Source organism: Conger conger, chromosome 5 (genome assembly GCF_963514075.1).
Source record: "Conger conger chromosome 5, fConCon1.1, whole genome shotgun sequence".
In the NCBI taxonomy this organism is placed as follows: domain Eukaryota; kingdom Metazoa; phylum Chordata; class Actinopteri; order Anguilliformes; family Congridae; genus Conger; species Conger conger.
Window position 1 is genome coordinate 47,125,892 of NC_083764.1, and position 223,121 is coordinate 47,349,012.

The following is a 223,121-nucleotide window of genomic DNA, read 5'->3' on the forward strand; positions in this document are numbered from 1 at the left end:
TTATGAAAAATAGCACTGTCACACACAGCTTGACGCAGGTATGCAAGGTATGCACAAGGAGGCACTGTGAAAATGAACAAAAGCATTCACCAGCTAAAAATGATTACATTAAATAAACTAAAAAACAGAAAAAGCTGATTTGTCCCTCTATTGCTCTCTCTCTGGACTGAGATTGAGTTCCCTGTCCCAGAGTGAGCTATGCCATGAGTACAAATCAATTCACTCTTATAATATCCTCACAGTTTATTGTGTGTAATTGATTTTTCTTTTTCAACAATAATTACAGGGATCCCATTGGTACTTAAAAGTCTCTGTTTGAGTAATAATTCAATAATTCAGTAATGAAAGGGCTTGGACACTGCAAGTGCTTGGAGTGCTTAACAGTGCTTGCATTTATTTCGATTGCTCTATAGTCCATTTTCTGTTGCAATACAAATTATTTACCATACAATGAACATCCAAACTTAGTTCAATGGCATCAGCATCCTGTTTTCCTAATTATGCAATTTTGCTGCTGTGTGTGGTGCATTAGAAAGGATTACTTGAAGGAGACAGTGTTAGGCAATTACAGTTTTTTACAATCACTTTGACACTAATTGAATTGATTGTGACACTGTCCACTGACAACCCCCCCCCCCCCCCCCACCTCTAAGACGAGAAACAAGGCCTCCTCTCTGAAGGAGTACTTGTCGTCTGCCATTCCACTGACCACCTTGACCTCCTCTTCCTCCTCCTCTGACTGCTTGACCTCTATTCTAACATGCTCCATGTTGTTCCTATGTTGTTGCAGACAGATACACATCCTTACTCCTACCACTGTGTAAAATCAATCAGCTCAAACTTACAAACTGTGGAGGGGGGGGGGGGGGGGGGTGTGTGTGTGCGTGAAAACCCTTGTGACAAAGGGCAAAGGATTACATTTAATCATAATTTGAATTCAAAGTTTTAATTCAAAGTTTTAATTCAAAGTTTTAATTCAAAGTTTTAATTCAAATTTTTATCAATTTTAATTCAAAAAGTGAAACTCATATACTCTAGATTCACTACACATGACGTTATATATTTGAAGCCTTTTTTGGTTTGTATTACACCTTATAGCTCATGAAAATAAAAAATCCAGTATCTCAAAATATTAGAATATAACATAAGACCAATCAAAAAAGGACTTATAACACAGAAATGTCGACCTTCTGAAGAGTATGTTTATGCACTCAATACTTGGTCGGGCAATCATGGGGAAGACTGCTGACTTGACAGTTGTCCAGAAGACACTCGCATCAGTGCATCAACAGCCACCACGCACAGACGTGTCCAGGAAATGGGCTACAAGTGTTGCATTCCTAGTGTCAAGCCACTCCTGAACCAGAGACAATGTCAGAAGCCTTGGGCAAAGGAGAAAAAGAACTGGACTGTTGCGCAGTGGTCCAAAGTCCTCTTTTCAGATGTGAAGCCAATTGAATTTTGCATTTTATTTGGAAAACAAGTTTCCAGAGTCTGGAGGAAGAGTGAAGAGGCACAGAATCCAAGTTGCTTGAAGTCCTGTGTGAAGTTTCCACAGTCAGTGATGATTTTGGGTGCCATATCATCTGCTGGTGTTGGTTCACTGTGTTTTATCAAGTCCAGAGTCAATGCAGCTGTCTACCTGGAGATTTTAGAGCGCATCATCCTTCCATCTGCTGACAAGCTCTATGGAGAGGCTGATTTCCTTTTCCAGCAGAACTTGGCACCTTCCCACAGTGCCAAAACTACCAGTAACTGGTTTGCTGACCATGTTATTACTGTGCTTGATTGGCCAACCAATGCCTGACCTGAACCCCGTAGAGAATCTATAGGGTATTGTCAAGAGGAAGATGAGAGGTACCAGATCCAACAATACAGACAAGCTGAAGGCTGCTATCAAAGCAACCTGAACATACTTTTCAGAAGGTCAACATTTCTGTATTATAAAGGCTTTTTTTGATTGGTCTTATGCAATATTCTTACTATATAATATTATATAATTATCACATACTGTGGTTTGTTTAACAGCATTTTTTGATACTTTTTTAGAACTTTTCACAGTTAGCATTATCATATCCGAACAGAACACGGGGGTTTACAAAAGAAACTGGCGAGTCGATAAGATCATTTAGACCTACTTATTTTATGAGAGCAAAAATATCATAGAGTTTCATGCACGCCACCTTTTATGGCTTAGAGTAGCTCCACTTTAGGAAAGTCCACAACTGGTGGTCGATACATGTCCCCTGTGCTGGCACTAGGACTATTACATTCAATGATAATGTGGTAAAATTGATCCTGTTCCAAAGTAATTGGTGTCAATCGATTTATTTATCCTAAAACATTCATGATCTAAACATTCAAAACTCTAAAAAAGTGTTTAGAGTCTACAGTTTTGAAAAATTACCTCAAGGTACTGAAATTAGTGTCAAAGTGATTGTAAAAACCTGTAAAACAAAAAAATCCTTGAAATATTTTACTTTAAATGTAATGAATCTAGAATATATGAAAGTTTAACTTTTTGAATGAAATTATGGAAAATAAATTAACTTTTTTTGAGATGCACCTGTATACATGGAATGTTGTAAGTAATCTGTTTCCATAAAACTGCTTTAGGAGTAATGTTGCAGTTACTTATCATTTTGAGTAGTCAGATGCGTTATAATGAACGAGAACACAGTATTTTCAAATGTAATGTGTGTATTTCGTTTTGAAATGCTAATACTTTTAAGTTGGGTCATTGTGAAAAAGTGATTTGGTTCAGCGAACAAATTATTTTTGGTTTATGTATATTGTATCCAAGCAATGGAAAAGCTGTCAACAGTTCTGAAAAATGACGTCAATTTTCTGAAATTAGTGTCGAAGTGATTGTAAAAAACTTTAATTATATTGGAAATTAGAATAATTATACAGATTTTGCTATTTTCAAATACATATACTGTGTAATTATTTTATAAGAATAATTGCAGACATATGCATGGGATATTGGCTTTGAATTGTTGTGGAATTATTTCTGAAATATTGTGATTCACCAGTGCCCCCAAAATCCATTGCGTTTTGTCTACGAAGGAGTTCATATTTAATATTTGTGACGCATTAAATATTGTTACTAACATCTCAGCTGTCTGTGATTTTGTTTCAATATTCAGATTTTCTAACATATACTGACACAGCTGTGGGTCAGGTTTTCAATGCCACTGAGTAAGGTTTTCTGAAACTCTTGCCTTTCTCTGGGCCTTATTGAACTTACGGCTTAGTCTAATCAACTGTAAGTCGCTTTGGATAAAAGCGTCAGCGAAGTAACTGTAATGTAATGAAAGGCCGTCACAGATCGGCCCACGGAAGCCTAGGGGGTTGAGGTGATTGCCTCTGGCCGGACAAAAATGTGTAGTTCAATGTAGATTCATACATTTATTCACCATCCGTAGGCATGGGTACACACATGGGTACAGCATGGAATTCATGCAGGAGATTGGACATCCAGTACAGCAGCTGAAAGAATATGCAAGATGACGTTGGGCACAGAACTAAACCAACATGATACATTTGTTGAATAAGGGAATGGTCTTCCGAACATAGGGCAGTTGTGTCTATAATTATTGGGGCAGTTCACATCAATCAGTGTGTTTTAGTGTCTGAGATAGTCAATAAGCAACCATAATCATGAACCACATTCTTCAGGAGAAAAACTACCATTCTGCGGATGTCAACCCTTGTGTTGTCTTAAGGGTAAAAAATGACCTGTTACTATGTAAACCCGTTAAACCCGTTTCTAAACTTGAAATTTTATGACAAAGATGAGTGACAGGTCGCTTCTTCTTGCAAAATGGATTTGAGGTTTGGGTTAAGCTGCTTTATTTTAGGGGTTTAGTGACGGCAGGTCATTTTCTTTTTTTTTTTTTAAGATATTTTTTAGGCCTTTTTCAGCTTTATTGGACAGTATATAGTATATAGAGACAGGAAGAATGGGAGCGAGAGAGAGGGGAAGACATGCAACAAATGTCGGACGGTCGGATTGGAACCGCCGACGTCGCGGCTCGCAATGAGCATGCGGTCAGTGCTCTATAGGCTGCGCCACCGAGACACCCAGGCAGGTCATTTTTCACCCTTAGGACAAGGGGAGTATACAGAATGTTAAGACTACACCAGGGTTAATTGTTGGACTACTGTATGTATTGCCTGACCAACCTTAGTTGACTTTAAAACCAAGGCACAAACAAGAATGTTACTGTTTTACTCCAAAGACATACTGGTAGGTTTTAGAGATTCTGGCTGTTTCAGGAGCGAATGTGCTATATTCCACATAGGTTTATTTAGATCATTGTTTATGTTATAATCTGTGCAAACAGTTCCCTGTGTAATATATTTGTATTATTATTAACTTAAATTACATACAATTACTGTATATGTTCTTGGGGTTTTAGATTTTTTGAAAAGTATTCTGAATAATGTTTTTTGACAGAATTTGGTTTACTGAATATGAATCTGTGAAGTGCATTTTAGAAATAAAAATCGGAGAGGTTTTATAGCAAAATTAAAAAATTATAAATGACAAAATATGAGGTCTGCGCACTGAGAAAAAATAAACTAAACAGATTCAGGTTTTCCTGAAATTTTAGCTTGGCACCCATTTCCTAAGGGAAACCCTCTATTGGGAAGCAAAATGTGTTATGTTAATCCTAGCTTTGAAATTAAAGAAAATAAATCTGTTGAAAGAAGCAGCTAGTCTCCGATGTTCTGCCCTTCAACTCTACATGTGTGCAGCTGTGTGCATTATGTACTCTCTGCACATCTGTTTCAATGAATGCCCCTGAGGCACAGTGTTTCAAGGAGGAGCTGGCCTCTTGGTAAATGGTTGGCATTTATATAGCGGCTTTATCCAAAGCACTGTACAATTGATGCTTCTCATTCACCCATTCAAACACACACAGCGATTGGCTGCAAAGCAAGGCGCTGACCAGCTCGTTAGGAGCATTTGGGAGTTAGGTGTCTTGCTCAGGAACACTTCGAGCCACTTTCATGGCTGAAAAAGTATAATTAACGGTGGAAAACCACAAAAACAAAATATCAATCTTTTGTTTTAGCGAGCAATGTTTTTTTCATTTTTTTATTGGAAACAAATGATTTATTAAAAGAATTATTTAAAAATATATTACAGTGATATTTTCTTCAGAAAATGTATTCTCATGTATGCATGAAAATGGTTCAATTGAAATACTGCACAAAACCTAATCAGAAAGAGAATTAATCGGGAGGATATTTTTTCATCGGCAGGTGTTTTCAGTTGAGTTTGATTCATGAAGATCGTTATTTAGAAAAAGGTTCATATTAAATAAACTTACCTAAAATGTGAAAAAAAAGCGGTGTCTGAACATTAAAGCCCCTTATCCATGTCCGATAAGCGTCACCCAGCGTGACAGCAACGGGATTAAGATTCTGCTTCAGTTACACACCTTCAAAGAAGCCACATTACAGTAATTCCCCCTCGCCACACCTGCACTTCACGCTCACGACTGCTGTCTGTCCTGGTCCCACGGTGGTGGAATGACCACCCGGTGGATGTCAGAATGGCAGAGTCTCTGACCTCCTTCAAGCACAGTCTGAAGACCCAACTCTTCAGGTTATACCTTTCCCTCCCCAACTCACCACCATGATTAGCCTTAGACTATAGATATATATGGCACTTATGTATAGATATTGTTACTTGTATAGGTATTGTTGTTTTTATTGGCTGTTGTATTGTTGTATTCTAGCTGCCAACTGTGGTATGCTAGTTTGAAAGTTGATTGTACTCTTCAAGGGTTCTGATTTTCTGTATGTTTACACTAGAACTGTACTGTCATCTCAGGTCCTCTTTGCACTTGTTCTTGTGTTTGATTTGCACTTTGTTGTACATCGCTCTGGATAAGAGCGTCTGCTAAATGCCATGTAATGTAATGTAAAATTCAAATTAAAGTTACAATGAATAAAGTTCTGGTTTTAGATCCTTTAGTCCCAGCAGTATATTGCCAATGGACTTGGGGACAAGACCCACAGTAACATCACGATGTTAGCTAAGGGATGCTAACCTGTGAGGTCTCAACCTATTAATCCAGTTCAGCAAAGTTTTTAATTCTTCTGCATTGTGTGACTCCATCTGGGGACAAACATTTACTGTGATTTTACCTCTCTTTGTTTCTTTCTATCTTTCATTCTTCTTTCTTGTGTTCCTCTTTGGCATGGTCACTTGGGGATGTGCCACTTTTACCTTTTCGCCATAAAAGAAATTCTATGTTTACTGTAACATCATCGGCTGTTTCACCAGAACTGTTGCCAGGACAAGCACTTCTGATACTGACAATAGACAAAATAATTAGAATAGACAACATCTGGATCCATTTTAAGTTCCAATGTCATTTAAAAACCTCCAGATGCTTATGTTTCCTGCTGGATCTCAAAAGAGGCTTTTTTCCTCTGACAACTTGCCCAAAATGTTTTTACAGACATTTTACAGACATGTGATTTGGAATGAAATTTTGTGAAGGCCAGCTGTGGTCCTTGTATGTTGTCTGTTGACTCAGAAAACGCTATCTCTGTGCGCGGGAGCTGTATGCACCTGTGGCCTCTATCATTGCCACAGTGGCTTAAACTTCTGACATAACATAATGGGATCGTTATTTATTTATTACATTTATTTAGTAAAAAATATTATGACATTTGACATTTTGTTTCTCTGGAGAGTTCTTTGCCTTTCCCCTGTGTAGATAGATGACATGTGTGTGTTCTCATTTTTATACCCCAGTGAAACAGAAAAATTGTCATATCCACAGGGTAACTCATGCCTCAAAACTCATTTATAATAAATGCTTATGGAAATCCAATCAATAATGTGATGATAATGGCAGTGTTGAAATTGAAATGGAGCCAAGTACCTTTTTGGAAATTATTGTGTGGAACGTGGCAAATGACAGCCATCACACCTGGGCATCAGACTCTGCTTTCAGGCATTCTTAGCATAGATTTATGGTTGGCATCGCTGACATGTAAATTCATGATTCAAAAATTGTCAGGGTACACTCTTATAAGCTTATAAATCTAGATCATTCTTTCTGTAGTGGTCACTGTTGCCAGGTAGGTCACAGCATGAAGAGAAACATCCATAAACCCAGGCTGTGTCAGATCATTTTTTCCACCTTTAAATCCAGGAGAGCAGAATTGAAAAGCCAGGAAAGCATATAGCAAGAGTACAAAATTGGCCGCCTCGCCCACAGGAGCACTTCCTCTCCTCTTTATCTCAGCTCACACAGCAGTAGAAGAAGTAGAAGAAGAAGTAGAAGAAGAAAAGGAAGACGAAGAAGAAGAAGAAGAAGAAGAACGACAACAAAACAACAATAATAATAATAATAATAATAATAATAATAATAATAATAACTATGCTCATAATAATACATTTAATTGGCTACACAGCACTTTTTTGACAGCTAAATGAAGAAATGCGGAGATGTTCAGGGAGGATATGCCAACACTGACACTGAGGGTCAATCGCAGTGTGCTCAGCTGGAGTTTAGATTTGCTGCTTTTCCAGCCTCCCTTTACCTGGGATCTGCCCCCTATCGTGGATAGCATAAGTGTCTGAGGACCTAAGGGTTCAGGTGGAAGTACAATGAAGGAGTAATTCAGAGACTTTGGGGAGAGACCATAAAGAGCTTTGAAAGCTTTGAATACACTCAGTGAGCATATTATTAGGTATTTATTTGACTTTTTACTGCTGTAGCCTATCCACTTCGAGTTATGTGTTGCGTGTTCAGAGATGCTATTCTGCATACCACTGTTATAATGTATGGTTATTTGCGTTACTGTCACCTTCCTGTCAGCTTTGACCAGTCTGGCCATTCTCCTCTGATGTCACTCATTAACAAAGCGTTTCTGTCTGCAGAACTGCTACTTTTTTTTTTTTTGCACTATTCTTTGCAAACTAGAGACTAGCGTGATTATCCCAGGAGATCAGCAGTTTCTGAGATACTCAAACCCTGCCTGCCACCAACATGGTCAAAGTCACTTAGATCACATTTTTTCCCCATTCTGATGGTTGATGTTAACATTAACTGAAGTAAAGGTAAATATGTTCCTAATAAAGTGCTCAGTGAGTGTACGTGTGTTGTGATGCGGAGCAAATGTAGCTGACAGATTGGGAGTTATGGGAGAGGACCGGAGCATTTCCGTATTCTGGAAACTGGGTTCTGAACACCCTGGAGCTGATGGAGATGGGAGGCCAGTGAAAAGGTAATAGGTGGATACACTGCATGTGGCCCATTGCATATATTTGAGTTTCACTATTATAGGTGCTGAGGCATCAATGGAGCCGCGCAATATTGGCAAATGGGAAAAAATGCAGCTTTTGTGATCAAGGCAACGCAGGCTTCAAAGGTAAGTGCGAGATCAAGCCAGCATGATGACAAAAGAGTGGAATATTCTTCTCCAAAGCAACCCTCTTTCAGCTGAAGAGGCAGTATAAATATACACAAAGTCAGAAGCCACACAATTATTTTCATTTTGATAATGGACAACCTGGATCCACAGTTGCTGTTAGTGTTAGTCTTTTATATCCCCGTCTATAAACCGCAGTGTCAATGCCAACTTGCCTTCTTTTGGGGTTTTTTGTTGTGAAATTTAGAAGTACTCATTCATATTAGTAACATTATTCAACTCACTTCAGAATGAAATCTATCTGAGCATTTTTATAGATATATGCATTGGGCATGATAAATAAGGGAATTATTATTCAACAGAGTTTAATTAAAAATGATGAAATAAAAATTGTTATTTGCTTAAAATTCCTAACAAGTTGCACATCATGTCACCATCACTCAAGATTCATACTAGTCCACCTGTTGACTACACAGATGGTGTAATTCACTAAAAGTACTCTACTCTGATTGAACCATGCTGAAACTGAGATCTGAGGAGGTTCCTGCATAACTGTGGGGGTGTTTTTATAAGATATGTTACTGTTGAATTTTGCTGCTTTGAACCCGCAGGACAAGGTCTAGTTTATCCTGGCATTCCATAATTTCATGTTTGAGTGAATTGCCCCTTTAATATTAAGAAATATGTCTTGTGAAATATAAAACAAGAATAGATCCTAAATCATTTCAACGGCCTATTTAATTACTATAATTGCACTTTCATACTTGACATACTTACAATGAAGAAGCATAATTATACCCATGATGCATGTAAAGTCTGATTTGTTTCCAGAAGCTAAGTCAGATATTTGTTTTATGTTATGATTATTTAATGTTTATTTGTCATTTTCATCCTTGCAGTGGGAGGGGGGTAACATTGTTACATGTGTATGGTGTAAACAGAACAAGAAATGCGTTAAACAGACTATTGAACGTTGAAATTGACAATACTTTTAAAAGCAGAAAGAAGTGCGCATTTATAGAAATAACAATAATTACAGGGGAGTACTGTCCTTTTATCTGTGCAATTCAAACATATGACATATGGCTCAGAATTTCCCTCAGTAAGACCCTGGTGCTTCCTGAACCTCCTCCATTCCCTGAATAACTATTCAAGGCCTGGCTTCAAAAAGCACACTCCTGCGGCAAGGTCATAGCTCTTCTTCCTCAACAGGGAAAACAAGGAAAACAGTGTGAGTAGCACATCTGCTTGTGGGTTGAATATACATTTAATGTATGGAATCACAGAGCCTGAGGTGCTCAGAACAGCATAATCAACCCAATCAATTCCACGCTTGTATAGGGGTCACTTTCAATAGAACACATTCACACATAAGCATGTTCAGAATGACTTGAGTGTTTCACAATAGATATAGGTTATATTTACATCTCGTAAATGAATAATATCCTAAACCTGTGTCCCACTTATTTGTTCCACTTACCAATACCAATTTTCATTTTTGTGTTTCACTCAATATGTTGGTTACATAGATTTGCATATGCATAGTCGGCCTCAATATAGAATAGCCTATATAAAATTGGTCATTACATTCATGACATGTTCCATAATAAGGTCCAAGATTTTAGTTACGCAAGAGCAGCAGAATAACAAAAGACCTGGGCAATTGAGAGCCACCGACAGAATAACAAAGAGAAGAAGAAACACATAAAGGAAAGAGAGAAATTACCTGCTAGAAATATTCTCACCCCCTTCTTAAAGATGATGTTAGTGCATCTCAAATTATTTTTCAGAAGATTGAAAAGGATGACATTTAAGATATTTATGACATAGACATTTAAGAAGCTTTGAAGAAAAGTCAGGTAGCTTCTTTATTCAACTGCACAACCCCAATACCTCAGAAAAACTACATTTTTGCCGAGTTCATATTATATGAATCCTACTACCTAAAATGCCACAAACTCAGCAGAATAGCTACCACTGAATTGCGCTGAATTCAAATCATGGAACATGAACATGAGAAGGTGAGATTGTTCCTTACAAAATAAAGAATGGAACTCAAATGGGTTACTGTGCAGGTAATCAAAACAAAATAATGCCTCTTAAGGCCAGAAAAAAAATCTTAGGTATCCTTTTTAATTTCAAAAAAAGAAAATATTCTCTGAATTTGTTTTAGCAAGTATCCCCAACATTGTATGTGGCTTTCGTTTGTAGTGAACAAACAAAAGTAGGACTAAAGTAGGTGGATGTTAGGGCTGTAACCATTATGCTCAATGTCATCTTTTTTGAGAGAATCACATCTGTTGGAAGAACATTTCTCAGGCAATTTCATAGTTGGTGTGCTATTCTCAAGGTCTGCTTTCTCCCAAAGGCAAGGCATTCAGCATACATTGGCCTTGGTAGTAAACTCTGGGTCATAGTTATGGTGACTCAACTGCACAGCAAAGAAAGAAGAATTACGATGTTCCTTCTCGGGGAACAGAACTCAGAAAAGAAAAGCATTTCCTCCTTCCTATAAGGATGAACTATTTACCTGAAATGAAATATTAGCTGAGTGCAGTAACAATGTTCTTGTTTTCAATCTTCTTATTTTCAGTTCTAATTAGTTGTGATAACATATTTAGCAATCGCAAATCACTGAATTTAGACAAGCTTTGGAAACTGTACATACTTTGAAGAATGTATTAAACACTTGTTTGTTATATGAAGAAATGCACACATGCATAAACTTAAATCACTTTCATACATTAGGTACTGCTACAAAAACAAGCATGATCCAGATATAAATGAAGTCAAATCAGTAATATTTTCAATTACTTACTCAAACATTTTTTGTTGGGAAATAACGCATTTGGTCATTTATGATGTTTAGGAAAACATTGTTGTTAAAACAATGGTTCCTGATTTCACTTTGTAAGGTATTTTACAAAGGAGACACTAACAGGAATGCTTATCTGTGATTTTCTTGATTTCTCTACTTGTTTCAGCCAGTGGAAAATAGGTCAGTGTCTGAAAATGATAGAAACAGCACTGTACCCCAGAAGGACCTGCAGCACAGTCTGTGGTAGGCTAGTAATGGAAATCACTTTTTTCTATTACCAATAGGCTACATGTATAATTGAACTTCTAGTAATATATCTAGTAGTTTTACTATTGATAACATACAATGTATTCTTCATGAATATGTAGTACATATATGTTCTATGTAGTATCTTTTTTTTTATATCTTTTTCCTTTTTTCATATGCCATTATGCATGCTTTATGAGGAGGAAAGGCATTTTACAAGGTTTTTGAGGGTTCAAACAAATAATGTTTTTCAAAATGATGCATATTACCACAAGCCCTTTAGCCTTCATTTCAGTGGTGTGTAATGTGACATAGCCCCCAATGTCTGACTCACTGAGGACAGTTTTTATAGGGAATGGAAAAGTTATTTTCTGTGTACAGTTCCAGACAGAAATATTATCTGTTGGCCAATCTAAAAGCCTGGACATGTACCATGATTGTTGGTGAGAGGGGAGTCCTAATCACCACATTCAGGACAAATTGGGGTGTTAACTTGGCCCCAGATTATAGAGTATAAATATTTTTCATTTCTCATAAATGTTTTGTTTCTGAGAAAATCTTATCTGTGGTGAGTCTACGGTTGCCATTTCCTTTGTGTTTGGTGGTCACTGCTGTATTTAAGTATATTTGTATTTTAATATTTTTGATTGATTGATTGATTGACTGATTGAATGAATGATTTCTCCAAATCTATATAGGGTATATGAAGCCTGAGCAATATATTCCATTGAGCATTTGATTCCTGTCTGTCAGTTTCATGATGGAACTCTGCCACCCTAAATCGGTGTCAGAAGAGGGGATGAAACTGATTGGGGAAATCAAAGAATTCTGTTATGTTCCTGTTATCTGTCTGTTAGTTTATCGTTATTCTTGTAATTTATTATTTTTCATATTCATGTCTGGTGTTCTGTTTACATTCATTAGTCTTTGCACTCGTCTGTCCCTGTGATATCTGAGTCTGAATGTTTACGAGCCGAGTCACTCCCCTGTCTGTGTGCTCCACTATTCGGGTGTTTACAGTAGTTCCAGGGTTCAGCCTAATCCCAACTAACATAGAATTTGTACAGTACTAATTATACTAACACACTAATATGTTCGTCAAACTAACATTCACTAGTTTTGGGTATTTGTAATTTAAATCACGTAACTAGCTTAGTACCACATCTCCAGTTTCAATTCTGTTCTGTAACTCCACCTCCCAATTCTATCACTGATTACTTGCTTAGTTTCAGCGAAGTATTCACACCTGTCTCTCCGTATCTCTACATGTCCTGATTCCGTGCAATTGTCTACTCCCTAGTCCGGAGCCGTTTGTATTACTTGTGTGTCTTCGTGAATCCAGTCCACGTTTTCGTTTCCCCCTCGTTATTGTCCTATTACCCTTTCATGTGTCTCACCTGATGTTTATTTGTTAGACTGCCCTCACTCCCATGCCCCGCCTAGTTTGTCTCATTCCCCTGTGTATTTATACCTGTCCTTTTCAGTTGCACCTTGATAGATTGTCTTGTCCTGTAAAAGTCCCGAGCCCTTTAATTCCTTCCCCCAGTGCTGGCCCCTTGTTCCCGAGCCCTTGCCCTTGTGGCATTCCGTCTTTAGTTGATTTTTGTATCTGGATTTCCTGTTTATGACCCCTGCCTGCTTCCCTGGACTCTTCTTTGGTTTTTGTGGATATCTGTACCTCTGCCTTGTTTGGACTGACCTCCCGGTCTTTTAACTTTGCCTGTTAAGGATTATGCTCTGTCTGCCCCTTCATCTGCCTTCATTAAACCTGCTATTTTTTCCACACCCCTGTGTCTGCTTCTGGTTCCTCTGCCCCCCCGCCCCCCCCCCCTGACAAATTCATCATCAATACACAATACAGGACCAAGGTGGAGGTTACCCCAGAAGCAAGGCCCAAGACAGCATTTTGCGTAGACATCTTGCATTTAAAAGCTTAAAATCCATATTTTTACTAGGCATAAAGACATGCAGCTTATGAAAGCCAAGATATTGTTCTACAAAATGAATTTGAAAGTCTAACAGCCAAAACAGTTTACATAAACATAGATTTAGGTGAAATTACGACTGATTATGATGGAACGGGTCACATGTTCTTTCAGGCACTCCTTATGTGAACACCTACTGGTGAAATAGTGGCGACAACTAAGCAGAAGTCAAGACATTTTTTATAAATGTTATTCATGTGTGACCTCTAGTGTTCAGTAAGTAAAATTACAGGTGCAGCGCAAGAAAAACATGTCTTGCCATCAATGTCATCGTTGTATGATTTTATTTAGTCACTTTAGCTACTTGAAAACATTTTAGAGTAAAATAAAAGTAATCTTTCAAAATGTAAAAATAGGAAAGTAATCCAGTTTTATTGTACTGTAAAGCATGTTATGTCTCTAAACATGAGTTGTGGACTGACATACCATGTCTGTCCTGTAATGAATATTCACTTCAAGTTCACTTATAATTGGCAGTCAACTAAGCAGATCTGGCTGCTTAGAATGGAAATTGTAATATAGCAAGCAACATAGTTTCCAATATCAAATCCTCTTGCAATGGGAAGTGTAACAATGAGGTTGCTTCCAATATGAGAAAATCACAACTAATAAAATAGGCTTACTGTCATAGTTATTATTCCTAGGTATCACTATTTTGATTGTACAGATTGCATTTGTCTTTTATAATAAAATAAATGCCATGCTTTGATGATGGATTATATATATATATATAATTTTATTTTTTGTAGTTTTTTTTCCCATAGATTGCGTCCATTGTAAATTTGACGCGCTAATTTCTCTCAACAAAATTTGCCAAGCATTTCTAACATTTGTTACCTTGGTCCAATTCTGAATCCCTTGCAGTTGTTGGATAGATAAACAAAGCTAGGTTACTTTGTTGGCTGTACATAGGTAAGCAATTTCTACATGTTTTATTTGTATGTGTTGTCAAGCTATCAAAATATTGGTACAAGAACAATTTTGCTCCTACGGAATTTTGAAAAATTACTTCATCATTCGAATGGGTATGATTAATTGTTTTGACTATCAGCATGTAAAATGTGCACTAGTATGCCAATGGGGGTTGCTTACGACACAAACTGTGTTAGAAACAGTTCGTTACCCAGGTTCTAGAAAACCACTCTTTTTTATTTAACTTCACGCATATGTGCTATAACATCAGCATGTTAATCCAGTCGCAAAGTTGTGCATAGCTGAAAGGTCTGATAAAATCAGGTGGCCGAACAGTACTGCCGCTTTTGTTTTGTTCCTCACACATTGCCCACAATGCTGTGCGGTGTGCAGCCTAACATGGCGAATGTTGCTGCTGTTTTTATCAGGGCCTTGGATATATGATACCAAAACACAACACGAAGATGGAAACTGTTTAATGTCTGTTGGATTAAGAGGAATCTGCAAAAAGGGTAAAGCGCATTCTCGTTTCGGGGCTTCAAATGCGTTTCTGTCTGTTGGTAATTCCAGATAATTTCACAAACGAATCAAGAGTGGTTGTGTGCGTGGGCTATGCAGATAGTTAGCGACGTTAGCTAAGGTTAGCTAGCTGTTTAAGTAACTTCGTACGCTAGCTCTAGTTGAATCAGGCTGGCTAAGTAGTTGTGATCAGTTTCGTGATTATAGATGCATGATCGGTAGCTTTTTAGAATGGCCACCTAGGCAATATATAGAAACATTTGGCTATTGGTGTAAGTTAACTACAGCTACAAAACAATAACTAGGAATTAGTTTGGCTATGTTGCAGTTGTCGGGCTAAATTGTATATAATGGCGAGCTAACTAATGTTAGTTAACGCTAGAACACCCCTTTCATCAAATGTATCTAAATTAAAGGGCTTGGTACCTAGTTAGGCAGTCTGAGCCATCTAGCTAACGTTTACTAGCTAGCTAACTAGGTAGCTAGCTTGCTATTTACATTTGGGACAGACCTAGAACGTCGCCTGTCTGTCCGCTATTTGTTAGTAATAGCTACGTAGCTAATGCTAACCATCTGTGGTTACTGACTTAGCTATTAAAAAGCATATTAAAAGCAGGCGTACAAGCTGAAGTGGCGTATTGGTTTCATTTTCGATAGCTGTAGCAACTTAGTTAACATTAGCCAGCTAGTCTAGCAAACGTCAGCTACTATTAGCTAACTAAGCTCTTATACACGCTCACAAACTATTTGGCTTTAGAGCAAGAGTAGCTAAAGATGCATTTGTCAATCTACTGTTTCAGGAAATACGACTTAACATATGCTGATAAATTACTTCACTGACGATTAAAAACATATATTGCCTGCTAACGTTAAGCAGCTATCCAGTTTCCATTGCAGTGTGATTGTCCACTCAAATGTAAACTCGTCCCTTTACGCTTTCAATCAGTCTTGTGAACTTTGACCTTTGTGGACAGAGAGCTGGTAAATTTCTAGCTCGAGTAGTGTTCATTCATCTGTTTTTGCAGAGTTGACAGGCGAATTGGTCTCGTAATTCATGTAGCGTTCAAAAGCGTTTGAAGATTGTTCGCCCACAAACAAAAATGAAAAGAAAGCTCTAAGCATGTTCTACTGTTCAATCACCAAATATTGGGCGGATTGTTCGTCACATTAACTTTAAGCACACATATTTTTTATGTGGTCATACATTTTTGTTCTAAGAAGAAATTCACGCAAAATAAGTATTATATTATAGCCAATTTACTTGCCTTAATTTCCCCATGTTTGTGTCCGTTGCAATGCAGTGAGATGCGCCATGGTAAAACTAACTAAACGTTTAACATTTACCACAATAACAATGTTGTTTAGCAAACTATCCAAACCGCACTTGTATTCAAATAACTTTGTCAAATTGAATTTAAAACCACCTTTATTCACTGTTCCTTTAGTTACAGTTCCTTAAAATACACAAGGAGCAATATAAGTAATATAAAAGATCAGACACCCCTGCAAGGAGAAACAAATCACTTTGTCTAATTAAGGTAGGTGAGTGGCAGCTGTTCTTGCTAGAACACAACGCATACATGCACAATACCAATGCTATAGCTAGCCAATTTCCTGGTTGTAGTAAGGAATACTGGAGTGTGTAAGGAGTGCTTGTTTCTCTAGGTACTCAGTGGGCTGTGTTGCTCATTCCTGGTGACACAGAAACATAGAGGAATAGATAATCACTGAGCAGAGGGAGCTATGGATGACAGCTTGAGCCCCAAGAGAGCAGTCAGACCCTCTCGTGGGGAAGCCAGAGGGGGGAAAACTCCATCCTCCAAACCCATAAAAGAGGCCTCCCTCCAGAAGGGCCAGGACTGCGCCAAGACCGTCAACAGGAGCGGCGGCCAGGGCAAAGCCCCAGCACACGACGAGCCGCGAGACGCCAGCAAGCAGGGCGGGCATGGGGCGGGCAGGGCGCCAGGGGCCCACGACCCACCACGTGCTAAGCCTCGCAGGCTGACCGGGAGGACCAGCCCCGGGGAGCGCCCCAAGCCCAGGCCCCCCAGGCCCCACCAGCCACAGGCGGAGGCCCCTGAACCCCTCGAAAGGTCCGACACTGTGGGGGCCAAAGCGGCTCCCCCCCTCAGGATTGGGATGGAGAAAACCCGCACGGACCGGCCTCACAACAGCACGGTCGACAGCCAGAGTGCAAAGGCCCCCTCAGACCCAAAGGAGTCCTCTGGTAGGTTAAGCACATAAGCACAGGCAAGGGATACCAGTCTGGCACTTTCAGTCCTGGAAAGTCTTTCCTCATTCACTGAAATGCTTGCTGTTTTTCTTACTCCTACATGTTGGTTGGTATGGTTGTGCATTGGTTTGATGATATACCCATGGATTGAAAAGAATAGCAAAAAAGTTGTTTTCTTTCCTTAAATTGATTAAACATCATCCTGAGACGAACCAGATGCCCAGCTCTTTAAACATTTAAAGTTCTCTCTCTGCCCTTAAAGCTAAGACATTGCATTTTGATGCCTCATCAATATTCATGAAGGGGTGAGGTAAACCACAATATGTAGGGAAACGGATATTCTGTCCTTGGGGATGCCTCTATGAATAATCATAAGCCATGATACAGCAGTACTTCCTCCTGTTATGGGCAGGAAGTAGTGCGGATGGAGGGAATATAAGAATGGACATTCTGGTTGCTGTATGTATGTATATTAGTATTAGTATTAGTATGTATATACACAGATCAGAGCTTTAAAGTATGTCCCGCCAGTGTCAAATTATTAGAAGTGCTGTCTATTCCAGCCAGAAGTCTTCAGACTTCTTCTGTTCAAATCTTTTTATCCTGTTAACGAAGGAAGACTTCCCCTGTACTGGCACTTGTCTTGGTCAAGTGGTAAATATATTTATGTTAGTTTATTCTTTATTTTGGTCTATACATTTGATGTTTTATTTTTTGTTTTCTGCATGTCGGCTATGTCAGTAGAAAATAGCAAATTTGTGATTTCCAAGCATTCATTTTGTTAGAAAAAGGTTTGTATTTTGTGAAATAAAGGAACATATTAGGTTAAGAGAGTCCTGGAGGGCCGGTGTGCAGGATTTTGCTGCCACCAGTTACCCTGGCTCAATCGGCTTATTAGCCATATGCACCGTGACCGATTCACTCGTAAATTAGACCACAATAAAATCCTACGAGACAAGAACATTTATCAGCTGCCGTTTAGATCACGGAATGTGGCTGTAAATGGCAGTTCGTGTAAATGATTTGGCTAATTAAATAAGAGCAGAAGTTGGTTTGAAATCCAGAAACAGCCCACTTTGCCCATCCCTATTAAGTAATAGACCACTTTTCAGATAATTTGATCAACGCTGTCTGAGATTACCTGGAAAGCCAGAAGCAAGCAAGACAGCTAAAGTCTGCAGAAGAACTATGTTTAAGAACTAAGTTATGTTACAATATGTTTAGAAGAACATAACAGCCGATTTTCTTATAAAACTGGTAACTTCGGTCTGAGTTGGTTGCTGTTATTAGGGTGAAAACAAAAACCACCACTCCCTGCGGCTCTCCAGGACCAGGAGTGAGGACCACCAGTCTGGTAGTGAGAGAGTAAAGGCTTGGGATTGGGATTTATGTTCTCCAAAATAAAGGCACAGTCAGGTGCACTTGAGGCATAGGTGCAGGTAGTTTTCAGTTTGGCCATCTGTCAAACCCAAGTGTGGCACCTGAAGAAATGGTAAAACTGAGCTTGAACCACGGAAGGAACAGCGCTACTCAACTCCACATCCTACGGGCCTACCATGCGCTACACCACCAGATTTCATTCATTATTTTACCTGCTTGGTTCAGATAATAAGCAAATTAGGATGAGTAGCAGTGCTCTCACATTAATTTGGGCTAATGTTAAAAAAGGGCTAAGGGCACTTGTGTGCATTTAAACAGGTGAGGGCGTAGGAGGGCCCGTGCTGGAGTCCATGGCTGGGGTGGGGCTAGAGGAGGCTCTGGACGAGCAGGCTCTCACCTCCGAACAGCAGCTGGGCCTGAAGCAGGCGGAAGAGCGGCTCGTCAGGGACTACATCCACCGGCTCCTTAAGGTACCGCGCAGGACAGGGTGCATTAAATCTCGGCCCCTGAGGACCAACAACTGCTGGGATCTAGAAGTATAAGTTAAGAAGTTTCCTTTGTTGTGAGGAAACGCAAGCCCTTCTTTTGCAGAAGTATTTTTCCCGATAACTAATAATAACTATAATATTTTTCCCTGTGACGTATAAATGATCAATCTGTGCTTCCACCTCTCCCCATCTGCCACGCATCTGCCACGTCTGTAACTGACATGGCTTCGAACATTTGAAGGAGCCAAAGGCATTCCATTTGCCTAATTTGCGTTCTCGATTCGCGTCTTTACTTCTTTTTCTTTCATCTTTTCCTAGCCTCTCCCGATGGCAGGAGCTAGGGACTAGAAAAGGAGGAGAAAAAAATAGGAGAAAAAAAGGAATTGGAATGAGTCCATTGTTCAGTAAATTATTTGGGAGAAAAGAAAACCAGGATTTAGTTTTGAGGGCCAGATTCGATGATCCCTGCCGTAGACTCATACCCACGTATCACCATAAACTATTTTTTGTCAGTGTGGGGTTTTAATCATACATTTGTTTTTTCTGTCTCACCCATTTTGTAAGCCCTTATGAGCTGCGGATGAAGAGCAAAATGGCAGTATACATTTTGTATGATCTATTTAACAGCGCTCTCCAGAGTACCCCAATTTCCAGTACCTATGCACTCTGTGCTCGGTGCACATGGAGAACATCCAGGGCGCTCACAAACACATCAAAGAGAAGAGGCACAAGAAGAACATCATGGTGAGACTCCGTCCCCAGCCTGCCATCTGTGATATGGTTGTTTAGAGCTAAGTTTATGGGTGGACTAGCAGAGGCAGTATATCTAAAAGTATATCTCCATTACTGTCGGTCGTAGGGAAATGGTCTTTCTGTATAGGTCTTCACCAGCTCCAAAACCAGCGTTGAACTTTGGTGAAAATGTAAAACTGTAACATTTTCCAATGTTTTATTTCATTTACTTCCTGATATCCATTTGTGTAGTGTTAATCCAGTTCTAAATGTCCTTCTCCAGCACCTCATGGCTTTTTTTAACCAAGAACAAGCAGTTATAGTGACTGTTTTTAATTGCTGTGATTGGCTGGTTAGCTCTGACTAACCGAACACCGTCTGTGCCGAGCGTTTGGATTTGTTCTGGCTACAAGATGGGCCATGCTGAAGCGAATGTAGTGACATCACAAGCGCATCATTGTGATGTCACTGCTTCATGGAATTCCAAACAGCTTGTTTACATACACATTTTCTTTTTATGGATTGTGTGGCTTTATTGGGATTGCATGTTTTGAGACTTTTAGTGTTTTTATAGCACCTTCAACTCTTTTATAATCTACTTTGCAAGGGAAATGTCATTTTCCACAATATGGGACCTTTAATCCTACAGGTTTGTTTTGCTAAATCAAATTGTAAGATTGTAATCACTCAACTCTGTTGACTTTCTTTTCAGGGTGAATTATGTTGATAGAGCTGATGAAGACCTATAGACTGATATAGGAACTGTTTCTCAACCACTTACCGTAATGGAGATAGGGCAAGTCAAAGTCATTGAGTCACGCAAATGAGGGAAAATGCTTTCTGGAATAGAGAAGATCATTGTTCACCATCACTGATGCTATCCACCGGATACTAGTGAAAATAGCTGACATTTTTGACCAACAGTTGGCGAAGGGATAGCAGTGAAGAAAACTTCACATGTTTCCATAATTATTTCTGGAGGCATAAAAAGCTAAAGCTTGGAATGAAATAATGAAAATGTGATAATTACCTCATGTCCATCTCCATAGCGCATTAGAATTAGAAACATTACAGCCTTTTACTTTGTTAGTCATCAATTATCCATAATAAAATCCCAGGTGAAGAAAGCTGGCTCAAAGGGTGAAATGATTATTCCGCAGGACCAGTGTAGATCATACAAGCTCTCAATGCCCCTTGTGGAAAATATAGCATGTAGTGTTACAGTTTTATTAATATATTTACACATACGCACACACACACACATGCACACACTCGCATGCACTTTCTTCCCTTTCCTTCCCTGTACATGACACTTTAGTCACTTTTTTTTGATGCGTTTGATATTTGCCAATGTTTGTTCCTCCCGGAGTATTCGGGTGTGTGCGCGCGTGTCTCTGTCGGTGAAACGCGAGCTTCCTGTCGTGCCGCAGGAGAAGCAGGAGGAGAACGACCTGCGCGCACTGCCCTCTCCCTCGCCAGCCCAGCTGCAGGCCGTGGACACGGCGGTAATGGCGGCCGTCCACCAGCAGGGCATCTCCGAGGACGACTACCTCCTGCGACAGGACATCGTCAGCAGGATGGAGAAGATCATCCAGCAGCAGCTCTCTGGTATTGCAGGGGCCTGTAGCTGGTACCTCCAGTAGAGAGCAGTTGTTAGCCAGGTGCCACTGTTGAAGTTAGATAAGGGCCATACAGGTGACTTTAGAAAATTCAGCTTTGAAAAGAGATGGATAATTTCTGCGGGTACTGGCTGTTGCCTTCCATAGAGAATGGTTGATGGAGGTGCCTCTGTTGAATTTAGAGAAGAGTCTTTTCTACAGGTGCTAGCTGTTGGCTTCCATAGAAAATGGTTGTTATACATATGCCACTGTTGAATTTAATTAATTGAATTGCCATTAAGCAGTGGCAGTTTTTCAGATGGCTTAATCTAAGCTGTTCTGAAATCCAGCTGTATATAGGTAGCCTATAGGGGTTTCTTGATGTCCACTGTGCCTCGTTTGACTGTGGGCCTTCTGCCTTTCAGCCTGTTCTCTGCGGCTGTACGGTTCCTGCTTCACCAAGTTCGCCTTCAAAACCAGCGACGTCAACATCGACGTGGCTTACCCTTGCAACGTAAGTGAGGCGGGATTCTAACACCGCTGCATCCCTTCCTACAGTCTTCAGGTGCATCGTGATTACTGCATCAACCCACCATTCATGTCACGTTCAGGCTGAGATTAAAGGTTTGAAGATGTGAATTTTCAACCACCTTGGCCCAAATCCTTAAATGCTACTGCCGCGCCGCATCCTCAGCTCGTAAAAAGAGCGTTCTTAAGAACAAATGTGCACGTCAACGATTTGTAAAAACAAAAACATCTAGATTGGGAGGATATTGCATGCTATTGGAGAGATTTTGATGCTCATTATATGAGTTCTGTGGTCTAAGGACAGACTTTTGGGGGTACCTGTTGCAACGTAATTCATAATTCTGCAATTACTTAAAAATAATGAAAATGTGGATGTTTTGTTTGCTTTGTTTGATAATGCATTTTCTGTTACAGATGACTCAACCTGATGTTTTGATACAAGTACTGGAAATCTTGAAACGTAGCTGTGAGTTGACTTTCTGTTCCTGTGAGAAAATCATGTGTATACCTTGATTTGCACTTTGTTGTACGTCGCTCTGGATAAGAGCGTCTGCTAAATGCCATGTAATGTAATGTATCATTTTAAAACTAAAAACTGGAAACGTAGAGCAATCTCTTTTAGGGTTGGGCAGTATTCAAATTTTCACACTGCCTTGAGAACCACTGGATATACGGCATACGTATTGGTATACACAAGTGCCAGCAATTTGGCCTTTTGGCAGCAATTCTAATTCTACAAGATTATTAAACTAGTATCCAGGACAAAAACATGATGCAAGCACATTGTGGCAGTACTGTACTGCAGTTACTGCAGTAACTTTGCTGATTACAATATCACAGTTCAGCAAATGGTTGGTGTGCCTGTGACAAAATCCCCGTTTTTGGATTTGCATATACAGTTACGGAAAAATGGAATCCATGAGCTGTTTGGTTCATATGTCACTGAACGTATTGGGCTCATATATTACTGAAGCGCTATAATTGGATCCAAGCTGGAAGCTCACACTGTTTCCAGTGCCCATTATAGCCACAAGCTTGTCTCTGATGGTATATGCTTACGATTTTTTTTTCCAGCTCAATTCACAGAAGTGGAGTCTGATTTCCACGCCAAAGTTCCAGTTGTGTTCTGTAGGGATGCCAACAGGTCAGTGCTTACAGGAGAAAATATAGTGCAAAGCCAGTAACTCAACTAGCAATTTCTGTTTTGTGATTGTATGATCTTTGTTAAGACTCACTGATTAACATTTATTCAAGAAGGCTAGCCTGTGTGAATACCGCTCGATCGTTCTCGATTTTTCTCCCTGCAGTGGTCTGGTGTGTAAAGTGAGTGCAGGCAATGATGTCGCCTGTCTGACGACGGATCTCCTGGCAGCACTGGGCAAGATGGAGCCCAGGCTTATTCCCCTGGTCTTGGCCTTCCGCTACTGGGCAAAGGTATGCCAGTCCTCCTCATTTTTCTACCTCTTCCCCTGTCCTCATATTGTTTCTGTCTATTGAATTGAGAGGTCTGAATGTCTCCTGAATGGACCCACATACTGTATTTGTGTGTTCAGCTCTGTCACTGACTGATCTTTCTTTGTCATCCCAGCTGTCACGACTGACCCCCACATCTTTCTTTGTCATTCTAACTATGTCCCACTGACTGATCCGCATGTTTTTTCTTTCTCATTCCAGCTGTGTCACATTGACTGCCAGGCGGAGGGTGGAATCCCCTCCTACTCCTTCGCCCTGATGGTGGTGTTCTTCCTGCAGCAGCGGAAAGAGCCCATTCTCCCAGTCTACCTGGGATACTGGGTAGGTGTCAAAGAGAGAGAAATGGGATTCTCACAGTGTATCTGGTTTCTAGGAGAGGGGGAGAGAGAGGGAGATTCTCACAATCTACCTGGTTGACCTGACCCAGAAAGAGGATTCTCCCAGTGGGACAGGAATAGACTGTTTTGCTCATTGTATTTTCAGTAAAGGCCATTCATATGTTTTCACTGATACACAGTTTTATCTTCTCTGTGTATCGTGGGTGGGAAATGTGAAAGCCTATACTGGAGAGATTGAAGTCATACTATACAGGATTTGCAATATTGTAAAATAACCAAGCTACGGGATATCTATGACACACTGGCAATATCTGTCTGTGTGCCTTTGCCAAATTTGTACTTATTTCCTGGGTGTGATACTCTATTGTGTACGTGCACAGGTTGGTGTTGGGAGGGATTCGATTTCAGCAGGGCAGCGTTTGTAGTCAGTAATGGCGGGAGTGAAGAAGCAAAAGTACAGAGATGGTGAAATTACAAGCTGACGAGGCTCGCGCAAAAAAACAGTCTTTGCTTTTTCTAGGTGGCGACGGCTATCAAAAGACGGTGATAAAAAGATAAAAACTGTAAAACGGAGTTGAAATCTAGAAATGGCGGTGAATGGGGTTGAGGATGGAGGAGGAGACATCTTTGATTGTAAACACAGGCTAAAAAATTTGTAGTATGCCTTGAAAATACCCTCTTCGCCCTCCTCCCTGCATTACTCGTGTGTGTTCCGTGGGTGATTTACCAGGTGTGTGGCTTTTCCCTCTCAGATGGAGGGCTTCGAGGTGAAGCGGGTGGATGAGTACCACCTGACAGGGGTGGGGCTGGACGGCGCGTTCGTGGGCTGGGAGCACAAGCCGCCTCCGAGCGGGGAGGGCAGGACCGACGGCAAGGCCAAGGCTGAGCCGAAGAAGCCTGTGGGCCGGAAGAACGAGCCTGGGGAGGGGGAGGCCAGGACCGGGAAGGCTACAGAGGGAATGGTGAGCACTCGCCTGGGGTGGGGAGGCCAGGACCGGGAAGGCTACAGAGGGAATGGTGAGCACTCGCCTGGGGTGGGGAGGCCAGGACCGGGAAGGCTACAGAGGGAATGGTGAGCACTCGCCTGGGGAGGGGAGGCCAGGACCGGGAAGGCTACAGAGGGAATGGTGAGCACTCGCCTGGGGAGGGGAGGCCAGGACCGGGAAGGCTACAGAGGGAATGGTGAGCACTCGCCTGGGGAGGGGAGGCCAGGACCGGGAAGGCTACAGAGGGAATGGTGAGCACTCGCCTGGGGTGGGCTGGGCAGGACAAGGACAGGGCTTGGCCTGGCTCGGGGTGGGGTGAGGCTGGTCTGGGGTGAGGCTGGTCTGGGTTGAGGCTGGTCTGGCACGCCCTGGTGGCTTGGCTGGCTTGGCTTGGGCTGGGCAAGGCTGGGTGGGGTTGGGCAGGGCCAGGGCAAGGTTGGGCAGGGCAGGGTAGGGCAAGGAAGGGTTCGGCAGGGCTGGGCTGGGCTGGTCGGGCAGGGGAGTGAGTGCCGGGTGCAGCTGCCTCCCCAGAGAGTCTCCACCAAGCCTGACCTGTGGTAAGCCACCATGAGAACATGGATGTACACTGTGTTTTTGCACACGTTTACTCCACACGGGAATGTGGATGTCGGCATCTTCCGCCATCTTCCCCAGGCTACATGTTTTCTTAATCTCTTGTTCTTGGATAAGTCATGGTAGGTTGAACATTACCAGGTTGCATGAATTTGTCACCATTGGATTAATTCCTAGCATTTATATAGCACTTTTCTCACCAGCCGGCGCCTCAAAGCACTTTACAGTGATGAGGGGGAAATTTCCTCAACCACCACTAATGTGTTGCACCCATCTGGGTGATGCAACGGCGGCCATCTAGGATGTCCTAGTTAGGAGAGCTGTTGAGATGGAGGTTGAGATGCAGGCTAATTTAGCAGATTAAAAGCATTTCCGTTAAAGAGAGAGGGAAGCGAGGGTTTTGTCAGTGAGAGGGAGGTGCTGCGTCTCTGCTGTCTCTCACACCCCCCCTGTGGGACAGACGCGGCTGACGATGCCCGGGGCGGGGCAGGGAGTGTCCCTGGGGCAGCTGTGGCTGGAGCTGCTGCGCTTCTACACGCTGGAGTTCTGCCTGGAGGAGCACATCATCAGCATCCGCCTGCGCCAGCTGCTCTCCCGCGAGGCCAAGAGCTGGCCCCGCCGCAGGCTGGCCATCGAGGGTGAGTCCCGCCAATCAGCAGCTTCCGCTGCACCCGCCTGACCATTCGGGTGGGAGAGGATTCCTTCCACTCCACCTGCCTGACCAATCTACCTGGTTAATAATTAGTCAGAGGCTGCATTTCTCTGAGCCTACCTGTCAGGAGTAGCCAAATAACCAGACAACCTTTCAAAGGGCTGTTTTATGTATCATTGCATGAACTTGAGAGGTGCAGTAGAAAGGTATAATACATATTTAATGTGCACGTCATTCTATTCTTTTCTATAATCTGATGTTGGCCGAAAGGTGTCCAAACTTCGGCACAACACTACTTCAGTCTGCATGACCGAGGTGAAATGACTCTCCCTCTCTTTTGTTTGTCCTCCTTCTTTCCTTCACTTTCTGTCCTCTCTCTCCCTCGTTCGCAGACCCATTTGCCCTGAAGAGGAACGTGGCGCGCAGTTTGAACAGCCAGATGGTGTTCGAGTACATCCAGGAGCGTTTCCGCACTGCCTACAAGTACTTTGCCTGCCCGCAGAGCAAGGACGGGCCTGCTAGGGGGCGACAGAGAGGCAAGAAGGCCACAAGGGCCGCAGCTAAGGCGGAGGGAAAGGCTGAAGGAGGGGCACAGGATCAGGAGGACACCGACCCGGGCGTTCAGGAGACTGAGGAAGAGGAGGGGAGCGAGGAAGAGGACGATGGCGATGACGATGGGGACTTGAACGAGGATGAAGAGAGCCCCACCCAGGGGAGTCCCAGGTCACCAGCGACGGACCGCCCCTCCCGCGGCTCCTCCCCTTCCATTTTGCCTGCCCCTCAGGGCACGGCTGTGGAGAACGGGCTGCTGGGAAGTGAGGAAGAGGAGGAGGAAGAGCGGGCAGTCAGGCGGGAAGTGGTGGATGTACCGCCTGAGGCTCTGCACTACATCTTCGACAGAATGATCTTCACCGGTGGAAAGGTGACTCACTCACACGTCGCTTCATTCAGTATTCATATACACCATTTACCATATCTTGTCAGACTAGGTTAGAAATGTAAATTTGAAAATTGCACACACACCCATACCGTTGCTCTGGCATCTAAGGATAAAAGCGAGCTCTCAGTGGTCATATTAACGCAGGATTCTGTTTTTAACAAAGGAAAAAGAAACAAAATGTGTTCTATAAACACAAGATTATGGTGGGTGATGACCCAGACTTGAACCACAACAAAGTAATTGGTCTTGTTTCTTTGAGCCAATAGTCTTCCTGTGTCTGACATTGATTGTTTATTGATCATTTTATTTACGCAGCTGTTGGTAACATTGCGAGATTCAAAGAGAAACTGCTTCATTTAAATGAAAAGTCGAAAGAGTTGTATTCGCCATAATGTTAAAACAGATGTTCATATTTCATAAATGCTTTCACTTATACTGATTTAAAGTTCCAATTCATGTTCAATCTGTCAAAATGAAATTATGAAAGGCAAAGTCTAGGCAAAATTATTGTTATTGTGAGGCATGTAAGCATCTGTGGAAAATGTGTTCTGAACTACATGCATTTATGGAGTTATAGTGAGCTTACATATTCAAAGATTATTACTTTTATCAGGACACGAGTGAATTGGCATGTAATTCAGATCTTGAAATGTCCTGGGGGTTAGCACAAGCACTGTCTCTCTCTCTGTGTCTATTGGATTTATTGGAGAATGTAAAATGTTATTATATCATGTACCTACAAAGGCTGCTGGTCCCATAGAGTAGTATACAGTGAGTGAGGGTTTTGGGCTAGTGTCATACGGTGTGACCCTGTCCCCAGCCCCCCACGGTGGTGTGCAGTATCTGCAAACGGGACGGTCACCTGAAGGACGAGTGTCCCGAAGACTTCAAAAAGATCGAGCTGAAGCCACTGCCACCCATGTCCGAACACTTCCGCCAGATCCTGGACGGACTCTGCCGCCTGTGCTACAGTGAGTGGGGCCATTTTCTGACACTGCTTCAGGACGGCTGGACTTCACACCTTTAAGTCGTGCCAAGGGCCGTGTAGTGAATCTCTCTGTGTTTGTTGGTTGTTTTGAATACCCTGTGCCCTAATGCCACGTACCCGCTTTGTGTTTTCTCTAGATGAGTTGTGCCCTCTACCAGTGGAGCAGCAGAAGAGAGAGCAGATTTTAGCCAGTTTGGAAAGGTTCATCAGAAAAGAGTACAATGGTACATGTTTTTGGATTCATGGAATTTGGAAATTTGCCAAAGTCCCAGTTTGGGTTAGGCATCCTCCATTCTCTCTGCAAGTTATGCTTTTTAGTTTTTAGTTTTTCCCCCTGTATTCAAACTGAGGTATATTGTGCCACTCGACCCTCCGTCAGAACAATGACCAAAACCACAAAGTTTCATCTCTGTTCCACAGAGAAGGCGAGGCTCTGTCTCTTTGGCTCCTCGAAGAATGGCTTCGGTTTCCGTGACAGCGATCTGGACATCTGCATGACCCTGGAAGGTCATGACACGGCAGAGGTGCAGTAGGCAAAGCTTGCCCTTTCACCCCATTCCGCTGGCACCGAGAACGCTACACTCACAGCATATCATAGCAGCTTGTTTTATTACTACGTTAGTCCCACAGCAGAGAGTTGGCACCATTCAGAGGAAGGCTGTATTTCCCATTCTTGAGTGCAAGCTGTTGAGAGGAGTTACTGCAGTGGTAACCCAAGGGTACCACCGCCCTGTGCTTTCTAACCTGGCTGCCAAGCCCAATTGCGTCCCACCACTGCACCCTTGGTCGTAGCCGGCTAATGTGGTGCCTGGAGCTGAACTCTAGGGTACTTTACATGGTTCGTACGCAAGACACTTTACAGCCACCAAAGCCTCAGTTCTTATTTCAAAATGGCTGCTATCAGAACAACCATCACCTGCACTGACTAGAATGGCTATGAAGACACCACTGCCACCCATGCTTTGGACCTTTCCTCCTCTTGAAACTCCTGAAACTGATCAGACTAACCAGCTCCTGTCATGGAAATAATTTAAATCTACAATTTCATGCATCTTATGAATATTCATCTGGAGGCATGACCTAGGACAGTACTGTGGTGTTGATGTTTTCTCTCTTTGGGTATGCATAAGCATGAATATTCATTATCTGTAATCTGAACCTGGGAACTCTAGTTACCATCCGGAACCTAGGTAGGAAATGGACCGCACAGAAGGTGTACAGGAACTGACCAGCTGATTGGTCTAGAAAATCTGTGATGCAATTATTTTGCTTTATTTCAGAAACTGAATTGTAAGGAGATTATCGAAGGCCTGGCTAAGGTTCTGAAGAAGCATACTGGTATGACATCACAACATCATTTGTTTGATTTGTTTCTTGTCAGTGTGATTTAGTATGATTTTGATTTTGAAATGTCCCTGCCCTTTGTACAGGTTTAAGGAATATCTTGCCTATCACAACAGCTAAAGTGCCTATCGTCAAATTTGAACACAAACAAAGTGGACTGGAAGGAGATATAAGCTTGTACAACACTCTGGTAGGTTCTATATTTCTTGGTGTATGTATATACACACACACACACACACACACATTACAACAGGGACCATGTTGGAAACCAAGTTTACTCTTGATCATGTTATCTTGGATTGTTTTATTTTTTTTATCCATAAATAAAAATCAATTTAGTCATATACTGTATATTGTGTGTGTGTGTGTGTGTGTGTGTAAACACAATTAATAAAGCATTACCTTTTGGTGACTTATGCAGAATACTCCCAGTGTTTTGAGGTGGATTTCTTTGGGCCAAATGCATGAGCTGATATTTTCTCCTCCCCAAACAGGCACAGCACAACACCAGAATGCTGGCTACATATGCAGCTATTGATCCTCGTGTGCAATACCTGGGCTACACAATGAAAGTCTTTGCTAAGGTAGAGTCTGAACTCCTCTCTTCCGTGTAATTAAATACCATAGTGTGCTTTGCACCACCTGCACAGGAGCTTGGTTTCTGCCTCATTTCCATCTGCCACATAATATGATCTGCTGTCGAATGTGCTTGTTTCAAATGTATGGGATTAGGCTCTAGAGACGGCAGTGATATAATGGGGTTTTAGATGCCAGTAACATAATGAGCTTACAGAAATGCAATGATGTCATGATGCCGGTGATATAATGAGGCCGTAGAGATGGCAGTGATGTCATAGCGACGGTGATATAATGAGGCCGTAGAGATGGCAGTGATGTCATAACGACATTGATATAATGAGGCCGTAGAGATGGCAGTGATGTCATAGCGACGGTGATATAATGAGGCCGTAGAGATGGCAGTGATGTCATAACGACATTGATATAATGAGGCCGTAGATATGGCAGTGATGTCATAGCAACAGTGATATAATGAGGCCGTAGAGATGGCAGTGATGTCATAACAACAGTGATATAATGAGGCAGCGTTGTTTCCCATGTGAACAGCGCTGTGATATCGGGGACGCATCGCGGGGAAGCCTGTCCTCCTACGCCTACATCCTGATGGTGCTATACTTCCTGCAGCAGAGACGCCCCCCGGTCATCCCCGTACTGCAGGAGGTACGGCCCCACCGACGGATCACCGACCACTGGTCAAACATTTTATGCTCTCCAACACAGTCTCCCATAAAATAGCGGCATCTGGTGGCCAATCTGATTATGAACACTTCCCCCCCTATTTTGAGCCATTGAATTTGTTTGAACGTACATATGCTGTTGCACAATCTAGGCTGTGAAAAAGATGTGGGTTCAGGGAATACATAGTGCACAAAAGATACAATACTGATTTGCCAGTCATTTTTAAGTTGTTATGAAGCACCCTTCGTCGGCTCCAACCTGTCATCCTATGGTATGGACAATTGTACAAATACCTCATACCCACTGTCAAAAATGGCAGTGGGTCATTGATGTTTTGGGCATGTTTTTCTGCCAGTGGTCCAGGGGCACTATTTAGGATCAATGGCACAATGAATTCAACAAATCTTAGCAAAAAATCAATGACCGCAAGCATACACAGAAATGATTGAGTAAAAACAACTACCATGTTCCGCAATGGCCATCTCAGTCTCCAGACTTAAATCCCATAAAAAACCTGTGGTCTGAACTGAAGAGAGGGGTATCCCTAGGATATCAATGATTCTGAAAAGTTCTGCATGGAGGAATGGTCCAAGTCCTTCAAAATGTGTTCTGTAACCATATCACAAATTATAGGAAAAGACTCATGGCTGTCATTTTCCCAGGGTTTGTTTAGTTTACAGCACTTTTTTGCAGCTTTTTTTGTGTATTTATCAAGGGTGGCAATAATTCTGGAGACCACTCATCATGTATGTGTGTGTTTTCTGTGATGAAATTGGAAGGCTGCCTCTTAATTTATCATGCCTTTTATTCATCCATTTATTAACTTCAGATATTTGATGGGAAGACTGTTCCTCAGAAGATGGTTGACGGCTGGAACGCCTTCTTCTTTGATGATATTGAGGAACTGGTAAGTATTTAACAGGGTTAATTGCCCTGGCTGCTCTCTGAATATGATGTTTTTTTCTGGCCTTATTCAGAGCTCGACACAGATAGTCTGTCAAATCAGAGCAAAATGTACAGAAGGCATGATGTTAAATTGGTCACTCCCTACCAAATATACAGCTGGCATGATGTTAAATTGGTCACTCCCTACCAAATATACAGCTGGCATGATGTTAAATTGATCACTTCCTACCAAATATACAGCTGGTATGATGTTAAATTGGACACTCTCTGTACCATAAAGCACAGCTTGCTTAATGTTCTAATGGGGGGGTTGTTTACATTTAGTTGAGGACGGGTTCAAAACTATCAGTAGCTCCTGTCTCAGTCAGTTTCACGTACTTCCCTTTTTATTAACATTAAGTAACCTCTATTTATTTAAATGTCAGCTAAAAGTAGTTTATCTGAACTGTAAATATTTTGACTGTCAAAAAGGTTCAGCGTAAGTTCACTGTTCAGTTTACTATTGATGTTTTGTCTGGTTGGAGATGATATGGGTTGATATGGGTTCAAAAGATTTTTCTTGCAAATCAAACATAGCCTGACTGGTACAAATGGGAGAGGAACTGGCAGGTATTTGCCGGCAAATTCCTAATAAGACTTTGAAATTATTTAGGCTGCTTGCTTTCTGATAATGAAACCTTAAATTATGAAAAATGATATCATTTTCTGTACTGGGAAGATTAAAATATTGTAATTAAATGTTTCAGTGTGATGGCATTATCGAGAAAAGTAAATCAAAGTTGTCTTATGAATAAAATCAGAAATTTGTCGGCTCGTTCATCAACAAGAACCTCACAAAATGTGAACTCATTTTCCGCTGTGTGATTCCACCGTAGGGATTATATAAACTACGTACATCTTATCCTCCTAACTTAACCTTAAACCTGGTGCTGTGCAAGTTTGTACTTAAGTCACTGTTGTCCCAGTAACAAGCCTGTCTAAATTGTGAATCCCTTCATGAAACCGAACGTCCTTTATCCCAAAACGTCGACAATCTAATCCGGCTAACCAAGTTAGCGACGTGTATGAAACAGGGCCCTGGTTACCGTGCTTGTTCAGTGCGTGCTCTGTTGTGCACCCCCACTAGAAGAGGCGTCTTCCCGAGCTCGGGAGGAACTGCGAGTCGGTGGGCGAGCTGTGGCTGGGCCTGCTGCGCTTCTACACCGAGGAGTTTGACTTCAAGGAGCACGTCATTAGCATCCGCCAGCGGAAGCGCCTCACCACCTTCGAGAAGCAGTGGACCTCCAAGTGCATTGCCATCGAGGGTAGGGCTCAGGCTGCCTCACACACTGAGTTTACTGCCTGTCTCTAACCTGCGCAAATGATCGTCTCCCGGTTTGTAACGACTTATCTGCGCTACTGAGAGTTTTCTCTCTAAGAGCATATGCTGACTTATCTGTAATACTGACATTGTTTACTACACATGTATTGTCTGCGCTATGACAGCATTTACTGAGAGTTCACATTGAATATGTACTCTTATCATAATGAACTTAATTAGGATGACTATTGTAATCACTTGCAGTACTGACAGTGTTTACTAAGGGTTTACAACATCTGCTGCATTACTGACTATTTTTTACTAGTAGTGTTACTTATCACATGATATCCTGATACTGGTTACTAAAACTTTATAGGACTTATCACCTGCACTACTTGTAGTGCCTATTAGGAGTTTATTGTGACTTGCACCATCACCTGCACAATGTATAGTATTTATAAAGAGGTTATAATGATTCCTAATTTGCTTGCAGCTGATGGTGTTCACAGCAGAACACTGTTAGTCAGGCAAAGAGCTATTTACTGAGAATCCTTGTGTTTTTTTTTCTTTTTCCCTCAGATCCCTTTGACTTGAACCACAATCTGGGAGCTGGAGTTTCCCGAAAAAGTAAGTCGAAGTGGAATTGTAATGCCTGCAGTTGATTGTCTTAAAAATAATTTTATTTTTCAGTTTTCAGCAGCAGTCAAGAAGTTTCTTTTGAGTTCAATCACTCACCTACAATCCCAGCAAATTGTCTCATGCTGTCAAACAGTTTTCCAGGACTCTACCCTCTCCCTCTACGTGTGATCCAGCACACAGTGGCTGTTATTGTGCCCACCAGCACAAGTAACCTCTGTGCTTTTCACACCAGTGAACTTCACCATTTGACTACGACAGCTATGTTTTTGTACTTCGTCCTTTCCTGATGTCTGAATCCTCTGAGGTTCAGTTTAGCACATCTGAGAAGGTGTTTGCCACAACTCTCCCTGTTCTTGGCGAACATTGTGTCCCATTATTTTCCCGCAGTGACGAATTTCATCATGAAGGCATTCATCAACGGGAGAAAGCTGTTTGGAACACCTTTCTACCCTCAGCCTGGACTGGAGGCGGTATGTCTTCAGCCTGCTTCGAAAGAGTTTAGATGCGTCACCCCGAGAGCTGGAATCAAGAACACTGACATGAACCCTTCAGCCCTTTGGGTCAAATGAGTAAAATGCTACTGCTTACTACTGTAATACCATAGGACCCTTGTACCACATTAGTGAAGTGTTACTGCTTACTACTGTAATGCCATAGGGTAAAAGGATCCATGCACAAAATCCGTAAAATATTGGTGCTCTCTACGGTATTACCATAGGACCGTTGGACCAAATCAGTAAAATGCTACTGTTCACTACTGTATGACTGTAATATCATAGTATTGGACCTGTTCTATAAAGACCCTCTGAGCTGTGCCTGGGTAATTATCATAATGGGTTTATTTCACAAGCTCATGATTCACAGTCCCAGGTTCCTGCTCTGTGGTTGTGTAATGAATAAGGATTTTTTTTTTTTTTTACTAGTGTCAATAAACCAGAAGTGACTGCGGGGTTGTTTTTGTTTGTGTGTTTCGGTGGGGATAGGACTACTTCTTCGACTCCAAGGTTCTTACGGATGGTGAGCTGGCTCCCAATGACAGGTGCTGCCGGATCTGCGGGAAGATCGGGCACTACATGAAGGACTGCCCCAAGAGACGCAGGTGAGCCCCAGCGCCTCCAGCACGGCCATTTTTAATCCAGTCATTCATCCTCACAGATTTCAACCTCCTGAACACTGAGACGGATAAGAACTGGAGGCGGCTTCAGCTTACCAATCCCATGGGTTCCTTTGGGAGCTGCTCAATGGCGCATTAAGCCAGTTCGCGGATGCTTCCATGTTTGACTGCGGGGATTTTGTGGCGCACTGTGCACCTAAACGGGAAGGGATGATTAATCATCTTCTGTGCGACTCAGACGAGAAATGGAGAGTAATTGTGAATTTTACAATGTGAACTCTGTAAATACAGTCATAGAGTCAATAGTAAAACAATCTCAGTATTACAGATAAGTCCGCATATGCTCTTAGAGAATACTCTTGAGTAGCGCAGATAAGTTGTTACAAATGTAAGTACTGTCCAAAATAGTATAACTTTGCCAGGCTAAATTCCTAGTTTTGAATGGACTTCAATGGGGGAATGGAGCTTTTTGGCACCAGAGGCTTAATAAATTGCAGTACCTACGGTAACCACTGGAGTTTACAAGCTTCTGGGGGGAGTGTTGATCCTGAGTCCCCCCTGCTTGTGAAGTGTGTATCACATCAAACAGTCAGTGTGATGTGACATCTGTGTATGCAGTACCAGTCGAAAGTTAGTACCTTGCCCTTTTCTGCTTTTTTATTTGAATTTTTTCTTCTGATTGATGACAAACAGAGGAAATGAAACCTTAATCGGAAAAGGCTGTGGTGTGTCCAAATTTGAGACTGGAACTGTATGTACTCCAGGATTAAGAAGAAGGAGAACGAGAAAGAGGAGGATGTAAAGGAGGAGGAGAGGGAACCGCGGGAGCGCCGCTGTTTCCAGTGCGGGGACCCGGGCCACGTCCGCCGCGACTGCCCAGAGTACCGCCAACTCCGCCAGAAGAGCACTGCAGGCCCAGGTACACACCCCACCACACCACATAATAATCTGTTGTTTAGCTGAAGCTTTTATCCAACGAGGCTTACAGTTGATTAGACAAAACAGCGGACAGTCCCTCCTGGAGCAATGCAGGGTTTTGCTCAAGGTCCCAACAGCTGTGAGGATCATATTGTGGCTACAACGGGGCTTGAACTGCCAACCTTTCCGGGTCCCAGTCATCTACCTTAGCCTTTGGGTGTTACAGGCTGCACCCACTACTTGGCTCTGATTGGAGATTCACGTAAATTGGTGCTTTGTAATTGGCAGTTATGTGATCAGTGCTTTCTGTGATTGGTGCTCTGTGTGATTGTAGTCCCTCAGATGGTGCGCACTATGGTGAGCTCTCAGTCCATTCCAGTCCCCCAGACAGGTGTGGGGGTACAGGACCGTCCTGGAAGGATCAGGCAGTCCTCCGAGTGTGTGAGTGGCAACTCTGCTCTGTCAAGATTTTACTTTCTTTTTTTTTTAGCTGAGTGTGGCAGCCTAACCCTGTTTCTGGATATCACCCATCCTGTAGGTTTTCATTTCAACCCTAATCTGGCACACAACTAATTAACAGCTCTACGAGATCTCTAGTGATATACTCTAAATAGACTTTGCTAGAGTAAAAAAAAAAAGGCCTATCGGACAGTCGGAAAAGGGTTGGACAGCCCGGGTCTGAGAGATGAAATGAACACATCTTGTCCTCTTCATTTGCAGTCAGAGATACGGCAGACTCCGCCCTACTCCCCACAAGCCACGCCCTTCAGCCAGGGCGTGGCCCAGCCCTCCAGCTCTCCCCAGACGACCCAGGTCAAGGCCCCGGGGCCCCACAAGGCCCCGCCCCAGGCTCAGGCTCAGGCCCCAGCACCTGCCCAGGCCCCGCACCCGCACCCCCAGGTCCAACTGCCGCTCTTCAACTTCCCCCACTCGCACCCGGGCCAGTTCCACCCAGGGCTGCCAGCCCTGAGCATGCACCACCCTGCCCCCCTCACCTCCACCTCCTGGCCGATCCACGGCCCCGTCATCCAGACCAGCGGGGCCTCGGGCCCCCACCCCTCCCCACCGGGCCTGGGCTTCCCCATGGGCTCCGGCCCGGTCAACGGCAACGGCGCCGGCTCCCCCGGCAACCCCAACCCCATGAGCCTCAATGATCCCAGCATCATTTTCGCCCAGCCGGCCGGGAGAGACGGGCACTGGCACAACCACCTCGCACCGGGGGCACTGGTGGGGAACGGCACTCCGGGGAAGACAGGTACACACTGGGGAGCACTGTCTGTGTCTGTCTGTGCCTGTATCCGTCCATCTGTCTGTCTGTGCCTGTGTTTGTATCCGTCTGTGCCTATGCCTGTGCCTGTGTCTATATCCGTCCATCTGTCTGTGTCTGTCTATATCCATGTGTCTGTGTCTGTGTTCGCTCATCAACTTACTCCAGGCGTCTCTGTTCAACTTTCTTGGTTGAAATATTTGCAGTTCACTTTCTTTTTCATCCCAGTTCTCGACTGGCAATTGTTTCTCTCGACTGCATACACTTTATATTGGCCACCCTCTAGGAACAGCAGAGCTGAAGCTTGTATACCACACTGCACTCGCCTCTAAGCCAGTGACTATTTCACACACCCCAGCAGTGGTTGCCGGGGGATCTCTGTGTTTTTGTTGCTATCCCAGTATTTTAAGAATAGCAATGCATGCCGTTAAGGAACGTTCCATGTTCACATTGTGCTTATTGTGCTATATTGCAAACACTTACATGACAGAATTATTTTACTCATCAAGTTAAAGACTTTGGTGAATCGGTAGACGAATACTGGGAAACGCCAGTCTAAACCCCCCTTATCTCTGGCGGACTGTTATTAATGTGTCCTGTCTGTTTTGCTCTGTTGTGATCTTGTAGAAATCTAAAGCGATGTCATGTCTCAGTGGTTGTGTGTAGTCTTCTGTCCCTGCGTTTGGGTCTGTAGTCCGTGTTCAGGTAAGTGCCACTTTAAAGCAGGGGCTACAAGGTGACCGCTGTTCTCAATCACCATGCACTGGGTAACATCACAGTCACAGCCTTACACCGGTGGAGAAAAGAAAATGGTGGATTACAGGGTTCGCAGTGGTGCGGTTGTACTTTGCCAAGTCAACGTCTGTGAAAGCCCCTTGCACCGGTAAAAAAACTGAAAGTGATTTCTCCTCTTCCTCCCAGACCAGGGCTACCAAGGACAGTTTGCAAAATTGACCCAAGGCCCCATGTCCTGGGAGCAGGGCAACCCCGCTCCATTCTCCTTGTCCCCCTCCTGGTCCTACAGAATGCCCCAAGGCCTCCTGCAGCCGGGCAATGGGCCCTTCCAGCAGAACAAGGCTTTCATCTCGCCAGGTCAGGGCCTTACTGCAGGGCTTCTCTGCGATTCAGCTCTGCTGAGTCTGTAGCGCACACCATTTGCACTGTTACTGCCCCTGTGTGTTTGTTTATATGGGAGCTGTATAGTACATGTAGTAGCTATATAATATATAGTGTACTTTGACTCCTCTATGAAAACATTTCTGTACAGGGACATTTTGGTATTATCTGTTCTGTGGTTTGTTGTGTTTTTTGGATATAATAACATAGTAACAGCTATTGGTTTGGACTTGACTGTTTTATGCTTTGCTATCCTATGTATCCTGTACGATTTGAAACTAATGGGTAGCTGGTTTGCGAGCAAGCTGAAATGGTTACCTAGCAACTGCTAATAAAATTAGCAGTCTTACAGTAACCAGCGATGGCTAACATTGGTGCTGTTTGGTGCTGAGAATGGTTAATGGCTTCAGGTAATTAATATGGCTCTTATTCTCTCATCTAGGGTCCATGGTGCACAATAATCAGCATTTCCCCCTCCTCCCCCACGGACGGCACGTCAATCTCAACTACATCCAACAGAAGAAGTGAAACCCCCATACTTTTTATTTTATTTTCCACGTGTTCAAGGTCTCATCCAAACAAAAAGGAAATATATTTTAACTTCACATCATTTGGTCATACAGACACAAGTTTTTAAAACAAATGTATAATTTTTGTACAGTTTTTACTTTTTGTGTCATCACATTGATTTGTGATACAAATGTCAAATATTTTAATGCCCCCATTTTTGAAGGGGTCCAAAAAGTGTTTTTTTATTTGTAAAGGAAGGATAAAATATGTATTCCTTTATTTTGATTAGCTGTACTTATACTTTGCTTGCTGAAGGACAAAGGCTTTGAGTAGAGGTATGTTTAAAAAAACATACAACCCTAATCACATAATTATGTAGTGTTGGAAAAGTCCCTAAAAGAAGAAAAAAAAGAAAAAAATGTAAAAAGAAAAAAAATAAAGAAAAAAGCAAACGAACAATGATTTGTCATATGTTTTATGATGGGAGTATGTCATTCATGCCAAACTTCTGAACACATTCAGCCAGCGATTCAAATAATTTTGGGTGCCAGATTTCATGCAGTTTGTGTGTTTTTGCACATGGAAGAAATTCTATTTTGATAAAGAACTGAACATTTCATAATACAGAAACTTAACTTGAGCTATAGCACTTTACTCCAATATTGGAATGACTGTGTTGCTCCTAGTATTTTGTAAGATGAGCTGTACATGGATGGTCTGAATTGGATGCAGAAGATTGTGGGGCTGGCAATGGAAATGTGTCTTCATACTGTCTCCAATTCTTACTTCGATATGTCATGCTGTCAGTGCAATCCACAATACTGCTTCAACGCAGTTCAGATTGAGCCAAGCTAATGTAGACAGGGGAGAAAACAAGTTCTTTATAGGAGGAACTTGGGGGTTCTAGGACCAGTGTTGATTAAATTCAGGGCCTGAACTCTCCTGGGAAAGGTTTGGTGTGCCATCAAAAGACACTTCTGGAAAGTAACTTCAGGGACGGTCAGAGGAGAAGGAAACTGGGGAGGAGGAAGTTCAAAGCACCAATTTGAATAACAAACATTGGCGTTGCCTGCGTGTATCACTATTTGCCTGCTGTAACCCTGCTATGTTCAATCATTCAAATATTTGTAGTCATTCATTCCGATTATTACCGTGCATATACAGGGAATGGGAACGTCGATGTTTGTCCCTGTCAAATAAGCAGTCAAACGTGTAGACACTACGGTTTGTTTTCTTTTTCATTATTGTCTTTCATTGTTTAGTCAAGCCATTTATTATTACACGATTAAAACTAGGAACGCGCGGACTTTGGGAATGCTTAATTCACTTAAGGAGTTACTAATTAACCTGTCCTCGAGGTAGTGTTATATTGCTGTTACCCTTTGTACAGCATACCTCCATTTTATTCAAAAGGCCGGAAATAGACCATCGTAGGTATCTGACTGCACAAGGCTTTTGAATCAGGTGCTATCTACCACAAGCAGGTATGTAAAATCTTTGCTGTTTGCAGCAAAGGGTAGGACTTCCGTCCTCTTTACAAGGGTTTCGGTGCTACTGAGGTCATATGACCGTTGGATAGCTTGAATTCAGGTTGTTATCTGCTGTATCTAGGCACTCAGCACAAGCAAGTCTTGACTCTCCTGTTGACTTGTCAATATTGTCATTTTATTTAGGAGTCGTTGAGTTACAGTGCCATCTTTCTGCCTTCAAACTGCGACGGTGACAATAACATCATTGTGGTGAGCAATTTCTCTGTCAGTAACTGAAACGAGGAAATTCAAATTTTATAGCATTATGAGCATGTGATATTTACCAGTGGTCAGGGGTCTCATTTTTGAGAAGCAGGCTATTTGCGTTCGATATATTGTTCTTTTGATGTTGTTGTCGAAACTATAATCATACTCCCATTTAACTTAAAAAAAATATATATATATATATATATATATATATATTTTGTCTTTTAAAAAGTTAAATACTATGTTATTTATGAGCTTGAATATAAAACGATCCTAACCGGAGGGAGTGAATTTCTGATTCCAGATCAGTTGCAGTGGGATTAAATAATGGAAAAGAGACTAGTTAAGGCTTATTTGAGGTCAATTACAGTGGCTGTGTGTTCCGTTTACTCTGCTTACATGCTATACGGAAATATCTATTGGTCTTATTTTTTGATGTTGTGTTCAGCACCTCAGTACCCCTGTCAAGCCAGGCAACAAATGTGTGTAGCTGTTGTCCTTTAGTTTGCAAAGTGATCTATAGTTGGCAAACAGGGTAGCTGTGGCAATCCACAGGTATCGTCTTGATAATATGAAAATACCAGGGAGGTATCCAGACATCCTGACCTACTTTCTTATTTACCAGAATTGGGAGGTGGCGTTGGAATGCCTGTGTATGTATGGTTTGTAAAGATTGCAGGTGTGCATGTGCTTGGGGGAAAGAGAGTGTTGTTTTGAACCAGGGGTCCCAAACCCCTGTAGTGCTGGCGGGTGACAGGGTATGTAATTTTTTGTCTTCTGCAATCCTGGTAAGTCCAGTTAACCGGAAGCTCAAGTAGCAATGAAAATGGCTCTCCAGAAGTATGGAGATTCCTGCTTTAAAAGGATTAAATTCATTCTTTCTAAGAAGCTCACCTGGGTTAATAAGGATCAACCATTCGCAACGGATTGCTGTTCATGGATTTCAGGAAATAAAGGAACAATCAAGGTCCATAGTGTCTCAGCTAGTTAAGGTGCTAGCCACAGGCTTGGACCTACCACCTGACATGAAGGGATTTTCTGTAAATGTAGTATACTTAAAATTACCAGATCATATACATACAGTGCAATCCATAAGTATTTGGACAGTGCTACAATTTCTGTTCTTTGGGCTCTGCATATTTGATTTGAAATGAAACATTGAATATGAGGTTAAAGCGTAGACTGTCTCATTTATTTGGAGGGTATTTCCATCCATATTTGGTGATTCTCATAGGAATTGTATCCCTTTTTATAGAGATACACATAGTTCCCCCATTCTAGGGGACTGATTCAAACGATTTATTTTCAGAACAGTACATTTAGGGAAGTTTTTGCCAAACCTTCTTTTCTAGTGTACTTGGTTTATATACTCAACAGCAGACAACTAAGCTGTTTTGGAGTCCAGTCGGACAGGGATCCATTACTTTCTACAATAGGGCAGCCACATACAGGTTACCACTTTCTGTCATCAAGTGAGAGATGGGCATGTCTCAGCATTGGAGCTGGCTCTTCTGGGTGTGGAAGAAAGCATATGCTTCGGCTCCAGTGCTCACTCTATGGGTGTGGGTGGCGTTGCGGTATTGAGAGACCATGGTTCAGTTTCACATTGCAAATGTAAATAAGAAAAAAAGACAACACTGGTACATATAAAATACAGTTATTAAAATAAAAATATAATGTTCAACCTTCCATGTTCTTTTAGTCAGATTTCTTTTTGATAATTAGCACGTCAGCCTGTGTAAACTGTGAAGTAATTAGAAGCTTTGCCAGAGGAATGCAGGTGTAAACCTGGAGTGCATGGTGCATTAAACTGCAAGAATGATTGTTTTATCGCACATTATGGGCCTTTTATGATGAATTCATAAAAATGGCTGAGTACATCTCCCCGTGACAGTAGTTTGTTCCTTCTTGTTCTCTCCAGGTGGGAGGCTGGTATGATGGCATTGGGATGGAGCCACTTTATGGCCTTGTTTCTCTGGGGCTTGGCCGCAGGTGTTGCACCTTGGACAGCAGGTCCCTGTGACCTCACTGCTACAAAGGTAGGAGTGGCTACACAGAGTAGAGGTGTCAGACTCCAGTCCTGGAAGGACACAATATCTTCTCTTTTTGGGTGCATTTCAGCTCTTAAAGGAGTACTGCCACGCTTATTTAAATTGAGATTATGTGGATTAAATGCTTAAATTATGTGTGTAGGCCTTTTTACAATCACCGTCAGTGTAACTGTTTTCAAAATATGGGGCAAACACGTCCAGTGAAGTCACTCTAACTCGGCAAAGTCAGAGCTGTCCGTCATATCGCTCAGGCTAGCCAAGTTAAGTTATGTGATATTTGTATCTAACACCGTATTTTTCTGAGAGTGTCATGTGATCGCTTGGATGGGTGGCCGTCCATAAACCAGTCCCTGCGTTCAAGGATGGAGTTTGAGCGCCTGTTACGTTCTGGAGATTCAAGGAGATTCATGTCATCATACATGTTTGCCCAATATTTAGGAAATGGCTACACTGACGGTGATTTTAAAAAGGCCTACAGACATAATTTAAGCATTTAATCAAAATAATCTCAACTGAAACAAACGTGACAGTGCTCCTTTAAGTAATCAGTTAATGTCATTGATTGGCTAAAGAAGTAAGATAAATGAACATCAGAAATCAGCCGATACAGTGGATATGATTGGGACTATCGATTATTTTGGAGGAGAGCACACTTCTTGGTATTCAATTTAGCATTCCTTTATGCAAGTTAATGGTGACACAGTTCAATTCCATGCCTTTTATTTATTTATTTATTTTCCAATAGGCATACTTCAACTGTAGTGGGAGGAAGCTGACAGAGGTTCCTGGGGAGGTCTGGGCAAATGCGACCATGCTCGACCTGTCCCAGAATTCCCTGAACCTCACTCGTTCCTCGACCCTGAGGGCCCTGAGGAGACTCGAGGGTCTGGTCCTACTGAACCTGTCCGGCAGCTACCTCCCCCTGCTGGACACTGGCACACTGGCGGGCCTGAGCCAACTCCATGTCCTGGACCTCAGCTCCACCCACCTGGCGGAGATCAAGCCTGGTGCGTTCCAGGCCGTCCCCAAGCTGTACACGCTCTTTCTTGGGAACAACAGACTGCGAGACCCCCTACCGGCTGCCCTGGGAGACCTGAGATTCCTATCCTTCCTTGATCTCCATGGTAATGACCACCTGAGGGCTGCTCCCCCAGCTTGGCTTAAGGGTGTGCCCCAATTAATCAGGCCCAGAGCTTGGCATGGCTTGGTTCTTGGCGACATGTCTGGAGGTATGTCCTGAATTCTTCACTGACCTTTAGCTAGTCTGCTAACAGTCATGGGTATTTTTGATGTGTACTTGTGGCTCATTCCAATTGTTTATTTTTCACCTCCTTTCTCCTTTTTCCTTGCCTGACCTGACCAATTACTTGTCCGCCATCTTTAAGGAAATTCCAATCCCTTAAATGCTCCTTCAAGGAGCTTGAGGCTAGGAGCTGTGAAGCTCCTGAAGATTACTTGAGCAAGGAGCACATTCTTTGCAAAAGTATTTTTCCGGAACGCGTGATGTATAAATGATTGACCTGTGAATCCACCTCTCCCCATCTGCCAGGCATCTTTACATCACATTACATTACATTAATGGCATTTGGCAGACGCTCTTATCCAGAGCGACGTACAGTTGATTAGACAAAGCAGGAGACAGTCCTCCCCTGGAGCAATGCAGGGTTAAGGGCCCAGCCCAACGGCTGTGCAGATCTTATGGTGGCTACACCGGGGATCAAACCGCTGGCCTTGCAGGTCCCAGTCATGTACCCTAACCACTACGCTACAAGCCGCATCTGCTATGTCTGTAATTGCTTAATTTGCCTAATTCACGTTTTCTCGATTCCACTGACTTCGCCTCATTTTCTTGCTTCTTTTCCTTGCCTCCCCCGATGGGTGGAGCTAGGAGCAAGGAAAGGAGGAAGGAGGTGAAAAATAAGCTATTGGAATGAGCCCAGTGACTTAATTAGTGAATTTGTGTTCTACCTAACCTGTCATAGTGTTCCTGAGTTAGGGTATACAAGGTTGCTCTCAGCATATAATAACTGATGAAGGTACATTCCTGAAATTAGAGGTTCTGAAGTATAAATATAGATGCTAAATGTTTGAGCTGTGCACCTGTCTTTGTGTGTAACTCATTTCTATTTAATGTTATATGGAACAACTGCCTGCTGGGGGGCAAATGCAGCTACAACAGCACCGCAACAGTAACTCATTTTTCAGTTGGGTCCCTGCCATCCACCTGCACCTGCTGCATTAACTGTGAAGCCATCTAGCCAAAAGGCTCTATAGCAGAGCTGGCATATGAAAATGAAAAGCAGAGGGAAAAAATGAAAATGATACATGTATGTACATACTTATTTGTGTCAGGTGCATCGAGTTTTCACCGGAAACTGCTGGTAGATGACGAAGTCAGAAACAGAAGCTTGAAAGGTAAGATCTCTGTTCAGCTTGCTGGCTTATAGATTTCTTCACCAGTGAGTGTCCTCATTCAGTTTGGGCTTGGTATGGTCTAGTCCAAGTGATAGATTTGGTTCAATATATTGCATATCCCATTTGGCCTAAATTACTTAATTGATTAATGTTGTAACCAAGTCGAATTTTACCAGCATTCTCTTGTCCTGTAAAGGCATCACTGTACTGTAAATGTTCCTTCTGTAAATGTGCATATTCATTGAAGTCACAAACTGTAATAGAGCACATGAAGGGCCTGTTTCCCTCCTGTAGATAGGAAGTGGAGAGGACAGAAAGAATGTAGAAGTTGACCATCTAGTTTTCTGTCTGAATCCTTGGGACCGCTTAATCACCAAAGTGTTGAGGAGGGCAAAACTTCAGTCAATGACTCCTGTTACGTAAATGTGCTGTTCAAACTCCCAACGCTGCCCCCTCTGGATGTCCCCTCTCTCACAGTAGAGGTGTCCGGCGAGGACGTCCCCGGTCCGAGGCACACCTTCTCGTACCTCATGGCCGCTCTGCTGACGACCCTCTGCATCGCCGGCGTGATCGTGTTTGCGGTCAAGTTCAAGGTGTTTCGCCGCTACTTAGCCAGCTACCGCCACGCCTTACTGCCTGAGGGCGACACCACCAGCCAGTGCAGCCGGGCGGGGCTGGGGCTCGGGGGCCCTGGATACAACTCTCACAGCGACGGCCGGCCCCCTGAGGTGGAGGACGACGACGACGGCTTCATCGAGGACAACTACATCCAGGCCAGCGAGAGAGAGAGGGCACAGAGGGAGGCTGAAGAGAAGGAGGAAGAGGGGGGAGAGGAGAGCAGCGACGACGATATCCAGTTTAGCATCGGTTAGCGCTACGGGTGTGAGGCAGTGGGCGATCAATATACGTAGCTGACCAATTATTTGTTTATAGTGATTTTTTTTACAATAGCATGCACTGTTTAACACTGATTGACTTGTTGCTGTAAATAATTGAATACACAGTGACACACTGTTGTTTCTGGCGAAAAAGCTGACATGAGGCAAACGGGGTCAAACTGGTGTGAAGTATGCCTGTTTCGCAGATTTGAATTATCTTTTGAAAGAAGACACTCCCTATCGAAACGTTCTTGATCAATAGCCAAAAAAAAATTATCTACAGTATTTGTAAATGATCCATTTTCTATGTATTTATCACACTTTATATATTTGTCACTAAATGGATGGAAGTATATGCTCTTTTGTACAATGAATATGCTAATTTGTTCACAGAAAATATATTAAGGGAATTTATATTTTGAATTGTTGCCATGGTAAATAAAGACTCCAATTATATCAAGCGTTGCTTCATGCTCTCTCTATTGTTATTCTGCTATTTTATGTGAGTTCTTTTATTTGCTTATTTAAGGGGAAACTAGATTCACAATCGGATAGGCATTAACGCAACGATAAACAATTTCCCCCAGTTAAACAAAGAATAAAAGCTAGGCATTTCCTTCAGAGAGACTGATGTGGCTGCTCAGCTCAACACAGGAGTACAAAATAATCCACTTGATTTCTGATAGACTTATCCCACTGCTCTGCAAAGATTATTTGTACCACCAAAAAACATCACAATGCAATTTATAGATATCAAATGTCAACCAAAGATGTCCACTGCAAGTTTCAGTAAATAGTGGTGACTGTTATTGATATAAATAATTAAAGTATGCAGCGAATAACTGAAAACAATAAAATAAGGGAGGTTACAGTAATGTGTTTGGTTCCCTCTTCTGCCGTCGCGTGTCGGTTGTTTGACATGACGAAACTGGCTGTTGTCAGCGGGTGATGGAGAGCTATGAACAGATGGCTGGCAGAATACAGGTCGCAGCCAGTGGCGTCACCAAGCGCAGCCGACTAACCCCTGCCCCCGGGCACAAGCGCTGACATCATCGGACCATCCTCCAGTCACATACACTGGGCTACACACCCAGGACAATCGGCACCAGTTAGCCGGAGCCCAGGCCTGTCGAGGGTGAGTCATAGTGTTGTTTACACTGGTCAGGCGATGGCATCTGGTTTGCCTGCAGACTCTCAGGGGTCTGTGATGCACGGTTACATTGAAGCAGTCTTTCGTAGCAACCTTATTATTATTATTAGACTTATTATTTCAAATATCATTAAATCGTTTATTAATGTGAAATTATTTATGTGTGGCCTCTGTGATGTTTCTGTGTCTTGTCTATGAACAAATACATTAAATAAATATACAAATACACAAAACACTCAATTCCCTTTCCCAGTTTTCTTGTATGGGTCTCCAACATTGCAAATCACAAAATTCTTGGCACTTATTTATCAAAATTAGATCAGAGCATATCTCTGCACACACTTTTGTGCTGAGGTAATTCAGTTATACATCACACCATCTTGGAATATTAAATTCACTTGTCCGTCTGTTTTAGATTAACGTTCATACTTTCAAATCAAATCATTCAATATAAATATACAGTATGTCAACCTCCTATCAAACCAAGGAACCCTGGCTGACTTAAATGCAGTAGTTCATCTCAGGAACCAAAGTTCAGTCCGCTGAAAAAGCACACATTCTGAAAGTATATTCCCTGTGAGATGCAGAAACCAACATGAAGATCTTCATAAGATGGAAATAACCACAGCCCTATCCACTGGTGACGAAGCTGCAGCTTGAACCTGCAACTTCAGATCCCAGCCTGTGTTCATGGTATGTGCCATAACTGATGTACCAGTGTCTCTTTCCATGTTTGTATGAAAGCATTGCATTATAGTCTTTTTGCTATAATTATATTTACTCTTGTATTCCCATCTCTCAGAGTCAGTTGACCATGCTGGAGGTAGCCATCCTCCTAGTCTCGCCCATTCAGCCGGAGATGGTAAAAATGGTCGCCGCACGGTCCAGCCCGGCCAGCAGAACCACTCCTGTGACCGTCATGTTGCTGGGTCTTCAGCCACATTTAACATCTCTAAATAACAACCAAATCCCCTGTCACAAGCATAACAAGGTAGTGTAGCTTCCTCATACTGTAAACCATATCTGACACACTTGTTTCTGCGTGGGCCTGTTTCATACACAAGGCTAAAGTATGCAGTTGTGTAGTGTTTAGAATCTTTTTGTATAAATATATTTTCTGTTGTATTTCCGTCTCTCAGAGCAGGTTGACCATGCTGGAGGTGGCCTCCCTCCCAGTCTCGCCCATTCGGCCGGAGATAGTAAAGATGGCCGCCGGTCTGTCCGTCAGCCTGCTCCCGCCGCCCGTCCGCTCCAGGAGGTACGTCGCGGCGGAGTACCCGGCCGCGCCCAGCACCGTGGCCCCGCCTCCGGCCAGCAGCACCACCCCGGTGAGCGCCATGTCGCTGAGCGGGGAGCCCGGGCCGGGGTGGGGCGGGGCCAGGCCCAGCAGGGCCGCCCCGCAGACCAGCAGGGCCCCGCCCGTCAGCAGGACCAGGGCGTGGTCGGAGGGGCCTCCGCTCTTGAGGGCGCGGATGCGTCCCCAGCTGCGCACGCAGCCCATGTCCTGCACGGCCGAGCTGAGCAGCTGCTTCAGCAGCACGGCCAGCGCCAGCAGGCACAGCCCCACGCCCACCACCAGCCGCCAGGCCCCCGAGGAGCTGGTGGTGCTGGAGAGGACCCCCACCCCGCCTGCCCCGCAGGCCACCACCAGAGCCACGCACACGCAGTAGCACGCCATGGACTTCCGCGGCTCGCGGAACCACCACAGCTCCACCTGCTCCTCCAGGAGGTTCCGACGGGCACGCACCCGGCCGACCCGCATGACCCGCACGTGGGGACGGGCGGAGAGGACCTGCATCTCCGCCATTGCTCTCCCGCTCTGTCTCTCTCTCTTCCTCGTGTGCTGACTCTCACCAGATCACCGGAGCCAGGTGAGGAGCTGGAGGGGGAAGTGGCACCCAGGTGAGAGAATGTTCTCAGACGCAGTTTCTATTCATATTATTTATATAAAGCTGGCCAGCGCAATCCACCAAAGATAGAGACAGACACATAAAGTGGGTCTTCAGACATCTGTAACATCTCTAAATAACAGCCAAATCCCCTGTCACAAGCATAACATGGTAGTGTAACTTCCTTGTACTGTAAACTTGCCATACCTGACACATTTGTTCCTGCATGGGCCTGCTTCATACATGGGGCTAATGTGAGCAGTTGAGTTGTGTTTCTCAAATCAAATCATTCAATTGACATATAATATGATTTGAGTAGTAGTGTTGAACACATGCAAGCACACACACACACACACACACACACACACATCAAATATTAAACAGTAAACAGTAAACTACTGAATTCTCACTTTGTGCCAATAGTTACTTCTTATGCATTAAGGCCTGAATGACTAAAATGCTCTTCAATTTCATTCCAATTATTTTCAATGAAATGTGCCTTCCAGCCACAGAGCCAGTTCTATTTTCGTGGATAGAGTCTTTGGTTTGTTTTCCTCCTTTAATCCCATTTGCTCTCCCTCCAGGGTGAATGTATTACTCTCAGATAAGACTGGCTGCACTGCAATCTCTCCTGCATTTCTTATGCCGATTTCTCTTGATTTTCAGACCCATTGACACCTTCAATCTCATATTTCCTCTATCTTGCTCACCTGGGTCTCTTTTAACTCTGGCAGGGCACAAGCCCAAGGTCACCTTACCTAATCAGATTTCCTACAACCCGCTCACATTCTCTCTTGGCACAGTTATACTGCCCCCAAATGTGGCCAGCAGACAGCTTAGATGTACACTCAGTGAGAACTTTATTAGGTATTCATTAGACTTGTTTTTTAGTTGTATTGGTCTTCTGCTGCTGTAGCCTATCCACTTATAGGTTTGACACGTTGTGTGTTCAGAGATGCTCTTCTGCATACCACTGTTGTACTGTGTGGTTATTTTACTGTCACCATCTTCTCAGCTTTGACCAGTCTGGCCCTTCTCCTCTGACCTCTCTCATGAACAGTTTTTTGCAGCATTCTCTGCAAACTCTAGAGACTGTTGTGTGTGAAAATCCCAGGAGATCAGCAGTTTCTGAGATATTCCCCAACAATCATTCCACAGTCAAAGTCACTTTGATCACATTTCTCCCCCATTCTGACATTTGATCTGAAAAACAGCTGAACCTCTTGATCTTATCTGTATGTTGAACTGTACACCAAGCTGGTGTACAGGTCTACCTAATAAAGTTCTCATTGAGTGTAGAGTGACTTGGCTTCACCTGACCACTCTGTGGGACTGCACAGATCTGCAATAATCATTAATAATCATTAGTATACTGTAATCTGAATGTATGGATTTATTATTGTGCTTTTACATTACATTACATTATTGGCATTTTGGCAAACTAATAAACCATTCTAACCACATATTGCAAATAATGTCACCTCAAACAGCAAGGATGGGAACTCACCTCTCAGAGTCACCTGTTTGTTGCTCTGACGAAATCCAGTATGACCCTTAACCCCACACCATCTCCCTCCAATCCCCAGGAAGAACAAAGAAAAGAAAACTATACAGAAGTAATAAAGCGCATCCGGTCAGTGATGCACTGCTGCTTTGTAAGGACAAAAAGATGTGATCTCGACGTGAGGCTGATTTTCAGGTTCCTTGGCATACTGAGGGGGGCAGAGCTGGTAGTTGAAGTCGGGTTTTGGCGGGGGCCCACCCTCTCGCCTTTATGACTCACAGGCCCTGAGAGGAGACCCTGGGGGGGAAGGGGGGTGGTCAGTATCTTGACCACACTGCTTATCTCATCACAGTTGGCATAGTCTCCCGGTCCTCTGTGCCCCTACCAGAGACAGTTGGAGAGGTCGTCGCCTCCCCTCTCCACACCCCCAGCCAGGGCTCTTCTATCCTACCTCTTACAAGGCACAGAGTGCCAGGAGCTGGGGGTCTCTCCATCAGTGATACGCTGTTGTGCTTCATACAGGGCAGTGAAATCACAAAGCTACATGGCGGGCTGGCAGATGTTAGACGGCGTGTGCTGCTGGTGAGGACTACAGCCCACTGTCCTGCTTGAATGGCCCTGATGTCACTCTTACCACCATAATGCTCTCTTGTGACCTGGCAAACTGTGTCATTCTCATTAGCTAATCTGGCCTTGTTACTCCACAATGGGCTCTCTTCACAAACCCCATCTGTTTTGCTGGCTCAGTATCTCACGCACAATCACAGTGCTTATCTGCTTGTTTTTGTGAAGGATGCAAATCCTTCTCCTTGCCATGATGTGTGTGTATTTTGTGTGTGGAGTGCTGTGGCTGTCTTTCGCGTGTGTCTTTCTGCTGGCATACGGCAGCAGTCTGAATGAAGCAGGGGTTGGTTATTGACATAGAATAGAAGTCCCTTTGGAAAAAGCAGCTGAAACCGGCAGTCCTCCCTCTGATCCAAGTGGAAATGTCCCAATATCCCATTGTAGCGATTTTGACACTGTGCTGGAGGCCAGGATTTTCGCAACTGGGATTTAGATATCTATAAAAGAGCCGCATTGCAGCTTTTAGCACATTGTTTTTTTGGCTGGAAATATAGGGGGAGGGGTGAAATGGAACACAGGAGAAACACCGGCAAACTGAACACTGGCTTCAACTTGATTGATAGAACCAGTCATTTTACAAGATTTATTTTTTCCAAAACCAATCTGACCAACTATAAGTTTCTTTTACAGGAGATCCAGAGATCTTGGCTCATAGCCTTTCAGAGATTTTTCATACTGCCTATATCAAAGAAGCTCTGCTTACAATGTAAACAGTTGCATGCTTTTGTTGTGATAATCCAAAAGTACAGTTATGAAATCTATGTATTTATTACATTACCTCATGAAAATATGTTTGATATTAAATATATTCCGTATTCCAGAGAATGTACTTTCTGTTACGTACATAATACAAGGTCTCAATGGATACCCTTTGTTGCAAAAAATATCATGACTATAAAATATATAATATAAAAATATGACATTCTGGAAATATCTCAGTGTAACATATTGATATCTAATACATAATCAACACATTCAATTGATTTTTTAGATGGTTTTGAATCACTTATTACATTTATGATGTTTAAAATATATTCAACATATATTTAAAATATATTATAATTATTATATTGTAATTATGACATCTATGTAAAAATTCCTCACCCATCGATAATTTCAGTGCATTGTTAATCAGTTTTCAAGGCCTCTATTTTGGCAGGAGTATACCCTACACCATTACATGTAAAAGGGGAAAAAAGACAGTCCCATCAAAGAAAAACTGAAATGTTATACTTTTCCAACACTAGATGGCAGCATATACATTGCAGCATGAAAGAGAGTGACGCACAGTGAGGCACAGGTAGCCAGGGATAAAGAACTGTGGAGAAGCAAACCAATATCTTGGATAGCTAATCATTGTCAAAATAATATTTAGGCGCTTCCGAGTGGCTAATCCTGTTAAGACGTTGTTCCGTTGGGTGGCTAGGTCATACATACCGATATTCAATGCAGACTGCTCTAGAGTCAATTATCTCTAGAGCCTATTACATGATGCCCTGCCATCAACCAGCCAGGGACAGGTTTCACAGGAAGAAAGTTAACTTAATGCAAGTCCATGGCCATTTCTGAAACTGCTTACTTGCCTACTTGTATGCAACTTGTATACTCAATAGTAAGCTGATTTGGACCTGGCCCATGTCTTACCAATGATCTCTATGGACAGCCACAGTCTGGCAGCAGCACAAGCTGCACTTGGTGTGTCCTGTTTTATGTTTGTCTTGTTCTTATAGATTGTTGCACTTAAGTTATTAACATCGCAGATGCTGTCATTCCTTGTTGTCGGTGGGCCGTTGATAATTCACATATCATTTCAGTCATTACATTCCTATAAGATTGTTAAATCAACTGTTTCCATGAAGTCATAATCACTTTATAATGAGATTGACTACACTGGACAGATGCCTGGATGGTGATGTTAATGGATAATGAAATTGGTGCAGAGGACTAAGGAGTAAGAGAAGGCCTCTTCATCACTTCCCCCAGTGCTGGGAAGAAATATAAAATAAAACCAGAGAAAAGGGAAAGGTTACGCAAACAAAGAAGAGGCTTTCTGTGCAGAAAATAGGAATGCAGTTTTTGAGTTACATTACATAGGGCAGAGTGATGGCTTGTATGACGCCGGTGCAAATGTGATTATGGCTTAAGCCTGCTAACTGCCATTCAGACTGTGTTGCGCCCACGAGCGCAGAGAGAGAGAAAGCCGTGAAATCCGCCTGGAAAGTGCTTTCTTCACGACATCTAGACCTGCTGTGCAAACATTATTGCTGAAACCCTCATGAGAGGGAGAGTAATAACTGTTCTCATGAACAGGCCCCGGTTTATTAATAGTCTGCTCGAGTTTCTCAAGATTTTAAAATGAAACATATGGCAAGATAAATTGGTGTTTATTGGTGCTTATCCCACTCCTAATCATCACTTGCTTTCACATTAGTGTCTTAGATTCATTTTAGAGCATTGAGAAGGCCCTGGCATTAATATGATCTCATAATATAAGTCTGTGATGATCGAGTACAAATATCTGATTATACAAAATGGGGGAAAACAAGCAGAAACTACAACCTCATAGGAAGCTCCAGAAAATCTGTAGAAAAAAAGACAAATGGCCTGGTTGGAAATCCAATGGAGTAATTTATAACAGGCCATGGGTTCAGACAGGGTAGGAGGGTGGGGAACCAGCAATCCATTACAGAGGACATGCATGTTCGTCTGCATTCTCCAGAAATGACAAGGCATATTGCAGTGATGGACGAGGCTACAATTAGTTACACTGGTTTCAGGACTATTGCCTTTTTAGCGTCTTAAATGTACCAGCAACAACAGACAAATTGCAGTTTTTCATCAGCAAGTTGGGGCTTTGACTCAGTAAGTACTTCCAACTGGTTGATGTGCAGCGGCCATTTTGCAACATGTACTAGGAGGGATTTTACATTCACTGCACAGCCCCTGTGTTGTTTCACTTTGTTCTCTAACTTCTGTCCTGGGGGACTTGCTGTCATGTGTTGCCAGCAATATGCTGTACTTTGCAAACTCATATCCTTCAGCCCAAAACTAAAGTAGATTTCTATCTGCACTGTGTCACAAAGTGAAGCAAAGGGAACTTTGAAGGTATCCTAAATATCGATCGTTGTGCTTTGCTGATTCTATTTTTTTGAATCCGTCATTCGATTCCAGCTTGTGTTGAAATGACCAACCAGCCCGAATCACACAAGGTGTGAGCTACTTGTGTACCAGCCATATGCTGTCTGGACTCAGATTTGGTACACTTACACTTCCTATGAAATAAGAGCTCTGAATTCCTGAAACCAGCATATTTAAACACACAATCGACACAAGGCTGTTGATATGAAACTGAACTACATTACTTTTTATAGAATGTATGGTCTTTTTATTCATTCATTAGTTAGTTATACTATCAGTTGTTAAATTATGTGTTTTTTAATGTCTTTTGGCATTGTGTCTGTTTTTATGGTTCTCACCGTATGCTCGAAAAGTGCTATACAAATAGGTATTATTATTACATTGTAACTAACCTTACTATATATTTGCTAATATTCATGCATAAATTACAACCTGATCTATAAAACTTAGTGTTGCGATAAAGTTTGTATTAGTCTGCACAACGGTGACCAATAAGACTTAACTTCGACTCTGACTGCCAACTGTAGGCTGCAAGCAACAATTACATTCAAATTAACTACTCACTTTAGTTCCTTTAAAGATACACAATATCCAACAAAGAGTAAAGTGAATACGAAACTACACAAATTTTGCTTCTTTTCATAAAATTGATTGATTTTATTTATTGATTTATCTCGTGAACAAAGGCAGAAAAACACAGAAACATCCAGAAGCTGGATTGTCTTACTACAGGTTAAACAGTCCTGTATTGAATTTAAGAGTCTGAACCATGCAAGTCACTCTGATGCTACACTGTACAAGAACATGACACATCTGAACATGAACAATTAACTAGAGGATTGCATTTGCGACACATCCAAAGGTTGACACTGCTTCCAACAACAGACCCATCATAGGGTATATATCATGGACAATATAAAACTTGTGGCTGAAGTACACGTGATACGATCTGATATACTGTAGTCTTTAAGAGGCTATTATACCAAGTCAAAGTGAAGCTGTTGGTTGTTTGAAGGGTATTACTGTGAACAACCCGACAGCCACTATGTAAATCATATAAAGGCTAACAAGAGTACTTTTTAAAAAATATCACTTTCAATTAAATAGTGAATTAAAAAAAATATTCCAATATCCTATTGGTAATTTATTTTTATTTTCTTTACATTTTACGCCAATTTGTTTTTTCTCTCTAAACATTTGGGTAAACATTGATTTCATTTCAAATGATGAGTGAGAATTTTTTTTTCAGCCCAGCTTGACATTCACATTTTATACGCTTGCCGTTTTTTGATGAAAATTTCTGGTGAAGTTGAAATGTAGACAGTCGTTTCCTTAGTTTGCAATTCAAGTTCAAAGGCTTCATAGGGAAGCTTGAAAAAAGCAAAAACAGGTTTCCACCGTCATTTTAGACATAAACTTACATTTCCGATTTGTAACACTAATTTTGATTTGTTTGTGCATTACAGTGCTGCACTGCAAACATACGGATACTACAGGTCATCAGTTTCCAGAGAAGTTGACTGGTCTTCTGTGCAGATCACATTCAGTTCCCATGCTCGTGGTCACCTGCAGAGCACAAGAACAGCAGCAGGTACGTCTCCATTAGCATGTTCAAACAAATTTACCTTGGCGGTAAGTGACTGCTTTAAAAGGTCAACAAAAGTACTGTGTACTTTTGCCTATACTGTGAAAGTATTCAATGTCATTGAAAATATCAGAGTGAGTGTGGGGCTTTGGGGTAGGTTTCATACAGTTGCTCGCTACTGCTAATGGTAAGCCTGTATCACAGATTCTGTAGATTCCGATGGTCAGTTCCATACTTTCAATACTCACATTTCTGTCTACACAGGTAAATGTACACTTTCAGATTTTATATCTTGTAACTTATGATGCTTCATAATTTTATTCATGAAAGGGTGTGGCCTATGACAACCCCAGTGCCAATTAATGATTTGGCCTTGGGGAAAACATTAATTTCAAAAAACAGAAAGGAATGTAGTAGCCCATCTTGTTAGTTTATAGAATCTGCTTTGTTTTTTGGGGGCCTTACCTCCTCCCAGTCCTCTGTGCTTGTGGAGGGTGGGAAGGTAAGAGGGGTGACTGAGGGCGAGCTCTTCCTGTGGGCCCAGAGAACGAGCTGACACTGGCAAAGGATTGAGGAAGGGGACTTGGTACTCCTGAAAGGGGAAATGCACACAAGACCTGATCTCTCAGACCATAAATCTACACTTTTACACACACATAAGAGCAATGCCAATTTCTATTAGCTGGAGCCTTACATAGCACATGCAGTGGTGGGTAATGGGGTAAGGCTCAGTTTATGCTCAGTGTAGCTAAACTGTCCAACATACTGTGCTTAATTGAACCCACAGCATTTGGGGTCACATATATGTGCAGTAATGGCTTGAGAATGATATCCATTCTCATCATCACCCTAAGAATGGTGGAACAGACTTCTTACCTGTGAAGGTCCGGAGTCTGGGGAATAGGGTACAGTGCTGGGGTGAAAGCTGGGAAAACTCATTTGGGGATCATTATAGGCCCCAGAAGCAGGGGGCGGCGGCACGTTCAGGAGAATGGCCGGGCACCCATAGCTGTTGGGGTAGGGGGAGTAGAACTTAATCGGAAATGGCAAGGTCATGAATTCGCTGGAGTACACGTCCCGCTGCGCAACCGCTGCTATAATGTAGTCACCATTGAAGTGTGCCGTACCTGGAACGAAAAGTAATAATAATAATAATAATAATAATAATAATAATAATAAAGTTAGACAAACTAGGCTACAATATGGAAAGCGGCGTGTTGACTCTGTCTTGTAGCTAAATGCTAACTAGCGCCTTGCAAACTTGATTAGCAATACAATGTTTCACGTTGCCAGATATTAGCGAATATCTTGTAGCAGACTAGCTCATTACCTACTGTTGAGTGTTTTTTTTTAATGGCCCAGTGTACTTGGATGGTGGTTAGTTAGCTGTAGGCCGTTACACCTGTTTATCACTCTAACTTAGTCGGGAAACGTGCACCTACTTCTGTCGTCTTGCATTGCGTTCCACAGAGGAGGGACGCCATACTGCACGCCTTCCCGGTTAAATTCTACTCCAGCATGGCCGCCACGTTGGAGAGCCGATTGTTGGGCCTTTTGCTCTCGCAATTCGCTGCTTTTGGTTGTTCCTTCGTTTAGGGACTTCACTGGAACCAGCTCGGCGTACGTCTTACCGTCTGCCTCGATTCGTCGAGCCGGTGGCGTCCTTTGGATCGTACTCGCCCGGTGTCCAGTCGTGGAATCGTGGTGGGGTCCGCTGTCATTGACAGACACGTTTGCTGGATCATTAATTAACGTTACATCGATGATCTCTGCACCAGAACTGGCTTGTGGCTGCGTCTCTTTTAGGCTACTTCTGACGTTTGACAAGGACTCATCATTTTGATTTTTCCCCATGCGTCTCTGTATCGCCATTATTTTCGTTCTCTCTGTGATAAGCGAACATTTCCAACAGTCGCAGGGAGAAAACGGGCACTTCCCCGCGTGTCCCTTCAGTTGCACGACGAATCCGTGGTTCCTACATCTAGCACATTTTGGGTTCCGTACAACTTTGCGAGTTGTGGCCTTACCCACATGATTGTCTGGTTTTGAAATCCTTGACATATTATAGTTGGATATTGCGAAAGATTCAGATAAATTTCGAACAGAATGTTGAGCGCTAAAGTTCGTTGTTGCACTATGAAGTGTAAGCTAACTGCGTTGACAGCAATATCACATTTTGATACAGACAAGTCAGTCCCTTGAAAATTGCATCAGACACGTGATTCAAAACATTGTATCATTTTAGCAGTGGGAAAAGTTAACAAACATCGTTCCCACGGGGTAATGCAACTACTTCTTTTAGCTCTCCCAGGCCAATTAAAGGTAGTGTAGCTAAGAAACATCACACATGGCAAGGGAAAATTTAATGATATCAAATGTCAACAGTTAATTAGTTATTCAAAGAATGTTAGCCCCAATCAAATAAGTGAGAGTAATACGTGGTTAACAACTACAACAGTTGTTTGTACACAAGTAAGCAAGTTGTTACATAACAAAAGTTGAGACGGTCTCTAAGAATAATAGCTGTTCTTAAGATAAAGTTGTGCTGCCACAATGGCTGCCACCTACTGCAGATTTATGTCTGTTTACCAAAGGGACAGACATCTTAAGCTTACTTCCATGGTTGCTTCTCTTTTTAAAAAAGCGAAATATAAAGAATTTCTATAAATTGGTACCTTTCAGCGACTTTCTTTTATTTTAAATGTCTATCTTCAGAAATGAAATATCTGTGTCAGTCTGCAATAGTGTCAGCAAGTAGGAATTTGTCCTAAAACACAACACAACCTCATCATATGGAAATAACTTACAGAGGACATTACATTCCATTACATTAAATTAATACCATTTGGCAGATGCTCTTACGTCCAGAGCGACATACAACAAAGTGCATACCCATAACCAGGGATAAGTGCGCTGAAAGACCCTAGAGGGAAGTACAATTTCAACTGCTCCCTGTACAACAAAGATAAGGACCAGGGCCTATTTTAATTTTTTAAACTTTATTTTTTTAAAACAAATAAACAAACAAACAAACAACAAAGCAAAAGTGACCAAACTTAACTAGCTTACCTAGCCAAACTAAAAATACCAATACACAAAAAAGTAAATCACAGAAAGGACATACAGAGATGTCCTTAGACATGCCTGCAAAATACGGAAGGGAATTTCAATTGTATTTCACTCCTTGAACAGCAATGTATGGTGTGCAGCACACTTGTCTAAAGGATGTTAGAAATGCATTTACAAAACTGAAAGGCACATGTAAAATGTAAGATTTCCAGAGACTTTGGGTACATCAAATTCAAAACATTGGTGCTAGCCTTCCAAGCAGTTAAAGGGTCTTCCCCAGCTTATCTACAAAAAATCATCAGACCCTACACCCCTGCCAGACCTCTTCATTCAGCCTCCACAGGCCGCTTGGCACCTCCCCCTCTCCGAACCTCCGCAGCACGCTCAAAACTACTGTCTGTTCTGGCTCCACGGTGGTGGAACGAACTCCCCGTTGAGGTCAGAACTGTAGAATCTCTCCCCACCTTCAAGCGCAAGCTGAAGACACACCTCTTCAAGCAGCACCTCTCCCCATCCCTCCCTACCTCCCTGTGAACCTTAATTGTTGTCTCTGTGACTTGCTTTGTGTATCGGTATTCTTAGTTGGCTAGGTAAGCAGTGTTTGGATAGTTAACTTTGGTCACTTTTGCTCTGTTTGTTTGTTTGTTTGTTCTCAAAAAAAAAAAAAAAAAAAAAGGCCCTCGTCCTTATCTTTGTTGTACAGGTAGCAATTGAAATTGTACTTCCCTCTAGGGTCTTTCAGCGAACTTATCCCTGGTTATGGGTATGCACTTTGTTGTACATCGCTCTGGATAAGAGCGTCTGCCAAATGCCAATAATGTAATGTAATGTAATGTACATAGCAGCTTCTCATGTTTGTAAATGTGTTCCTCTCCTATGTAGATGTGTGTATCGGTGAGTACTGCTCTCCTAAACTCACAGTATGAGGAAACTAATTTAACCTTATGTGGGAGGGCTTTGCAATCTCCAGATAGGCCACAGAACTAGGACTAAAGGCAATAAAAATCTTAAGAGAAATTTTTATTCAATAGTCTCCCTTTCTGGTTCAGTGCTGTCCCACTAGTTCACAGGGTGAGTGACTCCGTCTTGTCTCCAGTCTGTGAGACAGTGTGCAGGGGGTGGGGAGGTTAATGGTCTCTCTTCTTTTGCATGTTTGTCTGAGCCCTTATTTCAGAGCATTGTTGTTTGGTTATAGCCTTCTTCTTTTTTTTTCATCAAAACGGTTGCCTGTCCTTTTTGTCCAGGGCAGGCTTGTGTAGACCTTGTCCACAGGGCTAGGAACTGTTGAACTCCTTACTGCTTCTCTGCTGAAGTGAAGAGTTGGGTGGACAGTCATATTGATCGCTTTAAACAGGGAGCTGACCTGGCGACTACAGCCAGCAAAGAAGAACTGGTAAGATATTGAATGAGTGTGAATTAGTGTTGCACGTCCAGAATCTATTCTTTCTAGGATTTACAAAAAAATGACCTCGTACACAGCAGTAATGGAAGAAAACCTAACCTTAATATACAAGGAAACACTGAAAAAACTACATTGAATTGAAATAAAGAGTGAGGTACTAACACAGGCAAACAAGCAAACAAAAAACGGCTACCCACTCTGCATTTTTATGCCGAGATTTCAGGCAAATAGGATAGGAGTCAATAGCAAGGTAATTTGTGATAATCTGTTGATTGGACTTGGGTATACAGTGTGTGTTGATTTGTGGTATTGATTATCTGCTGGTAGTAGTGAGAAATGTAGTGTCTTGTTTTTCCCAGGCTTTATAAATGCATGAGGTAATTTCTGACGTATTATTTTATTATTTTCATGCTTAGCCATTTCACACTTCACTGCAGGCCGTCAATGAGAACACCCATGTGTTTCTCGATTCTATTCAAATCCCTATACGCAATGGTTGTGTTGTGTTATACTTAGTCTTTTTACCGACTGCTGGCTTTTTCAAATTGGGCATTGCTAAACCTATTGAGCAAATTATGCTCCCTTTATGTGCTGTAATTTGCACATATTACACATTGGTTCATTTGTTTGTAACGATTTTTTTAATTTTACAGTGGGCCAACATGTCCGCAGCATTTTCAAAATCTAGAAAGGCATTGGTCCACGGAATCAGCAGAAAGTGGAAAGATGAAGATTACATTACATTACCTTACATGTCATTTGGCTGACGCTTTTATCCAAAGCAACTTACAGTTGATTAAAAAAATAATTGCATTTGTATGTGTGTGTTGAATAGGCCTTGATTTGCGATGTACATCAAGCTTTTATTAAGTTCTCTTTCTGCTCTGTGCGAGGGAGCCACTGCTCTTTGGGAGAGCGGCCAGGAACAGGCTTTTCCTGAAGAGAGTTTCCTCTCCAGAGCAGAGGACGGTTCTTTGAGGGATGCCCAGTCTCCTGCCCTGCTGAAGTGCGTCGCTGGGGAGTGAGAGAAAAGTCATTTATGAGCCTGCCACTCAGGCCCCATCACTGTCAGCTCAATGCCTTACTGCAGCAACTCTGCTCCATAGCTTTCACTTTACACCTGTCAATCATTCTCTTTTACTTTTTGCTGTTCAGCAATGCTGCTGCAGTTCTTTGTACAAATCAAAGAAAGGAAAATGGGTTAAACATGAGGTTAATAAACTCTAAGAGAATAACTATATAATCCAAACATAAAATGTTGAAGACATTGAAAATTTTGACAATCAGAATAGATAGGTAATTTTCCTAATATTTTGTGAAATTCTCTTCCCATTCCGACAGCTAGCAATAAACCAACTGCTCTGGGAAAAACAGATATCTGACTGTCCCAAGACAGATTCTGGGACTTCTGTTTTTCAAAGCTCCTGTAGCTAACATCCAAGGAGGGCATCTCTCAGCCAGGAGACGGGCTTACCTGCCTATCAGAATTGTGGTGTGCGTCCCCGAGAGGCTGACTGGAGAGGAGGGGGTGGGTTTTTCACCGCTGTATACATTCAAAATCTTTCTTCTGCCCAGATTCTGCTCATGCCCAAAGATCGCCTACCCCAGCTTTAAGTGAATGGTAATAATAGAATTACAGCAGTTGCAGTAATAACTATGGTTTAAAATGGGCAACATTCAGAAAACTTATTTCAAATGAATTGCTGTAGTTGAATCAAACCAAGGGAACTAGAAAAGTGACAGAAAAGTTTTATTTATTTATTTATTTATTTATATTATTTTTTTACCACTGGTAAGCTATTTTCTCTGGTGCTCCAGTTAGAATATACACAAAGTGGAATTCACATTATCCTCCACATCTTTACCTTGCCACCAGATCACATAATGTTTCACCTGTGAAGGGAGGCCAAAAAGATATTCATCAAACATTTCCCTCCGTCATCTCCTTGTGTCAAATCTAATTTCCCTAACTGCAGTCCTGTAAAGGGAGGTTGAAGACTGTAGTGCTGACCCTTCCATTTTAATCTGTCAGAGAAAATGGATTTTGACAGTTTTGTGTCTTGCGCTCATTTGCCCTTTGTGTTCAGATTCAGACTTGCCTTTAAATGAATGCCACTCTACATTTGCTGAGGAGAACCTCGGAGGGAAAGCGAAAAAGAGCATAGGAGCTCAGAAGTCACACAAGGGTAAAGCTGAGCTCTACCTTTTCACCTCTGCAACTTAAAAGCTTAAAGAATGATCGTTTTGTGCATTTAAATGGACTGCTACATTCACTCTATATTATTACACTTGTACATTTTGGAAGTGAGCGTCACATAATTACTGTATAAGTAAAGTGCCTATATTGCCCCCTGAACAATACGTATGTCAATATACAGTATAAGTACCTGTGCCCCCTCAATTAACTCACAACAATATGTTACATAATATTAAGGTGAATTACAGTATCATATACATATTCATCACTTAAAATGTTATGTTGCAAGGTAGAAAGTTTATTTGGAACAATATGCTGTTAATAGCTGTTCTCCATGTACCAATCACTTGTTTAAAAATTTTTAAATGATGAATGTGTAAAGGAGAACTATTTCCTATGAATGAAATGTATCTCCAAACCCCTTATGTCTCATGAAGTTGTATTAGTTATTGTAGAAAGGCAGAAAGCCAGAAGGGATTATGAGTGATTCATATAATGTGGCTGTAAAGTGGGCGTGCGTATGCTAACTGTTATTTTGGCAGTGACACTATATCTTTTTTTAAAAGTTAAAGACTTCCACGGCCTCCATACATCAACTGTGGGCGAGTGCGATCACAAGCTTTGGGGGAGGCATTGGAACGGAGCTGACAGCTGGGCAGAGAAGTCGCCGGAGGTGCAATGTATACGTTTGTTACGCTTCACTGCTTCTTCCATTAAATCTACTCATGAATTAAATTATGCCTCAGAACGCAAACGCGCACCACCCAAATAAATCTAAGTCGAATAGAATACGATGAATAAATGAATTGATTATGCAGTCTATACATAAATACATTAATAAATCAAGGTGGTGGTTGTGCCAATTGTATGGTGACAGGAAGTGTACTTGCATAGAATGTGCAGTTCCACTTAATGGAACTTCTTCTTCTTACTAGGCAGACTATTATTAATACCATGTTGCAGTCATAGGGTGCAGAGAATGAGTTGACTATTATTCACCTGTGTTCATATTAGAGCATCTCAGAATCTGCTCTACGTTCAGTTTAACCTTTTAGCCCATAATGGATAAGGTTATGATTTGGACACTGGATTCCTAGATTTGTACTTCAACTTCCTACTTCCTATGAATATAAATCTCCTTTGTTATCATTGCATTAATGGCATTTGGCAAACTACCGACCTTGCGGGTCCCGGTCATGTACCTTAACCACTACGCTTCAGGCTGCCCTAATATCACCTGGATGTTCTTCATCACAGATCAATTACTTTAGCATTTCCTCAGTACTGAGAACTACCTACATGTATGTCAAGACAGTTTCCCAAAAAAGACAGAATAATTCATGCCAGTTTATAGTATACACTCGGTGAGCACTTTTTTAGGTATTTATTACACTTATTTTTTTACTTATTGGTCTTCCGCTGCTGTAGCCTATCCACTTTGAGGTTTTGACATTTTGTGTGTTCAGAAATGCTCTCCTGCATACCACTGCATCCCAGGAGATAATCAGTTTCTGAAATATTTAAACCACCCCGTCTGGCACCAACAATCATTGCAAGGTCAAAATCACTTCGATCAAATTTCTTCCCCATTCTGTCATTTGGTCTGAAAAACATCTGAACTTCTTGCCCATGTCTGCATGCTTGTATGCATTGAGTTACTGCCACATGATTGGATGATTAAATATTTGCATTAACAAGCTGGTGTGCCCAACACCATCATGGAACCGCCTCCTCCTCCCTACTGGAACACTGCCTGTATTCACTGCATACAATTTCTGCTCATGACCGGTTTTAGAAAGTGAGCCGCTGACACTACTTACAAGGACCGAAGTGCTGATTAAGCAGCAGGGTCAGGGAGCCATCCATTGAAAATTCTCATGGCTATCTGGACGTTTAAAACATACTGTGAATACCTCATTGTCGTATTCATGAATAATGAATGGGTAGTTCTGAGCTTTTCCAGGAGATATGGAACACCTTTAAAGCAGAGATCTGACAGGCTGTACTCATGGAGTCACGGGGAGTTTTGACAATCAAAATGTCAAACCTTCAACGTTTTCATTAGGTCGGACAGTGCCGGGCGGCCCCAAGTGACCGCGTTTCTGGCCGCTATTATCTTTCCTCCCAAGCTCTTTCTACTTTTTGTGGCGCAGTAAAGGATTCACTGAGAAAACCTTGAGCGCTTTTATCTCGTGTTTAGCTGTCGGTTTAAGTCTGACTTCCGTCTTGCTGAGGACACCTTTCAAAAGTCAGGTCTGAATGAGAGGTGGCAGCTCTGGAATGGTGATCGACCCTAACGCACTCTCTGTGGGCAGAGAAGTTTATCATTAAAAAGGATATACCACGGGGCAGTAATAGAATAGGCTAAGGAACATTCGCATTTGCCTTCAGGGAATTAGACTTTTTTTCTTCTTCATGGCCTGGCATTACCTGGGAACTTAATAGCAGATGTTTAACGGTGTCTTATCTCTGATTTTTATGCAGATCAGATACTTCTGGGAAAAACTGTCCTCGGTTGCTCCTGCTCTCGTTCAACCACGGAGAGGAAATGGAGTTTTGTTTTGAAATGGAGTTATTTGCATCTCCCTCTGCTAATTTTTTATAAACCAAGAGAACCTGGCCACTTAGTTCTCTCACAGGGAGCTGGTTTTGACCAGGGCATATTTCAAAGCATAGTTTTATCACATTGTAGTCAGTGCAACCGACAACAATATAATATTGTAAAGATGTAATGGGACTCATACAGCCAAGGGAGGTGGCAGGGAATCAAATTTTATGGTGGCAGGTGCGTATTTGCAGTGCAGTGGGAGTACAGGGGGGAAAAATATAATGTGTTCTGCCCACCAAAAAAGAAAGCATAATTAGCCCTTCTTGAAGGACCATAAAGGAAATAACCTGGCAAGCATTCTTGTGTTAACCTTGATAGTTTTTAATATTGGTACTGGATGGTGTTCCTGCTTAAGCACCTTCTTGTATTAACCAATCAATCAATACGGACGCAGTTAAAAAATACCGTGATGCAACAAAAGATATTTCCACAACCTGCATGTCTTCATTATGTACTGTATGTACTGTCCTCATGGTGGGTTTCACTAATAATTAATACAGTATATCTCTTTGGAGGGGATGAAAATGTCTTGCAGCATGGTTAAATGAAAGGTTCACCCCCGGCCCCACAAGATAAACCACTGTCCCCCTCCATTCCCAGGCATGGTTGGAGGGAATCCCACAGTTGCCACCAAAGGCTTATTGTTTCACACATTGTAGTTTGGCTAGCCAGGCTACATTGTTTTATGTCATGTTCTCTTAATGGTAGTAGTTACTCAAAGTGATTTCTTGTTTCAAAGACTTTTTATTGCATTAAATGGCTGGCTTGAAATTGCTGAAAGATTGTCACAGGGGTTCTGCTGCAACAGTGAGGCGAAGGCTGCCAGGAACAACACGCAAATTGGATTTCTTGGACTGCATTAGCAATTGGGGTTCCTTTAACTTTCACCCATGTGTGCAGAATTCATTGGCACCGCTCGATTGCCCCAGGTCAACCTAATTGAAAGTAATCCAAGAAAATCATATTTGCGGCTTTCCGTGACTGATGAAATCCCACCTGAGATAATGACAAGATTCCAAGATTTGCTTATGCAGAACACTTCAGAAATTAGTTGTATGTTCACCGGCAGAAATAGATTGAGTTGAGCCGTATCATTGTGTTTAGAAAGCTGTAACTTCTTAAAGGCGTTTGTCGATGATGAAGATAAATGCTCGATTCTGCCACCCGTGTCTCTTCTGTCTTTTTCTCATGCCTCAGAGAGGAAGTGGCACTGAATTAGATTAAACAAAGATTGGATGGCTGAAATGGAAATTAAAAATGGGATCCTTTCTGGAGGAAGCATAACAAATTACTGTCTCTCTCTCTCTTTATAGTCTATCAGATTATGTGTCTGTGTCTGTTGGGTAGGGATGGAATAGAGTAATCCTCATATACTATACATAACTGTTATAAACACACTATGTATGTACGTATGTATTTGTTGTGTGTTAATTTTGACTTCACTGTACTACCAAACACAAGTGCAAGCTGTCCATTTTCCAGAAACGCTTAGTGTCCCTACATTGTGTGGGTGACTTGTAAGGGTGACAGCTTTTCTTGTGAGAAACAGAAGGCTCTACAATTTGTCACACTGGAGATGACAGTATTAGACTTTTGGAATAAAACAATGATGGCTACAATAGTATTATCATAAGCAACTCTAAAACACCAGATTTTAAGATTACTGGTGAAAATCAGGCTTGCCTCTCTCTCAACAGTGTATGAAATATGTCTTATTAAAAGGATTGTAAATTTATCACCACGGGATTTCAATGGACCTACATTTAGCTTTTGCTTGCAGCTCGTTCCATTTGAGGGTATGTTGAACATGTGAAATAAAAGTACTGTAGCACATACATAATGTATAAGGTTAATAGCTTTCTGGACAATGCTTTCAGAGCACAGCAGCCGGACAGTTGTAAATACACTTTTGACAATGTGGGATTGCAGTAGACGATATGCAATTGATTTTCATAAATTATATATTTATAGATTAGGTTTGACATGTGGGTGAGACTGTTTGCTTATAGAATTAAATCACAACTTTATTCAACCTTCTTAGCAGCCTGTCAGATACTTGCCGCAGGGATTCTGCCAGAAGTAGATCCACACACAGTTCAGTACCAGTAAAATCACACGCACTGACATAGCTGGTAAAATTGAGTCTAGTAAAACAATTTTGTAGATGTCATCTTTTCCTGTCTTTGTCAGCTCCTTTACCTTTGCATAAAGCATAATTATTTTGAGATAAGCAGAGAGCAGTTTGGATTAAAAGGTGCCAGGAGAGTCCTGGGATGCAGTGCCCAGGGAACTGCTCTGATAAACGGAACACGTATTATTCTTTCTCTGTATAAGAATCCTGCACTTTCAGCACATCGATCAAAGGTGACCAAAATCCTGTTATCTAACTTAAAAAATGGTCCTCTTTAATAAAATCCACTGTTCTTGGAACTTCTATGTAGATTAAGCTGCCTCGTTAAAAAAACATTAAGCCAAAGTTCTGGTTTGGTTATGAGATGGTTGGGGCGAAGATGATGGTTGGGCGAAAATGAGTGTTTTTATCTGCTCAGGTTTTTCAGTTGGCCCAGTTTTGCTCTCTCACATTCGTGAAGGGAAACATTTATCACATCTTTCCGAAAGTACCCGTGTGTTCTGTTCTCTTGGGTGCACGTGTGGGCTTTCCCTTCTCCCTCTCCAATCATTGCCCGTGAGCGCCAGTAATGGAGCCTGCTGATTGGGGGAAATGCGCTCCCCCTGCCAGTGTGATGCATGGAGGCATCTACCAGTCCCCTGCCCCATTCATTATTAAGCACACCAAAGCTGTAGTATTGTTTACAGATGGAGCCATTACAGAGATATGGGAGGCAGAGCAGCTGACCCAAAATGGCTGGCTGATGTGGCTGAGGTCCTGTGTGGTTTGACCCCGTTCGTGTAGGCCAGACAGGAAGATGAAAGAAGCTACTGAGACTGACAGTGAAGGTCAACACGCAGTGGTCGACTGTCAAAGTGGATGCAGTCTCCGTCAAAGCCTTTACAGCCCATGTCTTTGCAGACGACCGTGTATATACAGCATTTTCCTTGATTCGAGCCTTTGAGAAGCAGGGTATAGAGTAGCATAAAAAATAAGTCATGTATCATCGTTATTGTTGCTATTAGTATGACTGTTTTGTTTTATTGATTAAGATTAAAGTATTCCCCATTATCTTTTATTCCTGTTATTCATTGCGCTGCTGTCAGTTCTTTCGACATGTCACACCAGTAAAGTGGATTTAGAGTTTCGAGAGGGAGGGCAGAATGGAAAGGAAGTCTGCGGTTCATCTGTTTGTTTACAGCATAACACCCCACCGATACTGCCCCGACTTGTTGGTATTGCTTTTCTCAAGATTGAATTAAGTGGTTTCTTTGTTTAGTTTTTCTCATTGATTGTAGTTTTTTCTTTGGCAATATTTACCTGCGGTGTGTCAGGTCTAATAAAACATTTTAATCGGAAGGAGGGAGGGAGGGAGGGAGGGAGGAGGGAAAGAGAAAGAGAGCGAGATGGGGGAAGAGGGAGAGTGAGTGCAAGGGAGTGAGATGGGGAGAGCGAGAAGGAGGGAGTGAGAGAGAGGGAGTGGTGGCGGCGTCTGATTTGCGGCTTCTGGAGGTGGCTTTGGAGGTTAAAAGGACATTCCCTATATGCAGGACTTTCACACGTTGTCAGGAAGCCCCGCTTGCTGGCAGCAACTGACCCAGATGCATCTAGAGTTGTCACCGTCACCAGCAGGCCCGCATTAAGTGGCCCTGGCTGACGCATAGGTGCGGCCCCAAGCGAGCGACATACTACCGATTCTGAGCATTCGCATTCAAGTCACATTGAGATTCATAATCATTAGCCTCCTTCAAAGCCAAAATATAACTATTGGATGCTGCCTCATACTGTACCACATATCACAGAATTAGCCTAGTGCACAATTATTATTCATTCACTTTACTGTATTAGAAAATGTAGCGATATATTAAGATTAACATCATGTAGAAGCACTTCCCACATTACCACATTAGATATTTTTTCTTGTTTTCATCCTGGCAAATTCCTCAGTAATGTCTGTAAAGTCCAACAGGGCACATAAATAAGCTTAAGGTTTTGCATAAGGCTTTGTTTATTTTATTAAATGTAGTTTTATATGTATTATATACCACATGAACACGTATTTGTTGTGCCGTAATTAGCATTAGATTCAAGCCTGTGAAAATACGACTGAAGACATCCTGGGGAGGCCCCTTCGGCAGGGGAGGCCCTGGACTGCAGCCCATGTTGCCCATTGGTTTAACACGGCTGTGGTCACCAGATCAGAGAGCAAGAAACAAAAGAGGCAATCCCTCTCTTGACCGTTAGAAGTCCAAAATTACCTAGTATACCTTTAAGACTGCACAAGAGTTAAAATATATAAACTGCACACCGTCTTCAGACAATTGAAATCTTGTGGACATCAGCATTAGAGAAAGCCAATATGTCGCTCTTTCTAGTTTATCGAGCGTAAATTGTTTGATAAGGTTTCCTCTGACGAGAGTACTTTGTGCATCAGCTGAATTTGAAACTGATATTACTGAGATTTAATCGGCATGAAGTGCTACCAGGTGATTCAGCAGGGAGAGGCCAAAGCCTGGCTGTTATTGTTTGTCAGAAACTGAAAGGACAGCATTAATGCTGGGCTCTCTCGGCTCAGCTTGGTCGATGTCACACAGACCCACACTGCCGCCTGAGGACCTTCTGTGTCTCTTCCTTTGTGGGTCATCCAGAATATTGGTAGGGCCTGCTGATATTGGGACCCCTGAAGCCTTTGAGACAAACATGTTCTCTTTTTAAGCCCCAGGCAAGGGTTATAGCCTTCACCGTGCCATATCTGATACTACCACCAGTCCCAGCCCTGCAGAAACCACAGAGCCTGGTCATGGCTCACCCCTTTTCCTGGAAGGATTGTTCTTACTGCCTGAGCCAACGTCACTCCTACCAAATGCAACAACATAGATGACGTTATCTATCCTTGGCTGGCCAGTCTCATGGGACGTACCAAGACATTCACGCCTGTGGGTTTTTTCTCTATAGTTCAGTTGACATCGGTTGCAAGTTGATAGGCTACTGATTACGAATAGGATACATTTGTGTAGTAAAGTTTATAAGTTAAAGTCATGCTGGTTAAATCTGATTTTTAAATCATACGGGTCAGGACGATAAATGACATTGGGATGGTACAATTGACAAAATGTTGTCTCTATGAAAGGGAAAGCATTATGGGAAACTGAGTTTTAGATCTCTGGGATCAAAAAACACAAAACAGGACTTTTTACTAATTGAAATCCCATCATATTCAGAATATAGCTATCTATTCAAACCATGAAACACATACTTTGAACCTGGACTTCAACGCTACGTTGTTTGCTTACATGTACTGTATACCGGAAGTATCATTCCCAATTGCCTGTCCTTCCCAGTTATATTTGCAGTCTAATTGCTATAGCGTCCTCCGTGAAGTCAGAGCATGCATTTTCCACCGTTTTCTCTCTGCAGTCCACTATAGCAAAGCTGCACAACAGTCACAGCTGGCGAAGGCGAAGTGCAGGCGCCCAATCGACCGGAGAAACCGCTTGCTTGATGAGGCGGGCAGAGCCTCACCAGTTAAAACCTTCTTTCCCTGGAAGAGATGACGGCCATTTTCTTCATGCTGGTCAGAGCTGTTCCAAACTGATGGACCACCTGACAGCCCCTTGCCTGGACTCTCCTCTGTAGCTACCCAAAACACAATGCTATGCAGTACTCCCAGCCAAATATAGGCATGGTCTAATATCTTTCCATGAGCTTTTATTGAGAGACACCTATCCACTTACATGTATTAAACATGGTTGTGTGCAGATTTAGCACTTGGTTCATGACAACCACCCTATTGATACACCAGTCCCCCCTCCCCATAGATCATAGAAGAGCAGGGCACTGCAGAAGTATATCGCAATGGCCAGAAGCCAGACTTCACCAGGTATTGACCACACTAAAGCAGAATGCGATTTGACAAAATTCACTGTGAGAAAACAATGAAATGAGAAAGAAATGGCCTCGGCAGAAGGTTAACTCTAAACATTTTCTAAATCGTTTCTTTAAAGCAGCGCTCCTTGCTTATGCAGCCTGCTCCTTTTGTACAGTGAGGCTTGACATTTTCCTTGACGGGTGATGGATTGAGTTCTAAACTCTGAGCAAAGACCCAGTCGCACTAAGGCATTTGTTATATTGTAAAATGCCACCTGTGTCATGGAGGGCTGCCCACACTTCTAAGTGGAGTGCAGAGAGTCCAACATAATCGCTTTTAAACAATCCCTCTAATTAAATTACCCATTTTGTTTTCTCTTAGAAAGATGTAGTTTCAGTGGTCAATAACCTTTTTTCAATAGAAAACCGTGTGAGCTTCATAACGCTTGCTGAATTGATGTTCTTCCAAGTCCTGTGGCAGCCACTAAATGCATAAAAGCATGCAGACCTGGTCAAGAGGTTCAGATATTTTTCAGACCAAATGTCAGAATGGGGAAGAAATGTGATCTAAGTAACTTTGACCGTGGAATGATTGTTGGTGTCAGACAGGGTGGTTTGAGTATCTCAAACTGCTCAGAAACTCACACACAACAGTCTCTAGAGTTTGCAGGGAATGGTGCAAAAAACATCCAGTGAGCAGCAGGTCTGTGGACAGAAATGCATTCTTAATGAGAAATCAGAGGCCAGACTGGTCAAAGCTGAGAGGACGGTGACAGTAATGCAAATGAAAATGCAAAAAAAAGCAATACCACACATTACAACAGTGGTATGCAGAAGAGCATCCCCGAACACGCAATTCATCAAACTGGCTACAGCAGCAGAATACTTAATAAATCTAATAAATACCTAATAAATTGCTCACTGAGCGTGTAATTCGTACTCACCATACTCATTTGTACCAAAGGTACTTTCAGGGTAAGTTTGGGAAATTAGATCCTCAAAGGACAAAAATGTACCTCCAGTCCTCCACTGTCATTTCTGAGAGTGTATCTGTGACATTCACAATAGGAAGAGAGACCGTGAATCTATCAATTTACAAGTTATTTGTTACCAAAAGGCTAGACCAGTTGCAAATATTACTTGACACACAAACTGCACTGTAAGCAGCTTCATGGATACATATATGCAGGTAAGACAGATATCTCCAAGAGAGATTGTACAGTATTTAGGGGAAAAGTGGAGGGGTTGTTAGATTAGTCATAGAAACAGTAGACCTGCAGTAATTTGCTGATAACTTCTAAAGATGAGATTGTACAGAGCCTCAGATCCCCTGTGTCAGCACCATGGGCCTCTGGCTTCAATCAGCTTCAGGCTGTCGTCCTTTGGGACTCAATGGAATACATTGCTATCTCATGCAGCCTGTACATGTAAACTAGCTTCATAATGTTAGCAGTTTAAGGGCTATTTTGCGCATTTCATATGGAACTTGTCATTATCATAACCAGGGGATATCATAAAACCTACATGAGTTCCAAATTAGAGAGGGGACCACATAACTGTGTATTTAAATGTTTGAAAAATATTGAACCCATTACTTGGATAAGTATTAATGCACATGTTAATTAACAAAATAAATGAAGAGAAATCCCATGCCGGATTCCTTCTCATCAATATTCATGGACAGCCTAAGTGCATAAAGCGAAGTACAGTCATTGATTGAGATCATTAATTCACATTGCCTGCAAGTATGAATGAATGCTGGTCCCAATGCAATGAGTCATTATTGCTCTGAAAGTTGTGGAGTTTCAGAAAGCGCATGGGGGAATATGCGGCTGCCACTTTTCAATTGTTCCACTTCAGGAGCCGTGCAATCCTCAAATGCGATATTGCTAGAAATGTTATGAATTGCACATTACTACCGGGTTGCTATTGGAAGCCTACAATTCACTTTAATCCCTAAATGCCCAAAAACAAAAAAGTCAGGTTATGTACAGGTATACTCCTGCAGTTGCCCTTGGCCTCAGAACTGTCGTGCCTGGTGTTGCATCCTAAGTAACTAGGATGGGTTAAATGCAAAGACAAATGTCTTTAACTGCTTTGAATGGTTTTTGTTGTTGTTGTTGTTCTTCTTCTTCTTCTTCTTCTTCAAAATGAAAGCCAATAGATGCTCCATAAGCATTCAGACGAATCCACTGGAAGCCATTTTAAACTCACTGTAGGCATGTGAGGAAGACTGATGGCTGAGGCTGGGGGCTGGTGATGAAGACTAAATGGCTCACTGAAGAGGTGTTTGAGATGATGATGTGCTCCCGTAGGCTGGATGAGCAGAGCAGCTATGGCCCTGCGGTGTTTTCACCACCACAGAGCCAGTTATACATTCACAGCCTTTGTGAGAGGACCACTATGTGATAAGTACAATAGCAGGAAATGATGGACACAGCACATTTGTACTAATAATCAGTCTACTGGAAGCATCTTGAATAATACCATATGCTCGGGTTTTCCCCTTGGCATCATTGCAGGGGACATTCACACACTCAGAAATGAGGGTAAGAAAGGGTACCAATATAGCCAGCAATATTTATATAATGTGTACCCTTTTTGCTTGGAAATATTAATTTGTACCCAAAGAGAACATTACAGGACTGTACTTTCAGGGTACATTTGGGAAATTTGATTCTTGATGAACAAAAATGTACCTTCACTGTTACTGTGCACATAACAATTGCAGTGACACTCAAAATTTGTGCAAATTTTTCTTATGCAGAAAATCTTACCTTTTTTATGAATTTCAGTATATTTATTTCCTCTGTCATGTTTATCATTTAAGAGTTGTCCAGAATACTTTAGAGATTTTATGACAGATTGTATGCCACCTTATGGTGACACTCATTTATATGTAATATACCTTCATCAGCCTGTCATAACATCATTATAAATCATTCATAAGCAAATGCAATATTTGGAAAAATGTTATTCTTTTAACAGCACTAGAATGTTCCAGGCACTGCCACTGTACCCTTGAGAATGGCTCTTAATAAGGTCCTCATAAAATCTACTTACCTGAAAGGTATTGTAAAAATACATTTTAAGCATGCCAAGAAGTAATTTATATAATAAAATGTGCCACTGCTTCATCCTCACTTGGCTTCGTTTAAAGTTTAACCTAGCTGTGTAGCAGAATGTCCATTGTGGTGCATTATGACCTCAATTGAGATGAAGTGGGTGAACTGTCTCCAGAACTGTATAAGGAAGCAGTCAGACAGTCCACACAGATATAGAATGGGTGAGGACGATATGCCATGCCACGCCATGCCAGAAATCAAACAGAAGGCACCACAGTATCCTAAAAGGAAGCACAAGCCATGGAAGCTTCTAGAACGTCCAGGAAGATATCTTCAAGTGTTAATTTACAGTAGGTGCATGGTGCTTGTGTTTCAGCCTGTGTTTGAGCTGTTATGGTGGAGATTGATTCCAGTGCATTGACTTGTTTTTCCATCAATGTTCAAGTGGATTCCAAAAGTAATGTACAGTGAGGTCCATAAGTATTTGGACAGTGACACAATTGTAAAAGGCTGTAATTCATACACGGTTCACTCTGTATGGATGTGAATACAATTACACATGAATACAATACAGCTTTAACTCAAGCAGATTCCGATCCATACAAATTAAACCATGTAGAATTGCAGCCCTTTAAATTGTGTCACTGTTTAAATTCTCAAATATGGACCTCACTATATGTAATGGCAAGCTTCGATGCATAAGATCAGAAGCTACATGGCATATGCCGCGACACACCAAAGGGAGACAAAGGGAGATACGGAAAATGTTGGCTTTCACCACCTTCTATTCATGCCACAGAAGCTGGAGTGAGGAAAATGAACAAAAGTCTTCACCCTCGCTAGACAATATCAGAAATAAAAAATGTAAAGAAAATAATCGAACTCGCGTTGCTTTTCTGCTGCCTTGAGAGCTGCTTCTTACCAAATCAATCAAACAAAAAGATGAACTTGGTGTTTTATAATTGTTATGATTCATTACATTACATTACTGGCATTTGGCAGATGCTCTTATCCAGAGCGATGTACAGTTGATTAGACTAAGCAGGAGACAATCCTCCCCTGGAGCAATGCAGGGTTAAGGGCCTTGCTGAAGGGCCCAACAGCTGTGTGGATCATATTGTGGCTACACCTGGATTCAAACCACCAACCTTGCATGTCCCAGTCATTTACTTTAACCGCTACGCTACAGGCCGCCTTTATAGCGACCAGTCGAAACTATTGTAGTTTGTAGAATAATGATAATGTTGATTGTGTTTTGTTCCTATAATACTGCTGTGACAGCAGTCTTCAAACCCCTGCATAACACATCCTTCATGCCCACAGCAGGAAGCTTGATGTTGCATAACCCATCTGGGATAGTGTCCCCTAGTAGCACACACTCTTAACCTTGTTGATTTTTTAAACAGGCCCAATGTTTATGTATGAGGACGAAGAAGCTGGGTACAGAAAAATGTTTCAAGTCCAGCTTATGAAGGGTATTTCAGTCAGAGCAGGTCCAGCTTATGAAGAGTATTTCAGTCAGAGCAGGTCCAGCTTTGAACAGTATTTCAGTCAGAGTCTGTCCAGCTTTGAACAGTATTTCAGTCAGAGCAGGTCCAGCTTGTGAACAGTATTTCAGTCAGAGTCTGTCCAGCTTTGAACAGTATTTCAGTCAGAGCAGGTCCAGCTTGTGAACAGTATTTCAGTCAGAGTCTGTCCAGCTTGTGAACAGTATTTCAGTCAGAGCAGGTCCAGTTTGTGAATAATATTTCAATCAGCGCAGGTCCAGTCCGCACAATGCAAGCATAGCAACAGGGTCATTCACCCTAACTTTACAGTAAGTGCTGCAGACAAAAGAGCTGGCTCATTCTCATTCTCATATTAGGGCCAAACAGCAGTCTGCTACTTGAAATGTAATGAGTTTAATGTAATGACTTTTAAATAGGCGGCTAGCCCAGGGGGTAAAGTCATTTACACTCTGGTGTAGTCTGCAATGTGATGTAAATTATGAATAGATTTAGTATTGCAAGTGAAAATAGATGTACTTACAGTAGCTGCTATAGAAAACCTTCCATATTGCTCCGTGCAGTCAGCAATTGGATTTTCTTATATATATATATATATATATATATATATATATTTTTTTTTTTTTTTTTTTTTTTTTTTGAGCTGGAAGAATTTGAAATGCAGCACTGCATAGAGTATCCTGAGGATATTCCTATGTGGGGAAATTAGGATGTCACTCGGATATATTAGAGGCACACCACAGTAGATAGCCATGAATGTAGCTATATTATGTCATTAATTATTAAAAAGGAGAAACTGCATGAATGCTTATTTTATTTTATTTTTTTGGGAGGGTGGGGAGAGGGTGCATGGGGGGGGGGGGGGGGGCGGGACACACAGGATGCCATCTCTGGTGCAATATAAGGGGCTGGGAGTAGAAAATAGCCATACATTGCATATTTTTCTTGTGTGCTGTATTGGCTAATGTAAAAGCTGGAACTTCATGAATCAAATCAAAATGGTGCCATGGGCAAAATGTATCGTCAGTGTCCACGCCATGGCATCCCATCATCCACTGCTGCAGCATGTGTCAAACAGAACCGGTCTCTGGGAATATAAACAGACTTGAGTAGTTGTGTAGCAGTTAGACTAGCTCTTCCCTAGGGCAACAGTCAGTGGCCAAACTGTTATTGCCGAGAGGTGAGCCTAAAAATAAGACCTGCACCAATCACCCTCCACTCATTATGCAACCTGAAGCCAACTTGTTTTTTTCTAGAAGGCAAAAACCCAGAGAAAGCAGGCAGCTTTCTGGGTTTTTGCCTTCTACAATGCTGTATTATCTATTAAGACAGAAGATGTGGTCCAGCTGTATTGTTTGTGAGAAATCTTTTATTCTTCATGTTAGTCCGCAGTCTGTAATTTCCAGTCATAACTGAATGCCCATTACTACCACAATAACACCCCTCAAAGTCAATTCGGGAGATGCGCTTCCTTCAAAATGAGTGCAGCTGCATCTGGCTTATTTCCTGCAGTTCCCCTGTGTAGCTGCTTCATCTTCAGAACTGGCGCAGGCAAACTTACGGTCAATCAGCGAAGAGACGGGGACAATCTTCCTGGCTGAATCCCCCCCTCCCCGGCTGACACTGTAGCCAATTATCCTGCAAGACTCACTTTGTGGAGAATCGAGCTGTCTCTTCTGATTGTAACTACGCTACCTTATCCTGACCCTAGCAATGGATTTTCAAACACTTAATGCTCGATTTTTGTCCGTTTACACGATAAGTGACCATGCTAACATTGAATTAGTTCTAGCACTTCCTGGTAAACATATTTCCTCTAACATGGTTTGTTTTCCATTGCTGTAGTTCCTGGTTCTCTTATTAACCTTTTCGAATACACTTACAGCACACACTTTGTTTCGTCGGCGGCTCTGGATATTTTCTATAGGTTATGTAATGTAATTGATTTAAAATCCACGGAACATCCACTGCATTATACAAATGTGCAGATTCAGTGAATGTGTTCAGAATCATAAATGTGATTCGTGCAAATGCTAAAAAAAAAAAAAAAAACATCCCATCTGCAGCTCCCAATTACTGTAGCATATGAGGAGCTCAGTGAAATGCTAGCGGCACTCGGACGATGCGATTTCTTGGGTAAATTGTTCCTCTGTACCCACTGGAGCCTTCTGCTCTGCTGTATGGGGCTCACAGCCCTGCAAGATAGATGGTCTGTTTTAAAGCATCCATCCATTTGAGAAAAAGATTTATCAACGTTTTAAGGCCTTTGCCCTACTTGTCACTATGTCACTGTTTGTTTTTCATTATTTTAAAAAAAAATTCTTCCGCGGTGCATGCAGGGACAATCTTTGAATGAAATCAGTTCAGTTCTCAGCTAAACCGCTACAGCACCAAACTGATTTTGGGTCACTCCTGAGAACTCTAGAATCCACTCGTCCTGGGGAAAGAGCTCAAGGAATGTGTGGATTCCCCTACCAATCTCTCTTAATCTGTCTCATATTCTGTTTTGCATATATCGAGCAATCGTTTTCGAACATAACCATTCCCCAAACTTGGCCATCTCAGTTTTACGGTCATGTTCCGAAGGGAAGCGCTGATTTGGTGTTTCTTTAACCGAGGTCGTAAAAGTGACTAATTATACAAACATTGCATTTAGGTTGCAGCATTTAGCAGATGCTCTTATCCAGAGCGATTTACACACAATCTATTCATGCAGTTGTATATTTTACCGAAGCGATTCAGGTTAAGCACCGTTCTCAGGGGTACAATAGCAGAGCCCCAGATGAGAATTAAACCCACAGCCGTGGAGTTACAAGTCCAGTTCCCTCACTATAATGCTACACTACCGTCCCATGACCATAACCATAAAACCACACAGATTCATTCCCTGTAAAATCTCTATATGTAAACCCTTCCTTGTAGCCTGGGAAGTACACTACCGTGAAACTGTGAGAAAGTCTTCGGCACATTCCGTAAAGCAAAGATGCTTTCAGAAACAATTAAATTAAAAGTGCCTAAATATCAAAAAGTGTACGACAAAGTGCAGTATACAGTTAAAAAGTAAAACAAATCAATGTGTTGCGGACGCCCTTCGCATGAATTATCTTTGGTTTTATAAAAAAAATAGGATGGTTTGTTCCAAATGTTGGAGCTGGTCACAGTTCTTCTGCAGACGGTGTTTTATCTCACTTGCTTGGCAAGTTTTTTATCTGTCTATTACATAATACGTTACTTTGTTTGATAATAATGAAAAAATCTCTAATATTTCATTTTTTGGATAATTCATGTTTGGAAATGTCAAATTTGCTCTATTCTACTGAAACATTGAAACATAATTTTACAGAAATAGTATTTTTCTTCTCCTTATTCTCTCTAGTAACAGTCTGGCAGGGTAATGATTGTCCTCAAAGATGCAGCTGTCCTCATTCACTTCTGGAAGACATCGGTTTATTTGAGGAGCATTACACTGCTGGCTTCTTTTTCAATACTCCTGTACCCAGTGTCCTTTCATTTCTAACTGAGAGCGTTAATTATCCTTCTCTATACACCCTGCTGCTCTTATTAACTTGTTTGAAAGCACTTTGGTGCCTTATTTTGTAAGTAGCTCTGGCTAAGAATGTCTGATGAAGTAAGGTAATGTCATTTACTTCTTACTTTTTACTTTGGAGAGGCCTATTATTAATGGTGTATTTTCTTTTATTTATGTTTCTACCATGTTTTGACAACTGTACAAATGCAGAAAGTCACTGATGCCTCATTTCTCTGAGGGGCTGATCTATCTGGTTCATTGCTACTTGTACTTATGTAGGAACTGATAGTCTCTCTCTCTCTGCACCTCGGTTGATGTGTGGTGATCGTTCCGGTGCAAATGACTGCTACACATTGGTGGTTGTTGAGATTACCTCTTTTGCCTCTTCACTAGCATGTGTGCACATGCTTCACAGATTCGTCTCATCTGAGCAAATTAGTCAATGTCAAATAGTAGCACTACCCTCTGGCGTGAGCCTTAACTCAGAGGACTGAGGACACTTAATTAACTACCATATTTTCTGGGCCAGAATGTACAAGCCATATGTTCTGAAAGTATCTATATTTACTTTTTAATGAGATATTTTCAAAAACGGCAGCTATCAGATTTGCTACCACTACTGGTTTGAGTATCTTATATATTAACTTTTTGAAGGTGCATCATGAAATGTGAAGTTGGCTGATTTGGTTGTTTCAGCTGAAGTGGAACCACCCACCCTTCTTTTAGCCATAATGAAGATTTAGTTTGGATGTCCTGAAGCTCAGGTGTTCACCTGCTTAAGATCTAATGTGGCTTTTTATGTGGTTCTCAGAGAATATTTATAACCCAGTTTAAGAATGATTATGTATAAGCAATGTTGCTGGAGAACTACCAAAACCCAGGGGGAAAATGAACAACCTTAAAGCTTACATGAATAAAAACAAAAATGCGGTTAAGACCATGCAGCCCAAAAATCATTTGTGAATGATGTCATTTCCTGAGAGTGATTCGTATATGAAATAGAAATTCAGAGATAAAATGTTGTTTTGCTCTCAGCAATGGGTGGTGAGATGAGGTGTGGGAGATAAAGATGATGTGTTGTATTTATTAACAGATAAGCAGTTTGATGTTAACGGATGCAATTATGGGCAGGGGTGGAATCTGTGTTCACAGACCTGTTCACTATGTGATAGACTAAGTTCCCCCAACACCAAAATGACGCTCTTCTGTGACTTCCACACATGAAACTAAATTCAGCCAGATTCATCACATTTTCAATATAACCAGAAAAACAGAGAATGTCTTAAAATAAACAACAGAAATATTCATAGGGGTGGAAACATTGGATTGCTACTTTGCTTCAGGGATAACTCAAGTTCAAGGCACTCCTTTTCTGAATGATTAAAAAGCCATTTCCTTTTTGACAAAATATGTATTTGGAAGTAAATGAAACAAACTTTTCTGATGCCATTTTCTGTTAAGCAACACTGCAAACATAACTACAAAACACAGTGAAATGGATTTCATATATTTATAGTTGTTCATGTGCAAACTGAACTTTGAATACATCACAAGTACACATCATTTTGATTAATTAGGCCTGTAGACAGTAAAAGGACAATAAACATTAAATATGTGTGTTTATCATATAATTCTATTTTTAATTTGAATTGCTTGTAAATACCAATGTGTTCACCATATATAAGCCAGACTTTTAGATGGCTAAAGGTATGGTCAGTGGCAGGATACTTTGGGGAGGGGATTTGACCTCTGAAACTATGAGACACATTAATAGAGAGGTCATTTTAAATGTACCTTCCGCTGTTTTCCCAGATGGAACTGCCAATTGTACAATGATGTCTTGTGTCACTGCCATGCTGCCGACATCCGCTGAAACATTTGCGCCCTGCCTTTGATGCCCTTGCCTGGGAGTCAGTAGCTGCTCCCGGCAGTACAACACACACAGACTGCTCCAGCTCTGGGCAAACAGTCTGTTGAAGCAGGAGCCAAGAGCCGCTGTGGTTAAAATATCATAATGATGCCAGGGTTTGTAGATGGAGCTCGGCAAGTAACATATGCCCCCTGTTCCCAGGGAATGGGAGATTAATAACCAACACGCTCAACTGCATGTGAAGATTTTGTCACCTTGAGAAATTCTTAAAAAAATACTGTATATAATCTGTATGTTATTGTAGTTTGTAAAATTATTATTATTATTTGGAGAAATATTGAAAAGTGTCATTCTTCAAAATGTATTTAACCTTTTTTAACAGACATGAGTAATCCATGTTAAGCAAGTATGATGTTGTTTATTATAGGACAGTGCTATATATGACAAAACAACTATATGAGACACAATCTATATAGGCAGACATCAAAAAACAAACAAAAAAATGGTTATAGCTTCTTGTACTCTTCTTGTACATGTAGTTTATAGCAATATGTCTCCTTGATATAGTCTTCTTCACAAAATGTTGGTTCAGCCAGACTGAAACACTTTGCTGCAAATTAGTGCAAGTAGCTATAGACAATTATTATGCAGTTTTAATCACATTAGTGCTCTGATAGGTTTCTGCCTTTCTGTCAGTTTGCAAAGCATCCCATGACTCCACCGTTTGTATTGTATTTAGCTTTATAACAGACACCTGTGTATTGGACAATGACACTGCATCCCCAATGCGGTCAGGTCACACAGCTGATCTTTATATGGCCTACTTTATTTTGCGCATGTTCCTGTGTCCCTGTGACCGGCTGTTATGAACAGTCAAGATCAGGATGTGCCCTTGTGGCAGGTTGCACAAGCCATCTGTTCGTCGGCAAGTGATATCCCTGAGCCAGTACTGACCCCAAGTCCCCCCTCCCACACCTCCCCGTCATGCTGTTAGCAGTCAAGTCATTCAAATACAAGTGCAAAGGAAGTACAGCCTTGTTAGCTTCTCAGATTTGTTTCAGTGGCACAAATGTTCTCAATAATGTTTTCAATCCCATTTAATTACTCATTAGGCATTAGCACAGGTCATTTCTTTCATATATCCTTAAAAAAAAACGAACTACTTCACCAAGAAGAATAGAGGCTGTGTGCGTATGTGTGTATTGTTTACTTTTGGCTAGCTCATTATATGCTTTATTTCAATTTCATGTGATTGACAAACAGCAAAGTGGACAAACAGAAAATCTTATTTTGAGCAAAATTCGGTAAAAACTGAGTTGGATGATTATGTCTAGGCTTCCATTCACACTTTGTGTCTCTGTCCTTGAGAGCCACTGGCAAACCTGTAATCATCCATGTCTCATCGGAAGGTTCTTTTGTGAATATGTTTTCCTCAATGCAGCTTTGATTCAAGGTAGTTCTGAAATTCAAAAATATATAATGTATTGATGTCATAGCTGCCATAGATTCCAACAGAACTGCAAGGGTCTCCTTTTATTTCAATTTTTTCCACCAAATCCTGCCTCCATGACAACATGCTCTATGTGCAAGAACATGACATTTTTTCATCAGTCCTGTGTTCTGATTGGCTGCTTGGTTGAGGAGATTACAGTTCAACAGAGATTATGCTCCACCCAAGCTTAAAGCCATTAAACTGTCAGATTATATTTTTAGAATGGCTATGTCCCGGATTTGACCAATAGCATAATAATAATTCATAACAGCACTGAAAGTAAAATACATTTTATTGGGGCTCCACTAGTTTGAAGAATCGTATACAAGAGGAAGAAATAATCAGCATGGGTAATAAAGAATATTGTCATTCGTCTGGTCTGGTCTGTTTGGGGAAAAACTGTGAAGTCATTTAGGATTTACATTTAGATGAGTGTAATGCCATTTTTGTGTCGTGGCTGTGAGCAGTCTCGGGAGAGCAGGTAGGAGGTGAGAGAAACTGCTCATGAATGTTACTCGGCCTGTCTGCTCCGGTGAGACTCGGATCGGGCTACGGCGGAGGTAGTGTTCGGGGCTCCTCTGGGAATCCTCCACTGGCGTTTGGCACGGCTGTGGCTCCTGCCAAGCCTCCGAAAGGTCAGGTGTGGCTTTGACCTTGACGTCGCAGGTGGTCCGTGCCCCCCCCCCCCCTCAGCCGCACACACCTCATTATCATATCAATGAACCGTTCTCAGCGGTGCCATAGTTTGAGGTGGGGGGAGGGAGTTTGGAAAGCTTTCTCGGTTTCTCCTGCTCGTACAGCCTGGATGTGCCCTCTGACCACAGGGGGTCTCTGTGATAACCGAGTGGGGGAGGGGGATTCTATTGAAATACCTCCTGCTTTTTCTCAGAACGAGTGCATAATAGAGAAGATCCTCATGACTATGGTGAACACACACACACACACACACACACATACACATACACTCGGTTTCTCCCTTTTGATGATGTTTCATGTGTGTGAGTGTATGTGTGTGTGAAGGGGGGGGGGGGTATGTAGATTGGAGTTGGACTATGACTATATGCTGTTATCTTGTGAAAAGCAAGTAGTCATATTCTGGAAAAGAAAATCTTATACAAACTGCTTATTTTATGATGAATGCGCCACCTGACAAGCAAACTATGTTAAACTGTTCGTTTTTGTTTTGTTTTAAAGGCCCTGGAACTTGGTGGTAGGTCATAAATCACAATAAATAAAATTGTATTGTTTTCTATGACGTCACCATCACAGTGTGCAAACCCAAATGTATTCTGTGCTGAATTAAAAAATTTCCTTCTCAGGGAGCACTGATAATCATTTCATAACAAGATGCCATTAATAGTTTATGTAAATAGGAGCTACTGGCTGGTAGCAGACATTTGTGTTTAATCACAGAAATTTAATATTTTTGGACTTATGTAAAATGATATATTTAAACTTCATAAATTGAGCTCACCAACAGCAGCAGATAAAGCACATAAGGTATATAGCCTTGATGCACAAGAAATACAATCCACATAAAATGCAAATGACAAAAATCAGCTCAAGTTGTAGATCTCAGCAGATAGAAACCCCTTAACATGAATTAATAAATAGCAAAATACATAAAATATACATCAAATATTCTGCTCATCAGCCATTTCAGTCTAGATTTATGTCATTATACAACTCCAGTCCTTGCTCTAAAAATATGAACTCAGATATTTGCTGTTGCGATTGCTGTTGGTACAAATGAATATCAAAGATGCTTGCTGAAATCGCCCCTGACTTCTCAGTACAGAAGCTGGCAGTGGCATTTCCCTGATGCATGTTCCTTTTGTTATTACACTGTTTAGTGAACTCTTCCAGTGACACAAAGGTTATGTCAAAATGCGTATGAATGTGAATACCAATATTCCCATCTACCCGGGGTTACTGCATGTTCATGTTACTTTCTATTGGAGAGGGAACAACCTTATTTTTGGTTTATATATACTCTATATACTTCCATTCTTTGCTCCATCACGTTAGATACGTAAGATAAAACTATGCTATCAGTCATCATAGGTATGTCGTAATATCTTATATTGCGTAATTAACACAGGAGGGCCTAAGTAGCCCTGTCCTTATATTACACTGTGTATGTGATTATGAGACTCATCACCACGCATGACACAACTTTCCATTTCTATCCGCAGTGCTTGGGAAAACACAGTCAGTGCTGATGATGATACAGAGGAATGTGGAGAATCTTCTGCTCCAGTTCATACAGCCCCCCTACTCCCGGCCTCCCCAGCACGTAGATCCTCCCTCACTCATATACACACTCACCGACCACTTTATTAGGAACACCCGCACACCTACTTATTCATGCGATTATCTAATCAGCCAATCGCGTGGAAGCACTGTGATGCATAAAATCACACAGATACGGGTCAGGAGCTTCAGTTAATGTTAAGCACATTATTAGCAAGGCGTTTGCACCCACAGAACTGCCGCTCACTGGATGTTTTTGGTTTTTCGCTGCATTCTCTGTTAACTCAAGAGGCTGTTGTGTGTGAAAATCAAAGGAGATCGCCAGTTTCTGAGATCAAACCACCCCATCAGTCCACAGTCAAAAGTCACTTAGACCTCATTTCTTCCTCATCCTGATGTTTGATCTGAACAACAACTGAACCCCTTGAACATGCCTGCATGCTTTTATGCATTGAATTGCTCCCACATGATTGGCTGATTAGATAGTTGAATTAACGAGCTGGTGTGCAGGTCTACCTAATAAAGTGATCTGAGCGTATATCACACTGTACTTACATGATCCCCTTAAAATGTTAGAATATAATGTACACTTGAAATTGATAACAGATGCACCAATTCCTGTACATTTATTTTCGGCTGTTTGGAATACTGTACATCAGGCTGTGGTAGCCTTTATGCGCAGCATTATGACATGGCAAGAAGAAATAATAAGTACTACTGCTAATAATAATAAACGGCATATATAAGTTGATGGATGCACTCTATTATGAAGACGTATTCATGTTAGCCATTCATTTACGTCCACTGGAAATTGCACACAAAGATTCTCTAAATTGGTTTCTCATTCCTTTTGTGCTCAAAACGCAATGTGAAGACGACCTTGGAAACGGCTTGCAGTAAACACGACTGGGGGGGCGGATTACATGAAGAGCTGCATATGCTATATCCCTAGTAGTGAATCACGCAGAAGTGCGTACCGTGCATAAATAGGCCTAATTGAATTGATATTTATCATAATAACTAGTTACATTGAATAGTACTGACAGCTACGTTCGCCTTCAGTTGCAAGTCCACGACATTTAAATTGCATTGGATGTTACCCAAATGTCCAGAGTGGATGAGACTGTCCTACACCAACATTTTATGCAGGAGGACTTTGAGTTCACATTAGAACATTTTGCTCACATATTTTCAGACTACATATCAGAAATGTTTTATTACTTTATTGACCTGCTGAAGCTGTATTTAAAATTTTATTACATTTATTTTAAACAGTGCTCGGTGGCATTCTGACAGTGAGGCGCCGTAAGCGATTATAAATTGTAGGCTATGAATGGTTTTGTAAATGAAATATAGCCTAATTTGCTTGATTGAAGTCCAGCCCTAGCATATACTACTATTGTGTATTGTGCAGCTATAGCTAACGTCTCAATTCACGTGGTGGTAGCCTGTAGCCTATTAATTTATGTGTTTGTTTGGGTTGCTTTACACACTATTGAAATCAGGAATCTTTTGTAGATCAAGAACGGCTTGGCAGAGGCAATCCACCTCTGCTCCACTCGCGTGTAAACACTGACCGCGTGGAACCTTGAGAAACGCCACACTGTGCTCCTCCCCAAGATTTTTTTATTCAACCCATATTCCATCAAATAATTTCTACTCTTATGGTCGAAAAAACGCGGGGTGATGTCATCCTGTCAACTGCGTGGGTGAATTTAAACTACTCCACTGCAGGCATAATCCCGCCCATAAACGTCGTCACTGATTCAAACTGCAAGTAGAGCAGAGGAGAAAGATCGCGGAGGTAGCCAACGCAATCACATCGCACAGGGAGAGGACGCGAAGTGTGGCTTTGTTTGTGCATGAACACGGATTGTCTTTGCGAGAGATGTGGGGAGAAATTGGGAAGCTAATGTTGGTACATTTGTTACTGATGGAGCTTCGTTCGTCGGAAGGTTAGTTGTATTTCCCTTTGGGTTTGACATAATTGCAGTTAAACTGTATGGATGAGGCACCGTATACAGTAGAAGAAAGGATGCTCGTGTCTTTTTAGTGATTAACCATATGAAGAGTAGGTTTTTGGATTTTTCTAAATTCTAAGTCATTGTTCTAGAACTCCTTTTGTCACAATTACCAGTCGTGAATTTAACATCAGCATTAGAATGTTATTTTATGAACGTTCCAATCACATTAGGCTATGATCTTACACCTTAAAGGGTTAATTGCTATCCGTCTGCATCGTACGTTGTTATAGAGACTTGCAAATCGTCATTTTTATGCATAGCTATGCATTGTGTTGTTGGCCATATCAGATAGCTATAGTTAAGTGTCATAAAAAACGATTAGGCCTGTGCGTGTCTTAGCGTAACTACATGTGGGTGCCTGACAGCTTCTATAGAAACAAGAAGCCTGTGTGTAATTGCAGAGCAAGTGTGTACAGAGGGCAGTGTTCTGTAGGCTAAGCTATGTTATAATGATAATTATAACAAGTACGGGCAGACGCAAATATCCAGTGTTTATTATTTCCAGAGTTTGGGGTCCCCTGAAATAGATACTAACACATTGTGTTAATATTCAAACGTCGGCTGGTTGCCTGCCCCGTCAACACTGATGAATAGCCCCATTAATTTACCTGGCTCCTTTATGGGTCGCCTATTCATACATCGCCCAGACCAATAGAGTAATGTAAAATTACTTGGGCGAAAAATGTCACATAGCCTACAGATAGGCGTGGACGCGCGTGGGTAGGTGGTTTAAGTATTTGTATTGATTTTAGTCTGTTTTTGCCCAATACAGGGACTACAACGGATTGTGAGACCGGCCAGTTTCAATGTAGGAACGAAAGATGTATACCTACCATCTGGCGGTGTGATGACGACGACGACTGCTCCGACAACAGCGACGAAGAAAACTGTGGTAAATTGGCACAAGTCAGACTTGATGTTATGCAAGTTCAGTTCAGCTGGGTTATTTGTATATTATATTTTGTGTATTGTATATTTTTATATCTCTATAAATATTGTATATACTGATACAGACTTTTGATTAGATCGTTAACACTAAGAGAAGCCGGAAAAGAGGGGTGGTCAGACTCTCCCCCCCCACCCCCCAACACACCTGTTGCTGCTACTGTTCCTTGTATACCTGAAAAAAAGGGTACAGTATAATGCAAAGTTTATTAATGTTTATGGAACTCTCAATTGCTAAATCGACTGATTTCTCACAGATTCTGCTGAGTTACTTGTTTGAAAAGCCAATATTTTAATGCATAAAATTTATCATCTGGGAAAATGCATTTTAAATTACAACAGGAAAATTGATTTATTAAGCAAGAATATTCATTTTATATTTCCTCTGTGAATTGTATTGTGTAAGAAGGGAGTTGGCAGTTTGGTCTTTATGTTGTTGAAGACATCTTGGGATTCTGCAGTCAACTTGGCAACTTGAGTGTGTGTCTCTGGACTGTGTGCTTGCTCAGACTCTTGCTTTAAACATAATACGGTCATTAAAATTGAATTAAGAATTGAATTTAAGAAACTGTACAAGCCTTAAACTGTGTCTGTAAAAGTGTTTTCAGAACACTAATTAGCGAAGTGTCATTAATGCGGTCCAGTGATTATGGTCTGAAGCCCTGAGGCTGCTGAAGTGATTTGGAGGAGCTGGGTGGGTTTGTGTGACTTGGCAGGACTGGGTTTAATGCTGAGGATTTAAGAACCTTTTCCTCTCCCTTATATGAACAAGTTGTCTTATAATCGAATACACCAAGTAGGCATGTTTTATTTAGAACTCAGTCCGAATGTATTTGGCATCAGTCCTGTACAGCGAAATGGGACTGCTGACAATGCTGTAGCATAATTATACATCTCCAGATCTGCCATTGCTTTATCACCTCCTTGTGGTAAAATTGGCTAGGGTGAGGCCACCTTCACACAAACAGGTCTTGAATATACAGTTTCTGTTTGCCAGCGCTCTTCTGTGAAAGACTTCTTGTTTCCTCGAGACAGTGTTGTATTGTTAGTACAGTGTGCTCTCAGATGCGTTGGCGGGCGGCCGCACGAGGAGGCAGCCATCTCGTGGCCTGACCTTTTAATGTGGCCGGAGGCACAATAACACAGTAATGGCTGGAGGAGAAAGTGCATTTTCCCTGGGCATCAGTACTGGCTCAGATACATTGCTTCACACTACTGGCTGGGGGGCAGAGGAATGGGGGACTGCCCACAGCTATTTTACTGTCCAAAGGACTAGACTGGGTGGTACATTGTGTGCGTATGTGTAGGGGCGGGGGTCTCACCCAGGCACGTTCCTGAATGCAGCTCAAGGGTTTGAAAAGGGAGCGTCTAGTCGCCGTACTTTCACTAAGGGGTCATGACGGTGGGTGCCAGGTTGCCAGAGCCACTGCCGGTTCCACACCGTGTCCTGCTGCTCTCTGGCTGACGGCAGCGCTCAGGCTGCCCGGCCCGGAGGGAGAGAAAACAAAGATCTGGAGCGTGCTTTCCGCTTGGCCTCAGCACTTTCAGACTCCGTTACCCGGTCGTTAGGCGGTTAGCGACGGTACCCGTGCCTCCCTCCCCCTCCCCCCCCGTCCTCCTCTTTACCCCAGCCGAGCAAGCTCCCTTTCCGGCGGGGATCTGGGTCAGCTCGGAAACGAGCAGCAGCATTCCCGACGGGCCCGTTCCCCCTGCCGTTGTCTCCCGCTCCCCACCCGCTGTCTGGAATGGCCCTGGATAACCCTGCCAAGACTGGACAACATTACAGACTGTCTGTCTAATGACCAGATGGTCAACTTCTCCATCCTAATGTCAAATCGCATTTAAATTGAGAATGACCATGGGGCCAGTCATGGTGAGAAATGGGATCCTAGCTTTCAAGGCTTAAAAATCTGGATTAAAACCAAAAACCAGAGATGTTCAGTATAGTGACCAGATAAGATAATACCTTTTTCTGTCCTCAGGTGTTTGAATAAAATTACTCATTGAACTGTGACGTGATTTATTATATTTGATTAGTGTAAGTAGCAAATTGACTGCTCTTACAATTATAAGCTGGCAGCTGTAAGATAACTATCATGATTACATTTTTTATACTCCAGTAAAGTGAACACATGCCCATTATAGAATCAAGCCAATGAAAACGAAAACAATCTCAATTACATCACTGGTGTAGTAAAACAAATCTTAAATTACAGTCGTGATTATATGACACAGGATGGTGCTCATAATCCACTGAAGAACCTGATAATTTCTACCTCACTCTGAAGAAAAGAAAGCATTTACTTCCAGAGATAATGTGTTTTTGTTAGCCACCACAGAGAAGCCGGCATGTCTGCCATAACTATAACAATGAAGGACAAAATTCAAAACATTAAAGCTTCCCAGGCATAAAAAGAGTAAGAACCACCAAGTGGTCCTTGAGATACCAGATACCTCATGAGCTTCCACATAAAAACACATACTGCAGCCTTCAGTAAATGCAGTCAGCTCAATATCCATAAGCACTGTACACTGTAAACTCTGTAAAACCAACCAAATCAATTATTAGTATTATTAACAGTAGATATTGTGTCCTAATCAACCCGTGATTTAATTGGCTAAGAAATAGTTTTTTCCCTCTCCACCTCAGCTTATGTGCGTTGAGCATTCTGGTGCAAAATGGCTGCCGTTGCATCACCCAGGTGGATGCTACACATCGGTGGTGGTTGAGTCAAGTTTCCCCCTCATCACTGTAAAGTGCTTTGAGTTGTTGCCTGGTGAGAAAAGCGCTATTTAAATGCAAGGAATTAATTAATGTCCTTGCCATTGTTGAAGCTCAGTTATGTTCTGGCCTGTTACATTTAGAATCTGTCATGAAATAGAACCTCCTTAAGTAAGCAAGTTTAGTGGATGGAGGATGGAAGGAGCACAGGACCTGAATATCTGGTTTGTACAGCATTTGTAGTGCCGTCTCGTGCTTCCCTACAAAGGCTGTTAGGCTACCTCCACCTTGTGCCTAAAGCCAGTGCATTGAGAACATATGGCCTCCTCCCTGATGTGAAGGAAAGACAGCACCACAAATTTGGCCACGAGGACAGAGTATTTGGAGAAATGCCATCCTGCTTCTGAAACCACCAGATTATGACTCAAGGCATTTAGCAAAAGCAGGTCACCCAGAGCTTTTTTCCCCCTCAATAATTAATGTGTCACATCCTCATACCCTTGTTACTATGATATTTCTCTGATCATTTTTTGAAATTCCCATGCAGCACCAAAAAGCAAAAGCCATTGTACTGAGAATGATTCGCTCATCAACTACATATTAGCATGCACGCTCAGGGCATTATTTGATTCACTGGTTAGACCAAAGGGCTCCAGACCTCAGAGAATTGGGTATTAGTGGTGGATAGAACTGTGTGCTTCAGCCTCTGGGCACAGTGCCGGATTGCAAGTACATCAGTGAACCTATCTCCATCTTATAATTGAGTCTGAGAACATTTGTGCACAAGATGTCAAATTCTAAGCAGGGTTTGTCACTCTCTGTAAGTGTCTCTGCCAACTGTGTAACAAGTGTTTTGTAAGGGTTCTGTTCCTTGTGTGAAGGCAGCCGTTCAGAGTTCTGCTCTGTTTCTTAGTTATCTTCCATCCAAGTGTCGGCATTTAGTAGTATTTGTTTGTAGGTTTTATGGATTAACCAGATTAACCGGATTAACCAGTCATATTCTGCATTACTTCTGTCCTCAGCACTTCTTATAAGACAGACAGGAGTTTCTGATGTGATATTAGAGGTTATGATGTTATGAATATTCCTTAAGGGGTGTGTCCCAAGATTGATCATACATATGCATCCGTTTTGTCATTGGGTAAGTCCATTATATTCATGATATCGATAAAAATGGGAGGCTTCAGCATCACCAGTTGGATAACAACTTTTCAGTTAATTTCTGATATGCTCTAGCTCTAGAATCTGTGCTATGGCACTGTGTGAAGTGTTCTGCACTCTGGCCTTCCAACTGGGTTCAGACATGTTCCAGTAACTTAAAGATGTTTCTTTTCAAATCAATAAATTATGCACAGTGAGTTCTGTAAGGCAGGATCATCCATGATGGAGTTCACTGCGGTGTAACGTAGCAATCACAGTCTAGCAATGATTCTTTGACCTGAATGTCCTGCAGATATAAGTACATGTAGTCACTCATTTCCCATGGCTCAAAACTGCAAAACTATAGCAGTTGTTAGACCAGTTTAATGTCTACATCGTATTGTTTCCAGGATGGTCAGCGTATCTATACTCTGGGTAGGCATTTAAAATTCTGATAACATTAGCTTTAGCACTGCCATTTAAATGTGGTGTCTCATATTTGTATTCACTCCCTGCTAAATGTGATCTGCTTTTCTATCTATTTTTATCTGCTGACATGATGCAACACAGTAAATATGAAGATATTTCTTTGCTTAAATTATTGAGGGAAAGGGGACAGGAGACACTGGACAGGGATTTTAGACAGCTGAAAAGTGAGTGAGTGAGAGAGAGAGAGAGAGAGAGAGAGGGATGAGAAGTGTTTCATACAGAACTGAGAGTGAAACAGAGAAAGCGATGGTCACAGGAAGAGGAGAGGGAGTTGAGTGGAGCAGGTGCAGTCTTCCATCAACACAAGAGTTCTTGGCAGAGAGATGGACTGGGTTAGGCAGGTGGAGGTGGAGGGAATTAGACAGGTGGAGGGGTGGCGATTTAGGCTGTGATGGAGAGCAGATAAGAGGAAAGCCAGCTCTGCGGAGGTGAGTGAGTGGATCTTCAGTGGAGCTTCATACCACAGATTGCCCATGTGAAGCCTGATAATCAGCTCCATGTCCATAACAACTGAGATTTTGTCTCGGCCATGAATTTTCATGAGCGGGGCATCATTGATGACAAAACAGCCACTGGTAGCTTAGCAACACAGATGGAGCATGAATCTCTCTAAGCATCTGAAAACTCCTAGAATAAGGAAGTACGGTTGACTGTCTAGTTTATATATAGAATAGCTACATGTAATTAACAGTGTCACAGGGCATGGTGGAGGAAGGCAGGTTGGTCGCAGAATTGTCACTATTTCTGTAGACCCAGGCCTGAAGTGTGGAGTTTTTCACCTGCATTCAGTTGGCATATTTTTAATGCTGACAATGAGCGAGTTTTGCAGGCTCCTTTATGGAGTGATTACTGTATGCCGTACGACTACAGTATGTTTGAACTGGCAGTCTGCAGCGCAGCTCGGTGTTCATCTGAATAATAATCAGCCTTCAGTTGAGTTCCTGCAGCTGAGCACCGGAGAGACAGCTGAGGAGACCCACGTGGCCAACCGCAATCAAACACGACCAGGCTGCTTGGCCGACCACCGCTGTTCCCAGCTGGCCTTGCAGGTTACATCTGATTACTATAGAGAATCTGTGCTGAGCCCTGTTGGAATAAGGGAGTACAGAGGGCACAATGCTGGAGAAGAATATTTGGTTAGCATATCAAATAACTCTATTATTTAGCTGATGCTTTTATCAAAAGTGACTTGCAGTACATTGATTAGACTAGGCAGGGGCCAATGCCCCTTGGAGCAATGCAGGGTTAAGGGCCTTGCTGAGGGGCCCAACAGCTGCATTGATCTTTATGTTCCAGGTTCCAGCTCCCAGTCAAGAACCTTAGCCACTAGGCTATAGGCTGAAAGCGGCTATGATGAGATGAGCTAACATAGCTAGAAGTGGGCTAGACCCGCAAAGAGTTTTGCTCATCCAAGCCTTGACAAGGACAAGTATGGAATCCCTCCACAAATTAGTATTATTACTTTTTGTATCCAAGAGTAACCATGTTTTTCAGAACTTTTTTCTTCTAAACACTTTTAGTTGTCATTCAGATATATGATACTCTAATAAGAACCTTAATGAATGCTGCATGTCCTGTGCTGTAGTCTTAGCATTCTGTATACTCCCCTTGTCTTCAGGGTTAAAAATGACCCGCCTTCACTAAACCCCTAAAATACAGCAGCTTGATTTAATTTTTTATTTTGCCTGAAGAAACAACCTGTCACTCATCACAACCTTTGTCATCAAATTTAAGGTTGAAAAAATATAATTTAAGGGGTTTTCTCTGCTGTTGAACATAGTGGTGGGTCATTTTTGACCCTTAAGATAACAAAAGGGTTAAGAAAGATTAACCCTTCATTGCTTTTCAGATTAGATAATTTATTTGTATAACTGAAAGGACCTGCTGAAATTCATCGACAACTTTTAATGTCTTTCATAAGATTGTTCCTTTGCTTAGCAGACGCTCTCTCGCTCTCATCTCACCTTTACCGTTTCCATTTTCACCTAGTGTCCCTTTATACAGCTGGTTATATACTGAAACGGTTGAAGTGAATCCATAATTCTGATCATATTAAATTTTGTAGTATGCTGTTCTATGTCCTCATTGTCGTATGAAGGCAGCAGTATTTCTCCCTACTGTTTTATCTCGCCCACTCTTCTCCCCCAACGGCATTAAACATTTATAAGCAATGTTATGATCCTGTTCTGTAGCCCTCTCTGCTGTCTGGGATCACACCAGGTTGCTGCTTATCCAGGTAACTGAGCCATTAAAGGCAGGAGAATGAGTGCTGTGTGGTAAATAGCTCTAAATCCCTGCTGGAACCCTGCTGTGGTCAGGATTAGATTGAACACCGTGAAGCGAGTCGCTGCTTTGTGAGCTGGACGCGCGGGCCAGGGGCTGCATTCAGACACAGCGCCCTAAAGATGGCTCTGATGCAGCTAATCAGTGTTAGGAGAGTGTGCACAGAACGCAGTGGTAAGGATTTCACCATTGTTTGTAGTGTTCAGTAATTCTGTGGACTGTTCTGTGGCAAATCCTCATTGCCTCTTCATTTGGATGAGGATACAGTGCACTGTAGGATGTAGAAAAGGATTCTTGTTCATGAGAATTCTGTCCAGAATATTAAATATTGCATAATAGCATCGTGTAATGGAATTCAGTTCGTCATAAGCTACTTACTGTAATGAATTTACACAAATCTGGATTTGCGGTGCCATCGTTTTTTAAATGAATCACAACACATCAGTTCATCGCCGGAGCTTACAGTGGGCTGTGTGTTCTCGTTCAAATTTTTCATTAAACATCGTCCGCGCTTGCTGGGTTGCGAAATCTCACACGGCCAGACGTGTCGCATCTCACCGATCAGGAATCACCCCCGGAGGTACGAGGCAGCCCGTGCCCTTCTGGTCGGAGCGAGGCCATCGGCTTCAGAGTCACACACTAATGTAGGCGACGCAAAAACCCTCGAGAGGCTCAGCCACTGAAGGAGCTCGCCGCTAGCACATGAAGGCCGGGTCATCGCATTCGAAGGGTTCTAGCGCCAGGCTCTTCCATCGGCTGGGAGTCTGCAGCCGCGGAACACATTGGCCTAGGCCTCGTCCCGCCAGCGGTAGGGTTGGGCGCAAAGAGACAATAACGGAACAATCGCGAAAAAAAAAGCCGTGAGCCAAGTGGGAGCAGCGGCCTGATAAATGCCCGTCCCGTTCAGCTGCCTCAGACGGCAGAGAAGCGCTTTCTTATCGCCGCCGTCCGTCTCCTTGGTGACTGCGGGTTACCGCCGAGTGGCTTATTAAATTACCTGACTGCGGGGGAAGCCGCGGCTGGCTGCTGTGCTGGCTGAGCAGTCTGCCCGCCTCTAATGGGATCGATGCCTTCTCCCCTGACTCTCAGACGGCCCCGGGCTCCCGCACCCAGTGGAGGCCGTCACAAACATTTGTTTTTGTTTCCATGTTTGTAGTCGGCTATTTGCCCTCAATTTTTACATAATTGCGATTAAATGCGTAGTATCTAATATTTGAGACAATACTGGATTCTACTGGAATCCCGAACAAAGCCTATATGATTGCACAGTTTAGCTAATTGGAGCCTTGCGGTGCAATATCTGCTAGGATACAATTATAGCCATGCTTGCTGTACTTATGGCACTCAGCCTTGATTAATGTAGGCCAGAGTACGGCTTAGGGGTGTGTGTCAATATCGATACAAGGAAAATTTGTCTACCCCTATCTGGATGTCTCCAGGAACATTGCCTCTGTGCTATCGGGCATTTATACTGAGGAGACTATGTACTCCATTGTATTGAAATGTGTTTTCTCCATTTGCGTGGGTTGTATGTGAGGACCGGAAGCTTCCTCCTGTCCACTGTGGACGAGGAAAGAGGCTTGACTCCTATTTACTGTCTGAAGTAGTAGGACAATGTGTAAGGGAGACCATCCTGCTATTTACTATGTATGAGGACAGAAATGGCTTCCTAACGTTCACTGTATATGAGGATGGAGAGACCTTCCTTCTGTTCATTATGTATGAGGTTGAAGAGACCTTCATCTGTTCAGTATGTATGAGGTTGGAGAGACCTTCGTCTGTTCAGTATGTATGAGGTTGGAGAGACCTTCCTTATTTTCACTATGTTTGATGTTCACTGTGTAAATGCCTCTGCATGTGTTGTGAGTCACTGCTTGGGTCACAGAAGACATAATGTTCATATACAACTCAAGTCAGGTACAACCTTGGATTGCAGGCAAAGAGATTTTTCCGGGTGCGAATGAACTAAGGATTAGAGTATCAGTAGTGCTGCCAAATGGCGTCCTCTCTGATCTTTCAGTCGAGTCTAATCTTCCTGACACGCTTCCCCCTGCGTGACCGCGACACCTGCGCCTCCCGCGGCCTCTCCGTGCTACGACTGCCGGGGCCAGCCTCGGCTTACCGGCAGGCTCTCCCCTTAACGTTCATTTCACTTAATGCAGATCCCAGCGCGCCGCTGTGTGTCTGGCACATTGATAGCCCCTGTTTATCGACTGACCGCAGTGTATCTATAAGTGCTCCATCACGAGGCGGCTCTCGGCCCGGCGAGAACGTGAGCCGCCCCAGACGGAGCCCGCGTGCGGTCTCCCGGGGGAACGAGGGCCCCGTAGCCTTCCACGCGGCCGCCCTCGCTCGGAGCCGCTGGGGTGTGCTTCGGGAAATGATCGGTGGCACTCTGAACACCGCTTTCTCTTTGGAGACTTTGGAGAGCGCCCGGTTTGAGTGCGGAGTAAACGCTGCACCCGGCCTTCCCTGGGCCACTGTGGCCTGTCGGCACTGAGTCCTGCTTTAATTCATTTTGGCAGGTCGCTGGACTATGGAGGCACCCCAATCAACCACTGTTGCACCATAAGTCATAGGCGAATTAGCTGCCCGAAATGCTCTGTTCCTGATCGATAACTTTCTCTAAAGCCAGAAAGTTTGGCAGGAGGGCTTTATACATGACCGTTCAAAGGTTTGGGGTCACCATATCTTTTTCTTATTTAATATTTAATATAACATTTTTATACATTTTGGTTTCACCATGTAGTAATTACAGCACTTTTTATATGTAGTCCCCCATTTCAATGTTCGAGACAAAGTAACACAATATCAAATAAAAGAGTCATGTTTTGTATTTAGTTGCATGACTTCTGTGGGTCTGTGACCCTTCAACATCATCTTATTGTTATGTTGTCCCACAAGTAATACTACAACTCTTCGCATTTGAATAGATCTCTACGGGAATTTGGGGGCGGGACTAGATTCAAGTAAGAGACCACTAAAATGGTTGTAGGGTCAAAGGTATGAAATGAGCCTGAATATGAAATGAGCCTGAAACCACTCTGCTGCTGTCAGATATGCAGTAGTGCAGTAATTGTTTCCCCTGAGTATCTTTTTCCATTGAGTTCAACAGGAGAAACAATTTTTATAAGAATTGTTTGATTACAAACAGAGAAAATAAATATGAAATCAGAAAAAGCAGAAAAAGACAAGGTGACCCCAAACTTTTGAATAGTAGTGTATCTCGACAGACCTCATTGAAACGTGTTCTCCACAGTGCCTGGAAGGGAATAATGGGGACAGGTGATGCAGTCTCCATTTTACAGCTGCACTTCTCCTCATAGACATCTGACGGCTTCCGCTGGAGAAAGGTCCCTAAATGCTGGTCCATTTCTCCCACTGTTTTGCACTCCGAGCTTAGGTAGCCACTGCTCAGTGGGGTCCACATTCCTTTATTTCCGTCGGACTACAACATGGACGGGATGTAACATATAGACGGGATGTAATTATGTTTTAAAAAGCGCCATTTAGTACTCCATCGAAGATTAAATGGCGCATGTCTTGAAAACGACTGCATGCGGTGTGGGTAAATTGCCCACCTATCTGCTCTTTGAGTTCAGTCCGCTTTTTAAAGAGATAACATTTTGTAAGAAACTTAAGAGAAAAAAGATCTTCTCTTAAGTTTCTTAAACTGCTTTCTTGTTCATCTAGGTGCTAGGTTGCTGAAATTAGTGGGAAAGATTTTCCTGCTTGGCGGACTGTTGAAAGGAGGAGAACCCCTCCTGCCTGGTCAAACGCCGCACCTTTGACTGGTTCTCATTAGCCACGGAAACCAGCTAGCGGGCATTTGCAGTGTGCAGGATACCTGCATTAACTTCTGACCTGGTTGGAGGGGTGAAAAAGTAAACAAAGCATGTGCTCTAGTCTCTCATGAAAGTCTCAAACGAACAAAGAGAAGCTGGACAGAGGCTTTTACTGGCTCTTACAGCACTTCTGAGCGAGAGTCTTGCTTACAGTCCAAACGTTTGACTTTATGCAATCATGTGAGGTGCTGAGAAATGGTTAAAGGTTTGGATGGATAGGCATCAGTGTCTCCATGTCTGTGCAAAGTGATTATATATGAACGTGCTTAGGATGTTTGCATGAGGCCCTTATGCATTAGTATGTTTGGTTTGTCTGTTTGGATGGATGCCGTGCACAAACACTCTGTGCTAGCAGTATGAAGTGCTCAGCTGCCCAGCATTTCAAGCACCCTCGCTGTCAGCAGCAAATAGAGTGCCTTGGGCCCTGCCCTGGTGCCAGCTCTCAGCAGTTTGAGGTAACAGCGGGTGTGCATTTAACGATGCTAATGTTGGCTGTGGTCAGAGCACCAGCAAAAATTGGGTGGCAGGTTGCAGTTCCTGGAAGGGCGGGATAAGCAAACCTCCGGCCGCTCTCTGCTTTCCGGTAAATGCTTAGAATTCCCGGCTTCTGTTGGGAAAAAAAACTTCACACAATTTCACGAAATTATTGAAGGGGAAAATCCAGCTCGGATGAAAGAAGTGTATAGACAGTATGGTCTGCTGTGGGGCTGGTATACTGAGTTATCACAGGCAGTATGGGGCTTCTGTACTGAGTTATCAGTGGCAGTAAGGGGCTGGTATACTGAGTTATCATGGTAGTATGGGGCTTCTGTACTGAGTTATCAGTGGCAGTATGGGACTGGTATACTGAGTTATCACTTGCAGCATGGGGGTATTGTACTGAGTTATTACTGACTGTAAGGGGCTGGTATTATGAGTTATCACTGCCAGTAAGGGGCTGGTATACTGAGCTATCATTGGCAGTATGCAGCTGATAGATGTGTTATCATTGGCAGTATGAGTGTGGTGTACTGAGTTATCCCTGGCAGTATGGAGCTGATATACATAGTTTTCCCTGGCAGCATGGGGGTGGTATACTGAGTTATCCTTATCAGTATTGAGCTGGTGAGCTGTGTTATCACTGGCAGTATGAGGCAGGTATACTGAGTTATCATTGGCGGTATGGGGCTGATATACATAGTTATCCCTGGCAGCATGGGGGTGGTATACTGAATTATCATTATCAGTATTGAGCTGGTGAGCTGTGTTATCACTGGCAGCATTGGACTTAACTTATCACTGGCAGTATGGGGCAGGTATACGTATGGGGCAGGTATACTGAGTTATCATTGGGAGTGTGCGGCTGGTGAACCAAGTTATCACGAGAGGTATGGGACTGCTATACTGAGTTATCACAAGACTGACATTATTACTGTCTGGGATGTATATTATATTACCAAGATTTTCATTTCACACCGTAATGGTGACCTGTACCATAAAGGTGAACCTGAGACTGGGCATAGATAGGACATGCTCCTTTGAAACATCCCTGTTCACCCCCGTTCTCACATACTGTACTTCCCCTCCTGATTCCGCACTTACAGATCTGTGCCAATTTGACTCATCCCTCTCCATCTTCTGTTTCTCCTGAGCCACAATATTATGACACAGAGCTGAGAATGCTTTAGTAGGGAAACAGAATGGTGGGGCTTGTTTGTCATCCAGTACCAACCTCTAACCCGACAGTCTTAGGCAATAACCCTGCATCTTCCTTCTACTCTGGGAGCAGTAAGATTTTTAATTTTTGAAGCAAGTTTGTTTTCCAAGACAGCAGGAGCAGGCTTGGAGGTAGGATATGTAGCCCATTTTATATTGTGATTTTAATCAGCGAAATGAAAGTGCTTCACAAACTAAACCGGCAGTGCTTTCTGAAATGTTATCTTACCGCATGTGACTTGGTTACAGGTAGCATGCTGGCATCGCTATTCAGCAGGACAGCGGGTGGGTTGCTAAAGTACCATTTGCAGCAGTGCCTGCTGGGAAGTGTTATCACAACACAGGTCAAGCTGCGACCCTGCTGGAGCTGGCCTTCTTTCCCACCGAGTTCCTGTACGAATTGTTTTGATCGAATTGCCATTTGTAATGCTTTTGACGTATTATACGTTTGACATATAAACTGTAAAGCACCTACATTTCTCAGTGTAATCAGCTATAAACATTTGCTTTTGTTAAAAATAAATGGGAAGTTCAAAATTCAACATTCATTTCTGCTTTTCTATTCCATGAGCCAGCTGTCTCAAGAAAATCTAGTTATATTATTGGCATTTGGCAGATGCTCTTATCCAGAGCGACATACAGTTGATTAGACTAAGCAGGAGACAATCCTCCCATGGAGCAATGCAGGGTTAAGGGCCTTGCTCAAGGGTCCAACGGCTGTGCGGATCTTATTGTGGCTACACTGGGATTAGAACCACTGACCTTGCGTGTCCCAGTCATTTACCTTAACCACTACACTACAGGCCGCCCGTTCTAGTTATAGCTATTTTCTGTATGAATGCTCATCATTGTGCAAGCTGTAATTCTGTTCAGTAAGTGAGCTATTTATTTTGTGCAGAAGTCCAAAAAATCGGTTGGAACATCATGGGATTAGCTAGCGAATCACAAGTTCATATTTCATATTACACTGCATTATTGCAGTTCCAATCACTTTTTTTCCTTAAGGAGGAGAGGGTACTAGACTGGCAAGTAAACATGGGAAGGATTAGTTTCTAAGCTGATTAGGTTTGAAAGAGCTGCAAGGTAATGGCAGGTACTTGCTACCTGATCTGAAATTCAGATCCATTAACAGCTCTATCAGGCTGCAGTAATTGAGATTGTTCTGGAAGGGGGAAGCAGAGATACAGCATATCCCCCGAGGTGGCAGGTACCGGGAAACGATGATGTAGGTCATTAGGTTAAATGTGTTGTGGTCTCTTACTTGAATTTTCTTTTTTCTTGGGTCTATCCACTTAAAAAGAACAGGAGCTGGAAAACCGGCTTTCCGGAAAAAGTGCTTCACCGTGCATTATGGCTGCAGCCAGACTGAACGCAGAAGAATACAAGGCATGTAAACAGCACGGCTCCACTGCAGCCATCAACTTCAGCCATCGGATGCTGAGGGAAGAATCCATTGTAATTAATGACAGCGGCTCCGCTGTAGCCATTGTGTCACGTTCGATGGCAGCGTCAAAGTTAGAGAATCACCAAGGTTCATTTCTTGATGGTTGAAGTGCACATTCATTCCCATATAGTAATTGATTTGAATGAGAAATGTAGTTGTTCCTCTTGTTTTTTCTTATTTAACTCCATACAAATTATGAAGTGAGTGGCCATTCACATCGCTACATGATCGTGCACGTACTACAGGTGTTCCTGTGAGAGACTGGGGCTAGCTAGCTAGGCAGCTAAATTAACTGGTTACAACTGAACCAGAGCATCATTGCTTAATCTAATGAGTGAAAACATCATAGCTGTCGACATACAATGTAAAGTAAGCTATCAAAACACAACAGTAGGCTGTCAGATTAATTGATGATGCTGATGGCTGACGTTCGATGGCGGCAGTGGAGCCGGTAGAACGTCAAAATGATGGCTGATGCCAATGGCTGACGTTGATGGCTGCAGTGGAACCGTGCCGAAAGAAGATTTTTTTTATTCTTCGTTTGTTTTCTTTTTACCTGTGATGGAATGAGGCTATATTTATGAGTGTTGACATACTCACAGGAATGTCTTGAGATAGGCCATATTAAGATAGGCATCGTGGCTTGTTTTCATGGACAGCTATAGAAAAACGTTGACAATGTATGTGTGGAGTAGGAAGACGACAATAGCGGACAAAGTGCTCCTTGCTCATGAGTCCTTGTGTGTTGTCCTCATCCTTTTCAGGTTCCCGCTTTCAGCAAATATCTCCCTTGCAGCTGTTTCTTGAAACTATTTTTTTTTTCCTCCCAGAATCTAATATTTTGAAGCGGTTCTCAGAGCCGGCTTTTCATTAGCTCTGCCTAGTCTCCAGAGGGAGGGACTTTGACTGCCATCCGCTGCACATCTCCTCATATTGGTGTGTAACTGTCAGAGGCGCTGCTTTAAGCCAGGCTGGGCGGCCCATGGGGGGGGCTGGGCAGAGCGTGGGGGGGTGCCAGCGATCCCTGCTTCAACACGGCTAGCGTGTGCGGGCGGTCACAACGCCCCGCGGGCATTTCGGAACATAGGAGTCAGGCTCTTGTACAACGCGGGGCAATAAAACCCTTTGTCAGACAGGCTTTTATTTTGTTAAAATGTGTCCCTTTAATATAAGCAGGATTAGCGGGCGTGGCTGATGCCGGCCTGTAAGAGTCTCAGATGATGAACTTGAGGCTGCTGAGATGACAGTGCAGGGGCAGGGAGGACTAGGGAGCAGTGGGATCAGATTGTATTAGTGGTCTGCATGATATAATGCCACCTACAGATATAAACCTGACAGAACAAATCCGCAAACAGTTAATAATGTCTGTATGTCTGAATTCATCTGACTCAAAATAAATATCACGGGATACGCCAGATAAATATCACCAGATATGCATTTCATCTCGAGGTGGCTTATCATTTATTTTAGCAAAACAAAAAAAAAAGTTTGAAGGCTGCTTTTCACTGTGTGTAGGATGTATATTTATCATGCATTTGAGCATTTTGTTTGGATTAATGAACATTACATGGTGACGAAAGATGTGGGGAAACAGGTTGACAAATATAATACACCCAGAAAATACTCAATACTTAGGCTATTAAATGTGACAGACATTCCGGGCTAGGAATGCCATTTCAATTCTGTCAAATCAGGAAATTAACTAACAGGCAGTTAATTAATTGTAAATTCCTCATACAACATTCATGAATTGAATTGAAATACAGTTCCTGTATTGAAATGGACCCCAAACCTGCAGACATTTTAAGGGTAGCTTGTGGATTTTGTGAAGGTCAGGAACTTGGTGCGGAGAGCCGTCCCGGTCTCCTTATCTGAGGCTTACGGCCGTTCGCAGACACATCTTGCTGTCTTTGTGTTGAAGCGCAGGGATGTACCTGTATTCTTGCTTCATCGCACAAGAGCAAACTCTATCCTCCATCAGCCGGCTGCAGTCCTGCCAGCATCTCAGATTAAATCAGTTTGACTTGTCATACCTGGAAGGGGCCATTTTCCTTCTGTAAAAAGAATGAGCAGTGTGACCAGGGATGTCTCCTTTTATCTGGCTGAAGACTCTTGGCGTTCTGTTACCGGAGGGCTGACTGTCATAGCTCTGGTTGAAAGGGTAGGGTTCAAATGAGCGCTTTAGAGGCATACATGCACATACACACAAAAGTATACACACGTCCTTCAATGGAATGTATGTGACCGTATACATGCACATGTAAGCAGATGCACAAACACAAATGCGCGCACACACACACACACATACAAACACATGCGTAGACACAAACACAGAAACACACAAATGCATACACACACAAACACACACTTATGCACACACATACACATACAGTACACACACACACAGACGGTGAACGGAGGCTAACATCTAGAAAAGACCCTGTTGCAGCCTGGTATCCTTTCACAAATAGTAGTAGAGCCATGGTGTGCCTGACAGGTTTTTGAAGTGGAAAAACACCCATCATGTCTTGCTGTGGACCCTGTCTCTCCTCTCATACAAGCCCATGTTACATGCAGGAAAGATGTAACTCTCAGGAGATTCACCGCCTGATGTACACATTGTTCCCAAGGGAGGCTCCTACACGCAATCGGATGTACTGGACCCGGACCCTGTGAAACCACTGCTGCTGCCATCACAGTCCTCCCACAGACATCACCGAGATCCCACTCATTTACTGGCACAGTGCGTGAGCACATTCAATTAACCAGAACAAGTTTTTTTTCCTCACTAGAAAATATATTTTTGCTTTATTTTCGACTCCCAAAGATCCCCTCAGGTTTCTAGAAACAAAAGGCCTGTTTTCTCTCGGCTGAATCTGCTGCTTCCTCCGGGTTTGGCAGAAGGAGTCAGCGATGCAGAGATGCAGCTCGTCAAGGGTGATGTTTGCAATTGGGCGGGACAGGCAGGACTGCCTCTTGCGCAATATTGTCTGACACATGGAGCTCAGTTACAGGAGAGCAACGATTAGCTTGACGGGAACGCCGTCATATGAAAATGCTGTGCTGTTTTGGAGCTACTGCCCATTCCATATGCTGTAAACATCTGTTAAGCTCTGGCTTTCTCCTGCTCCTTATGGATAAGGTTTAGAAGTAATATTTTTCTGCTTTTATCCCATTTGCTCTGCTGAGTTTTAATAGCTTTGTCATATTAGCAGTCCAATGCACCATCCGTCAATTTGGGAGAGTGCAAACAAGCACGTCCATGACGAGCCTCCCTGCAGGAGGTCTGGTCCAGGGAGGAGAAGCACCTCCTTAATCAGACACTCTGGACCTGTAGTCTTAGCCTGTGCCGGCTAAGCTAACTATGAGGTTGGCTAGCGCAGTAACTGTGCAGCTCATCGCATTGATTTCAGGGTGGAAAGAAAAGGTGTCTGGCTGCAGGAGCATGGGGAGGGGGTCTCTGGTGTCGGTGAGCCCCCCCCCCCCCCAAGTTGGTGGAGGGTGTTGTAGCCTCGCGGTCACCTTATGCTTTCCACTGAACATCCAGAACTGCGAGAGAAAAGAACATAAGGAATTATTAAAAATATAATTTCACCTCTATCTGTGGCCACGGGGCATTTCTGACATCAAAGGCTTTGCTGTCAGTCTTCAAGTGAGAGTTACTGTGAAAGCCTTACACCTCTCCTTCAAAGATATTACCAAATATAATACCAGCTATTATAAGTGCAGAGAGTAGGTGCGTGCACGCTTGTTTGTGTGTGTGTTAACTGTGTTTATAGTGTCTTGTGTTCTCTTCTCTATGCTGACTGGTAAAACTTGTAGTTTATGGAAGCATCAATAATGCTGTGCTGATTTCTGTTCGTATAACGTTATAATACAGTTCAGTGGTTATGCGTATCCAGCTTGCAGGAAGCATTTTATGACATAATGGTCAGGTGAGTGATCAGGTCTGCGATCACTCACGTTAGCTTAGTACTAAAATATTAGCCAGAGTATCTTTGTTCACATGAGTAGACTAACCTACTTAGAGGCGAAACGTGCTCTCCATTTAGTAAATTATTTATGTTAGCTATAAGGACTGACTGGATGTTTTGGAACCACTTGGTTTAGGTCACAACAATTAACTAAAAATAGCAGTCCAGCGCACATTGGCCCCATCGTTTTGCATTTTGTAATATTCACGCATTAATAATGGACAATTAACAATTAAGATATTAATTGTACCTGTTGACAGTTTGGAGTATAATATGTTGTTTTTTTAATTCAACCTTAGGCCTGCTTTTTCCAGCTGAAGTGTCGATTGAGCAATCTTATGAATGTATTTTTTGTATATATATTACAGAATTTTATAAAAATTTACTTATAATTATTATCAGGGTCATTGATTAATTATTATTTCATAGTCTCAAAGCTTGAAATGACTTGAATGACAAGAAAGGGAATTATAATCGACACAATGCTGCATTAATGAATGAAAACCACTTAAAGACGTGTGCTGCTTTCAGATTAGGCCCTCGGGGAAACAGCCCGCTAACTCTATTTTCCTCTGAAGAAAGGGAAATGTGATCCAGGTGACTTGTTTTTATCTTCAGTCTGCGTTTTCAAGCTTTACGCTTTAATCTCTTATTTTATGTGTTGCTTGTTGCTTAATGACAAAATTGTAATGTTTTCCATTTAAAGGTACAATAGGTCAGAATTTTGTGTTAAAACATTATTACAAGACTATTGTGAATCACTTCCTATCATTAAAAGAAGGCTCACTGACATGTCTCTGCCTGTGTTTACAGAGAAGTAGTGTTGTGTAGCGTAGTGGTTAAGGTACATGACCGGGACATGACTGGGACATGACTGGCACCCGCAAGGTCTGTGGTTCGATCCCAGGTGCAGCCGCAATAAGATCCGCACAGCCGTTGGGCCCTTAACCCTGCATTGCTTCAGGGTAGGATTGTCTCCTGCTTAGTCTAATCAACTACGTCGCTCGTCGCGCGTCTGCCAAATGCCATTGATGCAATGGCTGTTACATTAACAGTGTTGTGGTTTGAGGATGTTTGTTGCTGCAATTCCTGTCCGTTAGAAGTCCTATTGTACGTTAGAAGTCCTATTGTACGTTAGAAGTCCTATTCTACCTATTGTACCTGTAACTTTTTTAAAGTTGCATTCCTCCTGAGAAATCTTCACTCTTCCCTTAAACATCCTTTAGATTCTGTAACTCTTATTTTCTGCTTTGCTTGTCTCTCCTTGGTCCCCGCTCTTGGGTATTCTGGTTTTTATTGTGTATCATCGATTTCTCTTATTGTATACATTTTTTGATGTATTTATTGCGCTATCCTTTTGGTCGCGTCTCCCTTGTGAATAAAATTCTATATCTCTGTAAATCTTTTTAGTTAAACGAAGTTTAAATAAAATAACGAAAATTTAGTGCAGTGGCGGTGCGGAGCGAGAGAGGAGACCGACGCTCTGACATACAGCTCGTTTTTATTTTACTCAATAAAACAATGGATGCCAGTGTCGGGGGAAGGTGGGCCAGACAGGTAAAGGTTTGAAAAAAAAGAAAAGGAGGCACATTGTAGTGTCTCTTTGAGCAAATGTATTACGCAGTAGATGCTGTTATTGTATCTAACGTCTCTTGTGAAATGAACCCTGGTGTGAGATTGATTTTGGAGGTTTTGCGAATGCAACACTCCGGAAAGGCTGCCCTATGGTGTGTGTGGATTTCCACTGCCTCATAGAACAGCAATGCTGTCAAAATGAGTTTATTAATGAAGGGGAAAATATTTCAGTGCACCTGTGAGTTTGTAGCATTCTGTGTACTGAGCCGTTTACTACTGTAGATATTCTCTGTAAAACTCAATTCACAAACGCACATCCATCAATCCACTCCTGTCTTGTTTGCAAAACTGTTCGTATGATGTTTTCAGTGTGAACTGCGTTGCTCCAATTTTAATGAAGAGTGATGAGATCATTTGTCGTCCTGTGCTAACGAGACTCGTGCTTATATCTGTGTGGGCTGTTGAACCGCTTATTATGTCTAATGGAATTCACTGTCATTCATACCTTTCGCTGCAAAGTTTTCATCTGCCGGTTTAGCATTTTCTCATTTTCAATTCAGAGAAGTGTCACCTGTACCTGTTTTTAATGCCGCTCTGCAAAATTAAAAACGTGGATCGACTCGAGTTAAACTCAAACCATGAATATGTGCGAGGAGCAACTGCATTTCAACACCAGCACAAGCTGTCAGTCATAGCGGTGTGTAACCTGATACCGTGATACCGTGTTTATGCATTCATGTTAGAGAATTATGAGGTATTGAGAACCATGGGACCATGAGAACCTGAAAGCGTAACCAAGGACCACCGTGCTGTCTCTGTTAGCTCCTCACAGCCTGCAAACGAGTAGCCTCACTGCAAAAACCTGAAACATAAGACAATCTTACCAAGCATTTTAGTCTTACACTTATACTTAAGATACAAAAACCAGCCTTTGCTAAATAAAATTGCCAATGAGGTGAGACAGTTTTACTCATTTCAAGGTTTGCCAATAGGGAAAGACAAATTTCACTTGTCAAAAAGCTAATGAAAACAAGCTAATATTTTATAGAAAACAAAGTCTCATTGTAAGAATAAAACACTTTTTAAGACTTTATTTATGTGCAGTGTTCGTAGTAGCTGAAACAGCAACCGAAACTGCATGGAAATAATGCAAGTGATTTGGTTTCCAGTCATTTTTACGTATTTTCATGCCTTATTGAATGATAAACAATCGATTAGATACAATTATTCAACATGCCTCTCCCAATATGATTGCTGTATAATTGTTTCAGGTCAAATTAGCAAAAAATCCCAGGTCAATTTGCATCAAATGTTTTGATAATAATTTTGCAACAAAATAGATTTTCCAAAGGACAGATTATCCATTTTCACGGCCTTCAATCCTGGGGAATTTTTTTAAGTAGAATTCTGTAGTCTGAAGCGGCCATGTTTTCCCTTCATGGACATGAAAATAACAAGGTAAAATGTTGTTATAAGTTTTTTTATGTACAAACACATGCACGCACACAGTAAACCGCTTGTAATTTCCTCGTTTTCCTCTTGTCCTCCCCAGTTTGGATAGCCCAATCGTGTATATCTGGGCTCATTCGTCCTCCATATCTCGATTTGGGAGAGCGTAGACCGGCACGAGTTCTCCTCGGAAGAGCGTTACGTCAATCGTGCTTCTTATGACACCGCGTCTTGTGCGCAGCCCAGCAGAACGAGGATTTCACAGGTTCATGATGAAATGCTGTCATCCCAGTCAACTGAACCTTTCCCATCCCTTCGTGACACTAGAGCCAGTTCTGCATTTCCCTGTGGCCAAGTCGTCCACGCACTAGAGAAGGGCTTTCACAGGATAAGTCGCCCAGCAGTTTTTAATGTACATTTTATCACCGCACAAGTTACCTTGCGGTAGGAAGTAGGCTAATATTTCATTTTTTTATGTTTCATAATGGATTTAATGTAATGTTTTTAATGGGATGCTTTACAAACAAAAAAGTATGGTGAGAAACATACTAATGATGTTTTATATATTTGACTAGATTGAACCGTTTTTTGCTCGTAAAGAACTAGTGATTATGCATCCATTATATGCAAATGTTTCTATTGCCATACATCATGAGAATGAATCTTCTCATATTTCTGTTCAGCTTGCATATAAAATTCATTTCAGCGGCTGTTAGCCAGGTATACAAATCTGACTAATACTCATTTCGGATTACAAAAATCATTAGACCATAATAACCCTCTCAAATGCACTTTTTACATTTGTACTGCCTGAGGTAAAACCCAGCATCGCATAATTTTACATTTGTGTCACGCTTCTGTTGTAGCTCTATGTGATGATTGACTGACATTTATTGCCCAATGTCCAGTCTTTTTCACAAATAAGAAATTTGCACCCAAAGCCATAGTCAGCCATGTAAACCAAGCAACACAGCACTCCCATTTGTGGCTGGTTAAATGTCTTCCAGCTTGTTTTCTATAAGATGGATGGTGCCAAAATGTAGGCTAAGTTAGTTTCCCATTGCAGTATTAGTAGCCCTATGTCATTATAATGTGATAGTTGACTGGAAGAACATACAATTCATCTACTCCTGAAGACCTAGCAAGAAGGCTACATTAATAATAATCAATCACTAGTTCTATGACACTGGCCGCTGAACACTCTCAGTAATCTTCTCCTTGATGAGCCTACCTGTTGTCGGGGGCACACATTATGAACAGTGCTGTATGTTTGTATTGTTAAGCACATAATGTACTGTTGACAGCACTCTATGCTGTCAACTGTGCTTTCAAAAAGGACAGTTCGGATTAATATGATTTTCGCCCAGATTTTCTTATTGATGTTTCTCCGCCTTTCAAATAAAATCTATTATGAATTTGGTTCCTACAGACCATTGCCAATGGTATTTTCTGAGCAAACAGCAAGCCGATGGCCTAGATTTTTGTGATAACTGTAATGATTGCAGTGACGCCAGTGTCAGTGATGGTGATGATTACTTTATGAACGGCCTGTGCGGAGAACTTAGCTGGATATGGGAAGAGAGGCGATGGGAGCATGTCCGCTCATTAAACCCCCGCTAGCGTTACAGCAGAAACGGCCCACCAGCACAGCTGCGCTCAGTCCAGCGGGTCTGCCGCAAGATGGACGCGTGCCCAGACCCTTACCGCACACGGAGTTCAGCGTGTGGGGCGGGGTGGGGTGGGGGGCCGGTAGGCCTCACAGCTTAACTGCACTGTCATGTCAGTCACCAGGCCTTTGGCCTTTTAATATCTCCCTGGCTGTGTGAGGGAGGGCTCCCTCGGGGAGGGGTTAATGGGCCAGCATTAACAGTAACGACATTCTCATTACTGTCGTGACCGCAGTGGGCCGGCCTCACAGGAGTGGGAGGGTCAGAGCTGCTGGCTACAGTACATGGCAGGCTGTCAATGGTGTCACACACAAACAATTGAACACTGAGGCCATCCGTACTGTACACTGCAAAAAAACAAAAAGTAAAAAAATATTTTAGTCTGATATTTTGACTTTTATTTCTATTACTTTTTATGTTGAATAAGACAAAAAGATTGGCAATGAGGTGAGACAGTTTTTTCACATTTCAAGGTTTGCTAATGGGGAACGACAATTTCACTTGTCAAGCAGAAAGTAAATTAAAACAAGCAAATATTTTGTACTTGAAAACAGGATTCTCATTATGAATGAATCATTGATTCCATTACAAATTAACATTGAATATTTTTCTATTGTACTGGAAGTAGTTTATGATTCTATTATTGTTCAGAAACTCACTGATCTGCTGAGTACTGAGCACATTTTGTCTGAAATCATGTCACGTCTATTACAGTACCATTTTAAGAAGCATGTCAATGTAAGTATACGGTACGTTACCATGCTCACGTGAATTACCACAATTTTGCTAAATTCATAGAATGTTAAGGGAAAACGGAAAACATTTGGAATTTAATAATAGCGTCTCCTCTGAATGCACATTACATTCTGACATGACCCACTTCTCTGCTGGCCTGGTCTGCGTGTAACCTTTCGGTTCCTCTCGAACAAAGGACCTTTTCTGTCTTCATTAAAAAAGGATATTCAGCGTTGATATTTCTTCTGTGAGCGGTTTTGCGCTTACAATTTCATAATGAAGTGAAAGGCGGTGCATGCAAGCACTTTTGCAAGGGAGAAGAAAGATATTCAGATGCTCCGTGGGGTCGATGTTTATTGATTAGCTTTTGAGAGAAACGCTGCGTTCATTGGAAATGTTTGGCGAAGCAGAGGGAAAGACAGGAGGAGGCTGCTTTGGCGGTAATGCAGTAATGGCTGATTGCGGTCTGATGGAATTAGTGGCGCGCTGAAGCGGAAGCCTGAGGGTGATTTCTCTGGGCACTGGGTCTCCTCCAGCCGTTCCTCCTGGGCACCTGAGAGAAGACGACAAGGTAAAAAAGAGATAGTGTAAGAAATGAAGCCCCGCGTGAGCTCTGTTTCCTACTTCTTGTGGGTCTCAGACTTTCACTCCTCTGTATTCTTCTTCACGTTTAATTGGCAGGCGCTCACCGAGAGCAGCTTGTGGAGACCGATTACATCGGGCGCTTTGCCAAGCGTGATTGTGAGAAGACCGTGTGACATTGATAAGGGCGAGATAGCATCATGTCATTAAAGTACTCCATCAGGAGAACGGGACAAAACTACCGCCCTCATTTGGTAGTTTTTGCTTTATTTAGGCCAATAGAGAGCAGAGAAATGAAAGAGAGCCTTGCTTTGAAATAAAAGTTAGCTCAGTTAAAGCCACTGCATACCGCAGAATTCACCTTCAAGCGGAAAGTGACATTTTATGTGATTAAAGCTGCGTCCTCTACTTACGGCTCTTCTAACTTCCATATTATTTGTTTGTCTCCAAAGTTTATTATGGAATTCCCAAGAATATGTTTCAGGATCATTTTTAGAACTGGGTTTCAGGAATTTCTCTTCAGTAGTATGGACAATCATTTTGTGAAGACTGCTCTCCTCCTCCACAAACAGCCTCCAACACGAGGGACATGTTCAGAAAACTGAGCAAAAAAGCTTTTCTGACTCAACTACATTCTGAAATGTGAGGTCAAGAGATCAGCCTACATGAGGCATCATATCTGCCTGGACACAGCTGTGGATATTTATAGAGGAGTTTGAAGGAGTGTGCAGTGCTGTGTGAATCTGTTGGGAGGTTTAAGAGGAACTCTTTCCACCAGAGCACATTTCTAGGTCTCCTGTTTAAAAGCCAGAGTGTTAAACCTGGTCTGTGTCTTGTTATCTGCCTGGATTGCAAGCCTGCTCTGGGGTAAAAGTGAAGCCAAGCAGTGGTGGGTGAATCAGTTGACGGCCATTGCAGTGTCCACCGCCCCCAGATAGCTCAGGCTAAGCACACAGCAGGTATTACTGTGGCTCACTGAGAACATTCACCACCATTCGGCAAGTTTCCTCTTGCCGTGGCACCCTTCCCAGTGCCTTCTTTCCTCAAGGTGACCTACTTTGTTCAGAGGCCGATTCAATAGATAACACAGGAAATTCAATCTTCTGTTCTTACTGTTCCTATTCCTGTTCTGCCAGTGCGTGACCATGTGTGGTATATAATACAGTACAGGTTAGGCCCAGGCGCTAGAAATCAGATGAATTATATACAGTCAGCTCCATGTTTAGGACAACGGCGTATTTTTTCTTAATTTGGCTCTACAGTACAGTGATGCTCTGCCATTCCTGTACTGCAGCCATCTTCAGCTCCGGGGATTAGTTGCCTTAGGTTTTCTCTTCAAAATATGAAACACATGTTCAGTTGCATTCAGATCGGGTGACTGACTTGGCCAGTGAAGCATTTTTCAGTTTTGTGGTTTAAAAACTCTGTTGTTGTTTTAATATGTTTGGGATCACGTTTTTGCTGTAGGATGAAATGCCATCCAAGAAGATTATAGGCATTTGCCTGAACCTGAGCAGATAAGATGTTTCTGTACTGTACACTTCAGGGTCTGTTACTACAGTACAGCATTTACACCATCGATGAAGACAAGTGAGCCAGTATGTGTGGCAGCCATACATACCCAAACCTCAACACCCCCACCATGTTTCACAGATGAGGGGGTATGCTTTGGGTCATGGGTAGTTCCTTTTGGCCTCCATATGCTGCTCTCATCTGTCCACAAGACCTTTTTCCAGAACTCTGAAGACTTCTTTTAGGTACTTCTTAGAAAATACGGGTGTGTATTGCCTTTATAATAACCTCTGAATGGTCAGTTTTGCATCTGCAATAGCCTCTGAATGGTCAGTTTTGCATCTGTAATCGCCTCTGAATGGTCAGTTTTGCATCCGTAATAGCCACTGAATGGTCTGTGTTGCCTCTATAATAACCTCTGAATGATCTGTGTTGCTTCTATAATAACCTCTGAATGGTCTGTGTTGCTTCTATAATAACCTCTGAATGGTCAGTTTTGCCTCTGTAATAGCCACTGAATGGTCTGTGTTGCCTCTGCAATAGCCTCTGAAGTACAAGCCCACCCAGTGTTGTAATCTCCCCAGTACAGTTTAGATCCATGTAACAATCTTCTGTCCTAACAGCTCACTGTTTTGACAGAGAATTTTCTGTTATTACTGCGGGGTGGGGGAAGTCTGAATGACTTGAAGTCTGAAGTCTGAATGACCTCAATCTGCGCTTTTATACTTCAGCACACACTTGTTTCAACTGCGAGTCGAGGGCTTTTCTGTGCATGTTGCAGGTCAGGAGGTTCAATGCATAATCAGAACAGGCCCCAGACTGCATTGTGCTCTAAATGGCATTGCCTCTCAGCTCTCAAACCCTCTCCTTCCCCCCTCCACAGAGCACCTCACAGACGGACCCCACGCAGTTTATTTGTATTCTTATTGAAGTAGGGTAAGGCAGGTTTTAAATGGAGAGCAATTCTGTGCCATCCACTGGGAGTGCAGCCAGGGAGTGTGCCAGGTGGTTGTCAGAGAGCTTGATGCATTGAAGCTTCATCAGCGTCCGATGGGCACTGCAAACAGAGCACATTCATCCAGATAGAATCTGTCAGGAGCGGTAACCTGGCCCTCCACTGCAACGGAAAATTAACCCTCCTATTATGTTTAGATTTTATGACTGCTTCTATGTTTGGGGTCAAATTGATCCCAATAGTTTAAATAAACGCAAAATTATTGCTAAAGAAAATTGTTGACACGTCGTGCGCCTTCTTGTTGTCTCCAAAATGACTAGCCTTTTATCCATATATGAAAAATCTGTGAGAAACCTCTCATTTTAGAGCCTGTGGTACAGGAAGTGAAAGTTGTATAGTCTGTATAGGAAAGTAGCTACTACCAGAATCATACAACCGCATACAAGCCCATACAACACAAAGCTGGTACAGGACATACAGCAGTATGTGCATTGCATGTTTACCATTTAATCCCACCAAATTAGAATATTAGAAAAATCATACAGTATCAATATAAAACACTAAATTGGGTCAAATTGACTACAAACATAATAGGGTTTTACAACAGAAAAAAGGCCGTTAACAGCAACGATGGCAGAGTCGCGTGAGCGGAAAAAAACCTGGCAAAGTTTAGTTCTAGAGTGCTTGGGATAATTAAAAAAGTCTGTTCAGCGTTCAGACAACCCTGCGGTTCTTAGAGGAACATCTTGTCGCTAATGCTGAACTCTGGCTGCATCCCCTTATTTCCTCACTGCTCTTGAAGACTGCAGTGAAGCATTGTGGGTAATTAGAGGCAGATCAGGTTTGGAAGCTTCAGTAGATGTTCCACGGTTAATCTCTCACCTTCATCTCCACCTCAACGCATTCTTCACATGCCAAGTGAAGAGTGGTATTCCGTCCCCTGGGATTTAGGTGGAAATCCACGGGATTAGTTATCAAGCTGTTGGCCCTCGTGTTATGCAGAACAGAGATTAAAGCGTGGTACCAAGATCACGGTGGGATCTTGGGCTTTGTCCAGTCTCAAATGAATCTTAAGCCTATATGCTAATCAGTAATCAAATGCTCTGAGAATATTAGATCCTCATAAAAATTCCAGTATATAGTAAGGTAAGTGTAGTTTATTTGGCTGTATGCAGGTAATATCTTGCAAAATATGCAAACAAAAACTAATAAGGCTAATGAATCACAATGTTGACATAATCTGGGATGCATTTTCGTAAATGTTGCACATTACATTGGGAAGGGTGGGTCCTCATTCTTTTTGCTTGATTAAGCATGAAGTTAAGGAGTTGAGTGGTAAATAAGCTTTGGCTATGTATGGGCCCACTCCTGTCCATGGTCCTGAAGGGACCCACGGTATTGGGAGTCTGAAGGAGGCCCTGATGGCTGCTAAACCAGAGGAGCAGCCCTTTCTGCACCTCCTCTACACCTCCAAGCCTCACATCATCATGTACTGGCACTCAGCAGGTCTTTATTTTTTATGATAAACTCATTGTAGTATGTGCATTTAATGTCATTTATGATTTCTAATTTGTGTTGTAGGTGGGTTGAAAAGCCCATCTCTGGGTTTATGCTATAAATGCTGTGATACATTGCATCGGATGTGTTTTCACGAATCTGTGTTTAAATGTATCTGTCCCTATCGAATAAGTATTAAGTAAGTTAAAATAAATAAAACATAGGAGGTGAAAGCTACCATTCAAAACTGGCTTCAATCAGCTGTCAATCAGGGTATTATGCTGTCCTTTGATTGTGTGACATATACAGTGAGTCAGCTCTCCTTTGATGTACACTGTGGGTGTGGGTGAATCAGAGATTCTTTTTGGCACGGTTTTTCCTGATGTTTTTCCGTACCGCCGACATCTAGACACAACATGGCTGTCAGTCTCAACTGCTGCACTTTCCCTCCATTGAATTTGCTGTCCGAAAAAGAACTACAAAGGCCTTAAAATCTGGAGCGGGCTGGAACTGAGCGCACATCCGTCTCACAGGAGAATATGAGGTGCCAGACGGAGCAGAGTTATCGGCCCTCATATTTTCTCCGGGCTCCGAGCAGCCCGGACCACAGGGCCTTGACATACTGCACCCTGCTGCGGCTCACAGCACTGCTGACACTGACAAATCTCCCCATTGATCTGAGGATCTTGTAGCGAAAACCCGCCGTGTCTTCCCCCTCTTCTCCCTCTTCACTCTCTCTCCCACTCTCTTTTGCTTTGTCTTTTGTCTTACACTCTCTCTCTTTGTGTCTCAAATATCGAGGGCGTGCTCGTCAAAATATCAAAGCGTTTTTATACCATAGCGTGGCCTGTGCGAATCCGATGCGTGAGATGGAGTGATTTAAAAATAGTAGATACGTGATATAAAATGGTTGTTAGCGGTTGTTGTCTCTATCTCTGTGTCTCTGTCTATGTGTGTGAACACGTGAAATAAAATGGTTTCCTAGCTTTCTCTCTCTGTCTCTGTCTGCGTGTGTGAACACATGAAATACAATGGTTTCTTAGCTCTCTCACTCTCTGTCTCTGCATGTGTGAACACATTAAATAAAATGCTTTCTTAGCTCTCTGTCTCTCTCTCGGTCTCTGACTGCATGTGTGGACACGTTAAATAAAATTGTTTCTTCGCTCTCTCTCTCTGTCTCTGCTTGTGTGAACACATAAAATAAAATGGTTTCTTAGCTCTCTGTCTCTCTCTCGGTCTCTGACTGCATGTGTGAACACTTTAAATAAAATGGTTTCTTAGCTATCTGTCTCTCTCTCTCTCTCTGTGTCTGTGTGTGAACAGCGAAGAAGACGTGCGCCACGACGGACTTTGCGTGTAAGAACGGCCAGTGTGTGCCGGCCCGGTGGCGCTGTGACGGAGAGCCCGAGTGCCCTGACGGTTCTGATGAGGCCGACTCCACCTGCAGTGAGTTAACACCTGGCTTACTCTCCTTACTGACCTCACTACCCGACACACCGTGGCTTACAATCCTTACTGACCTCACTACCCTACCTGACACACCGTGGCTTACACTCCTTACTGACCTCACTACCCTACCTGACACACTGTGGCTTACACTCCTTACTGACCTCACTACCCTACCTGACACACTGTGGCTTACACTCCTTACTGACCTCACTACCCGACACACCGTGGCTTACACTCCTTACTGACCTCACTACCCGACACACCGTGGCTTACACTCCTTACTGACCTCACTACCCGACACACTGTGGCTTACACTCCTTACTGACCTCACTACCCTACCTGACACACTGTGGCTTACACTCCTTACTGACCTCACTACCCGACACACCGGAGCATGCACTCCTTACTGACCTCAGTACCTGACACACCGTAGCTTACATGCCTGACATTACAACTTGGCTTACTCACCCGACCATACACACCATAGCTTACTCTCCTTACTTACGTGCCTGACGTTACAGCCTTTACACTCCGCGCAATGTATGTCTATATGACCCCAGTTTCCAGTGACCCCAGACCGTTGCAGTCTTTTTCATATAATGGTTATTGGTTTTCTTTGATAACAATAAGCAATATAACAACAGTATTGTAGGACAACAATATCTATATAAAGAGTGGAGCACACTCGGAAGTTTCAAAGGTGCAGACTAGCACACCCAGGTGTTCTCCTTTGCTGTGTTTTACTGTTTTTGATGAGAAATGCAAGAGTCTAGGCTGGTTCTTATGCCATCATCATTCCTTCCATTGCCTTTTCAATGGCTTTGCTAGACCAGTGTTTGGCTGGTCTTCTCTGTGGTGTGGGAGGCCATTATTAATAGAAAGCCATATATCATTGTCAGGCGGGATTCCCTGACTAAAACTCCTTCTCTCAGACCACTAATAGCTTTTCTCAGTGTTGAACCGCAACCTTCTTCACTACCAAACACCCACCCCTTGGAGAGTCCTCAGAGCGCAGGGGTCACCTTGCGTTCAAAGGGGGTTGCAGAAGAGCTGTATCCACCTCTCTGCTGTTATCAAATTAGTGTTGACAGCAGGAGAGTGTGTGGAGCCCTCACTTCGAGAACCATGTCTGCTTCAGAGCATGCCATATGAAATATCAGCAGTCTTTGGGGAGGGGAGGGGTGGGGTGGGAATGGTGGTATATATGACGAGAGAAACAGATTTCATTCACCCACAAATAACCAGTTCAGATCTCAGCTGTTTTTTTACATTTTAGGAATTTTTTTCATTCATGAAGTCAGATACAGTAAGGCTAGTTAAATGGTGGAATGGAAATCATGACAACTATTTAGGCGGTGAAGGGCGTGGGTGTTCCCTAGGAGGATACACAGTGCACTCTTGCTCACTTTGGGTAGGCTATGTTGCCATTGAGACAAGTTCCTTTCAGATGGGGACAGAGAGATTTTATTTTTCATGCACACATTAAATCTCTTCTCTGAGGCGTTCTCATTCATAAAGAGATTTGTGCCTTTAAGAGCCTTCTAAGGATCTCCTGTTTTCCTTTGAATTGGAGAAGCTTTACCACCACAGATCTGGGCTTACCCTCTGCCTCGAATGTCCCAGTTCTGTGAGCCCCCTCCAGTTCAGTGAGTTTGGAGTCAGCTTGAGATGATCTGTGAACAGTTTCTTGACTTTGGATACGGAATCACTTCTGAGATGGCATCAATCAAAATATATATATTTTAAATTGACTGGTTTTTGATACTGTGGAATTGTGTGCATTTTTAGCATTTTTGTCAGTTGAGTGTCCACCTTTTAATCATATCCGTAGCAGTAGCACTGCTAGTTTTCCAATCCTCTATTGTATGTCAGCCTGTTTAATTTCTCCTTGTTCACACACCAAACCGTCAAATTGTTTATTAGCGCATTATTTGTTTCAAAAATTATCTGAACAAGGGCTCTGTAGGATTTATCTTGTTTTTGAGTAGATTTTTGTAAAAAGTCTTCATCCACCATGGTGATATAAAATAACTATTATTTGATTTGGCTGGTGTTCGATAAAAATTTTTTGGACCCATAGTTAATAAATCTTTGTAGAAGAAAGTAAATCCACAACGCGTAGGATCCACAATGTTGTGCTGTGGAGTGGTTAAGGTACATGACTGGGACCCGCAAGGTCGGTGGTTCGATAAGATCCGCACAGCTGTTGGGCCCTTGAGCAGGGCCCTTAACCCTGCGCTGCTCCTGCTTAGTCTAATCAAGTGTACGTATGAGAGTGTCTAATGCCAAATGCCATTAATGTAATGTAATGTAATGTAATGCCTTTGGTGTATCAGAGATTTCAAAAGTAATCTCACTGTCCTGACACACATCACAGGGACATTTGTTCCAGGTGATCTGTGCTACAGATCACAGGGGAGCTTGTTCCAGATGTTTGCTGCTGCAGTTGTCTTTCCCTCTGCTCTTTGTTTCTCTTATCTGTTTCCTCCAGTCTTTTGTGGCCGAGCTCAAAATGGCCGCTTCACTCAAATGAAATGCTCTGAGGCAACCCACCACCCACTGAACTTTGCAGCCTCGGAAGCGAAGAAAAAAAAAGAATCCTTCAGACTTTGAGACAGGGGATTGTTCAGATTGCTTTTTCCTCTGGTAAATTTACAACACACACAAATATAATACAAAATATATTTGGGCAGATCTGAGAATACTTTGCTGGTTCGCCTGTGGCTGAGCTAGTGACAGGAAATCTGCCTTGTGAGGCAGCATCTAAGCATCTCTTCAGACTGGATTTAACAGTCTCCAACTTAATGCTGGATCTGGGGATGAGAGAAAAGCCAACATTATCCTCAGCCATACGCACGTTAATTAACTTGGATTTACGTTTGGCGATGAATTTGAATGTGAATGAATGTTCCAGGCGGGTGCACGGGATGCGTTCAGCGTTTTGTTTGATGATGTTGGATCTGCATTAATTTCCCATGAGGCTTTGAGGTATTCCACGCACACGCACGCGCTCCTCCCTCGAACACCCACATACCTACACCGTTTCCCAGAGAGGTTGTCACTGCTGCCTGTGTACTGCTTACCCATGCCGGTAGAGTTGGCGCTTTAATTTAATCTTACGAAAGCTGTTTGCGCTCCTGCCCCGACACTGCAAATGAACCACTTAGCTCCTCGTGACCATGGTTGCTGCTTCATGAGCTCTGGTGACCTCAGAAGGGAAGCGTTCAGTGCCAGCTTCTGGACTGCCCTTGGAAGACTCCCAGAATAATCGGAGGCCGCCTCTCTGACAGAATCCGTGCTTAATGAAAGCAGCGGGGCAGCAAGACGACCGGGGTAGGTAGGGGATTATGTACTCTATTAAATCACTTTGGCCCAGAGTTTTACAGTGCATATTCCGCACTTAACTTACTCATCATTAACATTTCCCAGAATTAAACGGGTATACTAATATTGCTGTGAAACGGTGTATTTTGTCAGGGGTTTAAATAATCTTTTCACTGGCCGATGTTCGTACACATGGCACGTAGCGTTTTCATTTTCTGTGAAGTTGTCTTTTAAGCTTGGATTAGCCTTGTTGTTTGACTTGCTCTGGTGCGAGTGTGAATGAGCATTCGCTAGCTGCAGCTGGCCATGACGGAGAACAACAGAATGGTGATTTTCCTCCAGAGTGAAGGTGCAGTAATTGATGAATCCCAACAATCGCAAACGAATGTCGTGCGTGTCGCAGCTGTGGCGGGCCCCACGTCGTCTAACACCGCCAAGATGGAGCCTTTGGGTCTGCATGACGGCACTGAATCGATTGTGTGAATTATTTAACGACTAAATCTTTAATGTCACCTCCAGATGTTTAGCTGGAAAAGAGAACGGCGTCGTGCCGTTATTGGAATCACGCTGTTATTGGAAAGAATTTCAAGGATGGATGAGCCAATTCTCTAGGCCACAAAAGAACATCTAAGATGTGATCTTTTATGAATGTGATAAAGAGGGCTCCCCTAGGAGTGATTCACCGACACAGTCATACAGACACATAGTGACCTCCATCCTCTCACACCTTAGTATCCTGAAAATATCTCCGCTCAGTGTCTGGAACGCAAGGAACCCGACTCACATGCCTGTACGTTCCATATTTTTGAGTGTAATTACATGGCTTAATTGCCTTCTTATAGCCGCTGTATCTCTTTCTCTGTGGCTCTTATTATGATAATACCAACCACCTGTCTACCCCTGGCATCGTGCTCCGCTTCCTGTGGAGGAAAACACACAGGCCCACTTCTGCACATTGTCAGCGCAAGGGTAATGACATTCACACGTCCAAGGCAAACACTGGTGAGATGGAATGGGTGTGGGTGTACTGCAATTAAAAATTAAAGGCAATTTGGAGCTCCTTCATGAAATAATGATGCCCCCTGTTTCAGTTCTGAGTATTTCCATTGTAATAAAGAACGAGAGAGCTGTAGAATTTCAGCTATGTTTGGATTCACAAATGTAATAATCCTAGAGCCGGCACGCTGCCAGCTACGCAAAGATCGGTCCTTTTCAATCAGTGTGTCTCCGCTGCTGTTGGTTCAGTGTTCTGAAAAGGGCTTGGCAAGAAACGTCAAATGGATTAAAAAATGGTGTCGTTCAAAGCAGCGTGTTTGCTTGAACGGCTATTTGAAGACCCGCGAAGGATCAAAATTCAGACGTGAAAAATGTCAGCCATATGTGATCTACGCTCAGTGATCACTTTATTCGGTAGACCTGTACACCAGCTTTTTAATGCAAATACTTAATCGGCCAATCGTGTGGCAGCAACTAAATGCATAAAAGCATTCAGATGTGGTTAAGAGGTTCAGCTGTTCTTCAGACCAAATGTCAGAATGGGGAAGAAATGTGATCTAAATGACTTTTACTGTGAAATGATTGTTGGTGCCAGACCAGGTGGTGTGAGTATCTCAGAGACTACTGATCTTCTGGGGTTTTCACGCAAAACAGTCTCTAGAGTTTGTAGAGAGACTGAGAAAAACAAAAAACATCCTGTGAGCAGCAGTTGTGCAGGCAGAAACATGGGTATGGGGGCGGTCTGTAGTATAGTGGTTAAGGTAAAATGGGGCACACAAGGTCGGTGGTTCTAATCCCAGTGTCAATAAGACACAATAAGATCCGCACAGTCGTTGGGCCCTTGAGCAAGGCCCTTAACCCTGCGTTGCTCCAGGGGAGGATTGTCTCCTGCTTAGTCTAATCAACTGTACGTCGCTCTGGATAAGAGCGTCTGCCAAATGCCAATAATGTAATGTAATGTAATGTAATGTAATGGTATGCAGAGGCGCATCTCTGAACAAACAACGCGTCAAACATCTACAGCAGCAGAAGATCAAGTCTAAAAAATAAGTCTAATAAATACCTAATAAAGTGCTCACTGAGTGTATATTGAGTGTGGCTTTAAATTATGTGACGAGGCACTTGCCCTGAATAGTGTGTTTTTATGAACTCGTGTGTGCCAGCCCACTGGTCTTTGACTCTGTCTCCTGCATCATATAGATGACGTGTCTGTGTCTTGGATATGACTGGCTCACTCGTTGACTCGCGATTCCCTGTGCCAAAAGGGCTGAAGTACCATGCTTGCTGTGGGCCGTTCTCGAAGGAACAGGGCCTACGAAAGTGGAAAAGCTGCCACTGTTTTTCAGACCTTCTATGCTGTAAAGATGGTGGTCTCTTTTACTATTGCTTTCATTGAAGTTTGTTCATCTGACCTTCAGTGCGGGCATAATTAATGCATGACTCTAGATGCCTCTAGATTTTTGTATGCAGTTTGTTGTTGCTGCATTTATAATGTTATCAGTGCAAAGTAGCTTGTTTTTGCATTATGGGATTAAGACCTGGGTTTAAGCAACATTCATCCTTGCAATGACTTACAATAAATGCATGCAACTGTTATTTCTTTCTAAAAAAAATGATTGTACTCCATTTTCGTCCCCTCTGGTGATTACTGAACTCCTCTTTGGGAATAAAAATTAACACTGGCATTTATTTGTGATTCAAATGTAAGAGAAGAGATTAATTGAATGCAGTCCTTGTCTTTCCAATTTGTTGCCTTTGAATTGTCTGACTATTTGTCCAAGTTTGTTGTGTGGTCTCTTTATATTAAGAGCAGTGAGTGATTAAGTGCTACTTAAGTGCCATTTAATTGTTTTAAATTGCATTGCTGCTGGTGTCCATTTTATTGTTCATTCATCGTGTTTAAAATGCTAAGTATAGTCTCCACATTGCCACAAGCTATCAGTTTCATTCAAAGGGTCTGAATCTTTCATTTATAGTAACTATATAACTGTCACACTTTCCATTCCAAAGTTACAGGACTCCATCCACCCCCCCCCATCCCTTTTCACACACACATACAGACACATTTATGATAATTATATTTTCAAATCGTTAAAATGCTTTCATGTTAAATTCTAGTTTTATAGAAATATCAAAACACATACAAATATATTCCTATATATGAAATGTAAAGTAAAAACATTTTCCTTTTTCTGTAACCAGAATAATATTTTGCAATTTAATTTAATTTAATCATGTGAGAATTCCTTTTCAGGCTCGTATTATGTTTTAATAATGGATGGAATGGAACATGATGGCTTGTCTCCAGAACCCTGTGAGGTAGCAGTTAAACCCAGTTTAAAAACTCAATTGGACATTGAAAAGGATCTAAGGATTAACCAATGCTTATTGTATGAGCTAGGAAAAATCTAATTTGAACTGAAATCTCTACATGCTGAAATTGTATCGGGACTATTTTTAATTAAAATAGCTCTTCCTAGTGAGTGGATAGACTCCTATGCAGTGGCATCAAAGTAGCAAGTAGTTCCTGTATTTAATTGCTGTTACAGAAAGGATACCACAAAAACAGAATGATTTTCTTCGCAGTCGGTAATGATCATGAGGTAGCTGAATCTCTCAGCCATTGTCCAGTGTAATGGGCCGTCAAGAAGGCCGTCAATCATAAGGACAGAACCACTCGCGGCTCTTTCCTTGTGTAGTCCCGACTTTAGCCGGCCTGTTGATGAACAGGGCTGGGGATGCAGAATATAGGGCGGTCTGTAGTGTAGTGGTTAAGGTACATGACTGGGACACGCAAGGTCGGTGGCCGGTTGCTCCAGGGGAGGATTGTCTCCTGCCTAGTCTAATCAACAGTACATCTGGCAAATGCCATTAATGTAATGTAATGTAATGTAATGAAAGCCTTATTCACATTTTCAGACCTGTGCTGTCAACAATATATATGATGGCCACATACCCGAATATGCACCTTCCTGCAAAGTGTCTGAAACAAATGAAAAAAAAAAGATGAACATAGTAAGTTTTCCCATTTCATTGTATGGAGACAGTGGGTCATTTGGATGGCTTTGAATAAAACTATGGAACATGAGTTGAATTGAATTGGAACTGACTACCTTGAAAAGACTGAGTTACTGATTCAATCTAATTTCCCTTACCCTCAGATCGTCTTCGTTGTTCTAAAACTCCACTGAGTTCATTCCACACACTGGACTGCTAACCCTCTTTACTGTACGTCCCCACAAAACATACACCATCACATGTAGTCTTAAGCAATGCCAGAAAAAAGCAATAAGAAAGTCTAGGTGAAGCAATCTTTGGGACCGGTCAAATTTAACTACTGTGGGTGTTGGCAAAAGCTTAATGCTGCTTTTCACACCTCTGTAACTGACTAATGTTTTTATTATCATCTCCTTTATGGTCCCAGTTTATAGTGAGCTTGTTTGTATGTAGGTTTTGATTTGGCTGCAGTTTTGACCACAATAATATATAGCTTTATTTGCTGTATTGTTTTTTCTTCTTTGTATTTTTGTATTTTATTTGTACTTTTTATGTACTGTATTTCTGTTGCTGCTGCAGTGTTTTTGACTGAAACTTTATGTATTTATTGCTGCCAGCTTGGCCAGGTCTAGATGTAAAAAAAAATTGATGTTTATTTCAGTGAGACTTCCTAAAAAAAAACCGCATTTGTTCACCAGCGATAAAGTGTGGTCAGCAGTCAGACTGACGGAGTAAACGGACACAAACAGAGATAAGTGTATTATTCTCTCTGTTTTCTTTCCCCTGTAGTAAAGTGCTTCACACTCTAAACACTTTTTATTTCCTGTTACCTTAGCCAGCCGCCTGCATGCCATTCTAAGTAAAGAATCATCCACTCCTCGCTTGTTTCCTACCGCTAAAGTGGAAAGGTCTTATGATTTATTCACTTCTAATTTCTGAGAGAGCAATGTTTTGTCAGTTGCAGATGACGGCGGAACGTTGTGTACTGCGGGTTGTCTGTTTGAAACAGCAGCCAGGTACTGTAAACCAGACAGTGTCTCGTTCTTCTCTTACTCATGCAGTTTTTATGTACTGTATACGGTAGTCAGACTGAAAAGATGAAGGTGACGCAGGTGTTATGCAACTGATGAAAGTAAATGTTCTCACAGTATTGATGTGGCATTCTCAACAGCATATGCTTATTTCTCTGCTTTATGCTTCACCTGAATCTGACACACAATGCTCCACTGGTAACCACTTACTGACATCCAGTTGTGAGGTGGGTAAGAGTGTGTGGTTAACACACTTTAATATCCACTTTAAACATGGGTATTCATTTGTGGTTACCTGTAGGACCTGTGACTGAATAGACGTTGTATTGTTTTATTGATGTCATGAGTGCTGCCTGCAAATTTTGTCCATTTGTAGATGTCGATGTGCACTTAGTGATTGTAATGTTTTACAATCACATGTTCACTTACTGTAAGGCTGTCAAGCCTTACTCTAAACATATACTCCAGGCTAACAGTACCATGCTGCCAGTCAGCCCTCCCCTCCAAAGGAACAAATCATTTTTCTAAATAGAACCAAGGGATTTCTTTTACAAGTACAAGACCAATTTAACAGAATGGTTGATATTTCTGAGTATGTTGACATTTTATAATAGAGTGTAACTGGTTTGCAGTTGCACAGATTTTGCCTATAGTTGAATAGCTTGGAACTAAACCAATTCCAGTCATCTACTGTATGACACGATTAGTGATATGTGGCGTTTAAGAACAATTACTGTTGAATAAAGTGTTGGTTCATATGCGGGTTAGGGCTTAATATTTCCTCAGAAAATGTACTATTTTGAAAAGTGGGAATAAACCACAGGAAATTCATGGAATCCCCACCCCCCTCCTAAGTAATCCAGAAGTGTTATTTTCAGTTCTGTTTTATGTGCAGGGAAATGGAACACGGCAATTTGCAAGTTGAATATGGGCACGTATGTCCCACTTAAAACTATTCGTTTTCTCACAGTCCCTAATGTAATAAGCTAATGCACTGACTCAAATATCACCATGAAAATGGGTCTTCATTGCAACATTTATACCTGTGCCTGCATAAAGCTATGCCACTGACAACCCAAAAAACATAACATTTACCAAATATACAAAATTGTACCTAATGAACCTAATTCAGTAGCAAAAATTTAGTTTTTCTGCGCTTTTATTTTTATAAAAATACCTAATGCAGATGCATGTAAAAGGAGTGTTTATGACAAGCTCCTATTTATAAGGGAGACAAGGATATTGCCAAGGTTACTGTGGCATGCGTGACATGGCCAATATCTTTTTGGCAGACGGTGGGTATCTCTTGCCCAGTGCTCAAATCCCAGTTGCATCTTTCAATCTCAGTATTTTACCAGTAATCGGTAAGCTTATTGTGACGAGCCACCCGTCAGCCTGCCTGCTTGGCTCTGCCTTTCTCTCTGCAGGTGCTAGCATTTGTTGAGTGAGTGGTTCATTGGTGCAAATTGGCTACACCTGCGGGTTAGATGGCCTGGGGTTTAAGAGGGCTGTTATTTTGTCCCGCTTTGATTCTTGCTGCTGGCCTGCTCCCCAAGCAGTCATGTTTTTTTTGCAATTTTGGTTTTGTCCCTACACCACACTTAAGACTCATCCATGCATGGCTCTATACCCCTGATATATCCTACATACACAATCCACTTATTATTTCGAATTTAGGTTTTATTCCTTTCATTTTGTGTGTGGTCTCCCCTTCTTGTTACAAACAAGAGGTAGTTTGTAAATTTGTGCATAATGCCTTAGCCTATGCTTTGGGCAGCCCTGCACTGCATCGATCACTCTGAAGGCTCTATGCCCAGGTTCTCCTGACACCATCTGAAGGCTGTGTTTGTAAGCCTTCTCAGCTGTGTAAGGTTGTAATGCAATGAGAATGCAATTAAGCACGTACACGTTGGACCCGACTTTGCCTTACGTGAGAAACAGACGTCAGAGAAGGGTGGCTGAGAAAGAAGAGGGCTCACTCACTGAAGGAAAATGTGACTTCTTACAGAACAAGAATGATGAAGAAACAGGGCACTTCACATATGATATGCCTATGCAAAAGCAATTTAATAAAGTGTGTGTGTGCATTTCAAGTTAATAAAATCAAAAAATATATGGCTAATTTTACCATGGCTTTCCGATTCTAGGGTATGTGTTTTCTAGGTTGTGTGTTACGCCTCCTGCTATTTTCGTGCTATTTTCAGTTTCTAAGCAGTGTTGTTGTTGTACCAACTCCCTGTTTTCTGAGAAACAGACGATCAGAAAATGTAGCAATGATGTAGCTTGACCACCCAGAAATACACAGCTATATGAATGTGCTGCTTGATATGGCTTTACCAGCTAAAAACAGGCAGCAGTGTGGTTTTGGCACAGGGCCAGCTACCAGTTCACTGCTGGCTCTAATCCTGAGTGGCGAACATCTCATTTAAGCGATACTTCATTTGGATCTGTAAATAATTTCCGGCATCCATGCAAATTACTGTATGTAAAAGGGTCATGGGTAAGGTGCTCTGCTAAGCATGTAAATAAACAACTGTAATAATATATTATTATTATTATTACTATTATTGATGGTAAAATGGCATCTCTCTGAAGGCCAGGCAGCATTGCTTTGACAGCAGCAGTATTTTTGAGTCCATTTTGAAAAGGCTTCTGAGTTTTTCTCCCTGTTGTCTGAGACATTTATGAGGATGGGGCTGACAGTGAGTTCTGAAGGGAGACGCTGAGTGCTGACACAGTCCAAAACAAAAGCCTGCCAGACAGCTGAGAGGAACAGAGGCCGAGACTAGCTTTGGCAACTTCGCCCATGGAAACGAGGCGGCGTTCATTGGGGTTATGACCCTTTATAATACTACTTCAAAGACCCTTTCCATTTAGCAGCGTCTTTCCAAGATATTTAATTCGTATCGTCAGTGAGTTGGCCACCAGGAGCGGTTTAATCTCGCGTCAGATTTCAGTGCCAGCTGCGGCAGGTTTCAAACGCGTGCGGTGAGGGAGTCTGCTTCTCGCCGAGCGCCTGGGTGATTGACAGCCCGGCATTGGCCCTTCGTGTAGGGAAATCAAGCGTGTGAAAACAGAGCTACGGCGAGGCTGCATTAGGACACGCAGCCTCGTGTTTAATTGGGGTCGTCGTGATGCGAGCAGGTTTCGTCCGTCGCTCTGACAGTGTTGTCGCGCAAACCCCTCCTGTGTGTTCCTTTTCCCGACAGGCCGGCAGACGTGTCCGCCGGAGAAGTTTGACTGCGGGGGCAGCGCCCACAAGTGCGTGTCGCTGTCATGGAGATGCGACGGGGAGAGGGACTGCGAGAACGGAGCAGACGAGGAGGAGTGCGCTGCAGGTAGGCCTGGGCCGTATTCAGGGCCTCTGTTAACTCTGATAGCACTTCAGGCCGGGTTGTTTTTCACAGGCACTCTCCCTCCACGGAGCTCCACTGTGGCTCAGTCGGTTAAGGTTACTCTCTTTCCAGTCGCTGATTTTTCACCACCATATTCCTTTCTTTGCTTCTAGCTCCGCCCATCGGGAGAGGCAAAAAAAGAGGTGTCAAAAGGAAGTGGGAAACCGAGAAAACGTGAATTAGGCAATTTGAATGTTATTGCTCCTATAAACGTCAGTTCGAAGCCGCGACAGTTACAGACATGGCATATGCGTATTATACATATCAGTAAAAACTATTCCGCTGAGGATGCGCTCATGTTTCTTTGAGCAAGAAAAGTGTGAGAACTTCTACCTCCTAGCTCTTAGAAAGAGCATTTTTATGGGGTTGGAATTTCCTTAAGATGGAGGATCGATTTCCAGGTCAGGCAAAGAACAAGGAGATAGGAGGTGAAAAATAAGCGATTGGAAAGAGCCTTAGATCTCGAGACATTGCCGGTTCAAACACTGGCCTGTGTATTTTCTGACTGTTAAACCAGTTATGACTGAGAGTCTGCAACTGTGGGACTCGCTCGGGGCGGGGTGTTTAAGGCGGCCAGGGTGAAACAGCTTATCACAGCAACCCTTATGTCGCGATTCATCGTACCAAGGTTCGACTGATGATTAGTATTTGTAATCACTGAGATATGTCTCTTCTCCAGTCAAAGCTAGCGCTCTCCTGTTGTTCTTTGTAGCATTGTAGCGTGTAAAATATTCTCTGGCTTGCAGCCAAGTGCATAATTAGAGCGCACGTGCTGTCTCCGCTGTGGCTCTGGCTTGGGTGTAAGTGGCACAGCAGAAGCTCGAGAGGTGATTCCAAATTAGGCACAAAGAGAAAACTTCCATACAGCCCACCCCTGTGGTGACATCACTATCATCAATTTTCCAGACTGTGGGAGAGAGGGAAATGATCTTATGTGTACAAGTAGGGGAAAATTGTCAGTAATTGCCCGTGTGTGTATTGTGTACTCTTCCGCTCCAGCACGTGTGGTTCTGTCTCTCTCCACAATCACAGGCCTCGCGAGGGCATGACCTGCAGCATGAAACAAGCCTCTTCAATCAGTATATTAAAAACATCATAAGCACCATCACCTCTTTCCCTTACGTCTGTGACCTGTGTTGTGACTGATTTCACACTTCCCTGGAGGAAGATATTCTGTGTCACGTTTTGCCCTTTGAGGGGACTACTCTGGCTTCAATCAGTGAAACAGAAGGCCCAGAATGCCTTACAGAAAGCCATACTTTCAATAACACTTTAAGATTATCAGGTCATAAAGGCACCCTTTTCCGTTCCAGTTCACACCATTGATTCTCTACTGCTGGAGTCACAGCCAGCTGTGTGAAACTGATACTGTCCTATGTTATAAGACCATTACCATAACTGCAGGATCCACCATCCCATTAAGGTCCCAGCTATTTATCTGTCATTTATCATGCTTCCATTGTTTTCTGCCTTTGACCTGGACAGATTCACCCCACAGCGTCTTGCCACCCAGCACATATTCTCTATTTGTTATCTCACAGGCCACATGCAGATTTTTTCAGTTTGCCGCATTATGGTATTGAATGGTTGTTTTTCATTGTCTGCTTTGGCTGTCCCGATTCACTTATGACTTACGAGTCATGGTAGATTTTGCTGTAGAACTGTTCACTGGAAAAAAACAAAAAAGAAGTCAGTCTAACAAGTCTAATTGAAGTCCTATATTTAGACTTAATGTTATTGCTATAACATTTTTGCAAAATGAGACAAAAAACTGAAGGTTTGACTCCTTTCGAGATTTGCCAATGAGCTGAGAAAATTTCACTTGTCAAGCAAGCAGTAACTTAAAAGAAGCTAATATTTTCTACTTGAGAGAAAAAAGTATGGTTACCAGATAAAAACACTTGTTAAGACAGCCATTTTTCTCAGATGGCCACCTGCAGCTTGTAAGAAGCTTGCAGGAGTAGTTCTCGACACGTATGACATGCTGTGCAGAAACTTTTTAGACCTGAGCGTGCTGTATTTCCACCACCTCTCTGAATTCGATTAACTAACATCAATAAACCCCGTAGAGGAAGGGCAGCTGAAACAGCTGCCGAAGTGGACGTCACAGGCTAGGTCGGTAACCCTCGCAAGGGTACGATCTGTCCAATCAAACGCTTGTCCTAGGTTTCTATTTATTGAAATTTTTTGCTTTTATAAGGTCTGGCTTGGAATGCAGATTGCTTGCTGTGTGGAGGATGATGTTTGAGTTTAGCTGTTGTGTTGAATGTGCGGTTTGTCTGCAGGCCCTAAGCTATAGAGTCATTTTTTCCCCCTGTGAAATTAAACTGAAGTGATAAGACTTTCACTCCAAAGTAGATCAGGGCTTTCAGTGGCAGATTAATCTCCTCCTGCAGTCTCTCGCCGTGCATCCATTTACGCGTTACGTGACTTGCAGCAGAGAGCCCAACAAACGCTGTTCTGCTGTAAACCCAGGGAAGGTTTTCAGTCTTCTCCCCTGGTGCAGGTGTTTGTGGACAAGAGGAAGACCTCCTACACCTCCTGCATGGCTCAAGACCAGGCTTTCCAAACCTGTTTCTGGTGATCTACCATACCCTCCTGATTCTACGAATTAGCAGCTCTCGCTGTTGAATGAGGTGTCCCTTGTTGTGGTTGGAGTGGAAAAAAACAGCTGGTAGCTGGTATTTTAAGCTGGTCATAGCTGGAGTTTACACCAGGGAGTAGATATCCAACTTGGGCAGCCATGAGCTTAACAAAATAGCAATGTAGAACAGAACTTATCTACAACAATTTAACAGTTTGAAATTCCTCACATTAATGTGCATATCTTCTGCCATCCCCAACCTTGACCTGCTCTCCTCAGCTTTCCACTCACTCTCATCCTTATAGCCCAGAGCACAGGCTGTCTGTGGTACCTCTTCTCAATTTCAGTTCTGTACATTTCACAGATTTGACCCCAATATTTTCAGGGTCATACATCTTAAAAGTTTTACACTCTCTTTTCATTTTGAAATACGGCCTGAGGACTTTAATAAGAAAAACTGAGTGATTTTGACAGGCGGATATCCTTTGCAAACTAATGCCAATTTTTATTTGTCTCTGAGAAGATGAGCCATTATTTATAGAGAATTCAAGAACTGAATTCCAAACTAATTAAAATGGGGGAAGTGCAAAATGTAATCATAATTTGATTCTCGACAGAACTAAATAGGCTAGACCAGGGGCGTCCTGGTGGGCCACAATGCCTGCAGGTTTTTATGGTTTCCTTTCAATCAGCAGCCAATTAAGACCTTGAGAACAAGGTGTCTGGACTCTTTAACCAATCAATGTCTGAAATGAATCAGTTTGTGCTGAAACACCGCAAAAACAAACAGACACTGCTGGCTTCTAGGTTGGAGTTTGGCACCCCAAGGCTAGACTCTTAAGGGCTTTCGCTCATGACATCAGTTAGCCACACAGCTGCACTGCACTTATTCCAATCCCTTATTTTTCTCCTCTTTTTCCTTTTCTTGTTCCTAGCTCTACCCATTGGGAGAGGCTAGGAAAAGATGAAAGAAAAAGAAGTTCAAACAGGGAAATTGAGAATGCAAATTAGGCAAATGGAATGCCTTGCTTCTTAAAATGTCAGTCTGGAGCCACGTTGGTTACAGATGTGGCAGATGCTTGGCAGATGGGGAGAGGTGGATCCACAGGTAGATAATTTATATATCAGAAAAAATTATAAAAAATACTTACATAAAGGATGTTTTCTTGCTCAGAGGAAAGATTGAGAGTCCTAACTTCTACTTCTAGGTCCTAGAAGGAACATTTAAGGGAATGGAATGTCCTTATAGATGGAGACCTCGATTGATTTCTGGGTCAGGAGCAAGCAAAAGATAAAAGAAAAATAGCCATTGGAATGAGCCCGCTCTTCCTTGTTGATTGCAGTTGGTGGTAAGGGGAATCAGTGTGTGTTACAGTAAAAGGAACTGGATGGGAGTTTTCTCTGTGCAGTCACAGACTGCATTCAAAATCGAAGGCAGTTGCCTTGTTGCCTCGTTGCCTCGCTGCCTGATTAGTCATCTGTCCTTCAAAGGCGACTTCGGAGGTGCCTTGGCAGCACATGAATGGAACACACTTTGAAGGCGGAAAGACGTCAGAGTGAAAGTCACGTGATTACGTGATGCATGATTGCAAGAAATTTAGCTAGTTCATAGAAAGCTCACGGAGGCTTAAAAACATGAAATACGTTATTTCAGTGTGTTAAGTAAGTCAAATATTGTTTAAAAAATATACAAGGGCCGCGGTGGCACAACTAGCTGAGATGCAGCAGACTTGCGGTTGCTGTTCGCTGCAGTTGCACACCGGGGACTGGGGTTTGATTCCCGGTCCTGCCAAAAGCCAAGTTTGGCCGGCACACGTGGAGCGGCATAATTGGCTCGCCGCTCCAGAGGGAGGGTCTTGGCAGGGTTAGCTGATCGCCGTACAATTAGCGCCTCGGAATCACGGACACGATTAGAGAGATGAGACGTCTTGAAGAAGGCGTGTCGCTCTTCCTCGGCCTGCCAGGGGGCGGGGTGTGGACGGTGTATCTAACACTAACTAACACTAACACTAACTCTAATTGAATTAGAGGGGGGTACAATTGGCTACTAAATTGGGAGAGAAAAAATGGAAAAATCTGAAGTAAATTTATAAAAAATATATATATACAACAAAAACTACAACGAAAAATTTAGCTCGCTGAACGAGTGAACTTGCACTTGTGAACGAGCTATTTCACAGTTCTTTGCGAACTTCATTAACGAGGTAAGAAGCATAAGGTTAATAGCAAAGAGTTATGAGATATCCTACCCGGTGAAGGATGCATCGATGCTGCTAGTAAAATCAGTCAAATGAAGGCACCTTAGAAAGCATCTTTTACAGACTTTGGAAGGCACTCAATTTTTTATTTTAGTTTTAATACAACTCACCTCTCACCGTAACATTTTACCTTTTTTGAATTTTGTAACCAGATTTCTCCAGTCGGTCAGGCCATCAAGCCACTGTGATTTTGCAATAACCTCATTTACAGATTTCTTCCCCCCATATTGACATGATAAATAGTACATTTAATCCTCTGAACCTCAGTTAATGAAGCTATATAGACTTGGGAAATTGAGAGGTTAATATCATAGCAGCATTTCGCTAAGGTCAAGAAGATGATTGATTTTTGCCTTTTGGTACTAGTGCTGGAATCCGTTATTCTCTGTACTGCCTTAATTATCTCCAGCCCAATCTTTTTCGCCCATAAAATAACATCAGAAGTTGAGCGGAATTAAATGAAATTTTCTTCTTTTGTCTTAATAAATCCAATATCTGCTTCTGCGGGAGAATTTTATTCGGAAGTACTTCAAATGCTTTTCATTTTTATTGTAATTAGTCTGTGTTTTTTAAGGCTGCATGTAGCCAAGCATTTCCACGAACCTCTGGATGAACCCAGTTCATAAACTTTGCAAAATGCGATTTAGCAAAATGCAAATGTTTGAGAAACACGTGTGATTTGTCTCCATTCGCAGTGAATAGCTCTGTGTACAGAAGAGGCGTTATGAAGAGGAGGAAACAGATTATTCTCTCCTGAGAGAGCCGGGAGGGAAATGCACACCTGAAGGTCAACGCTGTGCAGTCGTTTTGACCTTGTAGTGCACCTCTATGGATTTCCTATTATAACCGTAATGAAATGTCTTTTTATGAAGACCATCGTAAAACACCCCATTGTAGGTTAGATACACTGTATGGTGAAGAGTCATTTGTGCTTTTCTGTGAGTGAACGAGTGAATGTGTTGCCCAGAGAGTGGCCGGACTGACTGACAGCCCATATGGGGCTGAGAGGTTGGTTTTAGCATATTTTAGTCAGGTATGTGGGTTTAAAATATAGGTTGCTATGGTGATGTTGCTGTGTAATTGTCCTGTAATATAGGGGGTTTCCAACATGGATAGAAAAAGGAGTATTGCATTTGGTATAGCTATTTAGCTATTTTCTGTTGTTGTGTTGTGTCACATCCGGATTGGAAATCCGTTGAATATTACAGTGAAAGTAAGGTAAATAACATCAGCGGCAAGTGTCGTCTGCCATAACCATCTACAAAGTCCTTTGCTGTCCGAATCACATTTCACCATTGTGTTCTTGTCCACTATAACGACATCAGGTTTGCTGTTGACCGTCTGCCATGATCCATGTGAACGCAGCATAACACAGTGGCCTGTATTTTTCTGTTCCGCAACGCAACCTTCTTTCTCACTGACCCTGAACCAGCCCTATGCCTAAACATAGCTATTTAATCCATTCCAGTCTATTAACTGATTTATCAACATGCTGAATAAAACATGTGGATTATAGCCACAGAGCACATGATAAGCTTTAAATATCCCCCTTCATAAAGTTTACCTCTTCATTTGCAGTCAGACTACCAAATTCTGTCTCTGAGGGCTCCACCTTTTTATGGTTTTACATATATTTTTTTGTTTTCCTTGAAATAGCAGTCTGACAATTATTTTAACTTAGCGGACATGATCATAATAGAGGTCTTTGTACAGTAGTTGCGTGCATGCTGTGTGTGTGTGTGTATGTTTGAGTGAGTGAATGCCCTAAACATTGATATACTGTAGGATAGGGCAGATATGCATAGCTATTGTCATGAAGCATCTCACTAGATCCATACTTCATTATTTCATCTTATTCAGCAGTTTATTTATCTAGAGGAGGGAGGAGATGAGTGGATTCTGCTGACTATAAGGCAAGAGTCTGAATGAAAAACACTGAGCAGCCATTAAAGTAAGCTTCATGCAGTAAGTATTTTGGGTTCTGGGCCTGTATTTATTCACTATCTCTGGGTAGGAATGCTGAGCTAGGTTCAGGTTTGCCCTGTCCATATCCCACCTTATCCCTTATTAAAATGGAAAATGTGAAAATGCTAAACTTATCCAAGGTCAGCACTCCTACTGAGAGATGCTGAGTAGATGCAGGCCAGGGGATGCTTTGAGTGGGAACCTCATTAACATGGCCTCTAATTGCTGTACGCCATCCATTTTGTTAAAGGTTACCACGACAACACCATTTATATTGAGATCTTGATCCCTGCTCAGAACACAGCCTTTCTGCAGAGTGGGTGATATTTAACTTTACCGCTTGCTGTGGTCCTTGTTTAAGTAATTGCTTTTTAGTAAATACCTCAGTAACTTGAGCGCAAGAGAATATGTAGCCCATCACTAAATGCACAGTAGTTTGTGGCTTCTAATACCTCTCTTTGTAAATTCAAATTCTGTGTGGTCTTTCTTCATGTTTATGAGGTAACTGACTTTCATTTATATCCTTCGATTTATCAAGCGGATGGATGCCTTTGTCAGCACTGCTCCTTTTCCATCCCTCTGCCCAATGAAAAAGTTGTGATATATTTCTTATGAACATTTACATTTGTTACTTTCTTTTCTTGTTAGAGAAAGGCTACGCAAGTGCTTCCTAGGAGAGGATGGCAAAATTTAGAGCTTATTCAACAAATGAAATGAAATTATTTTCCCAGAAGACATCCTTTAATTACCCAAGAGGCAGTTCCACTCACAGAGATTTGCTGCCTCATTGAGAGCCTGAAAAATGGCCCCCTGATTGCTAGAGATGTGATGTGAAGGCCCACAGCTAAATTCTAACTATGATGTGAAGGCCCATGAAAAAAAATCGAACTGCCTCTCCTGTAGAATGCCTCTCCTCTGATGCATTTTGCTGGTAATGAAGGGATGATTTTCACTGCATGTGAGATGGCTGGTGGATTTTTATTTCTGTGTGTGTGTGTGTGTGTGTGTGTGTGTGTGTGACGATTGACTTTTTCCTCTTTTTATTGCAACACATTTGCTCTCTACTCCTGGAATAGCCCATGAGCAGACTGGTCATTAATTTCGGGGGGAAAACATTGGGGTTGTTCCATTCATCTTAATTTCTTCGTGAACGCACCAGGTGTTCAAAGTCAAACCGAACTCCCTTTCAAACATGTAAAACTTTCTCGCTTTGGTTTAATTAGATCCCAGTGCACTTGTGGCGTGGCGGAGGGCGTGTTTGTTGACCTCCATCTCGCCCTCCCTCCCTACAGAGGGTCACGCAGAGGGAAAGCTCATGGCTGGGGTGTGTTCAGAATTATTTACCATACAGAGGGAGAAACGCCCTTAGATATTATGTTATGTTGGGCTCACAAATAACAAATCAATTACGCCAGATGACGCTCTGTGTAGTCCTTGGGACTTAATTGCCTCGTGTGCTGGCTCAGTCGGAACTGACACTCGAACGTAAGGCCGAACATGATGAAAGGCTCCTTGACACAATGGCCTTCACTCTAATTGCTGCCTGTGGCTGTGATGAGCTCAATACTCTCTTATCATTTTACTGCTCAGAGACTAAAGGCTTAATATGTATCTCAGTGCAGTGTTAGTTATTAATATGATGATGATGGAGACAACTAAACCTGCTAAAACAGATTCCAATTGGCCCCAGCTGCACAGGAGACTCAGTTTAATCAGCTACTTTTCCAATAGCCTTGCTGCCCTGGTATAAGTGGAATAGGAAGTCACGCTGCTTATGTCAAGGGCTGAGCAGCTGGAGAGGACTGTTGATTGGTGGATGTTGCTCAGATGCGTATTGAAGCAGATCAAGTGCTTGTTGCCATTGGTGACATGGAAAACTGTGCCTGCTCCTGTTTGCTGCCCACGGACTATGATCCTGCAGGGTTCTATGAAACACCAATCATGTGTGATGTGGTTGTCTCTAGAGCATAAAGGAAAGTTCGCGTTTGGAAGATTGCTAAAAATCTTGCCTGGTGACAAACCATACTTGTTTAAGTAAGTTTTACTGTGGAAATTGATGTGTTTGATTGTTTGTTTTGACATTGCAAACTTCCTGATGATGTGTGGTTAACTTTGAATTGAACCATCTTGAGGATGTAGCACTTGATTTGTTTTCCAGTGAGCCAGGGATAGACAGATCATCCCAGAGAGAAACTAAAGGAGGCAGTCAGTGAAGAGAATCAGACCACCAGTAAGACAGGTGGTCTGATTCTCCTGGAACACTCTAGCAAAACTGCCTGAGAGAATGTTCCAGAATGTATCACCTGCCAGACGAGTACATCACAGGCAGATTTCTGAGTCAGGCTCATGAGATTTTTCTGGGTGGAATCCAATTCTGCACTTTGCACTGGATCTGTTGTGTTCTTTAGTAAAAAGAAAACAGCTTGTACAGTTACCGGTGAATGCCTGTCCCAAACAAACTTGTCCGAATCAATATGTTATTTTCTATGAATTAATTATAATAATGAATAAAAAAAAAAATGATTTGTGATATGATACCTGGTAGACCTGCAGATGTTTGCAAGTGTGCTGTGATGCTTAAACAACAGCAGATGCATGCGGATGCTTTAAAATGCACTAAAGCATACATCAGTCATCCTGTGAGCCAGTGAGCCAGTTACCCTGTGATCATGTCAGCCAGTTACCCAGTCATCCTGTCAGCCAGTTACCCAGTGATCCTGGAAGCCAATTACCCAGTGACCCAATCCTGTGAGTCAGTTATCTAGTCATCCTGTCAGCCAGTTACCCAGTCATCCTGTCAGCCAGTTACCATGTGATCCAGTGAGCCAGTTACCCTGTGATCCTGTCAGCCAGTTACCCAGTCATCCTGTCAGCCAGTTACCTAGTCATCCTGGGAGCCAATTACCCAGTGACCCAATCCTGTGAGTCAGTTACCCAGTCATCCTGTCAGCCAGTTATCCAATGAGACACTTACTCATTCACCCTGTGAGCCAGTTATCCAGTGAACCAGTTATTTAGTGATCCTATGAGCCAGTTATCCAGTCATCCTGTGAGCCAGTTTTCTGCTGAGCCAGTTACCAGTCATCCTGTGAGCCAGTTCTACAGTGAACCGGTTACTCAGTGATCCTGTGAGTAATTTACCCAGTCATCCTGTGAGACAGTTACCCAGTGATCCAGTGAACTAGTTACCCAGTGAACCTGTGAGCCAGTTTTCTAGTGAGCCAGTTACCAGTCATCCTGTGAGCCAGTTCTACAGTGAACCAGTTACTCAGTGATCCTGTGAGTCATTTACCCAGTCATCCTGTGAGACAGTTACCCAGTCACCCTGCGAGCCAGTGAGCATGCTGACAGATGACTGGCTGATTTCAGCTATAGCAGGAGATGGACAGACAGCCATCCCTGGGACCTGTGGGGATGACCAAGTCACCGAGACCCACAACGGATAACACACACGTTCTGTACCCCTCCCCCATCACACAATAAGCGGACTTCCCCTTCCTAATCTCCTGACGGGGAGGAGAGAGGCCTCCCCATCTGCAAGCGTTTATCCTGACAGCTAGTGTATAAATACTCAAAGGGGCAGGCGAGTGTCGGATCTGTTACCTTGCGCAGAGGTCGTATATCATAAATAAAATGTACTCCCCACTAGCCGTTTGTCAGAAAGGACAGTGATGAATGGGGCGGGGGCGAAAGGAAAGGAGGAGACATCGGTGGGCGGAGCCAGGGCTGTAATGTCAAAAATATGGACCAAGTGCCTGTTATGTCACCCACTGACTATCCATAGGCTGGTGAAAAGCGTTTTGAAACCATGGACCTCAAGCTCACGGCCGCCGTCATGGTGTACAATTCAAAGCCAGAGAGAAGACGAGTGCGGCCAAGAAAGAAAGAAAGAAAGAAAGAAAGAAAGCTCCCCATGAGCCATTAGATGAAGAAAAAACACCAATTGTGGCTACATTTTCTTGTGGGGAAAAGAATATTGACTTTGTATTTTTAATGCAAATCTACCATTGACCTTACATTGAAAACGGGTCTGAATGACCTGCACTGGAGCCAACTGTAGTGGCACTTATGAGCACCGTCTCTCAGTATGATCATGAAATGAGCTTCAAAAAAAGGAACCCGACTTTGGCCGCTTGGTAAGAGCTCTTACAGAGAAGCAGTAGTGCTGAGTCACTGGAGACCCAAGGCTGGCAGGCGTGTGATAAGCCTGGGGGACTGTGGCACTATTTACCGGACTCACCTGTCGCAGAGGTTTGGAAGGCAGAGCACAGCTTTGCAACCTTTGACCTCTTGCACAACTCGTAACTGTTGTTAGTCCTTCTCATTCTTCTTATAGGGATGCTTTGGTGACCCCCTCCCCCAAAAAACGTCCTTTTCCTCTTTCACCCCTAAAGTACCGGATAGCTGGGTTTTTCCACTGGGATCAAGTGCGCTGCCTTTTCTGCTATCATCGCCTGTCAGAGCCCAGTCACACAGGTGACTTAAGCCAGACTCCATTTTAAGAATCCAGCAGCCCTATCACACAGCAGCACATCACTTCAAGTTCATCTCTTGCCCCTTCAACTTCATCTCCCTCGCCTTTTATGGGTGTTTACACTCCCTCTGGCCCCCCGCTTGTCACTGTGGAAACAGAATCTGATGGCACTCCATTTTCCATGATTGTCTGCCTTTCGGGGCCAATTATACGGTATCATTGGGGCATCCTGCGGGTAGCACGCCGGGGGCTGTCGGGAGAAAGTCCCGGTGCTCAGTGCTTTAATGCCGTGAAGCGTAATTGTGTCTGTAAGAGAGAGAGCGGCTCACGCTACATTCGTTTTGATTTCCCACGCAGAGCGAAGGGGGCATTGTTTGCCTGCTTGCGCGTTTTGTATGAGAGATATGATTTTTCCTGACATCTTGCTTTTAAAAGTATACAGTACAAGTAGCACTGTGTGTGCCTGTGAGGCAATTCTAGAGATTGGGGCCCTTGCCAACAAAATCGCTTGAGGCCCTTCTAATCAACTTGCACGATCCTGATGTTACCTAAAACTCCACAAAGTCAGCCCCCACCCAAGGCTCGGGGCCCCAGGCATTGTTCATAAGACTTGCCTCAGTGTGTGTACACGTGTGTGTTTGTGTGTGTCATATGCAGTGACCTGTAAATGCACAGTATTCACCCCCTTGATACATTATGGCCATTAGGCCAGTAGCACTGACCTTTTTGATAATGGATCTGACAGTGGAAACTGGAGGGTTCAGTACCTTGTCGTTTTATTGTTGTTTTATTTTGGGGGGGGGGGGTTTGTTGCCATCACACTTTGCACACAGGTCTCCAACTGTAAATACAGAAATTAAATATGCATACAGATACAGTAGGTTCCTCTCAATTAACCTTATTTCTTCTGTAACACAGGATTTTGAAACTTTTGTAGCTATTTTGAGGATAATACGTTGTATTAATTTCTATTTAATAGATATATTACCACATTCAATGTCTCTCACATGACACATTAAACATATAATTGGTGTTAAACTACTGCTTATTTAGCTTGATATGGTGATCATTTAGTCATTGAATTCCTTCAGTATAATAAAGCACACCTAGCTGAGATGACTGCCTTCTGCCTCAGTTCATGTCCACCCCTTTATTGCCCTTTGATATCAATGAATGAGTATTCAATAGAACATTTCAATGGGGTAGAACTTTCTCAGTGAATCAAAAAAGTATTACTGTGATAAATGTATTTTGTAATATGCTTTCACTTATTTCACTGATAGTATTGTCACATCGGCAGAGCAAAAGAACCATGTGCAGACTCAGGGACGTTGAAAAATGGTATGTTTATTAAGCAGGTGGACAAGGGGCAGACAGAGCGTAATCCAAACAGGCAATAGTTCAAAACCGGGAAGGCAGTCCAGAAACAGGGTAGAGGTAAAGTCCTCAAAAACAAGAGAAGAGTCCAGAGGAAAGAAAGGGCTCGGAACTTGAATACAGGACAAGACAAACTAGCAAAGTGCAACTGAAAAGGACAGGTATAAATGCACAGGCGAATGAGACAAACTAGGCAGGGCTTGGGAGTGATCTAACAAATGAACATCAGGTGAGATACATGAAAGGGCAATCATACAATGACGAGGGAGGATTGAAAACGCGGGACTGGATCCACATAGACACACATGTAATACAAACGGCTCTGGACTAGGGAGTAGACAATTGCACAGAGTTGGAATGTAGAGATAGTGGAGAGCAGGTGCGAACACTTCGCTGAATCAAGACAAGCAATTTAGGGCTAGAACAGGGAGGCAGAGTTATAGAGCAGTATTGAAGTAGAGGTAGAGTTAGTCTGTTAGTTACGTGATTAAATTACAAATACCCAAAACTAGTGAATGTTAGTTTGTTTGTTAGTTAGTTAGTTAGTTAGTTAGTTAGTTAGTTAGTTAGTTAGTTAGTTAGGGGCAACATGGCTCAGGCAGTAAGAGCAGTCGTCTGGCAGTCGGAAGGTTGCCGGTTCGATCCCCCGCCTGGGCTGTGTCGAAGTGTCCCTGAGCAAGATGAACATATTAGTGTGTTAATATAATTAGTACTGTACAAATTCTATGTTAGTTGGGATTAATAAATTAGTGCTATCTACAAACATGAAATGGAGAGAAAGCAGGAAGTAAGAAAAAGCGAGACTGAGAAGGAATCGTGGGAAACCAGAAAATTCCGAAACCACCCAAATAGTGAATCTCAAAGACGGGGAAGTGACTCGGGCTCAGAACAACATAAAGACACAGACATCACATGGGAAGATGAGTGCAAAGACTAATGAATGTAGACAGAAAACCAGACGTGAATATGAAGAATAATGATTCATAAAAAACACAGAATAAGCTAACAGACATAAATCAGGATAGTCTGATTAACTTAAATTATTAACTCATATGTACACATAGATTGCCATCAGACTCTGGACCAGTTTGTGAATGTGTCTCTGGTTTAGATGTGCCTTTTGTTTCGTGTTGCACTGTTTTAGTGTTCATGGCTGGATTAGCTTGCCTACGTTGTCATCATTCATCATTTGGACGCTTATGTGAGGTAATGCACAGTCTTTGACTCTCCAGCCTTTGCTGTAGCGCTTCATCTGACCCGCTGAAATCCAGTAGCAGTTCCAATGTTCACTGGTGCTTGTGCATAGCCATGTTTTTCCTTTTAATATCAGTGTCAGTTCAGCTGCTAGTCATGTCTTCCTTCCACTTTAAGGCTTCTGAACATCAGAGAAGCCAGACAGTTGTAAAATGATTGTGTTTATAGCTCTTCTGGAAGTTAGCCCTTGGGTTAATATAACTCTATTAAAGCAGTGTCAGAACATTCCAAGCTATCGCAGCTGGTGCTCCTACAGCAGGGCTTGCAGGGAATCCTGGCTTGAATCCATCGGAAATATGACTTAGAAAAAGTGCTAGGTGCTTGGTTTTTCTAATGGTTTCCAAGTCGCTATGTCTTCAAATGTCAGTAAAGTGTACCTCAAAGGCAGATGGAGGATGTGATGTTGTGAGGTGGTTAATCGGGTGGAGATGGTGAGTCAACTTCAAGTGTTGGGTGCGATGCAGGTACAGTTGTTGAAGAAAGTGATGGTGGAGGTTGCGAGGCAGATGTAGACAGTATGGCAGGTGGAGGTGGTGATGCAGATGTTGGCAGTAAAGCAGGTAGAGGTGGTGATGCAGATGTTGGCAGTAATGCAGGTGGAGGTGGTGATGCAGATGTTGGCAGTAAAGCAGGTGGAGATGGTTATTGCAGATGTTGGCGGTAATGCAGGTAGAGGTAGTTATTGCAGATGTTGCGGTAATGCAGGTAGAGGTGGTGATGCAGATGTTGGTGGTAATGCAGGTAGAGGTGGTGATGCAGATGTTGGTGGTAATGCAGGTGGAGGTGGTGATGCAGATGTTGGCGATAATGCAGGTGGCAGTTGTGAGGCTTTCTCTCTCTACATGACCGGAGTCATCTTTGCTTGGACTTTATTCATTCGGATTGGACATTTACGTACTATACTTTATCTGTTTACATGAAATATAAGTTTTTACAACAAACCTGGCAGCCAACCAGCAGCAGATGAGTCAGGTTCTGCTCAAGGTTTCCTCCTGTTTCCAGCCAAGGAGTTTTTCCTTGCCGCTGTTGGCATACTCTTGGGGGCCGGTTCTCTGTAAAGCTGCTTTGTGACAAAGCCCCTTTGTTAAAAGCGCTATACAAATAAAAATTGATGTAGGCGGTATGGCAGTCGGAGGAGGCGATGTCAGTTTCAGTGGTATGAGGGGCGGAGCCGTTCTCCACTTGCCGACGGTGGTTTTGCCCTTCTCCTCACCCCACAGACCGCAAAGCCTGCGCCGGCGAGGAGTTCCAGTGCCGCAACCGCGACTGCGTGGCGGCCATCTTGCTGTGCGACGGCGACGACGACTGCGGGGACGGCAGCGACGAGGAGAAGTGCTCGGCGCCCACCTGCAGCCCGCGCGAGTTCCGCTGCAACAGCTCCGAGTGCGTCCCCCAGCTGTGGAGCTGCGACGGCGACCCGGACTGTCCCGACGGCTCGGACGAGTCCCCCGAGCACTGCGGCCGCCGGGCCCCGCCTCGGCCCCGCTGCGACCCCGGGGAGTTCCAGTGCGGCAGCGCCGAGTGCCTGCCGCTCCACTGGAAGTGCGACGGAGTCCCCGACTGCAAGGACAAGTCCGACGAGGCCAACTGCCGTGAGTCACCCGCCGCCCGTATACGGTCGCGAACGCGGCTCGCGAGTTCGGCGTCCTCCTGAGACTCGAGAATTCCGGAGAATTCCATCTCAAGAGGCATATATTCTGCTGTGCTGAAACGGAAATGTCATTCACATGAAATAAATAATATGTTGGGAACTATTTTCACTACAACATGTATTTCTCATCCAAGACACTTGTGTTACGCTTTTTTTCTGCCTGGTCTCAGGAGGATATGAATGGGTATTTTGATTGTTTTTTATTTAGTTGGCTGTTATTTGTCCTTTTTATCCATCTATTACTTCAACAATATTCTTGAACACAAATATTATTAGTACATGCCATATATTCATATCACATTTTATATAAATTCATCCATTTTCAGTCTTGCTTTCTAATGTTTAGTTAAAGAAAAATAGCTGAAGAGTGTACTACATTTCACACTGCCACAAACCAGTATGGCCCATTTTCATGTAAATCCAGACTTTACATTCATTTTACTTATTGTCAACAAAGGTACTGTGATTAGCATTTTCATTAATGGCATTTGGCAGATGCTCTTATCCAGAGAGACGTACAGTTGGTTAGACTAAGCAGGAGACAATCCTCCCCTAGAGCAATGTAGGGTTAAGGCTGTGCACATCTTATTGTGGCTACACCGGGGATCGGACCAACGACCTTGCGGGTGCCAGTCATGTACCTTAACCACTACGCTACAAGCCGACGTCTTTACTGATCGCTGTAGCATTGGCAGAGAGCGGGGTAGCAGGCACACGCGACTGTCCCTGGGTTACTAGGCAACCGGCTGTCATCCTCAAGCTTTATCCAAGTTAAACGTGGCTCGGGATGAGGAGGGAAGCTAGCCCGCAGGGGTTCCAGCGTACGCATTCTAAATCTCACCAGCGCAGCTCACCGATTAGCATCTGTAATATGCAAATATTTAGTACATGCTTTTGGCTAAAAGATGTGCTTTCATCCAATAAAGGAGATGATGCTAGTAATTAGATTGTGGAAATATGACATCGCAGAGACCCCACGCATTTATAGCGAAGGTAATGTCTCATTTTAATGCAGCGTCGGTTGTGTGTGTATAATGTCGGTAATGTTGAGTAAATCATCATTTATTTACAAAATCAACAGATTTCTGCCAGATATGAAATTCAGAGAATAATGCACAAACAAGCTTAGTAATGTATTTCGGAAGTGAAATGGGGTTTGAGAAAATTTTTGAGTCGAGTGAGTTTATCCTGCCCTAATCAGGGTTCTACAGTGCTCCCATTTTAGGAGCATTCGGCCATAAAAATTGATGTGCGGTAACTGGAAAACTAATCAACTAATCAGGATGTGTTAGGCTACTGTGCTCCTTGGAAAAAATGTTAGCATAGAGGCCTGCTAATACCAGCACCTTCCCAGACCGTATTTTAGACCCACCCATTCCCAACAGCCGCGAGTTCATTCCCTCGATTTGCATTGGAGTTGTTTTTCATTTGATTTTGCTAGCATGTTTGCTGCGAGACAATAAAGACCAATGTTATTGCAGAATTTTTGAGAAGAATAATCCCCTCCTTACGTCCTTACAGCACAACAGTAATGAAACGATACTTGGGAAGATCCATAAATCATAAAAACAAACAAACTCAAAGGAAAAGAATACATTAAAGAGATAAATGAGTAAGAGCCTCCTCTCACTGGGAGCGGCAGGAACGTTGTTTACCCTTGCGTCAGTCTGGGAATGAGTAAACACGTCGCTATAGTTTACAACTGGACTTGAGCTGAAGTGAAACCCAATGGAGCCGTACTAAAAATAAAATCCACACGTACACACTCACCTCTGCTCTTCCCCTTCTCTGAGAAGATGCTGTCTGAGGAGTCTTGTTCTAAAAAGCTGGATTTTGTCCTCAGAAAATACATTTCCCTTTCTAAGAAATGTGTCTAACACATACTGCACACACCTAGACTGACATAAACCCAAGAAGGATGACCCAGAATTTTGAGTGGCAAAAACCAGTATTTTTATCTTATTTTGAGACTTAACTAAGTTTTTCTATTACTTCTTTAGCTAAATAAGAAGAAATATTGCAAATGAGGTAAGATAGATAATTTCAAGATCTGCCAATGGAATAAGAAAATTTCATTTGTCAAGCGAACATTAAAAGCAAACTAATTTTCTACTTGAGAGAAAATATACTATCTAAAATTCTTTTCAGATAGATAGATATTTGTGCAGATACACTAAAATAATCTGTCTAACCAAGTTTTAGTCTTGTACTGAGACTATTTCGCTCAAATAGAAAACATTAGCTTGTTTTAACGTTTCGCTTGACAAATGAAATTGTCTTAGACCATTCGAAAATCTTTAAATGGGTTACACTTTCTCACCTCATTGAATATCCTTTTGACTTATTTAGCCAATAGTACAGTAAGAATTTAAGTCTATATATAAGACTAAAATATTTGTTAAGACTGACTTATTTTAGGTTTTTGCAGTGCATACAACATTGTGCAGTTTATACATAGTCAACACAAAGACATTACAATGCCCAGGATACAGGAAAGTTATTTCATTTGTGTTGACTCCACCACTTCCTGCGTTTCTTACAGCCGTGCTGACTTGCCAGCCAGACGAGTTCCAGTGTGGCGACGGCTTGTGTATCCACGGCACCAAGCAGTGCAACAAGGTGTATGACTGCCCCGACAACAGCGACGAGGCCGGCTGCATCAACAGTAGGTGTAGCGCCCGGGCGCGCCTTCGTGGTGATCCCTCTCCGACTACTGCTGCCCTAGTGTTCTCGTTGAAAAGCACTCTGGGATACAATTACACACCGATGAAAGCATCCAATCCGTGTAGTCTTATTGCCACTGTTCTTCCTGTGAAACATATGAAACTGTAGAACCATTCCACTGTCATGACAAGTAGCTCATTACATCCTGGTTGTTAGGTACTGCAGCTCAGACTGAAAGCCTGGCTCTTAAGATTCCCAGGGGATCAAACGGCCTGGATTTTGGCCTGCACTCACAGCACTGTGGCTGTCTTTCAACTAGTTTTTCTGTGACATCACTTCACAATCCTTTCTAACATGTCATTATAAAACGGGACCATAATGATATAAAAATTGTTATGTATGTTTCATTTAGTAGAGCATACTAATCAACATACTGTATATGATTTCCTTTCGCATATGGGTACTGATGCCAGGACACTGAACATATACAGGGAAATAAAACAACTTTGAGGTCTTTTACAGTGTATATGCTTAATGTCAAATCATTTTGTAGTCTTGTGCAGTCTACATACATCGCATTATGTCAAACAATTTTGAGGTCTTGTGCTGGCATCCACAGGCCTGAGTTACTGAACCATAATCACAATAATAAAAATAATAATTTCAAAATGATTATAATAATATACACTGTAAAAATATACACTGTAAAAGACCTCAAATTTGTTTTATTCCTCTGCATATGCTCCCTGTTTGCCAGTATTCAGTGCCATGTGTCCTCCATATACACTATGTTGATTATCATGTCTTTGAGTGTAAAAGGTGAAGCCTCCATTTCCTTCCTCTGTCTCCCTTAGCAACCAGGTGTGAGGGCCCGCTGAGGTTCATGTGCAAAAATGGCGAGTGCATTGAGGCCAGCAAGCTGTGCGACTCCAACAAGGACTGCAAGGATTGGTCAGACGAGCCAGCCAAGGAGTGCGGTGAGAGCACTAACACGACGCTGCCCGCCTCCCCCTCAATCCCCGGCTGCCGGTCCTTTGTTAAGTGCTTTCACTTGATCAAAAGCAAGAAGAAAGCTTGACAAATCTGTGAGCTTCATATGATCAAAGTGAAACCCTGAATTTACACAGAATTGGTGAACTGCCTTTGGGCAACCATACCATACACACTTAACTAACTGCTCTTAGCGCTATCCTCATACCGTTTGTCCTCTGAATTTACAGACCTCTGAAATCTGAAAATAGTTTTAGGATTGTGAAATTTTTTAAAGAAATTAAAGTTATGTGTTTGTATTGAAAACATTTGCATTAAATGAGAAAAGAATGCAAAATAGAAGCATTTTCACGAGCAGTCTCAGGCTTTTGGACCCAAATGTCGCTACAGGTTTATACAGTATAACGTGACTCATTTTGATAGGACAAGGTCGTGGAATTCTAATTCACTGGCAGAAAAGGTCAAATTTTACCTTAAATGGTAATGGCATTAAATCATTTATGCTGAATTATTGCTGTTGTACGGTATGGATTTCCCATATGAGCTCACGGTGGCTCGAGGCCTGAGCTGGACAGGACGGATCACAGAGAGCATGCTTCTCACACTGCGGGCCCGTCTGGCACCAGCCATGAATTCTCCAGACAACATGCTCTGGGGAGGGGGGAGAAGGGGAGCGGGGTAGAAGAACACAAGGTGGGGGGTGGGGTTTACTGCAGCAATTACTGCCCTTCAACCTTCGGCTAACCACGTGCCTCCCTCTCCGACATACAGAGCACACTAGGCTTCAGTGTATGAGCTCAGGTTTTTATGTAATGCGCATATTCAGACCCGTATTCTTTCTCTATCCACGGCTACTGTTCCCATCACTCCCCACAGCCTGTGAACCCCAGTGACACTACGCTCCGGCTGAAACAATATTCACTGTCACTTGGAAAATGTTCCAGTTCTCTGGTATTATATTAGCTGGCGGGCCAAATGCAAAACTCGTTCCTGAACAGTGTCTTAATGTGTGATGGCTAGCCAGCTGAGTTTCTGTGTAGTATTGCACCATAGTTGACTTTCAGTAAAACCCTTGTGTGGTCTTAACATTCTGTATGCTCCCAAGGGTAAAAAATGACCTGCTTTCACTAAACCCATTAAATGAAGCAGCTTAATTGAATTTTAAACCCCAAATCTATAGTGCATGAAGAAACAACTCATCACAAACTTTTTCATCAAATTTCAAGTTGAAAATATAATTTAGGGGGTTTTCTCTTCAGTTGAACATAGTGGCAAGTCATTTTTGACCCTTAAGACAACACAAGGGTTAAAGTCAACTAAACAGTAGGTAAAATAAAGAACCCATTATATTTTTGACCACAACAGCACAATTGATTTCTGTCCAATTTTCCCATTGCCATTTTGTATTTGCTTAAGGTTAACTGCCCAACAGAGAAGTGGAGGGTTGGGTCTATGGAATGACTGAAAGTGCAAAGGTTCTGGATGAGGTTACTAGTAATAGTACAAACTTTGATTTGATCCTCTCATTAGTTCCTAACAAGAAGTCTAAGCAGTCCATTGTTATCAGTTTGGTACTAAAAAATTGGATCCATCACAGTCTGTATTAATCCTATTTTCCTAACCCTGGTGGTGGGTGGGTAAGACCAGCAAGGTCGTCACACCCGAAGCGCAATGCTAATGTGCATGAGTGATTTTCGACTCCTCCTCCACCTTGAACAGGCCTAAATGAGTGCGAGGACAACAACGGAGGCTGCTCCCACATATGCATCGACCGGCCCATCGGATATCAATGCGAGTGCCCCTCGGGATACAAGCTCCTGGACAAGAAGACGTGTGGAGGTAACCGCTGCAATGACCTTCGACCCCTCTCCACCGCACTACTCCCCTCTTCCCTGGCTGTTGTTGATGCGTCTCCCAATGTTTGTCCGCAGACATCGACGAATGCGAGAATTCAGACGCCTGCAGCCAGATCTGCATCAACTACAAAGGCGACTACAAGTGCGAGTGTTACAAGGGTTATCAGATGGACCCGGTCACCAAGACCTGCAAGGCTGAGGGTGAGAGCGCATAGGCGCCGCAATAACCAAGTTAACCAGAACTATGTCCAAAAAATATACCCCATGTCTACTTTACACTTTAAATCTATTGAAAAGAAATAAGAATATAACAATCAATTAGCATTTGCTTGAAGCCTGACAGGCACATTAAGCAACTAAGGGAGTGGGGGGTCATTTCTCTGGCCTGCTCAATCTGCCAGCATATCACAGTAACATTAGCTTGCTTATTTTAGGCCATGCACTGAGCAATGGAGGTTGTGTGCCTTCTAGTTAGCTGCTCTTTGAAATTTGCTGCAATTCAAATTTTATCTATGAATATTTTCTCACCTGTTTCATATTTCATAGCACTCCCCCACTAACCCTGCCTTTGAACTGCATGGCTTATATCACAAGTGACACCACCCCTGCTGCTCTGTCTAGCTTACAGACAGGGGAGGGAAAAGAAGATTTATTTACATCGGAAAGGCTGGCTGTACTGTGCTAGGAGTCCCCAACAATAGGCAAACATTCCCCATTGTAACCGCCACGCCTCAGACCGCACTCCATCAGCTTGACACAAGCAGGCTTTCGGATCGTTATTCTCAGGTAAAATCATTAGCCGGAGATATCCATAATGAGGGAGTTTTAGGGAAGATCTATCCACTTGCTGAAAAATTGTATTTGCTTTTGCGGGAATAAATAGACGCCATCGAGCTGAACGGTTAGCAGAGTGAGCCTGCGGCCCTGCGGGGTTTGATGGAAGATCTTTTGTCTGGAACGGCAGTGGTATTTTGTTCGCGCGCGAGTCTCCGAGCAGTGTGATGAGGTTATTATTTATTTAGCCTCTTGTTTACTTTTGCGCCGCTCATGAATATCTCAGTGTTTGCGCTGTTCTCTCGTTGAAATGTGGATTTAATGAAGCTCAGCGAGTTTGTCCCGTACATCATACATCTTCCTGACTGCTGATGGAGCCGTCCTTCGTGCTAAAAATGCTAATTGACAGATAACGTGATTATCGAATGCATCAGGCTAGAACTGGAAACATATTTGAAGATGTAGGACTGCTGGCAACGTGATATTCTTGGACGGAGATCATTGTTTATTCCTTTGTACTGCACCTCACCAGACTTCAGTTTAGAAGCAATAATCGGATATTGTATGTTGTTTCTCTCACTTCACGCTATCATGTATTATGTAAGGTGTTGCGCTTCTTTCTCTCTGCATTCATTTAGCCAGTTGCTTTTCAGGCTCTGATGTATCTACCAGTCAAAAGGCTGGCCGCAGTATTAAAAACCTTCTGCCAAGGACTGCTGGCCAGTCAGCTAACAGAACATGGGCTTTTACTCTTAAGGCTGGTGAACAGACCACTTCTTACTGAGCCAATCAGGGGGCCTTCTTCCACCATTTTAAAGCCAGGTTTAGCCAACGAGAACACAGCATACACATGTACAACTTGCAAATGTGCACATACATTTATCTGCTTTTGTTTGGTGATTTGAGTGTTTGAGAAGACAAGTGTTCTCTTCAAAGAAACCATGTGCATCTGGCTATCTTAGTTAACATGGATTGCCTTAAATAACCAATGTACTTTTGATTATAATTGAAATAATCGCATTTCTGATGATAGATAAACTATATCAGGCTGTTGGTTGACTGGAGCTTCACCAGGTGGGTGGAAAATGCAAAGGCAGGTGTGAATAACAAGTTCAGTTATAGCCCAGTGACCTTTCAATCTGAGGTAATATTATACCTCACAAATCTGAATGTGTGATAAATCAGGAAGCCTATGAGAAATGTTGTGACCTCAGTGAGTTATCCAGTAGAGAACTTTGTTTGAACATCTTCAATGACTAGTGACTGATTTTCTGTTTCTAGCCAAGGATAAGTACCTGCTTTTTTCTTCAATAACAAAACCTGACCTTTTCAGGCAGCAGCTGAGATATTTGAGAATTCACAATGTCTCCTGCAGTTCAATAAATACACACTCGCAATTGGGACCCAACGTAGCTGGAACTGCAGTATGAGGCACGCTTTTGCCAGAGGGGAAAGAATTGAATAAATTAGCATTTTTTTCCCATCATTTCAGTGGACATCTGAGAAGCAGGAGAAAAAAAAAATCCAATCCCTGCTATCTTTTGTATTATCTATCTACTGTGTAATACAAAAAAGCCTTGGTTAACTGCCACACAAGTATTCACAATCTATGTGCAACTTTACCAAAAATATACAGATGCAGATGTGTTTGAGTGTTCAGTTCCTGTTTGCAGTGAAACACAGGCTGTCTCTGAACGTTTGGCGAAACATCCCAGTGAGTTTTGGTGGTGTAATTGGGAGCAATGGCATGATGACACAGTGGGTAGCGCTGTTGTCTCACAGCAAGAAGGTCCTCGGTACAACTCCCGGCTGGGCCTTACTTCCCTCCCGCCATACAAAGACATGCAGGGTAGTAAAAGACCATGTGTGCTCAGTCAACCTATCCTGTATAAATAATGGTTCATAAAAGAGAACATTTAGTTGATATTGCGATCAATTTTTTAGCTGTACGTGGTGTATCGTTTTTCAATGGCGAAATGTCGTGCCGCGATATCGTTACACCCGTGGGATCAGCACGTTCTCCATGCCCCAGTTACACACATCGATGGGTCTGCCAGCAATGGTTGAGGTTTGTATAAAAAGCAGGGTGTTGTTTTCAAGGACATTTTTAGCAGAACATTGGTCTGCGAGTCGAGGTGTGAATGTCCTCATTTAAATATTTCTTCCTTTTCGGGTGCGTACAGGCGATGATACATCTCAATGTGTAAAAGGGATTGTCAGCTGAGCTCGGGGGCTTCATTGCCTTCCTTTGTGTTTTCCCACAACACGGGAGTGTCTGAGCAGATAAGACATCCCTCTGGAAATTAAACCAAGTGCGTTGGCTTCAGCTTCGAAAAATACGTTTTAAAAAGCAATTGTTATGGCAAACCAGTTCTGCTGTATGGAGGAATATTCACTCAGTGAGCATTATATTAGGTATTCATTAGACTTGTTTTTTTAGACGTGTTGCTTTTCTGCTGCTGTAGCCTATCCACTTGGTTTGACGCGTTGTGTGTTCAGAGATACTCTTCTGCATACCATTGTTGTAATGCATTGTAATTTGCATCAAGAGGTGGTGTACAGGCCTACTTAATAAAGTAGCGCTCACTGAGTGTAATGATGCCAGGTGTAAATGAGGGAGAGCTGAGTGAGCTGATTGGGAGGAAATTGCTGCTCTGTGTGATGGGTTTCAACTGTAGTTGATCACCAGTCGTTAATATTGTGTCAGTAGAAAGCACGTTCTACATGTCAGTACATGGGGTGTCCATTTTCATTAAAGGCTATGTGGCAGTGCAAGCTTGCAATTTAGGAGCCCCTTTACTGGGTCTCAGCGGGTGGGACCCGGTACCACCGCACCCCTGCACCCCCCCAAGCACCTCTTATGGGTGTCATACAGCGCTTGGTAACATAACATAACATAACATAACATAAGGTAATGGCAAGAACCAAGCCTTTCAGCCCAGCGATGCTCACCTTTGCCTACCTCTAAGGGTACCTACTGCTTGGTTTCCCAAAAGGTAAATAGTATCTAGCACCTTATAAAGCCTGTTCTTGAAAACCCCCAGTGTCTCTGCCTCCACTACATGTCCTGGCAAGCTGTTCCACACATTGGCCACTCGCTGTGTGGGGAAAAAAAATTCTGGCAATAATATGACGCCTCTAAAAGTTGAAGGACAGGCATACAATCCAATTTTGTCCGTGCAGAGTTCTGAAAGAGGTACGAGTCGTGAAGCAGACTCTTAATTACGGCCCTCGTCATTAGTGTTCTGGAGAGATAAGGCAGCGAGAGACGGCTCATTAAATGGTCAAATGAATCCCATCGCACCAGCCAGAGGGGAACACCTGCAACGGCGTGCAGATAGCCGCAGGTGAATATCCTGAGAGATGTATTCTCACTCATGTTTAAGACCGCTGCAGTCAGCAATACACAGCCACTGGACCTTAAGGCCCCCCTATCGAGACAGATAAGCTTCTTTATAGTATGACTTATCAGTCTACAGTTTTACTGAATCAAGTACATTCGTGTGTGCCGGTACTGGAGAAGTACTACAGTGTAGTGTGGTCAAACTGGACCTCACCAGCATGTTAGAAGACACAATGCTGCATGTGTACACAGCCAATGCAGAATTATCATTCAAAATAAGCAGAACTGATACTTTGGATAGCAGTGCTAAATATCTATTTCTGGCTGTCGTATCTGTCCAACTCATTTGATTTCTTACTTCACAGCAATACCAAAACGTGATTGTTTTGACCGATATAGCAATTAGTAGCAGGCACAATTCTGCATGTTTGTCCTAAAATAGGCAGTTATATCTCAACTGGGAAGCAGATGAACACAAAATGCTTTCACAATCCACTGGCTGCCTATGGCTTGTATACCTCAGGAACAGCAGTCAATGTTGTAATTTTTCCTTGCATTATAAAATGCCTGAGGAGTCGCAGAAGGCAGTAGTATAACATAGTCGATGGAATGGCCCATTAGTTCTTTATCGGGTATAAGGTACGGGCAGATAAAGCAGCACCATGCAATAACTGTCTGAAACCAACAGCACAATATAATTTAAGGGGAGGAAAACCCAAGCAGAAACCTTGGGTCTTGTGTTGGGTGAGGGAGAAAACATTTTAGATGTTTACCAAATACCATTTTGTATTCCTTTCATAATTCTATGAAAGGAATAACACTAAGCACTTTATTATGTATTTATTAGATACAATCTTTTTCCTTATTTGGTCTTCTGCCGTTAAAGCCTATCCACTTAGAGGTTTGACGTGTTGTGTGTTCAGAGATGCTCTTCTGCATACCACTATTGTAATGCGTGGTTATACTGTCACCTTCCTGTCTGCTTTGACCAGTCTGGCCCTTCTCCTCTGACCTCTCTCATTAAAAAGGTATTTCTGCCAGCAGAACCGCTACTCACTTTTTTTGCACCATTCTCTGTAAACTCTAGAGACTGTTGTCGTGAAAATCCCAGGATATCAGTTTCTGAGATACTCAAACCCTGTCTGGCACCAACAATCATTCCACAGTCAAAGTTACTTAGATCACATTTCGTCCCCATTCTGGAATTTGGTCTGAACAACAGCTGAACCTCTTGACTATGTCTGCATCCTTTTATGCATTTAGTTGCCTCCACATGCTTGGCTGATTAAATATTTGCATTAGCAAGCTGGTGTACAGGTCTACCTAATAAAGTGCTCTCTAAATGTATATTCCACTTTTGAAGGACTCAGGACAGACCCCACACAATTAGTGGTGGCACAGATTTTCAATATAATATTTTTAGACGTTTTCATTTTTAATTCCACTATGGTAAGGACCTTTTAATTTAGCCTCAGCCCAGAACATTAGATACATTAAAAATTCCATTATTCTAACATTTAAAACACAGAGGAAACAGACTGGGGTAATTATAGATTAAAAGGCGACTGATTCTGGAGAGATTTTTTCTCAGGTGATGTGTGTGATCTGAGGACAGCGGGGGGCCCTGGGAAGGGGGCTGGTACAGTGGAGGTGTGATTGGGGGAGTGGTGGTTTATACACATGATTCATCTCCACTGCCTTCCCCAGGGCTCCAGGGCTTAAAGCACTGTACTGTAGCTCTTTTGCCACAAGCACACAGCTCAACCTGGCTGTGCTGAAAAAGAACAGGATTTGCTCTACATGAAGAGTCTGTAGGGGAAAGGACTGTGAAGAGGAAATGGTCCTCAGTTGTGTTCAAGGAAATCACCCTCAGTGGTATTTAGATTGCCGAGAAACTGTTCAGGCTGTATCCCATGACGAATGCCCAGTATTGTATTTGTGGTCACGCTGGCTGCTGAGTTTCAGTCATCTACCACTGATTGTCCATTCTGGGAATTCCATACATCTTCATCTGCAGTGAAATAAGACAGGTCTGGAATGGAGTCAAAGTCTTTCTGAGATTTAAAATAAGATGGCTGTGCATCTGTAGCACTGAGCACAACCGTATGTTTATACAGCTACAATTCAGAGACGGTTGAAAACAGGTTTAGTTAATGGAAAATACCAGAGGATAACAAGATAATGACTGTGGGTTTTTATTACCTATTCCCAGAATGACAGTAGAGATGGGTCACTGCCTTTAGTGTAATTGCCAGGTGTGTAGTGAAGGCCTGTGACCTGGATGAAGGCAGTGGATCAGATGGTTCATTTATGGAAAAAAATAACAGGGAGCGCAGTTAAAAATCAAAGGACTGAATAAGCAACGCGGTTAAGCTCAAAGACCAGAACAAACAGGACGCTTTTACAAGCAGTGGCCTGAACAGACGTGGGCCGCTGTTTAAAATCCCTCGGTTCGTACGAGAAGGGAAACCACGGTCCAGCAGACTGCCACGGGGACGGACACAAGCAGTTGAAATTGGGGCTTTGTCCCGCTTAGTTTTCAGTGGAGCTGTAGTGTGGTCTTCAGAGGAGCAGAACGTAGCATCGGTCTCACCCAGGACGCGTTATGTCATCGAACTGGCACAGAGAAATGACTGGTGGAGGTGGTGTACACGGGGGACTACTGTAGCCAGGCAAGTGGAGGAAGTCATTGGGCTGGGTCACCTTCTCTTGCAGTCTGAGTTACTGTTGTTGATGAGGGACCTGTCGGCTACGTAAGGTCCTCAGTCTCACGAGGCAAGGGCTGCTCAGCCCAGATGCTGAGCTGCAGAGTGATAAGAAGTGGCAGTTGGCGGTTGGTAGCAGGCTTTTCAGAAGCCGGGTGGCAGACCAAGCTCTCCTCTGATTGGATAGGGGTATTGGATGTTGCTGTGATGGGAGGGGCCTGTAGCTCTGGTTAGCCTGTAGCTCTCACTTGGGGGAGTAAGGCAAAACAAATCATGTATTTAAAGACATTTAAGCCCTTTGGCAGAGGATTAGGTGACAGTGGACCATTTTGGATGTTTAGTTGTGTGCTAATTTAGCAGCATGTAAGCTTGAGCTACAGCTCTGAGAATGGAGACGCTGTCCCCAGACGCTGTCCCCAGACGCTGTCCCTCTCTGTTACATCTCCCCCGAGGCATCAAGCGCGGTCACACACAAAATGGCCCGCCTGTACGCAGAGACTGCCTTCACCTCATATTACCGCGGTATTACAGGCTAAAGCGGTCATGGCAGAGAAGCAGGAGTGAGAAAGAGCTTATCATAATCTCTTCACCTGGAGACCACTGTCTCTGGGACTCCCAGCTTCCATTGTGTTCGCAGGGGAGATGTGAAAGGAAGAATTCATTTTCCTTTTAGTGGGCAGTGTGTAAACATCTGCTATCACGGATTATCTGCCAGAAAAAAAAAGGTAAATATCTGACTGCAAGAATGCACTGATTAGGGTGTCAGAGGAAATGCATTATTTTAACTAGAAACATTTGAAATACATTTGGTATGGTGGTATGTTGTGGATTTCTCCTTAAGCAGGCAGTGATGTTACCTCTTGTAAACTGCTTGTAATCTGCTGTATAAGTGCTGTAAACACAGACACCATTGTACCTACAAGCATACTAATTAAAAACAGTGTTACATTTTGGGCATGCTAATCACCAGTTTTGCTTTGACCAACCATAAAATGCAAAACATTCTCTTGATCAACTACTGCAAGCACACAGATATGATTCAATGTAATTATTTCTGAACTCCCTGAAATGTACTTGTGAAAAAATTTACTCATATATTTAATTAAATCTGTTTAGTATTGTCCCAAGATAAGGACAAATGTTGATTGAATGCAGAATCCTCTGTAAGAGTAATATCCCATAGAAACCAAATTTCTGTTATCAAAGACACAGGAGCACAGACCTTTAATCTTGTAATACCTTTAACAGAATTTGAGATGCATTCAAATCGTGAAATAAAGAGCAATCAGTGAAATGTAAATAAATGTCTGACCTTGGTTTGTTAATGATTGATCATTCTTGTTTGTCTTCAGAGATTTTTATATTCAATAGTTCAAGTTTCTGCATAATGTTATTCTCCTTGAATTTTCCATGTGCCTATGGATGTTGGGTAATTTTGCGCTGTAAAAAAAAAAAATGTTGAGGCCCTCTTTATTGACCAGAGGGTTCCCCTACAGGTAAGAGCCCTTACCTGATGTTCACCAACCGCCATGAAATCCGCCGTATTGACCTAATGAAGAGGGACTACACACTGGTTGTCCCCATGCTGAAGAATGCAGTGGCGTTGGATGTGGATGTCAGCACCAACAAGATTTACTGGACTGACCTCTTCCACCGCAAGATTTACAGGTACCTGACTACTCTCTATGACTGTCACCATTTCAGCTCCATACTGTTCTTCACTCTCAGTGTTACTCTCATATACATACTGTTCTTCACTCTCAGTGTTACTGTGAGATACATACTGTTCTTCACTCTCAGTGTTACTCTCAGATACATACTGTTCTTCACTCTCAGTGTTACTCTCAGATACATACTGTTCTTCACTCTGTGTTACTGTGAGATACATACTGTTCTTCACTCTCAGTGTTACTCTCAGATACATACTGTTCTTCACTCTCAGTGTTACTGTGAGATACATACTGTTCTTCACTCTCAGTGTTACTCTCAGATACATACTGTTCTTCACTCTCAGTGTTACTGTGAGATACATACTGTTCTTCACTCTCAGTGTTACTCTCAGATACATACTGTTCTTCACTCTCAGTGTTATTGTGAGATACATACTGTTCTTCACTCTCAGTGTTACTCTCAGATACATACTGTTCTTCACTCTCAGTGTTACTGTGAGATACATACTGTTCTTCACTCTCAGTGTTAATGTGAGATACATACTGTTCTTCTCTCTCAGTGTTATTGTGAGATACATACTGTTCTTCACTCTCAGTGTTACTCTCAGATACATACTCTTCTTCACTCTCAGTGTTACTGTGAGATACATACTGTTCTTCACTCTCAGTGTTAATGTGAGATACATACTGTTCTTCACTCTCAGTGTTACTCTCAGATACATACTCTTCTTCACTCTCAGTGTTACTGTGAGATACATACTGTTCTTCAATCTCTCAGCCCTAAAAGTGTCCTCTGATAGCTCTCACATAAAGGGTGGGATCAGTACTGCTGCTCTGAGAAATTTATACAGATATATACAAATATGCAAATAAATAAATGTGCTGAGTCATGCCTCAGAGGTGAGATGTATTCATTGACCTTTGACGTGTCTTGTGTTTGTATCCCTGAGAGGAGCAGTCCTCTTTTTCTTTGAATTATTAATCAGAATTCAAGTTTATATCCACTACTAGCCCCATGCCTTATATACACACACACAATTTGTGTGTGAAATTGTTTTCTCTGCTCTCACAGAGGCAGGCATGCAGTAAATGAAGCAAAAAGGTGATGACAGCTACTGTACATTAGCATTTCTCAGCGCTGGGTTCCCCACAGCTCAGGATCTCAAGTCTGTTTATTCCCCATTAGGTGTATTTTTTATATACTTTGCATGGGATGTTTTTCTGATTCACGGTGGGCAATCTTCAGCGCATTACATGCTCTACACGTTCCTGCTTTTCCAGTAATTAATGCGGATTACCAACACTCAAGTCAATGGGATGTTAAACTGTGTGAGTATTAAGATGTGTAAGGGAAAGAGTACCACAGGCAATCAGAGCCCACTGTCTATTTCCCTTGTTTATCCAGTTGTTCTGTCTAATCTCTGTCAGAGCACCTTTGCGTTTGCGGGGACTGAAACCCCTTGTGGCTGAAAACGCACTGCCCCGTCTTCCTTTCCTCCCTCACTGCTCTTCTTGTTTGGGCTCTTATCAGCGAGAGTAAACTGGAACAGCTGCCTCCTCTTAATTAAAGGGAGCGCAGTGGATCATTATAATGCGAAGATGTTCCTTTCTGCGGCTTTCTCGTGTCTCAAGTGCTTCTCCAAAAAAGTCTGCTTCCCTTCGCCCGGTGATAAGAGGTGATAATGGGCTGTGGAAGATAGAGATCAGCTCCCGTGAAAAAGAATTGCGAGAATACCCATGCATTACCCATTGGGCTTTGGGGCACAGGGCTCGTCCATTTATATTCAACATAACCCAATCAGACCAAGTATCATCTGTCAAAGGGAAACCATTTTGTAATGTTAGTGTTATTCCAACAATTGTGAAAATAAGCATTGTGTGTGTCTGAGAGATATGCAGTGACAGTTCATTTGGAATGTGACACTCACATTGAGTCCATTCAAAGTCCAAGACATCCCTGACATCAAAACCATGTGGGGCCCTCGATTGTTATGTTTAACCGTGGTCTCAAATGAATGTTTAATGTGTGCGCTTGTGTACTCTGCTCTCTCTGCAGTGCGTTCATTAGCAAGGCCAGTGACTCCGCCCAGCACACCACCCTGATTGGCTCCTCCCTGCAGTCCCCTCAGGGCCTGGCAGTGGACTGGGTCCATAAGAACCTGTACTGGACCGATTCTGCGCGCAAGTCCATTTCTGTGGCCTCAGCTGACGGCAAGAAGAGCAGAGTCCTGATCGGGACGGAGCCCAGCGAGCCACGCGCCATCGCAGTCGACCCCGCGCAAGGGTGAGAGGGCAAGGGGTGGAGCTAGAGGGCGAGGGGTGGAGCCGGGAGGCAAGAGCGGAGTCAGAAGGCAAGGGCGGAGTCAGTGCAAAAACCCAGAAGAGATACAGGCCCTAGTCCTTATCTTTGTTGTAGCCTAAGCACCTGAAATTGTACTTCCCTCTTGGGTCTTTCAGCGCACTTGTTCCTGGTGATGGGTATGGACTTTGCACTTTGTTGTACGTAGCTCTGGATAAGAGCATCTGACAAATGCTAATAATGTTATGTAATGAGAAGAGAATTAGCATTTTTCAGTCATGGGTTCCCTCGCCCAATTTCCCATGCTTTTTTCCCATAGGGATTCCGAATATAAAGTCTGTGGTTAACGTATGCATAAGAGAGTTTCACGTTTTGTTCTACAAGATAAGATGTCACAACCTTAAAAATGAGTTTCAATGTCGTTATGTGTTTTAAGATAAGTTGCTAACAAGTTGCTATGGTGAAACTACAATGGTAATGTCACCTGCAGACGGGCTTGTATGAAACTTGTGCTGGGCGAAATATGACCGTTGTTGTAGTTTCAATGTAGTAACTGGTTAGCAAGTTGTCTTTTTAAAGTTCATAACAGCAAGTACACGGTTGAGATAGCAATGGATGTAATTTTACTCGTAGAACATAACTTGAAACTCTTAAGATCACATTAAGCACAGACGTTATATTCAGCAGAAATTATTGGAAAAAAGGAAAAAAGCATGGGAAAAAAACCGAGGGAACCTACGCTGGGTTGGCCCACAAAAAGACGTCATCACTGTAACACTCTATTGCTTTGTATTGGGTATGGAGTCTGGGTGGAGCCAGCAGAAAGGGGTGTAGGAAGGGAAGTGTGTTGTAACAGAGTGATATCTGAAATAGTTGGAGCTACAGGAGGGGATGTAGTTAGAGGATGTGTGATTGAGCTGGAAGGGGTTAACTAATATTGTTCCTTCTGTTTGTCTCACGCACCCTCAGCACTGCTTGTCACTGAGGGTGTGATATGTGCTGCTAAATGTCTTCAGCCTTCAGTATACGGGAGCAGACTCTAAACTGAGCTCTCTCTGTTGCCCTCTTTGTCTCATTCTCACATTCTTTGTCTCTCTCTTTTGGTTGCTGTCACTCTTTTGCTCTTCATCACTCTCACTCCCCCTCTCTGTCAAACTTTCCCTCTTTCTCACCAGCACACTCACTCTTTCCATAGCTCTCCCTCTCCCTGGCTCTCTCTTTCCCTCACCATCATTCTCTCTCTCTCATCTCCCAGGCCCTCCCAATGGGCCCCTTCTCCTCCCAACAAAGTACAAGCTAATAAGAGCATGGAACAGAGCTACGGGAGCTCAGTTTTCTGCAGTAACTGTCGCTCAAAGACTGTGCCTAACCACTTAATCAGACTGCTTTTCTGTCTGTTGTACAAAAGATGTCGCCTGCTACTGTTTCCTGTTTCCTCTAGGTTCATGTACTGGTCAGACTGGGGGGTGCAGGCCAAGATTGAGAGGGCAGGGATGAATGGGGTGGACCGGCAAGTTCTGGTGTCCGATAGCATCGAGTGGCCCAATGGAATCACATTGGGTAAGGGCCTATTCTCAATACAAAATTTACAGTATCTTTATGTTCTATATATATTGTAAAGCCTGATTGAAGCTTGCGGCTGTCAGCAATGTGATCTCCCTAATGTGCCTATGCCGTTTGAGTGTGTGTGTGTGTGTGTGTGTGTTTGGGGCGTTCAAGACTTCCTTAACATGTGGCTATGCTGGTTCTGTGTGTTTTTGGGGTGTTGCAGACCTCCCTAACAGGCGACTGTACTGGGTGGACTCTAAGTTGCACCTCATCTCCTGTGTGGACTTCAGTGGAGCCAACAGGAGGGTACTACTGGCATCCCCCCAGCTGCTGGGACACCCCTTCGCCCTTTCAGTCTTTGAGGTAACATGCCGGGCCCGGTGGCAAGTCAGTGATGTAACTACATTTGTGGAGCACAGTAACCATAAACCAACCCTAATTCTGAACATTGTCAAAGTTATTTGCTAATGCCCTGAATATGGGATGGGAGCTGTCCTGTAGGTGAAAAAGCTTTTAATTTGAAATACAGGATGTACCAATAAAACGGAAATGTTGTTAACCCTAAGCATCGCCCTCATGCACGGTGAGTACGTGGGGGCTGCCCCCCCCATGCGGAACGTAGTGCGGCTCACTTGATGAATGACTCCTAACCCACTGCGGTTAGCGGGCCGGAAGCCTGATGAAAAGGCCCTCACGGCAAGATAAGACCAACCGCCACCCGCTCCACGATACGCCGACTGCACCGCTAAATTGTCCCCGCGGGGGGAAAATCATGTCATCGTACAGTTTATTACGGAGTAATATAACATAATGTAGAATAATATCACCTCTAGTGCTCTGGTGATGTGTGTTATGAGCTTGTTTAGGTTACAGAGCTGAGCGCCGCCGTTATAGCTGAGGCAGCCCTGGTTTCCCAGCACTCTGTGAATGTAATTACCAAAGTAGGGAGCCTCCCTGGACAGTAAACCATCCACACTGGCACACAGCTAATGCCATTTACATACAGTCCATTCCCCGAAGCATGTCACATTTAACACTCGAAAGGTCACTTTTTACTTTTTACTAGAATAGCACCATGCTTATCCAGCCTTACAGCACTGCACCCACAGAGACCTAATTTCATGAAGACTTTTTTCTTGAAATAAAGGGCACAACTGAATCGATATGATTCTTTTTTTTAATCTTTTTTTTTTATAAAGTTTTGTGAAGGATAAAATGTGTCAAGGCATATTACAGGCACACTGATAAAAGCACTAAAAACAAGACCAAAATGGAAAATGTTGTTTATGAAACGCAAACTGATCAAAAGTATTTTCTTATGTCATAACAAATTCAGTGCGCTTCTCCCTTTACCTGCTCCGTTATTTATCTCTCTCCTGTTACTCATCAATTCCACAGAGAACGCACAACTTTGGAGGTGTGTGTGAGTCAGATCAGTTTTATGCAGTTGTCATTTAGTCCATTAAGTCTCAGTCTCAGTGAAAACCTGAAAATATGTTATAAACGTATCATTTCTGTAACTGCAACGTCCACAATTATTCATTCTCACCCTAAAGTCTTTATCACACGATTGCGATTAATGTATTTTGTATGATAATATGTGGAAAATTAGTTTCGATAGCATTTGATTGAACAATTTGTATCTAAGTGGTGTTTTCTCAGTTGCTGAACAGCTAACGAGAGGAGAGGGGCATTTGCACCTGGTTATGCCTATCGTCTGGCAGGATCTTTTAAGGAAATGGCGAACTGCCTTGATTGAGTTGCATTTTTTAAATATTTTTTTTAAACACAATTATTTCAAGCCCAAATATTTCGGAAAACACTTTCATCAATTTGAAGTCTATTGACTTAACTCAGCCATTAATTTGATCAATTTTATTGATTTTTTTGTAGATTAGCACGGTATGAATATCTGACTCTTGATATTCATGGTATACATTTCTATCTCTGGCATAAGAGTGTAGTTCTCTCAAAATATCAAAAGGGTAATTAAGAAAAATTAACAGCTTGTTACAATTCTGGTATTTTAATTGTGACTAATGAAAATATGCATACACAGGGGTTGAGTTTAAAAAAGCTTTTTATCTTTAATTTACACAATACAGGTTTGATCGGTTTCCTTTGGCTTCAACAGTCTTTGAATTCCAGAAATTTCAGTTCAGTTTTTTTCACCAGGAGCTGATTCCAATTGCTTATTTTATCCTTCCTAGTCTCCTTGTTCCTTGCCTGACACAGAAATCAATCAAGGTTTCCAATCTTTAAGGACCAATCCATTAAATGTAGCACACTGTGCTAAATCATCAACCAAAATACCAAGCCAAACCAAAGCCTGCATACTACAATTAAGGCGTTCCATGATGAAACAATACACAAAAACTCCTCAAAGGGTTTTATGACCTTTAAGACCGAATTATCTCAGCTGGGTAATTGGATAATGTGAATTACACATGGGTATCAGCTCCAGCAGTTCAGTGTAAAGATTAGAGCCTGCACGTTTCATTAGGTTTTCTTGTATTGAAATTGTTTTCAGTCAATGTTGTTAAGGCATTGCAATAGTACAGTGATCTTCATTCCTGGTCCGAGAGAGCTGCAAGTATTTAGCCAAGTATTTACTCTATTATGGCGCTAGTTAACTCACTGGCACTGGTGATTCAGGCCAGATCGTAGTGATTTGTATTTATTTTCTTCATATGGTGAGAACTATGTCTGGGGCAATGTTTCTATGCATCTTGGCAGCGGCAAGTAAATCTCTGGCTGCCAGGTCTGCAAGAGAAACGGCTGCTTCCAAATCAGCAGTGTTATCTGGAAGGTGATAAGGGGGCTTTCCTAAGAGCAAGTGCATTGTATCCTGAGCCAGATTCATCCCAACCCTGATGGACCGGGCAGTCCCATGAGAAAAGCCAGTCTCTGAAACCCATCTGTAATTGGGCCCTGCTACAGAGGGGCAGCCTCTTGTGCTGTGATTTAGATTATCCCATTCCACTATACGGGATCAGTTGCCGGACCCCCACTGTGATTGAATAGATCCTGTTATACTGTTGTTGTTCAATAGATCCTCTGTACATGGCCCATATGGCCTGTAACAGGATCTCCACTCCTTTTTTTAAAATAATTTTTTTCCTTTTTTCTCCCAATTTGGTAGCCAATTGTACCCCGTCTAATTCAATTAGAGCTAGTATTAGATACTACACCCCGTCTCTCGACGGCCCTACGGAGAGCAACACGCCTTCTTCAAGCCATCTCGCCACATGCCGGTAACCGTGATTCCGAGGCGCCCAAGGTGCTTTTTATTGTGCGGCGATCTACTAACCCTGCCAAGTCCCTCCCCCTGGAGCAGCAAGCCAATTATGCTGCTCCACGTGAGCCAGCCAAACTTGGCTTTTTGGCAGGACCAAGAATCGACCCCGGTCCCCGGTGTGCAACTGCAGCGAACTGCAACCGTAAGTCCGCTGCATCTTAGCCTGTTGCACCACCGCAGCCCTGTAGGATCTCCACTCCTATTCAGACTTGAGAGTTCCCCTTCCTCTGCATGTGCTAAGGAGCAAAGCTCTCACTGTGTGATATGAGAGCCTGAGATTTACATGTACGTCAGGGGCTCACAAACCTTTACATCCCAAGGTACCTTAAAATGGCCGCCTTGTAATTAAGGACCTTCATCTGAATTAAATGCATTATCCCAGACACCTTCGACACCCTCTGCAGGCTGAAACAAGCTGAAGTTATTTTACACACACAGAAACATGGAAGTGTGTTTAAATGAATATGTCATTAGTTTATAGATCTTCATAAGATGTGGGCCTTCAGGTCGTTGATTTATGGAATCAGCTTTGTGACAGGAGAGGGCTGGTGACCCAGGTGCTGATTTAAGAGTCGAAGCTGGTGATTTAAGAGACCCAGGTGCTGATTTAAGAGTCAAAGCTGGTGATTTAGGAGACCCTGATGGTGATTTTGGAGGCCCTTTTGGGTAGGAGCAGTCACAGCCATTAAGGCTCCCGGTGTGTTTTGGCAGGATCGGCTGTATTGGACAGACCTAGAGAAGGAGGCGGTCTACAGTGCTAACCGGCTAAATGGCCAGGAGGTGACCGCGCTGGCCGAGCACCTCAACAACCCGCACGACATCCTGGTCTTCCACGAGCTCCGGCAGCCCAAAGGTGAGCCGCCAACACCACCCGTCACCCGTCACCTGGGAGGAACACGAGTGCCGTGTGTCTGAGTATGGCTGAGGGCCATTCTCTCAGAAATGAATCACTTTTAGATTTGAATGACTTTTTTTATGCATGTAAACCTACAGCATATGATTAACTTTTAGAATGTGGTTTGAACAACCATTTAAAAGTCAGGGTGCTCAAAGTTCAGCCATATTGGTTCAGACACAGATATTCGTGTTGGCTATTCTTGGTTAATCATACCACATTCTAGCACTCTCTCATATAGCTGAACGTGTTTAAAAAATTTCACATTTCTAAGAGGGAGGTCAGAAAGCAATTGATTCCTGACAGAATACCCCAGTAGCGTGTGTGTGTGTGAGAGAGAGAGAGAGAGAGAGAGAGAGAGAGAGAGAGAGTGAAATGTGAGGTTGCCTCTCTATTTTGATTCTCTGATCCTCCCTTGGCTGGCCATGAAGAGAGTAATTACTGTATTCCCTCAGTCTGTGGTCTGGCACCTGATTACACGCTGTGCATTAATAAGTAAAGAGCGCTCTTCAAAGATGAATGGGCATTGAGTGAGCTGTCCTGAAAATGCCATGGAACATCAAGAGAAGAAGATAATATACTCTACTGTATCAATGTTCTTTAGCTGTGTATCAGTTTGTAATTACCAAATGCTTAAATATCACCCATCAGCTGAGAATGCTACCTGAGTGTGATCTAGTGATCTAGTGATGAGATTGGATCTACCCCTGAAATAAAATTAAAAAAACAGAATAAATTCAGTTTTAATTAAGGAGAGCCCAGGAACGCCGTGATTTTGATTTTCTTTCCCCCCTCTTCCATCACACGTGATGTTTGTTTCAGCACGTCCTTCAGGGCAGAAATTTTCTAGAATTGTTTAGCCTTATTATCTTTGAAATATGAAACCGACAAACCTGGGAGGAAGTACCTAAAGCTGTTCCAGGTTTCTGAGCATATTTGAGAATTTTTAATGCAGTATGCACATTTTAGTCTGCAGTAGTTCGCCAGTATTACCAGACATTCAACCACCTCAAATTGCAAATATAAAATACAAATTATGTGTAAAAATGTGTGTATTGTGTAAAAAGCTGGGAACAGTAATTAAATTTACATATCATGACATTGATGGCTGTTACAAAAATCGTTCTATGGAAGGATGGCTTGCTGTCTGTTATTCTGTTGCCATATTGAGCCACGTTGCGTTTTCTTAATATGCTTCTGTCTCCCAGCTCTAGATAGCTGTAACATGGGGGGCATGGTCAACGGGGGCTGTGAGTACCTGTGTCTGAAGGCTCCTCAGATCACAGACAACTCCCCGAAGTACACCTGCTCTTGCCCCAACACCCACCAGCTGGGACTTGACATGCGGCACTGCGTCATCGGTAAAGGCTGGACCTGTGTCCCCTGACCCACATCACCATGTGTTGCTCGTGCCTTCGCTAATCAATATTTCCACACAATATCCTTTTTCTCTTATTTTCAGCTGTTACAACAGCCGGGCCTAAAGAATCAATGACCAGCACCACCATTGTCATGGACGTAACCACAGCATTGGCCGGCACGGCGACCGATCCGACCAATCCTCTGTCAGCGATCTCTAGCACCTCCGTAATGTCCAACCCCTCCAGCTCCTCCCCTCAATCCGCTCTCGGGACCCTGCCCCCTGCTTCCAGCTCTGTGGAAGACAATATCAACCCTTCTCACAGGGGTAAGTGACACATTTCTGTGTGTGTGTGCATGCATGTCTGTGTGTGTGGGTGCGTGTCTGTGTGCATTTGTGTTTGTGTATGATGTGCATGTGTGTGCGTGCATGAGTGTGTTTGTGTGTGTGTGTGCCTGTGTGGGTGTGTGTGTCTGTGTGCATTTCTGTTTGTGTGTGACGTGCAGGAGTATGTGTGTGTGTCTGTGGGTGTGTGCCTGTGTGTCTGTGTGTTTACCTTCAGCATCCGAGTGTTTAATTGAGAACATATAGGAGGCTCAGCGGTTAAATGACTCGCTATGTTTGTAGCAATTAGGTAAATGTGTGTTGATAAATACTGTTGGACTCCTTGAAGTGGTCAGTGTTTCTGAAGACTCACAGGGGACCACACAGCACTGAGCAGTGACAGCTACACTAGGTGAATCAGCGACGGCGTCTACCAAAAATTAGAAGGCAAGACGGCTGAATGTGTCTTTCTCCCTTCATCCAGTCAGAGCATATGGGCTGAGACTCCCATCTCTGACAGACACAGACAGCTGTTGAGCTCCCCAAGTGAGTCTACGGACTGTGCAATTAACTGGAAAGGGATGGAAGACAAATAATTTTAAAAAACAGGCAGTATGGGTGGATTTAGAATCGCATCCCCAAATATGCCCTCATCAGAGAAGGCTTTGCAGCTACTGAGACTCTGAATAGGAGGCAGCGGTGATCATTAAACAGGCAAGCAGGCGGATCCGATAACGGAATTCGCTGAACCGATAGCGTGCGTGGCAAGCAGAAATGCTTTGATAAACGGTGGCAGTTTCAAAATGAAAGCGAGATTGTGGTTAAAGTGAAAGTGACTGTGGAATGGAGATTTGTTTGACCCGCATGCAGGGCCTCGCTGGAGAAGGAGAAAAGAAAAAGAAGAGGATGTTTAGATGTGTTGACGTGCTGGAGACGCGGGGGACTGGACCGCGTGTGTGGGGAGAGCTTTAGCGGACGGTAGTGAAGCGATAAAGGTGTTGTGCTCGGGCCGTCGGGGGCCTGTGATTCCTCCCTAGCCGGACACGAGCTCCCCAGCACAGCAGAATTTTAATTCTCTCTCCATCCACTCTCGTGTCTGCCAAGCTGCAGTGCAGAAATTCATTGGAGAGCGAAGTCATTCATGGCTACAAAACTGTCATAAAACAATAATATAATACCAAAGGAATGGTGCAATGGCCCAGAGGCACAAATGGAATGAAAAACTACAGGACTTCGAGGGCTACGTTAATGTCCATAACTGAACACGTCACTGCAGAACTCAAACTAGCTACATAGCAGTGATATAAGAACACAGTCCCACTCTACCACGGACCCAAAGTCATGTGACAGGTCAAAGCCAGAGACGGTACGTGGAATTCCCTAATGTCGTTACGTCCCTCTGAGATTGCTTTGTAAATGAAGTTGAGTGCTTGCTTTGAAAGACAGTCATTGGTTTCATTTATTCATGGGTGCAGCTTGTAGCCTAATGGCTAAGGTGCATGACTGGGACCCAGAAGGTTGGTGGTTCAAGCCCTGGTGTAGCCAAGATAAGATAATATGTGCTGCGGTTGGGAACTTGAGCAAGGCCCTTAACCCCACATTGTGTCCCCTGTTTAGTCTAATCAACTGTAAGTTGCTTTGGATGAAAGCGTTATCTAAATATATTATATTTTAGTCAGTGACAGAAGTACTACATTGCCCCACAGTCAGGTGTTGAAATCCTGTCCATGTTGGTGCCGACTGACCAGTAGCCCCACTGAGCAGTTACTAGACTTGCCTACAATAACATTCAAAATTACATTACATTACATTATTGGCATTTGGCAGACGCTCTTATCCAGAGCGACGTACAACAAAGTGCATACCCATAACCAGGGATAAGTTCGCTGAAAAGACCCTAGAGGGAAGTACAATTTCAACTGCTACCTGTATAACAAAGATAAGGACAAGGGCCTTTTTTTTTTTTCTTTTTTTTTTGAGAACAAAGAAACAAACACAGCAAAAGTGACCAAAGTTAACTATCCAAACACTGCTTACCTAGCCAACTAAAAATACCGATACACAAGGGGCCGAGGTGCTGATACCAAACCAGCCCAGGCAACCTTGAAGGAGCGACCAGAGAGGTAGGACTCAATCCAGTCCAGGGCTGTGCCACAGATGCCCGTTGCTGACAGGGCAGACAGGAGGATGGAGTGATCCACAGTGTCGAAGGCAGCAGAGAGATCTAGAAGAATGAGGACAGAGGAGAGGGAGGCTGCTCGTGCGGCATGGAGTGACTCACTGACGGAGAGGAGCGCAGTCTCTGTCGAGTGGCCCGATCTGAAGCCAGACTGATGGGGGTCTAGCAGGTTGTTTTTAGAAAAGAAAGAAGAAAGTTGAGTAGAAGCGGCTCGTTCTATAGTTTTAGAAAGGAAAGGAAGAAGAGATACCGGGCGGTAGTTCTGGATGATGGAGGGATCCAGAGTAGGCTTTTTTAGCAGCGGAGTGATGTGGGCCCTCTTGGAGGATGCCGGAAAACAGCCGGAAGACAGGGAGGAGTTGACAAGGGAGGTGACAAATGGGAGAATGTCAGGTGTGATAGTTTGGAGAAGAGAAGAGGGGATAGGGTCAAGGGCACAGGTTGTAGGGCGGTGGCAGAGCAGGAGTTGAGAAACATCAGAGTCTGTAAGCGGGGAGAAAGTGGAAAAGGAAGGGATGGGCCTAGAGGGGGGGAAGGGCACAGTGAGGGGGGCGGTGGTTGTAAAGGATCTACGGATGACTGTGACCTTCTCATCGAAGAAATCAGCAAAGTCATCAGCAGCAAAGGAGGACTGAGGAGGAGGAGGCGGTATAAATTGGTATAAGAAATAAATAAATATTAATATCTGAAACTGGATCTTCAAATTTTTACCTCCAAAATCTCCCTGTGTGGTTTAATCAGGCAGAGCGTTTGAAAGGATGTGCTTCTTATGGAAGAGAGGGAGGGGGATTAAAAACCAGGACTCTACAATGCTCCCATTTTAGAAGCATGTGCTCCTGAAAATAGTGTGTGCCAACTGGAAAGATTATTTGTGCCAACAAACAAAACAAACAAACCAAAAATAACGTGTGCCAACTGGAGCACATCACCTAATTGGGAGGCATTAGTGTGCTTTTTAACTTGGAAAAAGGTTAGCATTGAGCCTTCAAACTTAAAGTGTGAAATTAAGGGTAAAATAGGTAATTCCGGTAATTTCTAATGGCCAAGAGAGGAATTGCAGCAACAAACACCATCAAACCACAACATGAAATTGAAACCCCCCCCACGCCATTAGCTGTGGCAATTAGAACCAATTTTCACCAAATGAACTTGAATTATTATACAGCTATACAATGTTTTGGTCAGTGTCGGTTCGTCAACTGTGTATTTTGAAACCCGAATTTAAGGACTACAAACATGTCAGTGAGCCTTTTTCAATCATAGGAAGGGATTTACAATGGTTTTGTAAAATGTTTTAACACAAAAATCTTACCTATTGTACCTTTAAGGCAGAAGAGTGAAGATACTGGTAATCCATGATTATGTAGTGCTACGCTAAGGGGTAGTCAAAGCAGCAATGGACCCACCATTGAGAGGGTTACATGAGCAAACTGCGTCCTTCTCTGTTGTTACGTTGTCTGTGTGTCTTCCAGCGGGACACCAGCTCCTAGGCAGCAACATCACAGTGGCGGTGCTGGGCGTCGTCATCCCCATAGGTAGGTACCTCGCCTGACCAAGCCCACTCCCGTCATGACTGGCCGCTCCATAAAACAGTGATTCCCAAACTGTCTGAGCTCCCATCCCACTTAAAGTGTGAATACGTGTCCAGTACCCACCTCTTACTCTATAGTGCAGATACGGTGTCAGCACAACCGCATGTATTTACGATGCAACGAATGTCATGTTTAAAATGACCATTACATTACATTACATTATTGGCATTTGGCAGACGCTCTTATCCAGAGCGACGTACAACAAAGTGCATACCCATAACCAGGGATAAGTTCGCTGAAAGACCCTAGAGGGAAGTACAATTTCAACTGCTACCTGTACAACAAAGATAAGGACAAGGGCCTTTTTTTTTTTTTTTGAACAAACAAACAAACAGAGCAAAAGTGAAAAAGTGACCAAAGTTAACTATCCAAACACTGCTTACCTAGCCAACTATTTGACCACCATTTGTGGTGGTCAGTGGAAAGCGTCTAATGTGTGTCCGGTTTGTGAACCGCTGGAATGAGAGACGGCCATGTTTTAGCACTGCCGGGTAGTAACCGTTTCATCCCAGTCCCAGCCAGTTACAGCCAGCTGAACTGGGACCACACAACAGGACTGGCATGTCCCTGCAGTTACATGAATGAAGCCTGCAGTGCCATTAGAGAGGCCAGTTATGCCAGAAAATCCAGAATTCAAACTCTGCATAGAAAGGCCCATAGAATGAAACCCAGGACTGTGAGGTGACAGTGCTATCGACTGCTCCACCGTGCATTCCATCTTCAGAATGCTCCCTGTCCCATTGGCTTAGAGCTCTTTCACAGTCACAGCACATCAAATAAAATGGCGGAAGATTGTTGCCTGAGAGCACATCTGCGGAATCTCTGCTTTGAGATCTCCGGCAGATGTCACACAGCGTAGATTAAGAGAAACGTTTAATTGAACAAAGAGGATTCCCTTACAAAGATCTGGAATTGGAGTTTTCGCTTGACTGGAGGGTGGGGTCCATCGCACTCCTGTCTGATAGTTACTCAATTAGCTGACAGTGTTTGCTAGATCACATTAAAGCACTTGGGGATAAGATGTTTCATTGTAGATTCAAATTGAGTTAGCAGTGTCCTTATGTAAAGATCCATACCTCAACCTTATTAAGTATGAATAGAAATGGCAAATCGCTAATTCAGCAGTCTGCACCATACAGTGATTGTATTAATTTTTTTCTCGATAGTTCTTGGGTTTATCTTAGAGATCTGTTCTTGTTCTAGAACTAAGAGCCAGCAGGTCCATTTTCTGCCAGGGAATTTTGAAATATAATTTAAAAAAAACCCTGCAATTAGCATTCAGTGAGATCTACCCTGCCCAATGGAACCAGCAATAAGCTTCGGTTTCAGAATGTGTTAGTCAGCATATCAGCAAGGATGGTCCAGGGTGGTACATCAGTGGTATAGTAGTACTGTTTGGGAAACACCCCCTCACTGTTGCATGTGTCTGTGTCTTGACTGTGTAGCTATTCTGTTAGCTTGGCTATAACTGCGAGGCTGTGCTGCCCTCATCATGTTGACATTTCTGGCTGTCTAACTGTGCAGCTAGATTTTTGCTCCGGTTTAATGCATTTGGCTGTGTCTGTGTAACGCTGTAGCTGCGCTGTGCTGATCTGTCTGTGTTCACACACTTGGTTGTGTCTGTTACGCACTGCCCTGCCCTGCTGAAAAAAACAGCTCAAGCTAGGTTTTGAAACAGTAAAGTAGCTGGTTGACCAGTTCAAGCCAGCTCCCAGCTCGCCATGGTTTCGCTGGTTGACCAGTTCAGATTATCTCCCAGCTTGACATGTTTTACCAGCTGAAGCTGTGCTTTGAAACAGCTGGTAGCTGGTCAACAAGTTACCCACTCAGACAAGCTAGCAGCACTAGCTGGTCGACCAGCTCATACCCAGCTTTACCTGCTGGATTTTTAAGCTAGCCAAGCTGGCATAGCTGTATTTTACAGCAGGGGACTCCAGTTTAACGCGCTTGCCTGTGTCTGCATACCTGTGCCGCTGCTCTGCCTCGCCCAGACTGTGTTAACGCACTGTGCCGGCGGCTGCGTGTTAAACGCATGCAGTTCCTGTCGTTGCCACAGTGATGGTGGGCCTGCTGTGCACCGCCGCCTACCTGGTCTGGCGCAACTGGCGGAGGAAGAACACCAAGAGCATGAACTTTGACAACCCCGTCTACCGGAAGACCACCGGCGAGGAAGAGGACGAGATCCACATCGGCCGGACGGCAGAGCCCCTGGGCCACGGCTACCCAGCCGTGGGAGGCGGTGCCTGCCCCGCCTTCATCGCCCTCCCCCTAGGGGGCGCTGTGCCGGATACGGCCACGCACTGGTACTCGGGCCAGCCCATGCTGTCTGGCACGAAATGAGAACGGGGTATAGGGGCCGGGTCAGGCCCCTGGGACGGACAGAACAGCCACACGGATGACGCACAGAGCCCCTCCCCCCTCCTCCGCCCGCCAGCCAGGATTGGCCTCCTGTTCAGCCTCCGTCACTCCCCCCCGTTACGGCTCCTCCCTTCACAGGCTGTACAGTCGAGGAAGGGCCGGACAGCTGAGGTCCAGTGGTGTGTCCATTCTTCATCCTGAAAATGTCCTTCATGTTCTGGAGGCACTGAAGAGCAGGGGCTGGTCCTTGGCTTGGGGCTGCTCTCTTTCGAGAGAAGAGCAGGGCATTTGTCGAGCGGTCTTGAGGAAGGGACGGCGCAGTAGCTGCACCTTAATTGACGGGACAATCCGACGTTTTGTTTTGTTCGATAATTGAATAGGCGGTTTGTTTTCAGCATTATCTTTAGCGTTGCAGTGTGTTTTATGTGTCTTAACTGTTAGCCACCCTACTGCCTCGTAGAATGTGCTCTGCAGCAGAATGAAAGAAAGCCAGGGATGTTGATGTGGAGACGGCTGCTAGTCACTGAGTCACTCACTTACTCACTCAATAACTCACTAACTCACTAACTCACTTAGTTATTCAGTCACCAACTTCAGAGAGTCAGTCCCTTTTTTTTTCTTTGTTTTCTGTCTTCACATTTTCTTTGAAGGTCCATGTCAGTGAGTCTAGTCCACAGAGCATTTTCACCATTTTACCACTGTACGATTAATTGTGTTCGTTTGAACACTGCTCAGTGGGGACTAATTGCGCTGCTCTTCAGTGCATGTTTTTGAGCTTTTACCCTTCGCATGCCCTGATACAGCTGGCAGCAGGGAGCAGCTACACGCTACTCTGTATTCAGTATTTTGTAGCTTAATTACGGTGATGTTTGCATTCCTAATGAGCCATTGCGTGTTGTGACATGGAAGGTAAGTATGGAGGTAAAAGTCTGGTGCTTGATTCTCAAGTGACGAGGTGGTGTCAAGCTTTCAAATCACTGATTTCAAAGTGAAGCTTCGCGGCTCGGTTCAGATCTGGTGGTAGCAGAAACGGAAGTTTCGTTACGTGGCAGGGACACCTGTCATTTTGGGTGGTGTCTCGAAGCAGCACCTCCTCAGCCCACTAACTAATAGTGCTACTCTACTCCACGTCCTGCGGGCCGCAGTGTCTGTAGGTATTTGCTCCTACCATGCGCTACATCACCTGATTTCATTAATTATTTTACCTGCTTGGTTCAGATAATAAGCTAATTAGTGAAATCAGGTGTTGGTTATCAGGTTCAAGGGTTCAAACTGGGTTCAAATTGTATCTGTATGGTCACGCAAGGACTCGGAACCGTACTTTTCCTCATCGCACTTGTCCCTGTGTTCGATTTGCACTTCATTGTACGTCACTCTGGATAAGCGCATCTGCTAAATGGCTGTAATGTAATGTAGCGCACAGTAGGAGCCAGTACCTGCATACACTGCGACCCGCAGGACGTGGAGCTGAGTAGCACTGCTGTAGTTCCTTACTCCTCCTCCCACAAATGTCCGAGATGTATAAAAATCATTCAGACGCCCCACAATTTGTGGGTTTTCATCAGAGGAGAGAGACAAATAGGAGTGCGTTTGAGATTTTGTAGAGCGATATTGTCAATAATGGCAGATTCACATGAGAAGTCCTTTGTATGGGACCATTTCCCACAATGGACCTCGTTGAGGGTGTGGCGCATGTTTTGCGATCGGCACTTATTCACCAGTTCTATAAAAAAAAACACTTCTTCAGTGCTTCGCCACTGGCGGTTAATGCATCCTAATATTACAACGGCACTATCAAATCCTGCTGCAATTCAAGCTCGGTCATTTACGTGAGGTATAATACGACAATTGTGTTTAGTCAAAGTAGCAAGATAGCCCTGAAAAGTTGAAAGAGAATAACTACTATTATACTCATAGTACTACTACTACTAATAAGAAGAATAACAACATGGATAGAAATATGGCTACCTACAGTGAGTTGGGGGAAAAGTTGAATGATACTTTTTTAATATGGCCCAGTAAAAAACTAGTGAAAAACTATTACATTCATTGGAATTTATTTTTTGCAGCCATGCAAGACGTAGATGAGGCATTTTGTCAATATCATGCATTATGCTCATGGAACACAACACATTTTCATTTCACTTCAATAGTTATAATTATCATCATCTCATCATCATTGTGACAATGGGTTTAATTTATACAACGCCTTTTGTGAATAGACTCAGTTGGAAAGGGCTTTGAGAAAACATTGCAATAGCATTCATGTTCAAACACTGAATTACAGTCAAGAGGTTACGTTTCAATTCCAATTCACCCCCGCTGTCAAGAGTAATGACGGGCATATTTATTGACCAGGAGATGTGAGTAGAGAGGCCAGTGTCCAATGCTTCATGACATTTCAGCCAATGCAATCGCTTCATTTGTGTATTTGCTTCAGAAAGCTTTGCTCATTGAGCTACGTGAAGCTGAAAGCAGAGAGAATGGGGTCCATTGAGAGCTGTCCTGTATCTGGAGCTCCAGCAGGGGGCAACAGACTTACTGCTTAGTAACATGAGGTTACTTTCAGATCATTTGTTCAGTGGTGTTTTGATGCAGGTTCAATCTGCGGCAACTAAACACAACTTTATTCATATAATTTGATTGGGAAAAGTAAATGTATTGTTCTTAGGATCCACGTGGGATCCACGTTAGTTTTATTTAACCACTAACATATTGTTGGTTAATTGGAGAGACTTAGGTGTGTCAGAATTTAAATCCATGTTCGATCAAATCTATTTTTTCAAACAAAAATCCAGTCTTTTTCTTCATTAGTACTGATGATGGAAAGGGCAATTAATTGATATTAATAATTTTCCTGCCCAGAAATGTGAGAGCTCTTTGCAGCAAGGCATTAAGATAGGCATTTAGTGACACTCTCATTCTGAGAGACAGCCATCATCATTTTTTATTGTACAGTTTCAACTCCTTGTCTTTTGTGCTGGAAACCGGTAAATATAGGGAGTGTGTCTTACTGCACCTTATCGTTCAGGCAGGGAGAGTGATTTGGAGCCCAGGGGGTGTGGGTGTGTGAGTGAGTGTGTCTGCAGGCACAAGTTTGCTCAGTGTATAGCTACTTATCACTTTCATGCGCTGCTCGTAACTCTTCAGTTGTACTGTCATTTCTGTATGCAGGATGCAGAGTGTTCTGTCATGGCTTCTCCAGAGTTAGGGCCTCTTAAGAATGAGGGCTCTCTTAGGGCTTTTTCTGAGTGAACACTCTTATCAGGGCCTCTTAATAATGAAGGCCCTGTTAGGGCTTTTTCAGAGTGAACACTATCAGAGACTCAAGAGTGAGATCCCTGTTTGGGCTTTTTCAGAGTAAACACTCTGTTGGGGCTTTTTCAGAGTGAACACTTTGTTCGGGTTTTTTCAGAGTGAACACTTTGTTCGGGTTTTTTCAGAGTGAACACTTTGTTAGGGTTTTTTCAGAGTGAACCATCGTTGAGGCCCTCAACAGTCAGGGCCTCTTAACAGTGAGGGCCCTGTTAGGGCCACTTAAGAGCCCTAACAGATGAAACCATCAGTCAAAACCACTTCAGTGAGAGTACTCTGTCACCTCTTCAGATCCTCATCTGATGTATCCTCCGATGTCCCTTGGAGTTCGACATGGATACCCCATGTCACTGTGTTTTCGGATGCCATGACCCATTTTTTTGTTTGTCTTGTTCATAATAAGTCTCATTACATACAGTAACTTCCAGAAGAAGTTTATATATCTCACCCAAGCAATATAAAGCATGACCTATAATGTGAATATTATTATATAATGCAGGACATTCTATTGAGTAGTTTTTCAGCCATTGGGAAAATAGCTGTAAGTATTTGGTCAAGCAATTTGAGAGTCTTTCATTCAGGAGGCTGGTAAAATTCCATTTGTAGCTCTTCTTTGCTGTACTTATCCTGAAACAGCTGCAGTATATAAATTGCTCTGTTAACTACTAAGTATATACAGCTAAGTAATATTAATAATAATGGCAGTTCACACATTTCACATAATAATACGTGCTGTACCTGCCAGTACAGTATAGCTGGCTGTGCTTTTTGGTTTCTATTCTATGCATTTAAATGGCCATTTCCACTGATGTCCTGCAGGAATGTGGCTGACATTCTTCACCCAGTCCCCATCCAGCCACCCCCATGCCCTCGTTCCCACCATCCTCCCTCGTGTTGTTTGGAAAAGGCTGTCTACTGAAAGAGAGAGAGAGTGACTGTAAATGAGTTAAGACAGACTGCAGGGGCTCTCCATCCTTTACTGGTCCCGCAATTCATTCACAGGGTCCCCCCTCCACAGAGCTTGTTTGTGTCTTTGTCTGTTTTAGATAAGCCTGGTGGTTAAGCATGACTGTGTCAACATTGCCCTGCTAAGAAAAAAACTGCTCAAGCTGGGTTTTGAAACTAGGTTTTGGTAGCTGGTTGACCAGCTAGACCAGCTCTATACTCAACACGGTTCGACCAGCTCAAGCTATGTTTTGTAACAGCTGGTAGCTGGTATTTCAAGCTGGATTTACCCCAGGGCAGTGTGTTTGGTGAGTGTGGCCATTCCTTCCCCCGCAAGTTCTTAAGTTTAGTTGTTGTGTATTACTTGAAAACCAAGATCAGGTTCCGACTTTGGACCTGTCAGTATTAAAATGGGGATGTACAGAGGTATGAGGGTAGCGGTGTGTGTGTGTGTGTGTGTGTGTGTGTGGGGGGGGGGGGGGTTATGACGGTCTATCAAGTCTTCTGGATTCTTTTCATTCCACGGTCAAACAGGAAAGGTTTTTGTACTTCGTTTGTTGCACAAAGCTGTCAAAATGCCTTCTGCACTGTGTAAATTAGAACTAAAGAGAGAAGGTTGACAATTATCTTTATGGATTTGTTTTGAATCATAATTTGTAAATACATTTTCATACTGCAGAATTTTGATAAGCTTTTGAACATTTCTGTAAACAAAGTAAAAAAAAGAATGTGATTATAGGCCATATATGAATTCATTTGTATTCAAGAGCACTGGGTTTCTGTACTACTTGATTGTAACAGTTAATAATCTGCCAAAGTGTTTATATGTTTAATTTTTGAACAGTCAAGCATTGCAGAAAGTGGAAGGGCCTACTGTATTTTGTTCTCTGACATTGTTTTACAGGTAGTTAATTGTTTAGATTGTCTATCATTTATTTATTGGTGCCTTGTCTGCGTTATGTATATTTTAGAATATTTTATTTAGGAACCTATATATTTATGTTACTATGTCTCTACTGTATGCCAAAATGGTCTCACTTATGTTTCTATGAAATTAAATTTCATAAATATTTATATTGATATATAAAATGTATTTTAGAAATTACTCATTTTTTCCCTCTCAAGTTTATCATCAAAAGCCGAAAGAAATCCATCTTTTGAAAATAAAAATCTAAATTTTTCTTTAAAGCGAAGTCTACATTTGGAATATGCACTCACACATGATGCAGTGGTTTAAAGGACAGTTTCCATGTTTTTGTATTCATGAGAAAACAAGTTAGATGAGCAAGACGGTGTGAGAGCTTGTGAGAGCCACAGTTAAAATACCGAAACCACTTTCCTGGCCTGCATTTGTGGGCTTTTGTCTTTTCAAGGTGAATGTTTTGAGATGCGGTGAGTGAATGGCATCTTCTTCCACTTACAGGATAAAATTAATTAAACTCTCGCTAAAGCAAATAAGAAAGTGGAGAAAATGTGTCAATATAAGAGCTGAGAGGCTGATTTAAAAACAGGAAGTCACCCATCTACATGAAGCAGACCACACACCAGAAACAGGCAGGGTGCTTGTGGCATATTTTAGTCCACAAGTGCTCCTAAACACACAAAGTAGCCTCACAAATCTCCTTTGTTGGTCAAAAGACTGATCACATAGGAGAATAAGGTTTGTTCGGGAGCATGAATGTGATGCATCTCATTGTCCGATAAAATATATAACCTAAACACTCTTTTTGTAATATTAATGATTACATGCCACAACAAAACCTTGCAATATATACAGTACTGTGCAAAAGTCTTCGCATGATAGATTTATTTCATATAGATTTGGTTTTTTGTTTTCTTCCAATAAAATACTTGATCACGGCTGTCTGGGATTACCTGGAGAGCTAGAAGCAAGCGAGACAGCAAAACTGCAGAAGATCTGTGGCAAATTACTCAATAAGTTTGGTACAACCTACCAGCGGTTTCCCACATGTGCTGAAGACTTTTGCACAGTACAGTACTGTATATTGATGAAGTGGAAAGGCCTGTTTTGACATGTTTAGATATTTTTTAAAAGAACGTAAACTGTGGGCGGCACGGATGGTGCAGTGGGTAGCACTGCCGCCTCACAGCAAGGAGGTCCTGGGTTCAAATCCCCGTCGGCTGGGAGTTTGCATGTTCTCCCTGTGTCTGCGTAGGTTTCCTCCGGGTACACTGGTTTCCTCCCACAGTCCAAAGACATGCAGGTTAGGCTGATTGGTGAGTCTAAATTGCCCTTAGGTATAAGTGTGTACATGAATGGTGTGTGTGCCCTGTGATGGACTGGCGACTTGTCCAGGGTGTATTCCTGCCTTTTGCCCAATGTATGCTGGGATAGGCTCCAGCCCCCCCCTGCTTAGGATAAGCGGGTTCAGATAATGGATGGATGGAACTTAAACTGTCATAAGCAGTTTCAGTGTTTTCTGCACACAAGGATTATGTGAAATTAAAGATGGTTTCTTAAAGCTGGGGTTGGTGATCTTTGGGCACGTGCAGAATCTGGGCAGAAGAAGAAAGATTTTGAATGTATACAGCCGTGAAAAAAACCCACCCCCTCCTCTCCAGTCAGCCTCTCGGGGACGCGAGCAGGTAAGCCCGTCTCCTGCCTGAGAGCTGACCTCATTGGACGTTAGCTACAGGGAGCAATGAAAAATGGAAGTCCCTGAAAATCTGTCCTGGGACAGTCACAGATGTCAGATTTTTTCCCCAGAGCAGTTGGTTTTTTGCTAGCTGTCAGTATATTTGTTCACCTAAAAAAGATTGCCTACCCCAGCTTTAATGTGCATAATGGTGGCTTTCCATGCAATGTTTGAACTTTTAAGGACTATGGACATTGCTTTTCAGTTCTACACTCACTGAGCACTTTCTTAGGAACACCTGTGCACATACTTATTCTCGCGATTATCTAATCAGCCAATCCCATGGTAGCAGTGCAGTGCATACAATCATGCAGATATGGGTCAGGAGCTTCAGTTAATGGTCACATAAACCAACAGAATGGGTGATCTCAGTGATTTTGATTGTGGCATGATTGTTGAAGCCAGACGGAAGCCAGTATTTCTGTAACTGCTGATCTCCTGGGATTTTCACACACAACAGTCTCTATAGTTTACTCAGAATGGTGTTAAAAACATAAAATATCCAGTGAGCGGCAGTTCTGTGGACGGAAACGCCTTGATGAGACAGGTCAATGGAGAATGGCCAGACTGGTTTGAGCTGCCAGAAAGGCTACGGTAAGTCAGATAACAACTCTGTGCAATTGTGGTGAGCAGAAAAGCATGTACAACACATCGAACCTTGAGGCGGATGGGCTACAACAGCGTTGGGTTGGGTTCCACTTCTGTCAGCCAAGAACAGAAAGCTGAGGCTGCAGTGGGCACAGGCTCACCAAAACTCGCCAGTTGAAGTCTGAAAAAACATAGCCTGGTCTGATGAATCATGGGTCAGATGGTAGGGTCAGAAATTGGCGGCAACAGCATGAGTCCATGGACCCATCCTGTCTTGTGTCAACAGTCCAGGCTGGTGGCAGTGGTGTAATGGTGTGGGGAATGTTTTTTTGGCACACTGTGTGCCCGTTAATACCAAACAATCATCGCTTGAAAGCCACAGCCTATTTGAGTATTGTTGCTGACCATGTGCATCCCTTCATGGTCACAATGTACCTTCTTATGGCTACTTCCAGCATGATAATGCACCATGTCACAAAAAAAAGTCAAAAGTATCGCCAAACTAGATTCATAAACATGACAATGAGTTCAATGCTCTTCAGTGGCCTTCCCAGTCACCGGATCTAAATCCAATAGAACACCTTTGGGATGTGGTAGAACGGGAGATTTGCAGCATGAACATGCAGCTGACAAATCTGGGGAAATTCTGTGATGCAATCATGTCAACATGGAACAGAATCTTGAAGGAATCCATGCCACGAAGAATTGAGGCTGTTTTGAGAGCAAAGGGAGGCCTACCCAGTATTAGCATAGGGTTGCTAAAATGCTCACAGAGTATATACGTTTTTTTACCTGGCTGGATGCAGGTTGGAGCAATACAGAGTAACTCAAACTGATGTGCAATAACAGTGCCACCTGCTGCCCATTTGTAGTAAATACAAATGAGGTGTTACATTTTTAAAAATGGAGCACAAAGCTAAGCAGAATCAAGAACAGTAGGCTTAGAGTCAGGTGAGCTGATAATAGAGATTATTGACTTACTTTTACACAAGTCATTGAGGTTGACTATCGAAATAATGTATACATTGGTCACAATCAATATGTCCAGTAAATACTGATTTTATTTTGTGATAGCATTTGTATTCTTTACATCAATAACATATTCAGCATTTTCTCATACGCACAGATTGTGAATGCATGTTAAATATCTGGGAACTGCGAGGAGGCAGACAATATTACATTGTTTAATTAGCAAAGATGCTAATTATCTGAATAATTAATCAAGCCCAGCAAACAATCACCAGAAAATCTGTTATCTGTTCTCACCCATCCAGTACTGAATATGATTTTCCATCCAGTCCTGAAATTATCAAAATGGAAATCTCATATCTCATCCTAGCTCATACCAGAGCTCAGAATAGAAAATTAAATGTAAAAAACTAAGTGTTCTCTGTCCCATTTTTATATTTTCCCTAAGCTTCCTTATGTTGACCCCCCTCCCCTCAAATTAGCGTCACACACCGTATACGGTGTCGCTGTTGAAGAACAACAGTACTAAAGGCCATGAAAGATGGCTTGCCTACCTTGTAGTTTCAACCCAACCGAATACACCACTGAGCTCCTCCGTGTTTTTTTAATTTTTTAAATTTTTTAAATCACCCTCTTATGTCAATTCATTCATTTCAACATTTCTTCCACTTCAACAGCACTCACTCCAAGCCTCATTTGGATGAGATCGAGCTGCTATTGTAATATTCGGATATGAAGGACAACATTATGGTGACATTTAGCAAGGTTCCCCTCGGATAAGGTGCACTCTATAAACTCGAAGAGATTCTGAGAAGGTAATAGACGCTGACAGGTGATGGAGATGCGGTTTAATTTTCACTGCAGGAGGTCAGAAGTGGGCGAATGCGCCGACAGTTCACGTTACGATTATGTGACTCGCGAGATGGTGATAATGTACTCGATGTTCACCAGTCAGTTTGTACGTTAGGAAATAACAGAAAATAAATAATCTACGCCAAGATCGCATTTATGATTGATGAACTGCCGTTATTATGACCATCACTGAATTGCTTGTTTTTTGTAGCTGCTTCACTGAATCCTGGCAGTCATCCATGGATGAAGTATTTGACTTGTTTGTTAATCTATTTAAGGGAAAAGTGAGGATCATTCCTAAACTCCATACAAATTGTGAATATGACAATTCTTTGATGGAAATTTCAAAACATAAAAGTAGCTTGATTTTGTTGGTGACCCACATTGTACATTATGCATTTTTCCTTTCAATCACAAATCTGAAAATTATTTAACTTTAAACTTTGTTTATATATAAACTCACACAGACACACACATACGTGTATGCACACTCAAAACTTATATACAAATACAATTTTTTTTAGTAGTGGTCTTATATAGGACTGCTTGAGAACATACAAGCATATGTAAGCGTAATATTTCCTGTCAAGTGATGGGAAGATACTAGATACTCTTCTGCTGCTAATACTCTTAGTGTGGTCCTACACACGATCAGTTGTGAGAGTGCTATGTACACACAGCAGGACAAGGGGCTGGAAATCGATATGAATGCCAGGAAAAACCCAATAAAGATCATCGCTTTACTGTCCACAGAAACAGTAACTAGGAAACAGTGCCAGAACAGTGCAACCACACATACTGTAACCCCAGTTTTCAACAGTGTCAAATACCATGGAAACATAAACAGATTTGGATTAAATCCCACTAATCAAATGGCATGCTTTTGGAGTTTGTTTCGAGGTTATACACTCAGTGAGCACTTTATTAGGTATTTATTCAACTTAATTTTTTGATGTATTGGTGCTGCTGTAGCCTATCCACTTAGAGGTTTGATGCGTTGTGTGTTCAGAGATGCTCTTCTGCATCCGAATGCATTCCTGTCACCTCCCTATCAACTTTGACCAATCTGGCCCTTCTCCTCTGACATTTTTCATTAACAACGTGTTTCTGGCCGCAATACTGCTGCTCACTGGATCTGTTTTGTTTCCGCACCCTAGAGACTGTTGTGCGTGAAAATCACAGGAGATCAGCAGTTTCTGAGATACTCAAACCACCCTGTCTGGCACCAACAATTATTCCACTGTCACTTACATCACATTTCTTCCCCATTCTGATCTTTGGTCTGAACAACAGCTGAACCTCTTGCCCATGTCTGCATGCTTTTATGCATTTAGTTGCTGCCACATGATTGGCTGATTAAATATTTGCAATAACAAGTTGGTGTACAGGTCTACCTAATAAAATGCTCACTAAGTGTATGCCTCATCTTAAATTACAATATTTGGTGAGGATTATCGCACAAATAGGATTAAGAATATGAGTTAAATGCCAATATAATTTAAGAACTAAAATAATACTTGGTTTTCTGTGTATATGATTCTATAATACAGTATAAGGATATTTTCAGATCATAGTAATATAATCAGGGCACTGAATAAAGCAGTGTAAATATGAATCATAATGGTCAGAATAACATTAGTCTGTATGGTTATGAAACAGGGCAACCATTTAGACCAAACACAACTATCAATCAGAGCAACATTTAATCTGAATAACCGCCAATCTAGGCAACCATTTGTTTGTCTTATAACTCACTCAGGAACACCATTAATCTGTATGACATCTGTCTCTCAGAATAGGAATCAATCTATCTTATAACCATCATCAGAATAACTACAACCTGTATCAGTGAGACTCAAGGAGAACTTTAAATTCATGCTGTCGTCATAAATGTTTAATAGCTTTTGAATGACTGCATATAAAATGCATAATACACTGGTGTTGAGATGGAGTGATAACTTGAGAGGCACAAGTGGTTTTTCTGAATGGAAAAATATTTTAAATCAATTGGAAAAGTGTATGAAGTTCAGGCTTCCTTGATGCATACTGTTCTGACGTACAGGCTTCATGATGGAGGGTCAAATTAAACAGCCTGAGAAGGACCAAGAGGTAGGCTAAAAGGAAAGTAATTGCAAACATCAAAGTCCTCCAGTCTGTATCCATACAAAGAACAGTCTGAAAACAGTGGCAAAAGCAAGAAAGCTAGTGCTTATGGCTATATCTGAATTGTGTGATGTCATCAGGTAAAAAAAGAAAAGGTGAATACTGAGTGGTGACCATGGCAACAGCCACTGATCAATGTTATCCGCGTCAAACCCACACAACGCCCTCGACGCGCCTCCTTTCCCTTCCTATCGCTGCAAAGCAGGTTGTTTTATAGCCAGATGCTAATTACTTGGACAGTACTTCTGAAAATATTTGAAATATGTATTTTGTAGGAGCCTGCGGAGGAATGGCGGCTCGGAGAAAGGGGGTCTTGTGTTTGGGACAGGCAGCCGAGGGCCTTACTGGGGCCCTGTGCTGCTGGAGGGCCCGGCGTCACCTCAGGCACGCAGAAGGTCAGCTATCTCCGAGTGGGAGGAGCTTAGGGCCACTGAGAGAGCGGTGCGACCCTCCTGCAGGACAGAGAGAGAGACAGAGAGAGAGAGAGAGAGGGGGGAGGGGGGGGAGAGGGAGAGAGAGAGGGAGAGGGAGAGAGAGAGACAGAGAGAAAGAGAGAGAGAGGGAAAGAGAGAGGGAGAGAGACAGAGAGAGGGAAAGAGAGAGAGGGAGAGAGGGAGGGAGAAGGAGAGAGAGAGGGAGAGAGACAGAGAGAGAGAGAGGGAGAGAGAGAGATTTAGGATTTACATTTCAGGATTTATATGAGGATTTGGAGTGCAATATTTGATGCCAGGAGACTAGCTACAGACTACATTTCTATCCAGTAAAAGTTTCGTCTAACTTTGTCAAAGTGAATTACAATTGTACATTTTTCTCATGCAGCCAAGGTGTACATCTTCACTTCAAATGTTTCCATTCACATTTATGTGAATTTTGACCAGTTACCTCTTCTCTAACTATAATAAAAACACTTTGTAGCCAACTACTGCAACGTTTATGCACACAATACTCTAAAAAGTGATATAGCTGAAGTCCTATTTTGCATGTGAACTTTATAATCCAGAAGGGGGCGCCGTGGAGTGCTGGGAAAACCGTGTTTCGCGTGCGTGACTCACTTTGTCAGTGAGGCTGGTGTCACAGCCTCCGCGTTCCAGCAGCAAGCGGGCGATTTGCGTGTGGCCGTGTTCACAGGCACACATCAGCGGTGTGGAGCCACGGCGGTCCTGGATGTTAACATCAGCCCTCCCCGCCAGCAGGAGGCCCACCATCGGCGTGTGACCGTGACTCACCGCCAACATCAACGCCGTCTGCCCTGCCTGGAGGAGGAGGGACACAGGACAATATAAACCAGAGCAGAATTTCAGTCAAAAAGACTTTTGGAATAACTACAGCAGCTGGCAACGGTCATATGGTGTTACCAAGGCCAAAATCTACTCGTAATCCAAAATCCAAGTCATTTATCGAGCCATTATGAATTTCAACAACTTTCACCTTTATATATGGAAATGAAGGATGGTCCAGTGTTGGTAATGTGGGTGGTATTACATTTTTTTGTGTGATTCTTTATTTTCGCCAACAGATGATTTTTTTTTTCTTCAATATGATGTATAAATGATACTGAATGTTGTGTTTGACTATTACTGCCTGTTTCAATGTAAACATATTTAAAATTTTATTGTGGACCCCAGGAAGACTGGCTGACTGCCATGGCACCAGCTAATGGGGATCATTAAATAAACAAAAGGTAAAACAACAAAGAGAGAGGGAAGAAGAGTGAAAAAGGTAAGAGGATGAATAAGAGGAAGAATGGTAGGATGAGGAGAGTATGAGGGAGAAGAGGTAGCATACGATTGGAAAGGGAGGGGGAAAGATTATAGTCTCCTGTTATTTCCTTGGAGATGTGAGGTTCACAACAGTGCCAAGGCACACTGAGCTGCTATCCATCACTATATTCCAGCCTCCTTTCTCTGCAGATATGTCCTCAAATATCTTACAGTGGAACAAAAAAGCAAAATGTGCATATTTATTTATATTGCCCTGCTTTTGAAAAGCCATAGATGTTTTCCCATTGTTATGATTCACGCTGGAGCTACATCTTTGTACTTAAAGCTGGGGTAGGCGATCTTTGCGCTCGAGTCTGGGCAGAAGAAGAAAAGATTTTGAATGTATACAGTGGTGAAAAACCCACCCCCTCCTCTCCAGTCAGCCTCTCGAGGACGCCACAATTCTGATAGGCAGGTAAGCCCGTCTCCTGGCTGGGAACTGCCCTCCTTAGATGTTAGCTACTGGATCATTAAAAAACGGACGTCCCTGAAAATCTGTCCTGGGACAGTGACAGATATCTGATTTTTTCCCAGTGCAGTTGGTTTATTGCTAGCTGTCGGAATGTGCAGAGAACTTCACCAAATATTACCAAAGAAAATCGCCTACCCCAGCTTTAACACAAATGGTTAAAGAAAAACAATATACAGTGTTTCTCAAATAACCAATTCTATGTACAGTGGATTGTATATCATGTGGACTCCCGTTCCCCTGAAAACTACTGAAATTCCCCCATGGAGCCTTTCAAATAATTCTAAAGGAACTGGTTTGCAGTGGTGTCCCACACTTCTTTCAGGGCATTCCAAATACATTTTTTCTGGAACTTTTCTGACTCCAGTTTTATGCAACTTTGGAAGTAACACCAATACTAGCTGGACTTAGTGTTAGTGTCAGCAGAAGAGTATCTGGCTGGCTATAGCATTAATGGTACATAGTGGCTTGCTTTAGCATTAGCATTAGCATTAACTATAGAACACCTGGCTTGCTGTGGCGTTGATGTCCGCCTGTTCCATAAGTTGCCGGGCAACCTCCATGTCTTCTGGGGAGTCAGCTGCAGTCAGGGAGGCCAGCATCATGACAGTGTACCCGGCTTTGTTGCGGTGGTCCACGTCACACAGGCCTGCCAATAGCAAACAGACTGCCCATCAAAACGCCATCCCAAATCAAGACCTTAGAATGACGGTATATCGTTCTGAGTTAGTGTCATGAAAAGATTGTTTATAGGGCACTAAATACATATATGTGTGAAGTTACTTAATACTGTTTAGAAGTATGAAACATATAAAAGGTTATATCCGCTTATCTCAATATTTCAATATCTCAAAACCACTTAGAACGCAGACAGAACCTTATAATTCCAGGAATATCCAGCTCAGAACTGTCCACACAAACAACACCGGAGCATCCAGTGTGATAAGTGTTCCCCCTAACAAACAAGATTATTTAGCAAAGCACATCACTTCCAGCTAACAAAAAAAGTTCACAACATTGCTGGAATGTTTTTTCAATGTTGTGACATTGCCACTACATGGCCACAACATATTGAGAACATTTTGTGTTAGCTGGGGAGAAAAAAAGGTCCCAAAAACACAGTATTTTATTGGGTGCCAAATGTGACATTAAAACATCATTTTTCTGCACATTATTTCCGACATTTAAACAAAATATACATTTTTTAAATATCCCCCTATTTAAAAAAAATTAATCAATTTTTCATATATTTATGATCTTTGAAAAGACAGGTGTAAATGTTAAATGTGCTGTCCCAAAATTATATATATGTATATATATAAGCTAAACGATTAAATATTTGGTGATTTCCATTATTTAGCTAAATGTATAACCACTTAACTACACGTATAAAACATGTACATAATACTTTGCTAAATGTATGAAACATTTTAGAAACCAACATTTAGCTCAACATGGCCCTGAAATGTAGGTACATTGAGCAGGTCATTTCCATAGCAGAGGACTGCAGTGTTCAGTTCAGGCAGGTTGTGTAGGGCAGCACAGCTACCTGTGTCTAAGAGCAGTTTGACGACAGCAAAGTTGGAGTGAGACACGCTGTAGTGCAGCGCCATGTTGTCGTTGCCGTCGGCCAGGTTGACCAGGAAGCGGAGCATTGTGGGGCCGAAAGACCGGGCCTGCTTCAGGTACAGGGCCACCGTTTCAGCCGTAGAGTCCTTCTGACTGGACACATGGAACCACACCTGGTACAGTGCTGTCAGCATCTGCCTCTGGTTGGGGAAGGGAGGTGGGGGGTGACAGAGGAGAACTGAGCGTGCTCACAGGGGTGAGTGTAACACATGCCCTTTAGCTGGCAGGGCAGCCAGTGGCAAGCTGATTTTTTTTTTTCTCCATGGCAACCGCATCAACACAAGAAGCTGGCTCTATCAATCTGCGGCATTACTTTCTGCTCAGTTCTATTAGAGCAGAGTTCCTTAACACACAAATTTATGTGCTTTTCATTTCGGCTTTTCTTTGCACAGAAAGTATGCACAAACTACGTGATGGTTGACTGTAAATCACCTCGGGAGTGGAACCCTGTTAAAATATAAACAGCCCTGATCAGTACCAGCTGAGGTATTTGGAGCCCCTAACTCACAGGGGGTCATTTGAGCTGGATTCACTTTGGCTAGACATTATTTGAGCAAAAATATTCCCTTTTAAAACTAGAAAGCACCGCAGTCAACTGTGCCAAAAAATGCAAAACTGCAAGTAGTCAAACCATTTTGCAAGGCAGTTTAATTGCAGTCTTACATACACCGACTAATAGTAGTTTATTGTGTTGGGATTTATGTCAAATTAAATGATTATATTGAACCCGGGTAATTACCCTCTGCACTGGAGAGCTTGCATTGGCAAGATTAACTTGCAGCTCCGGATCATGGCTCCCAGCAGTATAACGTTGGTACCAAGAGGAGAACAGTCTCAGAGTGCAGGCTTTTTATTTCAAACAGAAATGATTCAGTTACAGCACTCCCAAATGCACTGTAGGCAACAAGGCCTTGCAGGTTTTTTTTCTGTATTTTTGAACGCTGTCACTGTCTTACCTGCTTGTAACAGATGATATTTATAAAATTGCACCGTATTACTTATGTTGATTTACTCAGCTCTCTTCAGCAGATAACCTTTTCCCCTTTCCTGTTGTCTGTGGTAGTCCCAGCAGTTTTGCAACACTATATCACAAGCCTGACAGATCTGTAGATTTATTCTGGTATCATGCTTTGTATGCTATTTCAATACACAAATAGAAAACGTTAAGATAAACTTTTATCTTAGAACTTTTGCTGTTTATGTGCTACAGACTACAGTAAGCTCAGCTTTGCTTTGATACAACAGCTTCATGAAACTTTATTCATAAATGAAGCAAGTAACATGTCAGGAATTTATTCAATGTGTGTTTGTGTATTTGTTATCTTGACCACCTTCTATTTTCCATTTCTGTCACGTTTCAGGTCTGTCTCGCCATGTTTTATGTTGATTTATGTTTATTTATGTTGTCTTAGTCACGTAGTGTCTTATCATGTATTATGTTGTCTAGGTTTGTCATGTTGTTTAGTTATGTTTCGTTACAATTTATTTTCTTGTCATGTTTAGTTATGTCTCGTTACGATTTATTTTCTTGTCATGTCTAGTTATGTTTTCGTACGATTTTATTACCTGGTTATGTTGAGTGATTATCGTCTTAGTTTTCGCGTTGTGTCATGTTTTGATTTATGTTTATTGTTACGTTAACTGGTCACGGTTTATGCATACACTTTTACATGTTTTTCCGCAAACCTTGCGTTCCGCCTTTTCTCTCTCTCTCCTTCTGTCATTCACTTCCTAATTGTTTCTATTTGTCTATTTACTAAAACTACTAACGCTAGATCAGGATTGGGTAAGAGACTAACAAACTAATCATGTGTTCATGTTACCTTACGTTTCTCGTGCATGTCATTTACTAATTTACTAATGCTAGGGCAGGATAGGTTTATTACTAACGATTACTAATCTCCTTGTTAAACTTGTCATCCATCGCACCTGTTTTCCATTTCCTTGCTACTCTCTAACTAATTGTCTACACCTGTCTACACCTGCATTTATAGCCCAGTCGCGCAACTGTTCACTGCAAAATTGTCTGCCTCTGTTTTCCACGCAACTCTTGAGCATTTACTGTTTTGATTACACGTTACGATCCAAGCCCGTCATCGACTATTGATTATTGATTTCTGTTTTGTGACCTTTGTTTGTTTCTTGACTACGTCCCCGCCTACCGTTTTTGTACTTTTGCCCCGCTGATTGTTTCATGGTTTCGACTCCCGCTTCGCCCACGACTACGCCTCTGCCTGCCGTCCGCCTGTTCATCTGCCCCGCTGACAGCTCTCCTGCTACCGGACCTCCCTGCACGCCTACCGACTACGAGATTGCCTCTTCCCTCGGCACCGTGCTTTTTGTTTGTTTTGTATTTGTTTGGCTGGATCTTCGTGTATGGACTTTGCTTGTGTTGACTACGCTCCTGGGACTCGTCCCGAATAAAGCCCTAACGGGACTTTATTTTACTATTGTTTCTGAGTCGTGCATTTTGGGTCCAACCCCCACGCACCCGTCTCAATTTCGTAACATTGCATTCTTCATCCTGGAAAACTGCACCCAGAAAAACGATATCATTCAAATCCATATCCCACAAATATTGTAGTCTTACCCTACTGTTACAAAAAGGACTCAACGGTGAATCCTTCAATAGTGAGATCAATTAAATCAGTTCCCTTTGATTTTTTAAATCTGACTAATCATTCTAAATGAACATATTGAAATTAGGAAATATTTGATAATATTTTCATATTTGTAACTGCACACGCACAATTTCTTGCCACATCGAAATATTTATGCAGTATTTACCATCTTCTCATTGGGGCAGGCTGCCTCCTCCAGGCGATCTTTAAGGTAACAGCACACTGCTGTGAAGTCCTCGTCCACTGCCATGATGCCACTCCCACTGAAAATGCCATGATCGTCAACGGCCATTATATTCCCCACACATCACAAACTAATATTACCATGCTACGAAAACACACACACACACACACACACACACACACACACAGTACACATGCGTGTGCACACACACACACACACACACAGTACACATGCACACACACACACACAGTACACATGCACACACACATACACACACACACACACACACACACACACAGTACACATGCGTGCACACACACACACACACACACACACACACACAGTACACATGCACACACACACACACACAGTACACATGCACACACACATACACACACACACACACACACACATACATTTTTTCTCTCCATATCTACATATTCATGCAGTATTTACCATTATCATCTTTCACACATTAGTCTCCTATACAGACCTAACAGCTGTTCCCTATGCTTGTCCAACTTGGTTCTTATAAAAATTCATGCCAGAATGTTGGAATGTACAACAGAATTATCCAGTGAGATGTGTGTTTTAATGACAGATGTGGGGGAGTAGCATGTGCAAATCATGCATAGTTACATGAGATAAGAACACACACATCGGGGCTAGCTTTCATCTCATATATTAACATGTCACTCACTCTTTTTATCATACAGGGTTTGAGAAAACAGCTGGCGTAGTCAGAGAATAGACGTGCATTCATCATATTCTATACATTAGATGAAAGGGACGTTCTATACGGTGGTGCTGAAATAGTGGGCTTGTTTTTAGGAGCATACTCTGCTTGACAGCTACTGTACGTCTTTGACACAGGTGCACACTTGCGCCTTTCTGGCAGTTTGTTTGTTCTTTGTTGTGTGAGGTCACCTGCGTGATTGATCCTCATGGGGCCCCTCAAGGGGGTCTGGTGCCTGGGATCCAGCGTCACCCTCCCCTGCAGTGTCCTCTTCCCTGCCCTCACATCTCTGCTCCTCCATACTTTCCTCACTGCTTGACTCCTCGCTGGAGGTGGTCTCATAGCTGGACACAGAAAGCACAGTTAGAGCTAATCTCACAGGCGTCTGTTTACCCCTGAAACAACCTGCAAACTGCATCACAAATACAGAGAGTAAAGCCTGTTCTGAAAGGATATGACTGCTGCTACCTTTCAGCCAGTGTACACTGGCATGATAAAATTTGCAAAATGGCCACTGAGTGCCTAAAAATACAAGTAGTGTTCATAAAACAGGAGAGGCTATCATGATCAACTGTGCTTTAAGGCACATGGAAGCCGTTCCGGCTGGCTTAAATCACATGAAACTACCTTTTCATTGGAGCGCATTTGTGTGAGATAGAGCCGGTTTGTGTCAGTTTGTATTTGAGCACGCATGTTCCTGTGGGTGATAAGGATGCGGTGATAATGTTGCTGTTCAGAACACAGGTCACTGCAAATCTCCAACCTTTCCCATGTTCAGTCTTCCCCATGACCTAATATCATACATCATTGTAAATGCTGCCATAGACTACAGATTGAGATAATGAGACAACTGACAAGAGGAAAAAGCAGTCTCAATACTTCTATCTCTCTGGCGATCGTGATTATCGACCAGTTCACCTGACGGCCTGTTATTTTTGATAAGGGCGGATAGAATTTCTACCTGCAGGATAGCAATCTCCAGAGCAGCGCATTAATATCAGGAATAGTTTGACCTTCAAGCTTGACAAAACAGAGGGAGTAACACCTGAGGACATCACTCGTCATATTTATCTCACTCTCAAACAGCGGGAACTCTGCTTCCGGCTCTGTTTGGCCAACATTGATAACACTCATAATGTATTTTGCCCTTCACCTTTCAAGAGGAATTCATCACAGACTGACACCTCTCTGGGTAACAGGCCTGAACCGGAGATGGGGTTGAAATACACTGCTGGTGGTGACATGGCCGTGTACGTATCCTCTTACCCGCCATTTACGCCCACAAACTTGAGGTTCTTCTTGGCTGTGCCTGCTCCCAGCCCCTCAGCACTGACACTTTTCTTCATTATGGACTTCGGAGCTAAAGAGGGTGAGGTCAGTCACAGCAGGTAATGGATTAGTGCGATATTTAAGACATCTCATCTGGCATACACAACTGCACATGTAAATATGGCCTGTCTGCTCTTGACATGAGGCTGGCCTCAGACCTTTACAGATCTGCAGACACTGCAGGAAACATGAAAAAAACAGGAATAAACACCTTGCTATTTTAGGTAGGAGAGGTGAAGTGAGGTGAGGTGAGGTTGTCCTTTTTTTTTGCTTACTGTATCAAATGCACTAGTAAATCGCTTTGGCTAAAAGTCTTAATGACTTGTTATGAATGAAGTTATAAATAGTAATGCTGTGACGCTTTGGATAATTGATCAGGTGTTATGTGCTATACTTATACTTTATTGTTGTTAGTGTTCAAATTTCTGCTGTTTGAAAAAAATCTAAAACTGATGAGCAAACATAATGGATAAACGTCATTTCTAATCCAATAGTTACAATGGCTAAAAGGCAATAAAAGCCTCTAAACATAGCCACGGGAAGTAGGGGTGCTGAGGGCGCTGCTGGTTAGCGTATTGTTATAACGATGGTTGTGACATAGAAAATAGCCTGCCTTGTCGGTCACTGATTCTGAATATTTTAGTCACGCTCAAAAAATAGCAAATTAAATTATGTTTGTGGCCCAAACAATTAGACTGTCTTGAGATGATTTTTCATCATTTATATTTTAATAAATTGTGTCGTCCTCTGCATAAACCTCTCCCATTCTGTCTCAAACATATCTCCAAGGGGAGAGGTAGGTGGTGGCTGTGCTTAAACACTGCGCTAAAGATGAATTAATTAGTGCAATCATTAGCCTATGGCCTGCCACAATTAATATAACAATCCACAATTCATGGGTTACATGCTCCTCCTGCAATCTACAGCATTAGCAATTTAATTTTAACTGGTGAAATTAAGCAAAAGAAATACCGGCATTGTTCATAGCATGTCGCCTGATGTGTGCATTCACGTGAAAGGGAATTGGACTGCACAACACCCACATTTCATGTGTTGAAAGCGTCGCAAGGCTGCCAGTTTGATTCGTTCACAGTGACATTTATCCAGAATGTAGGTAAAAATGTTAACAAGCCAGGACTCTCCACAGTAAGAATTAATTTTATGACAGTGTCATATATTTTATTTCTGCAAACTTTATATTGTATACACCTGCGTTTGCATAATTATGTAATAATGCGTTTCAAGCCGCTCCCTGCTAGATTAACAAATTAAAGCAACAAATATTAAAATAGTGACACAATGATTTAGCTTTTCACTTGATACCATCTCCTCAAAATATTACAGTGCCCCTGCCTCTAAAAAGAAGCAAAAATGAATTTTGACAAATTTTCTAGTTATGGGTTAATTTCCTTCCCGTATCCTAGTTTCCCTCTCCACATCTTGCTTATTTTATCCTGCTGCATTGAAAATACCCTGTGAGTTTTGGACAGCAATGCTGCCGTTTGGTATTTGTGGAGCCCCTGGATGTAATTACAGCAGCAGAGCTGTAATCATCAAGCTGTTTGGAACAAAAACCTTCCGCTAGACCAGTCAGCCTTTTGGAGAGCAATTCAGTTTGAAGGACATAATGGAAAAACCAGAAAACAGCAAAAGGGGCGAAGGTACACTTCCAATTCATTACTTCATTTATTGAGTGTATAACCAGTAAATGTAAAAATCACTGGTGTAAAATTGTCAGTAAATGCTCAGTAACCTGACAACAATAAAACCATTTAAACTCCTTGACTCTTGTCGGCATTCTTAATGGGATTTATGTTATTGATTCAGTGGCTAGAAATGTTTGACATTTTACTGCCAATTATATTTTCATGTTTCACAGCAACTTGCCACTTTTTACAGCAAGTTTTTTTTTTCTGTTACACTTACTGGTTGTAGACGCAGTAGGGTTACATAAAGTGTTAGCCAAAAGTATAAGAACCTGTATTAATATCAAACTAATGCACATTTTTTTCAGTTTAATCAGTTTTCAGCTACTAGGAAGACAAATTGCAGATTCATATTCTAATCTAATACTAACATAGGTGTACAGACTGTGCTCATTTTCTACAAACAAGCAAAAAGCAGAAAGCAATGGGGAGATATATGGTAACTGGGTAACCTTAATCATCATCTTTGAATGGTTGTGCCAAGCAACAGCTATAGCATACAATAGTGGAAAAACAGTGTAGGCTAATAAAGTCAGCGGTTCATGAAGTGATGTACTTTTTTCCATCCAATTCAACTCTGAAACACTAGCTCTATCAGAGAATCTGCCCCTCGCTGTCATTCGGAGAAACAAATAAGTCTTTTGTTTCTGCAGTGCTGTTCTGTCGTCCTTTTGTGGTAAGACCAACACTTTTTACTCTTTGGCATTTAGAAAGTGATTTACAATAGTGACTTTGGTGGCTGGTACAGTTCCACACAGTTTTATGCCTACACCCCAATGTCAATAATCAGACTATTGTAAGACCACTGACATTACAGTGGTTTTGTGTGGGAATGAAAATAGCTCCAAAAGCAAAAAAACAACAACAATTACAATATATTTTTTCTTATTTTTAATATGCTACTGCCATTGTGATAGAGTAATGTATATGAATGTGTCTGATGAATTATGAATCTTTGTTATTTTCAAAAGAAGCAGCGATAAAGACATAAAGGCTGGTGCTAGGTACCTGCTTGTTGAGCCGCCCCTGTGGTCTGTGCTGGTGATGAGCACAGGGTTGAGAGGGTGTGGATGGAACTGAGCAGCTCAGCTTGGATGGAGCTGACTTTGGAGCCTGACTGCTGGAGGGTGTTTTCAGGGTCCTCTCTGCTCATGCACTCCCACTGCTCCTGCAGGAGCCCCTGGATCCGGGTGATGTAGAGCCCAACGGCAGCATTCGTGGCAGGTCTGTTCTGCTCCAGGGCGTCAGGTCGCTGCAGCGATTCACCTGCAGAGCCGGCCTCTGGGGAACCCGGAATAATCCCCTCTTCAGCAGTCCCCCCCTCGACTTGGTTGCGCGTGTTAGGAGGAGCTTCTGGAAGCTTTGCGGCTGTAAGGGTGTTCGCTGTCACCTTTGCAACTGCACCATCTGTCTGGGTGCTCGAGCTAGTCCGGTCTCTTTGCGGTGCATCTGATTCAGATGGTACTGCATCCTGATTGCCTCCTTGTTCCACCCGTTCACTTTCAGTCAGCTGTTTGATCCGGTCCTCCTTCAACTTGTTCTCCAGCATCAGCTCTCTCAGGTGAGCGCTCGATTCCTCCAACTCTGTGGTGGATCGGTAGAGTTTCTGCTCAAGGTCTGTGATCCTCTTCTGCAGGCCAGTGATGGAGAGGGGCCTGGCGTCACCGCCATTTGGTCTTGACGTTGAGTCTTCACATTTCTGCTGCTCAAATCTGGTCTCCTGGACAAGAAGTGAGGGTATGCCTTGATGAACAATGCCTGAATCTGTCTCTAGGTCCTTGGGCACACCAGGTTGAGGATCCAAGCCCTGGCACCGACCCAGCTGTCCTGCAGCGCCTGTGGGGCAGGGCTGGAGCCTGATGAGGAGGTGCTCCTTGTCCTCCCGCAGGGCGGTGATTTGCGCTCGGAGCTCTCTGACGATCCGAGCCTGCTCCTCCAACTCCCCGATTCTCTGCAGGGCGGCGGCCAACTGCAGGCGTAGGCCAGGGTCACTGGAGGGGGAACCGCCCCTCCTCTCCCCAAACACGTCATCGGTGGAGCCGTTCTCCGAGCATAGACCCGCACAGGCAGTGGCCGCCCGGTCATCAGAGGCCTCTGAGCTGGTCCTCAGCAGGGTGGTGACCGGCATGCTGGTGGCCCTCAGCAGATACGGCCGCACGTGGACACCCGGGGCCTGCTCGTCGAACGCCCTGAGGCTCGCGTCCTCCACGGTCCTCAGAGTCATGTAGCTGACCCGAGGCGACACGGATACCCCCGAGGGTCCATCTTCGCAGGCCCCAAACTCCAGCACCTGCTGGTTCTCAGCGAGACGGGATTTGGCATTGGGCCCAAGGGCTGGAGCGGAGGCCCAAGGCGCCCTGAAGCTGCAGCCGGGGAGGCTGAAGTTGCGCTGCAGGGTGCTGAGCTTGGGACCTCTGCTCCTCCTCTGGATGTGGACCCTCCTGATGGTGTTGCCCTTCTCGATGTCATCTACATACTTGAGGAAGTCCAGATCCAGGCGGAAGCCATAGGGCGTCTCCACTGAATACGGCAGCTGTCCCCTCTGGTGTCCATTCACTGAGGCCTTGGGATGGAACCCATTCACTGAAAGACAAAATGGGAATGCTGATCATTTTAAAAATGAGAATGCAGGCTGGATGCCTTAAACACTTTCTCCACAGTTACACAAGCTTGCTTTATGATCAGCCAGAGCTTATCATCAGAGCGAATAGAGATATACTTTTTCTTTTCCACGTGGAACTCTGATTAGTAAAAGATGTATAATCACACAGATAATCTGTATTTGGCTGAATCAATGTCTAAACATGATACTTTCATTTGTTCATAAATTTCATTAAATGTTTAAGTCATACTCCAATGAAAGGATTTGAGCAGATATGTCCTCTTCATTTTATTTCTAAAAATAGAAAGGTTTCAGGTTAATTAATTGCACAATTGTCTTGTTAGTGAGACTGGCTTGGAGCATCAGGTTCTAGACTTTCAGCCCCGTGTACAGTAAATATACAGTATTTAGTCTGTACAACTTTCTGTACAAATTTCAATCCGAACTGAAAATATGAACTTGATGATGATGATGAAACTTTACAGTACCATTTTGTTTGTCCATCATTGGTGTTTTTCAGAGTCATGGACGTTTGTGGTGGTGTCCGCAATCTGACAGAAAAGCTAAAACACAAAAAGTTATATCCAGTCACAATTATTTCACTAGCAGCTGTTCATATTTCACATTTTCTCTTATTTCCTCATTTAATTTAACACGGAAATTGATAATGGAGCAACAATCGAAGTAAGGGCTTTCTTAATCAATCTCATTTCACCGCTTTTCCCCTGAATTTCAACAAAAACATTTGGCATGATCTTAAAAACTGAGAAACAACTCGGTTGCACCCACTCTAAAAAAAAGTTCATAGTACTGGCTGAATTACAGTAACATCCCAGAACTTTCCATTCTGGTGTTCCAGCAAAAGATGTTCCTGCCAGAGCCTGTGGTTAAATTGTGGTAAAAAATTTAATGGAAAACAGTTCTGTTGTTTTAGCCATTTTAATTAATACAGCAGAGCTAATTAGTGAAAGAGGAATTGATTCATGCAGTATTCAGTGTAAACATTTTTTATCAAATAAATGTGCTTTGAAGGGGAGACCTCAAAGCATATGGCTCCATGCCAACTAGAACAGGGCCTTGGCATTATAGAGCAATTCTATGAGCAAAATCTCTCATTCCCAACCCTTTATTTGGTCCTGGATATGCAGTATGAATATCCCTGGTTGGATAGCTGTTTGGCTAGATACTATGCTAACAGTGCAGTTGGCAGCACAATAGAATAGTTTGTTGCATTCAGCTTAGGTTCTGTAACAGAAATAATGCCTTGAGATTGAGTACTGAAAGAGGGCTTATTACATCCACATGTCTAATAGGACATCTTTTTCTCTGTACTCACAGACATAGCTGTAACTGAATACTAAGCTTTGGCAGGGGACACCCTGGCAATACTGAGACATGCCTGATTTGTCCTCTCCAAATTTCAATGAAAACCTGAACAACCAACCAGGAGGAAACCTCACCACTGATTTCTGTTGGGTGTTTCAGCTTCAAGTGATTGACAGAAATGCATCACATGATCATCTGAAAGCTGCAGGACCTTGCTGTTGATTGCTTATTGGCTGTCTTCCCTCCACCTAATAGATATCAATGATATCAATATCAATTTTCTGTCCTGGAAACATAGCCTCCCGAGTTTGGATATTTACTAGAGCATCAGGTATGATTAAAGAGCAAAATTTCAAAAGAATGCTGATATGCCACCTGCCAGCCATGATTGTTATTATGCATAATAAAAATTTTATAACCATCAATATGGTTTATCGCTCAGCCATACTTTCAGTTAATATCCCCCTGGGAGCAAACAGCAGTCTCTTTAGTGAGGCTTTAGTCTTTCAATTTCCTGTGAAAAAGGATTTGATTGGAGACCTGATGTTTCTAAAACACAAAGAGAAACAAACCTGCCAGTTCTGGGATTGCTCATAGCAATCATAGGATGTTTGTTGCACAGTGGTATATTGTGCTATGATTAAGACTGTCAAAAACACAAATTCAAGAAGCCCATAAACCAAGTTAAGTCATGCATTTACAACAAAATGCACAATGCTGTGGGTGACACATCATCATAATATTAAATAGTCCTAGCAGCCTGACAGAGAGGAACAGGCCTTGTCTGATACATACCGTCTGCTTAAGCCGAGAAAGCTAGCCATGTTAGTGTGAGTTATGGCTGCCTGAAGTGCAGAAACTGAAGGAATTTGGACTATAAATTATGCCGAGAATGAGTTCATATGGGAATAATTTATATTTGTCTGGTGGCCAGGATCCAGTGTTGACTTTGCATATTCCTTTACAGCAGGGGTCATCAACTCTGGCCCTTAAATCAAAATCCTGCCATGATTTCCTTATCTTCAAGGTAAGTAGAGCTACTGATTGGCCAGACTGTCTTCACACCTGAGTCCCAGGTAAAGGGAGGGCGGAAAAGCAGCAGTTCTCAGCCCTTGAGGACCGTGTGTTGCTGATACCTGCCCAGTCACTCCCAGACTTCAGAGCCATTTGGTGACTAGGGGTGATTGTGGATACGCTCATTAGTTCTTGGGGGTATTTTCAGTCGTTGACAATTTAATTTAATTTAATTAACACTGCACATCAGCACACTCCCAGACTGAAAGCTGTGATGACCATTGTGTAATTCCTCATTGGGAAAGAGGCAATGAGGCAAATCATCATGGTTGCACTTGATGGCTGTTGCATGGGAATAATCAACTTCTACAGTGTTATGATCCCTGGCTCCAGAGCTCCCTAAAATAAAGTTATTTCAGGATAACCGTAATAAAAAATAAAAACTTTGCTGCACAATGAATATTTCCCGCACAATGTGGTGCCAATGATAATGATAAAACTGTATCTGGCGATCATAAAAATGGTTGTATGCTCAATTTAAATAAACTTTCAGAAACTTCAACAGCTCAACGTACCAATGCCCATGTCACTTCTGACTATACAGTCATTGTGAATAAAAGTAGCACTGTAGCGCAGAACCAGCCAAGCCGTCCTCACTTGTTCCGCACACTATGCCAAGAGTGTGTTTTTTTTCCCCTCTGGATTGGGTTTCATTTCATTGCGCTTGTATTCATCACGGTGCTGGTCGTTAGCTCAGTTCCTCCAATTGTATGCCACACAAGCAGGCTTTTTCACAACTAGCCAGCTAATTAACTGGGCAGCAGAAAATGAATAATCAATACATTTTTGCTGAAGTTACGGTTGATTACACTACTAAGAGAAGCCAATGCTCTAGTTGTCAGTTTTGGCCATGGGATCTACTTTCTTAAATGGCTGCCAAATGTAAAGAAGTTGAATGTCGTGTCTGTAAAGAAATTACATGAGACTACAGTCTTCCAGGCTTCCTTGTGCATGGGTGGGAAATAAAAAAAGTTACTTCTAGGGTAATGAATGTGAATTACAGTAGTTGAACGGACAACTGATGCCTATGGAGCTGGCCTGAAATTGTGTATGACATACAGCCTTCAGTTATGAGTGGGATGTACAGTCTGTTGATGATTACCAACTTGTAGCCATCTAACCTCAGAGTACGGTGACCGACAGTCCCTGGATTCGGTGTCTCGTGCCCAGCTGGCACTGTCCCTGGAAATGTCCGCAGATTAAAAAAAAATAAAATAAAAATGTAGCCAATTGTTGCAGCCGAGCATCAATAGCCGACTTGTGCCTGTTAGATTAGAGTTTTTTTGTGACCGTGACGTGACTTCACATAACGTGACTGCTGTGATTAATAACCAATCAAGTGCCGTGTATTACTATTACCATGGTCACAAGTCCTATTAAATGATCAAATAAATTATTATTTGAAATAGAGATGCACTTATGGTGATTTTTATTCTTAAGCTACATGCTCAGCTGTCGCCAATTACACCGAATGAAAATGTCCCCAGATTTGCTCCAAGAAATCTGGTCACCTTACCTCAGAGCCTTAGCAATCGAGTATCACTGCACCATGTTGTGGCAAGTTGGCTTGGTTTGCAGGAAGGAAGCAGGGCAATCCAAGGACCAGGCCTACTGGTTAAGTAGACACACACCTGGACTACTTTGCGAATCAGTCCAGGAGTTTATAAGGTGTGCTTTCCTGCAAAACGAGCCAACATGCCACATAATAAATTAACACAATAAACTAAAATAAAAAAGGCAAAAGAAAGTAAAACCGAGCCAACTTGGCACACGTGCATTGACTGAGTTTTTCTAAACCACAGCAGAGTCTGTTGAAACCACATAAAACCTGAAGGTCATCAACAATTAAGGACTGCAGTTAAATGCTGAATGAGGTTGGGGACAGTCTAAGTGGGGCAAAGGAATTGTACTCTCCCAGCCAGGTACTTCTGGCAAAAGTTTGTCAGCTGCCTCTCTGTAAGACTGAAGGAAATGTACAACAAGGCAGGCACATTTAATCATATCTCCCTTACAGCTAGAAAATAATTCACAGCAATGATAGGTACAGTAACAGCAGGCATTAATTATGAATGAATTATCAGTGACATCCACTCCCATTCCTTTCATTGTGAAAACTTGAACAAGTTTATTTGTGACATTGTGTTCCAAGTGCAGCTTCCATATCTGAATGAACTGCAGCTCCTCCATTTCAGACAAGGAAGAAAGCATTCGTAGCCCCTCCCTGCTGTTTCTAACTCTGCTCAAAACACAAGGCGGAGGAAAGCGTGACTATCCTGAGGAGTCTATGTCTCAAAGAGGAAAGGAGTGAGACAGGAGTTCCCTGCACATTCATAAAGTCATAGTAATACAAAGGGGGCACTAGCAGCATAAGCGTCAGCACTTTCAGAGTGCGTGGCCAAGCACAATCTGTTCTGAGACATGCCCACAGCCACTGCTTCTTGTCACCTCATAGTCCTCTCATTCAGTTTGCATAGACATTGAGTCAGGAGAACATTTCACACTGCAAAAACTAAAACATAGGTCTAAGTATTTTCGTCTTATAATTCGACTTCAAAAGTTTTTGTTAAGTTACAAAAAAGATTGCTAATGAGGTAAGAAAGCTTCAAGATTTGCCGATGGGCTGAGGCAATTTCACAATTTCACTTGACAAGAAAAAGTAACTTGAGACAAGCTATGAGAATAACATAGAGAATAACAGGCATCATTAGAAGACTAAGAAACTTTACAAAAGTTAAATACAGACAGACAGACTGCAGGCAGACTATAGACTGACCAGAAAGGGTTACTGGTGCGCAATGAGACATTCTCTGCTTGTGTGGCACTACTGCCAATAACACCCTACCCTGTGGACTACTGCCCACATTAGGCACTGGCACAAGCTGACACTGGATACTGCAGTCCATCCATCTGCATTACAACACAACAGTCTCAACAAAATGAGATACCTCAATATTCCATATAAACCTCAGTATTTACCTCATGCATTTATAATTTGCTTCACAGGGGCTGTGAGTCAGTGGGAAAGAAATTGAGGATGGCAGGGAACTTGTAAATCTTCGATCGTGAGCCAAGCATATGTCTCAGCGTTCTGGGAACACAGTCACAAGCTTCCTCAAATCTATTCTACAGGATAAACTTTGGAAAAAATATTTTTTTATCCTCATTCAGGCATACAGAATGCAACATGCAAGCTCAGAAATCTCCAACTCGTACAGAGGATAGTCCAATAGTACAGTTTAGTAAACAAAATGTATTTCATCCTTGTTTGTTCATACAAATTGAATTATTTTTCTGTCATTATACTGTATGTACAGTATGACTCTTAGACCTCTGCCAAAGTCTGTGTCTGGACTGTCTCATGCAATGACACAGTGATAGTTAAAAAATGTAGCAAAAATATTTCCCTTCATCCATTTATATAAACAGCTGTCTAAAAAGGCCATTAAATGACAGATTTGACTTCTTACATTTCCTGTAGAGTGTGCCTCATTTGTCCAGTAATTATATAACATACTATGCTTCAAATAGTCTGGATATGCTGTTGTATTTCTGGGATGGCTATAATCAATGAAACAAATAGCTCCAGACTATGTGAGAATCCACACAGCAAAAAAGAAAGTATTTTACTCTTGTAATGAGACACAAAATCTTATTCGCTCTCTCAAGTAGAAAATATTAGCGTGCTATACTGCTTTAAGTTACTTGAGTGAAATTGTCTCCCATTGGCATAATCTTGAAATGAGTTCATCTGTCTCACCTCATTGGCTGTCTTGTCTTATTTAGCAAGAAAGTAATATAAATAAGTTTTTAAGTCTAAATATGAGACTAAAATACTTGCCAAGATTAAATCTTTTTTTAGCGCAGGGCTCATTCTCCGGTAATGTCAACAAAGGGCTAAACTCCTTGATTGAAAACTGCAGTGCCGAATAGGTAATGTAACCATTTAAGGAAGCATGCAGTTTCTGTTGATTTTATGGCTTTTATATGGCAAAACTTGACAAGGAATAGTCTATTCAATCAGTTTGTGGAATACAAATATATTGATTTTGACTACAGTTGCACATTTCCACAATGATCTCCCCATGGTTCCCAAATAAGGTGTATGTCACATGCTTGCATCTCTATTTGAAACATAAACACTAAAAACGGAATTTGCCCTGGCTACATGTCACGTTATAATTAAAGGGCTACTTCCATTCAAGCTTCTTCTTGGGCCAGATCCAGTGAGACGTCAGATGAAAGAAAAAATATGACAAGGCTTCCAGAGTGCATGCTTAAGTTCCTGGCTAGTTCCCTTTGGTTTTTGGACCTGTAAAATTTACTAATCAGGTTCTCTCTCTTTATCTCTTTCTCTCTCTTTCACTCTAATTACTCTGAACAAAGCTGATATGTTCAGGTGTGCTTTACCATACAGACATCAAACAGATCCAACAGATCCCAAAAACTGAGAAGAGTATTTGCATGAAGTGGGATTGGCACAATATGGCCAGCATTATGTAAATTACAAGTTCCAGAATCCTTACATTTTACTTTCACAAACTCAGCCTGGCCATGTAGTTTAGTGAATGCTGAACTCAACTGACTGTGATTGCAAATAAAAAAATATTTTGTGACTATAATTGTTTGTCAATGTTAAGGACAGATTTTGATTCACTTCCAGTGTATGCATATATTAAAACATCTCGGCCGGACAGCTATGATCATTTTCGTCAAATTACATGACAAATAAATGTTAACTTTCGGATGAAAAAGGAGACCAGACATAATGTGCAGTTAAGTTAGACAGTTAAGTTTGAACGTTTGCCAAGGTAGCACATTAGCAATACTGTTTACAGTGATAAATCCCCGTGTAGCCACAATAAGATCTGCACAGCCGTTGGGCCCTTCAGCAAGGCCCTTAACCCTGCATTGCTCCAGGGGAGGATTGTCTCCTGCTTAGTCTAATCAACTGTACGTCGCTCTGGATAAGAGCATCTGCAAATAATGTAATGTAATGTAATAAATGACAGAAGTAATTTTGCAAATCAAACTTGTAGGTTGCCACCTGCACATCTGCCACAGATCCAGGAGCACACAGCTACTTTTAACACTAGCCTGACTGCATGTCATGCTGTGTGCTGAGCTGTTAAATGCACACATTAATCTAACTGAAAAAGAGGCAAGAATTTGGCCTGACAGCCTGTTTAAGTTACTACTCTGCGAGGCCTGTATATGGTTCCAAAGTAAATAGTCTCCGGGATAATTCTGGAGAGGGAGTCCGAGCTTGTTTCTATCATTACTCTCCTTCTGAATGCCGCTATATGGACGTAGAAGGCATTGTACCAGAGTTAGCGACATGCTAAACACTCAGCCTCTGATATGAAGCTCCACACACATGCAAGTCCGAGCACTTGTCGTGCCAGTGGCAAATCACCTGTGTCAACCACGTGCACATCTCCGAAAAGGAAGTGTGGAGTCCGCAGGCTTGTTTGCTGCCAGATGTGGATACCGAGGGGGAAAGAGGGTCATGGGGCAGGCTGGCCAGCACAGACACATATCACATGGCTCAGGCAGTAAGAGCAGTCGTCTGGCAGTCGGAGGGTTGCTGGTTCGACCCAGGCTGTGTCGAAGTGTCCCTGAGCAAGACACCTAACCCCCATTTGCTCCTGACAAGCTGGTCGGTGCCTTGCATGGCAGCCAATCACCGTTGGTGTGTGTGTGTGTATGAATGGGTGAATGAGAAGCATCAGTTGTACAGCGCTTTGGATAAAGGCGCTATATAAATGCCAACCATTTACCATTTATATCACCTGTTCCATCAGCTGTGAAACTGAGGAACTCTGTGGAACAAGTTCAAGTATTTCTTTTTTGTCATACATGTGAATGTGAATCCCCCCCCCCCCCCCACTCCCCACTTCACACCTTCCACGAGATCTCTGGATGCCTCTGAAATGTGAGACGGAACACACTGGTTGCTTTGGGCTTCACTCATAAAGAGAGCCATTTCTCATGCCTCATCCATGTATGGTCAGAAATATTCACCCCAAGCTCCACTTGCACAATCTGCTCATACTTTGTGGAAATTGCGATATACACTCAGAGAGCACTTTATTAGGTATTTATTTGACTTTTTTAGGCTTAATTAAGTCTCTGCTGCTGTAGCCTATCCACAGGTTTTACATGCTCTTCTGCATACCACTGTTGTAATGCGTGCTTATTTGTCAGCTTCGACCAGTCTGGCCCTTCTCCTCTTATCTCTCTCATTAAGAACTCGTTTCTGCCCGCAGAACTGTTGCTCACTCCATCCATCCATCCATCCATCCATTATCTGAACCCGCTTATCCTGAACAGGGTCGCAGGGGGGCTGGAGCCTATCCCAGCATACATTGGGCGAAAGGCAGGAATACACCCTGGACAGGTCGCCAGTCCATCGCAGGGCACACACACCATTCACTCACACACTCATACCTACGGGCAATTTTAGACTCTCCAATCAGCCTAACATGCATGTCTTTGGACTGTGGGAGGAAACCGGAGTACCCGGAGGAAACCCACGCAGACACGGGGAGAACATGCAAACTCCGCACAGAGAGGCCCCGGCCGACAGGGATTCGAACCCAGGACCTCCTTGCTGTGAGGCGGCAGTGCTACCCACTGCACCATCTGTGCCGCCCTGTTGCTCACTGGATGTTTTTTTTTTGTTTTTTTTGCACCATTCTCTGCAAACTCTGCAAAGACTGTTGTGCATGAAAATCCCAGGAGATCTGTAGTTTCTGAGATACTCAAATCACCCTGTCTCCAACAATCTTTCCACGGTAAAAGTCACTTCCCCATTTCCCCACCCATTCTGACATTTGCTCTGAAAAGCAGCTGAACCCCTGGACCACATCTGCATGTTTTTTTTTTATTTAGTTGCTGCCATATGATTGGCTGATTAAATAATTCCATTAACATGCTGGTGTACAGGTCTACCTAATACAGTGGTCACTGAGTGTATGTTACAACTGTATGTGACAAACGGAGAGTAAGTAGTAACACTGAAGCACTGTTTAGCCACCACCATGTTTGAGTGGTAGGATTTGTCTGCTTCTGTGGGAAGGTGTACTGTATATATTTTTTTATTTTGCAGGTTGTGTTTTGTCAGCTGGGTTAAAGCTTTGGTGGTCTAGCAATAATTGTATAGACCGTGAAGCTCTCCCCAGTTAATTTGCTGCAGTCTGACTGGGGATCTGTACCTGGCCAATCCACATCTTCTGTTTCTGTCCTCTTCTGGCTGTAATATCTCTTAGACATTAAGGTTGGTTGCAACAACCTGGTATACCCACTAATGCAAGTTGTTAATTAAAAGTTTCATGTAGCCTATATTATGTTGGGAGGTAAATAAATAATTGTGTGATGTTACCTTCAGATACTAGTGCCCAACTTAAATGGTAAAGGCTTCCTCTAGTTTTGAAGTAAGATATGTGCATGAATTTACAGATTAAACTTCTGGTACAGCTAGCAGTAGAACTGCAGGATGATTATAACATATCGTCCTCAACCTCTGTGTGCAAGAGATAAGTGATTTCACCCAGCATTCCACATTATGCTGAGAAATGTTTTATACCTTTTGTACTACATAGCTTGACTTGTTTTAGTTTATATGATAAGCACAAGTACATTTGTAGCATGTACAACATAGTGTGTGCATATGGCATAATTCAGACAAATGGCAATACTGATCATGCCTGTGTTTTGATAGCTGACAAAAATACATAACATATGGCCTATCTTATTCCAAAGGATGTATGCTCTTTAAAATGCAGTACTGGTGCATGAAATGTCATCCTTATTAAATGAAATTCCATACCAGCTCTACAGGGCTGTACACCTGAGGTGAAGGTAGCTTCCTGCAGGGGGCAGCAGTGGGGTACACATAGTGCTTGTTCACACTGTCAGACCAATGCACCCGGTTAGGGTTTTGAGCTTTGTTTTTCATATGCTACCTCCTCCTCTGTCTCTTCCCTCGCCTGCAGCATTGATAAACTCCAATAGTCCACATCAGCAAAACTCTCCTTAGTCTCCACACAAGAGATTAATTATTGATAAGGAGGCTGGAAAGTTGCAGTACGGTAAGGTGCCATGATACAGATGTTTTGCTTGACACAGAGGTGGATAAAACAAGCCAATGATACAAAACCACAGTAATGTTCCACCCGCTTCTGTTTTTCCACATTGAATCAATATCACTTCTGTAGTTTTGAATCTAGTACCTAAAAATGCCTCGGACTGGTGTGGTTTGGATGGTCTGTCTGTGTATGGTGAGGTTCTGCCTGCTGTCTCCTTTATGTATGAATATAAATGCAACCTTTGTTGCAAGCTTCCCAGCGACTGCAAAGAAAAGTGGCAACAGTCCAATATCAGGAGGCACCACAGAGCCAGCCACAGACCTAAACAATGTCAGCTATGCAGTAAACAGACAAACACCAACCTGCCATGGAAAATGAGTGCTTTCATGCAGGCACATACACGCGCACACACACACACTCACACATGTATGCACACATACCCCAAACACATCAGCATATTCTTCCAACATGTCTCTGCAGTTATTGTATTATTCTATTAAATCATAGCAACCAGTGTATTTTGCTGTCGGAAAATTTACTGTAGAGAAAATTCCTGCATATGTAGAAAAGATTGCTTATGAGGAGTCGTTTCCTTCAGTATTTAGGTTTACGTTCTGTGGTTTGCAGGCAACCATGGCCAGAAGATATCTGCGGCAACCACATGAGACCAGTAACACTAAATTTTGCAGCAGTTATAAAGGTTATATAACACATTAATAGGGAATCTCAAGTCACTGAATCCAGTTAAGGCATTACATTTTATTTCAGCGATGCACTACACAGTCCAGCATTTAATCCCGACATTGCCTGTGCCAAATATCGCCTAAATCCCACAGGACAAAGCATAACTGATCATAATCTTTTCCAATGAAGAGGAAATTACACATACGGTGAGTATGTACTGCGCCTATGATACACTGCATATACTGTCCTCCCATGTTTCAGCAGAGCAGATAGTAACTTCTCTGGAAGTTTCTCAACTTGACGAACATGGGCCTCCTTAATATCACTTGTTTTGCTTTCCAACAGTTGCAACAGTTGCAAGATCCTCATGAAGACAACTGGGATTTTGACCAGTACTCAGTTGTAATAATGCTGTAGTGTGGTGTCTGGAGTGTTGGGAGGAGGGGGTACCAGAGGGGAACCTGTCTTCGGTTTGGAAGGATTTCCATAAGGACTCAGGGCAGGAAGACTAATACAAACCCAGAAAGGAGCACAAGCTGTTCTAGGAAGCAGATACCCAAACACACCCTGGTCTGGCTTGTAGTTTTAGTGGAATCACACGCACTCCCACACAAACACACATGCTCATGTGCACACAAACACGAACACAGCTTCTAAAAGCCATGCTTAAAGGTCCTCCACTGGACTGTGTATTTTCATGTCACACCTTTGACTCCATTTTTAGCTCTCCTTGCACACAGACACACTCACCAACACATACTTGTACATGTGCAGTGCACACACATACAGAAACATACAAATCAAATGCACATTTGCACGCATTTGCACACAAACACACACAAGGATAAAGACAGAGAAATCCTTTGTGCAATACAGAGGTCAACAAATCGACAGAACATTGCATAAGATGGAGAGAGCGATCCAAATCTCTGAAAACCGTAACCGTTTTGCAAGTTGTTTTCCACACAGGACTGTGGCTTTTATAACAGCGACAATTAGAGCCATTTTCTGTTGTTGCTCATGTCAGTCATTCCTTCCTTGTCACGGATGAAAATGTGGCTCTCAATATTCTGCATAACTTCTCAGTCTCCCTGTGCCCCTTCTCCCTTTTCCTCTGTGCTTGTGCCCGTCCCCCCTCCTAAATTCCTTATCCTTATTCCCATAATGTTTGGGACATATAATATTTGGGGATTTGGCTTCGTACTACATAATTCTAGATTTGTAATCAAACAGTTAACATGTAGTTAAAGTGCAAATTCACAGTTCTTCTTAAAGGGTATTTTTTTAATACATTTTGTTTCCACCTCGGTGAATTTACAGCGCTTTTTATACATAGTTCTCCAATTTCAGGGCACCATAATGTTTGGGACAAATGACTTCACTGTTCTTTCTGATTAATCAAGTGTGTTCAACCGATTCCTGTTAGAGAGAGCTTTCAGTATCTAGTCTTGATTCTAGGCTTTTAATTGCCTTTGGAGTCTGTAATTGCCATTTGCTAATGTGAGGGAAAGGAATATATTATTATGAGGCTGAAAGAATTCTCACCAAACATAAAGAAAACCTTCAAACACCTGTTCAATAGGTCAGAAACACTCTCCAAGAAGGAGGCATGGATATGTCAGTGACTACTGTCTTCACGAACAGAACTACAGAGGCTACACTGCAAGATACAAACCACTAGTTAGCTGCAAAAAAATAGGATGGCCCGGTTACAGTTTGTCAAGAAGTACCTAAAGGAGCCTGGAAAAAGGATCTCCACACTTAAAATAGAGAACACTAACATATAATTAGCAACACTAACATATGTCAGGAAGGCTGGACGATGAAGAGACCATCATCACAACATCAGTCTGAAAAGGTGCCCAGAGAACAGGGCTGAACAGGAAGTTGAGCGGAATTATAACATCACAGGTAAACAATGCTGTGATTGCCATTGTCCTCTCCAGGAAGCTAGGATGCAGGCCTACAATGGGCGGCTGTGTGGAGCCATGTCTTAGGCAGGAGGCAAGCGAGGCCAGACTTAGAAAGCTCTCTGTGCCGCAGCCAAAGGCCAAACAACAGGAAGTGCGGGGGGCCTGGGAGTCTGCGCAGCGGTGAGGCCTCTTCCCCTCTACAAAGAGCCAAAGAGAGGGTGCCCCACCCTTGCTTGTGTCAAGCCACGTTTCCCCCTCTTCCTCTTGTCCCATTGCTGCCATTTCACAGGGCACACGCATGTGAAGGCATTTTCTTCTCTTAAAAGGTGTTTGCTTAAAAACTGTGAATTTGAAAAGGTTTACACATTTTTGTTCTGTGTTCCCTAACAAATCAGTCCTTGCATTCCTTACATTGTTTCCTGCTTGTTTCTTTTACGCACTCTGGTAAAGGGAACAGTGTACAGAGGTTTTAGCTTTATACATTGCCTATAGCTGGTCAAACATTAAGAACACCAAACATTTGACGTGTTTCCTGGAGAAAAGTTTGGATTGCGCTTTTTGCAGGTTTAGGAATGTGAGCCAACATTGTGACAGCATTCCTCTCCATGCCCTTTATGTGTGTTTGTATGTGTGTGTGGGTGCGTGTGTATGCGTGCATGCATACTACATACCTACACATGTATGCATGTGTAAAAATACATTTTCAATGATCAATAATTAGTGTCACATTTGCAAGCCAATGGCAATTACTTGGGCTGTTTATAACTAGTTTTTTATTAATTAATTTGCAAAACAGAGCCCTTGAACATCATGACCCGGCCCTGCATGTATGCCACTTTTGTAGCTGTAACAGGTAGGGGGGATGTTTGGTTTGAGAGGCCTTGATAGAAAAAGCTGCTCTTCTAAAGGTCATCTCTTATGATCATTAATTCCACACAAAGCCTCATTCTCTGCTCATATACTGGGTGAGAGACATAGAGAGGCAGAGTGCCCTTTAGAGTCTCCTATCTTTTTTGAGAGGGTTTACTTTGTACATAGGTAGGTGCTTGGATGAACTGTGTACTTTATGTGACCCAAATTATTTTGCTGTTGACATTTTGTCTGGAGATTTTCCTGAGAGAAGTTCTACCTGGAGGATTGCGGCCAATACCACAGAGGAAGAGTTGGCCCCTTCCCTTACTGCCAATCAAAAGCCCATGGAACATGGTGAGGAGCTCATAGCACTGCCACTGGGCGTGGGGTCTGCCCCTAGTGGAGAAGATAGCCCTTGATCCCAGATATTTTACAAAAAAATAGTCACTGATTCCTGCATGATGAATACAAATTAAGTTTGATTTAAGGCTACTTTATACTCCAGTGACAGAGTGACATTTGGTTTATACTCTGTGCGACTGAGTGCATTTATACTTTTTGCTAAGGACAACAACCACAGTCTACATCGGGCAACAAACGATCCAGAACGTTCTGCAATTTCAGTCGAGTGACACTGTCGCAGGACAGTACACTGGCCTTTAAGAGAGCTTGCCGAATGAAGCTAGCCAATGACCAATGTGCAACCATCTGTGCCCACCGTTGGAACCATGGTTAAATGTATGGGGCAAACTACTCTATCACACTGGATGCAGGTAAAATGGTTGACAAGAGACCTGAATTAAGGCAGGTAGCACATCTCTGGAGGCAGAGGAATAAACAAAAGAAAATAAAGAAAGAAAGAAAGAGAGAAGGCTGAAAAACTCCATGGGGAGAGAGCTCTTCCGACCAGATACAGGCAGATGTAGATTGACTCAACTGTAAAATAAACATTTTTGACTCGCTACTCGAGCCTGTATTTAGTGGACAGAGGAAGTATAGGGAGATTCTATAAAGATGACTTTAGCAGTCGTGTGATATATAAAGTAATAAGAATCACAGTGACTCAGACCTCCAGACTCTGACCTGTTTAAGCAGCAGTGGTAGGATAAAATTACAGAGGCCATCCTGGAACAGGGGCAGAACCACTGAATTAGTGGTGTGCAGCTCATGAACGACACATTCTTTTTAAACACATCATTTCAAGAAGCCAAGGGCACAGCCTCACTGTTCTAGAAGAGTCTGCTCTTCTGAGTCATTGCCGATGCTTGGAGTGACACATATGCTAGCCTATAAGAACCCACAAAGTGAAGCAAGTGGCCATCCAGCCAACCAATCAAATCGGCAATGGTTATAGAGTATGTATCCTGAACACTTGGCTGTTGTACCCAACCCTTTTTCAATTTGATGCAACCATAAAGTAGTCCTGGCATTGCTACATGACATTATGTAGACATAATATGTATATACTCACAGAGCACTTCATTAGGAACGCCTGTATACCTACTCATTCATGCAATTATCTTATCAGCCAATCGTGTGACAGCAGTGTAATGCATACAATCATGTAAATATGGGTCAGGAGCTTCAGTTAATGTTCACATCAACCATCAGAATGGGGAAAAAATGTGATCTCAGTGATTTTGACCTTGCAGAAACTGATGATCTCCTGGGATTTTCACACACAACAGTCTCTAGAGTTTGCAGAGAATGGTGTGAAAAGCAAAAAACATCCAGTGAGCAGCAGTTCTGCGGGCAAAAACATTACATTACATTATTGGCATAACACCTTGTTAATGGGAGAGATCAGAGGATGAAAGGTCAGACTGGTCAAAACTGACAGGAAGGTGACAGTAACACATATAACCACACACAGCAGTGGTATGTAGAAGAGCATCTCTGAACACACAACACATTAAACCTCCAAGTGGATAGGCTACAGCAGCAGAAAACCAGTAAGTCTAAAAATAAAGTCTAATAAATACCTAATAAAGTGCTCACTGAGTGTATATTATAGGATAGTGTGAATGAACCGGGCCAAATGATTCAGAATTCAGCAAGCCAGAAACGGGAACCGAATGAAGCTGCAACATCTCACGTGAACAGAGCCAGGCTGCCCACCACGGCACTGCAGCTTCAAACGGTAAGCAAACAGAGCAGAGCTACAGTTGTTGTAAAGCTCAGGGTCACTGTAAAAGTGCTGGTCATATCTGTCTCTGCATCAGCCGACAGGGGCATGAGACGCACCAGCTGCCGTGGCCAGCCCCCACAGGCTCCTGGCTTTGATGAAAGTGTGCGATCTGAAGAGGACAGTAGGGCAAACGGGCCAGGAATGTGCCCAGACACCATCTATCACACCTTATCTCTATCCGCCTTTCCACAAAGTTGTGCCTTTGAATAATTACAATACCGATGGGAACACTGCAGCAATATGGTTGCTGGATGTTTACAAGTTTACAACACAGTGTGTGTGCATGACTTAGTTCACAGCACAGTGTGTGTGTGTGTGTGTGTGTGCAATGTGCCCAACTAAGTACACAGCACACAGCACACTGTCCATGACTAAAACTACCGCGCATTGTGTATGTCTGACTACGTCTACATCACAATGTGTATCTGCCTATATCTACAGCACTATGTGTGCCCAGTTAAATCTACTGCACAATGTGTGCCTGCCTAAATCTATGGCAGTGTAGGCCTGAGTAAATCATGTGTGGATATACTGTAAATAGTGAATGCAAAAAGCTTTGAAATGACACATTAAGTTAGAACACTGATGACTTTTTAAAGTCCTCAAAAGAGCTTCAGTGGCCCACAAGGTAAGCTGTAAATCAGACGTCAGGGCTCATTAAAAAACGTTAGCCTGTGGAATGCTGGAGCAAATTGACACACACACATCTATCTCTCTCTCTCTCTCACACACATGCCTATACAGATATTATCATTCCCACCTCCACAGACTGGTTTTCCTGCATGCTCGTATTTTCCTCCAGGATATACAGTAAAGCAGAAAAGCACATGTGCATTTGTTGGACAGGAGCCAATGTTGTTCTCACAGCTGGGAACACCATGTGATATAGAGAGACAGTGTTTTCCACCACTGTCAATGCTGGACTCAAGCCTGCATGTTAAGGGCTCCAGCAAACACATCTGGGAAGCATTACAGAACAGAACAGGCATCTGCCAGACTCTAATGTATCTATGCATCAAGAGTTATTACCTGGATACTGCATATCATCCCACAGCTGATATGTTGATATATCGTCTTTCGTGTACAATTGAGCCCCTTTCTGACCCATTCCTCTTTAAATGGGAATTTGAAGGTCAGAACTGATTCCAGTGAAACTCAACACATCCTCTGTAGGCATATATTTGTCATCCAGCCCACATCACGCAGAATTAGCAGAGCACAATCCTGAATCACTGAAGCTGTGTGGTCCGAGAAGTGTGGTGTGCGCCTGATCCCTGTCAAACTATCACCAACATGCACCACTGTCCTCTCTCAAACTGCCCCCATCCAACTGTAATCATGCATAGCAATGGCATCTTCCACCCTATAAGGCAGCGCATTTGTGCAGTTGCCATTTCTTTGCTGGTCTTAAATGTGCTATTATATGTGCGATGGGGCTGATTCTAGGGAATTCAAACCATCTTCATCAATTTGGCCCTCACAACACAAACCCCAAATCACAACTCTACCACAGAGTCCTCACAACCCAACCCAACCCAATCACATGTCTACCACAGGGCCCACACAACCCAAACCTATCACAGCTCTACCATGGGGCCCACAGAACACAAACCTAATACAACTCTACCACAGGGCCCACACAACAAAAACCTATCACAGCTCTACCACGGGGCCCACACAACAAAAACCTATCACAGCTCTACCACAGGGCCCACACAACACAAACCTAACACAGCTCTACCACAGGGCCCACACAACATAGCTCCTCCCTTGCAGGCCCTGGTGTAGAATCCAGCTATGACCAGCTCGAAATGACCAGCTATCAGCTGTTTCAAGACATAGCTTGAGTTGGTAAAACCATGTTGAGTATGGAGCTGGTCAGTGTCGCAAAATTTGCCATTAACTAGCCTCACCACCCTACAGTACCTTCTGTGTAGCGAGGCTTGAAAATGTGGGAAAGTAGCACACTGCATCCTCTCTTTTATCATGTCAACACCGGCTGGTCAAGGCAAGCACAGAAAATAACTAAACGCTGTTGTTGCTTACACTGTACACAATGGGTGCCCAGAGCAATGCAAGAAAGCGTTCCTTCAGAGTACAGAAAGCAAGCTGCAAATATGTAACCTACCGTTCCAGCTCTCAGCAGACGGCACACCCAGCCGAGTGACACGTACAAGTTCAGCACTGTGGCCACCGTGGCCTTGCACACCATTTTATCAGATGTTCACTCTCTCACACACAGACCAACCTGAGTACCCATCGCAGAAAGCTCTGGCCTGCAGCCTTCATGAACAAACTACAGCATATCAGGTTTCCAGCAAAACTTCAGCTGTTAAACACAACCAGGGTTAAGGCAAAGTAAGCAAGATCTGAGATGGGGTTGCAGACCCTCAGCAGGGGCACACCCATCTCCAGTCTCACTCACACCTGGAGTCACAGCTGGGACTCTCACACGGGAGTCCGTAGATCACCCAGTCCCCGGCGTCTCTTACCTCGGCTCCCGTCCGGAGCAAGCTTGTGCTGAAAGTCCTCCTCCTCCTCCTCTCCCCCTGCTCTCTGAGACCGAGTCTGGAGCAGGACCCGTTCGCTGTGCAGAGCGGTGCTGAATGCAGGCGGGGCCCTGCAGCTGCCACTGCGGACACGCCCCCCGCCCCCAGCGTCCGGCAAATAACAGCCAGGGAGGCAGAGTCTCCAGAAGGGCCCCCACAGGCGGAACTTTTTCAAAATAAACCTTCCCATGTGGGGGGGTGGTTACAGCAGCAGCAGGGTTTCCTGTACAAGGACACACTGTAACTCGAACCAGGATTGTGTGGAGCTCCACTGTCCTCTGTCTCGAATGCGTACTGTGGAGGAGAGCGGGAACTCAAACACCAGAGATGTAAACAAACTCAGGAGGCCCTTCTCATTCCTCCAATCTAATTCCCCACATTTTGTGTTGACTGTGAACTCCTTATGGCAGTCAGCTTGCTGCTTCAAGTCAGACATTGACGGTAGTAAAACTGACCACTGGCCCCCACAAAAATGTAAATAAAGAAAAATATCAAACTTAAAATTGTAAAATAAACTCACCGAACACTTTATTAGGAACATCTTTACTTATTTCTCCTACTTATTCATGTGATTATCTAATCAGCCAATTGTGTGGAAGCAGTGCAATGCATACAATAGTATCGATACGGGTCAGGAGCTTCAGTTCACATCAACCATCAGAATGGGGAAAAAATGTGATCTAAATTACTTTGACCATGGAATGATTGTTGGTGGCAGACAGGGTGGTCTGAGTGTCTCAGAAACTGCTGATCTCCTGGGATTTTCACACACACAAGTCTCTAGAGTTTGCAAAGAATGGTGCAAAAAACAAAACTAAAAATCCAGTGAGCAGCAGTTCTCCAGACAGAAATGCCTTGATAGTGAGAGACGTCAGAGGAGAATGGCCAGACTGGTCAAAGCTGACAGGAAGGTGACAGTAATGCTAATAACCACACATTACAACAGTGGTGTGCAGAAGAGCATCTCTGTACACACAACGGATCATAACTATAAGTGGATAGGCTACAGCAGAAGTCTAAAAGTCTACTAAATACCTAACAAAGTACAACACTGAGTGTATGTTCTATACATCAACATATATCTATGATTTAAACATTGAACAGTGTATATTAATTATTGCCCCTTTCCTGGAATTCCTAGTCCTATAATGTATACAATACAATGTTCAGTGTTAAGTCAACTCTTAAGTGTTGCTGCAAAAGAGCATGCATGCCCAGTCAACCTACCCTGTATAAATAAAAGCTAATAAATACAAATAAATAAATAACAAACACTCAACATTTGTAGGTGTCAGTGTCAGGCTGGTCAGATTCATAAAGGAGATTCACAGATTTCCTGCAAAAAAGGTCAGGTTTCAGAAACAGAGCCAAGGAGCAAAGGTGGAAATTAATTTAGGAAAAGGCACATTCCATACTGATATCAGGAATTACTGTTATTTACACAGAGAGTAGTCAATGCAGGGAAGAGCTTGCCAAGTCATGTAGCAGAAGTACAGACTCTTCAAGTCCAGGCTTGACACAGTGCTATTGTAGATACTCTGTAGACCACAAGTAAATGGGATGCCTAGATGGGCTGTTGTGATAAGATATTACATGTCTTCCTTATGTTCTAATGTGGGTGCTATAACACACAATCAAAACCTATGGTGGCAGAAAGAATGTTTAATTTCCCATTATGCTATTTTTCACCTGTAGTTCAATTACTAGTAATGGAAATGGATCAAAGCTGGTACAAGGCTGGCTCTGAGTAAAAGTTATCCCTCAAACCATCTACAGTGGGCTCCAGAATTATTGGCACCCTTGATAAATATGCATAAAAAGTGCTGTAAATTAAATAAAAAAGTAAAATAATTCAGTTATTGACATAAGCATATTGGCATGATCATTGATATCCTTGGGATGACATATGCATGTTTGTTTGTGAAACAGTAAGTGATGGAATGACACAATATAGTTCCTTTAGACTGAGATTAACTAAATGAAATTAAAATTGTATTGCCGATTTCACTTTGTTTTATTTTATTTACAGTAATTGCTAGGGGTGCCTGTGATTTTCTGAGAAGATGTGGGCGGCCTGTAGCGTAGTGGTTAAGGTACATAACTGGGACACGCAAGGTCAGTGGTTCGAACCCCGGTGTAGCCACAATAAGATCTGCACAGCCGTTGGGCCCTTCAGCAAGGCCCTTAACCCTGCACTGTTCCAGGGGAGATTGTTTCCTGCTTAGTCCAATCAACTGTAAGTCGCTTTGGATAAAGGCGTCAGCCAAATGACATGTAATGTAATGATTACTATAATATATAGTTTTCATGTATGTTTGAACATAAAATATAGATCATTATCCATCTTGTCTATTAAATGGGGCCATTTATCTCAATTTATATTAAAGGTGCCAATAATTCTGGAGCCCACTATAAGTGTCATTATTGCCCCCGTAAACACATACATTCTAATGGACACCCTCAACTTTCAGGCTGTCTTCTGAAAGTAGTGGTTAAGGACCATGACCCGGCAGGTTGGTGGTTCAAGCCCAGGGGATTATCCCCTGCTTAATCTTCTGTAAATAGCTTTGGATAAAAGCACCAGCTAAATAACTACTATCAATGTTTAACTTAAAAGTTGTGGGAAAAGTGGGAACTTAAAGTTATTTAAAGGCCATAATTGCTGCAGAGCTGTCCTGTACCTTGATATACTATCATGGAAATAATACAGATTATTTTTATTATTTTACTAAATGTGTTTTCTCGTGTTTAATAAAATTCCACGGCCATCATTGCAAGGTGCACTGTAGAGCTACATTTGCATGCATTTTTCTCATTCAGTGTACAAGGATGACTAAGACAAATTATGAGCAAGCCTTTGTTGACTCATTTATGCATTTCCTATGAGGTTTTACATGAATCTATATTTTGCATAGGAAATTAGTACAGGCCACTGATGACTGTTCAAGGTTATATTTGTTAAAATCAATGAAAAACTAGGATGACAATGTGTATTATATTAACAACACAGAACCAGTGCTTATCTGTGATTAAACAAACATTGTGTATTTTCATGGTTACTTCCAACAACCACCCCTCAACCCTTAAGTCACCATTGCCATCTGGTGGTGAAATGTAGATATTGTAGATCAATTTGTCGACGTTCATACTATGTAGGGCAGGGATCATCAAATCACGGTCCTTGATGGCCAAGAACTGCTGGTTTTCCACCCTTCCTTTACCTGGAAGATGAGAAGACTGGCCAATGTGACCAATCAGTACCACTAATTGTTTAGACAAAGGAAAACGGAAGGAAGGAAGGAAGGAAGGAAGGAAGACAAAGGGGCGGCCTGTAGCGTAGTGGTTAAGGTAAAATGACTGGGACACGCAAGGGCGGTGGTTCTAATCCCAGTGTAGCCACAATAAGATCCGCACAGCCGTTGGGCCCTTGAGCAAGGCCCTTAACCCTACATTGCTCCAGGGGAGGACTGTCTCCTGCTTAGTCTAATCTACTGTACGTCGCTCTGGATAAGAGCGTCTGCCAAATGCCAATAATGTAATGTAATGGAAAACCAGGGCTGGATTCGGGTTCATGGGACTGATTGGATGATCTGGAGCAGAATATCCAGATGATTGGATGATCTGGATCAGAAGCATGTGACTTGCCATCACCTGGTTATGTCATAATAATAATAGTTTTTTTCATGCACAAATTCAGCATTTGCATAAAAAAATGTTCTGATGGAAACCTCACTACTGTGAACTACTGTAATTTACTTGCTGTCCCAGCAGATGTTGCTGAACGGATTGGATGTTGATGCAGATCTTTCTACCTCAGTATGCCATCAATATATGTCTCAACTCAACTGCACAACTTTCAAGTTTTCCAGGTCAAAATGTATTTTGCCTTCATGGAATTAGCCGCGTGAAAATGTTAGCTTGAATTTGAAGTGCAAACAAAGATGGCTCATTTACTGAGTGAAAGCACTGAACTTTGAACTTTAGACCACAAAGATCTCACCAGCAGCCCCGTGGAGCTGTCTCCTCCGTCAGATGGCTGCTCTCGGTGCAGTCCTCCAGCACATCAGCTGCACGGCCCGGCTCATGGAAGGGAACAAGTGCTTAAAGTCATTACTGGCGTTAGACAATGCAATGGGCAATGTAAGTTAATGGACGAGTAGGACCAATTAATGCCCTGTTCCCCTGGCACACAACCTATTAACATACATCCAGGGCCTCAGGTTGCAGTGGAGGATCTCCTACTTGCTTCTTTGGAAAGGACTGTGGGAAAGGATAAGTACTTCTGTGTGCTCAATCAGTACTACACCAAGGAAAATAATCAATTTTTCCATAAATCCTCAAAGGTCTCCACCTTTTACCTCAAGACACTTCATTGAGTACCTCAGAAAACCCCAATCAGCACAGCATAGGAAATATAAGAAAACAAATAATCATTTCTGATAATAACTTAAATGTCTAACTGTGCTTTATGCAATTAGATTTAATATGAAGCAGCAGTGCTCATTTGGCTGCTGTGCTCAATTTAACCAACGAGCTGATGAAAGCACTGATTCAGGCCAAAAACAAAACACAAACAACCATAGAAACTGATGCCATATCTGAATCCACTTTGTAGTCCAAAACAAATCTTTTGAGGGATATTTTATATTGGATACATTATTTACCATTTACCATTTTCATGTATAATTGTTAATTTATAGCGTACATAAAGCATTCCGTAAAATAAATCTGGGCAGAACTTCGTATCTATGCAAAATGTCTGCCAGTTGAGTTTTTATAGATAAGGCAGATTAGGAAAAAAGTTTAGATCCACTTGGCAGATGGATCAGACAAAAGAAAAAAGACAAACACTAAAGTGGGTCATGTTTGAACAAGTTGATGTCAATGATTAGACAGATCAATGAAAAACAAAACATATAGGTTAGTGGACGGACAGAAAATGTGTGGAAGGGAGATTACATAATGTGCTTGACTAAGTAAAGAGGGTTTCACAATATGCAAGAAAAAGAGCACTCACATCAGCATCAGATTCAAACAACCAAGATAACACTTCTTGTCATTAATCAATTTCCATTAAACCATTTTATAACATGACACCAACACCATGTTCCAGGCATAAGGCTGCATTGGACCCACCGATTTGCCATTTGGCAGCTCTTATTGAGAGTGATGTATAATAAAGAGCATACCCATAACCAGGGACAAGAGCATAGAGGAAAGTGCAATCTCCAGTGTTAAGTGTACAACAAAGATAAGGACTTGGGCCTGATTAACCTGACAATGAAATATATCAAAACCCGTTTTTCCACAGCACAACGTGCTGGAATGATTTACACTTACGTATGAACAATAAACAGCTTACATAGCTAAACGAAAGTAGCAAAAAATACCATCCTAGCAAACGTAAGTTATTACAAGTAGTGACACACTATTGAAAACTGAAAGACAACAACTACCAATCAACTAGAGATTACAGGGAGGTGCAGCTTGAAGAGGTGTGTTTTCAGTCTGCGCTTCAAGGAGGTCAGTGTCTCTGCTGTTCTGACCTCCGCAGGGAGGTCGTTCCACCACCATGGTGTGACGGGGAGGTGCGGAGAGCCAAGCGCGACTAAGGGTGATCCTAAGTGAGCGAACACACAAAGTGTCCGCCACCCAGACCCCGGGGAAATAGCAGAGGGTACAAGAGGAGAAAGCTCCGCACAAATAAGAGCCCCAAATAACGGCTCAAAAAATAAAACTACCCATTAAAACCAGGGCGAAGAAATTACAACAAAAAACAGAGTGCCTAAACGTGCGCACTCAACCCCCGAAACGGGGGGGAACCCAAAATAAACGTACAACCTAGTGTAAAATACTAGGCACAGAAAATAAAACACCAGGAGTCGCAGCTCCGGAAAACTTAGAAATAAAAGTACATACCCGGGACACTGTCCCATACCCACGGACTCACACGAGCCGAAAAATAAAAGTAAACCACAAAACTCAATCCCAAGGAAGGTATTCGCGTAAGGCACACTGCCAGCGAGCAGAACCCCTTCCTTACCTATATTAATCATTTTCTTTTTGCGCATAGAACCAGGCTCAGAAAGAACCAATACCCAGCACAATACCCGACTCAATTACCAGAGTCTACCGTGTGCTTATACCAGCTTGGGTGACAGAGCGTAAGTGTACACCGAAGCAACGACTGATGGAGAATGAGAGCTTTAAATACTCTCCAGAGGTAGGTACCTGGCTGGCACTAATGACTACCAGGTGAAGGTAATAAAGCACCCCCCCTGGTGGCCACAGCCGGTACTCCCTCCCAACCCTGACACATGGAGCCAGAACAGGCAGTAGTCATGACCGGGAGGTGGAAGTTTATAGAGAGTGGAAATCTTATATACTCCAATAGTGGTCCTACACTGCTTTCAAACAGCAGCTTTGACAAAAACAACATAAGGCATTAATGCTGATGGTCATATCAGCTATTGGGCAATGTTTCAGGATTCTAGTCAAACCAATGCCATGTTTCTCCGATGTCTTATGTAACGGGGGATTACTGGAGGTCAGGAGCTGTGCGTTTGATCGCTGGTTTCAGGGCTGTCACACACTCATGCGAGTCCTACTGTAGCTGAGAGAACAATATGCAATTTAAGAAGTAAGGCTTTGATATAGTTGTTGGAAAAAAATTCAAG

At 42.7% G+C, this 223,121-nt stretch overlaps 6 protein-coding genes across 11 annotated transcripts; 3 read left to right on the top strand and 3 right to left on the bottom strand.

Annotated features, from left to right (window-relative positions):
- Positions 1-14,733: 14,733 nt before the first annotated feature.
- On the top strand, positions 14,734-38,625 carry tut4 (terminal uridylyl transferase 4). Of its 2 annotated transcripts, XM_061242184.1 has the most exons (30): positions 14,734-14,879; positions 16,552-17,113; positions 18,818-18,969; positions 19,615-19,731; positions 21,150-21,327; positions 21,743-21,831; positions 22,260-22,311; positions 22,920-22,989; positions 23,153-23,279; positions 23,520-23,639; positions 24,409-24,618; positions 25,676-25,853; positions 26,260-26,789; positions 27,628-27,778; positions 27,933-28,019; positions 28,216-28,319; positions 29,076-29,133; positions 29,226-29,329; positions 29,634-29,723; positions 30,265-30,378; positions 31,226-31,303; positions 32,429-32,606; positions 33,182-33,229; positions 33,629-33,711; positions 34,225-34,340; positions 35,120-35,274; positions 35,608-35,714; positions 35,994-36,528; positions 37,462-37,632; positions 38,099-38,625. In XM_061242184.1, the coding sequence occupies exons 2-30, from the start codon at positions 16,630-16,632 to the stop codon at positions 38,182-38,184; spliced, it is 4,572 nt and encodes a 1,523-aa protein (XP_061098168.1). In that variant the 5' UTR covers positions 14,734-14,879; positions 16,552-16,629; the 3' UTR covers positions 38,185-38,625. The 2 variants fall into 2 exon arrangements, with proteins under 2 accessions (XP_061098168.1, XP_061098169.1); XM_061242185.1 differs by lacking the exon at positions 38,099-38,625 and having other exon boundaries at positions 35,994-36,173; positions 37,462-37,626.
- Positions 38,626-39,529: 904 nt separating this feature from the next.
- On the top strand, positions 39,530-45,591 carry LOC133127881 (chondroadherin-like protein). Of its 2 annotated transcripts, none has more exons than XM_061240982.1 (6): positions 39,530-39,650; positions 39,840-39,905; positions 41,824-41,941; positions 42,699-43,182; positions 44,306-44,368; positions 44,846-45,591. In XM_061240982.1, exons 3-6 carry the CDS (start codon positions 41,837-41,839, stop codon positions 45,238-45,240), a joined length of 1,047 nt encoding a protein of 348 aa, XP_061096966.1. In that variant the 5' UTR covers positions 39,530-39,650; positions 39,840-39,905; positions 41,824-41,836; the 3' UTR covers positions 45,241-45,591. The 2 variants fall into 2 exon arrangements, with proteins under 2 accessions (XP_061096966.1, XP_061096967.1); XM_061240983.1 differs by having other exon boundaries at positions 44,849-45,591.
- A 1,940-nt stretch (positions 45,592-47,531) lies between these two features.
- On the bottom strand, positions 47,532-48,203 carry LOC133128893 (transmembrane protein 125-like). The gene has a single exon (XM_061242698.1). The coding sequence runs from the start codon at positions 48,201-48,203 to the stop codon at positions 47,532-47,534; it is 672 nt and encodes a 223-aa protein (XP_061098682.1).
- A 6,027-nt stretch (positions 48,204-54,230) lies between these two features.
- Positions 54,231-57,322, bottom strand: LOC133129764 (doublesex- and mab-3-related transcription factor 1-like). 2 transcript variants are annotated; one of them, XM_061244043.1, is made up of 4 exons: positions 56,768-57,322; positions 56,013-56,263; positions 55,602-55,728; positions 54,231-55,117 (listed from the first exon to the last, which is right to left on the bottom strand). In XM_061244043.1, the coding sequence occupies exons 1-4, from the start codon at positions 57,195-57,197 to the stop codon at positions 55,095-55,097; spliced, it is 831 nt and encodes a 276-aa protein (XP_061100027.1). In that variant the 5' UTR covers positions 57,198-57,322; the 3' UTR covers positions 54,231-55,094. The 2 variants fall into 2 exon arrangements, with proteins under 2 accessions (XP_061100027.1, XP_061100026.1); XM_061244042.1 differs by having other exon boundaries at positions 56,579-57,322.
- A 28,621-nt stretch (positions 57,323-85,943) lies between these two features.
- Positions 85,944-178,694, top strand: LOC133128894 (low-density lipoprotein receptor-related protein 8-like). The gene is made up of 18 exons (XM_061242699.1): positions 85,944-86,058; positions 86,900-87,019; positions 115,960-116,082; positions 127,643-127,771; positions 142,961-143,332; positions 145,934-146,056; positions 146,910-147,032; positions 148,765-148,884; positions 148,977-149,102; positions 157,220-157,391; positions 159,450-159,677; positions 161,134-161,252; positions 161,464-161,603; positions 165,250-165,391; positions 166,642-166,794; positions 166,896-167,120; positions 170,676-170,831; positions 172,927-178,694. Exons 1-18 carry the CDS (start codon positions 85,992-85,994, stop codon positions 173,226-173,228), a joined length of 2,940 nt encoding a protein of 979 aa, XP_061098683.1. The 5' UTR covers positions 85,944-85,991; the 3' UTR covers positions 173,229-178,694.
- A 3,100-nt stretch (positions 178,695-181,794) lies between these two features.
- Positions 181,795-216,485, bottom strand: LOC133129744 (KN motif and ankyrin repeat domain-containing protein 2-like). 3 transcript variants are annotated; one of them, XM_061244018.1, is made up of 10 exons: positions 216,388-216,485; positions 198,260-198,334; positions 196,178-197,752; positions 193,401-193,494; positions 192,326-192,478; positions 191,381-191,477; positions 188,514-188,733; positions 187,471-187,613; positions 185,788-185,988; positions 181,795-185,187 (listed from the first exon to the last, which is right to left on the bottom strand). In XM_061244018.1, exons 2-10 carry the CDS (start codon positions 198,276-198,278, stop codon positions 185,116-185,118), a joined length of 2,574 nt encoding a protein of 857 aa, XP_061100002.1. In that variant the 5' UTR covers positions 198,279-198,334; positions 216,388-216,485; the 3' UTR covers positions 181,795-185,115. The 3 variants fall into 3 exon arrangements, 2 of the variants coding, with proteins under 2 accessions (XP_061100002.1, XP_061100003.1); XM_061244019.1 differs by lacking the exon at positions 192,326-192,478; XR_009708847.1 differs by lacking the exons at positions 181,795-185,187; positions 185,788-185,988 and having other exon boundaries at positions 187,488-187,613; positions 187,842-188,733.
- Between the last annotated feature and the right edge of the window lie 6,636 nt (positions 216,486-223,121).

Bases quoted from the DNA above. Each gene is read 5' to 3' on its own strand.
- tut4 (XM_061242184.1), top strand. From the start codon at position 16,630: ATGGATGACAGCTTGAGCCCCAAGAGAGCAGTCAGACCCTCTCGTGGG. The intron at 18,970-19,614 runs GTACCGCGCAGG...TCTATTTAACAG, and splicing joins ACATCCACCGGCTCCTTAAG to CGCTCTCCAGAGTACCCCAA. The intron at 27,779-27,932 runs GTGAGTGGGGCC...TGTTTTCTCTAG, and splicing joins ACTCTGCCGCCTGTGCTACA to ATGAGTTGTGCCCTCTACCA.
- LOC133127881 (XM_061240982.1), top strand. From the start codon at position 41,837: ATGATGGCATTGGGATGGAGCCACTTTATGGCCTTGTTTCTCTGGGGC. The intron at 41,942-42,698 runs GTAGGAGTGGCT...ATTTTCCAATAG, and splicing joins GTGACCTCACTGCTACAAAG to GCATACTTCAACTGTAGTGG. The intron at 43,183-44,305 runs GTATGTCCTGAA...TATTTGTGTCAG, and splicing joins TCTTGGCGACATGTCTGGAG to GTGCATCGAGTTTTCACCGG.
- LOC133128893 (XM_061242698.1), bottom strand. From the start codon at position 48,203: ATGGCGGAGATGCAGGTCCTCTCCGCCCGTCCCCACGTGCGGGTCATG.
- LOC133129764 (XM_061244042.1), bottom strand. From the start codon at position 57,197: ATGTCAAGGATTTCAAAACCAGACAATCATGTGGGTAAGGCCACAACT. The intron at 56,264-56,578 runs GTAGGTGCACGT...TTTTCGTTCCAG, and splicing joins CGCAATGCAAGACGACAGAA to GTACGGCACACTTCAATGGT. The intron at 55,118-55,601 runs GTAAGGCCCCCA...TGTGCTCTGCAG, and splicing joins GCACAGAGGACTGGGAGGAG to GTGACCACGAGCATGGGAAC.
- LOC133128894 (XM_061242699.1), top strand. From the start codon at position 85,992: ATGTGGGGAGAAATTGGGAAGCTAATGTTGGTACATTTGTTACTGATG. The intron at 143,333-145,933 runs GTGAGTCACCCG...CGTTTCTTACAG, and splicing joins GTCCGACGAGGCCAACTGCC to CCGTGCTGACTTGCCAGCCA. The intron at 161,604-165,249 runs GTAACATGCCGG...GTGTTTTGGCAG, and splicing joins TCGCCCTTTCAGTCTTTGAG to GATCGGCTGTATTGGACAGA.
- LOC133129744 (XM_061244018.1), bottom strand. The intron at 193,495-196,177 runs GTACCTAGCACC...CACCCTCTTTAG, and splicing joins AGGGGCGGCTCAACAAGCAG to CTCCGAAGTCCATAATGAAG. The intron at 192,479-193,400 runs GTAAGAGGATAC...TTCTGTGTCCAG, and splicing joins TTTGTGGGCGTAAATGGCGG to CTATGAGACCACCTCCAGCG.